This window comes from Syzygium oleosum, unplaced genomic scaffold, assembly GCF_021117445.2.
Source record: "Syzygium oleosum isolate NSW1041296 unplaced genomic scaffold, Sole_v2.1 Sole_v2.08, whole genome shotgun sequence".
In the NCBI taxonomy this organism is placed as follows: Eukaryota; Viridiplantae; Streptophyta; class Magnoliopsida; order Myrtales; family Myrtaceae; genus Syzygium; species Syzygium oleosum.
The window spans coordinates 735,118-967,696 of NW_026607492.1; the positions used below are offsets into that span (position 1 = coordinate 735,118).

Sequence of the window (232,579 nt, forward strand, 5' to 3'; positions counted from 1 at the left end):
CAACGAAAATTCCTACGCGTCCACACGAATACTAACTCGAAAATAATACTTAGCTTTAAATCTAAGTATCATTTTCAAACATAGAAATTTCTAACGTCACAAACATATGATTACGAAATTTCCGGATGTCACAACTCTTCCCCCCTAAAGAAATTTCGTCCTCGAAATTCAGAATTACCTGATCATTCAAAAAGATGTGGATATTTGTTTCGCATGTCCTCTTCGCTCTCCCATGTTGCTTCTTCCATGTCATGATATTGCCACAAGACCTTGACCAACGGAATGGTCTTATTTCTCAAAACTTGTTCTCTTCTATCCAAGATCCGTACTGGTTTCTCCACATAGGTTACTCTTTCGTCTACCTCGATCGTCTCAAAATCCAATACATGAGTAGGGTCCGATTCATATTTTCTCAACATAGATACATGGAAAACATCATGAATATTGGAAAGTCTGGGTGGCAATGCCAATCTATAGGCCAAGTCACCAATCTTTTCAAGAATTTCAAAAGGCCCTATAAACCTTGGACTTAGCTTGCCTTTCTTTCCAAATCGTGAAACACCTTTCATCGGCGACACCTTTAAGAATACATGGTCACCAACATTGAATTCCAATGGTCTTCTACGTTTATCTGCATAACTCTTTTGTCGACTTTGAGCAGTTTTAAGCCGATCCCGAATCACTTTTACAGTGTCTGAAGTGATTCGTACTAACTCCGGTCCCGTTAATTTCCTTTCGCCAACTTCACTCCAACAGATAGGAGTTCGTGTGCTCTCCCATACAATGCTTCGAAAGGAGCCATGCCGATACTTTGTTGAAAACTATTATTGTAAGCGAACTCCACCAAATGCAAATGTTCATTCCAACCGCCTTTAAAGTCAATTATACAAGCTCGCAAAGATATCTTCCAACGCCTGGATAGTTCGCTCGATTGACCATCGTTTGGGGATGAAAAGCAAGATTATATTGGAGTTTAGTTCCCAATGCGGTTGAAGACTTCGCCAAAAGTTCGCAGTGAACCTTGGATCTCGATCTCGACGTGATAGTTACAGTACTCCATGCAATCGAACTATTTGTTGGACATACAGCTCAAAGATATTTGTCCAATGTATAGTCTATTCGCACCGCAAGGAAATGAGCAGATTTCGTTAGACGATCCACTATCACCCAGATGGAATTGTGGCCCGTCGATGTCCTTGGCAATCCTTGAACAAAGTCCATCGTCACATGCTCCCATTTCCACTCGTATTTCTAACGGTTTCAACATTCCACCCGGTTTATTTATGTTCGCTTTCACTTGCCGGGCATGTCAAACATCTCGAGACATGTTTAGCAATATCCATCTTCATTCCATTCCACCAAAAATGGTGACGGAGGTTTTGATACATTTTCGTGCTTCCTGGATGCACACTGTAATTGCTTCGATGTGCTTCTAACAAAATTTCATTCCTTAAATCAATGTCATTAGGCACACAAAGTCGTCCATGAAATTTTAGAACTCCATCTTCTGATACCTGAAAGTCTGGCCTTTTCCCTTCTAAAGTCTCTTCCCTGACTTTTGAAATCTCAAGATCTGTTTGTGATAGGATCTTGATTCTTTGCACAATCTCAGGTTCAATTCTAAGAGTAGCTATTACATTTGAAAGACTACTCATATCAAATCTAAATTCAGAATCTCTAGCCGCTTCAAGCAAGGTCCATTCCTTAATCATCATCTGGGCAACCATTTGAGTTGACTTTCGGCTAAGAGCATCCGCGACTTTATTTGCCTTTCCGGGATGATATAAGATTTCGCAATCATAATCCTTTAACAACTCTATCCAACGTCTTTGTCTCATATTCAATTCTTTTTGAGAGAATAGGTATTTCAGACTCTTGTGGTCTGTATAAATTTCGAACTTCTCCCCATATAGATAATGTCTCCATATCTTCAAAGCAAAAACAATTGCGGCAAGTTCTAAGTCATGGGTCGGATAATTTAGCTCATATGATTTCAACTGTCTTGACGCATAGGCAACTACTCTTCCATGTTGCATCAAAACACAACCAAGCCCCTTGTAAGATGCATCACTATAAATTACGAAACCTCCGGATCCTGCTAGTATTGTCAATATTGGAGCCGTAGTCAATCTTCTTTTGAGTTCTTGAAAACTTTGCTCACATTCTACTGACCATTCAAACTTCACTTCCTTCCGTGTCAATTTAGTCAATGGAGCCGCAAGGCGAGAAAATCCTTCGACAAATCTTCGATAATATCCAGCTAGACCCAAGAAACTTCGAATCTCTGTTATTGTTGTCGGTCTTGGCCAATTTATTACTGACTCAACCTTCGATGGGTCCACCGATATTCCTTCACCGGTTACTACATGACCCAGAAATACCACACGATCCAACCAGAATTCACACTTGCTAAATTTCGCATATAACTTGTGTTTGCGAAGTGTTTGAAGCACAAGTCTTAGATGTTGCTCATGCTCCTCTCGTTCCTTTGAGTATATAAGGATATCATCGATGAATACTATTACGAATTGATCCAAAAACGGCTTAAATACTCTATTCATTAAATCCATGAATGCGGCTGGTGCATTAGTTAAACCAAAAGGCATAACTAAGAACTCGTAATGTCCATATCGAGTTCGAAAAGCCGTCTTAGGAATATCTTCCTCCTTAATCCGCAATTGATGATACCCTGACCTTAAATCGATCTTGGAGAATATTGACGCCCCTTGCAGCTGATCAAATAAGTCATCGATCCTTGGAAGCGGATACTTATTCTTGATCGTGACTTGGTTTAATTGTCGATAATCAATGCAAAGGCGCATTGACCCATCTTTCTTCTTTACAAACAATACCGGTGCACCCCAAGGTGATGCACTGGGTCGGATAAAACCTTTGTCAAGTAATTCTTGTAGCTGCACTTTTAATTCCTTTAGCTCCGTTAATGCCATCCGATAAGGAGCTTTGGAAATAGGATCTATTCCCGGAGCTAATTCGATAACAAATTCGATGTCACGCTCTGGTGGTAACCCTGGTAATTCTTCCGGGAATATGTCAGGAAATTCTCGAACTACGGGGATTTCTTCAAGTTTCATTTCTTCCCTTGATTGATCCCCTACAAACGCCAAATATCCTTGACAACCATTATCAAGAAGACGATGTGCCTCGAGCGCAGAGATCAGCGGCATTGAAGGATTTGCTCCCTTTCCAAAGAATTCGAAACTAGGACAATTAGGGGGATTAAATTGGATTATCTTCCGATAGCAGTCCATGTTGGCTCGTTGCTTACAAAGCCAATCCATCCCCAGAATAACATCGAAGTCGAACATAGTCAATACGATCAAATCTATTGTTTGATCGTGTCCACTTATAGAGATCTTACAGTCTTTACATATCAATGTGGACATAATTGTATCTCTTAACGGTGTAGAAACACAAAGGGGTATTTCGAGTGGTCGAGGACTTAATCCAATCAATTTCATGAATCGTGCAGATATAAATGAATGTGTGGCACCCGTATCAAATAATGTATAAGCATTCTTGTTGCAGACAGAGATGATACCTGATATAACTGTTTTGGAGGCTTCAGCTTCCTCCTGTGTGACTGCGTAAATTCGACCTTGAGCTGGTGGCCTTGAGGAATTTCCCTGTTGCGAGATCTTGTTTTGAGACGACTGCTGTAGTTGTTGTGGGGGCGTGATACGTTGTTGCTTCATTACTGGACAATCTCGTAATATGTGACCTCGCTGTCCACACCAATAGCACTCCCTTAAAACTGGGCATGGCGTACCTTCATGTCGCTTGCCACAAGTGCGACATATATTATTAGGAGATTGCATATGCATCGCCGGTCGATTGTTTCGCGTAAATCCAAAACCTCCAACATTGTTCCTTTTATTTGGAACAAAAGGCCGTTTTCCAGTTTGCATGGGCCTCTTGTCACGATGAATATTAGGTTGGAAAGTTTGGCGATTGGGTCGTGCTTGGAAAGTCAATGTTGTCTCCGCTAACTCCGCCAAATCCTTTTCAACAAGTTGTGCGCGTTCGTACAACTCATTATAATCCTTCAAATTCAAGGGCACTAGCTTACTTCTGATATCTGGTCTCAAGCCATCTCGAAATCTTTTAGCTTTGTCTTCCTTGTCTTCAACCAACCTGGGGGCGAACCTTGAAAGTTCTGCAAACTTGGCTTCATACAGGTCCACAGTTAGGTCATTTTGTTTCAGTTGCATAAACTCCATCACCTTTTTATCCCGGGCACAATCAGAGAAGTATTTCCCGAAAAATGCCTTGACAAAAACGCCCCAAGTTTCATTAAGGCCGGTTGGAAACACGGTCTCCTTGGATGCCTTCCACCAGTGTCTGGCATTTCCTTGGAGTTGGTATTTCGCTAGGGCTATTTTGTCAACGTCATTACTGATCCGAAAGAGATCGAATATCTTCTCCATCCCGTCAATCCACGCTTCTGCCTCTTCAGGATTTCCAGTTCCAGCAAACCGTGGTGGTTTCAGTTTCAAAAATTGTTCGACCAGACCTTGTAAACGGCGTTCGCCATTGCCAGAGCCAGAGGCAGCTCGTTGTAGTTCTTGCTTCTCCATTAGACTTCCGACATTGGCAAGCACTTGAAGGATTCCTTCCAACCGAGGATCCTTTTCTATGTTGCTATCCGAACTCATCTTGTGATACCTACATATATATCTTACTTAGCCACTAACTAATAAGTAACAGAAGTTACTTGTAGCGCAAAATCAATCAAGAGCAAACACAAGCACTTGATTTTCTACACTCGCGCAATCTACGCCAAGTCTACTACTCCAAATTCTAAGCGCACCTTATCACTCCATGGGTAAAACCTGCTCTGATACCAAACAGGCTGTGACGCCCCAGAACGTCACGCGCGACACGTACCAATTAGTATTATTAATAAATTGACCAGCAGAAAACAAAGCCTAGACATGAATATCACATAAATTTAGTCAAAATATTTTTTTCTTCTCATTAATAAACCCTTGTCAGATTTACAACTCGGACAAAGCATTAAACAAGTACAAAAACAAAAATCGGGTAGGTCGTGGTTGCCTATCTCCAACTAGAACCTTCATCCAAAAAGTCCGCCTAAAGTCCGAAGCGTCACCGGGTCGATCACTTCACCCTCCGCTGCGGAACCACCATCGTCTAGGTCAAAGCCCCTCAACGGGCCAATCAACTCGCCCTCCAAGTTGAAATACCAAGCAACAAAAAGATAAGAAACCCATTCCGGAAGCCCCACATCAACCCATATCGTAGAACTACACTTAGTATATACAGCGTCAAGCTCCGGCGCAAACACATCCTCATAAAAAAGCATCAAAATGAACAGGGAACTCCAAACGTAGGGCCGTGGAACATCCATCCTACATATCTGAAAAAATGATGGAATGAGCCGAAGCCCAAAGAAATGAAATCTCTAGTTTTAAGTTAGGAAAATCAGCTTACCACTACCCCTGGCCTGAACACATACGCATGCATAGCAAACGATACGCATAGAACTTGAATGCAAGTTATACCTTTTCCGTCTGGATGTGCCGCAAAATCTGAATAATGCAACATACCATGATATTTTCACTTACCGCAAGCATGATGTAAAACATTTATGCTCATTCGATTAGATTCATTACTTCATCCTCCCGAACACTCCCGGGGCATCCCGACCAACGGGGCATCCCAACTCCGAGGCATCCCGGCACACACCCGGGGCATCCCGACCAACGAGGCATCTCGACTCCCGAGGCATCCCGAAACACTCCCCGGGGCATCCCGACCAACGGGGCATCCCGACACACGGGGCATCATCACACACCACTAAATGGGCGACGGAATTAATATTATTCCCATGCAAGTCATGACAACCAAGTATTTGTATGCAAAAGTCCGCTTTGGCCCGTCCCATACCGAGCCATCACGGTTTTTGTACTTTAAAGCCATGAAATTCATCATCCGAGCAATTTAAACATGAAACAATACATTTCAAACTCAGTAGCAACTCAGCTCATAAGCAATTTGGGGTTGTGGAAGCAAATTCGAGTCATCGAAGCAAGTTCGGACTCGAGAATGTATTCGACTCGAAGCGGATTCAGACTCAGAAGTAAATTCAGACTCAGAACCTAATTTAGACTCAAAAGTAAATTCAGACTCAGAGGCGGGTTCAGACTCAGAAGTAAATTCAGACTCAGAACCTAATTCAGACTCAAAAGTAGGTTCGAACAATAAAGTCCGAATCGGTTTTATAAGTAAGTCGAACAAGAACCTAAACAAGAATTATGAACAAGAAAATCCAATAGTAAATCGAACATTAAAATCTGATTAGTAAGTATGAACGGTAAAATCTGAGCAGCAAAGTCTAAGCAATTTTAAAAGTAGAGTCTGAACTGCAAAGTCTGGATGTTAAATCTGAAGGTAAAGTCTGAAAGTAAAGTCTGAAGGTAAAGTATGAAGTTAAAGTCTGAAAGTAAAATCTGAATATTTTTCAAAAGTGGACAGAACCAGATTTTGATAGCAAAGTCTGAGCAGGTTCAAAAGTACACAGAACCAGATTTTGATAACAAAGTCTTAGCAGTTTCAAGGTACACAAAACCAAATTTTGAGGATTAAAAATCTGCCCAGTTTCAAAAATAAACAAAAACATCCCTTGGAGAATCAAATAAACATCATCAGCACTTTGAGTATCACAATAAACATAATCATCACTTTGAGTAAAACGATTTTCTACCCTTTTTAAACATAAATAAACCAATAGTAAGAATCCAACAATCACCTCAAAATTTACACTTACTCATTCCGATTTAATCGTTCCGCTTGCCGATATTATCGCCATACTTTAAGGAAACAAATCACATCCATTTGAACTTGCACAGAACCAGCAAAACAGATTCAACCATCATCACAACCTCACTATTGCACCTCAAAATAACCTTTCTCAAGCAACCAAGTTGCAAGTGCCAAGTAGATTTACTTAGCTTAAACCTAGAATTTTCACTTACCTTGAACAGAATCTGAACACCCTAAAGGTTAAAACTCTTCCGGAAATTTTGGATCGGTGATGGCGAGAGTAGAAAGTGAAGGAGAGAGTATGGGTTTGGGTGAAAATGATCTTCGGTAATTACCCAGCGAAAGTGAAAACGGAGAGGTATTCGAAGGGGTGGGTAAATTCATTGTATTCACAGGTGGCATCTTATCTCTTCATCAAGGCCAGGTGGAAGAAATCAGCAACTTAATCGTAGGAGTATTGGCCAAGGGAAATGATTACCCAAGGCTTAGGTGTCTAGCCCAAGGGGACAAATGGCATTCGGTCAACTCTTCTTCAACAGCCACGTGAGGGAAATAAGAGTCCAGAGGATATTTTTGAGCAGATTTCTTCCCTCTTTTTCTTACGGCAATAACCTTACTTAACTAAGATAAAACAATAATAATAATAATAATGCCCACTAATTACCAAGACGACGGTAATCTAATTAATACCGCACTACGATTAACGCACACGACAACGTCTAAATATGAAACACGTCGGACTCGGTACGATTACGTTTCCGAATCCGCGCTTCGCGAAATACGATCCAACGAAAATTCCTACGCGTCCACACGGATACTAACTCGAAAATAATACTTAGCTTTAAATCTAAGTATCATTTTCAAACATAGAAATTTCTAACGTCACAAACATATGATTACGAAATTTCCGGATGTCACAGTACCAAAGCTGCGTCTTCTTGTGTATGGTTTTTCTGCGTCTTCTATGGTTGTCCCGTCTCTTAGTTCATGTTTTGAATGTATTGTAAGATTGGATATCAAATAGCATCATGTCGGACTCTGCAACTTTCCTTCGGTTATTTGTTTCAATTATATGTCATTGTATTTGGTTTGTCGGAATCTATGGTTTGTTCGCTTTTTCTGTTTCAATTATATGTCATTGTCTCCTTTGTTTGATATGAACAAGAATTTATGGCCGAAATGATGTAAAAATAGCGACGAATATTTTAAGCGAAATTTGCGATCATTATAGTTAGAGCCGCTAATTTGTGACGAATACATTTTCAGAACGAATTTTGACGAATTTTGCGACGAAATTTGCGACGAAATTGCGACGAATTTTGCGACGAATTTTGCGACGAAATATTTGCGACGGATTGTATTCGTGGCTAATTTTGCGACGAATTTTGCGACGATTTTGCGACAAATTTGTGAAATTTTGCTAGCTAGTCTTAATCAGGATTTAATCTGCTGAAATTTTGCGACGAATTTGCGAATGAAATTTGCGATGAAATACGACAAAAAATTTAAAAAAATTTAAAATTTAATTAATTAAAAATTAAAATTAATAACGTTAAAAAATTAAAAACAAAAAAAAAAATTTTGAAATATTTTATAAATATTAATTTTTTTTGCGACAAAATTGCGACGAACTTTTAAATTTTCCGTCGCAAAATTTTGCGACGACCTAGTAGCGACGGAAATTTTTTCCGTCGCAAATTCGATTTGCGACGGATTTTTGTAAATTTTCCGTCACAAATTTCGTCGCTAATCCGGTGTTTTTTTGTAGTGAAGGAAGATTCAAGGTCCTTTTACAAGTAGGAGAGAGAGTTTAGGATAAAGAGCGACAGAGTTGCATGCATGGAGGATGACAAATGGATCGAACCCCGCATCCGCGCATGGCGGCATGAGTACGTGCTGACTCGCCAAGGAGAAGGATACGTGGCACGTCATTTCCATGCATCCATATCCGCGCCCGACATGCAGCCTCTGCAATCGGGACAGCCCGAGTTTTGCAGAAATCCGAGGAAGTCGATCGATCACGACAAACCGATCCAACCTCTCTGACTCGGGAATGTTCTCTATGCGATTTGACTTGTTGGTCTCGTGTGGATCTGTCTTCCACAGGTCGTAAAGGCAGAGCCATCTTGAGGTGTATTAGCTCTTGCAGAGAGGATTGTATGGACTAAGGACCGTTTGATTCAGCATTGCAAATAGAATTTGGAGACCTTAAATTTCTTACCCAAATGTAAATGACGTTTGGTTTCTTTTTTACTCAAACTTTAAAAAAATGCAATTACATTTCCAAATATCTCTAAAGGTCCAAAGTAAGTCTGGATGTACTTTTTTTTTGTCAAAGTCCGAATGTACTTTGAAAAGTAGTATTTTTTGAATGCAAATAAAGTTTTCTTTTCTTTCAATTTGCCCTCCTCAACTTTCATAATTTCGGAATATCCTTGAAAACCCTAATTTACTGGCGGAGGTTTTAGCTATCGATAAGCCACGGCCACCCAGGTGTCACCCGAGGTTACCAAACCCTAGGCAACCGTCGCCTGGGGATGTGCGACCTCAAGCAAGGCCGCCTGGCAAATAGATTTGGCCATCAGCAGTTGGCCGGTGGCTAAATTCCGTTGGTAAATAATTTGAGATTTCTTTTAAAAAAATTAGCAAAAGTCTTTTACAAAGTAAAGTTTTTACCAAACGGCATTTAAATCAAAGTTACTTCCCAATGTGTTTTTAAAATACACTTTACTAAACACTACAAGCATTTTGGAAAACCCCTTTAACCCAATTTTTTTTTGTATTTCCTTAAAGACATTCCCCAAAGCCACAAACCAAACGAACATATGGTTAATGAAGCTAATCCAGAGGCATTGTGCGGCAAATTAGCGCCTCACGGAACACCATAAGCTCTTCGTATAAATTTCGCATTATTCAATCGATCAAACATTAAGTTTCGCAAAAACTCATTGGATCAAGTTGTTGGGTGACGACACGATTTAACATCGAAACAGTAAAGTTTAGATTTGCAACGAGTTCGAACGGAAGCGAATGGTCAAAAGAGAGATTGGGATGGTTGGGAGATTATGTGCCTTGGGTACTTAGGGTGTGAATGGTAACCATTCTGCTCCAGAAATCAAATTCTTGCTAGAAATTGATTTCTTGAATTCTTGCCAGAAATTGATTTCTGGAGGAGAAATCTGTTTGGTAAAACATGACTAATTCTACTCTAGAAATTGATTTCTGGAACAGAAATCTGTTTTGATTTGTTGATTTTTTTTGCACCTAAAAAAATTTAAATTTTACTCAAAGTGGGTGGCCATATGTATTATAAGCCATTCTGTAAAGTTTTGAAATTTTTGATTTTTTTTAATTTTTTTGGGCACCTAAAATAATTTAAATTTCACTCAAAGTGGGTGGCCACAGGTATTCTAAGCCATTTTGTGAAGTTTTGAATTTTTTTATTTTTTTATTTTTTTGGGCACCTCAAAAAATTTAAATTTTACTCAAAGTGGGTGGCTACAGATATTCTAAGCCATTATGTGAAGTTTTGAAATTTTTTATTTTTTTTTATTTTTTTGGGCACCTCAAAAAAATTAAATTTCACTCAAAGTGGGTGGCCACATGTATTTTAAGTCATTTTGTGAAGTTTTGAAAAATTTTATTTTATTATTATTTTTCTTTTTTTTGGGCACATCAAAAAATTTAAATTTCACTCAAAGTAGGTGGCCACAAGTATTTTAAGTCATTTTGTGAAGTTTTGAAATTTTTGATTTTTTTTGGGCACCTCAAAAAATTTAAATTTCACTCAAAGTGGGTGGCCACATGTGTTTTAAGCTATTCTGTGAAGTTTTGAAATTTTTGAAATAAAAAAAATTCACCAAATTTCATATTTTCCCGAAATCTGACTTTTTTTTATTTTCTGGAAATTTTTATAAATTTTTCTAGAATTTTTCAATTTTTATGCATTTTCTGAAAAAAAAAATTGTGAGAAAATAGAGAGAATGCATTCCGGAATCAAGAAGCTACAAAAAGTAGCTTTTCTTTTTCTTGCCAAAAACTCATTTCGGAATAAAAAATGCATTCTGGAATCAAGAATGCATTCTGGAATCAAGTATTTTTATGGTGCGCATGGAATGCATTCCGGAATAAAAATTCTGTTCCGGAATGCATTCTGGAACAGAATGGCTTTTGTTAAAAAATTTCCGGAATGCATTCTGGAGCGATTTTTACATTTTGGAATAAAAATGCGTTTGTTAAAAATACTTGATTCCAGAATGCATTCTTGATTCCAGAATGCATTTTTGATTCCGGAATGAGTTTTTGGCAAGAAAAAGAGAAGCTACTTTTTGTAGCTTCTTGATTCCGGAATGCATTTGTAATATCCTGAAAATTCGACACATTTTGGTGATATATGAAATGGTGATTTCATCGATTGCTCTATTAGTAATTCTTGCTCTGGCCTGATCACCCAGGGGATACTAACCAAAGGGGAAAGACTACTGAGGATTTATTCTTAAAAGTCGCCCGTTAGTTTGAGATTTATTATAGTTGCGATTGATCGATTTCAACCACGAATTACGATCCGATTTTAGTGTTGAATTCTTAAGGATTTACAAACCGAACCATAGGATGTCGCCTCGTAATTTTTACGAATTGGCCATCGAAAATTCCAATTTCGGAAAAGGATCGAAGAATTGAAAATTCGATCCGATTTGGTGATTTTTGAAGTGAAAATTTGAGGACAAAAATTAGATAAATTCGCAAAATGAAAAAAAAAAAAAATGTAGAAGATATTTTGGGGGATGATCACGTGGACCACCCCCCTTCTCTCTCCTCTCTCCCCTCTCTCTTTTCCCCCTTCCCCGCCGACACCCCTCCACGCCTCTGACTCTCACCCACTCCCCCTCTGACTCTCACCAATTCCCAACCAAAGCCCATCATTTCTTTTCCTTTTTATTTCTTTCTTCTTTTCCTTCTTGGCCGCTGCTTCTTCTTCGTGCGTCTGCTTTTGCTCACGCCTGGCTTCTTCATTTTTGCTGCTCACCGACGCAGCAGCCTTCGCCGGACTGACCTCCGTCGCTCGTCGGCGCCGCGCACCGTCCAGCCGCCGCGCATCGCCCTAGCCGCCGTCCGCCAGCCACTTTTCCCTTCCTTCGTGCGCGCGGTAGCGAGCTCACCGCCGCTACTCGTCGTGCCCGACGCTGTCCAATCACGCCGTGGTCGCCCTGGCCGTCGCCGCCGTTGTCCCCGCCGCCGAAACACCACCATCAGCCGCCGTTCAGCCCTGGAACCAGCCCCGAGCAGCCCCGATCAGCCACTACAGGAGCTGTCTCCCGTCGCCACGCCCGTTCGTCGCTCACCGGAGCATTCCGAGGACACCGCGGACCGCCCTCGTCGCCGCCGTCGTCCTCGCGTCTTCGCCGGCGTTAGCCGAGTAAGTTAACCCCTAATCCCGTGTTTAGGGCGTTAAACTTGCTTAGGGTAGTTTAATTTATGTTTAGTTTGTGTTAATTGTGGGTTAGTGGTTAATTAATTGTGTTTAGGGTATAAGTTATTGATTAGTTTATTGTTATTGATTATTATATGAAATGTTATTATTTTCGGAATTTAAATATTATTTTATTAGTTAATAAATTAATTCCGAATTAAATATTATTATTTTATTATTAAATAATTAATTTTCGAAAATTAAATAGTATTATTTTCGGAAAATTTTCTAACGTTAATTGTGATGTCAATGTTGGATTTCGCCGTATAAGTTGGCGTATTTGGAAAACGGTTTAAATGATTTTGATTCGAGAAAGTAATTTGAATTTTGGAAAATTAAATTATTTTTATTGTTATGCCAGAAATGGATAGTGGTGTTTTGCGGTTAATACTTGTGTCGTTATCGAAGCTTGCGAAATTGATTGACTGTTGCATGTGTGACCATGTGATGTTATTGTATGGCATTAATGTGAGCACTATTCACAGACGCATGGGCTAATTGAGAAGATAATAATTGGCCGGAATGCTTGTGTGCTCGTGTGGTCACACGTTGGAGCCGTCTTGCTGTGTATCGCTTGACGATGCCCGATTTATCGGATGCCTGGGGATTATCTGGAGTGCCGATACCCTGGATGCCTTGTCGCGGCCCGAGGCCGGACTCGATGCTCCTTACGGGATACCATCTTACTGTGTATCGTTTGATGTTGCCGTATTGGAATGCCGTCATCCCGTGTATCGTTTGACGTAGCCGTCTGACCCGACGGGCGGGACGGAGCCCGGTTTTTACGGGAAGACGCCATCTTGCGCATATCGCTTGATGTGTAGTGGCCCGAAGGGGCGTAATAACCTGGAATACGTGTGATTCATAGTGCCTCGATTATGTGGTAGAAACTGAGGCGTGGTATGGGACGTGCCCAAGTGGATTCTATCTTATAATCGGGACACGCCCGCTTGTGATGCATTGATGCATGAGTAATTGATTTAGATGTTTCGAGTTTGCGACATATGCATTTCATCAATGAGTGTACCAAGGCGAGGTAAGGATGCCTGTGGTTGTTTAAGAATGTTGCTATGGATGCCGTGTTGCCTGTTTAGGGACCCCCGTGCGAGTTGGCCTCCTAAGCGGGGCTTAGGCCGTTAACTTATTGAGATTTTATCTCATTTGTTGTTGTTAAACCTTTTTCAGGACCTTAGCTTGTCGTTGCTTCCTATGCGGTTTGGAGTACCGCAGTTTTTGGTTGGTCCTTGAGGGTTAGGCCTGGAAGCCGATCTTTTGGATGGAGTAGATTAACCCTAACCTTTGTCTTTTGCTGGCTTTTGCGAAAATGCCTGGAGTAGGCCTGTAAGTATGTTCCCAAGGGTTAATCAAGTGAATATTAAAATGGCTTTTGTTATGTCTGGTTTTTCCTCTGCTATCCCTGTTTATTATTGTTGCCCGGGGATTGTTGTGTTCGCTTCCGCATGCGTACTAAAGGATAAAATGAAGGGTCGGCAACGGGTCCTGGGACGTCGCATTATAACGACCGTAGCGGGATGTCGTGCGCCCGCGGGGTTCGGGGCGTGACAGCATTCTCCCTATTTTCTCACAATTTTTTTTTTTCAGAAAATGCATAAAAATTAAAAAATTCTAGAAAAATTCATAAAAATTTCCAGAAAATAAAAAAAGTCAGATTTCGGGAAAATATGAAATTTGGTGAATTTTTTTTTATTTCAAAAATTTCAAAACTTCACATAATAGCTTAAAACACATGTGGCCACCCACTTTGAGTGAAATTTAAATTTTTTGAGGTGCCAAAAAAAAATCAAAAATTTCAAAACTTCACAAAATGACTTAAAATACCTGTGGCCACCAACTTTGAGTGAAATTTAAATTTTTTGATGTGCCAAAAAAAGAAAAATAAAAAAAAAATAAAAATTTTCAAAACTTCACAAAATGGCTTAAAATACCTGTGGCCACCCACTTTAAGTGAAATTTAATTTTTTTGAGGTGCCCAAAAAAATAAAAAAAAAATAAAAAATTTCAAAACTTCACATAATGGCTTAGAATATCTGTAGCCACCCACTTTGAGTAAAATTTAAATTTTTTGAAGTGCCCAAAAAAATAAAAAAATAAAAAAATTCAAAACTTCACAAAATGGCTTAGAATCCTGTAGCCACCCACTTTGAGTGAAATATAAATTTTTTAGGTGCCCAAAAAAATTTAAAAAATCAAAAATTTCAAAACTTTACAGAATGGCTTATAATACATGTGGCCACCCACTTTGAGTAAAATTTAAATTTTTTTAGGTGCAAAAAAAATCAACAAATCAAAACAGATTTCTGGAGCAGAATTAGTCATGTTTTACCAAACAGATTTCTCCTCAAGAAATCAATTTCTAGCAAGAATTCAAGAAATCAATTTCTGGCAAGAATTTGATTTCTTGAACAGAATGGTTACCATTCGCACTCTTAACAAACGCATTTTTATTCCAGAATGTAAAAATCGCTCCAGAATGCATTCCGGAAATTTTTTAACAAACGCCATTCTGTTCCGGAATGCATTCCGGAGCAGAATTTTTATTCCGGAATGCATTCCATGCGCACCCTTAGTGGGTTTTGATAGATTGGATTCGTCGATTTCACGGAGACTTGTGGTGGCATTCTCTCGAGGGGGGGTCTCTTCGATTTGCTCTCTGAATTGAGATTCAAAGAGTAACCCTATTTGATTATTCAAGAACATGGACATTTGTGATTTTAATAGTGCGTTTAAGTTGTTAAAAATGATGAGATCCATTGTGAAGTCAATGGATGCTAGTGCCTGGCAAGTCTTTTTATTTAATTTAAATTTTTAATCTATTGTAGGGATCATCATGATTTTAAGATGGACCACACTAAGTGGTACTTTCTTGAGGATAGAAATATTTCTAAAACAATTTTCGTTTTCGCTTCTGGTTGACTTTTATAATAGTGAAAATGGTTTTTCACGTTTTTTTTTCCCAATTTTTCAATTCGTGACCAAATTCATTTTCAATGCTGAACATTTTTGTCCAAGTTCTAATTGAATTATTTTGAAACAAGTGACTTAATATGCGATGACGAACGGTACCGTTTTCGAATCTATACATTGTGAATTGAAATGTCTATATGTTTTGAGTCAATGTGATTTGCTTTTTCTTTATAAATTTCGGAAACGAAAAATTAGAATAATTGCTTAACTCGATACATCGATGTCGACATGATTGAAAAATTTTAGATGGCAAGCATTAAATAAAAATGCACGATCAAACTCTACAAGGAAAAGAAAAAAGGCAAAATAAGCCCTAATTTCTTCTGAACACAGCTCAACGAATGTAAAACTTACCTTAGCATCTCCGATGAGCAAACTAGATTTGGTACAAAGCTGTTAAACCTATCATTTTCCTACTTCAAATTGATAGTTGTTACGCACTTGCAATCTGCTCCCCTTCTTTCTCTCTCCTCTCTCTTCTTTCTTCCTCTGCAGAAAGTCAAATCTAGGGCAGATAGCAACGACCTAGCTTCGAATCGCATCTGTTTAATCCATCAGATTTGAGAAACACCAGCAAGATCGCATCTTTTTTCCGGGTTCCTGCGCTAGCGCCAGTGCTGGACGGCGACGTGATGAAGCTCTGATTATTAAACCCACCCGAGTCGTCTTCCCTCCTGTGTCGCGAGCTCAGCACGTGAAAAGCTTCGGCAGAGTCGTTAACCGGGACAAGAAGACCCCTCTCTGTTTTCGGTTGACTTCTTCTGGGTGTGTTCTTGATGCGCTCGTTGTGCGCCCCGGCGATGCGATTTGGCAATGGCGGCTCGATTTCTTATCTGGGTCGCGCGTCCATCGATCGATAAGCTTGCAGAGTGATGAACTTGGTCGCCGGTTCGGAGATTTATGGCCATTTAGGTACTCTTGATTTCGCCTTTACGTGTCACTCGTTCTTGTTGCAGGGTTTGGTCTAATGGGTCGGGGTTTTTCCCTGAAGTGGTAATGCCGTGGAGATCGGATTGTTTTGGTTTTGTTCATTCTCGGAAAATTTACTCGTTTACTTGCTTCATGGGATTTCTTCTAATTTAGCTTTCTGCAAGCTTACACTTTTAAATGAAAATCTCTCTTCCACCTTACTCTGTTCTGATCTGTTGTGTTAGATACTTGGTAATCTGCTGAGGATTTCGGTGCATTTACTTCCGAAAAGCTGCGGTTTGGCTCGCTGCTTTTGATTTTCTGCTGTTTGGGACTTATCAAGATCTCCGTTAGGACAATGTGGCCCTTATTGGACTACATTTGGGATGGAAAATCCAGTAGATAATTTGGACGAGGCTATATATGCTTGCGATGGCATGCCTGTGTCAATTGCACTTGTCGAATGTATATCTCTTGATTGCACTGTCGCTTTCAACAGCATTCTTGCTGTCATTTGCATTTTCAGATGAATAAATTTCTAGCAGTTATTGCCTATCGGCGAATAAATGATTGAGAATGTTTGTTGAGAATTGGATTTTCTGTTTGAAGATTATAATTGCAGCTGTTAAAGCGGTGGTTTTCCAAGTTCATCATACTCAATAAGTATATCTATCCTGCCGAGATGTAGATGGCAGTCAGGCTGTGAATTTGGAAAGTCTGTTCAAGCAAGTTTTTAGTGTTTGGATGATAATGTTGATGCATTATCTTGTTATGTGTGTTTTCATCAGTGACTGACGTATTCGTTTGTTGTTGTGCCTGTGATATGCACTCGCAGCAAAATCTTGTAGAAAGACATCGCTGCCGCTGTTATTTTTTAAGTCACCAGACGGCAGGAAAGGAACCGATCAGAAGCTAGCTGGCAGGCAGGAATCAGGTCAATCAGGGACGTGGGTGGCTGATAATGCAACTCACAATTGTTTAAGAGTATGAAGAGGATAAGATTTCCCAAGCGATACTTGATCGTCATTTTGACATTTATATCTACATGCGTCTGCTATATAGAACGTGTAGGATTCTCAATTGCCTATACCGTTGCAGCTGATGCGGCTGGAGTAAACCAATCTAGTAAAGGCACAATACTTTCTACCTTTTATTATGGTTATGCCTGTTCACAGGTGCCCGGAGGATGGGCTGCTCAGAAATTAGGGGGAAGACGCATTCTCCTCCTCTCCTTTGTGATATGGTCACTAACTTGTGCATTCATTCCACTGGACCCAAATAGAGTCGTAATATTAGTTGTTGCTCGCTTGCTTGTTGGTGTGGCACAAGGTTTCATCTTCCCGTCTATCCATACTGTCCTAGCTGAGTGGGTCCCCCCTCATGAAAGGTCTAGATCTGTTTCTCTCACAACTTCGGGGATGTATCTTGGCGCGGCTGCAGGGATGCTATTTCTTCCAAGCCTGGTGAAATTCAGGGGTCCACAGTCGGTGTTTGTCGCTGAAGCAGCATTAGGTGCCATGTGGTCTCTACTTTGGATAAAATATGCCAGCGATCCCCCTAGACCTGAGCATCCAAAAGCCACAGCTGCTAGTTTTGGGGAGTCTTTGTTGCCAATGAAAAGAAGTCAAAAGGTAAAAGTGGAGAATGGAGGAAGTTCTGTCAAAACTGCCGGTATCCCATGGAAGAGCATTATATTTTGCTTACCAGTTTGGGCCATTGTGGTAAACAACTTTACATTCCACTATGCTTTGTATGTGTTGATGAACTGGTTGCCAACATACTTTGAACAAGGTCTCCAACTTAGCCTCCATGACATGGGTTCATCGAAGATGATGCCCTATCTCAACATGTTCCTATTCTCGAATATTGGTGGGGTCGTGGCTGACCACCTGATTACCCGCAAAATTCTGTCTGTGACTGCAACCAGGAAATTCCTGAACACAATAGGGTTCATAGTTGCTTCTTTTGCACTAGTGGCGCTTCCCTTATTCAGAACTGCTGGTGGAGCTGTCTTTTGTTCATCCGTGGCTCTTGGGTTCTTGGCCCTTGGCAGAGCAGGGTTCGCAGTGAACCATATGGATATTGCTCCCAAATATGCAGGAATTGTTATGGGTGTTTCCAATACCGCCGGTACATTAGCAGGCATAATTGGGGTCGATCTTACGGGCCGGCTTCTTGAAGCAGCTAAAGCTAATTATTCAGATCTTTCAACCCCTGAAAGTTGGAAAGAAGTGTTCTTGATACCCGGCCTTCTTTGTACTTTCAGTTCGATAGTATTTATGCTATTCTCAACTGGGGAGAAGATTTTTGACTGAGGTTAACCTGGCTATATCTCTTAAAGAGCTAATTATTTGTGAATTGTTGCTGTGCGTGAACTGGTTGAAGCTTTACTGCACGTCATCTTGCTATAGATTCTATTTATGAAACCCACAAGAATCTGCGGTGGGAACATAGTGACAGTTTCTAGTGTTTTTCTATTTCCTTTTTATGTTTTCATTTGTAGATCCGTGTAGCTGGATCCATATGCTCATTCCTTTCTAGTAGCTTTTCTCAATAATTCAAACGATGTCACCTGGCAATTTAGCCAGAGTTTTACATGTTTCTGTACTTGGCCTATCTCATGCAACTGGTTATGCATGAAGGTGACAGTTCTCGTGATTTCTGCAAAGCGTGATCGATCTGTTCAGGATTCATGTGAGGGTCTCATTAGCTTGCATTGTTAGCGACGTCCTTGATGGCGAGTTTAGGAATATCACATGAATCACAGCACATCATGTTTAGATAAATGATACTTTAGTCTGTCCGACCAGGCGTAAAACGCTAGGGATTGTCCTTACCAAAAAAAAAACGCTAGGGATTGATGCTCCATGTGGTAATCTGCGGCTTACTGCACTTTACCTCAGGGCACCTTGGAGAATCGGATTCCTCTCTGGCCATTTTTCGATGGAGGCGGCTGTTCCACTGTTCACGTTTACTTGGTGCCAAAGGACATTTTAGCTGAGGCCTGACCATTTGGGGGTGGTTGTCATGGGTTTGTCTGTCATTTGTGCTGTTGTGGAAACTCAGCTGCTGGACCCCGCACTGATTTGGCTTTGGATGATGTTACAATGAAGAGATGGTATTTCTTTCTCTCTTTCCACTAAGTGGGAATCAAGGACGCATCGTTTGATGTCATATCTGCACGCTTATGCAGTCCATCTCATTGCAACTACCAGATGCACTATGGATCCCTTAGTGGGAAAATTGTCCGGAAAATCTTAAATCTATTGCACTTTTATTTAGAGGTAAGCATGATTCCACGGCAAAACTTGATCGATGGAAATTTGTAGATTCTAGGTTTCAAGGTATGTAGGGTAGGTTCCATGTTTTAAAATTGGGAAACCTATTTCGACGGGTTAGTTCCTGGTTCTACGTAAAACTTGAAACTTGAAACAAGTTTTTTTTGTTTTTTCTTGATTTATGTCTTTGCATAATCATGCGTTCTTTCATGGCGTTAGATGATGGGTGTATAATCTGGAACGACTAGCCTGAGCTTTTATTTTATGATTTGTTAATATTTCATATTTTTCGTGTGTTCAAATATAAGTTGTGATCAGTGAATCGTAACAAGTGGTGGTCATTAATTGTGACTATTCAGTGCAATTATTTAATTAATAATACATATAAAATCTGGGTAGACTTGGAACCTGTGACAGAGTAGGTTTTAGGTTCCAAGTGGAACCTGTATGGATCCTAGAACCGCTCACCCCTACTTTTACTGATTCATTTTTAAACTTTTCAATTTTACCAATCGAGTCATCAACCTTTTCATATTTTGCCAATTGAGTCCATCCGTCCAATTTTGGCTAGAATGCGCTGACGTGGACGCCAGTGATTCGACGTGGTACAACCGGCGCTGACGTAGATAATTTTTTATAATATATATATATTTCTTTTTTTATGTAAATTTTTGTGATTTTTTCTTTCTTTCTTCTTCCTTTGCCAGTGACCAGGCGGGCTAGTCTTGCCCGCCACAAGCAGGCCGGCGAGGGTTGGCCTCGAGCTAGACATACCAGAAGGTTGTATGCTTGATGCTTCTCGTGTGCGTCCTAATCTTGGCCCTCTGGCTCAACATGAGTCAATCTTTGCCCGGCTCAGCCAAGCCCCATGCCAGGGCGACCTCCTTAGATTTGGTGAGGGGAGCCCTCATCGGTGCTCCCATAGGCAAAGCCACTTTACCCAGCCACCGGCAAAAGGAAGAAGAAAGGAAAAATAAAAATGACAGAGAAATTATAAAAAAAATCAATAAAATATTAAAATATTATTAAAAATTGTCTATGTTAGCGCTGGCTGTGACACGTAGGACAACCGTTATCCACGTCGCCAAGAAAGATAAATAAATACCAAATCAACACCTAATTAACTTAGTTATTCAACCAAAAAAAAACTTAGTTACATTTTCCGACAAAAAAAAACTTAGTTACATCTCGTAACAATAAACAAGACTTTATTTTGTTATTTTTATCATAGATTTTGCTTCTCTAAGGAATATCAGATAAATAAGCATGTGTTTCAACAACTAGAAATATTATTCATCACTGGCATTCTAGCGATATCTTTTTTTAAAACTTCGAATGGTTTATAGTAAAATGGATAAAAAAAAAATTCACAAAATTTGAAGGATGTTTCCGGAGGGCGAATCGGATTCCTAATTTTGATTACGGGATCTTTTGAATCGATTCTTTTGTTTAATTTAATATAACTATTCCAATACATAGTTTACCAAGAGCAACGAATTTAAAGTATAAGTTTGGCATCTGGATGACACTTCAATATATGCTATATTCTTTACCAGTTTCTGCGTATTCTTTCGTGTAAACTTCTCCTTTTTGCATAAACTCTCTCTCTCTCTCTCCAATGCGACTGATTCTTGCGTCACATCAATATCAATCCAACCTTTTTCTGTTTCCCTTCGCTTCCCCTCTTCCCTCTTGGCTCACGGCCGCTTTCCTCGATGCTTCAGCAGCAGGAAAGATCAGACCTTTTCACAGATTCCAGACGTCCGCCCGTCACCCAGTTGCTATCTCCCTCTCCCCATCCGTTGCACAGCGCCACCCTCGTGAAAACCCGCCTTCCAGATGCTCATCCGCCATCGCACAGCAATGCCACCGGGGCGGGGCCTTAAAGGGTGCGGAAGAGAGCGGCAGGCGGTGTCGAAGGTGGTGCTGTGGTGGTTGTAAGAGACAAGACGGCGGCACTAGTCATTGGCGACGGAAGGAGCTGCATGAATGTGCTCCACGTGTATGCTTGCTTTGCCTCCAAGAATAGCATCCTGTGGACTATATGTCACGATAGCCAGTATGCCGTGCATTTACGATTCCAGCCTATTCTTTTCGTGATAAACTTCTCCTTTTTGCATAAACACTTCTCTCTCCAATGCGACTGATTCTTGCGTCACATCAATATCAATCCAACCTTTTTCTGTTTCCCCTTCGCTTCCTCTCTTCGCTCACGGCCGCTTTCCTCGATGCTTCAGCAGCAGGAAAGATGAGACCTTTCGCAGATCTAGACGTCCGCCGATCGCCCAGTTGCTATCTCCCCTCCCCATCCGTTGCGCAGCGCCACCGTCGTGAAAACCCGCCTTCCAGATGCTCATCCGCCATCGCACAGCAATGAACCACCGGGGCGGGCGGGCCTAAAGGGTGCGGAAGAGACAGCGGCAGGCGGTGTCGAAGGTGGTGCTGTGGTGGTAGTAGACGAGACGGCGGCACTAGTCATTGGCGACAGAGGGAATGAATTGGCGGAAACACGAGCGTATGCTTTGCTTTGCCTCCAAGAATAATATTCTGCGTGGTTATAGTCACACTCCAAATAGATGAAGGACACTTACATACCATCCTTTCACCCGATGGATGCAATAAATCACAACCAAAGTTAACTACTATAGCTTATTTAACCCAATTCCAGCAAATAATAAACGTCAAGGTCAAATTACGTTATATATTACCAAACCAAAGCTTATTTAACTGGCCAATCTCCAACAAAAACACACGCCAAAGGTCAAATTATATTATATACTACTTTAACGTAACATTTTCACAATGAAATGCTCATTTCGATCAATAATATCACGCGTAAACCAATGATCCATTTCATTGACCAATCTCATGCTCAGAAATCTAGCAATGATCATGGATAACGCCTCGTGAAAGGGCGACCAAGATTCTCTCTTGGCAAGGTCTTCACCTACTATAAGCCGGTGGCTTGGCCCATAAGGATATCATAAACTAATATGCACATACCCACAATCCCTTATTGGACACTGAGTGTCAAATACTTATCCACGACAATATCATCCACAGTCCACAAAACCAAATCTAGAAATAATTTCATAAACCATTTCATAAATAACAATATGGTTCTAAAACTATTTCATAAATCACAATACGTTTCCCAAACTAATCACATAACCTTTAGTAACTTAGTTTATCCGATAGAAATGCTTTTTCGCAAAGCATTTCTCATATCATTTCATAAACATAATTCATAAATCGATACGTATAATCTTTAATAACATCTTCTATAAAACCTTTCTCAAATCATCTTAAAACTCGTTCCATAAACCAATTCGCAACATAATACACATATATCCGTTAACAATATTTTTCTTAAAGCCATTTTCAAATCGTTCTCAAATATTAAAATGTAGTAATTGCCCAATCCAGGATTTTATACAACAAACATGTTTTAGCAACTCGTACGATACTCAAATCCTTATCACTTTCAAAGCATAAATTTATAAACTCAAAGAAGATATAGCACCACTCACTTGGAAATGCCTACGATTAAACGACAAAGATTACTCGATCCGTCGAACTCGCAATCCTAACAAATAAGCGAGAAACAACATTAAAATCGAGTAAAACTCTACCTCAACTACAATTTAGTTAAACTAAGCTTAATCGCTAACAAATGAATCAAAGGCGCCCACAAATCGCTCATCCAAAACGATTATTCAAAACCATCCGCAACGCAGAACTTGAACGCGAAATTTGATCGCGCCATAACTCTCTCCATCAAACCCTGTTCCAAGCAAGCTTTCAGTTAAAATGAAGATCTTTCGAAGTACTAGAAGACCCACCACTTGACCATCCCAAAATCAAGCCGAAAACCGATGAAAATTGGCCTAAAAGCCACTGATCGCACATTGTTCACCACGCACGCTCAACTTCAAAAATTCGTTTAGGGCAAATGATAAGTCCGAATCGAGTTCCGTAAAATCCCACAGTTCCATGACATCCTAAACTTTTAAATTTAGGGTTAACTACCAATTCTATATATATATACATACTCCGAACTTTTTTTTTTAACGACTCAAAAAATCGGACTTACCCGCAGCTAAAAAACCCCATTTTCACTAGACTCCGAAATTATACTTTAATTTTGAAAAATACTCCGATTGCATAAACGAGAGTCATCAGTACGTTGCGATACGAATTTGGAATAGGCTTGCCAAGGTCTACGGAACGTTTACGCACGAGCTTTTTTCTTTCTCTTTCCTTTCTCTCTCCTTCTTTTTTTTCTTCTTTTCCTCTCTTTCCTTTCTGTTTCTCGGTCGCCACTTTTAATCTGAAGATGTCCACTGTTTGCTTCTTTGTTGACTTTTCAACCCCTCTTCTTTTTTTCCCTAAAAAGTCCAAACATTACGCTATAAACAGAACAACCATGTCAGAATCAAATCTCAAAAGACAATGTGTTAAATATGGTTTGAATTCTTGAAGATGATGCAGATGACAGTGGCCAAGATCAAATGGTGGGGCCATAGTTAGATTGTTACTCACTCCTCAGAAAGCCACGATTTTTTTTTTTGGTCAGAAAGCCACGATTGAGGGGACAACATTCGATAAATTACGTGGCGATTACTCTGCATTATTATTTTATTCATACCACTCGACTTCATGCTCACCGCACTACCCCCAATGCTGCACTAAGGACATTCCCTCGTAAAAAATAGCATAAAACAAGTAAAGTTGGATTGCATTGCAGAGGGAGAGGAAGCAATCATGCAGTAAACTAACAGATAAACACATATTTAAATCAAAAGCAGAGCTCTAAAGTAAATTCGCTGACTATTTCAACCTGCAAGAGCGAGTCCCCACCAAGAAGAGAGCGTGTGCAGACGTTCTCACGATACATATAGACAAATCGCATTAAACCAGGTTGACAACGCCATCAATGGTTGTGGTTCTTGACCACTGTCTTCATTTTCTTCATCATCATGATATCAGCATCGTCTTCTTCTTGTTCTTCTTCTATCTCATGGTCTTTTTTGGTTTTTCCCTTTTGCTGGCCCATAAAAACTAAAATAGTAGTCTGAGGACCCCCTCCATCTGCAAAGAATTCAACCCTGCAATTATTGTGGGGAAGAAAAAAAAAAGAAGTGAACTTCTGGGTGTTCTTCTCTGTTCTCACATGCTCGCGGAAGCCCAAGTCAGAAGGTGGCTCGCTTTCTCCTGCTTCAAGTATTCCCTTCCTAATTATAAAGAAACAGAAAGTGTCCAGCGCAGAGCCAGGTGAGTACTCTTTCTTGTGATTAACAAGCTTTCTTTCTTTTTTTGGCTGCTCTCTCGTGAGTGTTGCTTTTTGTTTGGTATATTTGCATTAGAAAAAAAGTTTGATTTCCCCTTTTCGGACATGAAAGTCAGGGCTCCTTGAGACTAAATGCTTCTCCCTTGCTTTTCTGGAAAATGGAGGGTTTTCGTTTCTCATTGCACTCTCTCAGATTTCAGTTAAGTCAGTGTTCTTTTGGCACTCTCTCAGATGGGTATTTATGGGTTTTTCACTTTGTACGTAATTGATAGATTGGAAGAAGTAAAGGACATACTGGCCCTCTTTTGCTGTGCCTGTTGCAAAAGTCAAAAAACAATATGCTTATTGTTCTCTTTGTCTCTCGTAGGTTGTGTCTATCCTAGCTTGTATTGGTTCTCTCATCCTAGGTCTAAGGGAGGGAAATTTTTTTTAAAAATCAAGTTGGCAACTTGCCTTGATCAAGATTATATTCCTTCCCACTTTCGGTAGATTTACAAAATTATCGAAAGGCTGTTGATTCATGTTTTCATTGAAGTATTCCTCAGATGAGGTTACTATTTAATCCTAAACCCACTCATATTGATGGGTGCTTGTCTTAGGTTGTTGATCTAGCATCACAATGGATCTGGTTTGGCTTCTCTGCATTTTCGTCCTCTTTTTTGGAGAATTGTCACTAGGACAGTCCAAACCTGATGTAGATGCAGTGAATGTCGGAGCTATTTTCACCTTTTCTTCTATCAATGGAAAAGTCGCTCAAATCGCCATGAAGGCTGCGGAGAACGATGTTAATGCAGATCCAACTTTTCTTGGTGGACGCAGACTGTCTATATCCATGCATGATTCCAATTTCAGTGGATTTCTTGGCATCATCGGCGGTATACATTCTCCTCGAAGTTCTTATTTTCAGAATTGTTTTCATCGGTATAATCTCTTCCCTGTCAATATTAATCTGATGGTTATTTGATTGTTTACTGTCAATAACAGCTTTGCAGTTCATGGAGACGGACACAGTTGCAATAATAGGTCCACAGAATTCAGGAATGGCCCACATTCTCTCGCATCTTGCAAATGAACTACATGTTCCAATGCTGTCGTTCACTGCGCTGGACCCCATGCTTTCTCCCCTCCAGTACCCCTACTTCATTCAAACTGCACCCAGCGATCTGTTCCAGATGATCGCTGTTGCAGATATGATCAGCTATTACGGATGGCGAGAGGTGGTTACAATTTTCTCCGACGATGATCATAACAGAAATGGCGTCACTGTGTTAGGTGATCAACTTGCAGAGAGACGCTGCAAAATAATATATAAGGCAGCTCTTCCCCCAGATCCAACGGCAACTGAGAATGATGTTATAGATGAATTGAATAAGATAAAACTGATGGAATCCCGAGTATTCATATTGCATACATTCACAAAGACGGGTCTTTTGGTTTTTGATGTGGCCAAGAGGCTTGGCATGATGGACAGTGGGTATGTCTGGTTCGCAACTTCGTGGTTGTCTAGTGTTCTGGATTCTGATTCATCGCTTTCCTCAAAGGATGCCCACTCTATCCAGGGAGTTCTTGCACTTAGGCTTCACACACCTGACTCAAAGAGGAAAGCGGATTTTTCAGCGAGGTGGAAATCGTTGAGCAATGGTACTATTGGGTTGAACCCTTATGGTCTTTATGCCTATGATACGGTATGGATGATTGCTCGTGCAGTTAAAATGTTCCTGGATCAGGGAAACAACATCTCATTCTCTAATGACACGATATTAAAAAACTTTCGGGGAGGAACTCTGAATCTCGAGGCATTGAGCATTTTTGATGGAGGGAAGCAGTTGCTTAACAATGTCCTGCAGACAAATATGAATGGTCTGACCGGCCCGATCAAATTTAATCCAGACAGATCTCTAGTACATCCTTCTTATGACGTCATTAACGTACTTGAAAATGGGTATCGCCAGATAGGATATTGGTCCAACTACTCCGGGCTTTCCATTGTGCCTCCCGAAGAACTTTATGCCAAACCACCTAACCGTTCTAGTTCGAACCAACATTTGAACAGTGTAACTTGGCCTGGAGGCACCAGTACGAAGCCTCGCGGTTGGGTTTTTCCGAATAATGGGAAGCGACTAAGGATAGGAGTTCCAAGGAGAGTTAGTTACCGAGACTTTGTAGAGCAGGTCAATGGTACTGACATCGTCCAGGGCTATTGCATAGACGTGTTTCTTGCTGCCAGAAAATTGCTTCCTTATGCAGTTCCATACGAATTTGTCTTGTTTGGAGATGGTCTCAAAAATCCTAGCTACACCGAGCTCGTAAATATGATTGCAGCAGATGTGAGTTGGTTCTAAGGCAGAGGACTACATTTACCATTATAGAGAGTCTACCTTACGTCTGCTGATCACATTTTGTTCTGCAGGTTTTCGATGCTGCTGTGGGAGATATCGCGATTATCACAAATCGAACAAAGATTGCAGATTTTACTCAGCCTTACATTGAGTCGGGTCTAGTTGTTGTTGCCCCTGTTAGGAAGTTGAATTCAAGTCCTTGGGCCTTCTTGCGTCCATTCACTCCATTGATGTGGGCTGTCACAGGAGTTTTCTTCCTCATTGTAGGAGCAGTCGTGTGGATTCTTGAACACAGAATTAACGATGAGTTCCGGGGATCTCCCAGGAAACAGGTCATGACAATTCTTTGGTGAGCACTGGGTAAATGGAAATGCCATGGGCTGTTCTACTTTACCAGATGAAAACTGCTAGTAAATCTCTAGTTTTCATTCTCTTCTAGGGAGTTTGTACGCTTTGCCAGTATTTTAGGCTCTACTTTGAGGATTATACTACGTTGATCATTTATGGCCAAATCGTCATTCAATGGGTAGCCTCGTCAGCTTTGCATTAGTTCATATTAATGACTGCTCATGGTGCTCCCTGCAACTTCTGATCTGCACTCCTTTCTCTTCTTACAGGTTCAGCTTTTCTACTATGTTCTTTGCACACAGTAAGTCTCACTTTAATGCGTGATAATTTAACTGAAAAAAATGTTAAAGTGACAGCATATTGTGACTCTAAATGTGTTCAAATCTTCAGGAGAAAACACCATAAGCACACTTGGTCGCATAGTGCTGATCATCTGGCTTTTCGTGGTTTTGATAATTAACTCAAGTTATATAGCAAGTCTTACATCAATCCTGACCGCTCAACAGCTATCCTCACCGATCAGAGGAATAGATTCGTTAATAATCGGCAATTCCCCAATCGGCTTCCAAGTAGGGTCTTTTGCAGAGAACTATATGGTTGAGGAGCTGAGCATTCCAAAATCAAGACTTATTGCGCTTGGCTCACCAGAGGAATATGCTTCAGCCCTCGAGTCTGGAAGAGTAGTTGCTGTGGTTGACGAACAACCATACATAGACCTCTTCCTTTCAAATCACTGCCAGTTCTCAATCAGGGGCCAAGAGTTCACCAAAAGTGGGTGGGGCTTCGTGAGTATCTCGAGACCATATTCACCAGCTTTTAACATATAACGCGTTTAGAAGTTACAACTCTTAATCCGAAGAAGTTAGTCATCACTGATATACGATATGTTCTTCTATGAAAGAAAGGGAGGGAAATCTAACTTCTATATAACAGCATGTTTCCGATTCTATTCTCAGTTGTGCATCCTGTGCCGAAAAAGGGATGACAGATTGACACGGGACGACTGATCCTCAATAACTTATATATCCCTTGTTATGTTGTGATATATTCTCCAACACCGGTTTACTTTTTAATCATTCTTCGGCAGGCATTCCCTAGAGACTCCCCTCTAGCCATCGACATGTCCACTGCGTTGCTCGCTCTGTCAGAGAATGGTGAGCTCCAGAAGATCCATAAGCGGTGGCTGTCCAAAAAGGCGTGCGGTTCCCAAAACTCGGGATCGGACCAGCTTCATCTCCAAAGCTTCTGGGGCCTGTTCCTTATTTGCGGGGTTTTATGCGTTGTAGCTCTCCTCCTGTACCTCTTCTTCATCCTGCGCAAGTTCAAACGGCATTCTCATCAAGCACCCGAGCCATCCACTCATGGAAGCTCTCGTTCCGCGCGCCTTCAGAATTTTATGTCGTTCGTGGATATGAAGGAGGATAAGTCCCGGAGCAAGTTGAAGAGAAAGCGAAACAACCACCTTATAAATGGATACAGGGAATCCAAGTCAATCGATGGGTCTGATATACTGGAACCGGACGTCTCGGGGCAACGTTGAACAGGGGATTTACTGGCCTTACGAGTTTCTATAGCTAATAACAGCTTGGTTGCTTATTTTCAATCTATGATCTAGAAAGAACCGAGAATTCTCCGAGTGTTGAGTTTCACTTCATGCCCTGAAGAACAGTACCCGACAGCAGTCCTTACAGTAGGCGACCAGTTTGTTGTGCAGCATTTTAACCGAAGATATCGTTTTTCTTTTCTGTTCCGTTCCGAAACGCCATTCCATTGGATTGGGGATTCCCAGAAGGCGAGCAGACCCCCAAGCCAGTCGAACGGGCTTTACTTTAGAAGTCCACAGCCGCCATCGCTGCGGGAGTTAGGAGCAGCTAATGCCTGTGCTGCTGATGCAGAAGCAGAAGAAGAAGAAGAAGAAGAAGCTGTGCGCGCGCGCTATAGGCAGTGAGGGGGAAATGCTTTGTAAGTCTTTTCCTTTGCCGGAAACAATACAAAAGGGCCTGTTTTTAGAGAACACTGACTTGAAAGTTCATTGCAATTCGACAGTGGATGAATGCAAAACGTTGTTAGTTTGTGCGCATGTTCATTTTTGTGATTTTAATCAACGTTTTGCTCATAAAAGTAAGAAACTTTGTACAAGAAAAGATGAGCAAAGCGTGAAATATGACGTCATCCATGCTTATAAGGTTTGGTAGACAAGAAGAAGCACACAGACGCACTGCAGACTCTCTGCGCTCTTGCAACCCCACCAAAGGCGCCGCCGCCGCCGCCGACCGCCCCTTCCAGCGAAAAGCCTCAGCAGAACGACGTGGATGCCAGCGGTTCGACGTGGTATGACCAGCGCTCACGTAGACAATTTTTTATAATATATATTTCTTTTTTTATGTAAATTTTTGTGATTCTTTCTTTCTTTCTTTCTTTTCTTTTTTCTTTCTTCTTCCTTTTGCCAGTGACCGGGCAGGTTGGCCTTGCCCTCCACAGGCGAGGGTTGGCCTTGAGCCAGACATACCAGAAGACCGTATGCCTGATGCTTCTCGTGTGCATCCTAATCTTGGCCCTCTGGCTCAACATGAGTCAATCTTTGCCTGGCTCAGCCAAGCCCAATGCCAGGGCGGCCTCCTTAGAACTGGCGAGGGGAGCCCTCATCGGTGCTCCTCCAGGCAAAGCCACTCTGCCCAGCCATCGGCAAAAGGAAGAAGAAAGGAAAGAAAAAAAAATGAAAGAGAAATTATAAAAAAAATTCGATAAAATATTAAAATATTATTAAAAATTGTCCATGTCAACACCGGCCGTGCCACGTAGGACAACCGACATCCACGTCACCAAGAAAGACAGATAAATAAATACCAAATCAGCACCTAATTAACTTAGTTACATTTTCCGACAAAAAAAAACTTAGTTACATCTGGTAACAATAACCAAGACTTTATTTTGTTATTTTTATTATAGATGTTGCTTCTCTAAGGAATATCAGATAAATAAGTATGTGTTTCAAGAACTAAAAATATTATTCATCACCGGCATTTTAGTGATATCATTTTTTAAAACTTCGAATGGTCTATAGTAAAATGGATAAAAAAAAATTCACAAAATTTGAAGGATGTTTCCGGAGGGCGAATCGGATTCCTAATTTTGATTACGGGATCTTTTGAATCGATTCTTTTGTTTAATTTAATATAACTATTCCAATACATATTTTACCAAAAGCAACGAATTTAAAGTATAAGTTCGGAATCTGGATGACACTTCAACATATGCTATATTCTTTACTAGTTTCTGCGTATTCTTTCGTATAAACTTCTCCTTTTTGTATAAACTCTTTCTCTCTCTCTCTCTCCAATGCGATTGATTCTTGCGTCACATCAATATCAATCCAACCTTTTTCTGTTTCCCTTCGCTTCGTCTCTTCGCTCACGGCCGCTTTCCTCGATGCTCCAGCAGCAGGAAAGATCAGACCTTTTCGCAGATTCCAGACGTCCGCCCGTCACCCAGTTGCTATCTCCCTCTCCCCATCCGTTGCGCAGCGCCACCGTCGTGAAAACCCGCCTTCCAGATGCTCATCCGCCATCGCACAGCAATGCCACGGGGGCGGGGCCTTAAAGAGTGCGGAAGAGACAGCGGCAGGCGGTGTCGAAGGTGGTGCTGTGGTGGTAGTAAGAGACGGGACGGCGGCACTAGTCGTTGGCGACAGAGGGAGCTGCATGAATGTGCGCCACGCATGCATGCTATGGGCTATATGTCACACCCCAAAACCTATAGAAATGATACGGCGATCCTTCTATTTGATGAACGCAGCGTGAAACCACAATCAAAGAACTAACTTCCAAAAGATGAGCTCTCGCTCTAATGGCTACTAACCAAGGAACCTGAAAAAATTGGGAAAAGAGAAAGATGAGCAACCACAGCTCATTACGTAGTGCGTATCTTTTCTAAGTAGATCGAGCAATCACTATGTCAATTGTAAAACCAAACCAAAGCTTATTTAACCAAACTCCAGTAAATAATAAACGTCAAGGTCAAATTACCTTATATACTACTTTAACATAACATTTTTCAATAGAAATGCTCATTTCGATCAATAATATCAAAGCAAAAACCAATGGTCAATTCTATTAGCTAATCTCATCAAAAAACACACCCCAATAGTCCATTCCATTGGCCAATCTCATCGAGAAACACATGCCAATGGTCAATTTCATTGGCTAATCTCATCGAAAAATACACACCAATGATCCATTCCATTGGCCAATCTCATTCTTAGAAATCTAACTAGGAACACGGATAACGCCCCGTGAAAGGGCTACTAATATTCCTTCTTGGCAAGGTCTCCACCTACTATAAGCCGGTGGCTTGACCCATAAGAATATCTTAGACTAGTATGCACATACCCACAACTCCTCATTGAGTTCACAGAAATACTGAGTATCAAATACTTATCCATGATAATATCATCCACAATCTACAAAGCCAAATCTATAAATCATTTCATAAACCATTTCATAAATAACAATATGGTTCTAAAACCATTTCATAATTCATTTCATAAATCACAATACATTTTCCAAACTAATCACATAATCTTTCGTAACTCAATTTATCCAATAGAAATACTTTTTCCCAAAGCATTTCTCATATCATTTCATAAATATAAATTCACAAATCGATATGTATAATCTTTAATAACATCTTCTATAAAACTTTTCTCAAATCATCTTAAAACTCGTTCCATAAACCAATTCGCAACATAATACACATATATCCGTTGACAATATTTTTCTTAAAACCATTTTCAAATCGTTCTCAAATATTAAAATGTAGTAATTGCCCGATCCAGAATTTTATACAACAAACATGCTGTAGTAACTCGTACGATACTCAAATCATTATCGCTTTCAAAACATAAGTTTATAAACTCAAAGAAGAGATAGTACCACTCACTTGGGAATTCCTACGATTAAATGACAAAGATTACTCGATCCATCGAACTCGCAATCCTAAGAAATAAGCGAGAAACAACGTTAAAATCGAGTAAAACGCTACCTCAACTGCAACTCGGTTAAACTAAGCTTAACCGCTAACAAATGACTCAAAGGTGCCCACAAATCGCTCATCTAAAACGATTATCCAAAACCATCCGCAATGCGAAGCTTGATCGCGCCATAACTCTCTCTGCCAAATCCCGTTCCAAGTAAGCTTACAATTAAAATGAAGATCTTTCGAAGTACTAGAAGACCCACCACTTGGCCGTCCCAAAATCGAGCCAAAAACCGACGAAAATCGATCGCGCACTGTTCATCACGTGCGCTTAACTTCAAAAATTCGTTTAAGACAAATGGTAAATCCAAATCGAGTTTCATAAAATCCAACGGCTCCATGGTATCCTAAATTACTAATTCTATATATATACATAGCTCAACGACTCAAAAATTGGACTTCGCGGCTTGATTTTCACTAAACTCCAAAATTATGCTTTAATTTCGAAAAATACTCTGATTGAACGAACGAGAAGCTTGAATACTTATCCGGCGTTACTATACGAAGTTGCATCAGCTTGCGGAGGTCCACGAGGCATTTACGCGCAAGCTGTTTCCTTCCTCTCCCCTTTCCCTCTCCTCCTTTTTTTTCTTCTTTTCCTCTCTTTCCTTTCGTTTTCTCGGTCGCCGGAACTCTCGGCCCCTTTTAATCTGAAGATGTCTACTGTTTGCTTTTTTGTTGACTTTTCAACCCCTCTTCTTTTTTTTTTCTTTCTTTTCTTAAAAGTCCAAATATTACGCTATAAACAGACATACATGTCAGAATCAAATCTCAAAAGACAATGTGCTAAATATTGTTTGAGTTCTTGAAGACGATGCAGATGACAGCGGCCAAGATCAAATGTTGGGGCCATAGTTAGATTGTTACTCACTCCTCAGAAAGCCACGATTGAGGGGACAACATTCGATAAATTTCGTGGCGAATACTCTGCATTATTATTTTATTCATCCCACTCGACTTCATGCTCACCGCACTAGCCCCAGTGCTGCACTAAGGACATTCGCTCGCAAAAAATAACATAAAACAAGTAAAGTTGAATTGCATTGCACAGGGAGAGGAAGCAATCATGCGGTAAACTAACAGATAAACGCATATTTAAATCAAAAGCAGAGCTCCAAAGTAAATTCGCTGACTATTTCAACCTGCAAGAGCAAGTCCCCACCAAGAAGAGAGTGTGTGCAGACGTTCTCACGATACATATGGACTAATCGCATTAAACCAGGTTGACAACGCCATCAATGGTTGTGGTTCTTGACCACTGTCTTCATTTTCTTCATCATCATGATATCAGCATCGTCTTCTTCTTCTTCTTCTTCTATCTCATTGTCCTTTTTGGTTTTTCCCTTTTGCCGGCCCATAAAAACTAAAATAGTAGTCTGAGGACCCCCTCCATCTGCAAAGAATTCAACCCTGTAATTCTTGTGGGGAAGAAAAAAAAAAAGAAGGGAACTTCGGGGTGTTCTTCTCTGTTCTCACATGCTCGCGTAAGCCCAAGTCAGAAGATGGCTCTCTTTCTCCTGCTTCAAGTATTCCCTTCCTAATTATAAAGAAACAAAAGAAATTGTCCAGCGCAGAGCCAGGTGAGTACTCTTTCTTGTGATTAACAAGCTTTCTTTCTTTTTTTGGCTGCTCTCTCGTGAGTGTTGCTTTTTGTTTGGTATATTGGCATTAGAAAAAGAGTTTGATTTCCCCTTTTCGGACATGAAAGTCAGGGCTCCTTGAGACTTAATGCTTCTCCCTTGCTTTTCTGGAAAATGGAGGGTTTTCGTTTCTCATTGCACTCTCTCAGATTTCAGTGAAGTTGGCTGTCATTCAGAGTGAGTTCAGTGTTCTTTTGGCACTCTCTCAGATGGGTATTTATGGTTTTTCACTTTGTACGTAATTGATAGATTGGAAGAAGTAAGGGACATACTGGCCCTCTTTTGCTGTGCCTGCTGCAAAAGTCAAAAAACAATATGCTTAATGTTCTCTTTGTCTCTCGTACGTTGTTTCTATCCTAGCTTGTATTGGTTCTTTCATCCTAGGTCTAAGGGAGGGAAATTTTTTTTAAAAATCAAGTTGGCAACTTGCCTTGATCAAGATTATATTCCTTCCCACTTTCGGTAGATTTACAAAATTATCGAAAGGCTGTTGATTCATGTTTTCATTGAAGTATTCCTCAGATGAGGTTACTATTTAATCCTAAACCCACTCATATGCTGACCAAAAAAAAAAAAAACCCACTCATATTGATGGGTGCTTGTCTTAGGTTGTTGATCTAGCATCACAATGGATCTGGTTTGGCTTCTCTGCATTTTCGTCCTCTTTTTTGGAGAATTGTCACTAGGACAGTCCAAACCTGATGTAGATGCAGTGAATGTCGGAGCTATTTTCACCTTTTCTACTATCAATGGAAAAGTCGCTCAAATCGCCATGAAGGCTGCAGAGAACGATGTCAATGCAGATCCAACTTTTTTTGGTGGACGCAGACTGTCTATATCCATGCACGATTCCAATTTCAGTGGATTTCTTGGCATCATTGGCGGTATACATTCTCCTGGAAGTTCTTATTCATTCAGAATTGTTTTCATCAGTATAATCTCTTCCCTGTCAATATTAATCTGATGGTTATTTGATTGTTAACTGTAAATAACAGCTTTGCAGTTCATGGAGACGGACACAGTTGCAATAATAGGTCCACAGAATTCAGGAATGGCCCACATTCTCTCGCATCTTGCAAATGAACTACATGTTCCGATGCTGTCGTTCACTGCACTGGACCCCACGCTTTCTCCCCTCCAGTACCCCTACTTCGTTCAAACTGCACCCAGCGATCTGTTCCAGATGATCGCTGTTGCAGATATGATCAGCTATTACGGATGGCGAGAGGTGGTTACAATTTTCTCCGACGATGATCATAGCAGGAATGGCGTCACTGTGTTAGGTGATCAACTTGCGGAGAGACGCTGCAAAATAATATATAAGGCGGCTCTTCCCCCAGATCCAACGGCAACTGAGAATGATGTTATAGATGAATTGAATAAGATAAAACTGATGGAATCCCGAGTTATCGTATTGCATACATTCACAAAGACGGGTCTTTTGGTTTTTGATGTGGCCAAGAGGCTTGGCATGATGGACAGTGGGTATGTCTGGTTCGCAACTTCGTGGTTGTCTAGTGTTCTGGATTCTGATTCATCGCTTTCCTCAAAGGATGCCCACTCTATCCAGGGAGCTCTTGCACTTAGGCTCCACACACCCGACTCTAAGAGGAAAGCAGATTTTTCAGCGAGGTGGAAATCGTTGAGCAATGGTACTATTGGGATGAACCCTTATGGTCTTTATGCCTATGATACGGTATGGATGATTGCTCGTGCAGTTAAAACGTTCCTGGATCAAGGAAACAACATCTCATTCTCTAATGACACGATATTAAAAAACTTAGGGGGAGGAACTCTGAATCTTGAGGCATTGAGCATTTTTGATGGAGGGAAGCAGTTGCTTAACAATGTCCTGCAGACAAATATGAATGGTCTGAGTGGCCCGATCAAATTTAATCCAGACAGATCTCTAGTACATCCTTCTTATGACGTCATTAATGTACTTGAAAACGGGTATAGCCAGATAGGATATTGGTCCAACTACTCCGGGCTTTCCATTGTGCCTCCTGAAGAACTTTATGCCAAACCACCAAACCGTTCTAGTTCGAACCAACATTTGAACAGTGTGATTTGGCCTGGAGGCACCAGTACCAAGCCTCGCGGTTGGGTTTTTCCGAATAATGGGAAGCGACTAAGGATAGGAGTTCCAAGGAGAGTTAGTTACCGAGACTTTGTCGAGCAGATCAATGGTACTGACATCGTCCAGGGCTATTGCATAGACGTGTTTCTTGCTGCCAGAAAATTGCTTCCTTATGCAGTTCCATACGAATTTGTCTTGTTTGGAGATGGTCTCAAAAATCCTAGCTACACCGAGCTCGTAAATATGATTGCAGCAGATGTGAGTTGGTTCCAAGGCAGAGGACTACATTTACCATTATAGAGAGTCTACCTTATGTCTGCTGATCACATTTTGTTCTGCAGGTTTTCGATGCTGCTGTGGGAGATATCGCGATTGTCACAAATCGAACAAAGATTGCAGATTTTACTCAGCCTTACATTGAGTCGGGTCTAGTTGTTGTTGCCCCTGTGAGGAAGTTGAATTCTAGTCCTTGGGCCTTCTTGCGTCCATTCACTCCATTGATGTGGGCTGTCACAGGAGTTTTCTTCCTCATTGTAGGAGCAGTCGTGTGGATTCTTGAACACAGAATTAACGATGAGTTCCGGGGATCTCCCAGGAAACAGGTCATGACAATTCTATGGTGAGCATTGGGTGAATGGAAATGCCATGGACTGTTCTACTTTACAAGATGAAAACTGCTAGTAAATCTCTAGTTTTCATTCTCTTCTACGGAGTTTGTACGCTTTGCCAGTATTTTAGGCTCTACTTTGAGGATTATCCTACGTTGATCGTTTAGGGCCAAATCTTCATTCAATGCGTAGCCTCATCAGCTTTGCATTAGGTCATATTAATTACTGCTCATGGTGCTCCCTGCAACTTCTGATCTGCGCTACTTTCTCTTCTTACAGGTTCAGCTTTTCTACTATGTTCTTTGCCCACAGTAAGTCTTACTTTGATGCATGATAATTTAACTGAAATTTTTTTTAAAGCGACTTTAGCATATTGTGACTCTAAATGTGTTCAAATCTTCAGGAGAAAACACCATAAGCACACTTGGTCGCATAGTGCTGATCATCTGGCTTTTCGTGGTTTTGATAATTAACTCAAGTTATACAGCGAGTCTTACATCAATCCTGACCGTTCAACAGCTATCCTCACCGATCAGAGGAATAGATTCGTTAATAATCAGCAATTCCCCGATCGGCTTCCAAGTGGGGTCTTTTGCAGAGAACTATATGGTTGAGGAGCTGAGCATTCCAAAATCAAGACTTATTGCGCTTGGCTCACCAGAGGAATATGCATCAGCCCTCGAGTCTGGAAGAGTTGTTGCTGTGGTTGACGAACAACCATACATAGACCTCTTCCTTTCAAATCACTGCCAGTTCTCAATCAGGGGCCAAGAGTTCACCAAAAGTGGGTGGGGCTTCGTGAGTATCTCGAGACCATATTCATCAGCTTTTAACATATAACGCATTTAGAAGTTACAACTCTTAATCCGAAGGAGTTGATCATCACTAATATACGATACGTTCTTCTATGAAAGAAAGCGAGGGAAATCTAACTTCAATATAACGTCATGTTTCCGATTCTATGCTCAGTTGTGCATCCTGTGCCGAAAAAGGGATGACAGATTGACACAGGACGACCGTTCCTCGATAACTTAGTATATCCCTTGTTATGTTGTGATATATTCTCCAACACCAGTTTACTTTTAATCATTCTTCTGCAGGCATTCCCTAGAGACTCCCCTCTAGCCATCGACATGTCCACTGCCTTGCTCGCTCTATCAGAGAATGGTGAGCTCCAGAAGATCCATAAGCGGTGGCTGTCCAAAAAGGCCTGCGGTTCCCAGAACTCGGGATCTGACCAGCTTCATCTCCAGAGCTTCTGGGGCCTGTTCCTTATATGCGGGGTTTCATGCTTTGTAGCTGCTCTCCTGTACCTCTTCTTCATCCTGCGCAAGTTCAAACGGCATTCTCATCAAGCACCCGAGCCATCCACTCATGGAAGCTCTCGTTCCGCGCGCCTTCAGAATTTTATGTCGTTCGTGGATATGAAGGAGGATAAGTCCCGGAGCAAGTCGAAGAGAAAGCGAAACAACCACCTTATAAATGGATACGGGGAACCTAAGTCGATCGATGGGTCCGATATACTGGAACTGGACGTCTTGGGGCAACGTTGAACAGGGGATTTACTGGCCTTACGAGTTTCTATAGCTAATAACAGCTTGGTTGCTTATTTTCAATCTATGATCTAGAAAGAACCGAGAATTCTCCGAGTGTTGAGTTTCACTTCATGCCCTGAAGAACAGTACCCAATGGCGGTCCTTACAGTAGGCGACCAGTTTGTTGTGCAGCATTTTTATCGAAGATATCGTTTTTCTTTTCTGTTCCGTTCCGAAACGCCATTCCATTGGATTGGGCATTACAGAAGGCGAGCAGTCTGTCGCTGAACGCCAAGCCAGTCGAACGGGCTTTACTTTAGAAGTCCACAGCAGCCGTCGCTGCGGGAGTTAGGAGCAGCTAATGCCTGTGCTGCTGATGCAGAAGTAGAAGAAGAAGAAGCAGTGCATGCGCGCTATAGGCAGTGAGGGGGAAATGCTTTGTACGTCTTTTCCTTTGCCGGAAAAGACTTACAAAGCATAAGTCTTTTCCACAATACAAAAGGGCCTGTTTTTAGAGAAACACTGACTTGAAAGTTCATTGCAATCCGACAGTGGATGAATGCAAAACGATGTTAGTTTGTGCGCATGTTCATTTTTGTGATTTCAATCAACGTTTTGCTCATAAAAGTAAGAAACTTTATACAAGAAAAGATGAGCAAAGCGTGAAATATGACGTCATCCATGCTTATAAGGTTTGGTAGACAAGAAGAAGCACACAGACGCACTGCAGACTCTCTGCGCTCTTGCAACCCCACCAACGCCGCCGCCGCCGCCGCTGCCGACCGCCCCTTCCGGCGAAAAGTCTCGGCAGAACGACCATGGCCATCTGCAACCAATCTCCCTTCAAACCCATCACCACGCTCTGTCTCCCCAAACCCCACCAGCCCCGCAAGACCCGACCTTTCCTCGTCAAATGCTCCAAGACCCAGCTCCTGTCCACCGACCCGGAGCCCGTCTTCACCTCCGTCCGCTCCTTCGCGCCGGCCACCGTCGCTAACCTCGGCCCCGGCTTCGACTTCCTCGGCTGCGCCGTCGACGGCCTCGGCGACCACGTGTCCGCGCGCGTCGACCCCGGCGTCCACCCGGGCGAGGTCTCCATCTCCGAGATCTCCGGCGACAACGCCGGGAAGCTCAGCAAGAACCCCCTCTGGAACTGCGCCGGGATCGCCGCCATTGAGGTCATGCGGCGGCTCGGGGTCCGGTCCGTCGGCCTCTCGCTGTCCCTCGAGAAGGGCCTGCCTTTGGGGAGCGGGCTGGGGTCCAGCGCTGCGAGCGCCGCCGCGGCCGCCGTCGCCGTCAACGAGATCTTCGGGGCGAGGCTGAGTACGGAGGAGTTGGTGCTCGCCGGGCTGAAATCGGAGGAGAAGGTCTCCGGCTACCACGCCGACAACGTGGGGCCGGCGATCATGGGCGGGTTCGTGCTTATCAGGAGCTACGAGCCCTTAGAATTGCTCTCGCTTAAGTTCCCAGCCGAAAAGGAGCTCTTTTTCGTGCTGGCTAGCCCAGATTTCGAAGCTCCGACGAAGAAGATGCGGGCGGCCCTCCCGGCGGAAATCGGGATGCCGCATCACGTGTGGAACAGCAGCCAGGCGGGGGCGCTGGTGGCGGCGGTGCTGCAGGGGGACGTGGAGGGGCTCGGAAGGGCGCTGTCGTCAGACAAGATCGTTGAGCCGAGGAGGGCGCCGCTGATCCCGGGGATGGAGGCGGTGAAGAGGGCCGCGATCGAGGGCGGGGCGTTTGGGTGCACGATCAGCGGGGCGGGGCCGACTGCAGTGGCGGTCACGGATGATGAGGCGAGGGGTCGGGCCATCGGGGAGCGGATGGTGGAGGCCTTCATGGTGGAAGGGAAGCTGAGGGCGGAGGCTGTGGTGAGGAGGCTGGACAGGGTTGGTGCTAGGCTTGTCAGCAGCATTCCACGATGATAGCTCTTGCTGATTCTTGCTACTTAGGCTTGTGATATTGGTGCTCGGAGTGATTTTGTTCATGAGGGATTGTGGGTTGAAATTTTGGTTGACAATTACAATTTGAGTCTGAGTGCAATCAGTGCTCAGAATGCAGATTTGTCGTCTATGAATGAGTGGTCTTTTGTTGCAAGCACTTGATATGATCTCGGAGATGCTTCTTCACCGTCTAATGTAGTGCCTGTGCCTGCTAAAAATTCTCTCCATCTGTGTGGGGGTTACAAAGAAAATGAGAGAGAGCAACAAATATAATGGTCATAAAATCTGGGTTATCTTTCTCATGCAGCAATAATATAATGGTCATAAAATCTGGGTTATCTTTCTCATGCAGCAATTTGGCTAGGATGGAACAAACTTTTCCTGCTAGTTCAGTGATCAAAAAGCTTAAAGTCCAGATTTGTTGTTGGTTCAGAGAAAGACTGGGATTTGTTTGTTGTAGTTGCAGTACCAGTATTGTCGAAAAGAGGGGACAAAAATGGCTCTTACTCTTTCATCGTACATATGCACTCTGTACTGGTAGTATTCTTTATATTGCTCCGCAGGCACCGATGCCTAGTGCTGCTGAATTGCTGATGATGATGATCTCGGCTCGCGGACTTGGCGGGTTCATTCTTGTTTCTGCTATTCACGAGTTCGTAAATCAAATCGTGTTTCCTTCAACTTGCATATCTGACAGAGCATGATGTCCAATACACAATGTTCAGCAAAACTTAAATAAATCAGCCAAAACCAATGCTAAGCCCGGGTTCAAGAACATCACTTAATTACAACCCAGACAAATAGCAGTTGCTATGAACAACAAAACAGCAAGAAATAAAACATCGATACAAAACCTGTAATCCCAATTGCAGTGGCTGGATCACTCGTTCTTAACAGCAAAATTCTGCTTCGTGCCAACACAGAAGAACTCTGGGATCACTTCAAGGGGCATGATCTTGGTTTCGGGGACTTTCAAGAAAACAAAGGCCCACGATAAGAAACAAACCCCTGTGAACATGCCAAAAATGCTTGCCAGGCCCGCCGATCTGAGCATCACCGGCAATGAGTAGGTGACAATAACATTGGCCATCCAAAACCCGAGGCCACATATGGCGACACAGAGACCGCGCATCCTGGTGGGGAAGATTTCTGCGCAGAGCACGTTAGGGGCTGGACCGAATCCCATAACAAAGAAACAGATGTAGAGGACGACACCGATGGTAGAGATCACTGCATGAACAGCAGAGCCTGCATTTACCACATTGCTGAGCACTACGATGACTAGTGATACTATCAGCATGGGGATCGTACCCAGGAGCAAGCTCCTGCCATTGAGGAAGAACCAAAAGTAATTAGAAGCAATAGAAGGTGATACAAATTGAAAACACACAGCCATTTGTGCAGTGAAATCACCACAAAAGGACATGAGAAAAGAGAAAGAGAAGAATATTTTTTAGACTACCATACAGATTTTCATTTCAAACTTATTTCAAGCAAATATAAAAGAATCCTTGCAACTTTCGCAATACAAAATACTGTCTGCCAACAGCAGTACCCACAAGATTGAATTAATGTTACAAAGAACTTTAATATGGCAAAACTTTTTAAGTTTGATAAATGTACCTTCTGCCATATACATCCATGAGCTTCATAGCAACAGCAATGGAGGGTAGCATCAGCAAAGTCGTGATGGCACTAAGGAGTAGAGATACTGACTCTGAGCTAATGCGCAATTCTGAAAGAAGAGCTACAACACCAGCCTGCTTAAGAATTTGGGGAGTGTAGTATAGAACGCCATTTATTCCAGAGAACTGCATTCAGAATCTACATCAGCTAAACTCTGAGCTTGTTAGTGTGTCCACGTGCAAGCATGTCTCAGTGTGTGCGCTTATTTCGGGAAGGGAGAGAGAAAATTCAACCCGACAACCTCTGTTATTCAGCATCTTATGCTGCCGTAGGCAGAGTTACACAGGAACGAATCAAATCCAGATGCTTAAAATGAAATTTGGGTCTAAAATCCTGTGAACTTGTCAACAGCATGAACATATCGACATGGTAGCCAGCCACCGCATCACGCCTTCAATAACCTAGATTGCAACAACTCACTACTCAAGCTCGAAATAGAAAGCAGCCCAAACTTTTTACCTGCTGAAGTATTTGAATTCCTACGCCAACGAACAAAGCGTGCTTAACTCCTGGCTCAAATAGGTCCCTCCACCATAGTCCCCTCATTGCAATTTCTGATGGATGAAGCATAGCCGGACCCAATGGACGGTGTGGCAGCAGCTCTTCAGTGAAGAGAGCCGGTCGGCCAACCAAGCCAACTGCCTGGACTAGGCCCCCATCTGCAGGCTGGTCCATGCCAGGAAGAGAAGCAATAGACGCCCGCGAGCCCACGACACCCCATTCACGCAAATAAATCCTCTGAAATCCTTCCTTCTTTCCACTTTGGTCCTCTCTCTTGGGCCATTTCCATGCTAACTGCCACTCGGGGCCAATGTCCACACTCTCTTCCGGTCCTCCAGTTCCTTGCATCAAACTACCCTGTCCGATGCTAATAGCGCTGCCTTGACCCAGTGGGATCCATTCCTGCTCAGTACTTGTTGCCTGACGCGAAATCAATGGGCTCTGTAAATTATCATTGGAATCGCCACTTGCAGCATCAGATGGGTACTCGTCACCCTCCAAGCCAATAATCTCCTCCTCATCATCTCCATTCGCCTGCTGCTGCCCTCCCACACTGAACAGGCTTCCCAAGTGCGGAAATAGTGTGCTTCGCATGCTTGCCATCTCCATTAGTTTCTCATGGACCCTACCAAAGAGGTTAACGAGGGGATCCACAAAACGCACGGTTTGACTTCCCTGCAAAGATGCTAGGGTGAGGGTGTTTTGACCAGTGACTGGTCTGGCAACCCATGAGATACGTTTCTCTGGTTTATATATCATGATTTGATCTTCCTCACTAGACAAATCTGGGTCATCATTAAGATCATTGGCGGTTATAATTAAGTATTCCTCTATGCGTCACGTCCAACCCCTATTCCTTCCATCAACAGAGCCATCTCACCTGTTAACAGGAAGATGCAGGACATAACACAATGTTGGACACGTGTACAGCAATGGCGTTAGTTTGAGCAAATTAGGGAAAGATAGCCATTCCTATAGCAGCTGATGCAAGAAATTCGATTCGAGCGGGCGCCAGAGGAATCTGGTGGGTTTTCCAGAGAGGGCTACATAATTTCTAGAAACTTAACGTCTGTAACAGCAAATTGTGCTATCCTACTTTCACTTTCATTGATCATCTTTCTTCATGTCTCTGAACCTCAATGCTACACTTAAAAAAGAAATCATGTATTGGTGATAGCAAAGTTTAATTCATAATCTATCAAGAAACCTTAGTAACATGAACTGAATGAACACTTCATGTTGCCGTTAAAAGTACCCAATTACCATCTGTCACCATAACTTGGTATCCATCGATTTTTTGCGGATCAGATAGTTTCTGTTTGGGGATATTTAGACAGATGCGCACGCATGCGCGCGCCCTACATCCACATTGCCTCCTTGTGAAAAGATTATACTGAAAACTTTATAAGGTCCTACACACCCCAGATCAGTTTGTGTCGAAAAATAATGATTACCATGAGGAAAGAAAAGACTAACCAGAAACATCTTCTGCACCGCGTATCATCTGTAAAACTTTCTTGGCCTCAAGCACTCGCCCTTTCCTCACAAGCCACCGTGGAGACTCAGGCAACAAAAGAATTGCCAACACAACATAAACAAAGGATGGAATGGAAAGAACTCCAAGCATCAATCTCCAACTTGGTGAATGCATCTGTTAAACATAATATGTAATTTAGGTTTACTGTTCATTCATTTAGGTTTACTGTTCATTCTTTCCCTATATAAAGGGACTTGGCCTTGTAGTTCAATGCAAGTAATATATACAAATTTCACTCATCTCAACTTGGTATCAGAGCGAATGAGATCAAAAGGAGCATGAGACACAGAATCACTAGTCTGAAACGGTAAAGCATGATGTTTTCCCAACTTACAAGGCAGGCAGTCAAAATGTTTAGTGTCAAAGAACCTAAATGACCACTCGAAATTAAAGAGCTTAACCTAGAAAAGGAAGCATGACCTAACCTAGAATGCCAAGTTTCAGAGGACACTGTGGCAAAGACAAGCGCAAAAGGGGTCGGAATATTTAGGGAAACAAGCTCAAAGAGACGCCCACTTTACGGCTGTCCCAAGTGTCTGTCCCGTCCGAGGATCCTGCACACGACAACCATGAGAAGAGAAGTGAATATCAAGACCAAGTTCACACAATTGGCCGACGAGATCAAGTTAAGTGAGAGTTTAGGAACAAGGAATGTGTTAGTTAAAGATAATGTAGATGTGGAAATGTTTCCTGTATGACTAACTCTCATATGTGAATTATCGGCAGTAAGAATATGAGGTGCATGTAAAGCGGAGGATTTAGACTGAAATAAGGCAGAATTTGATGTCATGTGATTGCAACAAGCGGAATCAAAGAACCAAGAATCGAAATACACGGAGTAGTAGACATAGTAGAGGTGCTAGGAATAGGAGGAGTAAAGGTACCGATTCTCGGAGAATAGTGCGAAGATCCTCTAGAGACACTAGTGTGGGACGATCCATGGGAAGAAGCTTCACGGTGGTAGCATTGGCGGATGGACCGACGGAGGGACCTCGTGAGGGACCTCGGCTACGAGGCTGAGTGGTCGATCCTGTGGATTGCATAGGTCGTAGCCGATAACAATTTGATGCCATATGACCATATCGGCGACAATGTTTGCAAAATGGACGGCGCATGGAGGAAGAACTCGAAGCGGCAAACGCATCCGTGGGCATGGATATAGGCACAAGCAGACGTTGCGTTTTCAAGGTAGCTAGCCGAGTCTCCTCATTCAAGTAAATCGATACAACTGTCTCAATAGAGGGAAAGGGATCTCTATGTAGAATGGAAGCTCTCACAGGTTCAAACTCATCATTTAGAGCCATCAAAAATTGCATGACACGAATACGATCACGATGTTCAGCAACTTTGCGAATGTTACTATCCCCTTCCAAGCGTGGTTCACACAAGGTCAACTGATCCCAAATAGCATGCATAGATGATAGAAAATCATTAATGGGTGACCTTGCTCCTGACGCATGTGATATAAAGTCCCTAACAACCGATATTGATGGGCAACATCTCGAACTAGAATAACGACGATCAAGAAGATCCCAAGCTTCCTTGGCTGTATAAAAAGGCCAAACTGGAGTCGAATAGATGGGATCGAAGTGTTTCGAAACCATGTGAGAATCTGATGATTTCTACTATCCCATTCATCCAAACGATCCACAAATTGATCATCAGTTTCTTCAGCAATTCTAGTAGGTTCCCTAATTTGTCCAGTGACATAACGCCAAAGCCGGCGTCCTTTTAAGAAACTTGATATCTCTTGAGACCATAAAATATAATTGGAACCATTCAAAATAGTCTGAATTGGCATTGAGACTTCCATTCTATCCATTCTATCCATGAAAGGCACTTTACTACTCTGATATATGGGGACCTTCCCCCACTCCCACCATGGGTGGCTCTCGCTATTTTGTCATTTTTGTGGATGACCATTCTCGGTATACTTGGGTTTATCTTATGAAAAATCGTTCTGAACTTTCTCGTATATATCGTGATTTCGTTGCTATGGTTAAAACCCAATTTTCACGAGATATTAAGATTTTTCAAATCTTGATAATGCTATGGAATATAGAGATACAGAATTTCTTCGGATTCTTTCTCAAAATGGTACTATCATTCATCGCTCTTGCCCTGGCACCTCTCAACAAAATGGTAGAGCTGAACGTAAGCATAGGCATATCTTAGATGTTGTACGCACTCTGCTCATCTCGCCTCTTGTCCCGAACGGTTTTGGGGGAAGCTTGTCACACTGCTGTTTACACTATAAATCGTACTCCATCACCTATTATAGGTCACATCTCTCCTTACGAGCGTTTGTATGGTAGTGTCCCAAATTACACTCTTCTACGTGTTTTTGGTAGTGCCTGTTTTGTGCACCTTCATCCACATGAGCGCACGAAATTAGAACCTCGTGCCCATGTATGCTGCTTCCTTGGATATGGTATTGAGCATAAAGGGTATAGATGTTGGGATCCCGCTTCCAATCGTCTTCGTGTGTCTCGTCATGTCACGTTTTGGGAACACAAGATGTTCTCCTCTATTCATCCCTTCGACCCCTCTACTCATGTTCCTTTCTTTACCAATCCTTCGTGGACTTATTTCCGTAAGACACTACACCTCCATCCACATCCGACTCTTCCATTCCGGATGTACATTTCTCTCATCTTGAAGCGGGACATTACGGTGACCCTACTTTGGCCACTTCGACGTGTCCGCACCTCCCGCGGATTCTCCACCAGCGGTCATTCCTTCATCCTCGATCGTCGCCCCACCGAGTAAGTCAACCTTCCGTTTGGCTTCGAGATTACCATTGTTATTCTACAATAGCTTCCCTTCATGAACCTCGCACATACAGAGAAGCTAGTACTAACCCTCTTTGGCAGAAGGCAATGGTAGATGAGTTACAAGCTTTAGACAAATCTCATACTTGGGATTTAGTTGCTCGCCTCCCGGTAAGTCCGTCGGTTGTAAATGGGTGTACAAGATTAAGACAAAAGCAAATGGTGCGTGGACCGCTATAAAGCTCGCCTCGTTGCAAAAGGCTTCACTCGGGAATATGGCATTGATTATGAAGAGACTTTTGCCCCGTTGCACGTCTTACTTCATTCGCATCTTCTCTTGTCATGCCGTTAAGCGTTGGCCTGCATTTCAGATGGATGTCAAAAATGCATTCCTAAATGGCGATCTCACCGAGGAAGTTTATATGGTACCTCCTCCTGGCTACACTCATTCTTCCCACCAAGTGTGTCGATTACGTCGTGCATTATATGGATTGAAACAATCTCCTCGTGCATGGTATTCCAAGTTTAGCTCCACCATGGCATCTCTTGGCTTTAAATCTAGTCCCCATGACCACGCTCTTTTTGTTCAACATACTTCTCGTGGATCTATTCTCCTGCTTCTATATGTTGATGATATGGTTATTGTTTTTTCTTGGGCACTTCACTTATCTCCTGGCGTAGCAAGAAACAATCCACTATTGCTCGTTCTAGTACAGAAGCTGAATATCGAGCTCTTGCTGATACCACATCGGAGTTATTATGGTTGCGATGGCTACTGGAAGATATGGGAGTCCGTCATCATAGTGGGACAATCCTTCATTGCGACAATCGCAGTGCTATCCAAATTGCACATAATGATGTTTTCCACGAACGCACCAAACACATTGAGATAGATTGTCACTTCATCCGCTCTCATGTTCTTCGTGGCACTCTACGACTTGTCTTTACTTCATCAGCTAATCAGATTGCCGATATCTTCACAAAGACACATCCACCTGGGCGCTTCTTAGATCTTCTCTCCAAACTCCAGTTGACTTGTTTCAACTCATCTTGAGTTTGCGGGGGATGTTAAACATAATATGTAATTTAGGTTTACTGTTCATTCATTTAGGTTTACTGTTCATTCTTTCCCTATATAAAGGGACTTGGCCTTGTAGTTCAATGCAAGTAATATATACAAATTTCACTCATCTCAACTGCATCAATGACAAACCAAAGACCAAGCAATACGACACAAACGTCCCGCAGGTGCCTGAAAATTGGGGGAGGGTATTCAGCAGACCCCTTATCTCGGGTGGGGCCAGCTCCGATACGTAGAGTGGAACCAGAGTGACGGTCAAACCTACTCCAAGCCCTCCTACAAATCTTGGCAAGAGCAGCACGTAAAGATTGGGAGACCAGAACATCAGGAGACCGCTAATCAAATAAAAGTGGGATGACATTATCAGCATAGGCCGCCGGCCTATGCAGTCAGCCATGGCTCCAGAACATGTGGTGACTAAAGCAGCTCCGAGAAGCGATATGGCCACAATTAGCCCTTCTACGGCGGGTTCACTCTCCAGATGGAACTCCCTCTTTATGTATAATATAGCCCCTGATGCAGAATTACAAACAAATTAGTCGTGGACATGATCAACCACCAGTAATCACCAATCTCCATGCAATCCCCTAGTGTATTGATTGTTACTAAAACACAGGCCGAATATTTTTCTCTTTTAAAAAGCTTGAAAGCGTGACCCTTTCGAGTATGAATATTTACCTGCGATGGTAGCACTGTCCCATCCTTGAAGCAAGTTCCCAAAGGCAGCAACAACGGCTATAAGCACAGTTCTGCTCATTCTGTATACATCTGAACTACAACTACGAGGATACAGTCAAAACTCACAGAGAGACTGCAAAAGTTGCTGATCCGGAACAGGCAAAGCTGGTTCCTTTACATCGAGTCCTGCAAATTCAGCTGCTAGGGAATGAACACCCACTTGTTTATTCTCGTTCCTCCAGTTAAAAAGCATACATCAAATTTCGGTATGGCCGTGTCCAGAAGAACCAGAGACTCTTACAAGAAAGAAGAAAAGAAAAAGGAGGGCAGTGTAGGAAAATTGTGACTACTGTGCAAGACTATGATGATACAGAGAAGAAGCCCTTGGCCTCAGAGAGGGAGACACCTTGCTTGCTTTCATGGCCTTCTCACTGTCTTACACGTCAGCTTTCTCCTTGACATCATCTGTTGCTGTTTGCTCTCTCTCTCTCTCTCTCTCAGTTCAATCCCAGTGGCAGTAAACCAGCGGAGTTTTGGTAAAGTTTGCAACTTTTTGTTTAAACTCGCATGAAAGGCTGAACTTTCGAGTCTAAAAAGGGTCACGTACGAGGATGAAGATGACAATGATGGAAAAGAGTATGCGGGAATTTTATGTGTTCATACTGTTTGTATGGTCAATCGACAGGACGCACTTAAATGCTTGGTGGATTGTGGAATCTTCTTCTTCATCGTGATGAAAAAGTTCGTTTGTGGTGAAAATTTGATGTCGGTTCAAACACACCAGTAAACTTTTATGGCTTGATTTCAATTGGGAAAGATTTGGCCTTTTGATGTGATAAGGGATCGGTAGCTTGATTGAGTATTGTTCAAGCAACACATGACATTCAAGAGTTATGATTTATTTATGTTTGAGTGAAAATCGGAAACATAGATGTGTTTTTTTATATATAGTGTATGATTGAATTATATTGATTTTCATTTTTCGGGGATAAAAGCAAATGAAGAGATGGCATCCATAGGATCACTTTTATTGTCGATGGACTAAAAACGGCTTATATAATTGACGTGCTTTTATTTATTGTCGTTCTTCCACATACTTTGACATATGATTGACAAGATCCAAGTAATACTTAAAAAAGCCTTCTATTCGAGAGAGTGCATCCATTTGGCGTAATTTTGATTGAAAGGAAGTCCTCTTGACGGTATCTTACGCAAACCAGCAGCATGAAACCGCCAAGACAATATCACATGGTGTGATGCACAAGGCGCTGACTCCTCTGTGGATGTAAAAAGGACTTTTGACTCTTCAATTTTCCACATGCCCTGGAAAAGTTCTCAACTTGGAAAAGTCAAAAGCCATCTTCGATCTGGCCCGTTGCCGATCTCACCTGTTCGAACCTGAATCAACCCGTCCGAGGTGAGAAGGTTTCATATAAGAGCTGCTCAATCCCATGTCATGCCACTGGAAAGAATAGTCAGAGCAGTGGGCAAACCCCCTTTGACCCAACTCTAGATGCAGCAGCCACAGCCACGTTGCTTCCTTGAAACTATCTTTGACCCAACAAGCGACGACCCTTGTTGTTGTCCATGCCCAACAAAACATAACGTTATCCAAATACTCCTCCCTCAAAGAAAAGAAAAATAAAAAAGAGATCTTTAATCTTCAGAGAGTCGATGACTGGACAAAACAGGGGCGGCTCATAAAAATGAAAGCTTTCCTCACTGTATGGGCCTTTTTAACTTTCACTGTTCTGCATAATATAATCAACAAGATAACCGGCTTTCATTATTACTAGGAGCAGCGAAAATCTTCAAAGGAAAGCAATAATAACCCTGAAACTTTAGAGAGAGAGAGAGAGAGAGAGAGGCAAGAAGCAACTGTGAAGCCGCGTGAGGCGAGAGAGAGTGAGCTGGTCAGCACTCTCCTCCGACGTTTCTCAGCAACACCCTTCACCTTCTTCTACTTCTCCCAAGAAATAAAAAAATAAGAAAGAAAGACTATCAAATTGTCAAACCATTCAAACCCTTATATAGAATCATGGGTGTTTATGTCCTGTTCCCGTTCAAGATTAGTCATCTTCTTCTTCTTCTTCTTCGAACGTGAGCACCCCCCCACAGCGAAGGACGCTTCAAGATTCATCCAACCCTTCATCTCTTTCTTCTTCGGGTATCAGATCTCTGTTCCTCTCTCTCTCTCTCTCTCTCTCTCTCTCTCTCTCTCTCTCTCTACATGTTTGCTTTTCAAGATTTGCTTTACCATAGACTATTGATGTATGAGATATATGTTAGCTTGCTAATTTGTCTGAACGGAATACTTTCTTGATTGAAAAGTTCTCTATTTTCGTACGTCCGAAAAAGGTAAAATCGAGCTGTAAGTCTGATATAATATGAAATTATTTTCACGTCAGATTTTTCTGTTCCTTTGGATCCTTTAGTTTATCTTTTAAGTGTCTGATCTGGGCATTGCACGAAATCTTTCCCTTTCCCACCCTAATTGCAGGTTGGGCAATTGAAATCACATTGCTGGATGAGGAAAAGGCTGTGAAGTGAATCTGGTGATTGCTAATTGCGTTTTTTATGGGCAATACATGCCGCGGATCTTTTGGAGGAAAACATTTTCAGGGCTTCGATCAGCCCCAAGACCTGACCAAGTCCAAGAGGAGCGCGCGATCTCACCATTCTAGTTCCGACTATTCGCCCTCAACCTTAAACTCCCAGCAACTCGTAGCTCAAGAATTCGCCGCCGAGACGCCCAAGAAGGGTAATAATAATAACAACAATAATTTGCAACTCAATAGTGCAGCCAAGAAGGACACTTCCATGAGGAGAGGCATTGATAACCAGTCTTATTTTGTTTTGGGTCATAAGACCGAAAATATTCGCGATCTTTATGTGTTGGGTCGTAAACTAGGACAAGGACAGTTCGGGACTACTTATTTGTGCACCGAGATTGCCACTGGGACTGAGTACGCATGTAAGTCGATCTCGAAGAGGAAGTTGATCTCTAAGGAGGATGTGGAGGATGTTAGGAGGGAGATTCAGATAATGCACCATTTGGCAGGACACAAGAATATTGTCACGATTAAGGGTGCTTATGAGGACCCGTTGTATGTTCACATTGTGATGGAGCTTTGCTCTGGAGGTGAGTTGTTCGATCGGATTATTCAAAGGGGACATTACAGTGAGAGGAAGGCAGCTGAGCTAACTAAAATCATTGTCGGGGTTGTTGAGGCTTGTCATTCACTCGGTGTGATGCATAGAGATCTCAAGCCTGAGAACTTCTTGTTGGTTAACAAGGATGATGATTTTTCTCTTAAAGCCATTGACTTTGGGCTCTCTGTTTTCTTTAAACCAGGTAAGAAGTTCACACGTTACATTCCATTGACGTCTAAACATTTGTCAGTGGGGTTTGTGTTTTGAGTATCATGTGTTCAGTTTTTGTTTTTCCTCTCTATTTCAGCGGTACAATCAGTCAAAATATAAGCTTTAGTTTGCTGCCATCAGAATTATATCCACACCACACTTTTTTTTCCCAACAGTCAACGTCTGGCTATTTTTCATGCATGTATATAAAATGGCTTTTACGGCAGAACCATTGTGAGATGAAAAAGTTCTTTATTTCTGCTCTCAGGTTAAATTAGTCTATAATTGCTGAGCTGAGTTAAAATTCTTTTGTCATATTTCTTTCGTTTGAGATCTTCCCATGTAAAATATAATTGTCTGGGCATTGTAGTGATCCAGAGTTTCTGCTCTTTGATCCAGGCCAAATATTTACTGATGTTGTTGGAAGCCCATATTACGTTGCCCCTGAGGTACTTTTGAAGCATTATGGGCCAGAAGCGGATGTGTGGACAGCAGGAGTCATATTATATATATTGTTGAGTGGTGTGCCACCATTTTGGGCAGGTACCGCCTGTCTTGCTTAATCACTCAAGATACACTATTGGATATTGATAAATTGCTATTGATATACATCCTATGGGCTGACACTAACTTCTGTTCCAACTGGATATCAGAAACGCAGCAGGGAATATTTGATGCTGTGTTGAAGGGACAGATAGACTTTGATTCAGATCCATGGCCCTTAATATCTGATAGTGCAAAGGACCTGATCCGAAGGATGCTCTGCTCTCAACCTTCTGAACGCTTGACTGCTCATAAAGTGCTCTGTATGTTATCTCTTTTGCATCTACAATTCTCAATGGCATTTTATGGCTTAATGAAGCCGCTTGCATTGTTATAAGTTAGAGAGTGCTAGTCTATCTGATGAGCAAGTCAACATGGCTGATGACAAGAAGGATATAGAAGTCCTAAGGTTCCACCCTCTGGCATCCCTTGCTTCAACCTAATACAATCCTTGTGGTCGCAAGCTATAGAGCATTCTATTGGTGCTTTGAAAATGCTGATTAATAGTATCTTCTTTGGAGATTTTAACCAAAAAAGTGCATCTAGAAGGTTAGAATTCGTATCATTTGAAGGCTTATGATTTTATGAACTATTTGCAACTCTGCCATATGCTTGTATCAGATTTTACATTCGTTTAGATCAAGGGCTTTTTGTCCTCTAGTTTGAACAAATGGGGAGACTGAAAGTAGAATGTGCCATAGATGATTGTTTTTAATTTGTTTCACCGTGTCTAACAATTTTCTTGATGTTATTTTTCAGGTCATCCATGGATTTGCAAAAGTGGAGTTGCTCCTGACAGGGCGCTGGATCCAGCTGTCATGTCCCGTATCAAACAGTTCTCTGCTATGAATAAATTGAAGAAGATGGCTTTGCGGGTATGATATTATGATATGCATTTGTACAAAGATGCATACCATAATGATTTTGATACTTGCCAGAACTCAAAGCACGGCATACTAGTGCTATTCAGATTCCTTAGGAAGAAAACTGATAATTAAATGAGCAGAATCAGAAAATACCTCTCGAATCAAATTACCTTAAAATGCATCTTGTTGGGGAATTGAGTAAATTTAAGGACATTTATGGATATTCATTTTGGTTCAAGCATGCACTCAAAAACTTCAAAGTAATCTTACTACAGCATTAAGTCTAATTTGTGTTTTTGCTGCCATCAGGTAATAGCTGAAAGCCTTTCGGAGGAGGAGATTGCTGGTTTGAGAGAAATGTTCAAGGCAATGGACACTGATAATAGTGGTGCAATTACATTCGACGAACTGAAAGCTGGCCTGCGAAGATATGGCTCCACAATGAAAGATACTGAGATCAGAGATCTCATGGATGCAGTGAGTAGTTTGCTTTAAAGCGAATATTTGTTTGTCTATGGTGTTCACACCTGAATGCTTTTGAAGTTCATCGCTTTTCCTTGAATGACATTGTGGCTTACATCACTTTCATCATCTTTGCTCTTTTGTTTCTCACATTTTTCCTTTTAATTCATTAAATTCATTCTAGTTACATTTCCGAAATACCTCATTGTTGTCCCCAGTTTGCTTTGACAAATTTGAATGAGTAGGGACATACTTTAGTTATCAAGGCTAGTTATGCTTGTTGAGAAGGAACTAATTATGATTGGAGAAAGATCCTTACTTCTATGTATTAATGTGAATGTTTAAGTCTATTCAAACTACTCTTTCTTCTTCTTCAATGGCTGAGATTTAAGTGAAGTAATAACTAAATGGGGCAAGTTAGGGGCTGACTGACTGGCTGAGATAAGTCACTTGGTTAATGATGTGAGATTGCCTTTTTACTTGACCTAAAACCTCTAGCATTTTTTTGTCCACCTATGTTGTTCTGTCATTTTCTAAGTAAATGAATTTACTGCTCAGGCCGATGTGGACAACAGTGGAACCATTGATTATGGGGAATTTATTGCTGCGACAATTCACCTTAATAAACTAGAACGTGAGGAACATCTCGTTGCGGCATTTCGATACTTTGACAAGGACGGAAGTGGTTATATTACTATTGATGAGCTTCAGCAAGCATGTGTGGAGCATAATATGACCGATGTCTTCCTTGAAGATGTCATCAAAGAAGTCGATCAAGATAATGTAAGTCAACTTAAACCGCCAAGGCGGAACATCCCTACTTTTATTTCTTTGAATCGCAAGCTAGTTTTCAGGAAATCTACATTAGCATGTCAGGGAACAAAAGAAGACTTGATGGAGACTCTTCAAATCAATGTATAGAACCGTAGATCAGACATTGTGTATCGTCACAAGTGTTGACTGGAGGGTTTGACATATTAACATGATCTCTTTTGTCTCAATTTGTTGGTAAGCTTGTTCAAAAAAAATTTGCAGTGTCTAGGAAAAGATTTGTCTTGTCTAGGGTCATATGCCACATCTGATGTGATGCTGGCATTTAGACAGTGGGGCTAAGGGTTCGAATCAAATCGATCCCTTTGTAGTAGTAGTTTGTGGAAGCTGTGAGAATCTCTCCTATGCGGCTAACAACCGGTCCCTTTCTCATTCTGTCTTTCCATTTATCTGCCTTTCTATTAGTAATTGTAATATCTTGAATTCTTATCGTGGATGCTGTAGCCTCGTGGAACGTCCGCTCATTGCTGATATCATGCCTTCTGTTGACATCACGATGTTGGAATTATCTTATCTTTGCATTATGTATGACAGGATGGAAGAATCGATTATGGTGAATTTGTTGCAATGATGCAAAAAGGAAATGCCGGTATTGGAAGACGAACCATGCGAAACAGTTTGAATATAAGCATGAGGGATGCACCCGGGGCCCTTCAGCTTCCAAAGTAGGAGACCGGTTCTAAGGTAGCTTCTCATAGCTGGGAACTTTACTTTTGGTTCAAGATTATCAATGGAAAGAGTAAAAATAATTATTAAACACATTCGATTTCTCAATTCGAAATCAGCGATATGGGCAAGTGTGCCTTAACATTTCTCTATCTCATCTCGGATATAGTCTTATAGCTTTGTTCTGGCTCCGGAACAGGTTGAGCAGCCAAAGAAGAGTTGCAGACTTGTTGCCAACTGCAAGACGCGGGCGAATTCTAATTCCTTCCTCCCCCTCCCGTATCTATCTCTCGGAAAGCCCGCGATGCTGGTGAGCATCTGGGCCATCGAGAGGCTCCGTGGCTCGAGTCCTGCTTTTTTACCTTGCTATGTTGCTGCATAACTGCTAAGAAGTGTCTGTTTTTCCTAGTGTTGTGAGCTTTTGCCTGTAGTTGTATAGCTATTGCTCTCTGAATTCCAGTATGTAGAATAATTTGATTTGAGAGAGTTCCTTCTTCTTCTTTATGAGGACCTGTGTATGGGGTTTTAATTTTTTGGTAAAACCATGCAATGTGTCGAGGATAATGAAGTTGGCTTATACCAATATTTGGTTATCTTATACTTGCCGGGAATGTGTTTCTATAGTCTTTAAATATTACTCCAAGTAAAAAAAAAGGGGGTATCTTCCTCGACAGTGGAAGACTCATATGCAACGGGGCTTGACTTAGGCTGTGTTCGTTTGCGGAAAAATATTTTTCCGGAAAATATTTTCCGCGTTTTCCGGTGTTCGGGGGCGGAAAATGTTTTCCGTGGGAAAACATTTTTACTTGCCGGGAATGTGTTTCTATAATCTTTAAATATTACTCCAAATAAAAAAAAAAGGGGGTATCTTCCTCGACAGTGGAAGACTCATATGCAATGGGGCTTGACTTAGCGAGTTATTATTTATACTAGGATACACATCACAAATGAAAAAAATTCGCATGTCCGTGCTGCACGCGGTTGGGGAGATTGGTTCCTGGCCTGGTCTGGTCTGCTTCCAAGGTGGAAACGGGAACCGGACCGGAAGGACTAGTTCTCAATTTTGGGAACCAAGGACCGGATTGGTTTGTCCTAGAACCGGGAACCAAATTGGACTAAGTTCTAGTCCGTTCAATGGAACCGGTTATTTAGAGTTTAGTTCACATTTTACAGATTTTTTTGAAGAAATAAAAGAAAAAAGTATATTTAGTTGGTCTGATTCCCCCTTGGGACTGGGAACCGTACAGCTCGAACACCGATTTCACTTTTAAGAATCGGAAATTAGACCGACACTCTCGGGAATCGGACCAAACTGGCCGGTTCGGTCGGTCTGGGCGGCACACCCCTAACACACAAACATGCTGCTAGTGTGATCGGAGTCATGAAAGACAAAACTCGTTTTTATTATGCGTGATTAACAAGTGTCTACGAGCACCCGTTTACGTTTTTAAGAACTATGTGCGTATGTTTCGGATGACTTTCATGTATCTTTCATTAAATAAAACTTAAATGACTGGCTCGTTAATTTTAAACTCGGGAAAAAAACTACTTAAAAAAAAAAAAAAGCATATCACGCGTGGGGCAAAAATTCATAAGTCAAAACTCTCGGATTAATGACGAGCAAAAATATGTTTATAATATTAAAAAAATAGAAAAATACGTATGTAAATGGTTTTATACGTCGGTATTCGTAAAACTCAAAAGGCTTGAGGTATTTCACATGAAATAAATTTTCCCAATTGGCGAAATTTCAAGAAGTCCGACCCTTTTTTTTTTATATTTTCTGTTTTTCCTATTTTTGTATTTCTTTCCAAGGAATATGGAACGGAATGGACCACAATGACCCCGGCCCCGTGTGCACCGACGCTTTTCAATTTAAAGCGAGCAACCAAATTCGTCCTACGTGGAATTACTTTTATACATATTTTATTTTACCAATTTTACGCCGCTCGGCAGGCTCGCTCACTTTTCCTCACTAAAGGGAAATTTCCGCCACGTGTCGCCATTTCGCTCCCTTGACAAATTTTTAGAGAGGTGCTTCCAAAATCGAACGAGACTTTAATTATAAATTTCGTAAGATTTTAATCTTATTAGAAATTAAAAGGAATCGAAAATAAAAATATACTTTTTTCTTTTTTCTTTTCCATCTCTTGACATCACATCAACCTCGCTGGCAATGATTGGCATCTTCTCTCTCTCTCTCTCTCTCTCTCTCTCTCTCTCCTCCTCTGTTCTTCTTGCAATCGACCTGCCACCGACACCCCAAGGAAAACAGAGGCTGGTGCGCATGAACCAACCTGCCTTGTTCTGTTCGCGGGGACGTTGTTGTTGTCGTTGGATCTCGGAATGTGGTCAGGTCAGTGGTCAACGCGGTGATCCTCAACCCTCCCCCATTACCGTCGTGCCGGATCGCGACCCGCCACCCTCGAAACGTCGGTACCTGAAACGAGCGCCAGCGACCGCGCCCCGCAACACCAACCGCAAGCCTCGCTGTAGATTTCTCGGCGCCTGTTCAGTTTCGAGTGCGTATTGCGAATGCAATTCGAACGTGTCTCGCTCGCAGATCTCAACCTCTGCGTTTGAGCCTGAGGAAGAACAGATGTGGCTAAATCCAGAGAGACCCCACGACAAGAACAACGACAGTTCTTTATACTGCAATACTCTGAATCTGGTTTCCACAGAGAGCGAGAGAGAGAAGCCAGCTTTGATTCATATAACACATTCTCAGTTTGGTCTCTAATTACAGGCCCAAAAGGGAAAAAAAAAGAAAAAGAAAAAAAAAAGAGCAATCTTGTTCATCAACATCACCAACATGAAGAGAGAGAGAGAGAGAAGAAATGAGAAAACAAGAAAAGAATAAACACATTAAACAATCACTGTAACGGCAAGAAAAAGAAGAAGCGGAAGAAAAAGTAAAGGAGGGAACTCGGTGCATTGGGGTCTGGATCTCGGGGTCTTTTATTCCATCGCTTCTGGATCTCTCCTCCTCGTTCTTCTTGTTCTCGTTCTTCTTCGATCTCCCTTACGAGCTCTCTCGGTGCGGCATTTCACCAACCGATCAATAAGCCTCGACGAACGACGACGATCTCCCGCCGTGATCGAAGTTCTGGGCATAGCTCACCGAATCGTACCGACATGTCTGGGGGAGGCCGACCTGGTTGTCCGACCCGACGAGCCGCCGGATCTCGGACCGGACCTTGTAGAACACGTGCCTCCAGCTCCCCCTGTTGTGGGACCCGAGGGCCTTGGTCTCCTCCTCGTTCATCTCCAGATCCAGCGCGAAGACGGGCTTGCGGGTCAGGATCCAGGACCAGCCCCAGTCCCACCACTTCCGGATGGTGGAGCCCCCCGCGGAGGCCCCGATGGAGGAGACGGACCTGGTCCGGCGGAGCAGGTCCCACGAGGAGGAGGTCGCCGGCTGGATCTTGAGGGAGAGGGAGGAGAGCCGCCGGCGGAGGCCCCGCTGGAGGGTGTCGAGGTTGCCGTCCTGGTGATGCTCTGTTCTCTGGGAGAGCGGGAGGGACGGGGCGGTGGACGCGAGGTTGGGGATGAAGCTCCGCTTCTGCATTGTGGGGGCTCGGCTATGGAGGTCGCCTGCGCACGTTACGCACACCAGAAGAAGAAGATGAATGGAAAGGAATGGCGATGGAGGAGGAACAGAGAGAGAGAGAAAGAGAGAGAGAGAGAGAGGTGATCACAGCTGCATCACAGGCTGGTTTTTATTCGCCTTTCTGTGGAAGGCAGGCAGGCACACGGTGGTGGTGGCCGTGGCGCGTGGGGCCCACCGCTCGCATGACGCGGAACAAAATGTTGGAGACGCCGTAATATACAAAACAGGGAAAATTTCAAATAAGGACGCGAAACGTGGCTATTTTCTCGAAAAAGGATTTAAAGTGGATATTATCTTAAGTGGGTGGCTAGAGGCATTCTAAGTCATTCTGTGAAGTTTTAAAATTTTTGATTTTTTTATGTTTTTATTTTTTTTCGGCACCTTAAAAAATTTAAATTTCACTCAAAGTGAATGGCCACAGATATTCTAAGTCATTATGTGAAGTTTTGAAATTTTTGATTTTTTGCTTTTTTTTTCACCTCAAAAAATTAAAATTTCACTCAAAGTAGGTGGCCACAGGTATTTTAAGCTATTATGTGAAGTTTTGAAACTTTTGAGTTTTTGAATTTTTTTAGGCACCTTAAAAAATTTAAATTTCACTCAAAGTGGGTGGCCACGTGTATTCTAAACTATTCTGTGAAGTTTTGAAACTTTTGATTTTTTGATTTTTTTTGGGCACCTAAAAAAATTTAAATTTCACTAAAAGTGGGTGGTCATAGGTATTTTAAGCCATTCTATGAAGTTTTGAAAAATTTTATTTTTTGATTTTTTTGAAAAAATTCAACAAATTTCCTATTTTCCCGAAATCTGAAATTTTTTATTTTTTGGAAATTGTGATGTATTTTTCTAGAATTTTTCAATTTTTTTTTGGATTTTTTGAATTTTTTTGAGATTTTTAGGAATTTTTTGGATTTTCTAATTATTTTTCTTCGCCCGACGCCGGCGAGGCCCCCCCTCGCCGGAAAGGAAAAAAAAAGAAAAAGCAAAAAAGACGAAAATGCCCATGGACTAAATACATTGGGGTAAATGTGTCACAAAAAGCAAAGTTCAGGATTTTTGGTGTCACAAAAAAAAGTTTGGGGTAAATGTGTCACAGATGGTAAAGTTTGGGGTTTTTGGTGGTTTTTTCCCAAAAGAAAGAAAGAAAGAAGAAAAATAAAGGAAAATAAAGAAAAAAAAATTTTTGACAAAAATGCCCCTGGCTGTGAATAAGATTGGAAGTTCGGGTCTTTATTTGAAACTAAGTTAGTCACTTCGGATCCTTATTTGAGATAATGTTTCACTTTGATCCTTATTTGAAATTTTCCCTATACAAAAATTTAGTCATGTGTAAAGGAAAGGCTTAACTCCAAAAAAAAAAAACATCGACTTTAATAATCCGACCTGAACTTTTTTTTTTGTCTCGTAAAAAGTCAATAATTTTCACTAAAATCTCAAATCTGACTCGAACAATTTGAAAATTTCACGTCAAGGGGGCCGGATTTGGGATTCGCGTAAAAATTAGTTCAGATCAGAATTGTGTCGCTCAAGGTAAAGTTAGTGTTTTTTTTAATTAACCCGAAAAGGAGAAAAAAAACGCTTGAACCCTTTTAACTTTGAAAAAAATCAAACCGAGCACTCGTTAATTAATGTCGGCGGAACTATTATTTTATAGTCCTTAATTTATGGGGATAGAAAAATCGAAATAAAAATTAGAGCGAATATCTTCACGTCTCCCGGAAATTACGAGATGGTGCATCGTGCATGGGTCATGGCACGACTCTTTGTCGACTGCCAAAAAAAAAAGAAAAAAAAATAGTAATAATAGGGCAAAAAGAGAAGGAAATGATGATCAAACGGTCTAATTGCCCTTTAATCACAGTTAGTTTTATTCTCGACCTTGATACGAGCGGAATTTACTTTTTGGCCCATAATTCCTGTGAAATTACTCTATAGAAAAGCATGATTACATTGAACATTTTCATATAATTTAAGAATTACATTGAATATGTATCAAAATGTTCAGGGACCACATTGAACAAATTAAAAGTTCAGAAATCACATTAAACATTAAGCTAAAGTTTATAAGCTATTTGGATCATTATTCCTAGAAAGAAAGCACATTATATTGTCTGTTTTGCCCCTTCGTTGGTCATCATTGTGTAGAGCAAAGTAGTTTGGGAACTGGAGTTCACTCGTTCGAATCCCATCAAATGTGCGCAAACCAGTCAGAGTCAAAACTACTTGCACGGGTTAAGGGTTTAATATTAATCAGTTCACAAGATTTGTAGGATGCTTCGTGGGTTTTCTTGATAGTTCGGTTTCCACACTCGTGTCCCTGGATTAGTAACCCGTGCGGTGCTAACCATTCTGGATCCGAATCACCTACACATGCCAGATGCCTGGATTTAATCGGTTCGTGGGACTCTAAGGATATGTCGTGGATTTTCAAGGTAATCGAGTCTTCACGCCCGTGTGCCTAATTTTTTTTTCTTCTTTTTCTTTAAAATAAAAGAAACACAACATGGTGAGCATCCAAAAGTGTCCATGACTACATGCCAAAAGCACATGGGGGTCTCGTGAAATTCATCTGTCGTCCGAACGTAGTCGCTGCGTGGATGAGGGGTAACTTCACAGTCATTAAGCATCACATGTGCTGATACTTATTTAGCAATCATAATTATAAACAATTAAAAGATGTTTAATATAGTTTTGTTTTTTTGGGGGTGTCCACCGTAGTTCTTTCTTTTGCCTTTTTTTGTTTATTTTGGGCATTTTCCATGACTTTTAGAATTTTAAATCGAACCTCCTATATAATGTTAAATACCGAATTATCCAAAGAAAAATGTTAAGTACCTCAAATTTTTAAAATACACGAATGTAGTGATTTTTAAGTCGCCCGGAAGATTTTCACGACTTCTTTCAAGCTAAAATTTTGTTTTTTTCTTTCTACGGGAAATTTTGCACGTAATTTATTGATTTGGCTTGGAGCAAAAACAAATAGCCTCTAATCTAGGGTGTTTTTCACAATAGCAAGCAAAATTATCAATGATTTTTTGAGCAACCAAAATGATTGATTTGTTTCTTTATCTCGCTTTTTTCTTAAATGGCATTAAAAAAAGCTTACTTGAAGTAGTTAAAATTGGTTTGACCATAAAAAAAAAAGAGTAGTTAAATTTTCAATTCGCTAAATATTTTGCTAACCTCATTTGTTTGGTCGGACCACAAGCCAAAGTCCGAGCGGATATCTTAAATATCGAGTTGCGTTGCGCTTAGCGGTGTTGAATGTTGGACTCGTGACATGCTCATAGTTCACACACATGGATCCGTTTCGATATGATTGAAGCAATCGCACGAATATCTTCCACTCGATTCATACAATTCAAGTTTCGAATGTCACTTTTACACATACAACTCAGTTGCATATCTATTAATGTCTGCATTTAGATAGTATGAAGTTTCAGAAGTTTAAAATTAAAAAAAGAAAATCAAGGCCCACGGTCCAAGAGATTTGAAACAAAAAATTCGAAGAAAATATAACTCCAAAAAAAGATGTATTTATATTTATTTATACTTAAAAGGGGGAAAAATAGAAGAAGAGAAGAAATAGAATAGGTGATTAGGGTGCGTTGCCACGGCCACTAGCAAGGGAATTGGGTGGAGTGGGGACATTTAGTTCAAGCATGAAGTTAGACTCTCACGTATTGTAAAGAGACAGAGTAAAAATCTGAGAGAAATACTAGAGTTAGAGTAGGACAGACAAAGAAACTAGGATGCATTTGGTTCGACTTTTAGGAAAAGTGTTTAGAAAAATACGATTGGCCTATAGGTTAAAGGGGTTTTTCGAAATGCAAGTAGTGTCTGATAAATTGTAAATTAAAAGTGCACTGGGAACAACTTTGATTTAAATGTGTTTGGAAAAATTACATTTTGTGAAGCACTTTCATTTTTTTTATTAAAAAAAAAACTCAAAACCGGCGAAAGACAAAAGCGAGGCCAAAACTGGCTGCCGGCAGCCTCGCCTAAGGTCGCCCGACCTCTGATGCCGGCAGCTAAATTTGACCTCGCCGGCGGCCTGAATCCGTGCCGCTGACCTCGAGTGAGGTACGGATATTTCCGGAATCATGGATATATAGCGAGGGCAAAGCTGAAAGAAGAAAAAAATGTATTTGCATTTCGGAAATGCTCAAAACTTAAAGCACTTCATACCTGTATCGAGCTGAAGGTCTTTGGAAATGCAACGGCATCTTCTCGAAAAGCTGTCCAAAAAACTTGCCAAATGAGATTGGCATTTGCCCACGAAACTTTGGAGGCCCAAAAAGCAGTTCCCTCAGCTACAAGCCCAGCCCATATGCATTTGCAGGATGATCATCATCATCATCATCTTCGTCCTCTTCGGTCCGTCTCCACTCCGCTGATCAGTGAAGCGTGCGAACGCTGCTGGAAACGAAGCCTGATTCGCACCGCTCCACAAGCTCGAGATCTCAGAGGTAACCGCCGCCGATTCGGCATCGACAATGGAGTATCGGAAGCTCAAAGATCAGGTCCGTTGTTCCGAGCCTTCAGGCATCTCCTCGTCCAGCATTAGTGCGACGTTTGTTGTTGTTGTTGTTGTTGTGTTGTTGCGGACGGATGTGCGGGATTCATCGTAGCGCGAGTGCAGTCATCGCGTCCCTTTTCCTTTTTCTTGTCTTTTCAAGTCGAGCGAGCTATATTTCGTTGCTGTAGAACTAGATCGTGATTGCTTCGAGTTTCGCTTCCTCCGCTCCTTTTGCAAAATTTGTTTGTTCTCCGCGCGCTTTGTTTGTACTGATTGCGGCATTGATCCTAGATTAGCTGGAACGCGTCCCTTTTCGAGTCTTCTTCGGAGCTCTCCCGCGACCGGGTCGTCTATTTGTCGAATTTGCTCGGTTTTCGGGTTCCGCGGAGCTTGAGTTCTTCTCAATTCCTGTGTGCGTCTGGCCAATTCTGCAGCCATTGTCCATGAATTTTAGCTAAAATGGTGTGAATTGGTGGGATTTTTAGGATAAAGATGGGGACACAAATGACGAAGACGTAGAAAGCCTGCGAGGAAAAGCTATTTCAGGCGGTATGTTTCTGTTAAAGCACACCCTAGAACTTGATGCAGCTTTTAATGGGTAATCTATCTAATATTTTCGGGTAATCTGCGTTCTGCAAATCTAATTTTGGCGAGACCTTATGATATTTTCTACTGATCATGCAGTTTCACTGAAACCCTTGGCTACCTTGGGAGTCGGCTCGAGCGATCGGTCCAAGTGGAAGCGCAAGTGCGAACACTTGGTTTTTTCTGTCATGCTATTGTGGATCACCTCTTTTCTGGGTTTTGGCAAGAAATTACTGATGGCAAGTCTTTTTTTCTTTGGAGTTAGGTCGATCGTCACGCTTGCATTGACAATTCTCACTAGTTCGCAAGCGATCCTCATCGTTTGGTCCAAGAGAGCTGGGAAGTACGAGTATAGTGTTACCACTGCAAATTTCATGGTGAGATTACATCAGTACCTTCTGATGTCATGAGGAGAACGATCGTTCAGAAATCTAACGAAACCTTGTGATGAAATGTCCAACATAAATAAGTGGAGTGGGTATATGTATGAGTATACTTTAACCTCTTTACTGTTTGTTGGAGTCAGGTGGAGACTCTAAAATGCGCCTTGTCACTTGCTGCCTTGGCAAGAATATGGAGAACAGAAGGGGTTACTGAAGATAACAGGTTACTTTGCCACTCATTCTCTAGAAGTTAATTAATAGTAGCTCGTCTGAGAAGAAAAAGATATTTAGCATGGTTATCGTGTTGTTGATTTTTCTGTTTTTTGTATGTGTTTTTTTAGCATCCCATTAGTATCTCTTTAAGATGACTTCACAATATATTTCGCTTGAATAGTGCGATATTGGTGTTGCTTAATGGTCTTCAGGAAGATCTCGTGAGAAGTTTTTTGCCATGTTTATGATTCTAATCACTTATATCAATTAACATTTTTCATTGCTATAAAGAACATTGGGTGAAGTCCTTCTCTTCTTCTTTCTAATCTTGGTGTAGGTTGAGTACAACATTGAACGAAGTCATAGTCTACCCTATTCCTGCATTTCTTTATCTTATCAAGAATTTGCTTCAGGTCAGTTGTTGTGCTCTGTTCATTTTCTATTGGTGGTGAGATTGATTTAATCTTTCTTCCCTACTTAATTATATGCAATTACAATTTCAATTTCTCCGGCAGTATTATATCTTTGCATACGTGAATGCTCCTGGATATCAGATACTGAAGAACCTGAATATTATAAGCACTGGTGTTTTATACAGGATCATACTTAAGAGAGAGTAAGTCCATCTTTACACACTTGCATGGTTGTTCTTTTTTATGAGAAGTGTGTTTATGTCAATCGGGTAAAGGCAATATGGGACGGCACGTATGATAATAGGTTCCAAATAGAAGCTTATTTGTCTTTTTGGAGGGAAGTATGTTGGTTTGCCAGAACCATTGTGAGTGAATGACACAAGCAAATAGTAGAGCACGAAAACTTTCTTTTTAAAATGAAGTAGACCATAAAAAAGTGCAAAAAGAACTCAAGTCAGTTTTCACAATTTTGGTTTTTCAATGAAGAATTGTAATCTAACGGCTCTGGCATCTCAGATTGAGCGAGATTCAGTGGGCAGCCTTTGTTCTCCTTTGTGCAGGCTGCACTACAGCCCAATTAAACTCAAAGTGAGTTTGTCCTTCCTCCCAATTCTTTTTCTTGCTGTAGTTTGCTAGACCACCATGTGTTATGTCTAAATTCTTCCTAGACCTGGTCATGTAATCTTTTTTTATTAACCATCTGTGCTGGTAAAATGGCTACGAAGTGGATTATGATCTGCAAATGCTTTTTATTCACTAGCAGTAGTTTCCAATATAGTCGCCTCTGTTCATTTTATAGTATATGCTTTTATTAGAGAACTCTAAAATACTGCCGAATTGATTCTTCATGATGTCTCTGGTAATCAAAACCCTGTGCAGCTCAGATCGCGTTCTTGAAACTCCAGTTCAAGGTTGGATAATGGCAATTGTAAGTTGCTGGCTTCTTCTTCTTCTTCTTCTTCTTTTTTTAATCTTTTTGACATTTAGTGGGGATAGAGCAAAATAAGGAATTTAGGGTAGAAAAGCATTGCTTATTTTAGTAAGTTTAGCCTTCAATTTTCTCAATTTATTCTCAGGTAATGGCACTTCTAAGTGGGTTTGCTGGAGTCTACACTGAGGTATGTTGCGTATGATCTTAAAGTTTCTGAACCGCTTCATCGAAGCATTTCTGTTGGTTCTGTACAATGCGACCAGTATGTCATGTAAATACATTCGATTATGTTTGCCTGAAATGCATAGTGTTTCCATTCAGGATTTGTTGGAACAAAAGGAAGTAATATGCTGCATATGTTTTGATGCTGATCAAGAGGTTCCCCTTTTGCAGGCTATAATGAAAAAGCGGCCTTCTAGAAACATAAACGTGCAGAATTTCTGGCTATATATATTTGGGATGATCTTCAATGCTATCGCGATAGTCATCCAAGATTTTGATGCAGTTGCAAACAAGTAATCTAACCTTCCTTTATGCATCTATATCTAAGATTGCACCTTTGAATGAGACCTCGACATAGTTGAAGAATAGTTTTCTGGTGCGCTCTAGCGTTGAAGTGCTGCATTACTGATGCTTCATTGAAAGTAGTTGCTTTCCTCTTTGACCTTCCAGGGGCTTTTTCCATGGATACTCTTTGATCACAACTCTCATGATTCTCAACCATGCACTGAGGTGTGTATTTTTTCGGAATTAAAGTTTTGCTGCTCATAGCAGACTATTAGCTGTTAATTGACCAAACAAAATTTTAAGCTCACTCTGCCATTTTTGCGGAGTGTCAGTTGCTCATATGTTGTTGCTATTGTTGTGTCAACCTTTTCTATTATGTCTTAGCAATTTTAGTATACAATTTCTTTCTTCTGATTGTTTTCTGAAATCACAGACCAAAATAGGAAAATTTGTTTTTGTTTTTGTTTTTCTATTTTTCGCATGGATGCACAGGTGACTCAATATTATTGAAGCCAGATATGGTTAAACCTTGTTCTTCTTTGAGTAATTGATCTACAATTCTTATTCTTGCTGTGCGTAAACAGTGGCATCGCTGTGTCTATGGTGATGAAGTATGCAGACAATATTGTGAAGGTCAGACATCTTTTGCATATGGCATCAAAGAATGAAACTTTATAACAAATTAGGATCCAGTGTGGTATATTATTTTTCTTCTTTGCCAACATTTTGTCCATTTCATATTTCACTTTGAGGCTAGGTTTTAAGTACCTAATATGCATGTAATATTTGCCATGAAAAGGTTAATTGGCTTGTAACTTGAGCAAACTCTTTAAAAGTCTCCCGCATCAGTAAAAGTATTTAAACCACAAAGGTTTCTCTTGCCAATAATCTGGCGTTTTTCATCTGAAGAAAATCAAGCAATGCTACTTTGTCACCAGATTCTTTAGACACATCACCTTGAATTTATGTCCCAATAAGCTAGAATTGAGGTTGTTCACTATGTATATGCCTTTTATATGACACGATCGCTAAATGATTAGGATGATGGTCTTCAGTTTCCATAGATCATAATAAGTGTACTGGAAACGACTGACTCATCTGTGCTTGTTTCGGAGAGTTTCAACTAATTTTTATAAATTTGAAATGAGCAGGTATATTCAACTTCAGTGGCAATGCTTCTGACAGCCGTTGTTTCTGTGTTTCTCTTTGGCTTTCATCTGTCCCTTGCCTTCTTCCTTGGTTCAACGTAAGATTCTCTTATTCATCTCTATTATCTCGTTTCTTGTTCATCTCATTTTGAACTGTACTTTTCACCATTCTTCAATCGCCAAACATTAAGATTCTGTAGGCTTTGTTAGCAGAGTCGGTGGTTGAGAAGGATCATATAGTGAACTAAACTCTCGACAATGCATTTTCTGCTACTGTTTGCACCAGCATATGTCAGAACAGTTTCGTCAGTACAGTAGTAATTTTTCCTGTATGGGGTAGTAATTTAGTGCTAGTAACCTTCATTTTCGAGGAGGTAACAATGACACAAGACCGAGGAATTCCCCATCTTATAGAATGAACCTGGGTGCTTCTTCAGTTAATGTCCTAATTCTTCTCTGTATATTTGCAGCGTTGTCTCTGTCTCAGTGTACTTACACTCCATTGGGAAGCTGCGAAGATAGTAATGTCTTCTCTGTCCACCGAACAACATCGTGCTCCACAGCTTCTCCTGCAGTTCTTCCTTTTAATCATTATTTTTATTCGTTGATTACTATCGAATCATACGGTCAAAGAATCAGATTAACCACAGCAAAGATCACCTCCTGTAACTCTCATATGTGTGTAGAGGAGTAGAAGGGTAGAAGAACAGTTATTTTTCGAGTGTTGCTTCTTGGGCAAGTAAAATATAAGTCAGCTTTGCAATTTGTTCGGTTATTAAAGCTTTACCTATAAGGCCTTGATCTATTGTCATTGATTTTTTTGCTGCCGTGCGACATATACAGTATAATCGGTGATGCCGGCCACCCGGTACTGCGGTGTTAATCTTCGATTGAGCAAATGTTAGGCAATCCGAGCCTTAAGAGAAGTTCAAAAGCAGGAACATCTCTTGATAAAGCGCTTCTTTTCTGCTCTGGTTTCTCACACCAGCGTTGTAAAGAGCAGTTGCTCGCTCTGTGTCTGTGCCTCTTTGCTTTTTCATTTTAAATTGAAAAATTTTAACTAAGCTTTTATCGTATTATGTCGATCGTAGTTTTAGGCTACGTCTTGAGTTAACAACATCCATCATTTTCAAGGTTTGCAATGTTTGACTTCTAGTTGTAGGTTGTTTTGTTTTATTTTATTGCTCCAGTATACTATATAATCATAAACTACATAGTCAAAATAAATATCAACTGTCTAAAATATTCAAATTTAACAATGCAATAAAAATTTAAAATACCTGTGAATTTTAGAGCGATTCATATCAAAATCTAAATGAATGCATGTACTTTAGTAATTGCATTATCTTGTCGCTTACACTATGAGCTTTAAATAAAAAGCAAAATGCAACTTCATGACTTCTTTTTCTTTTGGGTGATCTTGAAGATAGCTTTTCGAAATCTCAAAGAACAAGAAAATGCAAGAAGAGATTTGAGGTCTTTTGATGCCAAAATTTACTTGGGTCTCGTGGCTTTCCAAATAATATTCTCATATGAAAAGTTATTTTTGCATTCTATTTATATAAATGTAGTCGAGGTGTATCAATAAGCATAGCATTTTTGACCAAACTGAAAATATTGGAAGACTGTCGCCTTCGCCTCCTTGTGAAGTCAGAATATATGCAAGTTACTAAAAGCTGCATACTTCTTTTCTCCCAAGAACATGACCGGAATGGCGCATTGCATTGTGCAAGCCTTTGTGCTACCTTCCCTTAACTTCTCCCGAGAGAAATAACATTTAGCAACCATGCTTCGAGAAACCGCTTCATACGACTACGAAAATTACCAATTCTGTGGATGTGAAACCACTGTACATGAACAATGCCAATCTAGAGACAAGTCCTAAATGAGCAATTCAACGCTATGGCTCCAAATGGCAGAACATCTCTGTTCCCGCTGCGCAGGGGATTTTCATTTTGAATGCCTCATTTCTTCGCCTTTGCAAACCTGAGGCATCTGTATTTCTCGCCACTCACGGTGATTTCAAGAGCTCCATCTTGATTATCTTGAGATGCAGTGCCCATCAGAACGCTCTTCTCTTTCTCGAGGTTTTCTTTCTCCATCTTCAGTCTTGCTTCTTGTCGGGCAATTTCTGCCTGGAATAGATAAGGCATTAACGCCCAAAAATATTGTTCCTCTCCTCACACAAGGTAGAAAAAACAGATCAAGCACACCATTATTATGCAACCTAACCTAAACAGAAAGTGACAGGCAACTTATCAGACAAACTCAAAGACCCTTCTTTTGGTGCTAAAAAAGAAAAACTGAAATGACCATCAGGTCAAAAGTTTGTATATTGCCAGCAAGAATCGACATATAGCTTCATGCAGGATGATGAGAAGCGGAGCTGACTGACTCGAGCCTAATAGGAGAATAATCCAGAAGCCAATTTCTTGGAGGAATCAATATGAGATCAACGAACCAAACGACTTGTTAGCAAACATTAGAAAACTTGAGCAAACAATATACGACTTGATGGTTGAGCAACTTGCACAGACATTAATTTCATGAAGCAGTCTGTATCAAGATATTGCATTAATTACCAAAGAAAACACACACAAAGCTGCTGCTAGCAGATTTGGCATTTCCAAAAATGAAGACTTCAAATATTGACAGTGTCTCTATTCTCTGACTTGAACAACTCTGAATGTGGAATGATGTGTCAGTGTTTGAACTCGAACAATCCTACTCACAAGACACCATTTGCCTTGGAGACGTGGTAGATGACACTCTTTTGTTCAGAAATGAAATGAGGTTTGTGATATGACTACATGGGATACCGGGACTTACTTCTATACCAATCATACTTATAGTTTTTGAGGCATCTTAAGGTTATAGCTTTGATAAGGCACAGGTAAGTTTGTAGGAAGCACCGCAGCCAAGCACAGACAACATAGAGATAACATGGTGGAGTTGATAGACAATTCATAATCAAACTAATCACCCCATTAATCGATAGGAGCAAGAAGTAGGCATGGACCCCTTAAACAGCAGCTGAGTACAATAAAGGCTGTGATGACACCATCTATCAATATTCACTTGTTCAGACTGTGGTACAACTTCCCAATAATTCGTTGGGAACTCATGATGCGAAACAAGTATAAATCTCACCCAGTTCATGGTAAACAGTCATGTAAACTATAGTACTACTAGGATCACAGATGAACCACTATCTAAATCCCACTATCTTTTTCCGAGGAATAATGCAAATGGGCAATCCTATTATAGCATCATCACAATGTAATAATACCGACCACAAAATTCTCCGAATCACCGGTTTACCTAACACAGAACATTCAAACCGTCTCGCTAACTATGCTAGCAAAAGGCTGCTTGCAATCACAGACTACCAAATGACAAGCAACAGAGGGTCATGCTATGGGCTTACCTCGCGACGAGAAAGCTCGGCCTTCCAAGCGGCCTCACGCTCGGCAACCTCGCGCTCGCGCTCCTCGATGTAACTCTGCATCTCCCTCTCCTTCATGATGCGGTCTTGAATGTCCGCATCCAGGGCTTCCTTCAGCTCCTGCACAAACTTGTCCACCACCGCCTTTATTCTCAGAGACATGTCTCTCTCCTAAGCCACACCGAAATCGCAAAACCCAACCGAATCGCTCCGTCGAATATCAGCGGCGGGGTCGCTCCGATTCTCAGACGCTGCAAAGACAGAAACCAACGGACAAAGATAAGGAATTGGGAAGACCAAAAAAAGAAAGAAAAAAAGAAAAAATTCAATCTTTTCCGCCGAAGGAAGCCAAAAACCGATGCGCCCGAAGCCTCAACCCATCAACAGCGACGGCGAACGTGTACGGTCGGCGGCATAATCATCATCGATCGCGGAAAATGCGGAGAGATGGGAAAGCAGGGAGACGTACCGGTCAGTTCGCCGAACGAGGGAGAGACGGGATGGTCGGGACGAGATGGCGGAGTCCATGACGGACGGACGGACGGACGGACGGAAATGGGGGCAAGAACCGATGGGATGAGGAAACAGCAGGTATCGACGAAGAAGAAGAAGAAGAAGAGGCGGCGGCGGCGGCGGCGGCGGCAGTGGAGATTCTTTACTGGAATGGAAGTGGCTGCACCTCCACTTCGGCCATATCGAAAGCCAGAGGAACTCGCGGTTTAGAAAGAGAGAGAGAGAATCGCGTGAACAAAGGAGAAACGAATTTGCAATGCCTTCTTCCGTTTTTGGCCCATGATTTTCTTTTCTTTCCTTAATAAAAGTTGGGAAAAATTGTTCGAGTGTGCGGCTTTGGTTGGCTTCTCCTCTCGAAGCCCCCTCCCTCTCAATTTGGTTCGTTCTTGTTTTTTCTTTTCTTTCTTTTTGGCTAACGAATGCGCCCTCCCATACGTAAAACCTCAAAATAAATATATAAATATATATATTTTTCAAGAATTATGGAAGATTATTTGTGTATTTTCCAGCCATTTTAAATGCCTTGCGGCTAAAATTTGTAGACGCCTTCAAATTTGCAAAAGAAATAAAATTAAAGAATAAAATTAAAGCATAGGTAGTGGGACGAAGGGTGGGTCCGTGTTGTGTCTCTGACTAATGAACCGTTCTCGTTTCGTGAGTACTGAGAAGCGATTCGAGCGAGGATATATATAACCAGAGATATATCACAAGCTACTCATAGGAAAGCACTGCCACAAGGGGGTCCGTTGGAAGTTTATTCTACAACATGTGCTCGGCGCGAGGCGGAGGTCCGGCCCTATGTTCCCAGTCAACTGATGGGGACGGTTGTCGACATATTCTCTCTCGATTTTATTCGGCTATTACATTACAAGCACGAGAGAGAGAGAGAGAGAGAGAGAGAGAGAGAGAGAGAGAGAGAGATGGAGATCAGGGCCCCGGCAATTCATCCGACTGTCAAAGGTTCGCAGCTGGGTCGTCATAACTCGTCTTTGGAGCCTCCATCTCCCGGTGGTTCAGCATATGATGCGTAGGCCTTGATTATGGACTCGTAGATTTCAATTCCTTTCAGATACTCGGTTTTGCTGAGGAACTGGAAACGGAAGGGAAATCGATAAGCATTGTAAAGGTAACCATGAGCAAGGTAAAAAGACAAGGGACTTGAGAATAAGCTCGATCCTGCACTTCACCTCATTATGGTCGTGAAGCAGGACAGGAGTATTAGCCATAGGCGAGAAGCCAATTGCTGGCAAACCCAGTTCCCGGAAGTAGCGAGCATCCGTTGAAGCGGGAAATATCTCGGGATTCCCGAGCTTTCCATTAGCCTTTTTGACAGCCTCTTCCAGCAATGCCCACCAGGGATTAGAGCTGTCTGTGGCGGTGAGGGTTGGATTTCCAAATTTGTCGTGCGGAGAAACCTTATGCTTGAACTGCCCAAAACTCAGAAATTGGTCAGACTCTACACTTGCAATATTCAGTCCCATCAAGCCACTGTGCATAAGTAGATCGACTACAGATTAACGCATCAGTAAATCCAAGATAAAGAGTGCTTCAAAGCAGGACCACGCTGTTGTTCTACAGCTCTACCACCAACACATCGGTTTTTTTTTTTTTTGGTAGTGACCAACACAACGGTTGAGCAGGCCTCATTTGTATCTTACCTCTCAGGAGCTCGTGACCGACAAAATAAAAGAGCAGTGACTGGCCAAAATTAAACGACTTTATGCAGAAATCTCCATTTAGGGCCGCAGCAATCCTCATATCCAGACATGAAACCGTCCTCCCAGTGCGGAATTATTGTATGGTAACACCAAAATTAAAAGTCATAGCTTGCAAAGAGGTTTGCATGTACTTCACGAGATATCTAGATCTTTGTGCAGTAAAATAAAGGACATTAACGTTTCAAGCGATTCTAGGACCCAATAACTGTTCCTCTCGTTATCTAAGCCACAAGATATGCACAGTAATAGCATGCGCTCTTTCCATCCTTAACATCGTAAACTATTTGCAACCATATTTTCATTCGCGCACGCTGATCAACGTCACTACGAGGAAAAAAGGACCAATTTCTTCCTTTAGAAGTCATAAAATGAGTTTTATTTTTTTTCATGTCATATCAATTTTGTAATTGGGAAAAAGCAAAATCTGTAAAGCTTGCTGCACACATAAAATCCAATCAGAAAGTTATTACAGTAGATACAATACTGACAAACAAGGATTTTTGAGCTTCCTTGAGCACAGAGATGTTATTAAGAGAAAAACTGTTAAGCGACCCCTACCTCAAATGTCATATTGCGTGTGATAGGTGCCCATTCTTCTGCTATCCTTTTCATTAAAGCTTTAGGATCAGCAGTTGGTGGGACCCTGACATCAAAACCCGCTTCAGCTTCCGATGGCTGTAAGTTCATGACAAAACCCTGGCAGGGGAGAAAACAGAAATCAAACAAAAGGATGCATCAGCTTGTCTTCAAGCAAAACCCTCAAGTGGAGGATATGTCCAACCAAGCAACACCTTCTATAAAAAGTACACATAACGCATATTGTTGAATGTCCAATTGTTACCAAAGTTGCTAGCGAGAATGTCACTCAGACAACTTACTGTCCTACCGGACATTAATCTTTTCTCTGTGATCCTATCTATGGGCAATAGCAGCGAGCCAACAAGTACAATCAAACACGGTCATGGAAAAAGTTTTGCAGGATCTTAGATGACACCATAGAAGAACAAACAGCAGCACACAGACAAAGAGATGTCCACGCACTTTCTATGGGACCAGGAGTAATTTTCATGGTCTTTTCCATAAAAATGAAGGGACGGGACATGGGAATATTTTAATAATAAAGAAACTAAAGGTAATATACACAGCCAAAGAATGTGAAGCTTATACACTATTATCAGACATTGGACTTAAACTTGCATTTGCGAGTGTAAATGCAGCATCAAGTGATCTCTCCAAATTCATTTGAGAGCCAAACTGACTAGTGACACCGATACATCGAAGCATAAGCTCTGCTGCTCATGATAGAGAAAGGAACTTACAGTGGGAGAAGGAGTGCCAGCCTTGAGGAACACCATATTAACTGAAATAACCTCTCCTTCAGCCTTCAAGCCTGCTTTCACCATATCGAACTGTGAAGCCCTGAACCTCCTCACACTCTCGATGCTTTTCAGCAAGTTCTCCATTGCGGTATTATCGTACAACTTTGCACCATGTCCAGGTGCTCCAGTTGCCTTGATCACCAGCCACCACGGGCATCTCTCTCCATAAAATGCCCGATAATATTCCGTTGGTGACGCCAACCCTACATTCCAAAATTCGACAACCGCTTCTCATTTTAGCACCCCAGTGTAGGCAAGAACTCGATATGCACTAAAGTTTACACTATTTTTCCATCTACTCCATGTATGCACCGAGTAATAAGTTTTCTTTCACAGATGTCCTAAATAGCACTTGCTATGTCTAAGCCAACATAGTAACCGATGCTTTCCGAGGTACTACGCTGGTTAAAGTATGAGGATTCCATCGGATTAAATAATTCGACAGTCAAACATTAATCACCTTTACTCGGCCTGAAATAAAAAAAAACCTACCTTTACAAGTTGCAGATAGCTCAACCGGTGTCCTGAAGTCAACGGTTTAGACTTTCCTATTTACAATTCCCCTATTGATTTCAAATGACACGACTTTCGCCCACGAAAAAATCATAACCTGATAAGCTCGAACCCAGAAAATCAATCTACCTTCGTCGAGAACAATGCCAACGTTCATGTCCCTGAACTCATCGGACTCCGCGAGCTTGGCGGCGCCGTCGTGCCCGCCGATCTCCTCGTCGGGCACGAACGAGAGATAGACGTCGCGGACGGGCGCGAACCCCGAGCGCTTGAGCCTCCGGATCGCCTCCAGGTACTGCATCCCCACGCACTTCATGTCCTGCGAGCCGCGGGCGTAAATCCGGCCCTCGGCATCGGCGCGGGCGGCGAACGGGGGGTGGGACCACTTGTCGTCCTCGGCCGGCTGGACGTCGGTGTGCGAGTTGAGCAGCACGGAGGGGAGGGAGGGGTCGGAGCCGCGCCACCTGAGGAGGACCACGGGCTTGCCCGGGACGAACTCGATGGCCCGGCCCTCGAGCGAAAGGGACTCGGCCTCGGAGAGGAGGAAATCGGTGGATTCGGGGTAGTCGGGGTTCGGCTGGGCGGTGTTGATTCGGAGGTAGCGTTGGAATCTCGCGACGATCGAGTCGTCGCCGTCGCCGCCGCCGCCGCCGCCGCCGGAGCTAGAGGGCGAGGCGAGCACTATGAGCGCGAGGAGAGGGAGGACGCGGAGGATTCTGCGATCGAGCTCCATGGCCGACGACGGGAAGAGGCGGCGGCGTCGAAGGTCAAGAGTGTGCGAGCGCACTGGCTTCTGGTGGTAAGCTGCAGGTCCTTTGATTCCGATGCGCGAGAGAGAGAGAGAGAGTGGGAGAGGTGCGATCCGCTGCAGCGAGGGTGCACCGTAGGTTATCTTGCGAGCGAGACGAGGAGCTTACCTCGGCCTCCGATGCTTCCGCGATTAGAAAGTCTTTCACGCCGCGGATCTACCACGCATGATCGGAAGGAAAAATTTTAAATAAAGATGCGTAATGCCTCCATTTTTTTTCAAATAAAGGCTCGAAATGAAATTTTATGTAAAATAAAGACCTAAAATGACCATCGTTTGTGGCTTTCGTGGGCGGCCTAGCTCAACCCTCCCCCTAGGGGAGGCTTTCGTCGCCTCGCGGACAAGGCATCCTCCTTTTTATCGACTTTTGCCTGCTCCTTTTTGTTGGGCGACCATTGTTTTCGGCCATCGCGAGAAGAAAAAAAAACCATAAAAAAAAAAGAATAAAAAAAGGGAAAAGGTAACAAGGGGAATTTTTTATTAAAAAAAAAATAAAATCCACCAAAACCCCAAATTACGCCACTTGTGATAAATTTACCCTAAACTTTTTTTTTGACATTAAAAATCTCAAACTATGACACATATGACATATTTATCCCCACAATACTTTTGCTCAAGGGCATTTGATTGGCAGAGGGAAAAGAGAAAAAGAAAAAAAATAGAAAAAGGAAAAAGACGAAAATGCCCTTAGGCAAAAGTATTGTGGGGTAAATGTGCCATAAGTAGTATAGTTTGAGATTTTTCGTGTCACAAAAAAAAGTTCAAGATAAATTTATCACAAGCGGCATAGTTTTTTGTTTTTTGTAGTGTTTTCCCTAAAAAAATGTAAATGATGAAAATGCCTTTAACCAGCCAGAAAGTCTGGTCCTTATTTAAAACTAACATAGCCACTTCAGATCTTTATTTGAGAAAATGTAAATATTTTAAGCTCTTATTTGAAATAAAGTTTATTTTATGCCCTTATTTAGAAATTTTTCTAATTGTAACGATGATGCAATGTAATCGATCGATCACGATTGAGATTTTATCATTATGGGGATCGTACACGTACGTATTTCCTTTTCAATTGATCTATCACGCCATAGGTCGCTATAGTGTTGTGTATCCGTTGTACAAAACAGGTCCTTCCATTCCAATAATCATTTGACAAAAAGATTCTAATCTTTTCGAACAATATCGTGCGCTAGGCAAAAATAATCATGCTTATCACAAGAAAAAGGGAAATTAGGGCTTGTCTGTTGTCGTCCCCTCGCCGTCTTCCATGCTCGATCTCGTTGCCACCTGTTCGGCTATTCCCAACCCCTCTGTGCTCATCTCTTTTCGTGCACTTTTATTTGGCGACCCCGAATCAACCTTGATACGAGGTCGCTACGGACATCATTAGTAAGGGATGTAGGAAAATACGATCCTCTTTCGAAATTATGGTTTATTACGGTAACTGCCTACGCTAGAACATGACCCCATGTGGCGTGGGCATGTAGGAATTACGCAACAAATCTACTTTCAAAGTTTTCTTCTAATAAAGTGGACTTTTCATTTATCCATATACATCATATCCTTGCCATAAGTTCAATATTTACGGCATTCACATCATCTCATGCATCGATCCCAATATCAAGTTAAGGCCTCGAACGAAGCCGCCAATGCAACTTGTGATGAAAGTGACAATCGTGTGATGAGTGTATAAGCGACGCCCATTTTATTTTATGTAATGATATTCGTGTGTATGCACTCGTCTCATTAATCCATCTGACCGTCGCGCACACCGAAGATTTCGAATGATGCCAACAATCGTCCCACGGACAGATTACGGGCTCTCTATAGACCATATCAATCTCGTACAGAGGGACATAGATTTCAAACGATTTTCATAGAACAAGATCCCACCATACGTGGCGTCTTGGACCGTTTTATACACTAAAAATTTCTCTTGCCCCGTCGTGCCCATTTTGCCCCTCGCTGCCGCAGCCTTGACTGTCACGTCGACCGCGCACCTTTCGGCCTTCCATATTTAAAAAAAAATAAAATATTTCATGGATTCTCGCATATCTCTCTCTCTCTCTCTCGAGAATCTCTCACGAAATAAACAATAAAAGAAAAAGAAAAAAGGGGAAAAAAGAAAAATTTACAAATCCCCACACACCCACGCTAAAACCCACAAGCACCACCTCCCAGGCCCCCCCTTAAACCCATCTCTTCAACACACAGAAGAGAGAGAAAGGAAGAAGAGAGAGAGAGAAAGGAAGAAGAGAGAGAGTTTGAACAGCGAGTCAAACGCCACCGCCGAGAGAGGAAGCGGGCGTGGGGGAAGAAGAAGAAGAAGAAGAAGAGGAAGGAGATGGAGGAATCGATGAGAGAGTGCATGAGGAAGCTCGCCCTCTGGCACACCCGCACCTTCAAGCCCATCATGACCCACGACGAGCTCGAGCCCATCATGGCCACCCTCGGCTTCCTCGGCCTGCCCCCCTCCGCCTCCCCCGGCGGCTCCCTCGCCTGGAAGGAGTACGCCCACTCCTCCTCCTCCTCCTCCGCCTCCTCCGGCGGCGGCGGCAGGGCGAGGCCGCGGCTGCCCTACCCGAGGATCGACGGCCTGCACAGCTACACGTACCAGGCCTTCGTCGATGGCGTCAGCTCCTACCTCGAGATGTGCGACATCTCCGTGCTCTTCCACATCCGGTGAGATTCCCTCCCGTCTTTTGCTCTCTCCCTTTTTTTTCCCCCCCTATTTTCGTTGCGCCTTTTTTGTTCGTTTTCTTTTCTTCTTTTTTTTTTGGCCTTTCTGACGTGGCTTTTCGCGAAAGGATATAATTATTTTTTTTTTAAATCCATTTTCTTTTCCTGCTTTTTATCAGTTTTCACGAGGTTTGATAGTTTTGTTGGGAAATTATTTGTGCTCAGAATAGTGGATTGGTTGATGCGAGAAAAGAATTAGACTTTCCAGCTAATCTTTCCGACGATTAAGAAAAGAATTGATATTATATTGTTAAGTTTTTGTTTTTTTTTTCCGCTTCTAGAAAGTCAAATGCAACTTTTCTTTTTATTTTCCATTCGAATTTAAAATTTTCATCCAAATTTCAATAATAATGAAGGAATTATATGTGGAAAACCGGCATTTCGAGCACGAGATTATTTTCGGAAATTTCAACTATTTTATATCGAAAAAAGGTTTGGTAATATTTTAAATTAACATGAAAAATAATAAAATGACACTAAATTATAGATTTTGTATAACCCTTTGAAAATAATAAAATAGCAATTAAAATAATTTCCTGCTAAATGCCCTTTTTCTAAGCTAGCCTTTTAGGGAGCAGCAGACGCTACGCCTCTGCCGACAGACAATAAATGATATCTCATGATCTCGATCCGCGATAAAGCATCTTCCGATATCTATGTAAAAAATGGCGGAAATAATTTAATTTGATTTAATTTAATATAATTTAATATAATCGGATATTGGGCAGGGGCATGCCGCTGCACAGGCTTGATCTGTACAAGAAATGGCGACGCATGCAGGAGGACGAGAGCGTCTTCGTCTACAGAGAAGGGACTCTGGATCAGGCCACTTACAATCTCTACCATCTCCACCGTCGCGGCGGCGGCGGCAGCAACAGCGGCGACGGCGACTACATCAACGTGAAAATGTATTATGGGAGCGGCGATGGGAATGGCTCTTTGGTGATTCGCGACAAGGGCAACAGTGCGCCGGTTAGCTGTCTCGTCCCTCTGAAGGACATTATACTTTGACGGCGGCGGCGGCGGTCGGTGATCCGGAGTTGTTTTTATGAGTGTAGGAAAGCGAATGAAATCGCTCTCTTGTTTATTTTCTTTTTGTCTTCTCTTTTCTGCGAGGTACATGGCTAGTTTTTGGTGAAAAATATTGGAAAGGCTCCGTTTGTTTGTGGGAGAACTACAGTAGAGGCCGGTTGCTAATGTTAACGAAAGTAACAGTTTTTGTTAACGAGCTAGATATCATCTAATCAAATTCCTTTATAATTTATGGAATATCGGTTTACTCTGAAAATGATGATATATATATATATACACAATTCCCATGTATCCTCAATGAAGATAGAAGTAGTGAGAAGATAGATGAGTGGATTGTTGCTAGGGTGGTAGGTATCATCGATGATGATATCCTTGTTCATCCTATCGTACTTCTAATTGTCGCTAATTTATGATTAGTGGGAGAATTATCTAAAAAATCATAAATTTATGCATAACAGTCAATTCAATTTTGAGTTTTTAAATTATGCTAATTTAGTCTTAAATTTTTTGTTGATTTGCCAATTTAGTCGTTCGGCCAATTTCGGCCGGAAATTGCCAACGTGGACGCTGGGCGACTTATGTGACATGATCGCCTGGCATTAATGTGAATGATTTTTAGAGTTATTCTGATTTTTTCTTGGGATAAGTGTACTAGAAGTCCTAAAACTTGTCAGGAAAGTACAATTGAGCCCTAAAACTTTCAAAAAATGCGATCAAGTTCTAAAACTTGTCACGAAAGTGCAATTAAGTCATAAAACTTTCAAAAAGTGCAATCAAGTCCTAAAACTTATCACGAAAGTGCAATCAAGTCCTAAAATTTATTACGAAGGTGCAATCAAGTCTTAAAACTTTCAAAATGTGCAATAATTGGAAGGACTTGATTGAACCAATTTAACAAGTTTTAGGACTTGTTTGCACTTTCGTGATAAGTTTTAGGACTTGTTTGCACTTTTTGAAAGTTTTAGGACTCAATTGCACTTTCTTAACAAGTTTTAGGACTTAATTGTACATTATGAAAGTTTTAGGACTCAATTGCACTTTCGTGACAAGTTTTAGGATTTTGAATGCACTTATCCCTTTTTTCTATTTTTGGCCTTTTCTTTTTGTCAATGGCCGCCTGCAAGGCCTGGACTCACTGGAATGATATTTGGAAAAATTTATATATTTTTCTAAAAATTTTCAAAAATCATCAATGTTAGCAACTTAGCGCTAGCCGGCCCACAACCGATCATGCCACGTAGGCCAATCGACGCTCGCATCAATAATTTTTAGTAAAAATTAGTTGGAATGACTAATTTGCCAAATGACCAAAATGTCTATGACTAAATTGTCACAATTTAAAGGTTTTATGATTGAATTTGTCGCTTTACAATAAGTTATGATTCTCTTCATGAATCTATGGGTCGCGAGCTGTTTTTACATTAATTTGGTTAGCAATTTATATAGTTATTTGTAGTATTGATCTTGCAGGTATTAAATGTTCAGGATTTTGCTTAGACTCTACAATTTGATTCGTTTTGTATGATTTTATGAGTATTCATACCTTGATACAATGGACTTTCGTAATAAAAAAATTTTGGTTTTTTTTGCATTAACTCTGATTGAATATGGTCTTGAATAGAATACACGTGAATTGACGAGCATCATTCTAGCAAAACAGGCATATTTTGGTCAATTGTTGCTGCGAGTAGTACTTTTGTCTAGCCCAATCGGGCATTTTACTATGATGGTAGCGTAATCTAGCCTGAATTAGTCGCAACTTGAACGATGTGCAATTTTCGAAGGGTATCTCATGGGTCGTAACTTACCTCGATCGGACGTTATTTACTTAATTGGGCAATAACTTGCCTTGATGCGTCGTGATTCATTGGAATTCTTCTCGCAATATCGATAGTATCTATAGTTAGCAACTACTCAGTAAATTTAACATCAAATTATCGTAATCAGCCCTTTTCTTTTAGATAGATCGTATTAATTTACTATATGTCACCGCGAATTTAAATTAAATTTCTTGAGTTACCCTTTCGAGCATATAGAGTACATTTCGAGCGTGTAAATTTACTCTTTTTCGTTCCTAATTAATTCCGATTGTACTGCTATATATCGCGAATGATAAACGGAGTTCGTGAAATAAATTTTAGTTTTTGTGAAAACTGTCTATTTAATTTTGTAAGTGTTTTTATTCATAGTAACATTCCATGTTGCACGATAAATAACAAATGAAATTCGTAAAATTGCAAGTGGTACCCAAATCGTATTTTGCAGTGGAGGACACGAGAAGGACGCATTTCCACTATCAACCCCCCCAGCCTTCACCGAATTCCCACTCGGATCTGACAAAGTCGTACATCATCATCGCCCTTTCATCTCTCTCTCTCTCTCTCTCTTCTCTCTCTCTACGCATCATCGTTCATCCGAAGACTGGTTACGCCATGCCATTTCGTCGCCCCAGATCTGCAAATGCGCCGCCGGCTCACTGACCGCCGCCGCCGCCGTCCGCCACACCAATGTCGGCCTCCGCCTCCCAATCCCTCGGCGGCCAGTCCCGCTCCGGCCGCGTGATCGGCCCCTCCCTCGACAAGATCATCAAGAACGCCGCGTGGAGGAAGCACTCCCACATCGTCTCCGCCTGCAAATCCGCCCTCGACAGGCTCGAGACCGCCGCCCCGGCTGATCCTCCCTCTCCGCTGCTCGGCCTCTCCCTCGCCGACGCCGATTTCGTCCTCCAGCCCCTGATCCTCGCCCTCGACTCCGCCTACGGCAAGATCGTGGAGCCCGCGCTCGAGTGCGCCTTCAAGCTCTTCTCGCACAACCTCGTCCACGCGGAGATCCGCGACGGCGCCGGCTCTGGCGATCAGGCGAGCGCCGGGGGCGGAGGCGGAGGCGGAGGAGGAGGAGGTCCGGGCTCGATTCTGAGGCTGTTGCAGGGCGTGTGTAAGTCGGGCGGGATCGGGGAGGAGGCCATCGAGCTCGGCGTGCTCAGGGTCGCGCTGGCGGCGATACGGTCGCCTTGCATTTTGATCCGAGGCGATTGCTTGGTGCATATCGTCAAGACTTGTTACAATGTGTATCTCGGTGGCCAGAATGGGACTAACCAGATCTGTGCCAAGTCTGTTCTGGCGCAGATCGCGGTGATCGTTTTCAGTCGGGTCGAGGAGGACTCGATGGCTGTTAGTTTCAAGACGGTGTCTGTTAGTGAGCTTTTGGAGTTTACGGATAAGAATTTGAACGAAGGGAACTCCATACATTTTTGTCAGAATTTTGTTAATGAGGTCGTTGATGCCAACGATGGGACTGCTGTGAATAAGAATTTGGAATTGCATTTGTCCTCAGACGTGCAGAATGGGGATGTCTCTGAGGTGAAAGAGGGCGAGAAAGGCGAATTGGGCGATGCAGAGTCGACTGACGGAGCTAAACCAGGTGGCGGCAGTAAGATTAGAGAAGATGGGTTTCTTCTTTTTAAGAACTTGTGTAAACTGTCGATGAAATTCTCGACTCAAGAGCAGACCGATGATCAAATACTTTTGAGAGGGAAAATTTTATCTTTGGAGCTGCTAAAGGTCGTCATGGACAATGGTGGCCCTATTTGGCGCACAAACGAGAGGCAAGCGACAGTACTTTTACATTTCAGCCAGCCTTCTCAGCTTCAGTAACATAGGCACCTAATGTCGGCAAAATTGCTGTAGAATTCGAGTCAAATTTCTCATTCTTCAGCCTGCCGTGTCTTTATCTGTAAACTTTTAGTATACCGTGGCCAATAGAGAGATAGAATCATGAACTCCACCGTACTTGGCAAGAAATCTGCTTTCTCCGTTAGAGTGATTTAGATTCAATTACGATGTTCTAGTAATTAGACCACATCAACGTTTAAATTTTTTTTAACTTCTTGGTTATCGACCAATGACTGTAATATTGTGTACCCTAAGCTCTATTACAGTCTACGGGACTCTCAATACCTCTTTTGTATTGTGGTTTTATTCTGGTCTGTAATTTTTATCCTTTAAAAAATTGTTACGCACAAAAATTGATAATTGGTTACGGGGTTCGAGGGCTTATGCAAAATATAATAGCTGACTATACAACAGGACAAAATTCCCTGCAATCGTGGGCAATTCTTTTTTTAATAATGTGTAAGGTGCAAAGGATTTCCTCCTGGTGTCTGCAACTCACATGTTATCTAGCCAAGACAGCGATAGAGGGATATATACATTTAATTGCCTGCCTAATCTTGCCCTAAACTAGTAGCGTAAAGTATAAATGTGCAGCTGTTGACTTTATTTTAAACCATTCAGATTATTAATTGATGTACACCAACATATTATTTGAAAGCTTAGCTTTTCAATTGTTATGTGTGAGTACTGTTAACACTGTTACATTCTTTTCTTTTTTTTTTTACGTGCACTATTACATGGGAGTTTTGTTATGTTGTGGGATACTCCATTGTTTGGTTTGCAATGGAAAATGATAAGGAACGGGGAGAAGATAGTAGTTATCCAATTTTGAAAATACTGTAGAGATTGGATTTTCAGGATACAACCTAGCGACATGTGCTGTTAAGTAGCATGTTTGGCCATCAAGTATGTGCACATATGCAGTTATAAGCTTCCTGATAGTTGAGTGTGAGTTTCTAACGAGGCTTCAATTCCTTTCCTTTGTGCAGGTTTCTCAGTGCCATTAAGCAGTTTCTCTGCTTATCATTACTAAAGAACAGTGCATTGTCAGTCATGGCTATTTTCCAGCTTCAGTGTTCTATTTTTATGACCCTCTTAATAAAGTTCAGATCAGGTTTGAAAGCAGAAATTGGAATATTCTTTCCCATGCTTGTGCTTCGGGTGCTTGAGAATGTCCTGCAGCCTAGCTTTTTACAGAAAATGACGGTTCTCAACCTATTGGAGAAGATATCTCAGGATTCACAGATTATCATTGATATCTTTGTTAACTACGACTGTGACTTGGATGCCCCAAACATATTTGAAAGGTACTACTTACTAGATATGTCTGAAAATTCTATTATTTTTAAGGGTCTCCTTATGATATGAGCGAATTACAGCTGATTGGAGCAATAAGTTTGGCCATCGACTCCTAATAGATTCTTTAGTCATTGGTTTTACTGGAGGCACTTGGCTGATTTGTTCTTTAGAGGCTCGAGCAGAATTCGTTTAAGGCTGAAATCTAGGTTGATATGGGTAGTAAGTCGATGGAAGCTTTAAACTGAGCTTAGCTTAAGGATCCGGCATCATGAGATAGGGAGTCGTGGGATCTCGTGAAAATGCAGAATCAATACAGAATCTCATGGACCATTTTATTGTTCTTGACTAAGTAAGCCAGGAGGTCTATATGTCATAGGCAGTCAATTGATTAAGGTTTCCTTGGGTTTAATTTGGTGGCTTCAGTGTGGATTCTACCTGATGTGTTACCTGTCAATGGCATGTTTCAGAAATTAGCTTATATCGGACTCTTATTGTTTGTTGGTAGGAACATGTTAGCAGTTTCGATGTAAGACCTTTGTAGCTTGCCTTTTTGAGTATATAGGATATTGTTTGGCTGATTCTATCATACAATTAATTCAGAGTGTTACTTTATTAACCCTTTCTTGTATATTTCACGATAGTCTATCAGATTGGATACTTTGGAAGAAATCAAGAGTCCATGAGCCAAAGCAAAGTGTCGACTTAGAAATAAGTTGTTCACCTTACTGGCTTTGACCCAGTAACTCTTGGGTTTGATTTCTACATCCCATTATTGTTCTTGCCCATTGAAAATAGAGATAAAGGCACCGGAAATTACTGAAGTTTTGCAAATTGTTCAATTAGGTCGTACAATTTTTTTTTTTTACATTTAAGTCCCTAATTATATATATTTTTTGGTCGAATTGGTCCTTCCATTTACAAAAAAAACAGAATTGCTGATGTCGCGTTAAGTTGTCATTGAATGAAAATGTAGCATCCTACTCGTTGGTGAATCAATTGAGTGAGTGAGAGCTTCAAGATGGAGGTTGAAGGTCGTTGCCTTAAGCAGCCCTGCTGCATTTGCCATAGGCTGTCGTCAGGAGGTCCTTGCCGGTGCTTGAGAGGTGGCGATGCGGCCCCTGCTGCCTCGCCTCCCTTTGTCTTTATATTAGGGTTTGAGTTTTTGTTTCAATTTTCTAATTAATCCACGTCAGCATCATAGGGACCGATATCCATGTCATCACTCATAAGCCCAGTCACCGTTGACGTGGAAATTCATGTCAGTATCTCCTTTTGCTCTTTAACGGAAGGACTTGTGAAAAAAAATGTATATAATTTGGGGACTCAACTGCACAAAAAAAAGTTAAGAGAACTGATTGACCAATTTGCAATAGTTCAGGACCTCTGATGCTGTTGTCCCTTGAAAATAACAAATAAAAGCAGCAGCGTAGCCTGTCGTTGTCTATATTGTGAAGAAAATGAATAAATTTTTGTTCAAATATTTAGTTGTAGGGTGGCACCTTATGGAAGATCCAACATACGACTGAATATTATGTTAACTTGAGCTTATTGATGCAAATTTTTGGTTTATTTTGTTATATGGGAAAGTATCAGTAATTTGTCATAGTCTATTACAAATTATTGATGACCATCATTGACAGGTCAAGTTAACGTTTTCTTTTCCGACCAAAAAAAAAAAAAAAGAATGAACTTGTTTTGAACTATCCTCTGTGAGATTGAGAAGTAGCGATAAAGGTGCAGTAATGTTCTTTGAACTGTGACAGTAGCCCACTTGACTCCCATTAGACTGGATTAACAGAGGCTTTGGTGTTCCCGTATAGACATGGATTGAACCTTTCTTTTCTATAACAAACTCTTTCAGAGAATTCAAGGTTTTTTTTTTTGGATGAGGATAGGAAACCTTTCAAAGGTCACTTGGAAGCTTCAGTTTTCAATTCAAGTTGTAAAATTCCAAGACTTCACTTAGCTCCCGAATAAGCTTCTATTTCTCTCGTGGCACCACCACTACCCCATTAACACTAATTGAAATGGCAGAATTGCAAGCTGGGATTCAGACGAGAGAAAGAGAGAGGAGAGAGAAGATGGAGAAGGGGGCAAGGGGGGGGGTGCTTGTGGGTTGAAAGTATTCTCAGCTTATGGAGCAAATATTTAGGCTTTACCTTTTTGTTTGACCATTTTGGAAATGTTGAGAACTTTTAGTTGCTATTGCGCTCTTAAAATTGTTGGATGGACAGGAATATGAGATTTACTGACATATGGTAGGCTGTTTAAAATTTTAAGTAGCTGGCCACTCTGAAGTCTGAAATGATGGTGTACAAGGCATATCAGTAATGTGCTTTCAGCTTTCTTTATAAGTATTTTTTCAGTCTATGATGGCTTGCGCCGCCTTGGTTGGTGGTGATTTGAAATTATTACAATGTCTCTTGTTTTGGTTTGAGTTCGATAGCTTTGGTTCAAACAAAACCCATCACTTCTGGAAGCCATCTTCAAACTTGAAAGCTATCGAGTCTACTTTGCCCTCTTTTTTTATTTTTACCTTCACTTAGTTCTTATCTATGCTTAGTCTTATATTGTTGTTTTCAAATGTATTAAAACCCTTATAATTCCATCAGATAATCGCAGGACTGTTAATGGTCTACTCAAAACTGCCTTGGGACCACCTGCTGGTTCAGTCACAACCTTGTCTCCAGCTCAGGATATTACTTTTCGGCATGAGTCAGTGAAGTGCTTAGTTAGCATCGTTAAATCAATGGGAGGTTGGATGGACCAGCAGCTGAGAATAGGAGAATCCTCTCATACACGATTTCCGGAAAGTGATATATCAACAGAGGGTCATTCTACCTCCAATGGAGAGGATGCAGCTGTTGCAGATTATGATTTTCATCCTGAAGTTAATTCAGAATTTTCTGATGCTACCACCCTTGAGCAGCGTCGAGCTTACAAGATGGAGCTTCAGGTCAATTTCCGTTTATGGGGTTAGGCCATATCAATTAATCATTAAGCTTGTGTGTAATAAAGTGATACCTCATTGTGTATATGCTATTTAGGTCTTCTCGTCCAATCTTTTGGCTTATACTCTTCATTCCTTACTTTCTTTTTGCTGAATTAGATTCTTTTCAGTATAATTGCCCCGGAAAGCCCCTCCCTGCCTTTACTGATTATTTTTCTAACTTTCCTGCAGAAAGGTATTGCACTGTTTAATAGGAAACCTTCCAAGGGAATTGAGTTTCTTATCAGCACCAAAAAACTTGGTGGTTCTCCTGAAGAAATCGCTGCTTTTCTGAAGAGTGCTTCGGGTTTGAATGAAACCGTGATAGGTGATTATTTGGGTGAGAGGGATGAGTTTCCCTTAAAAGTTATGCATGCTTATGTGGATTCGTTCAATTTCAAAGAAATGGATTTTGGTGTGGCCATAAGGTTCTTCTTACGAGGCTTCAGGCTACCTGGGGAGGCACAGAAGATTGATCGCATAATGGAGAAGTTCGCTGAACGCTATTGTAAATGCAACCCGAGTTCATTCACCAGCGCAGATACTGCATATGTTCTTGCTTACTCTGTGATAATGCTTAACACAGATGCGCATAATAATATGGTTAAAGATAAGGTATGGTAGGATAAATTGCTTGTGTCTCTGTCTCTCTGATTTTCTAAAGTTTCTGTAATAAATAAGTTGATGCCTCATGCAATTTGGTTTTTCTCGTTGAGTATTCATTTCTTTGTTTTTGCCCCTCGTGTGAATTCGCAGTCTCAGAATAATTGAAACTGCTTGAAAGTGTTGTTCATACGTGTCTTTAGGAACAGATTGAGACTTGTTGATTGTAGGAGTGTATCAACAGATGCTTTTTCAGTGTTTATTAATAAAAGGGCAAGCCAATAAACATATGCAGCTACTTTTTCTGCAAATTTCCTGAAATTTTTGTTCATCTCTCTTTCAAGAGATCTTCATATGGTACTTAATAGCTTATAAATGCAATATTGCCATATAGTGGCACTGGACTAATCTACGACCTTATTTGCTGAAATATGCAAAACTTACAGTAAGCCTGTGCTGATCATCTGCTCTGTTATTGAAATAGATGAGCAAGGCTGATTTCATCCGGAACAATCGAGGAATAGATGATGGGAAGGATTTACCAGAAGAATATCTCAGTGCCCTGTATGATCAAATTGTTAAAGATGAAATCAAGATGAGTTCTGATTCTCCAGCTCAACAGAGCAAGCAGGCAAACAGCCTGAATAAACTGCTAGGATTGGACGGTATTCTCAATCTAGTCACTGGGAAGCAGACAGAGGAAAAACCATTAGGTGCAAATGGGCTTCTCATAAAGCACATCCAGGAACAGTTCAAGGCCAAGGCTGGAAAATCAGAGTAAGCTCATTGATAGCATATTTTGTTAGTTTCAAAATTTGAACATATGGCGGTGAGTTATAATCAGGGACATCTAATGGAGAGCAAGTACAAGGCCATGGCGATCTTGGTGTTTTCAGTTATATGCTTGGATTGTTCAGAAAAAGAAAAAAGAAATTATGTGCTTGGTGTGTCATGTGCTTTTTTCAGTCTGCCCGAGTTGGATAAAAATCTGGGTCTGCCGTTATGCGTCTCCTTTTCCATTGTAAGGGCTTTGTACGTTTCCTCAACATTAGAGATCTTGTTCATATTCGGGGGCTTTGTTAGAACCACTGTTTCAACCCTTGAAAGTTTCAACACTGCAATTTTCTCTTGCATTTTCTGAAGCTATTGATGTGCTTTTTCTCTTTTCCGACAGGTCTACTTATCATTCTGTCACCGATATAACAATACTGAGATTTATGGTGGAGGTCTGCTGGGCTCCTATGTTGGCTGCATTCAGTATGACACTCGACCAGAGCGATGATAGGCTTGCTACTGCTCACTGTTTGCAGGGATTTCGTTATGCTGTGCATGTCACTGCAGTCATGGGTATGCAAACGCAGAGAGATGCTTTCATGACGTCTGTTGCAAAGTTCACTTACCTCCACTGTGCTGCCGATATGAAGCAAAAGAATGTTGATGCTGTTAAGGTTTGTGTTTGTTTATAAGAATTTGACAGGTGGAGTTTCATGTATATTATCAGATGATGGCAGCATGGAACAACTTGTCGAATATGTGAATAAAAAAATTTAGATGGACTGCCTCCTCAGACATTTCTGAATTAATATTATGTGCAGTAATTTCGTTTTGCTCCTTCAAACTGTACTTCTCTACTTTCTTGACTACTCAAGATGATAGAGATTATAAGTCTCACTGAAGGGCTAGATATTTAGGTGTACTGAGGTTTTAGTTTAAGGTACTCTATGTGACACTTGTTTTTAGTGTTTAACAGTTTTATGTGTGACCACTTCATGCTTAAGTGCTATGACTTTGTGCAGGCAATCATATTGATTGCTCTTGAAGATGGTAATCATCTTCATGAAGCCTGGGAGCACATACTAACGTGCCTTTCTCGAATTGAGCATCTTCAACTATTAGGAGAAGGTGCTCCTACCGATGCATCCTTTCTTACGGGATCAAATGGTGAAACGGAGGAACGAATACCTAAACCCATGGGCCTTTCATCTCTAAAGAAAAAAGGAACTATTCAGGATCCTGCAGTGATGGCTGTTGTTCGGGGGGGTTCATACGATAGTACTACAGTTGGAGTTAATACTTCTGGACCAGTAACTCCTGAGCAGCTCAGTAACTTCATATCAAACTTGAATTTACTGGACCAGATTGGGAACTTCGAGCTAAATCACGTTTTTGTTCATAGCCAACAGTTGAACAGTGAAGCAATTGTTGCTTTTGTGAGGGCCCTTTGCAAGGTTGCTATATCAGAATTGCAGTCTCCAACTGATCCTCGTGTTTTCAGCTTAACAAAAATTGTAGAAATAGCGTAAGACTCAAGTCTTTTTCTTCTGTTTAGTTTGTCTGCATCAACTTCCATCTCAATGGGTCTTTGCTGTGGAAAGTACATCACTTGAAAATTATCAGAAGAAACTGAAAGGTGTATGAGCCCTGTTGCAATGAACATATCCAACAATTTGATGCATATGCGATAAGTTTAATCTTCTCTGGAGGTCGCAGTCTACATTTACTTTGAAAGATGTCATCTTGATTGCATATTGAGTTTCTTCCATTATGTGTCTTGCACGATCCTTTGAAAAATGAGAATTGGCTTGTATTGTGCATGTTTTTGGTGCAGGCATTATAATATGAACCGGATCAGATTAGTTTGGTCTCGCATATGGAACGTTCTGTCTGATTTCTTTGTGTCAGTTGGGCTATCGGAAAATCTTTCAGTTGCGATCTTTGTGATGGACTCATTGAGGCAGTTGGCTATGAAATTCCTGGAGCGGGAGGAGCTGGCAAACTACAATTTCCAGAATGAATTTCTTAGACCATTTGTGATTGTTATGCAGAAAAGCAGCTCTGCAGAAATCAGAGAATTGATAGTTAGATGTATCTCTCAGATGGTTCTCAGCCGTGTAAGCAATGTCAAATCTGGGTGGAAAAGTGTTTTCCTGGTATGTTAAGTATTTGATAAACTCTTTGACTTTAATTATGCTATTTTTGATCAATTAGGGTTAGGGTAGCAGGAGGGTCGGAATATTGGAGGTTATGCATATTATTGATGTCTCTTGTTTGTATATAATTGGTCCATGATGCTGAGTCAGTGCTGTACTTGATTGAATTTTTGAGCTTTTAGAAACATAGATGTCATTAGCAGTGTCTTTTTTCTGAGAGAGTATTTTTTTTTTTCAGATTTTCACAGCTGCTGCAGCTGATGAGAGGAAGAACATCGTTTTGTTGGCCTTCGAGACCATGGAAAAGATTGTCCGTGAATATTTCCCTTATATAACTGAGACTGAGGCGATGACCTTTACGGACTGTGTAAGATGCCTCCTTGCTTTTACGACTAGCAGATTTAACCAAGATGTCAGCCCCAATGCCATAGCATTTCTTCGGTTTTGTGCGGTTAAACTCGCTGAAGGTGAACTTTTGTCCAATGGGAAGAGCATATGTGATGGTTCAACTCCTGATGGTTCAACTTCAGACACTGCAGAAAGTAGCGAGGTTGTGTTAAATGCACAAACTTTCACCAATAAGGACGAGCCTTCATCCTTTTGGGTCCCTTTACTTGCTGGTAATTTTCCCTATAATCTCTTTCTTCTAGATGCTGCTACTTGGCAACCTTATCTGCATGTTTGGCATCAGTGCCACAGACTTGAGATGACCTTGCCATTAAATAAAGCTGATCTTTTCAATGAAGATTTTGTATTGTTCTGAGAAATGTAAGACAGTTGGATACATGCATGCTGATACATAAGGTTGAGAATTTATGAATCGTATGGTTCAGCTATCCGACTGTAACTCGTTGCAGTTTGTAGGGAGTATAGGTTTGTTTAGGTTAGAAGTTTTCAAGATTCAAATATCAGGTTTCCTTTGGTATGCTATTGTGATCAAGCTAGAACTGGTTTTCAGAAATTTTTTGTGGACGTTGTATGAATAATAAGCGGCAAATTGTGGAATTATATGCAGAGAATGTTCAAGCAGATAGTTTATGGTCAAATAGGTTGACTTTTTTTAGTTTCCTATGTTTTGAAATATTTGAAGCATTTGGTCAAGTTTTTCATAACAGCATCAAGAGAATGGTTCTTTTGGTTGATTTGAATACAACAATAGACAAATTGCCAACCTGGTATAGTGTCCTTTAGTTGTTTGAAGTGAAAGAAAAACAAACAAGTGAGGAATAGTGTTGTTGCTCTGGGATGCAGGATTAGTGTAAAACAATTCCATCAGAAAAATCTGGAACTTGGGCTTTATCTATGATGATACGCATACGACTCATGTTGAACCTGTCTCGCCATTTTTCATCTATATGGTAATTTCTCTGTAGATTCCTGTGCAGAGATCTGAAATTCGATTTTCTTATATCTGTTTTGAAATAATTCTATAGGTCTTTTCCTTTTGTTCTTTCATAGAAAAATTGCATAGTTCTTCGTTGAGGTGAAACAAGTACACTAAAGATGCGGTGCATGTATTTGCTGGGAGAGCTCCTTTGATTTTCTCTCACTGCATGGCCCATGATTTGTTTGATCAGAGGCTTGCATATGTAAGTTATTAACCTTGGTACTTTTCTTCAGGGTTGTCAAAACTGACATCGGATGCCAGACTCGCAATCAGGAAGAGTTCTTTAGAAGTGCTTTTCAGCATACTAAAGGATCATGGTCATGTCTTCTCCAGCCAGTTCTGGATTGCTGTTTTCAACTCTATTGTTCTTCCGATATTCAATTTTGTCTCTGAGAAAGAGGTGCCTGTGAGGGATGACCAGTCGTCACCTAGTGCTAGATCTTCCCAATCTGAAGGATGTACTTGGGATTCTGAAACTGCTTCTGTGGCTGCACATTGTCTAGTAGATCTCTTTGTTAGTTTCTTCGATGTGGTGAGGCCTCAACTGTCAAGTGTCATTTTAATAATAACGGGGTTCATAAAGAGTCCTGTTCAAGGTACTGCCAGTACAGGTGTTGCTGCACTAGTGCGATTAACGGATGACTTGGGCATCAGACTTTCAGAGCATGAATGGAGGCAGATATATGTGGGTTTGAAGGAAGCGACAGAATCGACTATTCCTGGATTTTTGAAGGTTCTAGGAACCATGGATAACATTGAATGTACTCATACCGATTTGGAAATGGATTCCGATCATGGGCTCAGCGGTGATGATATTGAGGATGATAATCTTCAGACTGCAGCTTACGTGATTTCGCGGATGAAGAGTCACATTGCTGTGCAGCTACTCTTGATACAGGTACCTCTTGAGTCCTTATGATCAGATGCCTTAGGGTGCGCATGAATACCATTCTGTCCCCGGGAACTATTTCTGAACAGAAATGATTTTTTTTTTATTCTGTGCCCGGAAACAATTTCTGAGTATTTAAAGGCGTTTGATAAACTGACCAAAATTTCTATTCCTAGAGTAGAAAAGAACAGAAATGCGTTTGGTAACTACACAAAATTTCTGTTCCCAAATAATATTTTAATAATATTTTGAATTGTTTAATTTTTTTTTTCTTTTTACCCATTTTCTTCTTTGGCCATGGCCGGTCACCGGCGACCGGCCACAGCCTAGAGCCGGCGAGGGCGTTACGGCCCTCAGCGGCCGCCGGCGAGGGCGTTACGGCCCTCGCCGGCCGCCGGCGGAGGCGAGGGCTGGACCCTTGCCGCCTGGGCGGCGGCCTCGCTCGAGACGGCGAGGCTCGGCCTCGCCCGGATCTCGGGAGGCCGAGCCTCGCCGTCGCGACCACGTGGCGAGGTCGGCCTCGTGGGTCGCGACGGCGAGGCTCGGCCTCGCCTGGTTGCGCGGCGAGGCTCGGCCTCGCCCGTCTCGGCGAGGTCCGCCTCGCCCCGCGGCGAGGGTCCGACCCTCGCCGACGAGGGCGACCCTCGCCTCCGCCGGCGAGGGCCGTGACGACCTCGCCGGCCCAGCCCAAGGAAGAACAACACAAAAATAAGAAAAGAAAAAAAAGAAAAAGAAAAAAAAAAACTGATTCTCAAAATTGTGCCGAGAAACAAGAAGCAACTTTTTTTTACTTCTTGTTTCTCTTCCAAAACTGTTTCTGGGCACAAATTTTTGCAAAAATGTGCCCGGGAACAAAAAGTTTATCAAACGCATTTCTGTTCCCAAACTATTTCTGGAAACAAAAGAACAGAAATTTTCACTGTTTGGCACGTTGCCAAACGGGCCCTTAGTGTACCGAAGAGACCCACCTCCTACTTTCATCTGCGGGTTTCAGTTATCTTATGCAATTAATTTATACTCTGCTCCAGCGATCTTCCAATAGTATTTTTTTATTGCTCCAAATATTCCCGGATAGACAATTCGTGTCGTGCGGCTTTTCTTCAATTTGCTTTTATGCTGCAAGCTTGTTTTTTCATTTTCGTATTCGACTTTCTTTCTTGAGAAGATCTCTAAGGAACTTCTCTGTGGCAAGTTTATGTCAGTGTATTGATCATCCTGGAATTCTTCTCTTTTTTGCGCAGGTGGTGGCCGATCTGTACACGTCACACCCAAAATCTCTATCCCGAGGCAATATTGGAACCATCCTGGAGTTATTTTCTTCAGTTACTTCACATGCCCACCAACTGAACTCTGAAATGAAACTGCAGAAGAAGATTCAGAGGGTGTGCTCTGTTCTGGAGCTCTCCGGTCCACCCATTGTTCATTTTGAAAACGAGTCTTACCAGAATTATCTCAACTTTCTTCAGTATTTACTCCTGCAATTTCCCGGATTGGCCAGTGAGATGGGCACAGAATCACGACTGGTCACGGTATGCATGGAAGTGGTGCAAACATACTTGAATTGCACGAGCCATCAATTCGCGCAGGTGAAATCGGCGAACCGGCCGGTTCTTCACTGGATTCTCCCGCTAGGTTCGGCGAAGAAGGAAGAACTGGCGGCCAGGACGACATTGGTCGTGACGGCGCTGAGAGTGTTGGGCAATCTGGAGAGAGACACGTTCAAGAGGCACGCCTCGCGATGTTTCCCTTTGTTGGTAGATCTTGTGCGGAGCGAGCATAGCTCGGGGGAAGTCCAGCGTGTCCTAACATACATATTTCAACAATGTATAGGTTCCATAATACTGGAATGATGATTTCACCTCGCACCTCCCAAAAAATTTTGCAATTCGCATAATTCATGTCACCATCAGTTATTTCCTTTCCCTTTAATTCTATAGCAGGATAGAGCACGATTCCTCTGTAAAAGTTTCCTCTTCCTTCCGCCCCCCCCCCCCCCCCTGAATGTATTGTAAATGGTGAGGTTGTTGGCATACCTGTCCTTCATGTTCCTGCATAGTTTGGCTTTATGGGAAGTCGCTCTTTAGACTTTTCAGAGTCTCATTTCTCAGTTGATTCTCAGAGCTTTCTTTAATCAAGTCAAGAATGGTGGATGCAAGGAGCGGCACCAGTTAGACTATTGCTCCTACGACGTTTTCTTAATCCACATAACTCATATTTGATGGGCTGAGTCGTTATATGGGTAAGTTATATTCGGTAAATAGGTTATAAATGGGTTTGTAATGGCAAATACCAAAATAATATGGTTATTGAATGGGTTTGTAACTTATTTAGATTCGATTTACCTCTACGACTCTCTTTTCATTTTTTCTTGTCTTCACTCGATCTTGCATTCGCTCACTTTACGCTCTCATTTCAGTTTGGATGTAAGTTTTCTTAGATTGTGTTAAATATGAAAGTGTTTTAGCATTATGAATCGAATCGGGCATGAGTTACTAAATTTATATTGTATGAAAATAGATTAATTTGGACCCACCTGCGCATGGCCGAGTTGGTGGGCGCTTTCGTTCCCTCCTCAGAGGTTCTGGGTTCGAATCCCCGCTCGGCTCCTTAATTTAAGTGGGGGGCCCTGGCAGTGGGTTGCTGGGCCAGTCTCCCCCGAGGTATAGGCGCTCCGATTACTTGTGCGGACTCGTCCCCGAGGAATGGTGGCAGATCCTCGATTACCAAAAAAATAAATAAAATTAATTTGGGTCGTACCATTTTAGATTTGACTTGATCCCCCCGTTAGACGGGGTCCACCCGCACGTAAGAACCACGTGGAGTTCGCATTATTCAACGTGTGCTTTCATAATGTCTTGGTCCTTTTCTTGGGCCAATGGTGGCACACATACACACCAACACCATCTCTCTCTCTCTCCATATTGAAAAGCGAAAAAGGCAGACGTACCTTATAGCTCGGTACATCGCCCTTGAATCTTGACGATTGACCGGTTCACACTTAATGCTCTTCAAGTTCCTCATGCTCTTTGGAGTCCCACACTGCCTTAATTCCAATGTTTGTATGTATATCCTCTTATGTCGTATGCTGCTTTTCTCATCTCTTTTCTTTTTGTTTTTTCTCCCTTCTCCTTATCTTCAGAACTCCCCTTGTTCCAACTTAGTTACATTCTTCTGGCACACGGTGGTTAATGTATCATCAGTTATTTGGTGTAAGATCCCTCTCACTGAGAGAATGCCTTTTGATCTGCATTTCGTTCCCCCAACCCAAAGGCGGGCACCGGACGACGACGTCTGATTTAGTCATCAATTAGGATATTCGTACTCACTAAGAGGCGGCCCCGTCACCAAAACTCATGAAGAGGAGGGGGGCGGTTTGAGAAGTCCCGTGTAATCGCGCCATTTGGCCGTTTAACTTCATCTATAGCGCGGATACTCATGTTTAAGGATAATTATCAGATGGATGTTCCCTTTCACCGTTCCATTAGAAAGCTCTCGCATTTTTAATCGCCCGCGCACCGTGAGCAGTAACGATAGCTAGCGGGAAGAGGGTTTTCCACTCGCGGGCGTTTTCCTGTCCCGATAATCCCCTAAACTCTCCGAGAAACGAACACTAATCACAACATCATCTGGCCAAAAAGACCCGTCCATTTCCTGAAGAAATCAATCTCCCTCATGCTATAAAAAGCAGGAACAAGAAGGAAGGCACGAGGCCTGGAGCTTCTCCTAATTCAGCAAGTACTGTTTAATTTTTTTTTTTGGATCTTTTCTACTCTAATTCTCGACTCACTCTCGGATTTTTGTCCTGCCTCTTGCAAGGCTTGAGAGTCGAAACCCACATCTAAAATTACACACGTCCTCACCCCTAGCCCCCCGCCGAGGAGGTGGGGATTTGAACTCTCTATCTTTCCCTTTTCAAGTACTAGGAAGGGTGATGATCGGGGCAAACTCCAAGTGATTAACTACCGCCTAACTTCTCAAAAGCTCTCAATGAGCCATTGTTGAACGCAACCGCAACCATCGTATTCCTCTGCCGTACTCGAGGCAAAGCTAAAGTCGTATGGACAGAAAACGCACAACAGCAGGCGGTCGGGAGTCTCTCATGTGTGCAACGTCTCTCTCACTTACGACTTCGATCTGTAAAGCTAGCTGGCGCTGTCCGAACGATATGGGGGGTGGGGGGATCGAGGGCCAAAACACACCGGTCCCCAAAACCAACCCGAAAAAAACAACCAATGATTGCTGCCTTCTCAGCTCCACCCGAAGTTGCGGTCTCGCCGCTCGAGCCATAATAAGAGCCTCTTTGCATCTCCAACCCCTTTTGCCAGCATTAATGATTCCCCACCTCTTTTAAAGATGCGTGTGTACCATCTCCATTTAATTGAACTCTCTCTTTTCGTGTTGAGCCAGGATTGCATGGTATTGCCCCCAAATCCAGTGGCCAAATAACATGATGCGTGTGAGCCTTCTTTCCCCCATCATTCAGTGCATCGCAAAAGACCAAAAGAATTGAAATCGAAATCTTCTTTTTTTTTTGTCAAAATATCGAGGGTTTCGAATGTTCCGAAATTTGGCTGTGCTCGATCCGGATAGGAGCCGTCGGACCGTGTAAATTGCTCTCCGGGACGATCCGGGCTCGATCCGATGAGGTCCGGACGTGGTTTCTGAAGTTACAGATTCGGCCGTGCTCAATGTGCGGAACGGCTTTCGATAGGGACGATCGCCTCCGTCTCTTTTTTTTTTCCCCTCAGTACCGATGCCCTCCCCTTGACGAAAAGTCGATGCAGGGCAGCGTGTTTGCACGGCACGCGAAAGAAACATCCCCGTTTTTTTATCTCCGTCGCGTGCCGGGACTTCTTTGTCTACTATGGGAAACCGACGGAACCCTCGATCGAAAACGACTCGATCCTAGGGAAAGCGAGAAAGAAAAAACGCGCGGCACGATATGATCCGCTCAGAAGTTACTTCGAAATAGAGCTAGAACAGCTCTTCTAATTTCCATCAAAGGGGGTCGATTATTCAAATTACAACTACATGATTAGCAGATACATGATGATTAAAGTCGCCTAATTAATGCACCTAATTAAGTGGTTCTTTTTCCCTTCCCCAACTTGCTGATTGACAAGTACCGAAATACAAAGAATCATCCAAGTGGTGGTGGTGGGGGGGAGACAAGTGCACTTAACAGGCACACAGTTTTTGATTTCTTCCCCGAGTGTCCTACTTCATAACAGCAAAGCTCAACTAAATTGGCGCCTACCGCTGCAGACCGGAAGAGCGCATGGGACCATATCTCTGCCACCGTGAAATCGCCTTCAATTTCCGCCCAAACAATTATTATATGGCTAGCAGTATTTCGTTTACTTTCTTAGCAATGTCTGATTCTTTTCACATTGCCCTTATCAAGAACTTGGGCATAGGCTTTGGGGGAGATGGACAATGTTGACTATTTGGGATCGAGATGAGGTCGGTCAACCAAGCTCGCTCTTGTGAGTCCATCTGATCCGCGCAAGAGAAAAAACGGAAATAAAAAAGAAAAAAGGGGGCAGGAAGAGGGCTGGAATCCTCGCGTTTCCGGTCGTATCGCAATCTCTTTCGTTTGAAATGGAGGAGCGCGTCGAGATCGTGATAGCTTACAGAGGCGGAACCGTCGATTTTAGAAAAGTTCCAACCAAAACCGGGAGGGAGAAGGGTCGGGATCGACCTAAGCTGTCATGGAATCGAATTGTTCGAGACCATGGTTTTAGAGTGAAACGAGCAACCTGAAATGTGCTAAAAACCATATGAAAAAATCCATGTTAGAACAGCAATATTATGAAACTGCGGTCCTTCTTTGATGGTCAATATACACCGGAGGAAATTTTTGGCTTCAGTGATGAGTCATTACCAATGCATTGAATGAAAAAACGAGGAATGGACATGTCAAAGTTGGTCGGCTCAACACGTGTTAATTTGTCGTGCAAAAAAATTAACTGTTAGCACTATATATGCAGCCTCATTTTGTAGACTTTTTTTTTCCATTATACCAAAAAAAACAAAAAAATAATGTAGACTTTTTTGTCGCTGACTATTCCATAAATTCGTTTCGCATTCAAAAGGGACCCGAGGTTGCATCAACTGCCGATGAGAGAACGATAAGGGAAAGAGAAGTGCCAAAAAAGAAAAAAAAATCGGTTTATAATATATTTATTGATTTTCATAACATTACAAACACGAGTAAAATAGTGAAATTACTAGCGATATCATACTTTCCATCGACTTTCTTATTGGAATTATTGAAGATAATGATGATGAGATTGAAATTATTGAAGATAGTGACGATTAGCATGCGAAATGATTCGAGACGTTCTTCACAAGGAACTTGTTCCTTGGTCCATATCAAGACAAACTCCTTGAACGCTAACGATACGACATTAATCACTTCATCGGCGATTCGCACGATATCACCATTCATCTATTTCTTCATTCGCGAAACGAAATTCACCTCGATTTTAAATCGAAATAAAGGGTTAATACCATATACCACATGAACCGAAATAAAAATCAGCAAAAAAATCCGAACCCTTGTCCTTGTCCCTGTCCCTGTCCCTCCAGATACTTCCTTCCCCTCCCTCTCTCTCTCTCTCCGAGCCCTATGTGATCTCCTGCATGAATTGCATGCCACCAACCTCAGCCTCTATTCAAAAACAGTAAAAGAAAGAAAAATATTTATGTGATGTGAACCCTAATTTGACTTTAACGGATGGGAACTACTCCCATCTAAGTTTTTTGGACGTAAGCCCTCGGAATTAAAGGCGGTCCTTTCGGTTTTAATAACCTCTGTGTTCGGTCCCGGTTGGTCCATGCCATCCACTAAACACTCGCAAGCTTTTGACCTTATATAAAAGAAACAATCGCAAAAGGTTGCGTTTGTTGAATGCATGTTCGTCCAAAAGCAGTTCAGCTTTCCTTTCCCTTGCGCAAAGTCAGTCTTAAATGTGCACGCAAATGACATTAATTATGGTGGGTAGGTTGGATATCGCCATAGTCGTTATTTTAATTTCACATCATACACAGCTGCTTACACGCATATATATTTTTTTTCTTGTCCTTGTGGGGAACATTTTCATCCGCTCTTAACTTTGTTCATTTTTGAATTATGGGTTATTCTTCGGGTTATAACGCAATTGTTTATGTTGTTAAAAAAAAAATTGGTTGACTGAAAATATTGTTATTATCGATAACAATCTATGCCTAACCGTTTTCGTGGGCGACGAAGAAATTTTCCATTCATTTATTTTTCTAAATTTTGGATTTTTGTTCGGTTAAAACACAATTAAGATAATATTTCTATGAATGGACTCAGGTAGGGATGAATTTATATGATTTGTTCTCATTTTTCCTTCCTTTTTTTTCCTTAACATATTTTCATGTTAAAAGATACTTCGTACAAGATAAGGCCCGATTCACAAAAGAGAAAACCTATCTAAATTAACTGGGATATCTTATTTTCTCGGCTCGATCACATCAAACAGAACGAGAATAAAGGTGAGTTGAAGCGTAAAATGAGTGCGATTGAACTTGTTGCTAAATCAATACATAATAAATTACGCGACGGCAAAGGGGGTGTCTAAGTTGTATACGTCCTTCCTCTCACCATCATATGATAGTCGCGGGGACATAGTTAATTAAAATTTTCTCTCTCAACGTTATTCAAAATATCGAGATTAATTATCCGCCAAACTAATGCTTTTTTTTTTCCCTTGGTTATGATGGAGAGAAAAAGGTTACCATGGCATGCATTATTCAAAGATTTTGCCAATTGGCCTCCAGCTTTGTTAACTTCTAATCTCACCCAACCCAACCAAATGACAAATTTTTCAAGTCAAACAGAGACAGCTCTGCATTAAAAACTTTAAAAAAATTATGAACATAATTAAAAAAATAATCTCCTTTTCCATTATAAAACAGTATTGCAGTCAAACTTTCAAAGTGAGACAAAATCCGGGAGAGAATAACTTTAATTCCTGCTATTCGAATTATCGAGATTAATTATCGGGCTCCACGGACGCGTTCCTTATTTTAACGTGTCCGGCTCGCACCCCCAATTCTTCCTATATCTTTATTTTCCCTATGGATAGGGAATACTCTCTGAAAATTTTACATTATGGTAATCCTGAGGTCCGGACGAGGATTGAGATTGAACCTTTTAAGGACTTGCTTAGGTCCAAATCTCCTTTTCCATTATAAAACGGTATTGCGGTCAAACTGTCAAAGTGAGACAAGATTCGGGACAGAATAACCCTAATTTTCCTGCTTCCATATCAGGGCAAGCAAAACCTGCTGAATCGGTCTCTATTGGGCAACACCAGCCGAAATCACCTTGAGCGTTTTTGACTTTGGAGGGATGCAAAAGGGTGAAGAATCACCTCATGTCATGCTAAAAGATGAACCAAAATTTTTAGGTCAATTGTAAGGTTAGGCACGAAATTGATATCAATTGGGCCTTATTGGAGTTGTTAATGTACCTAAGTCATAAGTTGACGGCGGGAAGAATCTAGACCGGCCTTAGCCTCCGTTTGTTTCCTAGAAAATGAATAATTTGGAAAATATTTTCCTAAAAAACGATTGATTGTATCGCTTAAAGTAATTAATGAACAGAAAATATATCTTCACCGTCCACGAAAATGATCGGGCACGAATTGTTGCCGATAATGAACGAGCGACCACTTTTAGGAATATCATTTATTCCCGCGGAACAAGCGGAACCTTAGTGCAGAAGGGCTGGACATGTCGGTTCGATCAAAACTCAGGGTGGACACGATATCTTAGGGTGTCGGGTCGATATTAAATGTCGACCGAACGGTGCACGTCGTGCGCCGATTCGGCAATCTCCCTCGACGTACCGTAGCCGCGATAACGGTTCTCGAATACCGATCGGAACGGCATAGAGAGAAGAAAAAAACCACTATGTCGCGAGTCGCCAGGTAAATTTCACAAGCACCTCATTAAAGGCGCGATGCTTTCTTTACGTGTCAGGAAAATGGTTTCATCAAAGGGCCTCCCAAAAAATTGAAGATCGAAGTGGGACAAGCAAAAATATGAAAAAGCAATAATTGTTTTTTCCTTTTGCGGAAATGGGAGGGGCAAAAAGGGAAAATGAGAGAGAGAGAGAGAGAGAGAGAGCGCACGTGCCAACACGCCCTCGCCGGAAGCCGAAATTACCTCATTGCCCCTCCGATCCCGTGCGAGCCAACACCCCCGCCCGCGACAACCCTATAAATACCGACCCTCCCTACGTTCTCTCTCCACCATTCAAACACATACATAGAAAAAAACATCTCCCTTCCCCGTAACCTCTGTCTCTCTCTCTCTCTCTCGCGGGCATTTCGTCGAGCACCTCCCTCCCCGCCTCGCCGCCGGCAGCCCCGCCGCCGCCGCCGCCGCCGCCGCCGCACCCGATGGACGTCCGCCGTCGACCCGCCAGGCACCTCGATGGCCCCGTCAGCCCCGGGGCCAAGCAGCACCGGGGCGTCGTCGTCGTCGGCGGCGACGACGCGTCGTCCCTCAAGGCGTCGGACGCGCTGCCGCTCCCCCTCTACCTCACCAATGCCGTCTTCTTCACCCTCTTCTTCTCCGTCGTGTACTACCTCCTGTCGCGGTGGAGGGAGAAGATCCGCACGTCGACGCCGCTCCACCTGGTGACCCCCGCCGAGATGGCCGCCATCGTCGCCTTCGTCGCCTCCTTCATCTACCTCGTCGGGTTCTTCGGCGTCGACTTCGTCCAGTCCCTCATCCTCCGTCCCGCCGGCGACGTGTGGACCGCGGACGAGGAGGAGGAGGACGAGGTCGTGGGCGCCGGGGCCGATCACGAGAAGATCCTCCTCAGGGAGGATTCCCGCAGTTCGCCCTGCGGCCAGGCTCTCGACTGCGCGCCGGTCGTGCAGAAACCAAAGCTTGTCGATCCGGTCGTGCAGGACGCCCCGAAGGAGAAGGTGATCGAGGCAGTGCCCAGCGCTTTGCCCGAAGAGGATGAGGAGATTATCAAATCGGTTGTCGAGGGAAAGATGCCGTCGTACTCGCTCGAGTCGAAGCTTGGGGACTGCAAGAGAGCGGCTGCGATCCGGCGCGAGGCGTTGCAGAGGATGACGGGGAAGTCCCTCTCGGGATTGCCCTTGGAGGGGTTCGACTACGACTCGATACTGGGGCAGTGTTGCGAGATGCCGGTTGGATATGTGCAGATACCGGTGGGGATTGCAGGGCCACTGTTGCTCGACGGGAGGGAGTACTCGGTCCCGATGGCGACCACCGAGGGGTGTTTGATAGCGAGCACCAACAGGGGCTGCAAGGCCATTTTCGTGTCCGGTGGTGCAACCAGCGTCTTGTTGAGGGATGGGATGACGAGGGCTCCTATCGTCAGGTTCGCCACGGCGAAGAGGGCGGCTGACCTCAAGTTCTTCCTGGAGAATCCCGCGAATTTCGACAGCTTGTCCGTCGTTTTCAACAGGTCGGTTTGGTTCTTCTGTTTAGATGGTCTTTTTGTGGGTGCATATTACTCGTTGGTTCTACAATTACTTGTAGTAAAATCAGTGTACAGTGTGTTGAAAAGGTGCCGAGTTTGGTGGTCTTCGGTTCAAGATTAGAAATTGCGAGCTCAAGACTGGTGGGGTCATAATTTTTTGACAATTGGTGCATGTGTAGTTCTACTGATTTTGCATGATGATTGCTTGATGTAGTTACTCTTCTGCTTTTCTCCCATTTTGGCGTTTATCAGTTTGAGTTTGGTCCGAGCATTCATTAACGATGTTTCTTTCCATTGCGTCTGAGCAGGTCCAGTAGATTTGCGAGGCTCCAAAACATCAAGTGTGCGATTGCTGGAAAGAATCTGTTCATGAGATTCTCCTGCAGCACGGGAGATGCGATGGGCATGAACATGGTCTCGAAAGGAGTCCAGAACGTTCTCGACTTCCTCCAGAACGACTTCCCCGACATGGACGTCCTCGGGATCTCCGGGAACTACTGCTCCGACAAGAAGCCGGCGGCGGTGAACTGGATCGAGGGGCGAGGGAAATCCGTGGTCTGCGAGGCCACCATCAAGGGCGATGTGGTGAGGAAGGTGCTGAAGACCAGCGTCGAGGCCTTGGTCGAGCTCAACATGCTCAAGAACCTCACTGGCTCCGCCATGGCCGGGGCTCTCGGAGGCTTCAACGCCCATGCAAGCAACATCGTGGCAGCCGTCTATATTGCCACGGGTCAAGATCCCGCCCAGAACGTGGAGAGTTCTCACTGCATAACCATGATGGAGGCCATTAACGATGGAAAGGACCTTCATGTTTCTGTCACCATGCCTTCTATTGAGGTACAAGATCCAGTCCGTTTAGTTAGTTATTTCGGTTGCTTATTCTTTAGGAATATTTCTACCAAATGAACAGAGACTGTTAGAAAAGAGAAGTTCTAATAGGGTGAGTTAACATAGTTCAGAAAAGGGCGTGCCCTTTTACCGAATATAAAAACGGGATGCGAACCTTGCAATGGTTCGCTTATGATTTCGCCGAATTGCGAGGCGATCTCGACTCGGGAATCGATTGTGTTCTATCTGCATTTGATAGAATCTAATGGACGTTCTCCACGACTATCTATTGAGTCTGAAACTAACAGTGTGATTCCTTTCTTTTTTCCCATCAGGTGGGTACCGTTGGAGGTGGGACTCAGCTCGCTTCCCAGTCAGCATGTCTGAACCTGCTCGGCGTGAAAGGCGCCAACAAGGAATTGGCGGGAGCTAACTCCAGGCTCCTGGCCACCATCGTGGCCGGCTCTGTCCTTGCCGGTGAGCTCTCTCTCATGTCCGCCCTCGCGGCGGGGCAGCTCGTGAATAGCCACATGAAGTACAACCGATCCAGCAAAGATGTTGCCAAGGTTACCGCTTAATCTAACGCGAGAAAACACAAAAGACATCCGAAAGAAGAAAGGGCGTCGGAAGAGGCCTCGATTGTGTTTGTATAAGGCATCCCAAGAATAGTGGGGTATATAAAACAGCTCTTTAGATCCAGGGTCGGAGGAAAACAAAAGGAAAGCTTGCGGAGAAGAAACTGGGACTCAAAAGAGTCAAGTTTGTGATACTGTGTTACTTTCTTTATCTTTCTTTCTTTCTTTCTTCTCATATTTGTTCTGTTTTCTTTCCTGAATTAAGAGGCAATGTAAGATTGTCCTGCAAATATTGTAAATCGTCGATAAAGTTCAATAGCAATTTCCTTCCTCTCCAAAGCTAAGCTTCGGCAATCGCGGCTGCTTACGGCGGCGACGTACGCCTCGATTCACCCTTAAGCATCCTACTGACGTGACCGGACAAAACCGATCACAATACATAGAATTTCCCATGAAAATCAAGTAGATTGGCTCTCGGCACAGATCTGTTCATCCGTTCACCATGCATGCCGGCATCCAATTAAGTCATTATCCAACAGCAATCTCAGAAAGAACACCGGTGTTCAACATGATTTCTGAGCCCCTTCTGTCTTTGATCAGTCATTTGTCCTTGTCAAGTGCATGTGAAGTGGGTCATTTGAACGTTACATCATCTCGTGCAAATCGACTCAATTTTGCGCTCGCCTTGTGGAACTCTTTTGCGGTGCGGACAAATGTCGCGCGAGTTCTGCACGACACAAAATATCTAGTTCGATACGCTTGTCCAATCACATCCTCGTGGATCGTCGCATCATCGATTGCCATTGCAGGATCGAGATTGAAGGACCCAGTGTCGAATTTGATAGATTCAGATGACTACATCGATCGATCAAGGGACAAAAACAAACGCGATGAGAAAAATTTAGACAAAGGGGTAACTGATTGGTAGACTGATTCCCTGTGTCTCCTCCCTCCTTTATCCTCCACAGTCCATTCCATGCATGGACAGACACGTTTTTGAGGTGGAACATGGTCGCCGGCCCTATGTCTAGGGAAATTTAAAAAAAAAAAATAGAGAAAAAAATTATATACAATTTGAAAAAAATATTAAAAAAATATTTTAAAAAAGGCCATGCCAGCGTCGGCAAATGTCACGTGGGACGGCTGGCCGCTGGCGTCCACATCAGCTATTTCCGGCCAAAATTGGCCGGATGGACTGAATTAACAACGTAAGAAGGTTGATGACTCGATTGACATAATTAAAAGGTTTAAGATTAAATTGGCACAAATGCTTTAGATGTCGTGCGATACTTTTAATTTCAATTAAGCCTCTTTGGCCAAAAAGGGAAAAAGTAGGCATCTCCCGATTAGTATATATATAGTGGGATTCAGATAAATAATTCACTATGTGTTTTGAATTTTCGTAGGAAAAAAAAAACATACTTGATGGGATTATCTAATTTCGTCAAAGATAGAGCCGTGGGTTTTCGTGAAATTAAAATTGTATTCGGGTTCGATGTGGAATGTATCGGTCACTCAAAGAACGAAAATGAATGTTTTATGTGACAAATTGATCACACGGACATTTCGTGAAAAACGAGCATCGCTTAAAGAAATAGATATGGAGATTTATACGAGTTGGTAACTGATGAATGTTTCTAAGTGACAAACTGATTGCCCTACATTCCGTGAAAAACGAGCGTACCTCGATTTGGATTTTTTTAAAGTCCGCGAAATGGACCTCAATAGGTGATGAATTGAAAGCACTTCAGCTCATAATGGTAATTAGGTAAGAAAAGACTTTTTCACTAATGGTTGTGAATTTATTATAAATTTTGGCTTCCGAAGAAGATATTTAAATGGGTTAATACCACGAAAAATTTTAAATCAGTACATTTATGATAATTTTATCTATAATTAATTTTTTGACCACAAAAATAACCCATTTAAACTAGTACACCTATGATAAATTTGCCCCGAGTTATTTTTTTGACCACCAAAAACCCCACACTGGTACACTTGTGACAATTTTACCCATAATTAATTTTTGACAACCGAAATCCCAAATTGATACACCTATGACAAATTTGTCCCGAACTAATTTTTTGACCACAAAAAATCCCAAATTGATATACTCGTGACAAATTTATCCATCGTTAGATTGGATTAATACCGCGAAAAATCATAAACTGGTAAACATGTAACAGACGGAGTGGTAAAACCCCAAACCGGTACACACGTCAACTACCGTGTCATCTAACTCAGCAATTTGATGGTAAATTTCAAAGGAAATTAATGAAGAGTAAATTTGTGACAGGTATAAATATATCAATTTGGGATTTTTCGTATTATCAATTGTTTTTATTATTATTGACCTATTAAAATTAAATATTTTAGGTAGTCGTATTTGGTAGCTGCACCAGCCTCGACTCAGTCAAAGATACCGTGCTAATAATTAATTAAAATATATTAATTTTATTTTGGGAAAATAAAAAAGGATACTGCGAGACTGCATGACACAACTGCCGTTGACTCATTGACTTCGTGCATTCTCCGTCGATTTTTATTGCTTATACTTTTTTTTCTTCTCTTTTTTCCAATATTCCCATCCTTTTTTTTTTGGTCGAATATTCCCATCTTGACTTCGCAGCTAATATGCTCTTGCACGATGAAAATTACATTGGAATGGACAGCTATGAAAATGTTGCACATGAACAGCATCATTAACATGTGTTACATGCACATGAAGAGGAGTCAATGTCGAACCCCACGACATCTGATAGCAATTATGAGCCAAGAATTATTGCTGTCGATTATATGACGTCTGGCGCTCAGTGCAATTTTCAGCGAAATGCATGTCGTGACTTATGAAATTTCGTAAAAGTCGATATTTCTTGCCCTCCTCGAGTTATGGTATTGCGATTTATTCCAGATCCCGTTTGGTAATTAATTTAATTTTTATGCATATTTCTTGAATTGAGTTGTTGGGTTTGTTCATGTGAAGAAAGAGACGATGAAGATGGCGTGGCCTTGATGAAATGGAGACATCATATGGTCCAAGTCAAAGTGGTCCAGGTCAAGGTGGTCGAGCTCACTCACTCTAGCATTCACACTCAAGAGCACCAGCTTAGCAAAATAATAATAATAATAATAATAATAAATTAATTAATTATAAAAATTAAGAACACTAGCAAAAGTTAGATCAGTTCTGGGCTTAGCCCACATCTGATTCAAATGTTTCACGATCATTTTGGGCTTCAAAGCTCTGGCTCTTCGTTCATGGTCCAGAAGTTTTGTATTTAGGATAGGAATAATAATACAAATGGTCCATAAACTTTATTTCAATGTGCAATATGATTCTTAAACTTTTCATTTGTTCAATATGGTCTTTGGACTTTTGATACATGTTTAACTTAACTGAACATTTTCATGTAGTTCAGGGACTAAATTGAAAATGCACCAAAAGTTCAGAAATCAAATTGAAAGTTCAGGGACCACATTATGCATTTGGCTACATTTCAGGGACTACATTGCACATTGGATCAAAGTTCGGGGACTATTTGTGTCATTTTCACTTTAGGATATGTCATACTTTGTTGACACGTTATCATCACTTAGGTCACTAATCATGATCACTCGGCATAAATATATGCTAAATAGCGTAAAGATGATGTATTAAGCGTCGTGATTGAGTTTCATCGAACGTTGAGTACAATCCACTCGTTTAAAATTTTGTTTTTTTTATCTGCTCTGTCGCTTTAGTATATCGATCTAGCATACCCGACATTACTCTTGAAATTATTTCATTATAGTATAAGAATCTTATCCGAGACATCTTCCTTAAAATGAAAAAAAGGGCCCACAAGATTGCTGATTTCATGGCACAGTTCAATGATCATACGAGATATTTTTAATTTAGTACACATCAAAAAGTGGAGAAGTGTTCATGTGCAAGTGCAACTTGCTTATGTTTTTTCTTTTTCTTAATTTGATTGGGGAGCCAACTAGAGGAGCTTTGTCATGATGATGAACCTTTTGAGTTTATTTTAACAACATTATTGTCAAGTGGGTACTTGGCATGAAATAATGATGAGAGTCTAATCAAAGCCTTTTCTTCTTTATTTTATATTTTTGCAATAATTTTTTTTTATCTTATGTGAATTTTATAAAGGAGAAGGCATTTTGGCTAACCTAGGATCTCCACAAAAACCCTGACATGACAATATTCCATTATCATTTCACCCCCACCAAGTAAATTATTAAAACATGAACATTTAAAATCTAACATTTTTGTATTGGGCCTTTTTTCTTGGCATTATTAATTTTGGAGAAACCATACTCCTCTAGTAATTAATTTCCAAAAGTTGTAACCCCCCACTAGTGATTATGGTAGGCTAGCACTCCATTTCTGCACACACATATAAAAGAAGCCAAGTGCATCACGAAGTCGAGATTATTTAGTTTTTCTTCTCTTCAAGTTACATTTCTCCATAATTTATTGTATCGTGAAGAAAAAATAAATAATCTCGAATTCATGGTGCACTTCGCTTATTTGAGAAAATCCCATTTAAATGTCATGATCTTTGTTTAAATATGGAGTTTCAGCGGATCTTTAAAATATTTTATCTCCCCCTCCACCTAAATCAAGTGCTTTGGTTGAGTTTTCTAATATGCTCGAGATTGTCAGCACTCGATGACATTGAAGATTATCGAACCAATCTCATGGGCTAAAAAACCGCACACACAAACTAACGCAAAGACAAAATACTGTCATGGAATATATTATCCAGTGTATTTCTTTTACGCTGTTTCCTTTTCTCTCTGTATTTTTTCTTAATAATCTAGGAGGATTATCATAATTAATAGGTTTTTTTTTGGAGAAAAACTAGCACGATAACCCACTGTCAAGGTCCCCCCACTTAAATGTGAGTTTCCCAAGACATGAAACGAACCCGCGGCTATCGATTCCGGAAACGAAAGCACGAGAACGACATCGGGTCAATTCCGTATAGGGTCTCTCTCTATATTCGAAATCACGTTATAGAGGTTAGTTCCTGGAACAATTCTCCATAATTTATTGTATCATGAAGAAAAACTAAATAATTTCGAATTCATCATGCACTTTGCTTATTTGAGAAAATTCAAGAAAATGACCTATTCTTTGTTTAAATACGGAATTTCAATGGATTTTAAATATATTTTTATCTCCCCTCCACCTAAATCAAGTATTTTTGTTTAGTTTTCTAATGTACTCTGAGATTGTTAGGACTTGCTGACATAGAAAATCGAACCAATCTCACGTGCTGAAAAATCACGCACGCAAATCGAAATAAAGACAAACACTGATATGTAGAGACGAACGGTTACAGGTTTCGTATAGGTTTCACGTGAAATTTGGAACCTACCCGTTAAAACAGGTTCTTTATTTTCTGGAACCTAGAATCTACCATGCATACCCCGATACCTCAAACCTACCATATCACAGGTTCTAGGGTCCGTTCTTGGGTTTACCCAGGTTTTACTTGTATTATTAATTGAACAATTATATTGAATCATCATCTTTAATGACCATCACTTGCTGCCACAATCCACTGACCACAACTTATATCTAGACACACGAAAAAGTCTCAATTATAAAATGGAAGCTCAAATTAATGGTTTTATATTATACATTCATTATTGAACGCCATGGAATACCACATGATCACTCGAAGACATAGACAAAGAAAAATACAAAACTTGTTCCGGGTTCCACCTACCTAAATACTGGAACCTATCTATCGAAACAAGTTCCTTAATTTTTGGAACTTGAAACCTACCTTGTATATCTTAGAATCTGGAACCGAACAGATTCCCACTAATATGATTCTCCGGTTCTGGATTTAACCCTGGAATCATACTCACCCTGACTGTCACGAGAAATTATCCTATGTATTGTTTTACACAATTTCCTTTTCTCTTAGTATTTTTTTTAATAATCTAGGGTTATGCCGCACAGATTATTTGGAGGAAAACTAACACGATAATCCACTGTCACGACGCCCCCATTTAAATATGAGTTTTGCAAGACAGGAGCGAACCCACGGCCATTGGTTCTTGAATTGAAAGCATGAGAATGACATCGGGTCAATCCCATATCAGATCTCTCTCGGTATTTCTTCATGGCATTTAGAGCCATGTTAATATAGGTCAGTTCCTAGAACTGGTTTTGGAAGCATACCCTCCCTCTTAGGCTCCATTTATTTTGAGAAAAATCAATATATTTAAAAAAATATTTTTGAAAAAACAATTGCTTGTATCATTTACAATAATTAGTCAATGAAAAATATTTTATTTATCAACAACAATTTATAAATTAACATTTTCATAGATGATAAAAATATTTTCAATTAATTTATTTTTACAAACGAAACAATTCATCGTTTTTAGGAAAATACTTTCAAAATTATTCATTTTTCGCGAAACGGACGGAACCTTAATCTCATTTACAAATCAAGACTAATGTTGAGACAAAGGGTAAATTAATTAAATGGGTCTCTTTCTTCTCCTTCTTCTTTTAATGTAAAGTATTCAAGCCATGCTAGGCTTTTTTGGTGGCTCAAGACAAAAGTGGTTCTATATAATAATCGATCATTATTCTCTCCGAGGTGGCACAGTTCAATCGAGTTGCACAGCATGTTACTATTCCATCTTTTACTAAGAGAACATAGTTATATATATGTGCACTGTTAAGTTATGATAAATTAAACACATGGGCGGTGCTGGAAGATTGAAAAAGGACTGAAACCCCAATGATGGGCATATTGGTGATGAGAGCTAGCTAGCTAGCTAGGCTCACTCTTCTCTGAGGTCTATATGCATGCAACCGTATCACTGACTTTAAGATTAATCGCTCTAAGTATAGTGATTAAAGAATTGCTGGGTAAATTAACGGTGGCAATCATAGCTAATATTGAATAAGGTAGGTTTGCTACGCTTGGCATGAAAGAGATGAGATCATTCGTGAAGCTACAGGTGCTGCAACTCTAGTGCCCGGTGCAAAAAGATCATGGTACTTGTCCTCAGTTTTTATTTATATTCTTTTGGCGTCAAGTGGACCTGACTTAAGTTTAAGATCATGAAATCAATTTATAAAATAAAACAAGCAATGTTTACGCAGTAAAATAGATGGATGTAACGCACATCAAGTTGAACATATACCTAGGAACGATAGGGTTTTCACACATTGTGAAAAGGATGTGTCGAAAGGGGGGATTATTTTATGTATCTATTACATGACTAACGTGATATAACCCACATTGCTCATGTGATGGTTTATATTATAATCCATTTTTTTGTTTGAATTTTGGAAATTTTCATTTTCGCTTGGTACTTGTCATTCAGTTTTTATTTATATTCTTCTGGTGTCAAGTGGACACCACTGAAGTTTAAGATCATGAAATCAATTAGTAAAATAAAACAAGTAATGGCTACGCAGTAAAATGGATGGATGTAATGCACATCAAGTTGAACATACAGGAAACGATAGATTTTTCACATATTGTGGAAAGGGCATGTCCAGAGGGGGAATTATTTTATGCATCTATTACACAACTGGCGTGGTATAGCCCACATTGCTCGTGTGATGATGCATATCCGAATCCATCTTTGTTTGAATCTTGAAAATTTTCATTTCCGTTTGAATTGCGTCTCTAGGTATCACTGTAATGTGGGATAACCATTGTATGAAATATCTTTTCGTATTAGGGAATGAAGGTGAAAGTAGCGTGTGTTGACTAACATGATGAGTTGGCATAACAACCTAATCGGTGGATATTGAATCTCGACACTCGTGACTCGATAACTCACCTTAGGGAGACATTTTGAGAGAAAGCCCTAGTCCAATCCATTAATATATATTCGATTGAAGTCATTTTCATTCAAAAGTTTAATCTAATTAGTGGTCATCTAATTAGATATCTTAACTACCCAACGTCACATAAATCTAATGGTATGGTGCTTTGCCCAACATCCCTAAAACATATATTTCAACAATCTCCTCTTCTTGTGTGTCTCTCTTGGGTGCTAATCGGGCATGCTCCCATTTAATCCAACCATCTTCTACACCTTCGATATATCTCAACTGAATATCCGCGGGCATTGTGACAACTGTCCATTGCTACCTCGGGATTGTCTTGTTACACCATAATGCTCGCCTTCATCCATTGTCTTCCTCTCGCCACACTAGGTCGGAAATTATCAAGAGATTAGAGCTCAAGATCGAGTCCCTCTTTACGAAACATCCATGAACCAAAGACTTCGATACATAGCAAAAGTTTGCTACCTTCTCCCGATGCTTATTGCCATAAAAGAGTTTAAAAGAGTTAAAATTGTCAAAACTCATTAATATATATCTAGCTGGACACCACCACCCAACTAAAAAAGTCTAACCCAATGATTACAAGCAAAGCATATATAGTAGCTGCACCATGTATACTATACCGATTTTGTCACGTGGGACTTCGCCCGACACTTTACATATTTCGTCAAACATTATTGTACATAAGATTCCTATTAACCAGTGTCGCAATGTAAGAATTTTTTAGTAAAGTAATATTCGATTTTCGTAGTATTAGATTTGTTCACGACATAAGTTTATGTACATATCAAATTTACGACATCCTCATATACTGAATGTGCACAATGCCAAATAGGGTGAGGAGTGTGGGGATGCATGAATGAAAGAGGACCCAAGAAACGAGAGAGGATAAGAGAGGGAATGGTCAAGTTCCGATGTCCCGACATGCCTCACGTGCCTGACACGCCAATGCGTCTCGTCCATGCTGCTTTGACTTCTTGCTTGGCATCTTCTCCAAGATACATGCACATTGCACATTGCATCCACATTACATTTCATATGCACATTTCCCTCCTTCCCCCCCAGTTTACCATGCGTATATAGTGATATGAATGTTTCGTTCTTAAATCTTTCCTTCGGAATGCGATCTTAATTTTCGAGATCTCGACGTAAAGATGCTCCCCTTCACAATTCTCAGAAATGCAGAGAGTGAGATTTTAGTTTGGTTTTTAGAGGCTCAGCTGTGAGTTTTCCATGTCTTTTTTGGCACGCCGAATCCGACCCGGTGAATTTTTCTTGCTCCTCCTCTGCCGGTGGATGTGGGCCGGCCGGTGGCGGAGCTAACATAAATTAATCGCGTATCATTTTCTTGCTTTCTCGATTTTATTTTCTGCTTGTTGGGTCGCAAACAAGGTCCTCCCCTAAAAGTGGAAGTGTGAAAACCCTAAGAGTATAGTTATTGATGACACTCTGAAATTAAATAATACACACAAAGAATACAATAACAAACTAGCTAGGAGATAGCTCACAAGAATCGCAGTGCTACTAAGGCTTTGTTCGTTTCGTGGAAAAAGAATGACTTGGGAAAATATTTTTTTAACAATGATCGTTTGAAATAATCAGTCAATAAAAAATATCTTCGTTGCTGATAACTATTCATGTCTAAATATTTTTTAGAACAATAAAAATATTTTATGTTCATTCATTTTTGTAAGTAATCCGTGCGATCCTTTTCAAATAAATAATTTTCAAATCGTCTATTCTCAGCGAATCAAACTCACCATAAAGAATTATAAAAAATTTCAGCCTGTAGCTCCACCACAGTGAGGTAGGTAAGCTTATGGAATGCTTCTTTTTGCATAGATTAGGGCATCCATTAAAGTATTTTTAGTGCTTCCATGCCTTGTGTGTCAGGCATGTTCTTCCTCTCTCAACCCTTTTTCATCTTTTTAATTCTAAGCTCTCCTTTTGCATTGGAACTCCTCTTTCTCTCTTTCTCTCTCTCTCTCAGCTAATAAACTAACAAACCCTCTTCACTCCATGCCTCTCTCAGAATTGCTCATCTCAAACGCCATGAGTGATCTCAAGAACATGAGCTCCTCCTTCATTCACAGTGAGCTACCTCATCAGTGATGTGATCAATTGATCCTAGAGAGCTTAGCATTTAACGTTTAGCCTCTTCAATTCTTGCGCTTCGTTTCTTCTCCATGATCTTCCGCGCTTGCGTCTTTCCAGAGACCTCAATCTCAGCCCGCGAAAGGGGACGAGAAGACGCCGGAGCAGTTCGAGATGTTTTAACTTTAGGATGATCAATATCCTCAGAAATAAGTTCTCTCTGAAACCCAGAAAAAGAGCTCCGTTTTTTGTTCTTCTTTTTTGCCCTCACAAGGTTCAAAGTAGCAAATGCAAGAAGATCAGATCACCTGTGAAGAACATAGCTTTCACTTTTGTGGCTCTTCAATTTTCTCTTTTCTGGCGATCTTGAGCTGTTCTTGAGCTTTCTTGCTTAATTCCTTTGATCTTCTAGCCTATCCTCTTCTACTACATAGAAACCCTAGCCGGAAAGTTAGAATACCCCCAAAGAAAAAAGGAAGAGCTAGCTTCAACTTCAAAAAGCACATGGAGTCCTAGAGAGAGAGAGAGAGAGAGAGAGAGAGAGAGAGAGAGAGAGAGAGAGAGAGAGAGATTAGGGCAATGTCTGGTTCAAGAGATCCAGAAGCACCCACCACCAGCTCAGGCACCCCATCCTCCTCCGGCCGCCGCCCACGTGGCCGCCCTGCTGGCTCCAAGAACAAGCCCAAGCCCCCTATCATCATCACCAGAGACACCCCCAACGCCCTCCAATCCCATGTTCTTGAGGTCTCCGCCAGCTCCGACATTGTTGACGCCATCACCACCTACGCCCGTCGCCGTGGCCGGGGCATCTCCATCCTCAGTGGCACCGGTGCCGTCACCAATGTCACGCTCCGCCAGCCCGCCACGCCGTCCGGGAGCATCGTCACCATGCATGGGAGATTCGACATCCTTTCGCTGACGGGGACGGTGTTGCCACCTCCCGCGCCGCCGGGTGCTGGGGGATTGGCAATATATCTTGCAGGAGGACAGGGGCAGGTGGTGGGTGGAAGCGTGGCCGGGCCTTTGATGGCATCAGGGCCGGTGGTTCTGATGGCAGCATCCTTTGCGAACGCAATGTTCGATAGGTTGCCTTTGGAGGAGGGGGGAGAGGATGCGCCGCCGGCACAAGTGCAGCAATCGGCATCGCAGTCGTCGGTCATCACGGCTCGCGGCGGCGATCAAATGGGTGAAGGGGTGAGCGGGACTAGTCTAGGTGGCAGCGGTGGGAACGGTGGCAGTTCTGTCCCGTTCTACAATTTGGGAGGGGGAAATTATCCTTTCTCCGGCAGCGATGCGTTCGGTTGGGGTAGCGGAGGCGGTGGAGCAGGGAGGCCTCCATTTTAGTTTTTCTTTATTAAGGTAAGGTGTGTGGAGGATGAGAATTTGATCTGTTTGTTAATCAAAACCTCACACACAGTGATCAAGAAAGAGAGGACTGAACTAGAAATTCAGGCAGATGTCCATACCATCAGCTTTGAGTTGCAAACTCAAACCCTGTTAGTTTTCTTGATGTGAAGGAACAAGATTTTCTTCTGGTTTTTTATGAGACTGGCTTCTACACATCCTGTGTGTCCTGTTCTTCACTTCTTTATTCTTGGATAACATAAACTATAAGCATGTCCTCTTCCTTCTTCTTTTTCTTCGGTGGTAATTCAGCTGCATATTTTCTACATTAAGATCCGGAGGCACGCAGATATATAATTATGGTAATTATATGTAGTAGGAAGGACTGTAGGCAGAATTTTGTTTTGATTGATATTTCATTGTAAAGTATTAATGATTTCCTCTCATTAATATATATATGTATATGTATATGTAAAATAAACAATTTACACGATCACAAAAATAATAATCGTTGAATTCCTCTGCGTTTAACTATACCTAGTAACATGGGCAAAAATAGAAACTTCTGTTTCAGTCATTTGGAATGTGGGAGGCCAATTAAGAAGACAAGAGGGGTTTCTTTTCTTTCCTTTAATTTCTTCAGTTCAGTCTTAGCTGAACTTGAAAGTGCCATGCATTGCATGCAGTTTAAGTAGCTCAAGTATGGTCATTTTATCTATGTCATTAGCGGATCAAAGTTTCGTGTAATCATCCTCTGCGCTATATGTATGTCAAATCACCCAAAATCATGAAAAGACTGCAGTAATATCAACTACAGAAGATGTTCATATAGAGGACAACTACCTTATGCAACAAGTGGGACAAGCATATGAGACTAACTTATGATATGACAAGATATGGAGAGGTTAAACACCGACATGTCTTGGGCATTGATCCCCTCCGCTCAAGCAACAAAAGCTTGCCAATTCAATTCGCACTGCCAAGTAACAAAGTATAATCGTCTTCTGCTCTCCAGAACAAATTAATTAAGTCAGAGAGGCAAAATGCATGCTAATCCGATGGCAAATGAAGCAACGGCAAAGGCCACGCTCGGATGAGGCTGTCTGGCAGCGGAGCCACCACCTTTGGGCGTCACACCCAGGGTTGGAGCGGCGGCGGCAGCGATGGAGTACTCCTTATATGAAGCGGGCCACGCGCTATCAGACATACCCACCGTGACCAGGATTGCGAAAACAATGATCGCTAGGTCAAGCAAATGGCTCAGATGACGCCTATTATTTGCCATATCTGAGAGGGCAATAACAGTATTCACCAAAACCCGTTCAAGGGGCCATAGGATTATATAGCAAAGCTCGTTAGACAATTGGTTTGATAGTCACCTATCAAACTTCGCTCATCTTGCTAAGCAAGGCGTTAGGAAAGTCAACCCCTTCGATCGCGACGGCGTTAGGAAAGTCAACCCCTTCGATGGCGGCGACGACAAGCAGTTCCGCGTTCATACAAAGCATGCTTTTACATTGGTAGAGATCAGCCGTTGAATTAATTTTCTATCGTAGTTAAGCCCAAAATTTCAACCGTGTGAAAACACAGCTTTCGTTAATATATTGGTATAGGATGGAGAAAGTCATTAAGTGGTTCAAGTTGTCGCCTTTGAATAGGCCTTTTGGCGTTGAGACACTCGTTGCGTAAGACCAAAGGGAGGGCAATGAAGAATGTGATCATACACGGCCTTCACCAATCACTGCAAGAATTAATCACATAATTTTTCCTAATTGCAAGAAAATTAGGGAAATTGCATGATTGATCATAGATATTGCCTAAATGCTTGACCATCTATGCTTGGGAATTGCAAGAATTTGTACTGGCTTCAACTGAAGATTCGAGTGCTTGACCATCTAATTCCTCTCGATCAAATGCACAAAACTTCCGTGGTTGCTGACCAGGTAAGTTTCTGCAGTTAGAAAGATTAGCCTCTGCTATAAAGGTGCTGCAAGAACATGGCAGCAAACAAGCGAATCGTGTCGTAAGTTTGCAGGACTCTCTCTGTATCAACCTCCCCATCTCCTTGAAAATCAAAGCTCGCACTTGAATACTTATCGATCGATACCCGCATGACTATATTTTATGAGCTTCAGCAGTTAGAGACAGTTTTCCATCAACTAAATTTTCATGTTGTATTAGCTGTAATCACCAACAGAATGTAACAGGAAATCAATTACCTTAAGAAGAAGATTACGCAAGAATCACTAATGCACAACAAGTCAGTGTACACCATACCATGGAAGCATACTATCGTTAGATTAATCCTCCTTATGGAATAGCTCCTCACATCTGGCATGTACTACACATAATTGCATCAAAGACAATCTAAAGATCTGAATACCGAATAAGCGTTCTCTTTTCCCAGTATGCAACATATATGTTTAATCATAGCTCCATCTCGAATCCCGATAACAAAACTACATAATTCCATGATCATAATACGCTAAGAATAAAGGCGATTATTAGTCAATAAATATAAAAAATTATTCCAAAAAAATTAAGCTATCCACTGGTGTCGGTCAAACCTTCATTTAGGCATTTAGTGGGCAAGACTTACTAGCGAAACTTTCGAGTTGAGAAATTCGCGAAGCAGGGCCACTGCAAGGTCAAAAGCAAATCTTTCATCTCTTAGATATGAACAGAGCGTGACATGCAGATGCTTCGCGAAACACAGAGCGGCTCTAGCATTACAGATCCTTCTGCTCACATGGAACACGCACAAATAATTGGCCATTCAGGGTGACCACAGCAGATGTCTGGTGTGGATCAATTCTTGATGGTAAGCTGACAACCTGCAAGAAACCACTTCGACTGTCAAATTTCCAATCGCACAAACTCCTCAAATATACTGCAGCTGATCAACCAAGAATGCAGATATCTGAAAATCAAATTCTGTAGGATCCGTATTTCCAAAAAACTGTAGGCAACAACAGGGAAGATGAGGTTTTCTATGACCTTTTCATGAATAAAGAAATTTCGTACTTCATCTGAGTTATCATAAAGATAGTAAAATGCTGGCGTAGACATTTGGAACTTACGATAACTCTATCAACAAGCATTCGCACAGTGCTAAATTTGCAGTTTAACTGCTTGAAACTGAAACAGAGAAGCAAAAATTCATCTTCACACGGACTCTAAGTATGTAATCTCTATTTTGTGAACAAACCTTTTTAAAGGGCGTGACACCCCATGGATTATCCAGTTGCTGTGGTTGACCAGATATAATTAGACGTCCTGCAGGATCAGACTGCACGTGTACCTGATTTATAAAATAAAAAAGTTATGAATGGAAGGCTGCAACCAAATAATCACCAATCTTTTGAATGTCTTTTCTGACATTTTTCTGCTTGAACCATCAGAAGATTTTCCAGGAACAACTCTTCTTTTCATGGAAAACAAAAATCAAATTATCCAGTAGAAGAGTGGCTAGCTTATAACAAAATGACTCCCGGGTGAGGCTAATGGATTCAGCTTTGCCTAGCTTAGTCTAAGTGCCTTCCCACACTACAAGCATCCCCACCCATGGGGCTGACTAACAAATTTTGAATTCCCAGACAGCTGTATACATTCTTTGTATGAACTAAAACCCATCCTGGATTTTATGCCCAAAGTGTTACTGCACAGCCATCTTTCAATTACAAAACTGCATTACTGGGGAAAGAAAATAAAACGATCACGAGTGCCCAGCACTAAAAGCTAAGGCGGCATAATCACTTCCTCTTGCACCGCAAGGACCAGCAGACACCGGGATGCATAAACTATGAAAAAGGTTAACTGTCGTCATTGCCACGTCCATTGAATTTTTCTTTCAGCAAGTACAATGTTGCCTAACCTTTTCATCAAAACAGACCTTTGATGTGATTGTAGATCATGTATTGAGAAATCCCTCTAACCACTTACACAAACCGAATAATAATAAATGACAATCCTCCTTTCAGTGTAAAGATGAAACGATAAAACAAGAAGTAACATCTTTAAAATGGAGGAAACGCGCAAAAAAGGGCATAATAAAATGCTACCAGCTACATTAGACTTACCTCCTCGCGGAGAAGCCCAGGAACTAAAGCATAAACCTCAAAGCACTCATTCTGCAGTCATAGTTAAGACAGTTACTTCCCATTGAAAATATATGTCTGAAAGAATTCCATCAGAAACAGAAGAACTTACAATTTTGTACACGTTAATCTTTACCCAGTCAGCAGGTGGTCCAACATCAATTACTCTTGAGTTCAATCTACAAAAAAAAAAAAAGAACCCAAAGTCAAGGAAAATTTTTCGCTTGTTAATTCACAAACAATTCAGACCCGAACTAGTTGATTCAGCAAATTACTGTGGCTTCAATGCTTTAGTGCGAGCCAGATGAACAGTGTTCCCAGGTGCAGGTGTTTTTTTGCGCTTTAACAAACCTGAAGATAACATTGGGAGTCAGTATAGTAAGTCTCATATAAAGCTATCCAATTGGCATACAAATCAAGAAAACTGATTAAAACATAACCACCACTCTTTATCTGCTTGTCACTTTTCTGTGAATAGCTAGATTTCCCATCCTGAAAAAAGAAATTGTTTGTAAGATGACCACAAATGGAAGAAATGGATAAAACAGAGGTAAGGCGAGGCAGATGGCGGGACATAATTGTTGGAAGTGTCAAATATGGAATCTTAAAATACCTTAAGAATTGGAGTGCTAACCTCGGCATTACCAGAACTCTGAGAGTGCCAACCCTGCATAGCACGAGCAGCAGCATCCCTTAGGGCCCTCCCTGAGGTTGATGCTTGGCTAATGTGATTACCACCAACCTAAAGATAAATTCATGAGAATCATATGAATTTTGGCTTCTAATATCTGTATTTAGTGTAGCTGGATAAAGAAGAGTATAGAGCCCGTTCCATGGGGCTAATTCTTGTCTTTCTACAGCAATCAGCGTGTATGTCTATAGCCAAATTTGACATGCATCATAACCTCCTGGTCTAACTCTTCTAGGACTGGTTCCTTCATGCGTTGCCAAAGTAGACATGACCCCTAGAGCTTTAGTAAGAATTTCACATACTCGCGAGGTCTTCCAGTTTCAAATGCATTTATGGTGCCAGAAAAAGATATTGCCAAGTTCCCAAAGCATTTATATAACCGAAAAGCAATTAACAATTACTTCCAACAGTTACAAATAAAAAATGTTAAAATATTCGCAACATTCCTCTTGCTTTTGATTAATATCTTGGCATCTATTGATCACTGAAAGGGGAGAGTTAGTATCTCCATTTGTATGGTCATTCTTTTAAGATGACACACCAATATAAATCCAGTCAACTCTTAAATTGTGCAATCATCCATAACCCTTGTGCCGCAGTTGTAACATTATTCTCAATGTTAACAAAGTGATTTTGAACCTTATGAAAAGAAAGCTTTGTCAAGTTATGAAGTTCAACCCTCATTCTGCTTGGCTTGGCCTTACTATTTTGCACGAAAGTTACCTGATTTTCAGCCTTGGGAATTGACATATCGTATTCAAAAAAAGGAAGTTCACCACACTGCATTCTGTACTTTTCATATTCAAGTAGTGCCTGCAAAAAATCATGTGTAAGAAAGTTCACCATATACGGTAAAATCTGATGGAATCTTGAAAACTGAAAGGAGGGTAGCACAGGTAACAAAACCTTCTCATAGAAGTTCCGAAATGTCCAAGAAACAGTAGTGCAAGTCCTGCTCAAGTAAAAAAGCAATACCCAAGTGAGCAACTACAGAGAAAACTACAATAACGACACAGTCACCACCATCCCTTGCTCATAAACAAGGAAGACCTTCATCTTTCAACAATATTTTCAAAATCTTATCTGCAAAGGCTAGGCGCAATATGTACCCCAGACATACAGATTACATGAAAACCCAACTCCAACCTTTCTATCCATAAACCAACAAAGTAAGTGATGCAAAATATGCAAACCAAAAGAATCTACTGAGTTATGATAAAAGTGGAACTATTCTATTGAAAAACAAAAAGCAGCAGATGAGAACAAACGAGAAAATCATATTCAAAAAGTGCCATTACTTTGGAGGTCTAAATGGTGCTCCCACTTGCCTCCACAGCTTGCATGATGTAACCTGCAGATGCCCAAAAAAGGGAAAGCAAGCCATTAATTTCTTCATACCAGCAAGCAGATGACCCATGTTGTCTTCACAGATCAATATGATGTCATACACAGTAACTGAGTTTGGTTGGGATGGGACGACACTATTTTTTACTCGAAATCATACTTTTGTGGTCTAATGAGCAGTATCGCTTTAGATGTGTCATCTCAGCATCTACCGAAAAAAACCGACAACTGTTCCAAATATATCCACTCAAATAGATCGGTACTAACATAAGTAGGCATGCAGCAGAAAAGCATGCCTAACCCACCCAACAGTTATGCATCTTGGGAAAGCTGAAGTGTCATGAATTACACAGCAGAAGAGATAATAGACAATTTCAACTAACTACATTTAGGCAAGCAAATAACAGATCACTGGACTCAGGTGTCCAAGTTCCACTCTCACACCACAAGCTTTTGCACGACAAAGTTCCTCCGTAAAACTTTTTGGGCGCTTTAACCATTCAGCAACGGATGGCCTCCAAGTGGAGTTGCCGAAGTACATATGAAATTGTTGCTGAATGCGAAGCTTGCATTGCTGGCCAGCATCCCAGCCAGGAGCTATCAGGAAAGTGTTTGCAAGTGATTTGTGATTCCTTCATGGTAATAAGCCTTAGGAGTGGGCAGGGAAAACGGAGATTGGAGAATGAGAGAGAAAAAAAAGCTTTTACCATATCCTCAACCCGTCCCCGGCTTGAAGAAATGGAATACTCACAATGCATCATCAGTGTTCTGATTACATACATCATTCATGGAAAGTAAAAACGGAAACTTTTCGAAAATTTGCTACAGTAAAGGGGATAAAATTGAGAGGCACCTGCTCATAGCCGCCAAGTTTAACCACTGCTCTGTATAGCCTATCACACACACAAAAAAAAAAAAAAACTGTCAAAAGACAACAGGGTACGAACAGCTAAAGCCAAGAGATATATATCGCAGCAGAAAAAATGTTACTTGAGCAAGTTCAGTTCTTCTTTGTAGAACTTCGGAGCTTTGAATTCCAAACTCCTCCCCTTGTAAAAAGTTTCGACCTCCTTCCTGAACGCATATTGCTCCTCCTCTGTCCCTGATTCATCACCATCATCATATTGTGTTTCCCAGGAAAACCGTGGCCCCAAGCTTTTCATCTCCACTTCACGCCTTGTATCAATCTCCGCATCAATCTCCGCCTTCAAAACTAGCTTCTTCGAAACCTCTTCCTTCAGAACAATCTCCTTGCCGTTCTCCGTCGCGCTATCCTTGGATTCTTTCTCAAGCCGGTTGTCTCCGGCGGCATTTTCAACCCGATTCGAAGGCTCCGCATCGCCAGAACCGTCCCCGACGGTGGCGCGCGGCGCGTCAGCACCCGCATCGATCCGAGCATCCTCACCAGCCGGCTCGCGGACGCCATCCCCGTTCGCGCCCGCGGGCGCCTCCGCATTCTCGCGGCCCGCGTCGGCCTGGTCAGCTTCAGCGGGTCCGGCGAGGGCGAGGTCGCCGGGAGCTCGCTCGTGGGGGCTCTCCTCGCCCCCGCATTCGCCATCGGCCCGCGGCTCCTCGCGCGCGCCGGCTCCCGCGCCCTCGCATTGCTCCGGCCCTCCCGTCTCCTCCGGCGCCCGAGCTCCCCCGTCGTCGTCCATCTCGACCGCCGCAAGCGACTCGCTCCGCTCCTCCCGTTCGGGGGGAACTCGGCTCTCCGACCCGGGAGCTCCCGCGAAAGCAACCAACGCTCGTTCCGCTCACCGACCCACGAGAGAGGGAGGGAGAGAAGGGAAGAGAGAGAGGGCGCGCACGCACCGTCGCTCCTCGCAGCCAGTACAGAGGAAGTTTGGGGGGGTGGGGGGGGGGGGGGGGGGGAGAGGAACGGACGTGGATACCGAAGTGGGGGCGGAGGCCCGAATGGCGGCGACCCGGGGAGCTTGCGGGGCGGCGTGCGGGCGTCGGTCGGCGGGATTCCGGGGGCGCTCTGCGACTGAGATTCGAAGCTCCTGAAACTTGGGGAGGGAGGGAGAGAGAGAGAGAGAAGGAGATGATGTGCGGGAAGCGCGACGGGCTATATAAAGAGAGAAGGCGAGGCGAGGCGAGGCGAGAGGAGCTGCCGCAAAAGGCAAAAGTGGCATTGGCTGCGAAGGCAGGAGGCCTTTTGAGGCAGGTGGTGACGAACTTTTCAACCTTATTTCTCTCTCTCTATCTCCCTCCCTCACGTGCCTAACCTCTCTTTCATTCTCTCTCTCTCTCTCTCTTTGATTTTTTTTTTCCCTTGATTTTCTTGATTTTTTGGGGGATAAATTTCCTTCTATTTTGTGTGGGTAGTAAATGCCTTGAAATCTAATTCCGGATATTTCTTTTTTGGAGGCGCGAAGGGATTGCCCCCCGTGCCCCGGCGTGGAAATATTTGTTTCCTTCGACGGGTCGAGACGCCCATAAACACGAGATATCGTTATTATTACTGTGCTGCCGCCTGCTTGATTGGCAGGTGGTTCGGGGCATTCGTTCCCCTATCTTGGGTTAATTTACGGGAGGGAGCGAATCCAAAAGAGAAATGCGGGTCTGAAGAAATTTTTACTAGAAAATGATTTAGGAAATATAAATATTTGAGAAGGCCGTTACTTCATTTTACATGGACATTGTTAATAGCATGGGAGGAAGACGAAGAGCAATTTGATCAAAAACTTTTGACCTGGTAAAGTACAATTGAAAGAGATTACTTTTAAAATTTTTATAAAGATGGATAAAGATTGATTCTGGATTTGGATAAGTTTACAAAATATGTTTTATGAATAATTGAAGAGACAGTTGCATAAACTAGATATGCATTATATCTTGTAATCAACAACTCAAAAGTGTGGCCCCGAAATTAAAAAAAAGAAAAAAAACTTTCTACTTAGCTTTTTTTTGCGGTCTAAAGTTCAATTAACTAGTTTTATTTTTGTTCCTCGTATTTCGAGGGAAAATTATCCAAAAAGTCATAAACTTATTGCACTTTTGCCAATTCAGTCATAATCTTTTCAACTTTGCCAATTGAGTCCTAAACCTTTTTATTTCTTACCAATTGAGTCCATCCGACCAATTTTGATTGGAAATCGTTGACGTGAACGCCGGATGGCCACGTGGCACTAACGTCCAACACAAAAAAAAAACCGAGAAAAGGAAAAACAAGAGAGAAAAAAACATAAAAAATTCATTAATTATTAAAATATTATTTTAAAATATCCACGTCAGCACCACGTGCCCGTTCGGTGTCCACGTCAGCGATTTCTAGTTAAAATTGGCCGGATATACTCAACTGACAAGAAATGAAAAGGTTTAGAATTTAATTGATAAAATTGAAAGATTTAAGACTAAATTGGCAAAAGTGCATTAGATTTAAGACTTTTTGAATAATTTTCCCCTCGATATAAAAAGACTTTTTTCACCAAAAACAGAAAATTACAAAAGACAAAAAATAATCATGGCGAGGTCACGTGATCCCACCCCTCCCCCCTCATTTCCTTCCCCTGAATCATGTGCTCACCCGTTCCCATCCCGCTCTCCATCAGCCTCAGCCGTACGATCGCGTCCCCCTCCAATCAGACGGCGATCACCACCCTACGGTCAACGCCCAACGACCCCGAACTCGAGAAACCCCGCAGCACACGATCGCCACCCCAGAACTCCGTCCACCATTCTCAGGCTCTTCACGATTCTCTCTCTCTCTCTCTCCTTCCAACTCGCACCAGTTTCATCACTCCCACTCCCCGTTCGATCGCCGGCGGAAAGGTCCGAACTTGATCGTGTATTCCTCCGGCGAAGCCTCTCGCCGGAAGCGACGGCGGGCTTCCTCCGCCGCTTTTCGTTCCGCGAAAACCCTAGCGCGAGAGGGCTCTCGCTCCGCCGTCTCCGTCGCCGGTGTCCGCCCCCGTTGCGACTTCGGCGCAGGAATGCCGGATGGTTCAATCACGGCGGCGCGCGTCAATCGACACTCCGCTCGTGGTCTCTCATGCTCGCGAGGGTCAGTTCTCTCTCTCTCTCTTTCTCATCGCCTCGTGCGAATACTGCGTAGGCACCCGGTCGCTGTCAAATGCTCTTGAGTCGCGTCTGGTTTCCTGCTCGTTCAATCGCGTGATATGAAGCGTTCGAGTTAAGCGCGAGGCGGTGGTTGTCTGGGGTGTTTTCTTTCGGTTGTATATGGAAAACGAGGTGATTGAGTTCGACATAGGGTTAGGAGGTGGGGTTGGCAGTAGTGGGAGGGAAGTGGACGATGACGGTGTGGACATAGAGCATCCGGTCGACGATGAGGACATGATTGATAGCCCGCAGAATATCAGCGGCGGAGGTGGTTTTGGCAGTGGAAGTGGCGAGATTTATCTCCCCGAGGGGGATCTGCTGGATCTCGAGCCTTATGAGGGGATGGAATTCGAGTCGGAGGAGGCTGCCAAGGCCTTTTACAACTCGTATGCTCGCCGTGTCGGGTTTAGTACCCGTGTGAGCTCCTCTCGCCGGTCCCGGCGGGATGGAGCCATTATTCAGAGGCAATTTGTTTGTGCCAAGGAGGGGTTTAGGAACCTGAACGAGAAGCGGACGAAGGACAGGGAGATCAAGCGCCCAAGAACTATCACAAGAGTCGGATGCAAGGCCTCTCTGTCAGTGAAGATGCAGGATTCTGGTAAATGGGTCGTCTCAGGGTTTGTCAGAGAGCATAATCATGAGCTGGTTCCCCCTGATCAGGTGCATTGCCTCCGCTCTCACAGGCAAATATCTGGCCCAGCTAAGACCTTGATCGATACCTTGCAGGCGGCTGGTTTGGGTCCTCGAAGGATCATGTCAGCGTTGATAAAAGAGTATGGTGGGATTAGTAAGGTGGGGTTTACAGAGGTTGACTGTAGGAACTACATGAGGAACAATCGTCAGAGGAGCTTAGAAGGAGATATTCAGCTACTTCTGGATTATTTGAAGCAAATGGATGCTGAGAATGCCAATTTCTTCTATGCAGTGCAGAATGATGAAGACCAGTCTGTGTGCAATGTCTTCTGGGCTGACTCAAGGTCGAGAATGAATTACACTTACTTCGGTGATACCGTCACGTTTGACACGACTTACAGGTCCAATAGATACCGTTTGCCATTTGCACCCTTTACTGGGGTGAATCATCATGGACAACCCATACTATTTGGCTGTGCTTTTATGATTAATGAATCTGAATCATCATTTGTCTGGCTGTTTAAGACATGGCTTATGGCAATGTCTGGACACCCTCCGGTGTCAATCACAACCGATCATGATGCAGTAATAGGCTCAGCAATTGCACAGGTTTTTCCTGAAACTCGTCATCGCTTCTGTAAATGGCACATCTTCAAGAAGTGTCAGGAGAAGCTGTCACAAGTATTTTTGAAGCATCCAACTTTTGAAGCGGACTTCCACAAGTATGTAAATTTGATGGAATCAGTTGATGAATTTGAATCTTGCTGGCTGTCACTCATTGATAGATATGACCTTAGGGATCATGAATGGCTTCAGACAATATATTCTGCCCGTAGGCACTGGGTCCCTGTATATCTCAGAGACACGTTCTTCGCAGAGATGTCTATAACTCAGCGTAGTGATAGCATGAACTCATATTTTGATGGGTATATAAATGCTTCGACTACTTTGAATCAGTTTTTTAAATTGTATGAGAAAGCGCTGGAGAGTCGGAATGAGAAAGAAGTAAAAGCAGACTATGATACGATGAACACTTCCCCAGTTCTCAAAACCCCATCTCCGATGGAGAAACAAGCATCTGAGTTTTACACAAGGAAGCTATTTATAAGATTTCAAGAGGAATTGGTTGGGACACTTACTTTTATGGCATCCAAAATTGATGATGACAGTGAGATCATTACCTACCAAGTTGCCAAATATGGGGAGGACCATAAATCTTACTATGTTAAGTTCAATGTTCTGGAGATGAGAGCAACTTGTAGCTGCCAGATGTTTGAATTCTCAGGTCTTCTTTGCCGACATGTATTAGCTGTTTTCAGAGTGACCAACGTGCTTACCCTCCCACCTCATTTTATTGTAAAACGATGGACAAGAAATGCGAGGAGCAGTGTTACTTTAGAAGAACATGCTAGTAGCTTATATACAAATTATCTAGAGTCGCATACTGTTCGGTACAACACCTTGCGACATGAGGCTTTCAAATTTGTCGATGAAGGGGCAAAGTCTCTAGTTGTCTATGATGTGGCAATGAGTGCTCTGCAAGATGCTGCAAAGAAAGTTGCTCTTGCTTCAAAAAATGAGGGAAGGGCTGTCAACGTCAATGGACGCAGTAAGGATGATTTAATGCGGCATAGGTCTTCATATAATCTTTCAACTGGCCGTAGTCATATGACAGCCAGCCAAAGCCTATCCGAGGTAAGAATCTTTTTTCTCTGATTCAGCCATTGCTTTGTCGCTCTAATTGGAAATTACACTTGCCAACGCCTGCCTCTTTTTTTCATGTAAAGACCGTCCTAGACAATTTTGTTGTGTCCTCCCCTTTTATTATTGACAGTGTACTTACTAAATGTTGCCACTTTTCCTGTATCCTTAGTATGGTTGCATGAGAAATGATGGTTAGATCTTGGGACTGTTCAGAGTTTACATACCTTACTCCACTATCCACTGGAAAAACAAACTGCAACCCTACAGTCTAAGATTATTAGAGAGTGAAGATTTTCAAAATTCATCTGATGCGGACCTTTGGTTGTTTATTGAAGCAACAATTTTTCTAAGGATGTCAGTAATTTTTTCACTGCTATAGTTTGTTGGTGTCTCTGCTTTCTCTCAAAGATTAGGTCCCAAGTCTTTTATATGTTGTATTGACACTTGTCAGATCTTCATCCTGTATTTGTAATCAGATAGTGATTATGCTTACAGAACATATGTGTAATTGATGGTATCCATAAAATTCATACTGGAGTTAAAGCTGTTAGTTCCATTTTGGCATGGTATGGTGAATATAGAAACATGTTTTCTGCTGAGACCCTAAATTGTTGATGTATCTCTTGCAGGAGGATATGGACCGTAAGATTGGAGAACTCATCAATGACCTAGAGTCTGCAAACCGGAAGTGTGAATTATATCGGGCTAATTTGCTTTCAGTACTAAAAGAAATTGAGGATCATAAACTTCAATTGGCGATAAAAGTGCAGAATGTTAAAATCAGCATGAAAGATGGCACTTGATGGCGTGCTAGAGTAACCCCTTGTGGTGGTTCATCTTGGGCTATATCAACCATGAAACAGGCCTCAACTGCATCTTCTTTGGCTACTCAAGAAGAAACAAGGTGCTCTTTGTATATATAGGGTTCAGCAAATGACTAGAGAATAGGATTTTTTTCTAGGTAGCATTGTTTTTCTCTCTCTGACTTTCTTTTTTTTTTTTTTTTGTTTCTTTTCAAAGAATTGGAGGAACTACGTTTTTATAATAGAAGCGGCCAATTTCTTCCAAACTCAACAAGAAAGGCATTTGCTAGGTTTGATACTCATCTTACGGACTTCGATAATTAAATCAATACGTGCTTTACCAACAATGGGGGGGTACTGCTATAGATTTTGCGGGGAGACAATGTTTACATGTTAAGTCTCGTTTTAATTTCATTTTCACTTGGGTGCGTGCACCTTGCAGGGTGGTCCAACCTAGATTCTGCTCGCATTACGTCTGTTCTATCGTCTCCGGGCGTTAATACCGGGGGTTAACCGTTGTACAGGATATTTATCGCTTGAAATGCGACACGAACTTCAAAAGCCATGCTTGTTGCAGATGACACTTGAAAGGCTTTGCTGGACATAATGTGTGAAACTTTTACGGCATGTACTTTTTATGTCAACAGAGTATGGTTGAGGCATATAGTATTTCCTGGATGTGAGTTTAATTGTCATAACATTAGGTGTGACAATTTGACCTTTGTCGAGCACACGGGGAATGCATGGAATCGGAAATTTTTGTGAACCAACGACCTCACCTTGCTCTTAAAGCACATTTATTAATACTGATAAGTACCATTATGAAAAGCTAAGAAACATATAGCTACAAGAACAATTCTCCCAACACATTCACTCTTTGAGACTGAGCCTAGCATTTTGGACCTTCACTGAGAGCTTTAACTTCTGATCTTCCATATCTTTCAAAATAGCCAGAAGGTTCGTCCGATAAACCTCGCATCTTTGATTCGTACTTTCCAACGCAGCAGTTAACTCGCGAATTTTCTTTTTCTTCTCATCCTGAAGGCCAAAAAGCATTAACATTTACGGGTCCAATGACTTAAGATTATGTATAAAGCAGGAATTTGTGCATGAATAGTAATGAGGGCTATAACAATGACCAATATTTTCTGCATAAATTTATACTAGTTTCAGACATCTACAATATGCAATCTCAGATTTTCAGTTTAAACTTTTTTCTTCCAACTACTTCTCCGAACACATATATCAGAAACCAACAGGCCACATCTACAATGTTCCTGTTATCAGCTGTTGTTAAGAAGCAAGACATTGACGACGACAAAAAAAGAGCAACATGCTATATTCAGCATAGCATGATGAACCAGAAATCCTTTTCCTTCCAGTATATACCTTCTGCAGACAACTCAATGCATAACATTAACTACCTGGAAAAACAAAAGGGAAACTGATAAAATTCATCATACTTTTGTTTTTTTAAAACTTCATTTTCTTACCAACCCAAACTGGGGTTCGATCATAACCCTATGCAGATAACTCAATGCTTCATTAACTACTTCGAATAACAACAGGGAAACTGAGAAAAATCATCATATTTGTGTATTTCAAAAAACTTAATTTCTCACCACTCCAAACTGGGGTTCGACCAAAAAAAAAACTGGGGTTCGACCATAGTTCCCTATGACGTGCATAAGGAACTCACACCCTTCTTGGTGGGATAAGACTAGGTTGGTGTTATGGTTGTTACATATAATGAAAGCACAGAGTACTTCAGATATTATAGCAATAGTAAGCCTTTCCACTAAGAGGATTTTGTTACAGGAATTCTCCTATGCTGTTTTGTCAAGACCAGCATTTTAGTTCAAGAAAAATCCCAAAAAGATAAAGCACGGATGAACCACTAAAAACACTGGAGCATCCTGGTTTTGAAGAAAAAGTGGAAAAATACAGCTGAAAGTAGCTAAAGTTGAAGAGGGGGTTACATGAACAAGTGTACTGTCAAGCCAAATTTAAGAACATTCACATCGTGGCAGGCAAGCACAAAACTAGAATTAAAAACATGCCACATCAATAAATCAGACTAAACTTACCACGGATTGAAACGTCAACATGTGATTTTCTCCAGAGGCATGAAACTCTTTACTACCACCATTTGCCAGATTTCCATCCAGTGCAGCTCCAGGACCTTTATTTTTCAAAACAGCAACCTTCTTAGCAGCCTCTTGTAAAGCATCCATTGCCACATTATAAATGTAGATGGACTTTGCTCCGTCCTCCACATATTTAATTGCTTCCTGGCGTAAATTATTATACCGCACTGTTAGAGATTCTCGAGGATTAGTTGGTTCGGGAGCATTCTCATCGGTCATGGAACCAATCTTGGCATTTCTAGTCCATCTTTTCAGTATATATTGAGAGGGTAGTGTCAAAACATTTTCTGCTCTAAAAACTGCCAGGATATGTCTACAAATGATTCCAGTATATTCAAACATTTGGCAGCTGCAATTGGCTTTCATCTCGAAAGAATTGAAACTAACAGTGTGTGCTTTGCGCTCTTCCCCATATTTTGCCACCCGATAAGTGCTGACGGCTCCCGAATCCTCAATTTTGGTTGCAGGATTTGCAAGAGTCTCGACTAATTCCTCCTGAAATTTCATAAAGATTCTTCTCGTAAATAACCTGGCGGCTTGTTTCTCCATAGGAGACGGTGTCTTCAGAACAGGTGAAGTATTGGTTGTGTCATAATCGGCTTTTAGTTCCTTTTCATGCCAATTTGCTACAGCTTTTTCACACTGCTTAATTAGCATCTGTATGGTCGTCGATGCATTGACATAACCGTCAAAAAAAGTGTTCAAACCTTCACTTCTCTCGGCCAAGCCTAAATCTCCAAAAAAGGTATCTCTCATGAAAAGCGGGACCCATTGCTCCCTAGCACTATAAATTGACTGAAGCCATTCTTTATCTGTAATGTAATATCTTTGCAGCAGTGACTCCCAGGATGCTTCAAACTCATCAATTGTCTCAGCCTCGTTTATGCATCTTTTGAATTCAAATTCAAAAGTGGGATGTGATTGGTAAAGGTCTGCCAGCTTGTCTTGAGTGTCTCTAAATATGCCCCACTTACAAAAACGGTGGCGGGTACCAGGAAGGACTTGCGAAACAGCTACCTGGATAACTCCGTCGGGATCGGTTGTGATAGAGACAGGATGCCGTCCGGCCATCGAATGGAGCCAAGTTTGAAGCACCCAAATGAAAGAGGACTCCAAATCATTCACAATCAACGCGCAGCCGAACAAAACCGGCTGCCCGTGATGATTCAATCCTGTAAACGACGCAAAAGGCACCCTGTGCCGGTTCGTCCGGTACGTAGTGTCAAACGTCACGGCGTCGCCAAAGTGCGTATAGTTCATCCTGGCCGTCGCATCGGCCCAGAATATGTTCCCGCCGGAGTAGTCATCATCGCCCTCGACCGCATAAAAGAATGCTGGGTTCTCCGCTTGCATCCGCTTAAGATAATCCAAGACATGCTGGCCCCCAACTCCGAGGGCCCTCTCCCTGCCACTACTCATTGAACTCCACGGTTATCTGCCGATCAACGAGCGAAGTCGAAACACCCCCAAAAAAGATAACATCTTTTCGTGACTACAGCAACCAAAACAATGAACAGCAAGAGAAATTCCAACCTTTCAGCCAAACTCCAAGCCTAGCAGCAGAAAAACTAAACCCTCGACCCGCCAAGCTCACTTCCACATCGTTTCCACAGCGATTTCAGCCAAAAAAAAAAGCAAAGCTTTAACAGGTAGCAGCGGCAGGAGCAGCTCCAGAGCAAGTCGCGAGCCTAATCAACCGAACGCACGGACGAGACCCAGCAACGAGATTGAGCGACGTTCGAATTGCAAACCAACCTGGAAGACGATCGAAACTCTACAATGCGCTCTGCTTCACCTAGGGTTCGCAACGCGCCTCCGATTCCGTCCCCCGATGCCCCGGGAAACAGGAGACCTTCAACCGGAAGCTCGCATGGCGGACGAAGTGATCGAAGCGACGGAGTTCGTTGGGTGTCGGATTGATGGCGGACTCCGAGTCAGCTGAGTCGCGCGAGTTCATTGACTCGCTCGGGCTCGCAAAGTATATTTCGCGACCCTTTTAAAAAAAAAAATTTGTTAATAAGTGCCCAAATTAATAAGTAGTTGCGGATATCCAAAGGTTCCACTTCGCCTTAAATTAAAGAGCATCGGGGAGAGAAGTGAAAAGAAAAACAAGGAAAATTCTAAATAAGGACACGAAGTACTCTCACTTTCTCAAATAAGAACCTGAAATAAATTATGTGTCAAATAAGGACACGAAGTACCCTCACTTTTTCAAATAAAAGCATGAAGTAAACTTTATTTCAAATAAGGGTATGAAGTAGCCATCCAAATTTCAAAAAATGGCCTGACCTCATTAGAGTTAAGGGCATTTTCGTCTTTTAATTTTTCTCTTTTTTTCATTTTCTATTTTTTTCCATAAAAAACAAACTCAAAAATTAAAAAGAAAAGCTAAAGTTGAAAAACAGAAAAGAAAAAAAAAACAAGGGGGAAGGCTGGTAGCCCTCCCGCCTAGGGCTGCCGCCCCATCACTGGTGGAGCAGCGGTGATGGCCGGCGGGGTAGCCGACATCTCAGTGAGGACCGGTGAGGAGAGGGCGCTGGACCTCACCCTAGTCTGGGTGAGGGTCGCTGGCCCTCTCCTAGACCTGGGCGAGGGCCGGCGACCCTCACCCAGATTTGGGAGAGGGTCGCCACCCTCTCCCGGCTCTGGTAGGGCCAATAGGCCCTCACTTGTGGTAGGTGACCTCGTCGGCCATGATTGTCGCTCCACCAGCGATGGGACAATGGCCATAGGCGGTGAGGGCTGGCAGCCAGCCCTCCCCTTGGATTTTTTTTTTAAAAAAACACTTTTTAAATTTTTAATCTAATTTAATTAAAATTTATATTAAAATTATTTTTGGACGAAAATGTCCTTGGTCAGCTAGAAAATTTGGCCAGCCGACGAGTCGGCAAGATGAAGCCTTTTATTTGAAACTGTTGTAATCATTTCAGGCCCTTATTTGAGAAAATAATGGTACATTAGGTCTTTATTTGATACAAAGTCCACTTCACGCCCTTATTTGAGAAAATGAGAGCACTTCGGATCCTTATTTGGAATTTTTCCAAGAAAAAATTACCTAAGTTTGTGGGTTGGACCCCCCTTCCTTTCGGTCGGGTCAGACTCAATTTTGATAGGGCTTCTAAAGGCGATTCGGGTCCAGTTTCAGCAAGTGGACTTATTCGTGATGACTTGGGCAATTAGCCTGCTGGATTTGCAAAAACAATGGGAGTGTATTCTTCACTCAAAGCAGAACAGATAATTTCTTTGGGTATTACCAAAACTGATTAAGGAGGTAAACTTGCAAGCATCCATTTCTCTGCTTTTGAAATAAACTTCATCGCTTTATTTTGGTTACACACTCATTTCTCAAATTGGATGTATGCTAAAAGAATTTTCGATAGGTCAAGATTCTCCGTAATTTTAAAGAGGGAAATGCACGTGTGGATTGGCTAGTAAATTGGATTTATCCAACCCGACAATGCGGTTAAAAACCATTTATTAGATAGGCCATCGATAGGTTTGTTTCCTTTGTTGTTAGGGGCTTATGTTGCATCATGTCTTATTAGAAGAGTAACGATATAATTTTCGAGCTCTACCCTTTTCTTATATATAAAAGATTACAATCAACTTGAGTAGATAATTGACTAATGTAAATTCTTACTTTTTCCGCAAATAAACTAGTATCGATACTCATGTGATGTGAGTGCCATAATAATTTGACGACTTGCTATATTAGTATGCGGAAATATCAAATATATATGATAGAATTATCAAGAATAAATACAAAAAAATTTGCGAAAAAGATTGTAAGGCATGAAATAGAGAGAGGGAGCAGATTAAATATGGTAATTAACTTTGCTATTGGACAAGTTACTAATGAAGATTAAATAGCCACTCGATATCTCGTCTTTGTTAATTTATCTTACTTCTACGTGCAATATATTGACAATCAATTTATAATTTTATGTACACTAGCAAAATGTTTGGTTGCGTGATTGCAAAAGAAAATGGCTTTTGAAATATTAAACAAAATAATTTTTATAACTAAGTATTTGAATTAATAAATAATGATAGGAGATTATCATTAAAAATACACAATTTACCAGAGAAAGGCACTAGATCCTTTTAGAAAAGTTGTTGTCAGATAGAAGAAATTCAAATTTTAATGCGTGAGAGATTATACGAGTGCATTTGGTTCAACATTTTGAAAACCCTTGAGAAAATTTGAGATGTTAGGCAACCATTCCTAAGGGCTTTAGGTCAAATGCTAGTATTGGGAAAGTTGAAAGCTCAAGCGATTTGCCTTAAACTTTTAGCATTTTCGAAATGCTAAAACAAGGGTTAAATGATTTTGTTTCTTTATAAAACTACCCTCACCTATTCTTCGATTTTTCGGTTTTACCCCTTGTTACTACCATTCGTCTTCTTTGCGTGAGGGCGCCGATGAGGGCTGACAAGGCCATATCTAACCGGAGAAGGGTCAACGAAAGGCCAGTGAGGGGTCGGTGAGGTCACGTGACCCACGTGGTCGTTGCCAGGGGTCGTACAATCTCTGCAAGGGTTGCTCGAGGACGTGCATCCTTAGGCTTGATTGCCTGGGGTCGCTTAAGGTCATGCAACCTCGGCCGACGGTCGCCGGCACTTGATTTGGCCCACCGATGGCCGGTGGCAGCTTGAGTCTTTCGTCGGAGTCGGAGAAGGGTTTGATTTCTTTTTAATAAAAAATATTGCAGCCAAAGTCTTTTGCCAAAAAAAAAAATTCACCAAACACTACTAAACCAAAAATTGCTTTACAAATGATTTTTTACCAAACACAATTTGCATTTCCCAAAAGCTTTTTAGGGTAAAGGTCATTACATTTCCCTAATACCCATTTCCAAAGCCAAACCAAATGCAATCATAGACAAATTATTATATTGGTATGCAGAAAAATTGAACATATACGATAATAATATAATGAACAAATTCGAAATATTTTTCGAAATCGAGAGGGAGCAATTGTTCAGAAAATGTATCAAGGAATTGTTAAAACAGGCACTTGTGCTCTCACTATAGAAGTATTGATATTTGATAATTACCTTTGCTATTGCACAAGTTACTATTGAAGATTAATCAGCTACTGGTTAATGGTATAATCATAGTCAAGTACCTATTTTTCACCAATTTGCAATTTACTTCGACCAAAAATTTTTTTTAAAAAAAATTCATGGACATAAATTGTGGGGAACCAAAACTGACAAATATATTTGGGCCTTGAGGCCCATATTAGCGGCCCAATTATCGGCCCACAACGAGGAAGAAGCTCGTCTTCTTGATATGGAGCTACACAAGCGAAGCAGATGGCACTCACAGAGCTTGAAGACGAGCAAAGTTCTCAACTTCAACGCAGATACAGGAATGGTGCACCGGTTGTGGCAGTAACTGGGCACAGATTCATGCACTGAACTAACTTTCCGGTCTCTCTCTCTCTCTCTCGCCTTTCATCATCTTCTTCCTCTTCTTCTTCTTTTTTTCCCACTGTGATGCGTCCTTTAGCAGCAGGTGTCTTGATATATTCTTGTTTATGTTCTTGATTTGTGTGTTGGAATCCGACCAGCCTTAGGACTCTTCGGCCACATCAAGGTGCACTTTCTATTTGGGCTGTCTTTCTTACGGTCGATTGGGAGCTTTGGGTTTCTCTTTCTTTTGTGACCCTCAAGATGTTTGATTTATTTCCCAAGTGGAGGGCTTCTCTTCTGGGTTGTTTCTTTACGTGATTATTGTAAGGGTGTTTATCATTTTTTTTAGTGCTGTTCTAATTATGGGTTGCTGGAGACAATAAAAGACTATTGATCAAATGTGGAACGGTCTACGGTCATGCCACACTAGGCGTGCTATTAGAATTTGTGCTCCTACGGTTGGCTTCAACATTTGATTGCTTGTCGTTTGCACTTAGTTCCGCTCCTCTAAACCACGCAATGGCTTTAGCTATAAGTGATTTTGTTGACCTGAAAATGAATAAGCAGAGTATCAGCATGTTTGAACTGGTCTTGTTGCCATTGTGAAGGGGGGGGATCACAATCAGCTTTAATTTGTATGCATCTCCCCCTGCTCTATTGAGGAACTCATGTTGATGACCTTTGTTTGATGCATTTTTTTTTTTTGTGAAAAATTAACTTTGTCTACAGGTGTTCATCTGTGCATTATGTTGTACCTCGCTTGTGGCATGATGCATACCTTTATGAAGTTAAATGGTAGTCTATATGCAATATATCCAAAATGACTAGCTAGATGTCAAGGTTAATGATTTGCTTGATTAATTGTTTCATGATATTGAAGACTATGCTGCTATGCACAGCTCTAGAATTTTTTTTGCTGAATCCGGTTGCCAGAAGCTGTAAATCTGCCTAAAAGCACTCTTTTGTCACAGTAAGCGTTAACATGGCAGCACCGTGGCGTCAACTTCGCAATATCGTCCGTGGTTCCTATTTATCTCATGAAAGGATAAAAAAGAGTAGCAGCGTAAAGGTGCACAGCATGACATTCCGGCATCTTAGCAGCTCCTTCAGTTTCAATGAAAGTGGGCTGGAAGATGCAAGAACAAACCAGAGCCAGAGCCAGAGCCAAAGCCAAAGCCAAAGCCAAAGCCAAAGCCCTGGCTACAACAATGACAACCGGTATCAAGCTCCTCCTCCGGACCCAATACCCAATAGACCTTTGAGAGGTCGTCAACAATCTCAACGCATAGAAGGGAACAATGGACCTGATATTGTAGGAGCAAGAGTAAGAAGAGATCGATCCGATGATAGTTTCTTGGAAAAATTTAAGCTGAGTTTTGACAAGAGGGATAAGCCTGAGGGAGATTCGGCAAGTGCAACTACCCAGCTATCTCAGGAAGAAAATAAAACAAATTCTAACCAAATGGCAAGCGAAGGGCAGCCGCCACTCCCAGAAGATGCTGATCAGATATTCAAGAAAATGAAGGAGACAGGTCTTATTCCAAATGCGGTGGCAATGCTTGATGGTCTTTGCAAAGATGGGTTGGTCCAGGAAGCGATGAAGCTTTTTGGTCAGATGCGTGAGAAGGGTTCTATTCCAGAAGTTGTTATATACACGGCCGTTGTTGAAGGGTTCTGCAAAGCCCAAAAGTTTGACGATGCGAAGAGGATTTTCAGGAAGATGCAAAATAACGGGATTACTGCAAATGCATTCAGCTTTACTGTGCTAATACAAGGTTTATACAAATGTGACAGACTGGAGGATGCTCTTGAGTTCTGCGAGGAGATGATTGATGCCGGTCATTCTCCAAATGTGACGACTTTCGTGGGGTTGGTGAATGGAGTGTGTAAGGAGAAGGGTGTTGAAGAAGCTCAGACCGTTATTGGCAGGCTCCGGGGGAAGGGGTATTTCATTAACGAGAAAGCTGTAAGAGAATTCTTGGAGAAGAAGGCTCCATTCTCATCCATGGTCTGGGAGGCGATCTTTGGGAAGAAACAGTCGCATAACTTATTCTGATTGATTTCCCTTGATAGGCCTGAGCTGGACTTGGTGGGCATGGGATTGCATCTGTTTATGAAAAGCGTTGCGATATAAGACTTCTGTTTTGTTTTCATGGCAGAACAAATCTACCTGGTCCCTGTAGTGGTAGCCGTTTTTGAAAAGTGGCATGATGTTGCGATAAATGATTCGCCTGTTTTGTTTCAATTTTTATCTTTCTAGTTCCATGTGGTACGTGCAGCTGCCAACCTGAAAGGACTAATCAATGAAATGGTGTTAGATGTGTGATCTCCCCTTAAAGAAACAAGAGAGGGCAAACTTGGAGGTGGCAAGCTTGGAGTTCCCAAAGGGTATATCATATTAATCATATGAATTTATGAATGGATTGACTGAAAAGACGTTTCGAATGAATTTGTCCGATTTTATCAGATTTGTCATTTTCAAAATACTATTTTTCTCGCATTTTGCACAATCAGCGAAAATGAATTTGCCATAGGAACCGTCATCGCATTTTCTTGTCAAAACCGTTGTAATGTCGAACAAAAAGAAAACCGACGAGCAATTGGCGGGAAGCAACGGGCTTCGCAATTGCCTGTCTTCCTCGTGAAAAATAAGGAGAGGCAGACGAACTATGTATGGTTGTCGTCTTCCTTCTGTGAATGTATTCGACACCCAAGAATCTATGGTCTCTCGTCGACCACCTTGCCGTCGCACTTAAAAGACATTCCTTCACTCGGAAACAGCTCGAGCAGTTTCACGCCCAAATCCTCGCCGGCGGTCTCCTCCGCTCTGCTCCTCTCCTGACCACGTTCCTCTCGTCATGCTATCGCTCGCAAGAACCTCACTACGCTTTGCTTTTCATGCGCAATCTGCCGATATGTATTCCATCTCTGTGGAACTCGACGGTTCGGTTGTCGCTGGACTCCGGTCTGTGGCCAGATTTCGTGGGGTTATACAATGGGATGCTCCGTAGTAGCGTCTTCCCCAGCAAGGTCACGCTTTCTTCGGTGCTGCGTTCCTGTGCAGCTCACGGTGCGGCCCAGTTGGGCGAATCGTTCCATTGCCAGATCTTAAAGATGGGTTTTGAACTTGATGTGATCTTGCAGACTGGGTTGCTCGACTTCTATGGAAAGGTTGGGGATTTGAGGTGCGCAAGAAAGATGTTTGCGGAAATGCTGCAGAAGGACGTGGTGGCTGATAACGCTATGGTTTCTGCGCTTAGCAAGCATGGATACGTGGAGGAGGCTCGTGATTTGTTCGATAATATGCCGCAGCGGAACTCGGCTTCTTGGAATTCTATGATAACTTGCTATTGCAAGTTGGGTGACATTGGCGCTGCTCGTTCGATGTTTGATGCAAACCCAGTCAAAGATGTGGTCTCTTGGAATGCGATGATTGATGGGTACATAAAAGCGGACCAGCTACTGGCTGCTCAGGAGTTATTTGTACGGATGGGAACCGCCAGGAATTCTGTTACTTGGAATACTATGATATCAGGTTATGTTCAGTGTAAGGAATTTGGGAAAGCAATAGCCACATTTCAAGAAATGCGGGTCGAGAATGTGAAACCAACCGAAGTCACCATGATTAGTTTGTTATCTGCCTGTGCTCACCTTGGAGCACTGGACATGGGTGAATGGATTCATGATTATATCAGGAGGAAGCGCTTAATGATCGATGCTGTTTTAGGTAATGCCCTTATAGATATGTACAGCAAGTGTGGGAGCATAGAGGCTGCTTTTGATGTATTCGACAGGCTTCCTGTGAAAAATATCTTCTGTTGGAACTCGATCATAGCAGGATTGGGCACAAACGGTTACGGTGAAAAGGCAATTGATCTCCTTGCTCTGATGCAGGAGGAGGGACTAAAGCCAGATGGGGTCACCTTTGTTGGACTCCTTTGTGGGTGTAGTCATTCTGGTTTGGTTTCTGCAGGCAGAAGCTATTTTTCTGAGATGTATGACATCTATGGAGTTACACCAAAAATTGAACACTATGGCTGCATGGTTGACCTATTGGGTCGAGCAGGGTTGCTCAAAGAAGCTGTTGAACTTGTGAAAACCATGCCAGTGAAGCCTAATGCGCAGGTGTGGGGAAGTTTGCTTAGGGCTTGTCAAATTCATAAGGACGCTGAACTCAGTAAGGATGTTGTTCAGAATCTGCTGGATTTGGATCCACGTGACGGAGGAAATTATGTGTATTTATCTAATTTGTATGCATCATTAAGTCGCTGGGATGAGGTTAACGTGTGCCGCAAGGTAATGATTGATAGAGGGGTTCACAAAGTACCAGGATGCAGTTCAATAGAGCTGGATGGTATAGTGCATGAGTTTGTGGCTGGAGACAGTAGACACCTGCAGATCACGCAAATCAACTTGTTTCTAGATGAGATTGCAAAGAAGTTAAAAGAGCATGGCCATGAGTCTAACAGAGCTCTCGTGCTCCATGATATTGAGGATGAAGAGAAGGAAACTGCAGTCAGCTATCACAGTGAAAGAATTGCCGTTGCTTTTGGGCTCATGAGCACACCACCTGGGAAGACTATCAGGGTGGTGAAGAACCTTCGCACGTGCAGTGATTGCCATTCTGCTCTTAAAATTATTTCAAATGTATACAAGAGAGAAATTATTGTGAGGGATAGGAAAAGGTTTCACCACTTCAAGGATGGATGCTGTTCATGTAGGGACTATTGGTAAATGAAAGCATACTATTGGAGGGCATCATTTGTTTTTGCCATCAATAGATAACAATTCCAAGTTTGTACCTGTGGGTATTACTCACTTCCTTAGGCTGATCCAATGACAATCACTTTGACATTATGAGGCTTCTTTATCCTAAGAGATCGTGTTATTAATACCATTATGGGGAAATATGCCTTTTCTTGCTCATCAGAACTGTGTTCTTCCATGCTTGCTATTCCCGAGTTGCCCAAATGTATCATTCTAGCATTTTGTGCATGATATGAAAGAGTAAGCGTCCTGCATTTCTTAAGCAAACTGCTTAAAGTTTCGTCTCATGTAGCTATTAAATATGGCAGGCATTCTACCTGCAATGAGAACTCTTATATGGGTACAAATATCAGCTTATGTTGATTGGCAATGTTAGCTTCTTTTTTAATGAAGTTGGGCTACACTTTGGCAAATTTGTCACTGATAAAAAATATCTCAACATTATTGATGTCATTAAAAGCCTTTATTGGAACGTTATACACGAATTATAATACCTAACCACTGTATCAGACGTAGTTACCAAGAAATTGAATGGTTTTCAGCTTTATTTGTCTGCAAGCACCCGTACACCATACAAACTCAATTGACCACCCATTTGATTCTATCCAAACCTATCTATTCTGAGACAGAGATCCTTTCGCTGCTGCTGCTGCTTCTAGACCTTAATAACCTCAATACTTTTGTTTCTCTGTCTTTTGGATGAAAGAGTGATACTGTGGCATGTGCAATGGAGATCCTCCTCATGGTAATGTTTGGATACACTCACTTTTCTGCACATTGATCGCCAATTGACTAGTGAGAGAGAGCCTAATTAGCAGAGCTACCACAAATTCTGTCAAAGAAGTTTAGGAGGCATTCATTTCCCAAAAGCAGGTGTTTGCATTTACTGCAGTAATAAGCTAGTCTAGTTCGCTGGAGTTGATATAAATTTAGTTGTGAACTCAAAAATGGCAATAGACTCACCTTCAAAATATATCCATTTCCATAGAAGAGGTGAGCACTCCATCATCTTCCCAATGCACATCCTTGGCTTTTGGATCCTTTCGAATTAGCTGAAGAGGCACTTCTAGTGGAGGTGGGGACTGCAGGGAAAAAACCATAATTCAGCAGCCACAAAAGGTATCGTACGTAGGTTCATGATGTATCTTAGCCTCTATAATTTTCTTATACTGATTTCTGAGAGACTAGATCCTGGAGATAGGACAAAGGGTGAGTTTTCACTGCCGAAAGAAAAGTACCATGCAGCGAATGAGAGGCCAGTTGATCCCCCGGAAGAAAGGATGTTGCTTGATTTCATTGGCACCATTATTTGATCCTAGACGGGATGCAGGGTCTCTCTGTAACATCGCATAAATGAGTTGCCTGCCTGCGAGACTTACCTGGAGTGAGAAACAAGGATTTAGTTCATCAGATTCTCCAGGAAGAATGCTAAAATAAATGCCTAGCATAACAAGTAATTCACATATTTAGGTGGAATATGGCTGTGAAAGTCCAAAGGAAGCATAGTCAAACTTCATTGAAAATCCTTCGGTCAAAAAAGATGAAAATCCATAATATGTTAAAATAGTAGAACGGATGACATTGAGAAAACTAAACCCATCAACAGAAGGAAGTATGTTCTCATGTAATGTCTGGTACAGGTATAGTTCATACTGGAATGCTACTTGGGAATGTTAGATCCTTGTGCAAGATGTTGGCAAATGTCTTCTGTCTGTTCTTTCCTCTAAAAGGTGTGCGCCCGTACAGCATCTCGTACAATAGGATGCCTAAATGTGTGGAACAAGTACATGAATCAGAAACTGATGCAAGTGCTGTCATGATTAATCAAGTGAAGATTACAAGATGAGGTCGAAACAAGAGCAGACGACTAGTGACAGCAAGTTAGGATCTACAAGACTCATGTACTTACCAAGGGCCCACCAATCAATAGCGCTGCTATGCCCTGCCCCGGTTATAATTTCCTGCAAAGACAAACCGAGTTCAAATTGTGAATGTCAGAGCAAGCATGCTTAGGTATAATTGAAGCCTTAATTTGAGGATTAAACAATGCATGGAAAACAATTAACATAACTTCCGTGTGTAAAGTTCTCCCTTATGCAGTTACTCAATAATCTGAACAAAGTACAAAACCAAAAAGGTGAGGATATCTATCGTACAGGTGCAATGTACTCTTCAGTTCCGACAAAGGAATTAGATTGTGATACTGGTTCGGCAACAAATATCGGTGGTGGCCGACTCCTTGATCTTCTTCTATTATTGGGAGGTGGATGATGTATTATCTGTAGAACATGGTAGAAAGTTAGCACATTTATGGTCCCTTGTTCGAGCATTTTCAAATTTAACCATTGAGCAAGCCTATTATGATCCCAAGTTCTTGACTCTTTATCAATTCCAAATTACGTTCATAAAAAGTTGACTATTTGATAGGAATACGAAACTTACTTGGGGTTCACAGGATGTCAAGAAGGATAAGTCGAAGTCAGTCAATACGACATGCCCATCCTTCTGGAGTAAAATGTTCTCAGGCTTCAAGTCCCGATATACTATTCCTGCTCCAGAAAGAACAATACATCAGATATAAAAGGATCGAATAAAAGGTTTTCTCACGAAAGCGCACTAAGAAAGAACATCATTGATGAGCTTGGTGCAACAAAAACTTGAAAGATATGCTAGAAGATTCAGTGACTCCACATTTGTAACTTTTATTGAATCCTTGAGTATGTTTGATGAAGTCTAAGCCAATGAAAAATGAATTTCCGTTTGCTTTTCCAAATGAACATGAGCTGTAATAAATTAATCAGCAATATCTCTCTGTGCAAGTTATTGGCAGTTGCAGAATACATCTTTAACGACGTCCCATCCCAACAGTGCAGAAATGTATATGGAGCAAAATAACGAGCTTAAACACATCATGAAAGTAGCTAGACTTTTTCCTCTTGGCTGTAGTATATCAACCAAGGACATGGCTTAGCATAATGCAATATTACAGGCACTTGGTTCCTGATATCTCTTCCCCTTCTAGCCGAATAATTAGCTTGTGATATTGACATACCTAAGCAATGAAGATATTCCAGACCAACAAGGACCTCTGCTGCATAGAACCTGGAAACAAAGAACAGTTTACACTAAGTAGCTGGAGGTTGCACCTGGCAAAGGTTAACTATCCCAAACATAGAGCTTGGAAAGATTTCATCCGTTCTCCACCAGAAGATTCCAACAATGAAGGTACTAATGAAGAACACCAACTAGGAGGCACTGGTTCATTAAAGAATATATCCGGCACTCAAGAAAGTACTGTCAAATTAGTAATTAAGATAATTCAATTTATTCACATAGGAGAAAGCCCAGATTTGCATCAATCCATGAATATAATTATTATTTGCTGGATGCTGAACCAAATTGAACATGAAACCATAACAATTTCTAGTATGAAGAGGAATCTCTCTTCTAAAGCTGGCAAAGTTGTTGGAGCCTAAGAACAGAAAATCGAGAGTACCTCGCAGAGTCCTCCGTAAATATTTTCATTGGCTGTTTGTCAAGCAAAGCAAACAATTCTCCACCAGGGCAAAAATCCGTGATTAAACAAACATGTGTTGAAGTCTGGAAATGAAACAGAATCATAAGACGATTATATTAAACTCTTGTGATGCATCAAAAGAGACATCATACATAAGTTTGTACTTCCTAGAAAATTTCCGTTCCTAAACCTTTCTAATAACTACATCTCATGATGAAATTCTTGATGGGAAAAGAGTTCTTACCTGCAATTGTAGAAGAAGACTCATTGAAACACAAACCATGACACAATTTATGCAGGAAATTTTGAATCATGAGAACCGAACATCCTGAATTGCAAAAAAGATTTTTCGTATATATTACGCCTAATACCATTGGTGCGTACACTAAATCCTCGGATCTATAATGATGTATGCATACTTTATATCCTGAGATAATGTATATGTTGTGGTGATAACATTATTTAAAACAAAAGATTAGAGAAAAAGTAACATCTCCTTTTGTTTTTTGCTTAACAGGTCGTTCATTTATTCTTGTGCATAGTTCTCTTGAAATTTATGGCAATGATTTTGTATCATTTCCATCCAGACAAGTCCAGTGATAACTCTCTTTTAGATGCAGCTATTGATCATACACATCCGGTGATGTTATAGTGGAGTAAAGGATGAAAAAAACATCCAACAATCGGCCAAGTTTAAGGAGTAAATGTAAGACCTGAAAGGAACTGTATAGCGTTGGAAGAAAAGGATGATCCAGTAATGAAATGATTTCTCTTTCAATACATGCTCGGTGGACCTGCAGACAACAAACAACCAAGTTACATCCTTGAAGCTTTACACTAAAGCTCTTGAATTACGGACGCATCAGTTAAAGTTAATGTCTGCAGGCTTTTGTTAGTCATGCACACATCCATTAACCTAAATTGCCATGGTTCCCTCTATGCTACTCGAGGAAATAGAACGATTGATGAATTCCAAATGATTCAATGCATGGTATTTTGGAAATTTACCTTTAAATTCAAACTAGCAATCAGAGTTGGATGATTACAATGACGATAATCATCAGCTAAAGACAGATAACTTGTTGAATGATTACTACATTTTTCTCTTAAGTTGTCATTCAAGTCATAATGAGCTGACAGTGAAGCTATGATCCACAGATATCAGGTGTTGTGGTAATGTAAATTATCATGTGCTACTTGAGGACAGCAATAAAACAATATTCTAAGAATTAACTCGCGATATTAAATATTTTAGTTCTTCATGCATGCAAACCTTGTTACGATTCAACATCATTGATTTTTCCATGGCCTTCATAGCAAACAGTTCACCTGTTTCTTGCAGTTCCACCAAATGAACGCTGCAGCAAAATCACAAGCTCAGCGAAGTTCTTTAATTGCAAAATGCTATCTGTAATTTCTTTTCTTTTTGCAAATATATTTACCTAATACATATACATGATCTCACTAATACAATGGACAGATGTCATAGCCTCATATGGATGTGTAACTAGATACATTCTAGATATGACAGACTGCAACCTATATTTTGCATAGGAACCCTGCATACCTCCCAGTGTCACCGCAACCCAAAGGCCTGATGGGCTTAAAATGCCGCAGGCCGATTGTTTCACCACGTGCTGTGATCTGTTCCAGATATCCAACAAAGATATATTGTCATTAGTACAGATGAGAAGAAATCAGCGAACATGTGAAAAAATTAGAATCCTACAAACTAAAAAACATTAGATATGTGTACTAAAAACACAAACACATAAATGAAATAATTATTAATATTGCAGACACGTGGCAAAAGTTATAACATAAACGTGACGTCAAGCAGAGACACAACCATCCTATAATTTGAAACAAAACCTTCTACCAGCATCATAATAGCATACAGCTGGCCAGGAAAATGCGAACTGACAACATGTACCTTTTGGATTGCTACCCATGAAGGACTATATCTTTTGTGAGGCCTTGGAAAGACGGGTTGAGAATGAATTGCCCACAAATCTTCTGGCCTCTAAATAATGGAACCATTTAAATTGCATCAGCTAAATTCCAAATAACTTGCACGAAAAGTAGCAGTTTCTCATCTCCCAATGACATATGAGAGATGACGGCTAAAGTCTAAAACTGGAAATGAAAATGTAAGTGTTAATACTTTAAGCTTCTGAAAATTGATACTATCATATATATGGTAATAGGTGAGCCCTGTATGCAGTAGAACCTGATGTGCTTTCTACAACAGAAGTGTTAAAGCTGTGAGGTACCCGCTTTGTATTTTTCTAGCACTAAGACACTTCTTGCCAGTCGTGCACATAGATGCACAGATAGGTAGTACATAAATATAAATGGAACAATAAGCATGGTCATATATGAGAAAAGAAACAATTCTCATCATAGATTTGATAGCAACATTGAATAGAACATGTCAGCGTAAGGCTTGATTTGATGCTAATTTTTTCCTGAAAGGTAACTGAGCTAACTACAAGACTTAAATGTATCTTTCAGAGAGATGGAAATCAGCAGATTCCAAGCAGATAAGCGAGTTGGCAAATAAATTAAAAAAAAAACATAGGTATTAAAGTAAAGCCTAGTCATGGAAAAAAGGAATACCTTACCAAATTGGCATCAGGAAGCTCACGGACAGCTTCATCAACATTTTCAGCAGTAGCTTTGACCTGGTAAAACAGATATAAATCACATTGACCATAGTGATATATTAGTGCCGATATGTCATCTATGCTGATGCCTGGAAATACTAGATAGGCTTAAACCAGATTTTTCTCGATTCTCTGTACAAGAATCATTGATCAGCGCGAGCTCTCACCAGTTTAGAACTTTGTTGCTCTGTCCTTTCTGAAAGACGGCTCCTAAGGGGTTCCACATGATCACTTCCATCTAGTTGGACACCAATGAAGTATTGAAGCTCACCCTAAAAGATCATAAGAAAATTTCAGGAAAAGTGAAAGAAATACTCTTGCTGAGAAAGCTGATTCATAAATTGTTTCAATGATTATCCAAAGCAAGGAAAAATAGCCACCTTCTGGTCACGCATAGGTTGCAAGTGAAACAGGTTCCAAAATTTCTTCCCTGCAATATGCGAACTCGTTATATTTTTGAGTGATGCTAAAGAAAGAATTAGAAAGTACAGTATTCAGCTGAGTTATAATCTCAAATGGCGGCAATATTCATGATGTGTAGGTTTAATCAAAGGGGATCAAGGTCGAGGTAATGCACCACCAGACTCATTGTAAAGCAGCTCCAACAGAACATCTTACTCACCACTCTTAGTATAGTTGATCAACTGAACGGTGATCTCTCTTTGTTCTCTTATAGCATCTCTAATCTTGGAGACAGTTGCCTGATCTGTTTCAGGACCTTGAAGAAACCTGTACACTTAGAAGTTAGATGTAGTGAAGCATTAACAGAGTTCAGGATAGAATATTTACTTATGAGGATAAGAATAGCGGCAGTCTGTCAGGAAATGTTTTAATATATCAGGGTTATCCGTACTATAACTTCATGGAATATATTATTAGAGTCAATGGTATACATTCATATTGTGTTGCCAAAGTCATATTTTCCTAATTTTAGGAGACTGAATAACAAATTTTTATTGCAAGACTCTACTGGTGCAGTTCCATGTTGACTAGCAACTCAAGAACTGAAGTGCCCAGGCAATGATATTAGCAACTAATCTTGTAAGGTAAGAACTCAAAAAAGGAGATCATCAACCTCTACACTATAATGGTTGAGTTCTTAGAAAGAAATAGGACATGAGAAGTGTTACTGGAAGTTACTCCTTCAAATCAACTCACTATATGGAAGAAGCACTCTCTCGGATCCTTAGGACATCTTCTCATTTCACTTTCGATCTTTATTATTTGCAGCAGTGTACTATGTTCAGAAAAGAAATTTTTCATTGGCATTTGCAATATTGTAACCAATCTGAATACTAAATGATCCTTCAGGTTAAAAGACATTTGGACCCTTGAATTAGAGCAAAGGACAAATACGATGGGTTAATTGTAGTACGGATATGGTCCACCCATTGTGAAAGATGGTTACAGACCCTAATACAAAGCACGAAAATTCTCACCTACAATTTCTTCCCAAAATTTCCTCACGGGTATATTCAGTCAATTCAAGGAAGCTGTCAGAAGCAAATATCTGCACATATAGGACCAAAATAAGTCTATAGATGTCATCAGCTTAAAGCACAAGTTGCATATTGATGGAGAATATTCACAAAATAGAAACTCGAAATCTATCTGTGTTACTTAATTTTCACATGAACGAATATCTTATCCAGCACAGGGATCTGTAAGACATCTCTAACCAGTAACCACCAAACTTATAATGATTGTTGAGGTATTGAATTCATTGTAGCTAGGTGTGTGTGTATTAGAGTTATTGCAATATTTTCAGTACCAAATCTCTCAGATACAGTTTTTGGTATGAGTGCAGGTAATACTTGTAAGTCCTAACTGCAACAGAGAGTACTGTAAGATATAAGAACAATCACTATGACAGATTGTCGGAGTATGTTGCTTTTCCATATTTTGAATTCATGAATTGTTGTATGCTCTCTATCTATAATTCACCTAAGACAATATATTTTAAATTCTAGAAAATCATCGAAATTTCCTAGAGGAAAATGGATGAAAGTTCAACATCTATATATGTAAAAGTAAATTGTTTTTTTCTCAATATTATAATTATAAATCACTATAAGGAACCAAAAGAACCTGAAGGACGACTACTAAACTTACAATTGGATTATCTGGAAGTCTGGGATCGGTAATCACAAAATTCTTTTCAATGCGCTCCAATGTGGTTGCAAGGTCAAATCCTTGGCGTATATCTCTCTCTCTATCGGTGTGGTCCCAACTGTCTCTGCTTTCCAAATCTTTTGTCACCAAAACTTCAGGTTCAATACTTTGTTGTAACTCTTGCTTCCCTCCAATGCTTGGAGACCTCCCTTTGAGCCTAAATTCAGTAGAACCTCTTAGCAAAATGTTAGCTATAAGGCTTGCACAATTGATTAAAGTAAGGTTTGTGAGAAAAAAAAAGGATTAGTAGAATAGGAGTGTCCCACTTTCTTGGAAGCATTGCTTTCCTTTCTTCAAATAACCGACAAAGTTCCAAGACATTTTTTCCTAAGGTTGATGGAGTAATAGTTTATATACATGGTTTCTAATGTTTTCTCAAATACCAACTGCTGGATACAACTAATTGACTATCGAAGGACAACAACGATTTTGAGAGTATCAAAGAGATCACATGTTTGAAGTGACCATTAGTTTATTGAATGGAAAAGAGAGAACCGCCCGTGCATGCATAGAGTGCTTAAATGTAAAAACTCACCCCACCAAGGAGATACGTCCTGATTTTCGAGATTTCTTTTCCACTTCTTGAACGGAACTGGTACGCTGCCAATTACTAGTGCGATCCACTAGAGGAGTTTTTCTACCAGGGGTGCTCAGTTTTTCTGTATCAGTGGACTTTGGCAGGAAGGAGTCGAGGTTAAATCTCTCCAGTACTTCGTTCTTTACATCGTTACTAATAGACCGAATATGAGATCGTGGATGCTTCACTGTTTGGACAACCTCTGTCATGGAATCTAAAGCCTCTTCCTTCTGACGAGCTGTCACATGAATGATTTGAATATTAAAAGTGAAATCAATGTCCGAACAGGATGCAGCGTCAAGTTGCACTCAACACTTACCATCATAGCGGATTAAGGACTGAGGCAATCCGTTTGGCCGCACTGCTTTGTCGACAACACCCTCTGTGTGCTTGCTGACCTCAACTTGCATTCTGCAAGGAACTGAACATTAGTGAAGACAATGCAACATGGAAAGATTCTGATTTGTCTGCAGAAACAGATACATGCTACAAAACTAGTTAAAGAAACATCGCAATCTCATTCTTTTCCACACTCTCGTAAACAGTCTTTTATTTAATTACCAAACCAAGTACACGCAAGCTCTTATATTGACTCGATGCATTCATCAATTTGGCGCTCTAGATCCATGATTTCCATACATGGAACCATTCCAAATATTTCCTTCTCAATCACTTATTACTTTCACATAACATGATTTGCTTATAAATCATGCAAGAAGGTCATGTTGCATCAGCGAGTCAAGTCGCATTGTTGCAGAGTTGAAAGGCGAAAACGTCTCCAACACATACGGACAATCTTTCTCTGAGGATCACACTAAGGTCCTATAGGCTATAGCGACATGAGAACAATGAGGTAGGATTGTCAAGATGAAACTACAAGAACATGTAGTAGGATAAATACAACACCATGATAAAATTGCATATCTCTGTCGTCATCTTAGATTGGATATTCACATGCCTCGTGCACAAGGAAGACTGGCACGACAAAAAATGTGTGTTACAGACAAGAGGAGGCAAAAGGAAAGAATACAGACCCGATGAACTTGATGGTGTTTCCTTTGTCATCTTTGATAGGGGTGAGGGTGAGGAGATTCCAAAAGGGAGTTCCATTCTTCTTGTAGTTCAGAAGCCTACCGCAGTAGCTTTTCCCGGCTTTCACGGCGCTCCTTATCTTGGCCACTTCGTTCTGGTCCGTCTCCGGTCCTTGAAGAAATCGGCTGAAAAGAAAAAACGCACAGATCCTTCCATGTTTAGTGGGTCGCGAAACTTTCACGAATAGTCCACTCATGCTTAAAAGCAGCAATCAGCATGCAGATGTGGTCTACACAAGAAGGCGAAACACCTGAGATCACTCTCTTCGCCTTCTGCTTCCATTTCAGATGCTCTTTGATTTGGTTTTAGAATGTGGTGACTCATGCCGTACTCGTGTTCGGCAATCACAGCATTGTTCGAAGCATGTTTAATCGGATTTTTCCTCGAAACGAGTCAGAACTTAGGTGTCGTGTCGGTTTGAGTTTCACCATTATTTAGAATTATGTTAGATTCATTCGATTCTTCCGCAAATTTCGCAAATGATCACATCATATCGACTGTCGTCGTATTGCGACGAAACTGTGTCGGCAGCTGCATCAGCCTAATTAACTAACTTAACGGACTTGACTATAAAAAGAAGGGGACTCGGTCACCTCGGTTCTCGACTCACCAGTTCCTCCCGATGACCTCCTTGGAGGAGTAGCCGGTCATGGTGAAGAAGCCGCTGCTCGCGTACAGGATCGGACACTCCGGCTTCGTCGCGTCCGACACCACGAACGTCTGCTGCAGCGACGCCAGCGCGTTCTTCAGCTCCTGCGACACCCTCGGCAGCGCCTCCGACCTGTGGCTCGAGTCCTCCGACGTCCTCGTGGAATCCAACGCCAACCTCTCCGACGAGTTCTTGCTCCGCTCGCCGCCTCCGCCGCCGCCGCCGCCGCCGTCGCCCGACGTCCTGATCGTGAAGCCCGGCGCCTTGAGGCTCCCATCCCCGCCCGCCGGCGTCACGTACAGGCCCCACTCCGCCGTCCTCTCCGCGATGGACGCCTCGGTCAGGATTGGGCCTCCCCCGGTCTGAGAGGCCGACCCGCCATTGGAGGCCGTCGCGGCATTCGGAGGGCTAAGGTCTGAGCTCGGCTGGGGAGGATTGGGGGGCTGATGCTTTTCGAAGGCCATCCACTTGTCGGCTTGCTTCCTGTTGACGAAGACCCTCGGGGACTCTTCGATTTCGTCGATGGCGAGGCGAGGTGGCGATTCGATTGGCTCCGAAGCAGGTTTCTCCATCTTCTGACTCTTTCTTTGCCGGGAAATCCTGGAAGCAAGATGAGATGAGTTTGAGGAAAGAAGCACAAATTCAGCTGCTGCTGATTGCTAATCATGATTCTGGAACTTGGGTTTTCTTCTTCTTCGAAATTGAGCTTGTTTTCCATGAAAAGTTGGAATTTTTAGCTATTTGGCTCCTCTTCCTAGTCATCCATAGCTGTTTCTGGGGCTCTTAGGTGACTAGCGCAACGAATGAAAAGCCCCTTAAGAGTTAATCAAGATTTGAGAAGAGAATGGGGAAGTTTCAAAGCAAAAGCAGACTAGGACATTACACTGAATAGCCAGCAAAACCTACAGAAGCCTAGTTCAGCCACCGAAAACCAACCTGAATAAGAACTGAGTTTCAGTTAAAATCTGCGTACAATCTATAAATGGAGACTGAGCCAGTGGTACTCACTGTTCGAGGCTCAATTTGGAGGAGCCATCAATTTGGCAGCAGGAGCTTCTTCAAAGTTCACAGTCAAGTCTTGCTGGTTGTTGATGACAATCTCTGCAAAGTCCCGGCTCTCTGTCTCCAGTCTCTGGCCTACAATGTTTCCGGTCAGAAATCATCTCTCAAAAGGACGCCCAAAACATGCAAGTTCTCTAGATTTCTTCATTAGGGATTGTGCTGTAAAGAGAGTGGAACAGACGGGAAGAGATAACGTCCAGATTTCAGGATTAATACGAGCCCCCCAACTGTACGTTCATGCCCAACAAGAAGAAAGAAGAAAATAAATAATATGCTGTACTCATTCTATGTCCCTTTGACTCGGATGTTTTTCTGTGTACGGATGTGCCGAAGCCGTTGATTCTTTATAATCCGTCCAATCTGCGTGGATTTAGCATTTTTCTTCCTGTTTTCCTGGATGCCACGTTTTCGGGGAAAAGAAATATTAGAAATCTTGAAGCGTGTTCTGAAGCCAACACAGAAGGAGATTATGAGGCTAGAAAAGACTGATATGGGATGGGATGGTTTGAGGATAGATGTCGCTATCACTTACAAATTGTTTTGGTCCTTTTGTGGAAGAGACCGTGTGCGAGTGTGTGTGTGTGTCTCTCTCTGTTATGAGTAGAGAAGCGTAAATACTCTGGGGACCGCAACATGGTCGCACGGTCCTGTTAGCTTCCACGTCCTTCGCTTGCGCGTATTTCGTGGTCGAAGGAGGGAACAGGGAAATTTAAAACGACATGACCTCAGAAACTTGGCTGGAGAAAGTCAATATTAGGTTACGCACCCCCACATCGCTGCTTGTATGTGGTGTGGGATGATACAGAGGTGCATAGTTTTAGGAATTGAATGAGACAATGATCGAAGCGTGCATTGAATTCTAGTCCTCGGCCTAGATATAGTTAGACTTCTTTTTCTTGCTTGATGATTTCCTTTCACCTAATAAGTTCAGCTATCTGATATATCCCAAGTTTTAAACACGAGTCTCGTGTTCCCCTCAAGACCGTTTGCCCAGTGGATGGACTGGATATGTATTCTCGAGTCTATAGCGATTGATTTCGAGATAAATGGCTCCATCACCGAGACATAGCTATAGGAAATCTTTTCTTCCACGCGTATGCATTATACCTAGCAATTATAGGAAATCTTTTCTTCCCCATAAATTTTTTTTTTGGTCGACATTTATCCCCATATTTCACGAGCTATACATTTTTGTCTTTTTTTCTTGCTAGGACAAGAAAGCGAAACGGTCGTCGGAAGGAACAATAATTGCAGCCAGTGTGTGGTTAAAGTAAGGTAGGTCGAAATCCTCCGTCGGAGTCCATTGATGAACGACAATGATCTTTAGATCCCAAGACTAATTCCAGAGCATCACACAACCGATACGTCTGGGTCGACAGATACTTGACCCATTGTGTTGTGTCCCTCAGGAAAGATTTTCATCTTCATGTAAAAGTACAGTCAGACATCACCAAGCATAAGAGAGCAAGAGAAAGCACGTGGCATCGGTTGCAGCCGCATGGGCTATTTGGTTGTCCTTGGGGATGGGAATCCAAAGCTTGAGCCCGACCACTCAAGAATTTGGAGGGCCCTTCTTAAATTATCTGCATATCTTCCCATTGAAGTGGAGGGCTCATCGCTTGTGGCAGTCATTTTTACCTATGGGCTCTCCATAGGGAAAAGAGGGAGGGCGGCGAAATAATTTCTCATGTAGAACAAGTATGGCCAAAGTGTTTTTAAAGCAAAGGTGATGGGAGCACGGTGTGGTTTGATTTGGTTTGGTCCGAGTACCGAACTGCGACAACATAGTTTGAAGATATAATTTGGAAGTAGACTAGACTGAATCGCTTTTGCGGTTCGGGGCTTTCTTAATCGGACCCGACAGTTCTCTCCCTTTTGCCCCCCTTGTTTCTTCTTGCTATTTTTGGGGAAAAATGCCAAAAAAGTCCTAAACCTTTTGCATTAGCGCCAATTCAGTCCTAAACCATTTGCATTGGTGTCAATTCAGTCCTAAACCATTTGCATTGGTGCCAATTTAGTCATAAACCTTTTTTGTGCCAATTCAGTCCTAAACCTTTTAAATTGGTGCCAATTCAGTCATAAACCTTTTATTTTTGTGCCAATTTAGTCTTTCTGGTCAATTTTGACCGGAATTTGCCGACGTGGACGCCTGCTGGCCGGCGGCTGGTCACCGGCATCGACGTGGCACCGACGTTGACAACTTTAATAATATTTTAATATTTTTTTGAATTTTTATTTTTTTTCCTTTTTTTTCTTTTTTTTTCCACTTTTTTTTTTTTGGTCTTCCCTCCTTCCTCGGGCTGGTCGCCGGTCCGGCGACCGGCTAGAAGCTAGAGGCCGGCGAGCTCGACCTCGCCGGCCACTGGCGAGGGAGGCCTCGCCCGGTGAGGGCGAGCCTCGCCTTGGTCGGGCGAGCCCCGACCTCGCCCGACCAACTACTATATAGTTTTAAAAAAAAAAGAGAAGCGACACGATTCGGTTTTGCTGTTTGATTTTGGTTTAAGAAAAAGTTATGTTTGAGTTGTGAACTGCTTTCCTAGCAGAAAAGGAATCCTCTGGCTTCAAATTTAACTGCAAAAACATTGGTTTGTGATTAATGGTTTAAACCAATTTTTGCTCACTCTAAAGACAAGAAAGGGGCGTTCGAAATTCTTGGAGCACTCGAGTAATTCCATCCGGCTAGCGGCAAGGTATTCAAACTATCAAATTTGGACATGGCCATAGACTAAAAGACAGTAATGAGTGAAACAGATAGATCTCCTTTTCTTGCAGAAATGAGTGGTGTGATAAAATGTATCACAGCATAATCAACTGATGAAAGACAATGGAGGTACGGAGGAACATTGAACTAGCCAACTTTGGGGCAAAGACAATCTCAACTAGAGCTGAACTTGACTGGTTTGAGATGGCCTTGCTCCACAAGTGAAGCAAGACAGTCATCAAACATCTCTTCAACCGACTTGAACTCGAACCCTAAGCTCTTCAGCTTCGACGTATTGTACTCGTAGTATGGCCTATCCAGAGGCTCGAACCTGTTAAAAAGAACTGCTAAAACGTAGCAACCAAACCATTTACATATATAAACTGTTTTCTGCAATAAATCATGTCAGTAACTGTCATACATTATCATATTATCAGAGTTTTCGCAGCTAACAGGGCTAAATTACAAGAAAGGAAGGAAAAGGAGGACGACAGGCCGACAAGATTGATGATAAATGGTGATAATATTATGCATTCTTTGACCCTTTGATTTGTCGTGTCTCTTGTTTTGCTGAGGTTCGTGTACCTATGTTTGTTTGGGACCCGGATCAATGTCCCTACCAACGATATCCGTGAGAACTTTTCATGTGTTACTCGAGTCATCTATCGGCCCAACCAACCAAGAAGTACCAAAACTCAATAATACATTTACTTTTGGAATGCGCATATCGAAATTTTTAGCACATGGTACTCTATGATTGATTGGGTGGTCAGGCAATGAAATGATCCTTGAGCACTTTAAAATGTCTCTTCCAATGGAGGCAACTGCTGTGCTGACATTCAAGAATGTCTTGGCTGTGCCGACATTCAAGAATGTCTTGGCTATGTCCAATATCAAAAGTACAGCATTCAAACAACCAATTGATTGAACTTTCAGGGTTGGGTTGTTGGTTTACCAACCTTCTTGGCACAGGTAGAGATGGATAGCGCGACGATAAGAATGACACCAGTTCCATGTTATCCATGACGACTGCGCTACAAATGTAGCGCCCACAAGCGCTTCTTTCCTCGTAAACGAGAATATGGCAGCGCGCAACGTCGTCGATGTGGACGTATCCCATCCTCCCATGCCATTGGAATTTTTCTGTTTCCCCTGCTTTGCATCGGCAGAACAAACTCATGTTAATCATGACACAGATGAAATCACAACCGCAAGTCAACAGATTAGTTTAGAGATTAATCAATTAGACAGCGAAGGACACCACCTTTAAGTAATCCGAGGACATCGGATGCAGTAGAGCACAAAACGGGTGGTAAACTGGGTCCAATGAGAAATGCCGGAAGCACTGTGACAAGGTCGATCTTGTTCTCGTCACAGAATTCCCAAGCTGCCTTCTCAGCTAATGTTTTTGATAGAACGTACCATATCTTCCCAAATACACGAAGCGTGCAACATTTATATTAGCCAGATAAAATGTCATAATGCACATTGTCCCGCGATTTAATCAAGAGAGAAAGAGAGTTTTCGAGACCTCTGCGAGAGCTTAATGTCCCAAAAAACTATACTGGTTTTACAGTACAATACCTGGAGACTTTCGCAAAGTTCTATGGAGCTCCAAGTCGACTCGTCCAATGGTACGTTTGGGTCGAAATCATCTCTAGCCCTCACTGTTGAAGAAGACGAGGTGAGAACAACACGCCTTAGGTTTGGGTTTTTCTTGCACGAGCGTAGCACATTCAAAGTACCCTCAATGGCCGGTTCCAGGATCTCTGCCTGTAAAGCAAATTGAGCAGATGATATGAAATCGAGTCAACCAAACCGACTGCTTTCGACGCTTGATAGCAACTCATAGGACAGTTTCAGACTATGTCTAGCACTAAAATCTCATCAATTTGTTTTTCCATACTCTTCTACCCCGCAATTCAAAGGTTCGGCCTATTCCCGAGGTGACCGAAAATGACTCGGGCATGCTACGATCTGAAGCTAGAAAAGGTGACAGGCTCAAAGTGAGCTGTGATAGCAACTTGCCTTTGGATCTCTAGAAGGTCTCAGTACAGGGGAGGCGGTGTGGAACACGCCCTCGCATCCCATAATCGCACCGTCGAAGCTTCCCTCTTCCATTAAATCCGCCTTCACCAGCCGGAGTCTCTCTTTTGCTCCCTCCAGCGTCCACAAGTGCGCCACTTTCTTCTCATTCCCTGCCAATGAAGCATTAAATTTATAACGTCATATTAGTCAAATTCGATGCTTTTTCAATGGAAATTGAGCAAATGATATTGCACAACGGCCATTCAATGATGCAATGCGCTGGAAGTACACCGACCGGGGTCTCTGACTGTTCCAATGACATGATAACCAGATAAGAGAAGCCTCTTGATCAACCAAGAAGCAAGATAACCAGCAGCTCCTGTAACACAGACTTTCCCTTTATAATCAGAATCCATGTTCTTGTTTTTCACTCGCATACAATGTTTCCAAGTTCTGCTAAAGTTGTACTATAGCCTGTCAATCGACAAAGGTTATATACCAAGAACAGTGTCGCTTCACGGGTTCTTTAGTTGTCAAGTTCGGAGAAGGTAAGTCATCAAATGCTCGTGAACTATGCATATTTCTGAAATCACCCAAGAAAAAGAATGGAAATCTCTAAAACAGAAAGCAAGATTTAGAGTTTGTTTAGGAGAATCATTGTTTGTATTCAGTTTCCTGTGGATGTTTGCAAGCAAGACTGTCACCAGATGAAGCTGTTGTTCTTGATTTAGGTGAATCATTCGAAAGTGATGAACCGATTCTTGTCTCATATCTCAGTTAGCTACACCTAATACTGATTCAGCTCGAATTAACCTTGCATCATATCAGAGCTGGCTAAGGCTCCATGACATGCATCATCAATAGTCGTTGATCGTATGCGGAGCGTAGATGAACATGATCACCGCGCAAAACCAAACATGGTGACGGGAGATAAGAGTCGAGAACCCGAGCTAGTCGAGATTACGGAGTCATCTAGATGATCATTACCAGTTTTCAGGAATGATATACAAAAATATGGTAAAGTATGATCAGTTGCAACAAAGAGTAGTGTTCTGTCAATTGAATTTCACGTCTGAGTGTTTTTGGTTACTTGAAAGTTCTTATGGATCAAATCCATGGCCTAAATGTACAGACTTATTTACAAAATTTACCGAATTATATTTCGATTTTGAGCCCGTGAAACAAACCCAATCCGAAACTTGACCATGTGATTGAGTAGGTTTTCCAATTTGAATCAACAAGTCACATATAAAAACGGGATTTTAATTTTTTTAACACATAAAAGCAAACAATTTGAACAAACAAGAAAAGGGAAACAAGAGGAGTGTTGGGGTTTTCTGTCAATGAGTTTTTCATGAATTTTGTTGATATAATATTTTGTATTGAGTGTAATCTAGTCCTGAGAAGCGCTTAAGTGACTTATCGTTTGTAAACTCTGTATTCTTCATATTTATAGTGGATTTCTTTGTACCAAATTCTCCGTGTAAAATAAGTACTGACATTTGAACCGAATGATATCATCTGATGTCCTTTGATTTCTCTAGTGATTTCTCATTCTAGCGTTAAACTTGAATCGCAAGATTTGTTAGCTTCCGTTTTTTTTTTAAAACAAAATTTGTATATATTTAGCAACGTGAGAAACTCTTTAAATTGTGAAATATGCCTGAATTGACGTGAACACTCATTCACAATTCATCGCGTCACTTTATTCACAAATTTTTATGAAACGGTCTTAGTGGATGACAAAAGCATTCGTATTTTCGCAAAATACAGAAAATAGCTTTAGTATGTTGAATAGTTGGTGAGCCTAATTAATTGAGCATTTTAAGACGTTGAGACACGAACTACAAAAAAGATTGTTGCAATCTTGCATGCCAATAAGTTAAAACTTTTCTGGCATTAATTCAGGATTAATATCAAGTTCATTATCGGTATTGCATAGATAATATGTGCACTTACAAATAGTTATATAACCGAATTCATTCGCGTATCATTCATTCAATAATGAATATATATATATATATATACTCTTACACGATGCATCTAGTACAAATTCTTCATTTATTGAATAAAAGGTAAATTTCGAGCAGCTCGATGGTAATTTGAAGCTGCATTGGTTACCCCCGCTTTAGTGGGTGAGGAAGTAAGCATAAGATAAATTGTTTATAAAAAAAAACGTCGCTAACTTATTAAGTATGGTTTTAAGTAATGCGTTAAAACTGTGAGTGACATTCATATTCATGAACTAATAGCAATTCAACACATCATTCAGTGAATCAATTTTGTGAACCAATTTTAGTACGTCTAGCATTCCCCAACTAATCTATCATGACATGTCGTTCTAACTTTAATTCATAAGGCAAATTTGAAAAAACTTTTACACGTGTCATCAATTCAAGGCAAATTTGAGTAGCTTGATATTAATTTGAAGCTGCATACATTTGTGGGTTGGGGGAAGTAAAGTATAAGATGAATTGATTGTCAAAAAGAGCATTCTTAACTTGTTAAGACTGGTTTAAATGATGGTCATATTGTGATGACCCTTTAAACGAGTGAGTCATATTCACAAACCAATAGCAGCCCAACACATAATTCAGCGAATTAATGTCTTGTACCAATTTTAGTAAGTCTAGCATTTCCCCAACTAATCCATCATGACATGTCGTGTTGAATTTAATTCAATCTCGTGTTATCCATCCAATAGGGAATGTATGAAAAAACTTTTACACTTGTTATCAATTCTAGGCAAATTTGAGTAGCTTGATAGAAATTTGAAGCTACATTCGTTACACCCCTTCAGTGGGTGGGGGAAGTAAAGCATAAGATGAATTGCTTATCAAAAAGAGCATTATTAACTTGTTAAGACTGATTTAAGTGATGCGTCAGAGTGTGAATGACCCTGTAAACGAATGAGTCATATTGACAAACCAATAGCAACCAAACATGTCATTCAACAAATCAATTTCGTATACCAATTTTAGTAAGTCAAGCATTGCCCCAACTAATCAATCGTGACATGTCGTGCTGACTTGAGAAATAGCTATTTACCCAAATCCATCCATGTGATGTCATCCACGTCTCATCCATCCAATGGCGAATGCATGAAAAAACTTTTACATGTGTCATCAATTCGAGGCAAATTTGAGTAGCTTGATAGTAATTTGAAGCTACATTCGTAACACCCCTTCGGTGGGTGGGGGGAAGTATAGCATAAGATGAATTGCTTATCAAAAACAGCATTCTTAACTTGTTAAGAAAGGTTTAAGTGATGCGTCAGATTGTGAGTGACCATTTAAACGAGTGAGTCATATTCACTAACCAATAGAAGCCCAACTCATCATTCAGCAAATCGATTTCGTATACCAATTTAAATACGTCAAGCATTGCCTCCGACTAATCCATCATGACATGTCATGCTGACTTAAAAATAGATATTTAACCAAATTCAACCACGTGTCATTCGTCCAATAGTGAATGCATGAAAAAACTTTTACGCGTGTTATCAATTTAAGGCAAATTTGAGTAGCTTAATGGTGTGGGTGCGGGGAAGTAAAGAATAAGATGAATTGCTCATAAAAAAGCATTCTTAACTTGTTATGATTAGTTTAAATAACACGTCATATTGTGAGTGACCCTTTAAACGAGTGAGTCATATTCACGAACCAATAGCAGCCCAACTCATGATTCAACGAATCAATTTTTTTTATACCAATTTTAGTAAGTCTAGCATTTCTTTCGACTAATGCATCGTGACATGTCGTGCTGACTTGAAAATATCTATTTAACCAGATTCATCTATGTGTCATCCATTCAACAGTGAATGTATGAAAAAACCTTTACGTCGGTAATGTACCTAATAAAAATTCCCTTGGTTTATCGTTTCAAGGTAAATTTAAGTAGCTTGATAGTAATTCAAAGCTACGTTGGTTACATCCCTTTGGTGGGTGGGGGAAATAAAGAATAAGATAGATTATTTACCAAAAGAGCGTTCTCAACTTATTAAGACGGGCTTAAGTGATGCACTAAATTGAGAGTAACCCTTTAAATGAGGGAGTCATATTCACGAATCAATAACTGTCCAAAACATTATCCAATGAGCCAATTTTAGTAAAGCCTAGTATTTCCCCAACTAATCCATCGTGACGTGGAATGCCGACTTGAAAACGACGAGCACGGGGTTCGGTTGGGCCTCTGGACCCAACTAGCCCAGCCCATCACTCTTCGATGCGACCGGCCCAACCACGGGATCTCGAGGTTCAAAACGATAATCGAAACGGAAAATACATATAACGAGAACGATAATGATAATAATATTAATGATAATGATGAAAGTAAGCAATTCCTAAGATTTTAGGAGTGAGAAAATCTAAAGAATGCAAGATTTCTTCTTCCTTCGGCCTTGTCTTATGAACATAAAAGGGCCAATTTGATGCGTCTGGTTAACATCGTGCTGGTGTTCGTTCTTGCATCGCGCCTCGCTGCTTCGCCTCTGGAGTAAAAACCAAGAGAGAAAGCCCCAGAGAAAGAGAGAGAGAGAAAGCCCCACAGAGAGAGAGAGAGGGGGAGAGAGGGAGAGGGAGAGTCCGTGAAAAGCTTCAAAGATCATTACTTTGGGAGAGACATTTTGCTCGAAATCCGAAATCCGAAGTAAGTATGGAGCTTTCGCCGCCTCGCTGTTTTTTTCGCCTTCATGACCTCGCGTTTTTTCTTCATCTTCGCATCAAGCTCGCTGCTTTGCATATCCTCTCGCCTCTTCTTTCATCGTTTTTGTCGACTTTCGTCGTTGTTTTTCTGGGATTTTATGGAACTGGGTAGTTGAATCTCTGTAGCCTCCTGTTTGTTATTGTTGTTGTTGTTGTTGTTGTTGTTGTTGTTGTCGTCGTCTCCTGTGTTTTGTACATTGAACGTGGCCGTGTTTTCTTGTTTTCGCGTCGAATCTTGATCTGAGCAATTTGTCGGAGTTTCCGTTCCCCTGTTCTTTCGAGGGTGTTGCATCTGACTAGGGTTTACTGGGTAAAAAAACAGAACTTGACAAGTGATGGATACTGGAGGGAACTCTCTCCCGTCTGGGCCTGATGGGGTGAAGCGGAAGATATGTTACTTCTATGACCCTGAAGTCGGCAATTACTACTACGGCCAAGGGCATCCGATGAAGCCGCATAGAATCCGCATGACGCACGCCCTGTTGGCGCACTATGGCTTGCTTCAGCATATGCAGGTCCTCAAGCCCATCCCTGCGAGAGATAGGGATCTTTGCCGCTTCCATGCCGACGACTACGTCTCGTTCCTTAGGAGTATAACCCCGGAGACGCAGCAGGATCAGCTGAGGCAGCTCAAGAGGTTCAATGTCGGCGAGGATTGTCCTGTGTTCGATGGCCTTTACTCTTTCTGTCAAACTTATGCCGGAGGCTCGGTTGGTGGTGCCGTGAAGTTGAATCACGGTCTCTGCGATATTGCTATCAACTGGGCGGGTGGGCTGCATCATGCTAAGAAGTGCGAGGCTTCTGGATTTTGCTATGTCAATGACATCGTGCTTGCCATATTGGAGCTCCTTAAACAGCATGAGGTTAGCGTGATTAGCATCTGTTCATTTAAATGCTTTATCAAATGACCTGTGTACATTGGCTTGATTACGAGTCCTCTAAATGATTGCTTGTGATTTTGCTTATGTTCATTACAGAAGAAGAACGCTCTATAGCTGTTATCTTATCTAATCGTTAGAGGCTTCCTAATTGATAGATTAAAAAAAATCAGATATGGAGTTTTCTCAATTTGGTTAATGGATTTAGTTTGCTAAATTCTCCTTCCCTACCCATCATGTTGAGCATGGTGGCACTACTGACAATCATGCTCATCATCCCATTGGAATGGTCTGTGTGTCAAGTACGAGGGAGAATGCATCTTTTTCAGTTTTGTTTATAGTCTCGAATGCAACCTTTTTGTTTTAAAGATCGAAGCAAAAGACATTAGGTATATTTCACATGTTATGTCAACAGCATCTAATGTTAGATTATGAGTTAACTAATCCACACAGCCAACTATGACTCATAGTATCTATCATTTTCTCTGTTTAGTTCCTTACCGTTTTTTTATCTGTTAACTTTGCAGCGTGTTTTGTATGTGGATATTGATATTCACCATGGGGATGGTGTTGAAGAGGCTTTCTACACGACTGATAGGGTCATGACTGTTTCATTTCACAAATTTGGTGATTACTTTCCTGGTACTGGCGATATACGTGATGTAGGATATGGTAAAGGGAAATATTACTCCCTCAATGTTCCATTGGATGATGGGATTGACGACGAAAGCTACCATTCTCTGTTCAAACCAATAATTGGAAAAGTAATGGAGGTTTTCAAACCCGGTGCTGTGGTCCTTCAATGTGGTGCCGACTCTTTGTCAGGAGACAGATTAGGATGCTTCAATCTATCAATTAAAGGACATGCAGAGTGTGTCAGATACATGAGATCATTCAATGTGCCAGTGTTGCTGCTAGGAGGCGGTGGTTATACCATTCGTAATGTTGCTCGTTGCTGGTGCTATGAGGTATTTTGTTGTTTTGATGTTCTTTGGAGCACTTTTAATCACGTATACGACACTATAAATAATTAGGTTTCATTGGCTAGTGGAAGGGCCAGGTCTTATAATCTGTCTTGTTCCAGAGTCCAGTCATGGGATTAGACATAAGAAACTTCATGGAAATGGAGTTCTTAAAGCTATTATTGTAGGCAAACTCTAAAAGCGATATACTATCCCTTCTCATCCTATCCAGCTAGTATACACTCTTGTCATTGTTAGTATTTTAATGCTTGCAATAGTAATTTTGTAGTGTTCTATTTGAGTAATTGCTCTGTAATTAATTTGGTATCTCTGAGGCAGACCGGAGTTGCCCTTGGACTTGAAGTTGAGGATAAGATGCCACAGCACGAATATTATGAATACTTCGGTCCTGACTATACTCTTCATGTTGCTCCGAGTAACATGGAAAACAAAAATTCGCGACAATTGCTGGAGGAGATAAGATCGAAGCTTCTCGATAATCTCTCTAAGCTCCAGCATGCACCCAGTGTCCAATTCCAAGAAAGGCCTCCCGATACCGAGCTCCCAGAGGTTGGTTTCTCTGGCTAATATGCCATACTTTATAAAGTGATTGCTTATTTTTTTGTATGGGAAAGAATCTGTCAGATGATAATGAGAATGCTTTTCCGTTGTTTTTTCTTATCCTAGTTTTTATGCCCATATATGCATCTACTCTCGATAATCAAGGAAAGCATATTTCTTGTTGACCCCATCTTTATGATGAAGCAATAATCATGAATTTTGTTTTATCTACTGGAGCAGTAAAATGCTGTGAGATGCCCCAGTCTCTTAATTGCACCCATCCTTTTAGCTAGTTAAATGGACTGTTGTGATACAAGTGGCAGCTTTGCCTTACCCAGATTAGGGCTGGTCATTCGTGTTCACGTGTCATAATTGGGTTTTGTAATTGTTTAAGTCGTGTCATTCAATAAACCTGCGTTTTACTAATTATGCTATACAACATGTATGTTAAATTTGTGTCAGTTTGTATTACTTTTGGGTTTTCCATATAATCGTGCATAAACGTGTTAACTTGTGTTGTAAATTGCCAGCCCTAACTCTAATGTGTCAAGATTTTTTCTAATATCTTTTACCTCAAACTCACAGTGTCTTGTATGCTAAATATTCGTGAATATGTGATATTGGTGAAATAACATTCCTATGATTGCATTTCTGGAAGATCTTAAATTTCAAAAGTATTAGTTTGTGGCATTGGTTTAATCGCTGGTTGCATGACTGTTTCATCTTAACTTTATGGAACTTGATTTTTTGTTTTTTTTTTTGCAATTTCTAGGCTGATGAAGATCAAGAAGATCCTGATGAAAGATGGGATCCAGACTCTGACATGGATGTTGATGAAGATCGGTATGTTTTTTATCCTCTTTATTCACTTCCATCTTATTTCATTGATATATAGCTAACTGAACTTATAATATTGCAGCAAGCCCCTGCCTAGCAGAGTAAAGAGAGAACTAATAGTAGAACCTGAGGTCAAAGAGCAGGTTGGTCCGCTTCTTATATAACTAACGTGTAATTTTAAGTACTATTCTTTTTAATAAAATATTTTAATTTCAGATTTGTAAGATTGTCCTATCCACTTCGTAAGTTTTTCTTTTTGTGCCCTCTTTTGTGTGAAAATTGTGGATATCCTTCAGTTGTAGTCCATGCATTATTCTTTCAATTTTTGCAGTAAAGCCCACTTTGTGAGATGTTTTAAGTAATGTTGCACATGTACAGATTGTGGAATATTGGAATATCAAAATGCACAAATAACATCACTAACCTGACATAATGACATGTCAGTGACAGCCAATGAGCTTTAGTTTACAGCTTTTTAAACTCGATTTCGTACGATTCAAAATCTCGAAATAACTCTCTTGTTTCTCTGTCAAAAAGCCGAGGGAAGACTTCTTTCTGGTTGAGGTTCTTTTGCTTCTGGTGCTGCAATATTTGACCTAATTACTCTGCACCTTCTATCGCAGGATTCTCAGAAAGCATCTATAGATCATGGTAGAGCGCTTGACGCAGCACAAGAGGATAATGCATCTCTAAAGGTGACTGAAGCTGTAAAATACACAACCATCATACATTTTGATCAACGGACTGGCATATTAAGCTCCATTCATGTGGTTTTTGCAGGTGTCTGATATGAATTCTATGATAACAGATGAACAGAGCGTGAAAATGGAGCAAGACAATATGAACAAACCATCTGAGCAAATATTCCCTAAATAGATTGTCCATTGTTGGTAATTGACTTGTAATGCTTCTGTGGCAAATACTTAAAGCTTATGATGTGGAACGTAGGCTCTTTTTTCTGTGAACTATTTTGCTAAATTAAACCTCAGCAAATACTGCTTCCTTGTGTTTTATAGATCCAGACATTCTGATTTTGTGTAAAGTCGACAGTTAAGCTATTGAACTCCCAGTACAATTCATTAGAATTTAAACGGCTCAATGAAATCTTCATAGTTTTGTGATAGAGGTAATGTGTGGTTGATTTTCAGAGTTCCTAATACTGGCTAAGAAATTATGCAGTTGTGACATTTCTTCTTAAGATATTGCAACAATGCGACTATATATGGCTGGTTGTTTTGATGATCTTTGCACCCATCCCACTCTATATCTTGCCGATTGCACCAACGGAACGACTACGGCTGAACAAAACGCATGAGAGACCGAATTAAACTGAGTTTTTATTTTTATCTGTTTCACCACCACATTGATCTCACAGCGCACGCAAGAATGTATGAGTATGATACAATAATTACAACTTAAAATGTGACATCCCAAAAATTCGCATAACTGATTAGTGGCATTATATGAATTGCTAATTGGAAATGGCCAAGAATTGATTAGTAATTATCGAGATACTTTCGGAATATCGATGATCAAGCGTTTGGCATATTTTAATCCGAAAATCTTTGGAGTGTATTGGACAATTGAAGAGATCAATGTGTAACCGGTCATCTAGGGCAGAATTTCAGCATGCAAATTGAATTATTTAGTCTATATAATCATGTTTACTATTCACATTAGTCAATCAGATTTAATGCAAGGTGGGGAGGCTTGTTGTGCAAGTTGGGAGGCTTGTTGGACACACCATCTTGGGGCTCATGATGAAGAATTATCATAGCTCTCTCTCTCTTTCCCTTGAACTCTCGGCAGCAACCTCTCCCTCACTCTCACTTCCCTCTCACCCCTCTTGGTTTCTTTCCCCTCTCTAGCCGACTCTCTCTCCTCTGTTCCAGCACCAAATTCTTCTCTGCTTCAGCATAAATTCTTCACTGGTTCATCTTGGAACTCACGGCCAAAGCTCAAGATAAGGGAAGAATCGGTCCTAGAAGCTAAGGCAAGGAGATGAGACCCATTTCTAAGCCTTCCAATCTTCCTACACCCTTGATTTTGTTAGTATTGAGTTGTAGATGTAATTTGGTGGCTTGCTTGTGTGGTTCTTGATGTTTATTGTGCATGAATGGGTATGACCAGACCTAAAATTGGGTGTTGCATGTCTATTTAAGCTTCTGGAAATGAGTTTTGTGGGTTGAAGATTCGTGAGTATCAATTAGAGATTGAATCCTTGAAGTTTGGTTTTGGAAAACCAGATTTGTTGTTACTATACCTCTTCAAATTACTATTTTTGTAGAGACTTTTGTGGGTCGAATTTGAAGTTATTTTCTTCACAAAAGTTGTTCTTCACATCTTGAGGTTTAACATACTTTAAATCTGGATTTTTCTGAGTTGATTTGGGTCACATGAAGTCTTACCTTCAAACCGGGTTAACCACCCAGAATTGAACAGTTTGAGATTTTCATCCTTTCTCGATTTTTTATAAAATTTTCTGGTACGAATATTAACAAACTCCCTTCACAAAAGTTGTAAAGGATTGTTCTTTCTATGACATATAAAAATTTCAAAGCATTTGAAGGTGATTTGGTTACTGGAAGAGGAATAATTTGTGAAGTGGACATTCTGTTCCAGTGAGAAATTTTTAGTCCGTTTTTGAGATAGTAAATGAGATACTTACAAAAATATTTGGAATTTGGTTTCTTCATGAAAAATGTTTATGCAAGTGTTTTTTATATCATATTCAAATTTTAGAATTTTCGGAGTCCATCTACTATTTATTTTGAAGGAATTTCCGTTACTGTGCAAAACTGCCCAGATTTACCCAATTTCAAAGATGCACAATTTCTCACGTGAAACCTTAGGGAATTTGAACTTGATGTCTTATGGAGACAAAATCTATACATTCTTTGCTTTCTAATGAGATATGATTGACCTTGATGTGACGTCAAATGATGGGACAAATGTGATTATGCATGAGAAATGGCAAATGATGAGATGTATGTAACAATTGCTATGAAATGTATGAGAATAATGCCAAGTGATTAAGACCTTTGCCACGGCCTATTCGTCACTGAGCAAATTCCCTTGTATGAGTTATGGATAAGACTCTGAAGTCAGCCAGATGTTTTACCGTATGGAACGTTTCTCTACAAGGTTGAGATGATATGAAATCTTATGATGACATGACTCGTGTAGTCATTGTATGACATGGCTCTTGTAGTCATGGTATGACATGATTTTGCTATGGTATTATGTTAAGAAATAACCATAATCACGCGGATGTACAATAGTGTATTTATCCTCACTATTGAAGAGGACACCCGTGATGAATGGGCTGAGGCGTGGCAAAGGGTATGAATGATTCCGTTCCCCATGAGTTGGTGGTGACGATGCCTCGTTAGTCGAGATGCTTGTGAATCGAGATGGTCCTGGCCAGTGACGAATGTGAACTCATGTGTGTAAATTGATGAAATACGATGTGGTATTATGAGATAATATGCCATCTACTTGCATTTGAGTGAATGATCCCATTCAAATTGCTTGATATTGATGGTTTTCAAAGATGTTATTAATCATACTTGTTTGCCTAAAATGCATATCATGTAGGTGTGTCCTAGGAATCGAGAGTTAGTAAGATCGATCGGTTTATAAACTGGTCTTATCTCTTATTGAGCGTTAGCTCACTTCTGTTGATTTACATTTTTTTCAGATAACTAGAATGAATATCCCTTCGTTGGAAGATGTTACGAAACCAGGATCGACCTTGCTTATTACTCACTTTTTGGCTATGACCATGAGGCTGGGTAATTGGAGATTGGTGAAAACAGTTGATTTCACTTGGATGGCATAGGGGGAGTAGACACCTTTATGACCTCCCAGGCGTTGTCTTCTGTTTGGTGTTTGATGATGATATAATCCAAATCATCCTTGTATACAAATAAAAAATGGGAAATGAAGATGTGGTATTTTTGCACTGGATGTGTCCACTGAGCGAGAAATGTTTAATTTGATTATGGTTTGCTTTCCGCTTGTGCTAAGAACGTAATTTTATGGAAATTCGAGGTGTTACATAAATGTTTAACAGTGAGAGTTCCAGAAATCATTACAGGATCATCGTCACTAGGTTTGAGAGTAGTTCCAGTGGTCATTGTCAGGAGTATGCCATGCTTTAGACGTCGGAAAACTTTGCCTTATCCAGCGGGTAGCACGTCATTAGATGATATACAAGAAACTTCCCATATTGTTGTTCTGATTATATACAGTGCCTGTTCAAAATGCATTTATGTTTCCACTATCGAATACCCAAATAAAAATCGGTGATTGGAAAGTATAATGAGCTTCATGTCAAGTATCAGCTGTCCGTGTCTTTCTATTTCTCATTTGCAGAACTGTCAAGTGAGTTCTAATATTAGCCCGCGGCAATTCAAAAATGGAGTTGTCACAACGTAGTCTGCTCCTCGGCTCCTGGGTTTTATGGCATAGAGAACCGTCTGAGATGCACGTTCTTGTCACTGGAACACATCCGCTACAGTCGAACTCCCCAAACATCAGCAACTTCCAAATTACCCAAGCTGCTAAAGAATTTCAGGCACCATAACAGTCCCTTTCTGAATTATGACTACTCCTTGCCACGCCTTTCTATAAAGATGGATGTGGATGTTATCTTCCTAAGCTTTATAGGCCCAAAGGTAGTTTCAAAATAGCTGGTGGAAGTACTCATTGAAGCGGCCAGATACAATTAATGTTGATCGAGCAAAACCTACCTAGGAAGTTGCTTTGCTGCTTTCAAACGGGGATCTGGTCTGTGCCTGTGCTGCGTTATGCATGACCTTTTGTCCATCTTGTAATGATAGGTGCTTTATAATCTAAAGATTTCACGAGGAGACAATCATTGTCAAGCACTGATCCCAGGAGTGGAACTTGTCATTTAAATAATTCTTTCATCGCCAGAACTCTGCATGGAAAAGGAGAAAAAGAGACAAACGGAAATCAAAATACATACCTATGTGTGCATCTCTACACTTGTGTGGACACACACAAATGCGGCATATCACACACTCACCCACAAATAGGGAAAATGACACATTCGTGCGCGCGCACAAAATAGAGTTGATACTTTCCCATCTCACCTGTGATATCTGAGCAGTAAGTCTGTCCTTTATGAGTAGGACATACCTAAAAGCACTGAATTTGTAGACATGTTTTTGGTTAACCTATGTTCTCCTCCCGACATTTTGTTTAGTGAATCGAAGTGAAGTTTCTGACAAGACCCTAATGAATTACAGCCACTTCTGGTGCTGCTGCTTTTCATTGTGAATTTGTGAAAATAATACGTGAGCCAAGTGAAATAAGACAATGTGTTTTCTGGTGAACTTGTATTAGGAGTTATCAATTAGAGAGTGCTTGAAGTTGGGGACGAAACCTGCAAGTTAGGCTGATGCACTCTGTGTCCAAAAGACCAACAGGGTGTCCTCTATGATCTTTGATCTGCTCTGAAACAACTGGAACATGGCTCAAGCCATGCCTATTCATACATGTACGAGCATAAAGAAGATTCATGCTAGGAACTGCCGTCCAGGGGACTTGACATTTGCCATCCTCAAGAGAACACAGTTCGGATACTAATAGCTCCTGTGAGGAAAAGTCAACATACTGTAATATCTATGCAAGTAAAACGCCTTACATTAATGGGGCAAAAAACATGTGAAGAAAGGCACTAGTCGCAGAAGATGTTGTCTGACAAATTAATATGTATACAATATCCATCCTTCCTCATTAAACTTCCCACTTGGCCATTTCATCACTAAAACTTACTTTTCTTCCTTCCATCAAAAATGATTTCCAGGGTCGTTCTTCCTTACATTCAGTTGATTTTCAGGGTCATATATGTCAAGGAAACTTTGTGGTATTACTCTAGACTTGTAGGATCAGTCACATTATATTCCATTCAAAAAACATTTTTAAAGCAGATTTTAAGCTAAATATGATAGTAGAATCGAAAAGGAGTGTGCCAACCTTTGGTTCTTTCCTTCTGGTAGTAGAAGATCTGATGAATCCTTGAATGTCCTCTAGCGTAAGAAGCCCGACCAAAATTCTGTCATCATCAACAATTACTGCACATGATTGCTTCTCTGCGAGCATGAGGCTCACAGCTTCTGACAGCAAAGTTCTTCCTTGGACACTGACATATCTTGTCCTCATGGCCTGTGCAACCAGAACTTTTCCTTCCAACTCTTCACTTCCAGTAGTAGGCTCCTCCAGACATAGCGAACTTTCGACATCACAAAGGTTATAGGCATTTGCAGTTGTTTCAACTAGTGTGTAAGAAGAAGGTACTTCACTTCTGTTGCCGGAAGTTTCAAATTTTGAAGTTACAGGAGTATTTCCTTTGTAAGTTTTTGTGGCACCCTTGTCATCTAGCTTTCTACTGTCCTTGCTATCTCTTCTTTTGGACTGTCCAGATGTAATCCATGAAGACAATCCAACAGCCCCAAGTAGCGGTAGAACTATCCGATAGTCCTGTGTCAGTTCAAAAAGCAACAGAACTGAAGTAAGAGGCACCTGACACACCCCTGCCAGAGTAGCAGCCATTCCTACCTGCAACAAAATTTTCCGTCATTGGGCATTTGATGCATAAAGACCAAAAGGGTCTCTGAAATCATAGTAAAGTGGATTTGTAAGTGATTGATGTTTTACACTGCCCCATTTGCTGCATGGTTATATTTACACAAGAACCCAACAAGATGTCAAAGTAATATTTCCATAATGCCAACCAACAATCTCAAGCCTAAGCAATCTGCGTGTACGAAAAGCTTTCTCTTTTGTGGGTTGACTGATATTAATGATTCTTATTCTCATAGATTCCTTACGCAGCTTCTTGACATGAAATACGCATTAGTCAGCATCTGACACCTTTCTGGTCAGATTACGCAGCAGAGAAATGCTTGTTAGCATTTGTTAGCATTTATGTTTTCGTGTATGTCGGTCCAAAAATCGACAGTGCTGATGACGATTAAATTATGGAGAAGTACCAGGCCATATGCTTGAGGTGATGCCACTTCCAAAATGGAGAGATGGAATATTGGATTCAACTGGGAAAGTGCAGAACTAATTAATTTCCCATACGCTGTCCCAGTTGCTGCACCAATAAAGAGGGAAGGGGCATAGAAACCACCTACTAATCCTGAAGCGCGGCACAGAGAAGTTGCTAGTATTTTAACAGCTACTAGTTGAAGCAATAGATCAGCAGATAGACCTTTTACAAACGGCCCAGATTCCAACAAAATGTCAACATTCTCAAAACCCCAGTAGAGTATTTCAGGATATGCCAAGGCTATTATGCCAACTGTTAAGCCACCCATTACGGGAAAGGCAGCCCTTGGCATTCCGGTGGCTTCATGAATATTGTCAACAATGACCAACATATATGATGTACATCTAGACAATGCCAGTGAAACCAAGCCGCATAGGGCACCCAATAGAAGATACAATGGGAGTTCTGAAAAAGAATTGAACAAATTCCAGATAAGCAAAAATAGAACTGTTGTTCCTCCAAGATTTGAAGTTATGAGCAGAAATGCTCATCAGATACAGTCATGCATAAATCATGTGAGCAATCCGGATTCTTTAGCCAATCATCACATGGACAATAAGGTTCACAAGAGGTGGACGACATGTTTACCAACAAAGAGTTGCAGCAATTTTCTGCAAAATAAGACATAAGGACAAATAGTAGCAAATTGTGGCACCTGTGTCTATAACAGCATAGAAAGCATCGACATAGAAAATAATTTTAATGATCACTATCCACAAAGCTAGCAATGGTGAGATTATCTAAGAATAATTTCGATAAATACAGAGTCTATCTAGCCATTCAAAGAGTTACTAGAACCGAGGCAGTCTGTGAATTTCAAGTCAGCACTTGCGATGGCAGCAGAAGCAGCCACTTTCTTGTCCATTCAATCAGTGAAAGAGAGACTTAGGTAATAACCATTAGTGACCCAAAACTTGAACCAGTGTGCACAACCGAAGAAAGTAGTTGCATCCGAGGTACTGCTCTAGATGCAAATGAACGGTTGCAGATGTATCAAAACTAAGAATAAGATTCCTGATCTAGGCAATGAACCCTTAGAGTCGAATGCTTTCCAAAACTAATCTTCCGAATGTTTTAGAGTATTCTCAAGAATTGCTTTAAGCTAGTAAAGTCACATTAACACAACGATTGAACTATGACTTGTAAAAGTCCAAAAGGCAATTGGGTGAGGCATAAATCTTTAGTGTCTTCTACATCTATTTCAGTGCCTTAAACATTAGAGTACTTTAAACTTTAAAATCTAGGAAGTAAAACTTCAAGATGGAGTTAGAAGCCTTTTGAGGTTCTCTATGCATGATTATTGAAGCCCACGATAAACTAATTTTACCGTCCATATGGCTGATGCATGTCAAAGTAAACATGGTTAGAGAGAGAGAGAGAGAGAGAGAGAGAGAGAGAGAGAGAGAGAGAGAGAGAGAGAGAGAGAGAGAGAGAGAGAGAGAGAGAGAGAGAGAGAGAGAGAGAGCAGTGAGCACATAATTTATCAAGACAATTTGACATGTAGTTGCTTTCTTTTTTTAAGCAAATTTGACATGCAATTTAAAATCTTAAGCTGCGATTTGCATGTATGGCACCAGTTGCTACTCTTTTATTAATCAGAAAACATGTCTAACAGAAGCCTCCATTTAGAAGACTAAATAAGCATGTCTATGTAAGTGGCGAGCATTGATAATGGATGACTTACCCCCAGGCGATCGGAAGTCATATAGTGGGACTTTGAAGGCTGGTTGAGAGCCAAGACCAACTTCTGATACTATCGAAGCTATAACAGCACTGAGGATAACCATAGAGGTGTTATTTGTAAGTGACATGGATAAATCTGCTGGGGAGGGCCACAAGACAGACTCCACAGCAAAAAAACAACCAGCAACAGCAGCATTAAAACCTAAACACAAACGAACAAGTATAAGAATTCCGGAGAAACATCAGGAGGGGTTTAGCCTGATCTCCTTTAGGATTAGGATGCTACGGGGCACCTTTCCTCAATGCCAATTTATGCCCACCTGCTTCAGATATTCATTTTGTAATTCTTCTTTAGGAATAAATATGAATTAACATTGAACTTACGAAACTCCCAATCTCTTTGCTAAACTACCTTGCATTGTTAGTAAAGCTTCCTATGGAATAAAACATGAAAGGACATTAAAAAAATGAAACTGCCAATCATTTAACTAAACTACCTTGCATTGCCATTGAAACTTCCTATATTAAACCCTAACAGAAAACCCTGAACAGAGAAACATGCCCTTCTGCAGAAACTGAAAATTTCTATGTAAAGGGTGTGTTAAAGCGACGCAGAAGGCAAGTGAGCTGTCCAGGTAAATATCCACCTGAGGAAATTCCAGCAGCAGACCCCGCCGCCACAAGCGAGAGCCTTCTTTGTGAACTATTATCAAACAGTTTGCCAACGCCCTTCGCTACCGACACTCCAATCTCCACACTGGGACCTTCCGGGCCCAGAGAATTCCCCGTACCTAGAGTAACACAAGCAGCCACAGCCTTAAGGAATGGCCTCAATCCGACCTTCACTATATCTCCTCCCTCACCAACCTCTTCTAAACCACTCCTAACCGCGTTCAGCACCCCCACGATCAGACCACCGCAAGCAGGGACAAGAATGACCCGCGTCCAGATAGCCTCAATGGGCTCTTCTCTGAGCCACGAAGCTCCCCTAGAAGGTATCCCGTCCCAGAACAAATCGCGAATCTCGTCAACCCCACTGTTGAATATCACTACGCTAATGCCAGTCAAGAGACCCACTAAGCAAGAAGACACGATAACCCAGTTCCCGCTTTCCCGCGACAAAGCTTCTTGGATCACGCTTCCCACGACACCGCCTCCGCCTCTCTGTCGGGTCTGCTCCCGCGGGGCGAGAGCGTCGTCGACGTCATCGTCTTGGAGAAGGGACGAGTCGTCTTCTCCGTATCTCGAGCAGCGAATGCGGATGACGCTGTTGGCGGCGGGAGATGGAGATGAAGAAGACGAGCGCTTCAAGAGCAAGAACGACGGCGGCGGCGAAAGTGGCAGAGAGGATTTGGGGATTGAGGTTTCGGAGAAGAGCGGAAGTGGGGGTTGGTGCGAGCTGGAGATGAGCAGTGAATGATGGAAGCTCGCCATTGCTGCTTTCATTTTCTGCTTCAGGCGCTGTTTCATGGATAAGGAGGAGGAAGCAACTAAGCCTCAAGAGCGTGTCGCCGAGATCGAACTCAGTTGTATATATATAACTGCTCCACGAGGGACAGGTAAAACGTTAATTCAAGGAAAAAACATCGGGCAATTTATGCTTTTGTTTCTGTTTTTTTTTTCTTTCTCTGAGCTTTCTTCTTGGAGTGTCAATTTAACTCTCAGTCTATCCAATTATTGACAAGAAAGTAAGATATTATCGAAATTATTGTCTTTTAACCAAAAAAAAATATTCGCGTAATAGTTTATAAATTCGAAATGATGCAGTTCCGTGTAATGATCTGATATCGTGTTTGGTGCGATAAAATGGAATAAAACAAGGTGATAAAATTAGAATGGATTATAACGGATTTCAATGAAGATTCTAATCTCGATGTTTGATGAACCGTGGGAATATGGAATGGAATTCTCATATTTGTTTGTGAGAGAAGCTTTGATGGAATACAATGGAACCATAATAAGATTCTCCTTACACTTGAATTCACTTAACTTACGTTTCGTTACGTGACACTATTGTCATACTAAAACACGTTATATGATTTAATGTTGATTGCAATTTAATTAGTAGAGGAAATTAATTTTCCAATTAGTAATCCATAATTAATTTAATCTAATATTCTAGTCTTAATTTAATGCACTGAATTTTTCAGTTAGGTGTTCATAAATAATTTATCTGATGTCAGTTCATATTATAGTTATCCACACTAAACTCATAACTATAAATACATAAATCCACATTTCTGATTTCAACAATATGCACAATCAAATTTTTTTTTAAATAAAATTAGTTAGTCATTTAATTCCACGATTATAATTTCCCCAAATTCAAATGTTCGTGATAATTAATATTTACTCCTGTGATTTATAAATTAATTAATTTCGCAATTAATATTTTTGGTTTAAAATGGAAATGGAATCGCGACGCCTCCATAAATCCCAACCATATCCCAAGGGTAAAAGGAGAGGGGGATTCCAACTTCCAAGGAATGCTCATTCCCATTGGTACCCCAACATAATCTGAATAATTTCTCTCAAGTGGTGCTGAAAGATTTACGACCAAAATCGTGTGCAATTGTGCGTCTGCGCCAGTTACAACTCATAAGAAAAAGGAAAGAGTCCAAGCACTATTTGCATTGCAATAAGTTTAAATTTGAACCCCATAAAAGAAAAATATAAGGAAACCCCAGCTGCTTAACACAAACACATTCGGTAACTCACCGTAATTAAAAGAACTGAAGTTTCTGTGGCTTGAAAAGGGATCCAAAAGCTCTCAGCTGAAGATAATCAAGGCTCACGAGGATGAACGGCATTTTTTGTTTCTTTTGTAAAAACATTTCGACCGTGACATTCGCTGGCCGGGACATTCAGCATGAATGTGCATAATCGTCTTGAAGAATAAAAGGACCAAGGCCTATTTTGACCAACTCGAGCCACGAATCAGGCCGAAGACAGAGAAAAGAACTCCCAAGCCACGACAGGGGTAAACATTATTGCATCATTGCCCACGCTTGCCAGGTGAAAAATAAAGGCACCAACAACACTGCATCGTCCCAAAAAACCCACCACCCACAAATCATCCTATGGAAACATTGTTTACTAGCTGCGGCATATAAGATTGTGATTGGATTTTAGACAATAGAAGACTGCAAAGATGACCTCAATATATGGAGGAAAGGAACCCTCATGCTGAACAACAGCTACAAGGATCCCGGAAAGCGACATGTACTGAAACCAAGCACACCACGTCGCTGCGAAAATGTGTTGTTTTTTACAGGAAAGCATCCTTCTCGAGCAGCTCTAGTACCTCGTGCTGGTTGTTCAGCTTTGCGACATCAATAGGAGTCTTGCCATCCATGTTCTGCAGGGTTCTGTAGTGACGAAGAGCGCAATAAGGGACATATAAGGGCAGATTAATGGCCATGAAGTACATAATAATATTTGACGGGGTAGTTGGACTTACACAGCAGCACCATTCTTCAACAGAAGTTTCACGCACTCTTTCCTCCCATAGCCAGCCGCATAGTGGAGAGCAGTGTTTTTGTTCTTATCCAGAGCATCCACTCCCGCTCCTGCTTTAAGGAGGACCAGAGCACACTCATCCTGCATATCGCATAAATTAATGAACCTCAACATCTATTTCAAAATTTTAGTTAGTCAAGTCTGACAAAAAGAAGTCCTCAGAACACCTCCGGTTTGATTTAAACCAAACCAAATAGGGTTTAGAACCAAACAGAAGCAATGGAAACGGTTCCACCCAAACTGAACTGATTTGGAGGAGTAACCCAAACCACGTCAAAAGAGTGGATTCGAGGGTGAAACTGGGCTAAATTGCTTTGAGATTGTTGGCACCATACCTGGAGCTGTAACTAAACACTCCAAGAGGTACAGACCGTGTAAATCCTTTCGGATCAATTTTATGGCTTGTCAAAGCCAATGTATGCAGATTTCTGCCACGGGCTCACTTTTCCAACATTATCTGACCATTCTAAAGACTATTCAACAATTCACACCAAAAACAAAAAGAAAAAACCAAATAGAATAGGCAGCCCAGTTTATTCTTAAAGAAAATTGAGACTGAACTGAACTGCCAAAAAAGGTATTGTCCAAAACACCACTTGCACCAACAGAACCGAAAGAACCAAACAGACCCAAAAATTCGGTACATCAGTATAAACCCTTTTTTTGCTCATACCTCTCCATATCCACATGCGAAATGCAACGCTGTTCTTCCTTCAGTATCTACTTCATCCTTATCAGCACCAGAAGCAAGTGCTTTCTTCAAACCCTGGTGCAAAATAAAGTCTTTCAGTTTCTGCACATAAAATGAAAAGAGATGTGTCCTGCAGGTGAACCATCTCTTGGGAAAACAATGATAAGGCAACTTCCATAGATGCCATACCTCCACATCACCAGCACTAGCAGTTTGGTGAACTATAGGCTCATCCTCATTTCCTGAATCATCTTCTTCGTCTGGAACAGAACTTTGAGCAGAAGTTGCTGCTTCTCCCGTAACCGCGAGACCCATTGCTTCACCCAGCTTCTGCAGAACATCTTTATCGTTCCAGTACCTAAAGCAACACATATGGACAAAAGTTAATACAGCAGCAGTTTTCTCCACGACTTAAATTGGATAGCCAAAACATAAAAGTTTCAGCAGTGGTGACCTCATCATGGCAGGAGGACCCCCCTTCTCTATTTCTTCCAAAATATGCTTCAAGGATGGATCGTCCTTGATGCGTGCCATCCGTTCCTCAATTTGCTCTTTTTGTGCTGGATTCGAAAAATTCTCAAGCATGCTAGACATGGCAGGATCCTAAGAAATAAAAAGAATATTGATATCCACCTTTCCTTCCTGACATTCTTTATAAGGACCACACAGTAGAGCTTAAGCACAATGTACCTGCATCAGTACAGTACCAAGCCGCTCGGCCATGGACATGAAGTCGGGATTATCCATGACTTGTTGGATGGTGGACATGTACTGTTGACTATCAAACTGAGGAACACCATCATCTTCAGCTACACCTTGAAAAGTCTTCTGAAGCTGCTCTGCCATTTGGTTAAATGCAGGGTCCTTTGCTATCTGTTCAGCTAAATCCTTGATGCTAGGATCCTACACAAAATCATGCTAATAATCATCAATAGCATTTTATAAAGAAAACCTCTACATAACAGAGCGGCAAGTTTTGCAAATCAAACAGTGAAAAAGGAGATCAAGCAACTCGACACATCAGGGAAGAAGGAAAAGTGAATCTGGGCAATACCCATAGATGGTGTTGTTTAGTCTAAAATCATCAAGCGGACACTTCAATTGTTGACATCACATTGAAGTAACAATTCCAAGATAACTACAGCAGCATCTATTTTGATCGTACGCGACTTATACATCACAGAAATTGATATCATTTATAAAAGTAGCCTGATCACCATAGGTTAGACAAATATTGAGTGAAAGTACCAAATACATACATTGAGCAGGCTGGACATAGATGAGAAGTCAAATGGATTGGCTGCACCAAAATCAACTCCTGGCAGAGGAGAAGCCACGCCTTGACCTGATTGTGCCTGCCCCTCAGACGACTCAGATGCAGAAGGCTTATTTGCTTTGACTTCAACCTTCTCATCTAGATGAAGAAAAGGAATGCATGAATTTATCATACAACACACTCGCTCTTACAATTAAAGTCAAACACAATAAGAAGTAGGGCACCCCAATTTACATGATAAGAAACGAAACTTCACATTAAGCACCATATGCACCTTTCCCGACACTTGTATAAATTTCAGATGCTCAACTTTTATTGAGACAGTTCCTTAAGGAGATAGGCTTTATCCTCAGTTGGACCAGAGAGTTAACGGAAGCTTTAGACCAGTGAAGCACTTTTGTGAAATCTATTTACATCATCAGCATGTTCCTCCTATTAGAATCAGCATTCTTCATGACAAACTTAACCAGATTAACATCAGGCAATGAATAAAACAACAAAATCGACACACCCGCGCTCGCGCACGAGTGCCTGCACACACACACATATATGAGCACAAGCTGGTGCGCACATTCATCGCGCACATCCAAGACATTCATTTCGTCACACCCAAAGCTGCCAGTCCTACCAAAACCGTCCATTAACCATGAAACCAAAGCAGCTCGGTCAGAAGCCATATGCCAAAGCTAACAATGATCCCATAGCACCCTGTCTCAATTAAGGCTGGGCGCCCAGGTTCGCCGCAAGCGAAAAAACAAAAAACTAACAGAGCACCATGCCCGAGCCAAACACCGCAAGACCTCACGCGGCAAGCTCAATTGCCTTCGGGATTCGGCACCGAACTCCGCCCAAATCATATGCCCTCCGCACACGGCACACGAAGGCCTCCCCGATCCCATACCTTGAGAAGGGACAACGCAAACGCAAACGCAAACGCAAACGCAAACGCAAACGCAAGCGCAAACAAATCCCCACCGCCAATCGGAGAAACCACCGATCCGATCACCAAACGCAGCAACAACAAAAGCCGACGCTCTCGCGGCGGAGCGAGACAATACACCATCGACGACCGAAACCGAAGTCAAACCGAAGGAAAAAGAAGAAAATGAAAGAGCGCGAAGCAAATCGAGAAGGCTCACCGGAAGGAGCGTCCTTGACCGGATTCGAAGCCATTGCCTGCAAAAAAAAAATCAAGCTCGAGCGGGTCAACAGAAGATGACGAATCGCGGAAAGAGAGGGCTTCGAAATCGCCGGAAAACGGAGGAGGCGAGACGGAGAGAGGGGGGAAAAGGAATCGGAAGTACCTGACGAGCTGAAAGAACGAGGAGGAAACTTGACGAGGATTTGGATACGGAAGGGGGAAACGAATCCTCTCTCTCTCTCGCTTGCTCGCGAGATTGAATAAACCCTATCACCGAATCGATCGAACCCGCGAGAGGATTAACCTCCCACACGTCACCCCTCTTTTTTTTTTTTTAATTAATTAATATTAATGTTATTGTTTCGCGAAAAAAATAAATAATTTTTAAAATAATCGCTTATGTTATTAAAAAGAATTAATTAATAAAAAATATTTTCATGAACAACGACGATTTATATCTAAATAATTGGGCGAACGATTAAAATATCTTTCATTTTTATAAGTGTTATATATAACTATTTTTGAGATAATATTTTTTTAAATCATTTACTTCCGATTAAAACAAAGGAAGAGCTGCTGTTAAAACCGGATGGGATGGGACGTGCGTGTTGGGGAAGCCGATTCGCCGTTCCCAGGTTCCGAATCCGAACCTGAGGTAGCGGGTTAGCTTCGGTTCGGTGGGCCCCCCCCACCCCCCCAGTCAGTCATGTTGTTGTCTCCTTTCCCCATGTGATGAACGGCTCCCCCAGCTCCGGCGTATACCCATCGCCGGCTAATCTGGCGGCTCGTCGGCCCACTGAATGTAAGGGAGAAATTATTGGTTCTCTTATTTAATTCCATTTTCGTCCCTTTTGGTATTTATTTTCATCTATATACACAAAAAAGAAAAGGAAATACCGCTCTTTATCTCATTTTTAAATTTCCTAAATTATTCTTCATTTCTTTCTCTCCTACCCACCTAATCATCTCCTCTCACTATTAGATGTGCAGATTGACCTTCTGGAAATAAATGTTTTTTTTTCTCTCAAGAGAAACATTTGCAAAGCTTCTCATGGGCTATCACAAATTCGTGGGGAAATGACAATTGTCAACACCTTCCAAAAAGTTCTTTCAACCAATTTATCTGGATGATCTTGAACGAGGGCGAATACATATCAAGAAGTCACCTTTCTCCATCCTCAACCATGTATGGAAGCATCCTGATTAGCAGTAACATATATCGACACAATCGTCGTCATATGATGAGAGTTCCACAAGGAGCAGCCATCTCCTGGGCAATGGAACAGGGCGTGCAGTTCAGTAGACTTTTAGCAGTTATTACAGGTAAAGATAAACATCGACAATGAGATGTTCTACTCAAATTTCTTTCATCCTAGAGCAAATCCGCAGAAACTTCCGCATTCCGCCATGAATGCATACAATCGATCTTTCCGAAACAGAGAGCGCATCAGGAGCACATTGCTTTCTCCAATAGTTCCTGCAGCTCCCCGCTTTTGTATGCCTCTGCAGCAAAAGTGATTTAAATTGTAAAGGATAGAATTCATGATTAAACCATCAAAGATACCGGATACGTCATGACGTGCATAAATTTCAAGTCACCAATGATCTTCAATTCTTTTCCAAACCCAACCAACTATCAGTGGGCCAAGTTGAAAGATTAATCCTCACCGACATTCAACGTACGCGATTTACTACATGCAATTTGACACACATCTGCGTAAAATGCCACCACATCAGTCATAAAGAACCGCTTGCATTCTAAAATTAAGATTCATAGGTTAATACTAGAAACTTCATCCATAAACATTGTCGGTCAGAAATAAACAAATTCAATCCTACGAAATAATGAAAAATGTAGCCAAAGGAATGTTAAGCCTTGATAACACACCAGCCAATGAGACCATGTCTTTCCACTTAGCAGCCAAATTGATTAACTTCAGTTTTGTGCTTGGCTTAAGCGAAGTTTCCTTAACTTTTATGATCTCAAGACCATGAAAAGTTTGTATGTCAAGATACGGTAGAGCTAACTAGTCTATTTTGCAGTCCTTTTCTTTTCAGAAGAGGAGCCTCCCATGGAGAGCTCGCTGGATTTGGTCATGGTCAGTGAGGATGACTTGTGTGAAGCCGCTTCCCACAGCATCATCCCTTTACTGGGGTTCTTCTGTGCATCAATGAGACAATCCTATTACACCAGAGCTTTGAAAGAAGTTCAACCCACATTGCTTTCTCTTTTCTTTGCTCTTCTTCCTTCTACTTATTTCTCTCTCTCTCTCTCTCTCTCTCTCTCTCTCTCTCTCTCTCTCTCTCTCTCTCTCTCCTTAGACTCTGTACTTTGTCAACCAAACAACAACTAATGAAGGTTATAGTATGATGTCTTTCATGTGACAATCTAGAAGATAATTGGAATTTGAAATAATAGCACAAAAGGTCCCTGAACTTTAATCCAATGTGCAATGTCGTCTCTAAACTTTTAATTTGCGCAATGTGATGCATGAATTTTGATCCAATGTGCAATGTCGTCTCTAAACTTTAACACTTCAATGTGGTTCCTAAATTAGTTGTAAATGTTCGATGTAGTCCTTAGACTAAATGAAAATGTTTAAAAGTTTAGAGACCACATTGACTATTGGACCAAAATTCAGAAACCACATTAAACAAATTAAAAGTTCAGGGACGACATTTTACATTGGACCAAAGTCCAGAGACCATATGAAACAAATTAAAAGTTCAGGAACAACATTGCACATTAACCAAAGTTCGGAGACCATTTGTGTCATTTCCCTTGGAATTTCACATCAACATTTATCAAACGTCCAACAATAAAAACTTTCTTTCGGTTATGTCAGTCCTATTGTTCCTCTAGCACATATTAGTCGGTTGGTTAATTATAAACATTTGCTGATACATCAAGCTTCAAGTGGTATTATGTCATTTTCAAAAATAGTGAACTGCAGAAAAAAGGAAACCAGCAATTATACAACTACAGAAACATCTAGTGATAAAGAGTCCAAAGAATTACCATCAGGACGTTGCAAAGATCTTACACGAAAGTAGCGCAAGAAGTGTGTGAGTATGTTTTTTTTTATTTTTTATCTTTTTTTAGTGTGAGTATGTTAACAGCAAACAATTTAACAAATTTTCATAGGAACAGCTTAATGTAGTCAAATCATTTTTCTACTTGAACCATGTGACTAAACTTACCAATGGTGATGTCACACCCTCCAAAAAACTCTCCTTCGATATAAAGTTGAGGAAAGGTCGGCCAGCTGGAGTACTCCTTTAGTCCTTGACGGAGTAGTTCATTTTCAAGAATATTTATAGTCTCAAAAGGTACATTGAAGGACTTCAGTATTTGCACAACGGTGTTTGAAAACCCGCATTGAGGGAAATCCTTAGTTCCCTTCATGAACAAAACCACCTTATGTGAATTAACCACCGTATCCAGTGTACTCTTGAGCTGAGGAGTTAATACTGCATATACAGACACGAGCAAAAGGAGACATATCACACATTCGGTTTCCAAAAGAAAAGGATAGAAACAAAAGAAAAAGGCAAAAAAAAAAAAACACTTAACTACTCTGCTTCCCACAGGAACAAATTGGATGCAAGCCAATTTAGGATCGAGAAAAATTTTGTAAGGCATTATTAATTAGCCCAAGGACTTGGGATCTCCATAAATCATCACAACTCATGTGAATGCCATCTCATGATGATTTTCACATGGATAGAACTCCCTTAAACTTCTTTCATTATCAGAAAATACTAAAGAAGTGTAAATACAATTGACTCAAACTTATTGCAGCTTGCACCCTCCGCTCAGTTATGAACTGTATATATAATTGACACGTAGTTAATGAAGCTGACAATTTGCCCAAAATAAAGCGCCGGAGAAAGAAAGTTCACCGTTGTAGTCACCACTATTCCCCCTTTGAATAAATTAATGCCAAGCCCTCAAATATGACGGCAGCTTCCAGCCATCTAACCCAATGCCTAAGCCCTATTTCCAAGCACTACGATCGCTCTTTTTCCACCGTCATATGAACAAAATTGGATGAAGTAGAAATAATGTGCCTCTACATATTGAACAAATAGCATGGACTTCATTGGTGAACTGTGGCCCAGCATTCTTCAATGGAAAAATCCAATAAATTACAACATTAGTTGTTCTTCACATCCCATGCCATTTCTACAATCTAACATCTATGGCCCATTCAGCGCTTCGCAACTGCCAACAGCATGTTCTTGGCCAGGGCCGTTATTCCCTCTAAATTCTTTGTAATACTCTTTTTTCCCATTTCTTATGTTTTTCCCACTATTGACCTTCCCCTGAAACGAACAACAATTTGACACTCGTATACGTTGCGAAAACGCAGCATTTCTATAGAATGGCGCAAATCAATCATCGCTTAATCAAAACTAGAATGTCAGGAAACATCAGGAATCAGCACGGCTTTCAACACGTTGGCTCAGCTAAATTAAGAATCGACATCGCAAACCAAAACCCCATTCCCCAAAATCCTCTCCCACGCTCGATTCGATGCAAAACTATCCAATCATCGAGAACTGAAACGAAAAAAGGGGGAGCGACCGCGTCCCATACCAGAAGCGAAGCAGCGAAAGGTCCCGCGGGTCCTGGACCGGAGCACGGGCGCGGGGCTGCCCACGACGGTGAACGCGCGCGGCGAGAGAGACGACGGAGACGGGCAGCCGGGCAACTTGTCGGCCGGCAGCGGCAGCGACGCGGCCGCTCTCGGCGAGAACGACGGCGCCCTGGCGGAGGAGAAGGCGGCGGTTGGTGCGAGGGTCGTTGAAGGGAGAGAAGCCATCGCCAGACCCACCTTCCGATCGTCGTCGTCGTCGTCCTCCTCCTCCTTCAACTGGTTCCAGAATCTTCCGAGCTTTATACCCTCCACCACAAAAATCTAGTCTTGTCGGGGAGTGAAGCCGAAGCGTGTGCTCGCGCGAAGCAAAATTCCAGGAGGCCGCGAGGGAGGATTTAATCCGAATTTCGGAATAACCTGTTTTCATTTGCGTTCTTGGAAAAATTATTATTTAACGTAGCGGATATTATTTTTTTTCGGGGCCGGTGGCTATTTCCACGGCCTTCTTTGCTTTGGGCAGAGCTAAAGAAATAGTGATCGGACAATATTACCCCTGATCGACTTGAACTTGACTGTGAAACGATTGGATTAAGCAAAAATCCACTTAGTCCCGGTAGCAATAAGAATGGAGACGGTAGAAAAATAATTAATAATAAAAACAATCTCGTCAAATACATTGATAAAACCTACTAATAATGATCGTTTTTTAGGTTTGGTAAGATGTTAGTAACATTTAACTATGAATTCTCAATTATCGTCAATAAAATTTAGTTTATTTCAGCACTCAAGATTATCACTTTGCAATTTCGATCATTAAATTTTTTTCCGATATAAATAGAAAAAAGCGAGTTTTCGCAATTTTCGGTTAGCAATCTCTCCAAAAAAACAAGAAAGAAAAAATGGTGTTTTTCCCCCCGATATTTTTGAAGCACCAAAATGACAAAACTCCGAAATAGGAGCAGGAAAATATATACCGACAAATATGTTTTAGAGAGAGAGAGAGAGAAGCGATAGCAAAGACGACGGATACGTAAGCGTGGGCCCGGAGCAGTATTAGCTGGACATAGAAGAGGAAGAAGAAGACGACGACGACGACGACGACGAAACCCCTAGGGTAAGAAGAGCTTCGAGTCTCGAGCACGTTGAGCTCCGCGGCGGCACTCTGAAAACCCTAGCTCCCTCCTCGCATCCGATCGCTCCTACCTCGCAGGTATCCCCATCCCGGCACGCTGTTCATCGCGATTCTCCATAGCCGCATCTTCGCTCGCTTGTCTGAATCCGTCGATTCTCGCATTCGCACGCCATTTCCTTCGTGTGTTTTTCTGGGCTTCTGTTTGGTTCGCGCTTGCTACTTTAAGCTTCATCTTGGCCTTTTGACTCGATTTGTTGGTTTCCGGAGCTTGGATCTTGATTTTGCTTCTTTCGTTGGATCGGCGGTGACGGTGTTTGCCGACGCCGCCATTTCTGTCTAGTGTTGTCATCTCGTCGCTGTGCTAGGGCGGTCTTCTGCATTTGGATTCTCGGTTCATCGAAGTTCAGTTGACTTCTGGATTCAATCGCTTACGCTCTGGGGGGACTTCTAAGTCGGTGCTTGGTTTGCGTGATTCGATCCGGTTCCGGGGTCTAGGATCGCGTTAGCTGGAGAGACAACTTGATGTGTTAGGCTTGTTTTTTACGGATCTCCGTCGCTTCTCTGTTGTTGTGCTGGGTAAATCCCGGCTTGAAATGGCTGTGCAAATTTGATGGACTGCTGACCTCTGATGGAAAATTCGTAATTAAGTCGATTCAATCGAGATGATCGAATATAAGATGCTTACATCTTTTTTATAAGCTAAATGATTTTGTTACAAGAACGGAAAAGGAGTCTAATCTAGACAAAGTACATGTAGATCATAATCGATTCAATGTGACCAGAACAGATTGGAGAGAAGATTCAGATCCTTCAAAAAGTTGTTTGTTTCGTTCCTTCCAAATGCTAAAGTGAAGTGCTCATTGACATGTATAACTTTTTTTCTGCTGGTTTTTTGGGGACCTGGCTGCAAATTAGGTTCTTAATATTATATTTTGTTATATAACATTAGATGTAATACTCTAGGCCATCTTCCATTTATGCAGATCTTATCTGCAGAATAGGCGTTAACTCTGCTTCATTATTGTTGTCGTGTTTCGTTGAGGAGATCCACGGTTCATGCAGTTGCAGGGTTTTCCAATTGCTGCTTATGCACAAGAAGTGTTGTGACTTTAATGGGTGAAGAAGATTACTGCACATATTAGCTTGCCACTTACTTCCGCGATACATCACTATAGACGTGTTCTTTTGGTGATGATTCAATATAAAAGATAATATATGTATGCTCCTTTTTCTTCAAACTTTTCTTCTGGGATGGCGGATTTGACTTTAGATCCATATCACTTGCCATCATACTGTTTGAACTAGTGGCCTATCTTCTGGAAAGGCTCTTCCTTAATGTCTTACACATGGTAACTTTTGCATCTGCTTAGTGAACCTCGACTGCTTGTTTTCACTTGACCCCATGAGAGGACATACAATAGATAACTTGCGGCTATATTATTTCAACTATTTTACCAGTTGTTATATTTCAGATATTCTACCATTTTCAATCCATTTCATGATTTAACCACTGAAATTAAATAGGTATTCCTTTTTATGATAATTGCCATGTTACAAAAAGGTTTGGTATTTCTTCAGTGCCAAAATGAGCTATCTCTTCATATTTCATGACGCACAAGTTGTCTTTGGATAGATACATGTTAGGCTTTGTGTTCAATATAACTTGTTCAGAATACTGATTGTTTAGGGCTTTTCAGATCAAGATTTTTCCCCTTTTCTTGAGATTTGTACTCGATGTGGTGCTCCGTTTTCTCTTTCCTATTGTATGATCAACAAGAATCCTGAATTTGACGTGTTTGTTGCTCTCTACTAATCTCATGCAGTTACAGTGCTGTCCCATTGTATCTATCTTGACCAGCAATGGCGGACGGTGAGTCAGACAAGAATATTGAAATCTGGAAGATCAAGAAACTGATCAAGGCCTTAGAATCTGCCAGAGGCAATGGTACCAGCATGATATCTCTTATAATGCCTCCACGTGATCAAATATCCCGAGTAACTAAGATGTTAGGTGATGAATTTGGAACTGCTTCAAACATTAAGAGTAGAGTCAATAGGCAGTCGGTGTTAGGTGCCATTACATCTGCCCAACAAAGGCTGAAGCTGTATAACAAAGTTCCTCCTAACGGTCTGGTGCTTTACACCGGAACAATCGTAACTGAAGACGGCAAGGAAAAGAAGGTGACGATTGACTTTGAGCCTTTTAAGCCTATAAATGCATCATTATACCTCTGTGACAACAAGTTCCACACTGAAGCTTTGAATGAACTCTTGGAGTCTGATGATAAGTTTGGGTTTATTGTCATGGATGGTAATGGAACTTTATTTGGAACATTGAGTGGGAACACTAGGGAGGTACTTCATAAGTTTACAGTGGACCTACCGAAAAAGCATGGAAGAGGAGGGCAGTCAGCTCTTCGTTTTGCTCGTCTTCGGATGGAGAAACGGCACAATTATGTAAGGAAGACGGCAGAACTTGCCACGCAGTTTTTCATCAATCCTGCCACCAGTCAACCGAACGTTGCTGGGCTAATACTTGCTGGTTCTGCCGATTTCAAGACTGAGCTTAGCCAGTCAGATATGTTTGATCCTCGTCTGCAAGCCAAGATTTTGAATGTTGTTGATGTTTCCTATGGCGGAGAAAATGGTTTCAATCAAGCCATAGAGCTTTCTGCAGAGATTCTGTCAAATGTAAAGTTCATACAGGAGAAACGTTTGATTGGGAAGTACTTTGAGGAGATTAGTCAGGACACCGGAAAATATGTCTTTGGTGTAGATGACACTTTGAAGGCGCTGGAGATGGGTGCTGTGGAAACCCTGATTGTCTGGGAAAACCTGGATATTAACAGGTATGTGCTCAAAAACAGCACGACAGGTGAAATCATCATCAAGCACCTGAACAAGGACCAAGAAGCCGATCAGAGTAACTTCCGCGATGCAGTCACCTCGGCGGAGCTGGAAGTTCAGGAGAAAATGGCATTGCTTGAGTGGTTTGCCAATGAATACAAGAAATATGGTTGCACTCTTGAGTTTGTCACCAACAAATCCCAGGAGGGATCGCAATTTTGCAGAGGATTTGGTGGGATTGGCGGCATCCTTCGCTACCAGCTTGACATAAGATCCTTTGACGACTTATCTGATGATGGAGAGGTTTATGAGGACTCTGACTGAAGTGAAGGGTGAACTTTTGCTGTGACGGGCTGCTATATATGATTGGCAATGGTAAGTGCAGGATTCTGGGAAGCTACTGATTGACATGACCACAAATTCTCTGGCTAGCCCCTCACCACTTTGATTCGAGATCACTCCGACCCTCGGCTTGCGCCCCTCATCCGCTTTCTTTTTGTCATGTATTGCCTGCAACTTAAAACTTCGAAATGTGATTTTCGGGTGTGGACCCAAAAACAGGACAGATGAATGGATTTTACTTGTGAAAAGGATTGAGCATTTCATTCCGTCATTGCCCGATTGCATTTCGAATTACTCGAAAATAGATGACAAAGATGTGGTGAGGCCGTGGGTCCTTATATTTAAGGATGTTTCAGGATTCTTCTCTTGCAGGGAGTTGTTTCACCATCAACTTCAGCTGGTGACGGTTGCTTCTTGGTCATCGAGACGGTATACCTGCACACGGGTCGATTCGATTCGATTATAGCTCCATGCTCAAACCTTTTCCATTGTTATGTTCTCTCGATGGTGGTAGCATGCACGACATTACCCGTCTCCTTTTCTCATCTCTCTTGCAATCGAGATTTGCAGTAAGAATAATCCAAAGTCCCGATGCAAATGTTTGCATTTATAAAGCACCCACACAGCTCCATTGCTAACGAGTCAGAAATCTTGACCCGAATCAACCTCAGAGAAGGCCTATGCAATCGAGCGAGCCAAGAATAAATACACAAATTCAGTGAAGCAAAGAAGATAACGAACGCAAAGATCGATTATTATTGATATTTTTCAATCCAGCGCTATTAAGCCAAAACTAAATATAAAAGAGAAATTAATTGTAATAACAAAATTCAACGATTCTCAAATTTAACTATCATTTATAAGTCGACACCTAAAATGTTCTTTCAATCGAATTTAACTAACTGTAGAGGAATTGGGCTTTTCGATTCCACGTTATTCACGCCCATCAATTATGACATCCCCTTCCGTGTTTCCCTCTTTCGGTGTAATTACATCCATGCCACTTATCCCTTTGACATTTTGACCCTCTCCGATCTTATCCTCCTCCTACCCTGCAGGACGGCAGGAGTCTCTTTCTCTCTCCTCTCCTCTGCTCAAAAACCCTATCCCAGAAAACCTCACCATCATCGCTCGCAGAGCTCCGAATCGGATCCGGATCCGACAGGGAAGGGGAACAGTACAGATGGGGGCGAGCAGCGACCCGAACCCGGACGCCTCCGACGAGCACCAGAAGCGGTCGGAGATCTACACGTACGAGGCCCCCTGGCACATCTACGCCATGAACTGGAGCGTCCGCCGCGACAAGAAGTACCGCCTCGCCATCGCCAGCCTCCTCGACCACCCCACCGCCGTCACCAACCGCGTCGAGATCGTCCAGCTCGACGACTCCACCGGCGAGATCCGCGCCGACCCCAACCTCTCTTTCGACCACCCCTACCCGCCCACCAAGGCCGCCTTCGTCCCCGACAAGGACTGCCAGCGCGCCGACCTCCTCGCCACCTCCTCCGACTTCCTCCGCATCTGGCGCGTCGCCGACGACTCCTCCCGCGTCGAGCTCCGCTCCTTCCTCAACGGCAACAAGAACAGCGAGTTCTGCCGCCCCCTCACCTCCTTCGACTGGAACGAGGCCGAGCCCAAGCGCATCGGCACCTCCAGCATCGACACCACCTGCACCATCTGGGACATCGAGCGCGAGACCGTCGACACCCAGCTCATCGCCCACGACAAGGAGGTCTACGACATCGCCTGGGGCGGCGTCAGCGTCTTCGCCTCCGTCTCCGCCGACGGCTCCGTCCGCGTCTTCGACCTCCGCGACAAGGAGCACTCCACCATCATCTACGAGAGCTCCGAGCCCGACACCCCGCTCGTGCGGCTCGGCTGGAACAAGCAGGACCCCCGCTACATGGCCACCATCATCATGGACAGCGCCAAGGTCGTGGTGCTCGACATCCGCTACCCTACCATGCCCGTCGTCGAGCTGCAGAGGCACCAGGCGAGCGTCAACGCCATCGCCTGGGCGCCGCACAGCTCCTGTCACATTTGCACGGCTGGGGACGACTCGCAGGCGCTCATCTGGGACCTGTCGTCGATGGCGCAGCCCGTGGAGGGTGGCCTGGACCCGATTCTGGCCTACACGGCAGGGGCGGAGATCGAGCAGTTGCAGTGGTCGTCCTCGCAGCCTGATTGGGTTGCGATCGCCTTCTCTTCGAAGCTTCAGATACTTAGGGTGTAATGATTAGTGAGTAATCCTTCACTGAGGTAGTGTAATTTAATTGGATGGGATAGTTCATATGTGTAGTGGGACTTAGAAAGTGACTTGTTGGTGCCCCATTCATTCGACTTGAGTGACTGGTGAAACTGTGGTTACCGATGGCTGTTGATGGTAAATGTGATCATTGCTGTTTCGGACATGTTTGCGCAGCGAAATGCGTCTGACCTTTAATGTTTCGAGTTTTCATGGGCTGCCAAATAACGGGTTTCACACACCAATCAACATGTCAAAATGAAAGAGTGCCTATTTCTTGTGATCCTATATATTGGAGATCGATTTGAATAGGACTTTTGCATTTTGAGTTGATCGTAGTTTTGATTGCTGGTGGTCTGGTATGATCATCTTCTTCTGATGTAAGCCTTGCCTATGTGACGTGATGATGAGCTGACCTGGCATTGCATCTATGTATTTTTTGTGATCCTATATATTGGAGATCAATTTGGAAATTCTGACCTGGCATTGCATCTATGTAACGCGATGAGCCGAGGTTCTTATTCTAATGTTGCATACTATCATGCACATGTTTGATGGTATAAAATGTGCAGCTTTATGAGATCATAATGAAGGGAATTTGAATGTTGATGTTAGGTCGTTGCTGTATGTAACTATATGGGGTTTTCTGTTATGTTTTTTTTTTTCCTGTAGGTGTTAACTCCTCTTTTCCTTAGCAATAGCATCAGACTCTTCTGTTTTTCCTGTTTAATATGTAAATAAAATGAAGCCCCTTTCTTCTTTTCTGGAGACTCAATTATTAAGAATTCCATTTTGAAAATTGAGGTGACTGAGGAATTTTCATTAGGTGTTGTTTGACTTTGGTTTACCCTTAAGTGAGCTTGCCTTTGAAATATTTTGCTCGTCTTGTCTGCTCAGTTAAAATGTGAAGAAGAATGCAAGTATGGGATCCGTTTTTTGCTGAATGAGCAAGGAGACAGTTGACTTTTCATCTTTACCAAAAAAAAAAGACAGTTGACTTTTCATGCACTACTCATCTCATGCATAGATCCGAGAAAATAATTCATCTAGAGCTTTAGGTCAATTGCCATAAGCTAGAGAGACTGAGGTGGTATGGGGAGAGTTTTGATGTGAGTAATCAGTAATATCTTTTCACGGTGATGTTGTTGGTAGAAGTCTAATATAGTTAGAGAACACCCATTGCTTCTTTCATCCTGCATTTTTTTCACCTCATGGTTCATTGATTTATGTTCTTATCTTGTATTTCTGGACATGTGTGGCTGTGATGAGCTGAATATACTGTCTCAGAAATATTGTCCCTGGATTGAGATTCTTGAACATATTAAAACACTGCACATTGATCATATCAATAATTGGGTCAGGATCTCATGAAGATCCTAACAGAATAAGATTCTGATTGCACTTTCAAATTGTTTTCTACTGCAGGGCCACAAGGTTGGATCTCTTGCCATAGACCATTTTTTGAGCCCTGCTTTGCTCAAAGTTAGGTTAGGTGTTGGGGGTTAATATTCCTCCCTAGTACCTGATCAGTATTAGTCAGGGATCGCTCTCTCGGCACACAGATTCTCTTCTTAGGCCACTCGTGATCCTGAATTTTACGTGCTTCTCTTGTGAAGCACAGCCGCAATGTAAACATCTTTCGTTATATATACTTTTATTGGACCATTTCTTACTTGTCTGCACCATTTTTTGGGGTTTATAGTATGGATGGCTTGATTCTAAACGAGACAGCAAATGGCTATTTCAGATGTTGGGGAATCGTTGGTGATATTACTTGCATTCATCCGAGTTTCTCTCAGAAAGTTTTTCTTAACCCCTAAGTAGGAATTAAGAGAAATGGACATGTAATTCTAGACTTCTAGTTCTAGTTCTAGTTCTAATAGAAGTCCTATTTAGAACCGGTCCAGTTCTGTTCCCTTCTCTAGTGAAAATGGGCTCTCCAATCGGATTTTGCTGTTTTAGGATCACGAACTCAATCCACTATTTCAGCCAAAATTTCAAAAGGAACTCTTCTCGTTGAAGCTGGTCAGGCATCTACTGTAGAAAAAGCCCAATCGGTCTCTGCACGCAAACTGCCTCAAAGATGCCTGCCCGCACTTGCAGCGACTAACGATCCCAATTAGTCCTTCCAAAGTGGGAACTCCCCAACCACAGCTTTTGAGATTCACTACAATTGCCATTATAGTATTAATCCTCTCTCTCTCTCTCTGTCTCCATATTTATTGAAAAGTTCTTCTGCGTGGAGTACAATTCCTAGTGATAGTACCTTAAAATTGAAGCGAGAGTTAGATCTTTTGCCTGCTTTGCCCGCTAGCACCTGCCTACAATCTCATCTCTCAGTGGACTCTCCCGGCATATGAACGGTTGATGGCTCAATTTCGAGTCAAAGTCAACTCCCTACCTTTTCTTTCTGGGTTCAAAGATCTGGCCTAGGAGGGTCTCACTTTCTCTGTCTCTCTTTCCTCGCTTTCTCTCAACTATGAGCGAGCAATCTCTTCTCTACGACGCTGACATCCACTGATCCCAAGTACCACCATAGAGTGAAAAGGATGTTGTGATATACACTAAGTAAGCAGACATAAACTTGATCAAAGAGCTGGCAAGATGAGGTCGGGCCTGCCTGTGGAAAAATACACGCTCGGCCATCGCTCGGCATCAGGCATATACAGCCTTGTTCAAATTCGTTCATGAATAGAAAACATTGAAAATTTCTGTGTGAAGTTGGTTGAGTCCGGTGGGCAGCGCCGTTGGTGTAGGCGCTCCCATTTCATCAAAGCAATTAATGAAGTTGAGCCCAAAAACATTGCCCACAGCCACGCCAACTAAAAATGTCCACATGAATCAAGATGTCGAGTAAAAACAAAGTAGAGATCTACCCTGAAGATGACAACTTGAACTTCTCTTGGAGCCTTAACCCGCTTAAAACGTACTGCGTCATCACGAGTTATATCATAGGATGCACTCACAAGATGTGAAGGCTATGTGGCATGCACAACTCATTCAATTTGATGGAAACCATGGCTTGATATAGCGGTAGCAAGAGTAGCGGCGTCACGACCTTCAACATCGCGTTGAACACATAGCATGTCGATTTGTGCGCTAGGAACGTCGATAGCAACGTGGTGATGTTACATATGACACCCCGACTTCTACCTGGATGTTGGTTTGTACTTCGTAGCACCGCTCGAGTACTTCTTTCTAAAGCTCGACATGTGCTATGGTCCTTACTTCATCATGATTTACGGATTACCTACTCAAGGTTGGAGAGAGATTTGTTACCTACAAACTTTTTAATGGCCAGCCACTTTAGTCTATGATCTTGATTTATTTGCTAACTAAGTAGCAGTGTGAATTTTGTGATGATGATCATGGAGTGAAAGCGAAGTTTGTATCAGTTGTGGTAGCCGAAGAGTAGCATGCTAATTGGATAATTGTGTATACAACTTCAGAAGGAAAAGAAAGCACAATCTGGACTACAAAAAAAACTAGTTTTGCTCTCTTCTTAAAGTGACTGTCATCCAGGCAGGAACTCCTCGTACAGAAGAAATTATCTCTCTTCTGAACTCATCCCTGTGATAATATCTGTCTTTCTCACATCACATGGCATCCCACCGTGTTATCATCATTGAAGTAGTCTCCAACCGGGGCCAATGGCATCTGATATTCCATCTGTACCGGTCGCCTCTCATAGGAGTAATACTCTGGGCCATAACTTGTGGTAGGCAAAGGAGCCATATACGAGCATACCGCGTAACGTGGGATGCCCATAGGATGAGGCTCGACCAAGTAAAAGCATTGGGTCTTAGGATCACCTTGCACAATGGCTGGAATGCCTGAAATTGGATACATGACATTATTGGACTCGGGTGGCCTCGAAGGAAGAGGAGCGTCGGTTTTAATAGCCTCAGTGTTTGCAGAACTCTTGTTGTTGTTGTTGCTGTTGGTGGTGTTGTTTTTGTTGTTGTCTGTTTCCTTGTTCTTCTTTGAAGCTTTATCTTTGCCTTCATCTGTAGAGGGGATTGCCTCATTGGTTTTTTCTTTCGGTTTATCATTCGATTCCGAGCACTTCGCCGGCTCTGACCCGGTTTTGGGAGTTTCCTTCTCCTTTTTGTCTCTGTCATCATTCTTGTTCTCGCGAGTCCAAACTTCTGCTTGTTTTCCGACTCGAGCTAGCTTCTTGATCAGTATACGGGGATCCACGTTTCCTAGGACTGTGACCTTCGGCTGCGAAGGATTGATTTCCGTCTTCAAAACGCCTGAAACTTAAGCGTGTTACTCCACATATCTAGAGGGCATGACAGGGCCTAGAGTCATTGCGAATCCCGACTTAATTACCTTCGACTCTTTGCAAAGCCTTCTTGACCTTCTTCTTGCAGCCATCACAGCAGTCAACAGACACCTTCAGCTCGATCTTCTACAACAGGTGAACATTCAAACTTTCCACTCAGACCATCATAACTAAATGCGTCAGAACAAGGAGGACGGCGACATGCAAGAACTCAAGAAACAGTAACAAGAAACGTTGAAGTTTCGAGCTTATCACCTTGAGTTCGGCTTCCTTGGCCATGCCCGCTGACTTCTCGCACCGGTCTGTCACGGAAGTCGAAAAGCCGAAGCACCCCAGTTTTACAAAGGAGTTTCTGCTCTGTTCTGTCCTGTTCTGAGTACCTACTTGTCAGTTGGGTTGCTCCCTATTTATAAGCATAGGAAGGTGTGGGGTCGATGAGCTTTGGAATAAGATGGTGCTTCGTTTTATTAGCCTTTGCTTTTTGCTATATTATTTTGTGTGTGTAGCTTATGGTTCCAACTCTAAAGTTCCCATTAAAGGACTAGCTTTCTATGCAAGCAAATTATAGGCAACCTCCTCTGCTGCCTCCTCCTTTCGAAAATGCTCAACCTCCCCTTGTCGACCACACTACATGTAACCGCGTCTTGCCATTGCACGCAAATGACAAGTTTCTAGCTTATCTTGCCCACTCGGTTCGTTAGGGGTGTGGTTCGTATTCCCCATCAACAGAAAAGCACGAGGGTCCTACTCCCGTGGGGGTCTGGGGGCTGCCCAATGGGGGTCGGAGGGGCAATGCCCCTGTGACGCCATATAACTTTTATAATTTGAGCTTGTATTTTAATTAGTAGTTTAGACTTGAGCCCATGAATAGCTACTGAGTACATATAATTCTTTTATCTTGTAATCGAGGGATATAATTGAGAGATGGGGGGTGCTAAATATAATGAAATCGTCTTTTGGACGTAACCCTAGTTTAAGGGTGAATCAAGATAAAATTTCGTGTTTCGATTTTTCTTCATCACTTTTATTTTCTATTTCGTTGTGTGTATGCAACTAATTCTAACACGGTTAAAGAATTTTATTAGTAATAACTTCATGGCCAGCTTAGCTCATGTTCTTGAATCGGCTCCGTGAGCGGTGATCGAGTTTGGGCTCGAAGTCTTGATAAGAACTCAGGTTCGAGCTTGTGGGAGTGTAGAGTGTAGAGCACTAATCGATATGTTGTTATGTCCAGGGGATTGACTCTGCTCTTTTGAGATTTGAGAACCCAGATTTCTATAATTCTCAAACTTTTTCACGATGAACTGATTTTGCAAAAGGGATAATGACACAAATGGTCCTTGAATTTTGATCTATTATGTAATGTGGTCTCTGAACTTTTAATTTTTTTTAATATGATCCATGAACTTTATTCCAATGTGCAATGTTGTTCCTGAACTTTTAATTTGTTCAATGCAGTCCCTAACTTTTGGTTTATGTTCAATCAAATCCATGAACTATATAAAAATGTTCAATGTTATCCCTAAACTTGAATTATTGGAAGGATGATATTGAACATTTTCATATAGTTTAGCAACTAAATTGTACCAAAATTTTAGGAATTATATTAAACAGATTTAAAGTTAAGAGAGACATTGCACATTGAGATAAAGTTTTGGAACCACATTGAACAAATTAAAAGTTTATGGACCATTTGTATCATTTTCCCTTTACAAACGTAAAGTTACGTATTTTTCCATTTTTTCAAGGAAGTTCTTGATATTGAAATTTGAATGAGCTTTAGCTACTTGTATTTGGTTGACCAAAGATACCTTTCCTGTTTCCTTTTAGCTACTTGCATTATAGCTGCAGCTCATTCGTTGCCTTATTAGCTGCATACTCGATCTTGAAATTTGAATGATCTTTAGCTACTTGCATTTGGCAGGCCATAAGATACCTTTCCTTTTTTTTTCCTTTTAGCTACTTGCATTATAGCTGCGGCTCATTTGCAGTCTTGTTAGCTGCATAATTCCTTTCCTTTATATGGTTTTTATATCTAAAAAGAACGAGGCATACAACTAGATACAATAATTGACGTACGATGATGCAAATTATGATTATTGGTACTAAGAGTTCTGTCCATTGTTCTCATGTATCTTTATTCTGTATTGATTGGGTTGGCTTTGTAATGACAAGAAGGATCCCACATCCAGTTTTGCTGATTTCCAAAGCTTGGTTTCTTGCTTAAAACTCTTAGGGCAAATATCACAAAAACCCCAAACTATATTTACTATGAAACAAATATCTCAAACTTTTTTGCATCATCAAAAACCCTACACATGCCCGCTGTGACACAAATACCCCAACTTTTTTGTATCATAAAAAAAACCCATATTTGTACATGCGTGACATATATACCCTCTATTTCAGTTCCATCCAGGGTACATTTATCACACTAGTATAAGTTCGGGATTTTTTATGACATAAAAAAAATTGGGGTATTTGTATCACAATGGGTAAGTTTAGGGTTTTTAGTGACATAAAAAAAGTTCGAGATATTTGTGTCACAGTGGGCATACTATAGGGTTTTTTGCGGTATTAACCGATACTTTTAAAATCATTAGTGTCTGAATAAGTTGTGGACCTCTTTCTTACACCACTAAGTAGCAACATTTTCCCCCCGAACCAACACATGGATAAAACACTCATACGAATGCAAAATAACACTCCGAAAAAAGGGTCAATCAAATGAGGCGTTCCACGACTCGTTTAAGTAGCATGGTCTCTATGGTATCGATCGGTAACAACTGATGTCAAAAAGACGAACTGGCCTGCATAACTTCTCCAGTAACTGCATGAACTCCTCGTCTGCATCTAGTCTCCGTTCACGAGTTCCTATTGGCTGGTTGACTTACGTAGTAGAACCAAGGGTTTGACCCTGCGCATTCAAAAGATACCAGCAAATTGCAGGGCAAATTCCTCGTTTGATGTGAGTTTCCAAAGTGAGATTAGTCAAGCCCAATCACCGTTAACTTAAAAAAAAAAAGCAAATTTAGTGAACAAAAACTGAACTTGCAAGAGAAAAGAGAGCCGGACACGTGGATGCATATTGACATATAAGCTATTATATTCAAATGCAAAGAAAGAGAGAGAGAGAAAGAACAGATGCAATCTCGTAGTTCTTGGATTTGTTTATTAACCAAGAAATGCATGGGAGCTTTTCTTGATTCCACCCAGCTATAAGACGCAGAACGTGGGGGGCGCGATGCTCTTGGCTTACTATATTAGATCAGCCCCTTGATGAGTCATTGAGGCTGCAAGATTGCTCTTCAGTTGTAGGGTTTTTTAGGGTTTCTTGATTGGGTTAATCTGTGGCTAATCCCTTCGTCATGATTTATGGCCCCGCTTTCGATGTATTTCCATTCAAATTTAAACTTTAGTACCTCGGATTTGTTGGGTCCTTTCACTAGCAAAGAGGCGCGGAGGTACGAACAATTAATGATGCGTTTTTGATTTTGTTTTCGACGCTGATTAATCCGAGCTTTGTTGCTAATTTTGTGACCGTTAGTTGGTCTTCGAGATAGGTTTGAACCATCTGTCATTCGATTAAGTTTAAGAATATTCGACCACGTACGGTTGGAGTGGTTATTAACCCACCAAATTATGGGGCTGAGAAATTAGCTTAAGATGCGGCGAATAGAGGCCGGGACGACCAGGGGCCATGAGATTCTTTTGGAGAGTCAATTCCTCAAAAATTGCTTCTATGAACACATTCTACGCAAATCAATCTTATTTGTCTATTTAAGATCCTTAAATGGTACCCTTTACCTTAGGCCAATTAATTATCCTAATTAGCCCACGGGTCGGCGCAAATCTCGGCATATAAGGGGAAAATTATCCAAAAAGTCCTAAATCTATTGTATGGCGGCTAATTCAGTCCTAAACCTTTCAATTTTGCCAATTCAGTCCTAAACCTTTTAAAAAGTTACCAATTCAGTCCTAAACCTTTCAATCGTGTCAATTTAGTCCTAAACCTATTGACTATTTGTCAATTTAGTCTTAAACCTTTTAACGAATTGCTAATTTAATCATTTCGGCTAATTTTGGCTGGAAATCGCTAACATGGCGGTCCAGTCGATGCCGACCATCCTACGTGACACTGACGTAGATAAATTTTTATTTTTAAAAAAAAATCAAATTTTTTTATGGATTTTTATTGATTATTTTATTTTTATTCTTTTCTTTCTTTTTTTTTTTCGTTCTTCTTCTTCGTTGAGCTTGTCAGCCATGGCCAGCCACTGGGCAAGGGCTGGTGGCCCCCGCCGGCCCCTGGGCGAGGGTCGCGAAGCCCTCGCCAGCCGTGGGCGAGGGCGTCACGACCCTCGCCTAGGCCGTCGCCGACCGCAGCAAGGGCAGACGAGGCCTACGATCGCCCTTGCTGAGGTCGGCGACGACCTAGGCGCGGGCTCGCAAGCCCTCGCCCAGATCCAGCAGGGGTCGCCGGGCCTTGCCCAGGGGCCGGCCACCCCCGCCGGCCCTTGCCTAATGGCTGGCCACCTCTGCCGGCCCTTAGCTGGCGAGCTCAACGAAGAAGAAGAACGAAAAAAAGAAAAGAAAAGAATAAAAATAAAATAATCAATAAAAATCAATGAAAAATTACAATTTTTTTTAAAATAGAAAATTATCCACGTCGCCGCCACGCACGACGACCGGCACTACCTATTGGATCGTCACGTTAGCGATTTCCGACCAAAATTAGCGAAATGACTAAATTAGCAATTCATTAAAAGGTTTAGGACTAAATTAACAAATAGTAAATAGATTTAGGACTAAATTGACACGATTGAAAGGTTTAGGACTGATTTGGTAACTTTTTAAAAGGTTTAGGACTGAATTGGCAAAATTGAAAAGTTTAGGCCTGAATTGGCCGCCGTACAATAGGTTTAAGACTTTTTGGACAATTTTCCCGGCATATAAGCTATGTGCGCTACTCTAATCGAGCAATTTAGCCGGAGCTACGAAAATGGGGTGTGCGTGCGATGGGATTATAAGCTTTGCTTTCTTCAGCTAGCACTTTGACCTCGTTCTTGTGTTATCCGGTTTGCGCTTTCGCCAAATCTCTTGAGATTGACATAGTTGGTCGGATCATTAGGAGATTTCTAGTTCAGGAATTGGGGGTCAACTGTTTGAATCCCATCAAAACAACGTGCAAATTGTTTTGGATCAGGGTCACTTCCAGATGTCAGGGTTTTTACTCACATGCCCTTGTATCGGTAAAAAGAAAAAAAGTGGCAACACGAAAGGAACGGGAAAATTGTCTAAAAAGTGCTAAATCTATTGAACTTTCTGTCATTTCAAATTCTAAATATTTCAACTTTATCAACGAGTCTCTAAACATTTTCACTTCTTGCCAATCGAGTGAATCCCGCCACAATTTTGGCTGAAAATTACTAACGTAGACACCGGGCCGGCCACTTCTGGCGCCGATATGGATATTTTTAAATTAATATTTTTAGAATTTTCAATATTTTTTTTCCTTTTCTCTATTTTGTTTTTTTTTCTAGGTTTTTGAGTTAGGGCCGACGAGGGTTGCCAGCTACGGGCAAGGGCCGCAACGCCCTCGTTGGCCAAAGCGAGGGCACGCGAGCCCTCGCCCGATCCGGCGAGGGCTTGGCAGCCGTCCCGGCCCCATGCTTGGCGCACATAAGCAGACTTTTCAACTCATCTATTTTGAATATTTTTAGTTACTTTGGTCTAATAACTATTCGTATTCAATTGATGTTCATACTCTGAAAAAAAAATTATCAAGATGAGCCCAGTTAGTCAGAAGAAAATTGAGAAATTTTTGAAGGGTTAAGCTTGCACTTGCGGGTTTCTTTTGTTTTTTTTTAGGATTAAACTGCTAATTTAATTAAGGGTTAATACCACTATGGGATTATAAGCTTTGCTTTCTTCAGCTAGCACTTTGACCTCGTTCTTGTGTTATCCGGTTTGCGCTTTCGCCAAATCTCTCAGAGATTGACATAGTTGGTCGGATCATTAGGAGATTTCTAGTTCGGGAATTGGGGTTACTGTTTGAATCCCATCAATACAACGTGCAAATTGTTTTGGATCGGGTCACTTTAGCCATGTGGGTTTTTTACTCACCTGTATCTTGGTAAAAGAAAAAGTGGCAACACGAAAGGAACGGGAAAATTCGTCAAAAGTGTTAAGGCATGAACTACTCGCCCAACGAGCGAGGGCCGCCTCCTAAACATTTTTCACTTCGCCAATAGTCAATCCGCTAATTTTGGCTAGAAATTCGCTAACGTAGACACCGGCCGGCGGCAATGGCCGACGCAAATTTTTAAATTAATATTTTCAGAATTTTCAATACTTTTTCGCCCGCTTGCGAGGCGCCTGCTGGAGCCGCCCGCTCGGGCTGCCGGACCGGCAGTGAGGTTGAAGATGAAAAAAATAAAATAAATAAATAAATAAAAATTCGAAAAAATAAAAATAATAATATTAAAACTCCCGGTCCCACGCTTGGCGCACATAAGCAGACTTTTCAACTCATCTATTTTGAATATTTTTAGTTACTTTGGTCTAATAACTATTCGTATTCAATTGATGTTCATACTCTGAAAAAAAAATTATCAAGATGAGCCCAGTTAGTCAGAAGAAAATTGAGAAATTTTTGAAGGGTTAAGCTTGCACTTGCAGGTTTCTTTTGTTTTTTTTAGGATTAAACTGCTCATTAAATTAATAAACTAAAATATACTTTCTTAAAAACAGAGGAGACCATCTTAATTTTTAAGCTGAATTCCCGAGGAAACTATTTGTCAATCCATACTCGTGTACTAGGTCATGTCAAAAGTGCCACCATACTCCATGGTGCACATGTAATTGACATTTGACAAGCTCCATCGAATTTATCACGCTAAATGTCGTCGAACGTCGCCAGGACATTCGACCTAAATCAGAAAAAAAAAAAATTTTGAGGACAAAAACAAAGTTGATATAAGGTTTTTTTAAACTATATACAAAGTTCGATTTCGTTATAGCTAGGTCACATCTGGGGTTGGTTTGATTGTGGCCAAACGAGTCTTTTAAGGCACAGAATGTATCCCGTGCTAAGGTCAATTTGCTTGGTGCAACAGTTTAGGTAGTGCATGGTTCAAACATTTCTCTCTTGATTCAATATGATAATGTATTTCAACAAGTGCCATTCGACTCGATGGAAGATCTGACTTAAATGCACAGCTTGTATTAGGCACTAACAAGGAGAGACACACAAGCAGGCTCTTGAGGGGCACAAAAAAATGGGTTGAAGGCCACCCAAAAGGGAAGGCTTCTTATGGCCACCCAATGCAGAAAATCGTCACTGAATTGTGGCCACTGGTCTTTACATATGCTGCTCAGAAAAAGAGGGTGTGAATGCAGATAACATGGTCATGAAGAGAATTTGGTGGAACCACAATTCTCATGTGAAGCCAAACTCAGATTGGCCATCCGTCCATTCCAATTCCAACCATTTTTCAACTCTCTCCTTTCTTTTTATCTTTCTGGGCACGGAACTTTTGTCACCTGCAATTCCAGATTCAACTGTTGAAATCATCAAGCAATGTCAAAAGACCAACTCGACCTAATGGAATCGACCGCATGGGTAAACCCTTGAGTTGGATCTCCGATGCATGCGTTTTTAAATCACGACATTTTCCGTTCACAATATTCTTGAAGGCCACACTCATTACCTTGTGCATGAGGCCTTAATTGATGCTTGTAGAAGGGGCGTTTAGCGTGCATCCGTGAAGATCGGTAGGATCCGAAAGTTTGGAATCCCGCGTTATGACAAATTATAGCTAAAAACAAAAATTAAGAAAATTGAACAGAGGCAGACTCATGTGGTGTGTGAGAACGGGGAGGGATATAAATGACTGGGAGTGAACAAGAGCCATTCATTGGATGAGAGGCTATCAACAATCTCATCCTCTCTTTGGTTACACTATCCAGTCACCACCCAACACTCACATTTCCTCTTCTCCTTCACTTGTTCCATGTTTTAAGCTAATGTTTGAAAAGAGCCCACTTAAACTTTCTTGCTAGCTGCTGCTTTGGGACCCTCTCACTTCGACCATGGCCTCTGCTGCCCTTTCTGTAGCCAAGCCATCCCTTCAGGTTCAACCCCCAAATGCTTTCCACGGCCGTTCTCAAGCTGATTCACTTCTTTTGGTGCATGAGCATGACACTCTTGTGCCATCTCCATCTGATCATACACTCATCTTGCGTCGTGTCCATCTGACTGACCTGTCTTGTTTCTTGATTCTGCACAGGCGAACGGAAAGGGTTTTGCAGAATTCTCCGGCCTTCGCAACTCCGCCTCGGTCTCATTCGGGAGGAAGAACTCGGATGACTTCCTCTCCGTCATTGCCTTCCAGACCTCAGCAGTAAGTTTTTTCTCATCTTTGTATTGGCAACCGTATTGCTCAATTGGTCCTACTACGAATTAACATGATCAGTCTTCTAAAACATCCCTTGAAATGCTTGATGAGATCCTACACCGATGCTCATGCATTAGGGACAACATTTACGGATGCAAAGATGTTCAGTTAGCTCTCTGACTGGAATTGAAAGTGAAAGTTATAGCGAAATTCAATCATTTCGATGCCCGATGAACCTGTTTCATAGATGCTATGGTTAAAACCGATTAGAAGTTCACATTTTTGCTCAAGCATGAACTATAATACAACAAGTGAACCTTTCGAATCACGAAACGGCCTAATGGGAATGACATTGAATCCTTCGACTCTGTGATAGATGGAGCATTTGAACAGCTTATCATGGCTTAATTGAGGCCTCATTTCATAAAAATAAGACGGCCAGTGTTGTGCAATTGGTCCATCTGTCTGCATGTTTTTTGCTGATACAACTCAGGTTGTCACAACTGAGGGCTAGTGTTGATATTGTGAATGTCAATCCAAGTCCCTTTCATTCTCACCAAAGTGAGCAAAAAACTCTTGTTTGAAGGTGGGAAGCAATGGTGGATACAGAAAGGGAGTGGTAGAGGCAAAGCTGAAGGTGGCCATTAACGGGTTCGGCAGGATCGGCCGCAACTTCCTGAGGTGCTGGCATGGCCGCAAGGACTCGCCCCTCGACGTCATTGCCATCAACGACACCGGCGGTGTCAAGCAAGCCTCCCACCTCCTCAAGTACGACTCCACCCTTGGCATCTTCGAAGCTGATGTCAAGCCCGTGGGCACTGATGGCATCTCGGTTGACGGCAAGGTCATCAAGGTCGTCTCTAACCGCAATCCCGTCAACCTCCCCTGGAAGTAAGTCCTCCATTGTTCAGCCAAACACACATTTATTTGCTTGTACGATGCTCAAACTAACAGTAAGTTCGCTTGTCGTATGGAATGAATTCCAGGGACATGCAGATTGACCTCGTGATTGAGGGAACGGGAGTTTTCGTCGACAGGGAAGGCGCAGGGAGGCACATTGAGGCTGGGGCGAAGAAGGTGCTCATCACCGCGCCCGGCAAGGGCGACATCCCGACATACGTCGTCGGGGTCAATGCTGACCTCTACAACCCAGCCGAGCCCATCATTAGCAATGCCTCTTGCACCACTAACTGCCTCGCCCCCTTCGTCAAGGTCCTCGACCAGAAGTTCGGTAATTCACCACCGCGTCGCTCTGCTGCTCTTCTATCAACTGCCATCGATTCCTGACTTCACACCCGGTGTCATGACAAAGAAGATCAGAACGATTGTGTTGACATGAATTTGTGGTGACAAAATTGTTTATGTGACAGGCATCATCAAGGGCACCATGACCACCACCCACTCATACACCGGCGACCAGAGGCTGCTTGACGCGAGCCACCGTGACCTCAGGCGTGCCAGGGCCGCCGCCCTGAACATCGTGCCGACCTCCACTGGGGCAGCCAAGGCCGTGGCCCTTGTCCTGCCTAGCCTCAAGGGCAAGCTCAACGGGATCGCCCTCCGCGTGCCGACCCCGAATGTCTCGGTGGTCGACCTCGTCGTGCAGGTCACCAAGAAGACCTTCGCGGAGGAGGTCAATGCGGCCTTCAGGGAGAGCGCCGACAAGGAGCTCAATGGCATCCTCTCGGTGTGCGACGAGCCCCTCGTCTCCGTCGACTTCCGGTGCTCCGACGTGTCGTCCACCGTCGACGCGTCGCTGACCATGGTCATGGGGGATGACATGGTCAAGGTGATTGCCTGGTACGACAATGAGTGGGGCTACTCTCAGAGAGTGGTGGATTTGGCAGACATTGTTGCCAACAACTGGAAGTGAAAAATCAAATCTGGACAACATCATCATCATCATCATCTTGGAGCTGGTTTTGTTTCCCACTCAACAAAAGTCAAGTAATTTGGATTTTTAGAAAATTACCTATTCTCTTCTTTTTTAATCTGTAATGTGACTGAGAATTGCGGAACCCCTTCTCTTTTCTTCTCTTTATTTATGAAATAATTTACCTTTTGTTCATTAGAAGGATTGAGCAACTTCTTCAAATTGCTGGTCTACCGCCAAAATATGATTCAGAAATTCTTGCTGTACTTTGTCCAATTCATGATCCAACTTCAAGCACTCATCCCCACTTGTCTGCAGGCAACCAGGAAGCAGTTTTAGAGTTCATTTCATTGCTGAATTAACATGTAAATAGTCTATGGACACTCATTTGTATAATTCCTTGAGTCCTCATGCATCAACTTATCCACCACCCCAAATCATGAAATGGGGCGTTCCATTTTTCCCCCATGACTAAAAACTGTTCGCAGAAAGGGAAACTTATCGCGAATAAATAGTACTTTCATCTTTTATACATTGCTCAAAAATAAAGAAAATCACCATCTCACGAGAAAAACGACAAATTCTTGTTTGCTTATACTGGGGTGAGGTGAGTAATTGGAGCTATCAAATACAAAAGACCAATCAAATTCGATGATGCAGAATGATAAATCACTCGACTCATGATAAATCCTGTAATTTAACGCAGGAAAACTTGCTAAGGGAAGACACTTTTAACTAATTGAATCACAACCACCAAAAAAAAAAATCATATGATGAACCATAAAAGAATCCGTTATAATTCCTTCAAAATGAGAGAATTGGACAGTTATTCTAGTTATCACCAGACAGAGACCAGGAGAACCTTTTCATCTTCATCCTTCCCCCTCAAAAAACCACGAGAAAAGAACAGAGGAAAAAACAGAACAAAAGGGGGAAAATTTTTCGTCCCACAGGAGGCTGCTTAGATTGTGGTCGGCTCTGTATTGGGTTGTGCCGGTTTGAGGTTGTCAGCGTTTCCTTCTTCCGTCCCATTGAGCAGCAGAGCATGGCAACATCAGCTGCAGCGGCAGCCACCTGCAGGCTCTTCTCCTTCAACCCAACCTCTCTCTTCCCTCTCGGGCGACGACCCACCTTCCTCTTCCCCGCCCTCGCCCCGACCCTCGCTCTCGCTCCTCCCAATTCCGCCTCTCGCCCCACCCACTCCACCACTCTCTCTCCCCACCCCCTGTCCCCCGACGAGGATCGCCGCCGCCGCCCCAACGTCGTCGACGTCCTCGAGGAGCGGGGCCTGCTCGAGTCCATCACCAGCGAGAACCTCCGCTCGGCCTGCTCCTCCTCGAGCTCCGGCTTGAGGGTCTACTGCGGCTTCGACCCGACGGCGGAAAGTTTGCACCTTGGCAACCTCCTGGGCATAATCGTGCTCTCTTGGTTCCGGAGGTGCGGCCACCGCACCGTCGCGCTCCTCGGCGGCGCCACCGCCCGCGTCGGCGACCCCTCTGGAAAGAGTCTCGAGCGGCCCGAGATGGATTTGGAGACCCTGGAGAGGAACACCGCGGGGATTGCGGCGACGGTAACTAGGATTCTCGGTAAGGGCAGCGATGGGGATGATGATGATGATGGTTCTTTTGTGATTTTGAATAACTATGATTGGTGGAAAGATGTGAAATTGCTTGATTTCTTGAAGAGGGTAGGGAGATATGCTAGGGTTGGGACGATGATAGCCAAGGAGAGTGTGAAAAAGAGGTTGGAGTCGGAGCAAGGGATGAGTTACACTGAGTTCACTTATCAGTTGTTACAGGGTTATGATTTCTTGCACTTGTTTCAGAATGAGGGGGTTAGTGTGCAGATTGGAGGAAGTGATCAATGGGGTAACATAACTGCCGGCACCGAGTTGATCCGGAAGATCTTGCAGTTGGAAGGGGCTTATGGCCTCACATTTCCCCTACTGCTGAAGAGTGACGGCACGAAGTTTGGGAAATCGGAGGATGGCGCGATTTGGCTGTCGCCGTCAATGCTGTCTCCTTACAAGTTTTATCAGTACTTCTTTTCCATTCCTGACACAGACATCGTTAGGTTTCTTAAAGTTCTCACTTTCTTGGAGATCGAGGAGATAAATGAGATGGAGAGGGATATGAAAAGACCGGGCTATGTGCCTAACATGGCGCAGCGGAGGCTTGCTGAGGAGGTCACCCGTTTTGTTCATGGGGAGGATGGTTTGCAGGAGGCTCTCAAGGCGACTGAAGCGTTGAGGCCAGGAGTGGAAACTAAATTGGATTGGAAGACCATTGAGGGAATAGCAGAAGATGTCCCATCCTGTTCCTTAAGTTATGATGATGTATTGAATTGTTCTCTTGTAGACCTTTCGGTTTTGGCTGGGCTGATGGAGAGTAAATCAGCTGCTCGTAGATTGCTGAAGCAAGGGGGTATGTATTTGAACAACTGTAGAGTCGATGGTGAGAGTAAGAAGATTGAGGCTGAAGATATCGTTGATGGGAAGGTTCTCCTGCTATCAGCAGGTAAAAAGAATAAGGTCGTTGTACGGATTTCCTAACCGCATTTTCATTTTTTTTTTTTTCAAAATTATTGAGTTGGCCTTCTTTTGTGAAGTAACTGCATGCACAAGAATTTTGGTTTTACGCCATAGCACTATTGGTGATTTCCTATATCACAGCTAAGATTGCTGACATTCAGCTGATGTTGAACACTGTGTTGTATCTTCTGAATCCTCCCTTTTTTCATTTGTTTTCTGGATCAATCAAAGAACTCATCTGAATAAAAGCAGTTTTGTTGCTTCTTTTTGTCATCAACTAGCTCTTTGTGGAATTCTTGTTACTCTTGATGCTGAGGCTGGTGAGTTTAGCTTGTCGATCCTTATGTTCCTGTCTTGTCACCAGTTTCCCCCACAATCTGTTGTATGATGGCAAGAATTAATGGATGGCCAATCTATAGCTGATTGCGTTGATGATTAATTAGTGGAATTTGGGTCCGATGGAGCTGGTGTGATGAGGATAGATGTATACTGTTTGATGCTAAAGTTCTGTTAATATCGGGGCTTTCAAATGTGTGTGGACATGGCAAAAGGAATGGCAAATCTGGAAAAAACTTCGACATTGTGCTTAAATTTTGAAGAGCCGGAATAAATGATGATTTTTTTTCAAATTCACCTCATGGTTGTGAAGAATAGTATTAAGGTTACCGAGGGTATAAATTTATGTTCACCTCAGACTAGGTGCACCGCTTATCTGGCTGCAGTGGATTGGGGTAGGCCAGCTCCAGTGACACCTTGGGGGTGGTGCAGCCGTTCCTGGTGCATTAGTTGCACACTTGCGACTTACGGTCCTTGTTGGTGAGAGAGTTGCACTATCTGATACCAATTTCACAGCACGGAGAGTAGGCTTTGTCGAGCAGGCATGTGAGATAAACTACAAAGTTCCAACTTCTAATGGTTGTTCAATTCTGTCACATTGCATCTCAGAATTTTGAGAACTTGAACTGCACCGTATAGACCAGTATCTGAGCTCTGAACTGCTATGAAAATCTGCCTAGTCTGCGTGAATACTATGCCCTGCTTGGTTTGTGCATGAGTGATGTAATCGACTTGGTTCATAGATTTCACTAGACCATCAGTCAAATCAGGCAAATTAAAGATTTCACCCCCATGTGGATCTTCAGACTCCAAAGGATCTATTAAGCTAATACCTGTAGATGGTACGTTTCTGATACTTTCCGTCCTGCTATCAGTTCAAAGTGCAATGTGCACATAGCGCAGTATCCAGCAACTACAACTGAATGTAGAAAAGGTAAATCTAAACCCACTGAGACCGAGCTATAGATAGATTCTATGAGTTAAGCAACCGATAACAGCCTCAAGAGGGAGAGTGTTTATTTACGATCATCTTACAAACACATTGCATATCAAGGGCAATAAAACTCCAAATTTTGATAAGCAGGTGCCTTCCGCCGTCGAAATCGATTTTATATTATGGTTTATGGCGTTAATTAGCCAAGACAGCTGGGAGAAGCTTGATAACTCCTCAAGCATCCTTTCCTTTATCTGTCCACATTCACGACACATCTTTTCTGGAGCTTGGGACGGATAGATAAGTTGGATCCATGACCTGTATCCGTCAATTGAAGCTGTCTACATCTAAGTCGAAATGAAACAGTATACATCAACACTTCCCTCGAATTCGGTCCATTTTCTCGACATACGGAAATTCACACAGTAATAAGTAACAAAAAGAATGTATTGCGATCGAGTAAAGGAAATTTTTCAAAAATCTAATGAAATCAAATACTATACATGAACACTCAAAAAGTATCCAATGAAGGTTGCAACAGAGCATCTACCTCATCAAAAGAAATCTATGATGAATCGTAAACTTGTACTGTGGATCCTCACACCTCATCTATGATAAACCTACTATCACATGTGATCAACAAAAATGATCAATTATATACAAGCCAATCGGAAAAAAAGAAACAAGAAAAATATGAAAGGTATATGGACTGTATAAATTTGATTCCCATTTTCCTCCAGGTGGCAACAGCATGAGCGACCTGCTTCTTCTAAAACAACCAGTGTTTCTTTTTCGGTTTCTGAGGAATTGGAGCATCTGCAGAAAATAGAAAATAATGTAGGCAACGCAACTGTATATTTCATGCCAAAAGATACAAGTAGCCAATAGGAAAACACACCTCGTAATTCGTAGAGGGAATTATAGTGAACCTCAGACCAGAAACTCAACCAAAACTCTGCATCAAGTGAAAGCAAGGTTAACCAAAGGAAAAACTGCAAATATGTGGAGTTTCAAAAGACCAGTTGCACATTGAGCAAAAGAGATAATAGATCAGTTGCATATGTTCACATCCAGGTTCTAAATCAAGCTATTCTCTCTGTGCCTGCCATGCCAAAAATTAGCATCCGATGAAGATACCATAGTTCTGGACAAATGTCCTTGTAAGGAAATTATCAACGGAACTATTATAATTTAGAATAAACACATTAACCTAGTCATTCAGTCATTGCATAAGTAGAGAAATCAAGCCGACTAGTAAACTAGGGTAACTACAAATTTTACATGGAGAGAAAACAAGAGAGAAAGAGAGAGAGGTTTCCTTTATAGGTAAGTCCTAGAATATCAACAAACCTTCATGAAATATAGAGTTAGACTTACCACGTTTGGGCGCCTCAGATCGGGGCATTATTTCAATAAAACACGTGTCTCTAAATGAAGTTAACAGGCAGATCTTTGCCGCAAACTGCATCGCAGTAAAATTCTGACGTTACTAATTCAGTTAACAACATCATGGAAGTTAATAAAAGGGTTCATGTAACTAATTAAACTTGGGTTATTCACCCCAAGGACAAAAGAACAAAGCAAATATACCACCTCATGCGAAGTACCATATGGACATGATCACAAAATTATTTTTATTATGATGCTTTCTTTCCCATTATGCTTACAGCCACATTTTCTGGGCCATTTCAGAACTCAAAGATCACATTAGTCACAAAGAATAACTTAGTGACAAAGTTGCAATGACACCTTTGTAACAGAAATTTAAAGATGAGTAACTATCTCAATGTTCTTATCTAACATCAAGTCATAGGTATTGTATTGCAAAGAGTTTCATTGCAGAAAATGGTAAATGTGTGATTGCATTGCACAGAGGCCATAGACATGAGATTAAGTTGTAGATGTAATTCTTGAAAAATAGTAAGGGTGTTAGAACAAGAATAGAGTAACCTTATCTGCAGCTGCTTGTAAGGTAACATGGTCCCCCCATTCACCAGATCTGCATCACTCGGTGGTCAGAAAATAGATAAACCATAAACTCTGTATAAAAACTAAAGATACAAAAAGCAACAATATATTTAAAATTTCAAGACAGGTACATCGCTGAGTCAGCAATAACTAAACCAAGATGTTAACATACTTTGCCATCTTCTTGTGATAACGTTTGTACTTCATTGGAACATAACCTTCATATAAAGAACGATAGTCTTTAAGCTGGAAAGGAGAGAGTTAAAGAATATTAGAGCACAAAAATCACTTGCTTATGTAAACTCTAATTTCTTCACTGTAAACTAGACAAATAATTCGTACAGGAATTAATCTTCAGTTTATGTAGCGGGAGTCTTATGAAAATCCAAATCAAACAGAAAGAGAGAGCATCATGCTAGACAGGGGTCACAGTGCAAAATGTGATTAAAATACGAGTCATGTATCTGACTAACTAGTCGACACAATCGCATATTGTGATGTCGTACCTGCTTCACTATTTCCTTCCTGACATGGCTGTGATATTCAGGAGATTTATACATCTGGTCTGACAATGCACGGAACTGCAAGGCAGATAAGAAACTTTTACTTATATGAACTTTATGGTTTATAATATTGCTTTCTGAATCCAATATACCTGGCAATTTCCATCCCCAGAGACTTTCACTTCATATAACCCATAGATATTCAGCCTGGAAAAAACAATGAAGGATTTGGCTTTGATAGCTAGCTTACATGGAATGAAGAGATGTATAACCGAAAGAGAATCCTCTAAACTTAACACACATCATTTTCTGAAAAGAGCAATACAAGCGCGGTGCTGCTAGGTGAAGCAGCCTGTGCGGTGACATGGGGGCGAAAGATAGGGGGGTGGGTATCAGTCCATTTGAGTTCAAGCCAAACACACGTGTATGAAGAAACGTCACCTAGATAGCATTCAGAAACATATACAATAGGTGCATAAAAGGGGCATAAATCAACAGCAAATAGCTTCTCATGGTAGAAATGATAGAAAGCTACACCAATCAAAAGAAAGGGGAGTTTGATTATGTGTTCATTTTCTGATAACCTAAACTTACAGGATAAGTGGTCATCTAACATGGTATAATATGAGATCTCAATTCATGCTTTTAAATCCCAACACTCTCTCTTTAGGTTATGGCCATGTTTCTTACGGATAAGGCTCCTATTCTTCGGTCATCTGATAGATGGGGGTAAGTCTACATTGTGTGATTCATGTCTCTACTTACAAACAAGGCAGTGTGTCAAATATACACTTGATATACATAGTGGTCCCATTTCCCAATAGCCTTCCAAGGGTAATCATATTTCCAAAAGGCATTCCCCAGAAAACTTCAATTCACTCCACCAAATATTCCAGCTTCTTCTTTATTAGCTCCAAAGAGTTACACACACCTTCGTCGCTATAATTAACAATGATGATCAAAAAAAGCCTTTGCAATTTAGTAGGCAAGTAAGAGAGATATTACCTCTGTAGAAGCCGCTGGTGATCTAAACTGGCATCACTTAGATCGGGGATGTAGGAATTTATGCGGGGAACGTGCTGAAATTTCAGAAACCAGTTCCAGGAGTTAATGAAAGGAGAACTACTGAACAAAAAGAGGGTGCTAATAGATGAATGAAGCAACAATTAATAGGAGGAGCAATAAAGCCACCAGAAAGACATTTCAAAACAATATCCGCATTCACAAGTATGGAACTCTTGAATATAATCATTTTCAACCCTATCTTTTAAATGGGCTCATACATCCTTTACCATTTAAATACGGGCACATCATTTGTAGTCAATACTTCTGATACATGACCAGAGCACCCGGGCACACCTCACTGGCATGGCAAATGAACACACATAAGACTGTTTTCTCATTGACAACTTTGGGCTCCACACATTAAATGGGCACGGCACTAAAGTTATTTTTTCTTATCCTTGAGAATTGGACCCACAGTAAGCTTATATCAAAGCCGTCTACCATCTCTCCCAGTTGCAATCGAGTAGCACGGGTGGTGACACCACTATTGCAGTGTCCGCCCTTGACCAGCAAAAAGGCTAGTGCAAAGCCAGGCTAACATGGGTATGGTTCTCCTAAGGTCCACATAAATCACACATCAAAGTTCTAAACTATCAATGTGGGAGCTAAGCCCCGTACCTTACAATAAGGATCATAACAGCTTAATGTGTTGTAATGATGCAACTCCATTAATTGTACATTTGAGAGATATAAAATGTACAAGGGCCCAAATTCTAGAAGATGGCATGCAGCAGTCAGATCTCCCCCATATCCTTCACACTTGATGGTGAAATTCAATGAAATAAAACATCATAAGGGCGTCAGCTATAAACTCGAACAATGACAATGCTCCAGTAAGAGATAAAGAAGGAACTATTTCTTTCTCTTTTGTCGGGGGCCTCTCCCTTGTGTGTGGTATTCAAGAACAAAGGATGTGAGAAAAAAGTTACAGAAGAGAGACAGCGAGATCTAACCGGAACAGGAGCTAGATTAGAAAGGCGTCTACCCACTCCTCCATCCAGTTGCGCATATTCTTCAGATAGAACGAGCGCAATCATCCGGTCATCCTCGAGATCCTGTTGACTGCTTAAGGAAGTTGAGCTGGAAGATTCGCCCACGCTTTGAGTTCCATTCCACATGTTAGAAATCCACAAAAGTCTGTCACCTGCCGAACGACGATACCGTAAGTGCACTTCCCCAGCTCAAAGCTCACAAAGAAATAAAAAAACTCCACGCCAATCAGATATCTTGCAGAAAACCATCGCGTAGCACCATGGGTTGTCCGATAAAATTCCAGAAAATACTATCGACGCGAGTCAAGTGATTAATTCGGAAAGAGGAAAGTTACCAACTTGCAACAAGGACGGGGAAATGTATGGCCACCCTTAATTCAACATTTACAACAACTCTCCAGCGAAAAAGACAAAAAGAGGGATGCCATTCATGCAACGGAGATCTTTCTCACACTGGGATATGCAGTTCAATCAAGAGGATGAGCAGGTGGTGCAGGTGAGAAGCTGCACCTGCGTGACCCATCACGACGGACACAATTCAAAGATTCCAAAACACTCGTTTGGCAGTTTCTAGACGGGCATTTTCGGATTATGCCTAGGCAGGGGAGGAGGACCCACATGCAGTTTATCGTCTAACCCAGCGGCGGGCGGGCGGGCAATTCATCGGGACAGCATCGGGTTTCTGGTTTCTAGCGATCACACAATTTCAAGAAACCAGAGGAGGCATTCGCCAATTCGAAAAAATATAAAATTGCACCTCGATAGTAGAAATCTCGCAAAAAATCGCCTAGCTTAACCCAATAAAACCTCAAAAAAAAATATAAAAATAAAAACAGGGACAGGAGAACACAACCGACGTCAAACGCAGACAAGAATCGCACGAGAACAATCACCACCGAGCCGCAAAGGTAGATCGAGGACAAAGAAAGATTCTGCGATCGAGGTCAAATTGCGAAGCGCACCAAAAATAACGACGGCGGAACGGAAGGCGAAGGGGGCGGCGGCGGCGGGCGAACTCCGAGCGCGAGGCTCCCGCGGAACGAACCAACAGAACCGACCCCGCGGCGCGATCGGGCGGGATCAGTGTCGGGAACGTAAAGAGGAGGAGGAGGAGGAGGAGGTCGATGCCCTCCCAAAGGCTGGCCTCGATCAGACTAGCGGTGGTGGGTCGAGACGCGGTAGGCCAGACACCGAGAGAGAGAGAGACAGAGAGGGAGGGAGGGAGGGAGAGAGAGGTCACACCACACCTTTTAAAGACCGATTCGCCCGTTGATGACGATGGGGTCGACGACGTCGATCGAGAGGACAAAAAGGGGAGACGGAACACTCTGCTTTTGCTTTTTCGCCTGCCTGCCTGCCTGCCTAGTGCCGACCCACCCACCGGAGAAGAAGAAAGTGAGAACGCAAAAAGGAGAGAGAGAGAGAGAAAGAGAGATGTTCCGCGTGCATTCAAGTTGCGATCGGGAGAGAAGATCAAAAATCATCCCCGATATAATTAAAAATTGAATCGGACTGGTGTGGGGGGGGAGGGTTGGTGTTGGTTGGCTTTCGCGGGGACTTTTCCCACCGAGGGGGGTTGAGAGGAGGGGGGGGTGCAATGCCCGACCCACGCGTGTCCTCTGTCGGATGGCGGCTTCAGTTTACGCGCGCTGTGCAGATCTTGAGCCCCGTCTGGGCCCCACAATTCGCCCGCGGGGCCTGCACGGTTTGCACGGTAGAATCGGGAACCGCAGAACTGGATTAGTTCCCCCTGTCTGGTTTTCAATTTCAATGCGCCCCGGTTGGGATCCCGGGAAACCAAGAACCGTGCACACCCCGGTTCGGAAATCGAATCGAACCGAACCGTGAATCAGGAACTAAGAACCGATAAAACTCTAAAATTAAAGATGCTGGTGAGGCTTGGCCGCTTGAGCGAACAAAGAAAATTCCTTCCTCAGTTCCTTGGTCGCTGTATTTGTTGATATTAAGGAGTTTATGCTAAAATCTCTCAAAGCATACTTTGATTAATCGCGCAAAGTCTCGACGTTCTTCCAAATATAAGCCTATAACTTTTTCCTTGTAAAAACTTGGATGTGCTTATCTATGATGGAGTTTATACTAATCTTTCTTGCAATCAATAATGACCAATGTGGAAGAAGCCTCTTACTTTGTCCTTGTAAAAACTTGGATGTGCTTATCTATAAAGGAGTTTATACTAGTCTTTCTTGCAATCAATAATGACCATTGTGCGTAAGGTCGCCTGTAGTTACAATAGAGGTTACTCTTAGGGAGGGATCTAATTATCTACTAATAGTCAATTATAAAGTTCTAACAAAGAGGTTAGACGAAGACATATACAAAGGGTTTCCAAATATCAGAAAACTTATAGAGTGACAACAGAGTTATATATCACACTAATTTTCCCAAGTCTTTTACGTATTCATCTTTTATGAATTGTGTTTACCGACAAACGAGAAACCTCGTTTTTGTTTTGCATTTGCATGTTCGTCTTTTATTTTACTTCACATAAAATAAAACAAAAAAGAAGGAACCGGTTAAACCCCAGAACCTACCCTAAAAGGAACCAATCCTAGAACCTGTGACAGAATAAATTCCAGATTCCAAATTATGAAAAACTTGTTCTGACAGGTAAATTTTAGGTGGCACCTTGAACCGCCCACTCTAGCATTGGATATATATATACGTTGGGCAATTCATCAGGCGGCACCTCAAACCGCCCACTCCTGGCATAGGATACATTTTTTTTTTTTTGGTCAGCTGGCATAGGATATATATATATATATATACGTTTGGCAATTCACCTTTCATCCATTCGGACTTCAAAGACCCCTTCGACATAGAATTTCAAATATAAGCCCTAAAGTAACTGGATTTGTATTTAAATTTGTATTTATGTTAATGTACAGTAAATACAGGTCCAGGATTTAAGGGGGGCAGACTCCAGTAAGAATCCCGATCGTCCAGACACCCGCCATGCCATCTCAGTCGGTAACTACCCACAGGAAAACGAGAAACGTCGAGCAAGCAGTCCGAGAACCCTTGGCCCCTCTTATTTAGCTTGAAATGCACATATGCTGTAGCATCATCGCCTCCTCGGACTTTCTTCATGTTACACTTTTCTCCGCATCCTATCACCTGATGATATAGCTTTTCGTTCAGTTCGACCATATCATCACTCCCCCAAGGTTGATGAACCGAAGATGCAGCCACGTTGCACGCTCCGCTCGGTCCTTGCAACCCGATGGCTTTTCTGCAGCGAATGATGCAGTACAACTTTGTCGGCTGAACAGGAAGATCGGGGGGCATGTTCTTCAGTTGAAGGCAGAGATTCAGAGACAGTTGGAATCCTTGTGAGACGTTTAACCCATCTGGGTGCCTCGGATCAGCATTGAAGACATAGAGCTCTGCCCCGATGGGAGGCCTGAAATCAATAACGTCTAGTGTTAAAAGAGCTCCTTATAATCAAAATGTCGCGCTCGTTAAAAGCAATGAAACAGATATTCCCCTTTCCTCCTCCAAACCCAGAAAAGAGACATCAAACTAACTAAATTACCGATCAATAATCTCAGACATTCTCTTGGCTAATCAACTACAAACCTAACAGATTAGCAGAAGAAAATAAACAGTGATCTGCACGTGAACGAAGTTGCACTACTATCGTAAGATCAATAAAGTGCAGGCATGTCGATTTTGCCACTTAATCTACTGAAACATCTTCTGCAAGCTAAGATGGCCAAAGACCTTGCAAAAGCGTACTTACCTTACTTTAAAATAGTATTTAGGGGCTCGACTAGGAATTTGGAACCAATTCATAATGACATTCATTGCAAGTCCTCCACTGACTTTGGTAATCTGGGAGAGAGATTCTTCCTGTACTCGGTTCGTCTGATTTCGCAAATTAATAATTCCAGAAACTGCACAGTGACAAATGCTGAGCAGCTCCTTCACTTCACAGCTGCTAAGTTGAATTTTGGACTGCAAGTGAAAACAGCTCTTGGCCTGCTCATTCACATCCAAGAGTGAAAGGATACCTTTGGTGGTCTCGTCATTTAAATGGAATATCCGTCCAGACAGATTTTGCAATACCGCTGCCTGCGTAATTTTTTTGGAGTCTTCTAAACAAGAGGCTAAACTTTCTTTGGGAGATAAGCTTGGAATAAAGAGAGCAAAACCAGTGACAAGTGAGAGTAGTGAACAACCTAATGCAAGTGTTGAAATAATTTGCAAACTTCTTCTGTCAATACCGATGAAAGATACAGCAAGCAAATCAAACTCCTCGGATAGCTTCATTAGTCGAGATGAGATTAGAATGAGCTCTCGCAAGAACTTCACGCACTCATCCTCTCTCCTCTCAATCCCTTCGTTATTGCCATTGTCATTATCAAAAGAAATGGAAGCCGAGACTTTCATCATTTCAACAACAATTTCCAACAGTTTCACTCTTAATGCCATAAACCACGTCTGGAAGAGAAATGCTCTGTCAGATGTAGTACTAGATTCCAACGTTTTCCACGAAGACTGCAGATTAAAATAAGCATCAGAAACCTTCTCTCCAAATTCAGATGAATTCATAGACTCGGTTGCACCTTCTCCAGTCTTACAGAACTTTCCTCGAATAAGCACAATAGGGATCTTGATCTTCTCTAAACATTCTATCAAACTTGATCCTTTATCTGGTAAGATGAGCATTTGAAGTTTCATCTCCGCCAGAGAAAATTGAGCTAGTGATTTCAACCAGCAACAATGGGATTTATATTTGACTCTGGCTGATAGATCAGAAAATATGCAATTTGCTGTAAACCATGCTCCCTGACATGCTGCATAAAAGCCAGCATTATAAGCAGGCCAGTACTCCTTGTCAGCCAATATCTTTCCTGCACACTCAATACTAAAGCATTCGCGTTCAACCAAGTAACCACAAAGAGTAGCATGGAGGTTCGTATTAATTACCCCATTCTTCTTCACCGTGCAGATCCAAATATATGGACTGCGCAACAGTATTGAGCATATTATCCGTACATAAGAAGTAAACAAGCTGCAGTGCTGAATGCATTCAGCCAGAACCTTAACTTTCTCAAATATCTGGGTGGTGATAGCACCAGCTTCACTTAGAACTTCAAGGAAAGATGTCAAAAATCTGCAGATGATAAGTACAAGGTTTGATATTCTAACTATGTTTCCTTCCTTCGTATATTCTGCACCGTCATCCACTGATAGGCCATTTTCTTTTGAAGACCTCGCACCCTCACACTCGTTTAGAAGACCTCTAATAACCAAACTGGTTTGATCCAGCACCAAAGCTCCCAGATCCAAGTCTCTGCTAGCCAGACGAAGAAGTAGCCTGAGCATAATCTTTACTTCACCAAACACTTGAGAGTCGCTATGAGAAGGATTAGAGGATGGCCTAACTAGAAAAAGGATCCGATCAATGATGGATCTGACAACTTGCAGAGGCAGAGAAGAATAGTACCCAACGGATTTCATTTCTTCTCTCACACTCACCATAAGAGATGAATCTACTAAAAGACAAAGGGCTAAGAGGCTCTTTGGCTTGGTAGGACATTGGGATGCAATACTTACAAATATCTTAGCGAAATCGAGCATGTCCATGGGAGACATGCTCGGCAATACATAGAACCGAACCTGCAAAAGTGGAAAGATCTCAGTACACTTCAATAGGGATAACACAAAAACATAAATTTAGACGAAGAATGCAGGAGTATTTAAGAGACATGACCCGACACAAAATCCGTAGAGCTTGGCATTGAAAGCCTGTAGGAAGGTTAGGATCATCTACTATTCTGAGCAACTTCTTAACATTTCCAGCGTCAGGGAAAAGGAGCACTCCTCTTCTGTACACACAATGGATACATCTCAGTGCCGTTTCTTGCATAAATAATGTTTTCCCTTCACTCAAAATTGAGAAAAGCAAGTCCACCTGCATTTAAATGTCAAAAATGCTAGGCAATTATACATCAGAAATGGAAATTTTCAATCGTTGCCACAATTGGGGATAAACAGCAAACTTTCAATACACTCTAAAACCACTGAGCGGATTTACTGCCAACTACAACCACTGTTATCAATCTATCAAGGAGATAATATTTTTGTCAAGCAAAATAGTACTACAAGGAGATAATATTTTTGTCCTGAATTAGTGGCTACCAAATGTGCTAAGACCAGTTGTTTTCTTCTCTGTGAAGAGCACATAGAATCGGAAAGAAGGGGGTCATCAAACATGAGGGTAAAACAAGAGGAAAAATATCAGTGTGACGAAGCACTTTTCCCAAACGGTTGATGATAGAACAGTTTAATCGACTGGATTTGCTCCCCTGTTAAAGAGCCAAGAATGTCCTGTATAGTGCAACTGACTAACAGGTAGAAACACCCTAGCTTTTCCTCAAACAGATTATTTAGGCTAAGAGCAAACAGTTGAAAAACTGATTGAGGACAAACATCCAACCAAGAGATTTCTAAATGTTATACATGTTTTATGTCAAACTAACCTGTTCAGAAACAAGTAGAGGCGATATGCAAGCAAGTTTTGACAGTGAAACCAACATGGCGGCCAGAAACTCCTCATCAACAGAGCCTAAAAGCATCTTTAGACCTGTCTGCAAAAATTAATGCTTAGAATACTGTGAGTAATTGTCAACAAACATGCATGTAGATGAACTTATGAAGCTCATAATATGACTTTTGTTTCTGACTTCTGACTATCATCCTTTACTATCAAAGAACAGAATGAGCTAGTGATAGCTAAGAGCAAAAATTTCAGTTACGAGTATGGTGCGGAATTTCAGGCGCGTATATAATAGAGTGGGGAAGCATTTACTGAAAGTACATGGAAGAGACAGACTTTAACGCGAGACTTTATCTCTATCAGTGGATTTTGAGCTAATACAACATAGTTCTTTAGCTCTGAAATTATCTTTAAGAAAAATGTCAAAGTAACACAGCTAATATGCGAAGCTAAATCCACTTTGGCCACAACATCAAAACTAGAGTCTCTATTCACATTTTTCTCATGTCGAGGCACAAACGATACCAAACCAATCATGCCGAAGACAAAAGAAATTTTTTCTTGCCAATGCATTTCTCACAAACAAGCATAGAGAAACTGCTGAACCTTGTAAGCTCCATCTGCAATCGAACAGGAGCAGTTCATTTTCGGGAAAACACGTGCTCCAGCCAACCTAACAGTAGATGATGTATCTGATGAACTCATCAGATTAACAAGCATCTGTAAGAAAACCAATGCAAAGTCATCTGCTAACTCACAAAAGCACCCTCCCGCGAATAAAGATGCCTGTACCTGTAAAAGAACGGCAAAATCCAAATGAACTCCTTTCGATCTTGTATGGCATTAAATTAACCAATGGATATGCTTAGGAAACAAAAGAAAACAAAAAAGTCTAGAAGAAAATTGTCCTAGCAAATTAGAGAGGTCTGAACATGAAGAAAAAGACATAATCCCCCTGCTTACACGCTTAGAAAACGCTTGTTTTGTCGAAATTTCCCTGTTTCATGACAAAAACTCCAACATCCATATACTAAGCTCTCTCCAACAGGCAACAATGCTGATCCGATTTCAAAAGTATCCTAACCTTACAGCTCCAAACTAGACGAACAACAGGTGCCAGCTCGAAAAGCACAATTGGAAGTAAGTTGTTCACACTGCCCACGATTGAGAGACAACGGGTTTTGAAACATTTAACAATTAACCAATCTCACCTCCAAAATCTCGGAAGAAACCAAACTTGAAAGTATCAGGTACCGCACATGAGCACTGTCCCTAGCGAAATCGGCGCAGCACCCGAAGATCACGAGAGCCATCGCTCTCGACTCGACATCCCCGCCATCGAACACGACCTTCACTCTAGTCAGCAACGCCGTGGGATTATTCACGCGACCTCTCGACAAGATCCCCTTCACCGCCGCATCCCCGCTCCTCTTCCTACCGCATCCGCGCAGCCCCCGGAAGACCCTGACCACGGCGCGCTTGATCTCGCGGTCGCCGGACAGAAACGCGTCGGCGAGGCGCAGCAGGATCGCGTTGGCGAAGAGCCGCTCCTCTCCGGGAACCAGCCCGTACATGCTGTAGACCGACATCGCCGGCTCCGGCTCGGAGCTCCACCGCTCCAGCCTCTGCCCCGCCTGCAGTATCGCTTCGACCGGCCGACCTGTCGTCAACGAGACAAGGCGGGAAAACGACGGCGTACGACATCAGCGAACGCCGCCGATTGTGAGGGAGTAGGAGGAGCAAAAGAGGCGAGACTGACCGGGGATTTTGGAGCGGAGGGATTTCTCGAGGTCGATGCTCCAATCCATGGCGCAGGCTGCGGATATCTTCTCCATCGTCGCTTCGGCTTTGCGGAATCATCAGAAGAAGAAGAAGAAGAAGAAGAAGCACGAAGGTATGGGGGATGCTGAGAATCGAGCGCATAAAACCCTAAGTCTTCCTCGGTTCGATGACAGTAGAAGCAGAGATTTCGCGGGGTTTTTTTTTGTTTGTCGAGGCAGGCCCGTTTCGTGTCCCCACGGCGCCGTTTCATCCGGGGTTGCCCGCTTTTTTTTTTTTTATTGGGTATGTATTTGTGACTACTTTTACAAAAGATTTTGAAAATATTTTTGCAATAAACGATCGTTCATCTCGCATACAAAAATGAACAAATAAAAAATATTATGATCGTCCACGAAGATATTAAAACATGATTTGTTGATTAATTATTTCGACTCAAACAAGAATCGTTTTTAAATTAATATTATTTAAATTATTCATTTTTCTCGAAACGAACATAACCTTAATTTTTTTTTTATAGGGTGGATGGTTGGTATTTGTAAATTTGTAATAAATACATGATAGGAAAGTGTAGTTTCGGAAGTTTATTTCCTAAAGTGGTTAAGAAATCGCAAATTATATCGATTTCAATAGATCACGCTTTAGGTATTTGACAATGATACTCGAGCTTTGTTCATCAATCGCCGCACGAAATCAATCGTTTTGTAGGACAATTTCCGGCTCCCTCCATGGGCCTTGGGACTTGGATCCGAACACCGATAAGGTCGATACGACCCCGCAACCTCGAATATTTCTTTAAAACCAAATAAAAAATGAAAGCCTATTTTTCAATGGATTACATAACAAATACAATATCTAAAAACTCTGTATATCGCTCATACTCCGTTCAACATTAAATTCCATTGCTATTCTTTTATGTCGCGAAATATAAATATCGAACCGGGCCTTTCGAAATTATATGACGTTAGATTCGCGAGGAAATCGGAGCATAGCGACTCCAAAATGGCGCCAACTCGAACTCGAAGACCGACGGACCATGCTTCTTGGCACCTCCCTTCTTTAAACGCGGCGATTCATCGCCGATCTGAGTTTCGTACGGATAACGACGTGGGACCGGGAGTTTTTCCGATGGCGGAGGCGGCGAGTCACCGCGGGCTCCGGTCGAGCGCCTCGTTGAACCGCTTCAGGGAGAGCTGCTTCTGCATCCTGATCTGCCGGTGGAACCGCCGGATGAACAGGTCGGCCACCCGGTCGATCTCGTCCTCCAGCACGAAGTCCTCCCCCTCCTGCTTCGAGTTCTTCACCAGGTCGATCACCGACCCCCCGGGGTCCTCGAAGTCCTCCAGCTCGAACATCGACTGCCTCGGATGATCCGGATACTTCGCCGCCTCCTCATCTCCGGCCGCTCCGCACCTGACCAGCTCGCCGCGGGCCATGCCGTGGGCGTAGACGACGACCGCCGCCGACTCCCCGCCGTCCTCCCCCTCGTCGCCGCCGCGGCGACCGGGCTCGCGCGGGCCGAGGAGGCCGTGGAGCTTGTGGGAGATGGACTCCACCACGAGCCGACGGTTGCGGAGGAGGGAGAGGAGGAGGACGCGGGCCTTGAGGGCGTTGGTCTTGCTCTTGAGGGCGAGGGACTTGGCCCTGGTGAGGCCGGCGAGGGCGCCCAGGATCTGCTTCAGGAATCCCGAGCCTTTGTTCCTCATCTCCGATCCGTTTCGGCTTTTCGAACTCCCCCCCCCCCCGCGCCTTTTCGAACGAGCCAAGATCAGATCGGGACACCGGATTGGATTAGAACGAACAGGGGATTCTCGTACTTCTTGAGGATTGATTTCGTACTTGGAAGGAGATGAGGATTTGAGCAAAAGCAGTGGTTTTTTGGCATGGGAAGAGCGTACGAAGGCGGACGGGGGTTTATATAGAGAGAGATTCTTTGGGTGTTTGCACTGCATGGATCTGGTGTGGGTGAGAGAGAGAAGTGGGGAGATTAAGGAAAAGGCAAGGTCGGTGAAAGTGGAAGTGGGAAGTCTCAAAGCGAGACTACACGTGGCTCCGCTTGTTTGGTTGCGATGTATGGTCCATTATTGCTCGAATTCTTGACATGTCATTGGATTGGTCCCAAAGACTCCTCCACCGTGCTCCCGTTTCGATAGATCTCGACCGTTGATTGAGATTGACGGAGACACCGAGGGGGGGAAACCCATGCGGGGGGACGGACCGACTCGCGTCCCAATCCGCGGCCTTGAACTGTTTCTTATTCTCGACGATGAAAAAGGCCTAGGTCGGGATACTTAGCAATAAGTAAAAGGGCGCTTGAGGAGTTCCACAATGAGATATTCTCCTTATGTTTTTTTGGTTGCAGTCGGGATCCGTTAAGGATCTCGTGCGTGGTGTTCTCTAGTGGTGTCTCCAACCATAGATTCGCGAAAATGAGGTTCTTCGGCAATTAAGATTTGTCGAATTCCCAGAGAGGGCATCGAGTGGAACCCGTCTGATTCGAATGATACTGCATACTAGGGGTGTGCATGGTCCGGGTGGGCTGCTCCCACCCCGGAACCGTGGACCGCCCGCTACAGGACCGGTTCTAAAAATTGGAACCGAGAACCGCCCGTCGGTTCCATGGACCCACCCGAGAACCTGACCGTAGGTCCGGTCCGGTTCTTGGGCGGGTCCATGGAACCGGTCTCAACAAGTTTTCCTCGACAAATAAAAAAAAAATCTGTGGACCAACATCGGATCAACAGAACAAAAGGAAAAGAACATAACTTTTCATACAATTCCTACACTATGATCGATTATATTAACCACATCATCCATAAATCAAGTGGGTACCCATTAATTATTGGGAAAAATGACCAAGGTATCCCAATTATACAAGAGCTTAAGACATGATAACAAATTTTCTTCTTTTTTTTTTAATTTTTTTTGGTCATATTTTTTAATTAAAAATTAAAAAATAAAAATATATTATTATTATATTACCGGTCCGGTCCGGGTGGGCGGGTGGGCGGTTCCACACCGGGAACCGGGAACCGGCCCAAACAGTACCGGTTCCAAAAAATTGGAACCGGGAACCACCGGTTCCGGGCGGGTTCCGGTTCTTTTGCACGCCCCTACTGCATACAAGTTCAATTTGAGTGACTACTCATTTAGACTCTTGGGTACCGTCTGTTTCCCGGAAAATGAATGATTTTAAAAAAATATTTTTCTTGAGATGATCACTTGTGTCGCTTGATGAAATAATTAATCAACGAAAAAATGTTGTTATTGTCTATAATAATTAATGATTAAAAAAATTTATGGACGATGAAAATATTTTTCGTTCATTCATTTTAGTTCCTTAGAGTCTAATATGGACAATGCTACCGTTCCATTTTCCAAAAAAAAAACAGATTTTTTTATAATGATAATAGATTTTTGATATCGTTGGCGAGTGTTAAAAAGTTGATAATAAAACAAATTATTCATCACTTGATTTTACGATAATTTGTTGGTAACTTACCGATACTTTCATAAAATTACCAGCTCATCTTAACTGTTTGTAAATTAACCGTTTGTCTTATATATTACTAACTTTCATTTGGTTTTATCCTCATGCCTTAAAATTACCGACTCTTGTATAAATTTACCAATATTTATTTGAATAATTTACAAAATAACTTTTTTTCCGATTAAGTTCTCGACTAGTTTTGAGTTATTAATTCTCAATTGAGTTACTTACCAATGTTTACTTCTTCTTTTTTAATTTATCAATCGTTTAACTTACTTTAGTTGTGTTTCTAACGAATGCTTTAAATTTATCAAACCTTTTATATGAATTTACCAATTCTTATTTGAATGGCTTACCAATTTTTCTCCCATTCGGTTATCCAAATCTCATTTGAGTTGCTTATAATCGTCCATTTCATTATCTAAAAAAATTTACTCGCTTTCCTATTGAGTTACCAATTTTCATTTGCCTTGATCAAACCTCTGTCAAATTTACCTTCAGAAGAGTTGGCAAATTACAAAAACAAAGTAAATGTCGGTATGTAATTCAAATGAGAGCTGCTAAACCAAAACTAGTTGGTAACTTAATTTGACAAAAGTTTGTAAGTCACTCTATTTTAGTTTAATAATTTCATATAAGAGTAAGCGAATGATGGACATTAATAAGTTATTCAAATAAAACTTGATAAGTCAGGACAATAAATTGGTAATTTCAACACTTACTATAAAAAAAAAGTTGGTAATTTCATTAGCAAGTTACCAACAAGTTACCTGAAAAAACTACTTATTTTTTTTTATTAATAGTTTCTCACAGTTACCAGCACTTACTAAAATTTATCATTATAGAAAAAAAATTGTATTTTTGGATTTGAATTATAGAAGGGCAAAGATACGTATGCAAGTAAATGTCAACCGTCTCGACATCGTTTTATCTCATCAAATACCTATATATTGTTAGGATTCGGTGCACAATCACAAAGAAATAGCGAAAAAGGAAAATCGAGATACAAAGTTTTTATCCTGATTCATCCTTAAAGTAGGGTTACATCCATGTTACATCCCTCAATTACAAGAGAAAGAAAGAAAAAAATATAGGTTCAAAATATATATATATATAAGCAACAGTAGTTATTCATGGGCACAAACCCAAACTATCAATAAAATATAGGTTCAAAATATAAAATTTATCTGCCTTCGCGGGGGCGCCGCCCCTACAACCCCTGTCGGGGTGGCCTCTTGGACCTCCATGTCTTCCTATCGGAAGGGAATACAAATCACATCCCAACATGTATTTATGCCAAAACACCATTTCATCTCACTTTCTATAGCTTCAAAAACTACTTTCAAAATAATGAGTAAAAAGTTATCAACTAAATTACATCCACCCCCAAGCACTCACTTGCTCCATATATATATATATATATATATATATATATATATATTCTTTCACACGTTCCCTCAGGCAAGGCCAGTGACCTCAGGCGAGGGTGGCGGTCATCAATAGCTTGAGGACTTTTTGGATAATTTTCTCTCTTACAATTATAATTAACAGTTAAGTAATCCCCTTTACCAAGCCACTTGTGTTATTATATGCCATCGTATTCGTCATAAGTGTAGACTTACATGTGATTGTACACGTCCATAGTCATCCCCAACGATCTTCCTTTTGCTACAACATGGAACGCAACAACAGCTTCCAACGAGGGCGCAAGCCAAAGACGTGCAAGGGAAGCAAAAACGAGACATCACCGCCTAGAAGAAACACTATATGCACTCGAGTTTAGGTACAGATTGCGATTAAGGAAGCTCATCACAACCGAGCAATCACACACGGTCGAGAGCCGACTCCATCGAGGCCAATAGCCGCGACGGCCCGTGTCCTTACATGTCGTCCTCGGCGGTCAATATTAGCGCACGTGGTTGTAGTACCTCGAAGATATTTTGCTATGGTGATTCGCTGTACTTTGGCAATAGTTAACCAAACTGGTGTCAAAGCAAAGGAACCCCTAATTCGCCCCTTACTTTCTGCAAAAACCAGGGGCTTACCAAACGAAGCACCACGCCCCACTTGATGAATTCGTGGAGGAAAAGTTAATATGGAGGAAAAAGAGACCCCACTAAGCAATTAATAATAAATAGTACATATATAATTAACTCCATAAATAAAGCACATAATATAAATGCGAAGAGCAAAAGGCAAGAGGGGGTCGCTTTTGCTTTATCTCCGCTTGTCGCTCTTCCGAAAGCAAGTAAAGTAAACCCTAATTCGACGGAAAAGCAAATGTATCGAACAACATGTCCATAGTGGGAAATATTTATTGTAATTTTATATTTTTATATACGTTAATATGAGAAATAATACATCGCGTGAGAGCTTGTGCATGCTGCCCTCAAAGCTGTAAAGCTCCGTTGTAATATATAATTAGTAGGGCAAAAAAAGAAAAAGAAAAAAAAAAGAAGAAGAAAAGGCGGTACAGTGCATGGTGGATGCCATTTTGATTTTATTTGAGGGAGGTCTTACTACTATACTTTATATTGCTTTTCTGCTCTCTTTTTTTTTTTTGGACCTTTTTTGTCCGAGTGGAGAAGCACCCCAAAAGAAGGTTAGGGCAAGGTGACAAACGTTAGTATAAGTGAGTTTTTGCTTTACTTGATGTTAACAACGTCAGGTTAAATGTGCGTACCCATTCGCATAGTTATGCTCGTGAGGTTAAATGTGCGGTCACTGCTAAGCATGAATTAGCTCACGTGCCCCAAGAGATTGTCGTGTTTGGGATCGGATTTAGTAGGGCTCCTCCGTCTATTCTGGCCAAAACTCATGCTCTATACTGTGTTGAAAGTCGGGCATAGATCGAAACAGGCGCAATTGGTCTCAAACCTAAAAACCTAAAATCTATCATGTTAGAACCAGTTCCTAGTTATTGAAACTTAAAATCTATCTCGTTTGTCCTGGAACCGACCCGATCCGGTTCCAGGGTTGACCAAGAACCTGTATTTTTGTTGTTCCTTTTTTGGTTTCATTTTACACAGCAAAATAATACGAGTAACAAAACGAATCAAAGTAAAAAATGAATGGGAGCAAAGTGAGCAAAGATGAGTCAAGAATGAGCGAGAGTTGCGAGACTCGAACGAGCAAGGGCAAGCCATGAGCGAGTGAGAGATAAAGAGTTGTGAAGTGTCTGAGTGAGGTTATAGAGACCGAGAAAGAGAGAGAAAAAGATGCAAAGGGGACTTGTCTAGAGATGTTTGTAAAAGGGCACACTTAATATTATTCAAGAATTAGGATTACGTGTCAATAATTCTTTGCTTGACATCGGCTGGTAGAAATACTACTAAAGCTAGCAAGGACCAAGTGAGAGATACCTTTGCCAGTTGCGACCCGAATTAGGGCTAGGCCCATAGCCTATTCGTCGTTACTTTTTATTAGGCCCAATACTTGTTCCCTTTGTTGAATTCTCAAATCAATTGCGCAAACTCAATAAAAGAAAATGGTTAATATAACAAAAAACTCAAAACAGGTATATATGCGATAAATTTATCTCGGATTAATTTTTTGACTATTAAAAATCTCAAACTGGTACACCCGTGATAAATTTACTCCAAATTAATTTTTTGACCATAAAAAACCCCAAACTGGTACACTTGTGACAAATTTACCTTTTGTTAAACAGGATTTATACCACGAAAAGCCACAAATTGGTAAACCTGAGACAAACGGAGAGATAAAACCCTAAATTGGTACACCCATCAACTGCCACATGTAATCCAACTCAGCAATTTGATGGTAAAATTTAACAGAAACTAACGGAGGGTAAAATTGTCACAAGTATACCGGTTTAGGGTTTTCCGTGGTATTAACCCCAAGGAAAAGTCAGCTAAAAACTTAGGAATATCTCAAGGATATACTCAACAGTCCATTTATCGACATGGCAAGGCTCACAAGATCCATGTACATAACTCTTTGCGCGAAATAATTTGGAGTCGGTAACGATCGAACTAAAGATCTGCTTTACCAGATCCCACATCCGTCCCGAACATACATGGCCGAACAATCATAAAGGTGATTGGAAAATCATGGAGAGGTTAAGGTGCGGCATTGATCATAGATTGGCGAGAGCAATAATTAGTGTGAAACCAGCACGATGTTAAGTTACACGATAACAAAGCGATTCGTAGACGGCAATTCAGTAAACGAAAAATGTACCCGTGAAAATATCGCTCGTTCGATCTTCCCATTCAAAGCTTGCATGGCATGATGGATATTTTCTTCTTCTTCTTCTTCTTTTATTTTTACAATCTGATTTAAAAAGACAAGAACCAATCAACGAGAATAAAGCGAGAGCAAAAGGGTATACGGTAAAAACGCCAATGCATTCACAAAAGGGCACTTCTCAATGATTCAACGGCAAAGAGGAATAAGAGAAAAGATACAGAGGGAGAGAAGAAAAGCAAACTAAACCAAGAAGAAAACGTGCACGATTTCCTTCTGTCCTCCTCTAATCACATCGCAGCTTTGATTACAAGAGAAGGAAGCGAACGAAAAACATGGTTTTTGAACATGGGTTTTGTACGTCAACCCGCCCTTTTTCAGGCCATTTCTACGTTACAATCGGGTCGAATCTGCAAAAGC

The 232,579-nt window shown here is 41.7% G+C and overlaps 31 protein-coding genes, 1 long non-coding RNA gene and 2 pseudogenes across 56 annotated transcripts; 18 read left to right on the forward strand and 16 right to left on the reverse strand.

The window, feature by feature from the left end:
• The first annotated feature begins 15,591 nt into the window (after positions 1-15,591).
• Positions 15,592-18,765, forward strand: LOC115672739 (probable anion transporter 5). Its single transcript, XM_030594660.2, has 2 exons — positions 15,592-16,171; positions 17,004-18,765. The coding sequence occupies exon 2, from the start codon at positions 17,155-17,157 to the stop codon at positions 18,481-18,483; it is 1,329 nt and encodes a 442-aa protein (XP_030450520.1). The 5' UTR covers positions 15,592-16,171; positions 17,004-17,154; the 3' UTR covers positions 18,484-18,765.
• Positions 18,766-24,362: 5,597 nt separating this feature from the next.
• On the forward strand, positions 24,363-29,544 carry LOC130138736 (glutamate receptor 3.2-like). The gene is made up of 7 exons (XM_056313683.1): positions 24,363-24,720; positions 25,336-25,611; positions 25,721-27,063; positions 27,147-27,424; positions 27,693-27,724; positions 27,814-28,208; positions 28,511-29,544. The coding sequence occupies exons 2-7, from the start codon at positions 25,356-25,358 to the stop codon at positions 28,961-28,963; spliced, it is 2,757 nt and encodes a 918-aa protein (XP_056169658.1). The 5' UTR covers positions 24,363-24,720; positions 25,336-25,355; the 3' UTR covers positions 28,964-29,544.
• Positions 29,545-33,708: 4,164 nt separating this feature from the next.
• LOC115665494 (glutamate receptor 3.2-like) lies at positions 33,709-38,539 on the forward strand. 3 transcript variants are annotated; one of them, XM_056313681.1, is made up of 8 exons: positions 33,709-34,037; positions 34,166-34,274; positions 34,706-34,981; positions 35,093-36,435; positions 36,519-36,796; positions 37,065-37,096; positions 37,189-37,583; positions 37,886-38,539. In XM_056313681.1, the coding sequence occupies exons 3-8, from the start codon at positions 34,726-34,728 to the stop codon at positions 38,336-38,338; spliced, it is 2,757 nt and encodes a 918-aa protein (XP_056169656.1). In that variant the 5' UTR covers positions 33,709-34,037; positions 34,166-34,274; positions 34,706-34,725; the 3' UTR covers positions 38,339-38,539. The 3 variants fall into 3 exon arrangements, with proteins under 3 accessions (XP_056169656.1, XP_056169657.1, XP_056169655.1); XM_056313682.1 differs by having other exon boundaries at positions 34,170-34,274; XM_056313680.1 differs by lacking the exon at positions 34,166-34,274 and having other exon boundaries at positions 33,710-34,037; positions 37,886-38,538.
• Positions 38,540-38,870: 331 nt separating this feature from the next.
• Positions 38,871-40,414, forward strand: LOC115672681 (homoserine kinase). Its single transcript, XM_030594568.2, has one exon. It carries the CDS (start codon positions 39,139-39,141, stop codon positions 40,240-40,242), a length of 1,104 nt encoding a protein of 367 aa, XP_030450428.1. The 5' UTR covers positions 38,871-39,138; the 3' UTR covers positions 40,243-40,414.
• Positions 40,415-40,913: 499 nt separating this feature from the next.
• Positions 40,914-48,893, reverse strand: LOC115672680 (monosaccharide-sensing protein 2-like; annotated as a pseudogene).
• A 1,429-nt stretch (positions 48,894-50,322) lies between these two features.
• On the forward strand, positions 50,323-55,843 carry LOC115672769 (calcium-dependent protein kinase 26). Of its 2 annotated transcripts, XM_030594705.2 has the most exons (9): positions 50,324-50,681; positions 51,015-51,869; positions 52,277-52,420; positions 52,531-52,683; positions 53,180-53,295; positions 53,596-53,763; positions 54,307-54,531; positions 55,114-55,263; positions 55,445-55,843. In XM_030594705.2, the coding sequence occupies exons 2-8, from the start codon at positions 51,092-51,094 to the stop codon at positions 55,246-55,248; spliced, it is 1,719 nt and encodes a 572-aa protein (XP_030450565.1). In that variant the 5' UTR covers positions 50,324-50,681; positions 51,015-51,091; the 3' UTR covers positions 55,249-55,263; positions 55,445-55,843. The 2 variants fall into 2 exon arrangements, with proteins under 2 accessions (XP_030450567.1, XP_030450565.1); XM_030594707.2 differs by lacking the exon at positions 55,445-55,843 and having other exon boundaries at positions 50,323-50,681; positions 55,114-55,266.
• A 2,032-nt stretch (positions 55,844-57,875) lies between these two features.
• Positions 57,876-58,908, reverse strand: LOC115672784 (uncharacterized). The gene has a single exon (XM_030594731.2). The coding sequence runs from the start codon at positions 58,811-58,813 to the stop codon at positions 58,304-58,306; it is 510 nt and encodes a 169-aa protein (XP_030450591.1). The 5' UTR covers positions 58,814-58,908; the 3' UTR covers positions 57,876-58,303.
• A 4,313-nt stretch (positions 58,909-63,221) lies between these two features.
• Positions 63,222-68,347, forward strand: LOC115672777 (CMP-sialic acid transporter 4). Of its 2 annotated transcripts, XM_030594722.2 has the most exons (15): positions 63,222-63,378; positions 63,860-63,923; positions 64,059-64,122; positions 64,225-64,336; positions 64,486-64,565; positions 64,893-64,968; positions 65,071-65,171; positions 65,485-65,556; positions 65,848-65,896; positions 66,045-66,086; positions 66,293-66,414; positions 66,572-66,631; positions 66,991-67,039; positions 67,558-67,652; positions 68,025-68,347. In XM_030594722.2, exons 1-15 carry the CDS (start codon positions 63,352-63,354, stop codon positions 68,074-68,076), a joined length of 1,065 nt encoding a protein of 354 aa, XP_030450582.1. In that variant the 5' UTR covers positions 63,222-63,351; the 3' UTR covers positions 68,077-68,347. The 2 variants fall into 2 exon arrangements, with proteins under 2 accessions (XP_030450582.1, XP_030450583.1); XM_030594723.2 differs by lacking the exon at positions 63,222-63,378 and having other exon boundaries at positions 63,869-63,972.
• A 786-nt stretch (positions 68,348-69,133) lies between these two features.
• Positions 69,134-71,770, reverse strand: LOC115672785 (uncharacterized). The gene is made up of 3 exons (XM_030594733.2): positions 71,469-71,770; positions 70,982-71,250; positions 69,134-69,689 (listed from the first exon to the last, which is right to left on the reverse strand). Exons 2-3 carry the CDS (start codon positions 71,159-71,161, stop codon positions 69,519-69,521), a joined length of 351 nt encoding a protein of 116 aa, XP_030450593.1. The 5' UTR covers positions 71,162-71,250; positions 71,469-71,770; the 3' UTR covers positions 69,134-69,518.
• A 432-nt stretch (positions 71,771-72,202) lies between these two features.
• Positions 72,203-75,955, reverse strand: LOC115672772 (uncharacterized). The gene is made up of 5 exons (XM_056314068.1): positions 75,252-75,955; positions 74,550-74,812; positions 73,789-73,926; positions 72,700-72,939; positions 72,203-72,602 (listed from the first exon to the last, which is right to left on the reverse strand). The coding sequence occupies exons 1-5, from the start codon at positions 75,853-75,855 to the stop codon at positions 72,489-72,491; spliced, it is 1,359 nt and encodes a 452-aa protein (XP_056170043.1). The 5' UTR covers positions 75,856-75,955; the 3' UTR covers positions 72,203-72,488.
• Positions 75,956-78,183: 2,228 nt separating this feature from the next.
• On the forward strand, positions 78,184-79,857 carry LOC115672782 (uncharacterized). Its single transcript, XM_030594729.2, has 2 exons — positions 78,184-78,606; positions 79,392-79,857. The coding sequence occupies exons 1-2, from the start codon at positions 78,269-78,271 to the stop codon at positions 79,672-79,674; spliced, it is 621 nt and encodes a 206-aa protein (XP_030450589.2). The 5' UTR covers positions 78,184-78,268; the 3' UTR covers positions 79,675-79,857.
• A 2,177-nt stretch (positions 79,858-82,034) lies between these two features.
• LOC115672484 (brefeldin A-inhibited guanine nucleotide-exchange protein 1) lies at positions 82,035-95,428 on the forward strand. Of its 2 annotated transcripts, XM_056313855.1 has the most exons (11): positions 82,035-83,299; positions 84,356-84,673; positions 87,288-87,621; positions 87,847-88,269; positions 88,742-89,034; positions 89,432-89,705; positions 90,054-90,556; positions 90,866-91,187; positions 91,426-91,807; positions 92,808-93,472; positions 94,705-95,428. In XM_056313855.1, exons 1-11 carry the CDS (start codon positions 82,203-82,205, stop codon positions 95,311-95,313), a joined length of 5,220 nt encoding a protein of 1,739 aa, XP_056169830.1. In that variant the 5' UTR covers positions 82,035-82,202; the 3' UTR covers positions 95,314-95,428. The 2 variants fall into 2 exon arrangements, with proteins under 2 accessions (XP_056169830.1, XP_056169831.1); XM_056313856.1 differs by lacking the exon at positions 82,035-83,299 and having other exon boundaries at positions 84,510-84,673; positions 87,278-87,621.
• Positions 95,429-102,853: 7,425 nt separating this feature from the next.
• On the forward strand, positions 102,854-105,703 carry LOC115672768 (3-hydroxy-3-methylglutaryl-coenzyme A reductase 1-like). The gene is made up of 3 exons (XM_030594704.2): positions 102,854-103,946; positions 104,270-104,798; positions 105,125-105,703. Exons 1-3 carry the CDS (start codon positions 102,901-102,903, stop codon positions 105,365-105,367), a joined length of 1,818 nt encoding a protein of 605 aa, XP_030450564.1. The 5' UTR covers positions 102,854-102,900; the 3' UTR covers positions 105,368-105,703.
• A 9,465-nt stretch (positions 105,704-115,168) lies between these two features.
• On the forward strand, positions 115,169-116,965 carry LOC115672781 (AT-hook motif nuclear-localized protein 25). Its single transcript, XM_030594728.2, has one exon. It carries the CDS (start codon positions 115,875-115,877, stop codon positions 116,637-116,639), a length of 765 nt encoding a protein of 254 aa, XP_030450588.1. The 5' UTR covers positions 115,169-115,874; the 3' UTR covers positions 116,640-116,965.
• Positions 116,966-118,990: 2,025 nt separating this feature from the next.
• Positions 118,991-124,868, reverse strand: LOC115672774 (AT-rich interactive domain-containing protein 5-like; annotated as a pseudogene).
• A 1,458-nt stretch (positions 124,869-126,326) lies between these two features.
• Positions 126,327-130,416, forward strand: LOC115672767 (protein FAR1-RELATED SEQUENCE 5). Its single transcript, XM_030594702.2, has 2 exons — positions 126,327-129,161; positions 129,800-130,416. Exons 1-2 carry the CDS (start codon positions 126,954-126,956, stop codon positions 129,971-129,973), a joined length of 2,382 nt encoding a protein of 793 aa, XP_030450562.1. The 5' UTR covers positions 126,327-126,953; the 3' UTR covers positions 129,974-130,416.
• Positions 130,417-130,753: 337 nt separating this feature from the next.
• Positions 130,754-134,107, reverse strand: LOC115672771 (protein FAR1-RELATED SEQUENCE 9). Of its 2 annotated transcripts, none has more exons than XM_030594708.2 (2): positions 132,061-134,107; positions 130,754-131,011 (listed from the first exon to the last, which is right to left on the reverse strand). In XM_030594708.2, the coding sequence occupies exons 1-2, from the start codon at positions 133,537-133,539 to the stop codon at positions 130,844-130,846; spliced, it is 1,647 nt and encodes a 548-aa protein (XP_030450568.1). In that variant the 5' UTR covers positions 133,540-134,107; the 3' UTR covers positions 130,754-130,843. The 2 variants fall into 2 exon arrangements, with proteins under 2 accessions (XP_030450568.1, XP_056169552.1); XM_056313577.1 differs by lacking the exon at positions 130,754-131,011 and adding an exon at positions 131,101-131,397.
• Positions 134,108-137,416: 3,309 nt separating this feature from the next.
• Positions 137,417-139,760, forward strand: LOC115672483 (pentatricopeptide repeat-containing protein At4g38150). Of its 4 annotated transcripts, none has more exons than XM_056314113.1 (3): positions 137,422-137,555; positions 137,696-137,721; positions 138,509-139,760. In XM_056314113.1, the coding sequence occupies exon 3, from the start codon at positions 138,520-138,522 to the stop codon at positions 139,591-139,593; it is 1,074 nt and encodes a 357-aa protein (XP_056170088.1). In that variant the 5' UTR covers positions 137,422-137,555; positions 137,696-137,721; positions 138,509-138,519; the 3' UTR covers positions 139,594-139,760. The 4 variants fall into 4 exon arrangements, with proteins under 4 accessions (XP_056170090.1, XP_056170088.1, XP_056170089.1 ...); XM_056314116.1 differs by having other exon boundaries at positions 137,496-137,555; positions 137,641-137,721; XM_056314115.1 differs by lacking the exon at positions 137,696-137,721 and having other exon boundaries at positions 137,417-137,555.
• A 316-nt stretch (positions 139,761-140,076) lies between these two features.
• On the forward strand, positions 140,077-142,413 carry LOC130138840 (pentatricopeptide repeat-containing protein At1g08070, chloroplastic-like). Its single transcript, XM_056314112.1, has one exon. The coding sequence runs from the start codon at positions 140,235-140,237 to the stop codon at positions 142,269-142,271; it is 2,037 nt and encodes a 678-aa protein (XP_056170087.1). The 5' UTR covers positions 140,077-140,234; the 3' UTR covers positions 142,272-142,413.
• Positions 142,414-142,725: 312 nt separating this feature from the next.
• LOC115672765 (phototropin-2) lies at positions 142,726-154,524 on the reverse strand. Of its 5 annotated transcripts, XM_056314109.1 has the most exons (26): positions 154,320-154,524; positions 153,986-154,198; positions 153,861-153,913; positions 152,939-153,577; positions 152,271-152,453; positions 151,556-151,647; positions 151,195-151,474; positions 150,600-150,834; positions 149,927-149,997; positions 149,110-149,216; positions 148,868-148,917; positions 148,655-148,759; positions 148,446-148,505; positions 147,755-147,844; positions 147,389-147,465; positions 147,095-147,179; positions 146,535-146,615; positions 145,801-145,904; positions 145,357-145,406; positions 144,747-144,853; positions 144,461-144,583; positions 144,214-144,265; positions 143,958-144,070; positions 143,543-143,683; positions 143,268-143,386; positions 142,726-143,074 (listed from the first exon to the last, which is right to left on the reverse strand). In XM_056314109.1, exons 4-25 carry the CDS (start codon positions 153,547-153,549, stop codon positions 143,270-143,272), a joined length of 2,934 nt encoding a protein of 977 aa, XP_056170084.1. In that variant the 5' UTR covers positions 153,550-153,577; positions 153,861-153,913; positions 153,986-154,198; positions 154,320-154,524; the 3' UTR covers positions 142,726-143,074; positions 143,268-143,269. The 5 variants fall into 5 exon arrangements, with proteins under 5 accessions (XP_056170084.1, XP_056170082.1, XP_056170086.1 ...); XM_056314107.1 differs by having other exon boundaries at positions 153,986-154,524; XM_056314111.1 differs by having other exon boundaries at positions 150,600-150,816; positions 153,986-154,522.
• A 2,254-nt stretch (positions 154,525-156,778) lies between these two features.
• LOC115672780 (tetraketide alpha-pyrone reductase 1) lies at positions 156,779-159,254 on the reverse strand. 2 transcript variants are annotated; one of them, XM_030594727.2, is made up of 6 exons: positions 159,064-159,254; positions 158,765-158,938; positions 158,325-158,509; positions 158,005-158,167; positions 157,700-157,892; positions 156,779-157,071 (listed from the first exon to the last, which is right to left on the reverse strand). In XM_030594727.2, exons 1-6 carry the CDS (start codon positions 159,203-159,205, stop codon positions 156,915-156,917), a joined length of 1,014 nt encoding a protein of 337 aa, XP_030450587.2. In that variant the 5' UTR covers positions 159,206-159,254; the 3' UTR covers positions 156,779-156,914. The 2 variants fall into 2 exon arrangements, with proteins under 2 accessions (XP_030450587.2, XP_056169835.1); XM_056313860.1 differs by having other exon boundaries at positions 156,951-157,084.
• Positions 159,255-163,107: 3,853 nt separating this feature from the next.
• On the forward strand, positions 163,108-167,832 carry LOC115672773 (histone deacetylase 19). 2 transcript variants are annotated; one of them, XM_030594715.2, is made up of 8 exons: positions 163,108-163,419; positions 163,794-164,334; positions 164,877-165,317; positions 165,651-165,881; positions 166,645-166,715; positions 166,792-166,852; positions 167,333-167,404; positions 167,490-167,832. In XM_030594715.2, the coding sequence occupies exons 2-8, from the start codon at positions 163,807-163,809 to the stop codon at positions 167,583-167,585; spliced, it is 1,500 nt and encodes a 499-aa protein (XP_030450575.1). In that variant the 5' UTR covers positions 163,108-163,419; positions 163,794-163,806; the 3' UTR covers positions 167,586-167,832. The 2 variants fall into 2 exon arrangements, with proteins under 2 accessions (XP_030450575.1, XP_030450572.1); XM_030594712.2 differs by having other exon boundaries at positions 163,108-163,415.
• A 3,042-nt stretch (positions 167,833-170,874) lies between these two features.
• Positions 170,875-177,078, reverse strand: LOC115672766 (chloride channel protein CLC-e). Of its 4 annotated transcripts, XR_008817082.1 has the most exons (7): positions 176,124-177,076; positions 175,478-175,678; positions 173,732-174,198; positions 172,716-173,297; positions 172,123-172,361; positions 171,464-171,654; positions 170,875-171,338 (listed from the first exon to the last, which is right to left on the reverse strand). XR_008817082.1 is itself a non-coding variant. In XM_056313957.1 (6 exons), exons 1-6 carry the CDS (start codon positions 176,944-176,946, stop codon positions 171,460-171,462), a joined length of 2,379 nt encoding a protein of 792 aa, XP_056169932.1. In that variant the 5' UTR covers positions 176,947-177,078; the 3' UTR covers positions 170,875-171,459. The 4 variants fall into 4 exon arrangements, 3 of the variants coding, with proteins under 3 accessions (XP_056169932.1, XP_056169931.1, XP_030450561.1); XM_056313957.1 differs by having other exon boundaries at positions 170,875-171,556; positions 172,123-172,331; positions 176,124-177,078; XM_056313956.1 differs by having other exon boundaries at positions 170,875-171,654.
• A 1,376-nt stretch (positions 177,079-178,454) lies between these two features.
• LOC115672778 (ankyrin repeat domain-containing protein 2A-like) lies at positions 178,455-182,389 on the reverse strand. The gene is made up of 9 exons (XM_030594725.2): positions 182,267-182,389; positions 182,102-182,138; positions 180,946-181,100; positions 180,377-180,589; positions 180,141-180,289; positions 179,876-180,044; positions 179,669-179,761; positions 178,937-179,076; positions 178,455-178,844 (listed from the first exon to the last, which is right to left on the reverse strand). Exons 2-9 carry the CDS (start codon positions 182,133-182,135, stop codon positions 178,745-178,747), a joined length of 1,053 nt encoding a protein of 350 aa, XP_030450585.1. The 5' UTR covers positions 182,136-182,138; positions 182,267-182,389; the 3' UTR covers positions 178,455-178,744.
• LOC130138816 (uncharacterized) lies at positions 181,249-182,095 on the reverse strand. The gene is made up of 2 exons (XR_008817092.1): positions 181,957-182,095; positions 181,249-181,863 (listed from the first exon to the last, which is right to left on the reverse strand). It is a non-coding gene; the product is annotated as an uncharacterized LOC130138816 (long non-coding RNA).
• A 982-nt stretch (positions 182,390-183,371) lies between the features above and the next one.
• On the reverse strand, positions 183,372-187,032 carry LOC115672783 (monothiol glutaredoxin-S7, chloroplastic). The gene is made up of 3 exons (XM_030594730.2): positions 186,704-187,032; positions 185,305-185,574; positions 183,372-183,606 (listed from the first exon to the last, which is right to left on the reverse strand). The coding sequence occupies exons 1-3, from the start codon at positions 186,927-186,929 to the stop codon at positions 183,551-183,553; spliced, it is 552 nt and encodes a 183-aa protein (XP_030450590.1). The 5' UTR covers positions 186,930-187,032; the 3' UTR covers positions 183,372-183,550.
• A 682-nt stretch (positions 187,033-187,714) lies between these two features.
• Positions 187,715-191,273, forward strand: LOC115672776 (eukaryotic peptide chain release factor subunit 1-3). 4 transcript variants are annotated; one of them, XM_056313574.1, is made up of 3 exons: positions 187,716-187,914; positions 188,899-189,053; positions 189,660-191,273. In XM_056313574.1, the coding sequence occupies exon 3, from the start codon at positions 189,697-189,699 to the stop codon at positions 191,005-191,007; it is 1,311 nt and encodes a 436-aa protein (XP_056169549.1). In that variant the 5' UTR covers positions 187,716-187,914; positions 188,899-189,053; positions 189,660-189,696; the 3' UTR covers positions 191,008-191,273. The 4 variants fall into 4 exon arrangements, with proteins under 4 accessions (XP_030450581.1, XP_056169549.1, XP_056169548.1 ...); XM_030594721.2 differs by lacking the exon at positions 188,899-189,053 and having other exon boundaries at positions 187,715-187,914; positions 189,695-191,273; XM_056313573.1 differs by lacking the exon at positions 188,899-189,053.
• Positions 191,274-192,055: 782 nt separating this feature from the next.
• On the forward strand, positions 192,056-193,432 carry LOC115672779 (WD repeat-containing protein LWD1). The gene has a single exon (XM_030594726.2). The coding sequence runs from the start codon at positions 192,209-192,211 to the stop codon at positions 193,256-193,258; it is 1,050 nt and encodes a 349-aa protein (XP_030450586.1). The 5' UTR covers positions 192,056-192,208; the 3' UTR covers positions 193,259-193,432.
• A 3,239-nt stretch (positions 193,433-196,671) lies between these two features.
• Positions 196,672-197,920, reverse strand: LOC115672909 (heavy metal-associated isoprenylated plant protein 35-like). The gene is made up of 3 exons (XM_030594905.2): positions 197,814-197,920; positions 197,606-197,684; positions 196,672-197,526 (listed from the first exon to the last, which is right to left on the reverse strand). Exons 1-3 carry the CDS (start codon positions 197,835-197,837, stop codon positions 196,862-196,864), a joined length of 768 nt encoding a protein of 255 aa, XP_030450765.2. The 5' UTR covers positions 197,838-197,920; the 3' UTR covers positions 196,672-196,861.
• A 7,584-nt stretch (positions 197,921-205,504) lies between these two features.
• On the forward strand, positions 205,505-208,025 carry LOC115672651 (glyceraldehyde-3-phosphate dehydrogenase A, chloroplastic). Its single transcript, XM_030594522.2, has 5 exons — positions 205,505-205,694; positions 205,850-205,963; positions 206,544-206,848; positions 206,944-207,188; positions 207,328-208,025. Exons 1-5 carry the CDS (start codon positions 205,653-205,655, stop codon positions 207,828-207,830), a joined length of 1,209 nt encoding a protein of 402 aa, XP_030450382.1. The 5' UTR covers positions 205,505-205,652; the 3' UTR covers positions 207,831-208,025.
• Positions 208,026-208,717: 692 nt separating this feature from the next.
• Positions 208,718-210,633, forward strand: LOC115672650 (tyrosine--tRNA ligase, chloroplastic/mitochondrial). Its single transcript, XM_030594521.2, has one exon. The coding sequence runs from the start codon at positions 208,876-208,878 to the stop codon at positions 210,379-210,381; it is 1,506 nt and encodes a 501-aa protein (XP_030450381.2). The 5' UTR covers positions 208,718-208,875; the 3' UTR covers positions 210,382-210,633.
• Positions 210,634-212,063: 1,430 nt separating this feature from the next.
• LOC115672897 (OVARIAN TUMOR DOMAIN-containing deubiquitinating enzyme 12) lies at positions 212,064-217,564 on the reverse strand. Of its 3 annotated transcripts, none has more exons than XM_030594888.2 (10): positions 217,406-217,564; positions 216,120-216,310; positions 215,107-215,180; positions 214,254-214,308; positions 214,105-214,179; positions 213,771-213,844; positions 213,581-213,629; positions 213,008-213,092; positions 212,529-212,585; positions 212,064-212,446 (listed from the first exon to the last, which is right to left on the reverse strand). In XM_030594888.2, exons 2-10 carry the CDS (start codon positions 216,282-216,284, stop codon positions 212,400-212,402), a joined length of 681 nt encoding a protein of 226 aa, XP_030450748.1. In that variant the 5' UTR covers positions 216,285-216,310; positions 217,406-217,564; the 3' UTR covers positions 212,064-212,399. The 3 variants fall into 3 exon arrangements, with proteins under 3 accessions (XP_030450748.1, XP_030450750.1, XP_056169598.1); XM_030594890.2 differs by lacking the exon at positions 217,406-217,564 and adding an exon at positions 217,121-217,391; XM_056313623.1 differs by lacking the exons at positions 216,120-216,310; positions 217,406-217,564 and adding an exon at positions 215,785-215,974.
• A 1,424-nt stretch (positions 217,565-218,988) lies between these two features.
• On the reverse strand, positions 218,989-224,643 carry LOC115672744 (uncharacterized). 2 transcript variants are annotated; one of them, XM_030594665.2, is made up of 7 exons: positions 224,441-224,639; positions 223,893-224,341; positions 223,288-223,473; positions 222,665-222,772; positions 221,896-222,096; positions 219,919-221,801; positions 218,989-219,579 (listed from the first exon to the last, which is right to left on the reverse strand). In XM_030594665.2, the coding sequence occupies exons 1-7, from the start codon at positions 224,514-224,516 to the stop codon at positions 219,054-219,056; spliced, it is 3,429 nt and encodes a 1,142-aa protein (XP_030450525.2). In that variant the 5' UTR covers positions 224,517-224,639; the 3' UTR covers positions 218,989-219,053. The 2 variants fall into 2 exon arrangements, with proteins under 2 accessions (XP_030450525.2, XP_030450527.2); XM_030594667.2 differs by having other exon boundaries at positions 219,400-219,579; positions 219,924-221,801; positions 224,441-224,643.
• A 962-nt stretch (positions 224,644-225,605) lies between these two features.
• LOC115672822 (uncharacterized) lies at positions 225,606-226,166 on the reverse strand. The gene has a single exon (XM_030594777.2). The coding sequence runs from the start codon at positions 226,164-226,166 to the stop codon at positions 225,606-225,608; it is 561 nt and encodes a 186-aa protein (XP_030450637.1).
• Between the last annotated feature and the right edge of the window lie 6,413 nt (positions 226,167-232,579).

What these genes read in the sequence shown, in the direction of transcription:
- LOC115672739 (XM_030594660.2), top strand. Translation starts at nt 17,155, where the DNA reads ATGAAGAGGATAAGATTTCCCAAGCGATACTTGATCGTCATTTTGACA.
- LOC130138736 (XM_056313683.1), top strand. Translation starts at nt 25,356, where the DNA reads ATGGATCTGGTTTGGCTTCTCTGCATTTTCGTCCTCTTTTTTGGAGAA. An exon ending in TAAATATGATTGCAGCAGAT is followed by an intron (nt 27,064 to 27,146) that starts GTGAGTTGGTTC and finishes TTTGTTCTGCAG; the next exon opens with GTTTTCGATGCTGCTGTGGG. An exon ending in CCAAAAGTGGGTGGGGCTTC is followed by an intron (nt 28,209 to 28,510) that starts GTGAGTATCTCG and finishes ATTCTTCGGCAG; the next exon opens with GCATTCCCTAGAGACTCCCC.
- LOC115665494 (XM_056313681.1), top strand. Translation starts at nt 34,726, where the DNA reads ATGGATCTGGTTTGGCTTCTCTGCATTTTCGTCCTCTTTTTTGGAGAA. An exon ending in TAAATATGATTGCAGCAGAT is followed by an intron (nt 36,436 to 36,518) that starts GTGAGTTGGTTC and finishes TTTGTTCTGCAG; the next exon opens with GTTTTCGATGCTGCTGTGGG. An exon ending in TACTATGTTCTTTGCCCACA is followed by an intron (nt 37,097 to 37,188) that starts GTAAGTCTTACT and finishes TCAAATCTTCAG; the next exon opens with GAGAAAACACCATAAGCACA.
- LOC115672681 (XM_030594568.2), top strand. Translation starts at nt 39,139, where the DNA reads ATGGCCATCTGCAACCAATCTCCCTTCAAACCCATCACCACGCTCTGT.
- LOC115672769 (XM_030594707.2), top strand. Translation starts at nt 51,092, where the DNA reads ATGGGCAATACATGCCGCGGATCTTTTGGAGGAAAACATTTTCAGGGC. An exon ending in TCAGAGATCTCATGGATGCA is followed by an intron (nt 53,764 to 54,306) that starts GTGAGTAGTTTG and finishes TTTACTGCTCAG; the next exon opens with GCCGATGTGGACAACAGTGG. An exon ending in AAGAAGTCGATCAAGATAAT is followed by an intron (nt 54,532 to 55,113) that starts GTAAGTCAACTT and finishes TATGTATGACAG; the next exon opens with GATGGAAGAATCGATTATGG.
- LOC115672784 (XM_030594731.2), bottom strand. Translation starts at nt 58,813, where the DNA reads ATGCAGAAGCGGAGCTTCATCCCCAACCTCGCGTCCACCGCCCCGTCC.
- LOC115672777 (XM_030594722.2), top strand. Translation starts at nt 63,352, where the DNA reads ATGGAGTATCGGAAGCTCAAAGATCAG. An exon ending in ACAGCCCAATTAAACTCAAA is followed by an intron (nt 65,557 to 65,847) that starts GTGAGTTTGTCC and finishes AACCCTGTGCAG; the next exon opens with CTCAGATCGCGTTCTTGAAA. An exon ending in TTGCTGGAGTCTACACTGAG is followed by an intron (nt 66,087 to 66,292) that starts GTATGTTGCGTA and finishes CCCCTTTTGCAG; the next exon opens with GCTATAATGAAAAAGCGGCC.
- LOC115672785 (XM_030594733.2), bottom strand. Translation starts at nt 71,161, where the DNA reads ATGTCTCTGAGAATAAAGGCGGTGGTGGACAAGTTTGTGCAGGAGCTG. An exon ending in CCGAGCTTTCTCGTCGCGAG is followed by an intron (nt 69,690 to 70,981) that starts GTAAGCCCATAG and finishes TATCTATTCCAG; the next exon opens with GCAGAAATTGCCCGACAAGA.
- LOC115672772 (XM_056314068.1), bottom strand. Translation starts at nt 75,855, where the DNA reads ATGGAGCTCGATCGCAGAATCCTCCGCGTCCTCCCTCTCCTCGCGCTC. An exon ending in TGGCATTGTTCTCGACGAAG is followed by an intron (nt 74,813 to 75,251) that starts GTAGATTGATTT and finishes TTTGGAATGTAG; the next exon opens with GGTTGGCGTCACCAACGGAA. An exon ending in TGCTTCACGACCATAATGAG is followed by an intron (nt 72,603 to 72,699) that starts GTGAAGTGCAGG and finishes TTCCGTTTCCAG; the next exon opens with TTCCTCAGCAAAACCGAGTA.
- LOC115672782 (XM_030594729.2), top strand. Translation starts at nt 78,269, where the DNA reads ATGGAGGAATCGATGAGAGAGTGCATGAGGAAGCTCGCCCTCTGGCAC. An exon ending in TCCGTGCTCTTCCACATCCG is followed by an intron (nt 78,607 to 79,391) that starts GTGAGATTCCCT and finishes GATATTGGGCAG; the next exon opens with GGGCATGCCGCTGCACAGGC.
- LOC115672484 (XM_056313855.1), top strand. Translation starts at nt 82,203, where the DNA reads ATGTCGGCCTCCGCCTCCCAATCCCTCGGCGGCCAGTCCCGCTCCGGC. An exon ending in ATTTGGCGCACAAACGAGAG is followed by an intron (nt 83,300 to 84,355) that starts GCAAGCGACAGT and finishes TCCTTTGTGCAG; the next exon opens with GTTTCTCAGTGCCATTAAGC. An exon ending in CTTACAAGATGGAGCTTCAG is followed by an intron (nt 87,622 to 87,846) that starts GTCAATTTCCGT and finishes ACTTTCCTGCAG; the next exon opens with AAAGGTATTGCACTGTTTAA.
- LOC115672768 (XM_030594704.2), top strand. Translation starts at nt 102,901, where the DNA reads ATGGACGTCCGCCGTCGACCCGCCAGGCACCTCGATGGCCCCGTCAGC. An exon ending in TTGTCCGTCGTTTTCAACAG is followed by an intron (nt 103,947 to 104,269) that starts GTCGGTTTGGTT and finishes GCGTCTGAGCAG; the next exon opens with GTCCAGTAGATTTGCGAGGC. An exon ending in TCACCATGCCTTCTATTGAG is followed by an intron (nt 104,799 to 105,124) that starts GTACAAGATCCA and finishes TTTTCCCATCAG; the next exon opens with GTGGGTACCGTTGGAGGTGG.
- LOC115672781 (XM_030594728.2), top strand. Translation starts at nt 115,875, where the DNA reads ATGTCTGGTTCAAGAGATCCAGAAGCACCCACCACCAGCTCAGGCACC.
- LOC115672767 (XM_030594702.2), top strand. Translation starts at nt 126,954, where the DNA reads ATGGAAAACGAGGTGATTGAGTTCGACATAGGGTTAGGAGGTGGGGTT. An exon ending in CCAGCCAAAGCCTATCCGAG is followed by an intron (nt 129,162 to 129,799) that starts GTAAGAATCTTT and finishes TATCTCTTGCAG; the next exon opens with GAGGATATGGACCGTAAGAT.
- LOC115672771 (XM_030594708.2), bottom strand. Translation starts at nt 133,539, where the DNA reads ATGAGTAGTGGCAGGGAGAGGGCCCTCGGAGTTGGGGGCCAGCATGTC. An exon ending in TGTTGACGTTTCAATCCGTG is followed by an intron (nt 131,012 to 132,060) that starts GTAAGTTTAGTC and finishes TTTGGCCTTCAG; the next exon opens with GATGAGAAGAAAAAGAAAAT.
- LOC115672483 (XM_056314115.1), top strand. Translation starts at nt 138,520, where the DNA reads ATGGCAGCACCGTGGCGTCAACTTCGCAATATCGTCCGTGGTTCCTAT.
- LOC130138840 (XM_056314112.1), top strand. Translation starts at nt 140,235, where the DNA reads ATGTATTCGACACCCAAGAATCTATGGTCTCTCGTCGACCACCTTGCC.
- LOC115672765 (XM_056314109.1), bottom strand. Translation starts at nt 153,549, where the DNA reads ATGGAGAAACCTGCTTCGGAGCCAATCGAATCGCCACCTCGCCTCGCC. An exon ending in GATCAACTATACTAAGAGTG is followed by an intron (nt 148,918 to 149,109) that starts GTGAGTAAGATG and finishes CGCATATTGCAG; the next exon opens with GGAAGAAATTTTGGAACCTG. An exon ending in CATTCCCAAGTAGCATTCCA is followed by an intron (nt 143,684 to 143,957) that starts GTATGAACTATA and finishes TTCTCACTCCAG; the next exon opens with GTAAGTCTCGCAGGCAGGCA.
- LOC115672780 (XM_030594727.2), bottom strand. Translation starts at nt 159,205, where the DNA reads ATGCGAGTGAAAAACAAGAACATGGATTCTGATTATAAAGGGAAAGTC. An exon ending in AACTTTGCGAAAGTCTCCAG is followed by an intron (nt 158,168 to 158,324) that starts GTATTGTACTGT and finishes GTATTTGGGAAG; the next exon opens with ATATGGTACGTTCTATCAAA. An exon ending in TCTCTACCTGTGCCAAGAAG is followed by an intron (nt 157,072 to 157,699) that starts GTTGGTAAACCA and finishes TCTTTTTAACAG; the next exon opens with GTTCGAGCCTCTGGATAGGC.
- LOC115672773 (XM_030594715.2), top strand. Translation starts at nt 163,807, where the DNA reads ATGGATACTGGAGGGAACTCTCTCCCGTCTGGGCCTGATGGGGTGAAG. An exon ending in ATGGATGTTGATGAAGATCG is followed by an intron (nt 166,716 to 166,791) that starts GTATGTTTTTTA and finishes ATAATATTGCAG; the next exon opens with CAAGCCCCTGCCTAGCAGAG. An exon ending in AACCTGAGGTCAAAGAGCAG is followed by an intron (nt 166,853 to 167,332) that starts GTTGGTCCGCTT and finishes CTTCTATCGCAG; the next exon opens with GATTCTCAGAAAGCATCTAT.
- LOC115672766 (XM_056313957.1), bottom strand. Translation starts at nt 176,946, where the DNA reads ATGAAACAGCGCCTGAAGCAGAAAATGAAAGCAGCAATGGCGAGCTTC. An exon ending in TGCTGCTGGAATTTCCTCAG is followed by an intron (nt 175,679 to 176,123) that starts GTGGATATTTAC and finishes GTTTGTGTTTAG; the next exon opens with GTTTTAATGCTGCTGTTGCT. An exon ending in TGCATCAGCCTAACTTGCAG is followed by an intron (nt 171,557 to 172,122) that starts GTTTCGTCCCCA and finishes TAGATTATAAAG; the next exon opens with CACCTATCATTACAAGATGG.
- LOC115672778 (XM_030594725.2), bottom strand. Translation starts at nt 182,135, where the DNA reads ATGGCTTCGAATCCGGTCAAGGACGCTCCTTCCG. An exon ending in CTAGTGCTGGTGATGTGGAG is followed by an intron (nt 179,762 to 179,875) that starts GTATGGCATCTA and finishes ATTTTGCACCAG; the next exon opens with GGTTTGAAGAAAGCACTTGC. An exon ending in TCGCATGTGGATATGGAGAG is followed by an intron (nt 179,077 to 179,668) that starts GTATGAGCAAAA and finishes TGCGATATGCAG; the next exon opens with GATGAGTGTGCTCTGGTCCT.
- LOC115672783 (XM_030594730.2), bottom strand. Translation starts at nt 186,929, where the DNA reads ATGGCTTCTCTCCCTTCAACGACCCTCGCACCAACCGCCGCCTTCTCC. An exon ending in CTTTCGCTGCTTCGCTTCTG is followed by an intron (nt 185,575 to 186,703) that starts GTATGGGACGCG and finishes CTGTATATGCAG; the next exon opens with TATTAACTCCTCAGCTCAAG. An exon ending in AGGGTGTGACATCACCATTG is followed by an intron (nt 183,607 to 185,304) that starts GTAAGTTTAGTC and finishes CTTTTGCTGCAG; the next exon opens with AGGCATACAAAAGCGGGGAG.
- LOC115672776 (XM_030594721.2), top strand. Translation starts at nt 189,697, where the DNA reads ATGGCGGACGGTGAGTCAGACAAGAATATTGAAATCTGGAAGATCAAG.
- LOC115672779 (XM_030594726.2), top strand. Translation starts at nt 192,209, where the DNA reads ATGGGGGCGAGCAGCGACCCGAACCCGGACGCCTCCGACGAGCACCAG.
- LOC115672909 (XM_030594905.2), bottom strand. Translation starts at nt 197,837, where the DNA reads ATGGCCAAGGAAGCCGAACTCAAG. An exon ending in CCAAGGAAGCCGAACTCAAG is followed by an intron (nt 197,685 to 197,813) that starts GTGATAAGCTCG and finishes CACCTGTTGTAG; the next exon opens with AAGATCGAGCTGAAGGTGTC. An exon ending in GGCTTTGCAAAGAGTCGAAG is followed by an intron (nt 197,527 to 197,605) that starts GTAATTAAGTCG and finishes CTTAAGTTTCAG; the next exon opens with GCGTTTTGAAGACGGAAATC.
- LOC115672651 (XM_030594522.2), top strand. Translation starts at nt 205,653, where the DNA reads ATGGCCTCTGCTGCCCTTTCTGTAGCCAAGCCATCCCTTCAG. An exon ending in CCCGTCAACCTCCCCTGGAA is followed by an intron (nt 206,849 to 206,943) that starts GTAAGTCCTCCA and finishes AATGAATTCCAG; the next exon opens with GGACATGCAGATTGACCTCG. An exon ending in GGTCCTCGACCAGAAGTTCG is followed by an intron (nt 207,189 to 207,327) that starts GTAATTCACCAC and finishes TTTATGTGACAG; the next exon opens with GCATCATCAAGGGCACCATG.
- LOC115672650 (XM_030594521.2), top strand. Translation starts at nt 208,876, where the DNA reads ATGGCAACATCAGCTGCAGCGGCAGCCACCTGCAGGCTCTTCTCCTTC.
- LOC115672897 (XM_030594888.2), bottom strand. Translation starts at nt 216,284, where the DNA reads ATGTGGAATGGAACTCAAAGCGTGGGCGAATCTTCCAGCTCAACTTCC. An exon ending in CTGGGGATGGAAATTGCCAG is followed by an intron (nt 214,180 to 214,253) that starts GTATATTGGATT and finishes TCTGCCTTGCAG; the next exon opens with TTCCGTGCATTGTCAGACCA. An exon ending in TACAAGCAGCTGCAGATAAG is followed by an intron (nt 213,093 to 213,580) that starts GTTACTCTATTC and finishes ACTGCGATGCAG; the next exon opens with TTTGCGGCAAAGATCTGCCT.
- LOC115672744 (XM_030594665.2), bottom strand. Translation starts at nt 224,516, where the DNA reads ATGGAGAAGATATCCGCAGCCTGCGCCATGGATTGGAGCATCGACCTC. An exon ending in TTGCAGATGGAGCTTACAAG is followed by an intron (nt 222,773 to 223,287) that starts GTTCAGCAGTTT and finishes TAATTTTTGCAG; the next exon opens with ACAGGTCTAAAGATGCTTTT. An exon ending in CTCTACGGATTTTGTGTCGG is followed by an intron (nt 221,802 to 221,895) that starts GTCATGTCTCTT and finishes CCACTTTTGCAG; the next exon opens with GTTCGGTTCTATGTATTGCC.
- LOC115672822 (XM_030594777.2), bottom strand. Translation starts at nt 226,166, where the DNA reads ATGAGGAACAAAGGCTCGGGATTCCTGAAGCAGATCCTGGGCGCCCTC.